This window comes from Bicyclus anynana, chromosome 10, assembly GCF_947172395.1.
Source record: "Bicyclus anynana chromosome 10, ilBicAnyn1.1, whole genome shotgun sequence".
In the NCBI taxonomy this organism is placed as follows: domain Eukaryota; kingdom Metazoa; phylum Arthropoda; class Insecta; order Lepidoptera; family Nymphalidae; genus Bicyclus; species Bicyclus anynana.
This window is the reverse complement of record NC_069092.1, coordinates 16,761,755-17,011,966: the sequence shown is the minus strand read 5'-3', so window position 1 is coordinate 17,011,966 and position 250,212 is coordinate 16,761,755. Positions and strand designations below refer to the sequence as shown.

Sequence of the window (250,212 nt, the reverse complement as noted above, 5' to 3'; positions counted from 1 at the left end):
ACAACGGATTTTAATGTGATTTTCAACAATAGATAAAATAATATTATTAGATTCAAGTGGAAAGTTTACACGTAAACAAAAGAATATCGTGGGTCAAAGTTTCAAGAAAAACTTTAATAAACATTCATTGAATGTTTACAAAACTCCAAGCCAATTACAAAAACGGTGAAAATTGTCCATAATAACGAAACGATTGACAGCTCAATTTTACGTAAATACAACATACAAAAAATATTAAAATCATAACCTTTTCTTTTTATTTTGTCGTAGTTGGGTATAATTGGAGATAAAATAATGATTTACCTAATATTAAATCTCTCTCCGGCCAGCCTCCTTACTTTTGCAGCAGGAATGCTAAGCGTGTGCCTGCAGTTAATTGCTCTACCTCGTTGCTGTAAAAAACAATTACCCTCTTTATTACTTACTACGACCATCCCTCGGGTTTACTTGCGTTAATTGTCTATATGTTGGGCAGGTTTGAAATTAACACACACATCACTTTTTCACAGACAGACGAGTGAAACTTTGACCAACATGTCGAGGGTACAGAACAGTACATAGTACGTAATTTATTTTTAAACGATATTTCCAACACACAGTCATACAGTCATTGTTTTAGGTATAATAGTATAATGGAACCGGTCGTAATTACCTACTTAAGGAGGTAATTAAAACCTTAAAATCTTTCTTAGCTTAAAAAAGAACTTTGGGAACCCATAAAAACTATATCTAAGAATCATTATATTTTATGAAATTTTTTTTTATATAATTGTGAAGTAGAGATTGCTGTACATAAGTACCACTACTATCTCTGCCATACGGTTTCACCTAAATAGATCACTTTCAGGATTTGGGCTATTCCATATTATGATTTGCATCAGTGCAATTTCTAGTCCTGAATCGGGGTATGAAATATGGAGTTTTTATTTGAAAATGTTACATTGCATTTTAGTTTTACTTTGGAGGCTTGGTAAAGAAAACAGTTTTGGAGTTAATCAGATTTTTTAACAAAATATGTATAGATTTTCTTAAAGGAAAATCCAGCTACTGGTACTATTATCTTGTTTAGTCCGATAACCAACACGGCAGCAGATTGAAATGGGGTTGGATAGGTAAATTAATATTGGATTAATATCAAAGCAACCCTTTTTCACGAACATAATTGCCCAGTGGATATGACCTCTGCCTCCGATTCCGAAGGGTGTGGGTTCGAATCCGGTCCGGGGCATGCACCTCTAACTTTTCAGTTGTGTGCATTTTAAGAAATTAAATATCACGTGTCTCAATCGGTGAAGGAAAACATCGTGAGGAAACCTGCATACCAGAGAACTATCTTAATTCTCTGCGTGTGTGAAGTCTGCCAATCCGCATTGGGCCAGCGTGGTGGACTATTGGCCTAACCCCTCTCATTCTGAGAGGAGACTCGAGCTCAGCAGTGAGCCGAATATGGGTTGATGACGAACCCTTTTTATTCGCCCGTACCATGAGGGACGCTTTTAAAAATAGAACGAATTGAAACGATAGGCTTACGGGGGCAATAACCCCTAGACAAGGGAGTCACGATGACGTTTATTGCCACAGCCTGCGAAAACATAAATGAATTTGTTGGCACACTGCGAATTGCGCGTTGATTTTGTGACATATTTTAGTAAGCTATATATAAAACAGGAATTTTATCTGAATATCATAGGAGACCGAGAGCTTGCGCTGCCAGATGCTTCATTATAGCAAGGCTATTTTACAAAACGTTTTTGTTATTTTTTTCATTATTTACTGGAATTACGTTTAATATTTTTAACTCTGTTATAGTAGCTTTTGATATAATAGCTGATTGACTACGCTTGTACATAAGTGTCCTCTCAGAATTAGGGTTAGGCCTTAGTCCACCACGCTGGTCAAATGCGGATTGGCAGACTTTCAAAAATTATCAAGTATGCAGGTTTTCTCACGATGTTTTTCCTTCACCGTTTGTCTCCTCCTCTCCTCTCAATCTGAGAGTAGTTCCGTGCTCAACAGTGAGCCGAATGTGGGTTGTTAATGATAAAATTCTTTTGCGTATCCTGGTTAAAGACGGCACGAGAGAACTGTGCAGTCTACGGCCGGGTATGTAGGATTTGCTGACAAACCAGAACACCCAATAGACCCAGCGAAGCCGCCTGTGTCTTATTGGGATGTAAAAGGATCGCGAAAACAGGTTTATTCACATCCAGATGAGCTCATCGTTTCACTCAGTGGTGTCTATAAGGATGGGATGGGACGCATATCGGCTTTCTACCACCCGTTCTTTTTTGCGAAGCAGGCCAGCAAGTTTACTATAGCCTACTACAGGAGAGGTTATGAAGCTTACACCCACCACGCTGTGTGTTGTATGATTGTCTGGCTAACTGTCAGATCGAGCGGATCACTATTTACATACTTTAAGATGTTAATGATCACAGATCATAGAAGCTGATTAGTGTTAATAATGAATAATTATCAAGACCGCTTAATGTATGGAAATATAACACCACCTTCTTCGCCAAAGCCCTGGTGATGCTGTTGCAATATTAATCAGGAGCTTCCATACATAATCGAAAAAAAATACAATTTTTGACTCGCATATTGAGTCGATAAGATTAATCTTTTGTATAAGAACTGCGAAATTTTCATTCAAAACCCTTGCCTCGTTCTTTTTAAAAGTGATTTTTTTGTCAAAGATGCTCAGTCATCCCGACTCTGCACAAGTCGATGCTAACGACCTGACGCTCAAAATTGATTTCCCAATTTCAAACGAAATTCTAAAGTAAACCTTTGTGGTAAAAATCCTGAAAGGGGAGGCAGGAAATTAATATACTATTTACTTTTGAAAGGAGTTGGCCTAAATATCTAATGGTTTAGATTAGACAGATGATACTGATACTTTTTTATATACTTATAGCAATTGACTTTCACCACCTATTGCGAAAAAATGGACTGTTCTCTAAAAGTAAAAAAAATTGTTACTTGCAAAAAATTACGTTCTAGGATAATAATTATTATAAATATTATAAGACTTAGTTTACTTTTGGGAGCTTCATAGCCGGAGTTTTAAAAAAATTACTTCGAAAAATTGAGTCCTGGCTTATTGAAAAACAAATATTGAGTTATTTTACTTCAATAAAATGTCAGTAACAGTTCTGAGTTGGGAAGGTGTTGTATGTATCTCAGAAGGCGCTTTATATCGTCGACTAAGGTTGTGATAATAATATGACAGTTGTCCTTTTGTTTGTAGAGTTTGTTACAGTTAGTTATGAGTCTTCTATAAATCTGACTACTCGTACCATATGATTATACTATCTAGTCCTGTTATCCATCGGATCCAATGCAGCTATTCGGCAGGCCAGCTATTATTAGCAAGATATTGTAGCCATTGACAATACTTCGATAGCTAAGCAATTAAAAGCGCCTATATTAATTAATTGAACAAACAGATCTCGACGGGTCGTTGAACTCAACAGCGCTGATAAATTTTGACCCATTTAAGCATTGAGCATGTATTGAGGCACAAGACGCTAAATCAAACAAACCATAATGGATCCCGGGGATACGGTCGATGACACCCCTTTTTTGTTTTGATTGTCGGTTGTTTTAAACGTTTAAATCGTTTTACAATTCTCTTAAATTTTTAATCTAGGGGCTTTGACATTGTGTGAATGCGAGTATAAGGGTCATATACCTATATAAAGCCTATAAGCATTGACATTTTATGAAAGCTAAAAAATAATAGAGTAGAGGTCTTAAATTTTCATCATTATCATCATTATCAACCCATATTCGGCTCACTGCTGAGCTCGAGTCTCCTCTTAGAATAAGAGGGGTTAATTTGAGTTTAAGTTAGTTAGAGGTTTCTGCCTCCGAGTCCGGAGGGGTGTGCACCTCCAACTTTTCAGTTGTGTGCATTTAAAGAAATTAAATATCACGTGTCTCGAACGGTGACGGAAAAACATCGTGAGGAAACCTAGTTGTTTACCGAACAGTAACTTTCCAAGAGCCCGTATAAACGAAACAAGCAAATATCACGTGACCACTTTAATATAAATGTAGGCAAAGCACGTGCGCGACTGAGAACAAATAACGAACTAGACTTTGTCTTAACTCAGAGTTGTTGAGTAAATATTACTTCACATTACTTCAGCCTGTCTCGATGACGCAGTGGTTAATGTGGCTTTGGGTCAAGAGGTCCTAGGATCGAGCTGTGATTTATTGAGCTTTTATTTTGAGAAATTCTCAATATACATTCTAAACCAAGATTTGCAGAAACTCTTTTGTGCCTAACTAATGTCTGGAAAAATATGGGGGACGTAATGAAAGCTATGGGTGCTCCGATGAGATTTCAACCTTAGCTTAGAGGGACTTCCGGATCGATGGAGTGTTCTGGGTGTAATGAATCCTGACATCCCTTGGCCATGTTTGGTATCCAAATTTGGGTATTGAAGAAAATTCATGGAACCCGTCTCATCGTATAAGTAAATACAACTTTTGACACTATTCTATATTACTTTTAACAGTAGTTTGGAGATGAATTACAATTATTTGCATTGATTAAAAATTGATGTGAATAAATAATTAATTATAAGCTTGAGGGGTTATCGTCTGTCCAAAATATTTTTTTTTCTACCGCTTCCATTTTTCTAGTACTGGAAAACGCTGCTAGAATACGGGTTGGCGGGCTTTGACCCTTACTGAGGTATTTAAATAACATCGAGGAGACCAAGGGTGTTTACAATTCACCAGCAGAATAAATCACGAGCGCAGCACCAATAGTCCAATATTGACAGCCGACTAACGACCCTACAAGACACTGGCGATAATATGCCGCATCCATCGGGACGGTTAACAAAACATGGTATATAAATATAATACTTTTAGCAGACTCAGAAGTGCACGGGCCAACAAGAGATCGGGCGACGTCATACCCGTCTTAGACTACTATTTCTTACAATACCTACTCAAATTCTGCTCACCCGGGGCAGTACCTACCGCATTGCTAATTTCTACCGCCAAGCATTACTGAGTTCTGGTCTGAAGGGCATGTCACTACAGGCAAATAATGCCTCGTCGATGTACCTTGTAGAACACTTCTACCAGTAACAGTACATAGTGTATGCTGCGGGGTAACATACACTTATTTAGACAGTCGATCTAAATGACTAAACTCCATTCGTGCCTCGGAGCTGACACACACTTTTTTTCAATGAACGTTAAATTAATTGCATATTTATATGCCGTTAATTTTACTGGTAACAATTCTCTTTATAGTAAACACAGGGATTTAGTTTCCGACAATATTAACCATGGTAGTAGTACTTTCCTGACTTTGACACAACCTCTCTCTCCGTGCGGGGGTGCATTACCATCAGAAAATGAGAATTTCTCTACATGCAATGCAATATTCCATTGAAAATAAAACCCAAAGTGTAACATAGTTCCGCGCAGAACTAACGAGCATTATTAATTTAATTAATTTCAGAACGGAACTGTTATTGTATGAACGATGCTCAGTTTCACACTTGACACAATTTAGCTCGCTCTCTATTACGGACTGAGTTCCACGTTCATACGTTCCCTGTTTTTGCAGTTTTAGTTTTATAAAATACGTATATATGTTATCCTATAAAAAGTATTTTGAGATTTAAAAAAAAATGTATAGTGTAGGACTGAGAGCTTGCAATAGCTATAGCTTGGCGAGTTCGTTGATGTCACTCGCATTATACATGTCGCCGAGTGAGTTATTTAATCGGTTAGCAAAATCTACGTTAATTATTGTGATAATATTAGAATCAAGTTTTTATGTAATTGGGATTTAATTATTTACTGTTTAAATAAATAAGACTGAAAAAGGTTTCCACCATGCCGGACGTGGCGGCGTTCGACCAATAGGAAACGATAACGATATTGCTTTAAAATGGCGCGTAGGAGGTGCGCTTTGGTGGCGGTGGAGTTAATCAAGTTCTTGGAATGGATACTCGTCTTCCATTTGTTAAATAGTGCAGTGTTAAAATAGTGATAGTGTTTCCGAACTTCAATGGGTGAGTTAATAGAAGTAAGGACATTGCATTGTTAATTAATTAGCTAGAAGCCAACATCAGCTGAATGGGGAGTGTTTGTATACTGTAAAAGACGTCTTTAACCCAACTGGACCAGTTACAAGTCTGACATCAGCTGGTGGCTGCCTCCTAGCCGTATGATAGATAACCCTGGTTTACATGTGATAGTATCAGCGCTGAACTTGATCAATATAGAGGGTAGAACTGTATTAGCTAGTTAAATGGTCGTTCCAATAATTGCCGATAGTGTTACTTTGTGTATCTTGCCATCCTTGACACATAAAGCTTTGAACCTGCCTTGAGGCTACGGCTTCTCCGTTATCAGAATTAGTATTTAGTACGGCTCCGCCGATATCAGAAGTAGTATATGGTTGATGCCCTGATATATACGAGCGACGGGGGGAAATACTGCAGGTAAAATCGTGCGTGCGGGAAAGTGAGATACATCAGTCGTGGGTTTTCATTCATCGCTACACGCCCCCGGCCCGAGCGGACCTATAGCTATGCAGACCTATATTGCATGAAGGCTGAAAGCTGTCTGCATAGCATAAATACGGTGGTTAATTATGTAAGTACTCGTACATGTAACTGTAATGTGTATCCATTGTAAATTATAACACTTCATGATTTTTTAAAAGAGCAACTGTTGCTGAGTGGGCGATGGAGCTATGCTTGAAGTTTTTCTGCGTGATCGAATTAGGAATGAGGAGATCCGCAGATGAACCAAAGTCACTCACATAGCTCAGCTAGTCGCGAAGCTGAAGTGGCAATGGCCAGGCCACATAGTTCGAAGAGCCGATGGACGTTGGGGTTCCAAGGTGCTGGAATGGCGACCTCGCACCGGAAACCGGACCTCCCATTAGGTGGACCGAGGTTGCAGGCTGCCGCTGGATGCTGGCGGTTCGAGATCGTTGTCTTTGGAGATCCATGCAAGATGCCTATTTCCAGCAGTGGACGTCATTCGGCTGATAAGGTAAGGTAACTGTTAAGTTTCTTGCCGGCTCATCTTAGCAGAACTCTTCTGCCTTCCGAATCGGTAGTCTTTACAAATAATAATAATCAACCTTAACGTAACAAAAGTGCTTGCAAACTAACTAAATAATAAATGAATTTTGATTTGATTTAGTTTTAATTGTGGTAGATTTGAAAGAAGGTTTCAACTGTATTTTTAACAGACTTCAAAAGGAGGAAGTTTTCAATTTAACTGGTATGATCTTTGTTTTTAACATTTTTCTCAGCGTTATATGAAAAAAAACAGTAACCAGTACCATAAGTTTGTGATAACCCTTCGAAAAACACCGGTAAAGATTTTTTAAACGAAACTTTAATAAGGGTCACAAAGCTAAGAGTTTGGCGACTGTATTTCACATAATATCCTGTAGAAAATATCAAATAATCACGTTTCCTACTAGGTAAATATGTTAAGCCTGAATAAGGGAAGGTCAGCCAGTCTGTCGAATGCGGAAATAAAGTCAGTTCTTGCCACATGGGCATGATTTTTAGGTTTTCTTGCCACATGGGCATGATTTTTTGGCTAAGTTAGTTTAAGTTTCCTATTGTATTCTTTTTCAATAAAAAAGCCTGATTTGACTTGGACACTATACTCGTAGATACAGAGGTTGGCAGCACTAACCAAAATAGACGATTTCGAATTCATACGTAAACCGAGATTCGATACCCATTTTACTCCAAAGGAGAATCTAGAATATAAACATAATATATTCTCCCATCAGATGTGAATGTTGCACATCGTAGTAAGGTGACAATGACTGCGTGTCGCGTCTTCGCATATCATTATAAGCTTACAGTTTTCTATCCGGCCGTTTGCCTGTTTCGTGAACCCGAAATTTCTAAATAACATAACTGTCTATCTATATAATTATATAAAAGCGTAGGGTTCGGTATCACGAAGTATTTAAAAACCACCTAACGCACAAAGATAAAATTTGAAAGGGAGGGACGTGAAAAGACTAGTTTCTTTGTCAATATTTTGATTATGTCGCAAAGCCCAAGACAATGGCAAGTTCGCATCTTTTTTTTTTATTCTTTACAAGTTAGCCCTTGACTACAATTTCACCTGATGGTAAGTGATGATGCAATCTAAGATGGAAGCGGGCTAACTTGTTAGGAGGAGAATGAAAATCCCTTTCGGTTTCTACACGGCATCGTACCGGAACGCTAAATCGCTTGGCGGTACGTCTTTGCCGGTAGGGTTTTAACTAGCCACGGCCGAAGCCTCCCACCAGCCAGACCTGGACTAATTAAGAAAATCTCAATCTGCCCAGCCGGGGATCGATCCCAGGACCTCCGTCTTGTAAATCCACCGCGCATACCACTGCGCCACGGAGGCCGTCAAAACAGTTACAGGTTTTCTTTGGTTATACAAGACAGACTAGGTTTTGATCAGATTGTTTTGATGTCGCGACAGATTACTGACAGATTCAAGAAACAAGAATAAAACCCAAGATTTTCTAGGAATAAAAAAAAACACCACTAGTTAACAAATTACAGAATACTTGATACAATTTTCAAGAAGTCTTCATAAACCGTGAAAAGTTTGCAACGAAAATGATGACGTAATTAATTAGAGTATCGTTTGAGGTGGAGGCTTCGCAGCGTGCGGTCAACGACCCCTTAATTAACTTAATTCCTCAATAAAAATGATCAAGGAGCCTTAATTAATGCTAAGCAAAGTAGAGTGACTACGTAGTACCTCTTTGAAACTTTGAAGCTATATAAAGTTAAACCGCTTTATCAAAGAGTTTAGGAAAGGCTCCCGTTTATTTTAAAGTCGAAAATGTGTTGAAACAAAAATTGTTTTATTTTATAAATAAATAAACATTGAACTTTACGTAAACGTTTATTATATAAACAAAGCTAGTTGCTTCTGCATTTAAGCAGTCAAGTAAGGATTTTATCCATACATTATACGTTTCGACCATGGCTAGCTACTCGTACCACCTTCCTTACAAATACGTAGGGCCAAGCCCTTTAAAACGTTCCAGCCGCCAGACGTCATAACGTCAGAGATATTCGTAGAATAGAACTTTTACCTTTTTCAAGTAAGCTGCCATCATCACTAAACATCATGTGAGGACGTGGTCAAAAGCGTTGCCTATTTTATACAAAAAAAATATTGTCAAACAAACACATTAACTACATATTGTTATAGACTAAGAGCTTAGTTTCACGGCAACCCTTCGAAAAACTCTATTTAATTTGAAACTTCAAGGGTCTCTAGCGAAGTGTTGGCATGAAACTAAATGATATGGGCATATAATTTCTCATATTGTGCCGACAAAAATATAAAAAATTGTACTTCATACTTGGACGGTTCAGGGATCCTTAAAACCTCCTCCTCCCAAAGCCATCACGATCCAAACTCCATAATTGGTTACCGCACTTACTAATAATAGGAGCATGAGCTGACAAACTTTCAGTTTTTATGAAATTCCGAAGGTCTGGGGTACACGAGCTCTCCGTCTATTATTGTTCATTTCGATAGAGCGACGGGACAATTACTGTGTATTTTGTTCAGTGTACAAATGGTTCAATAGAAACACCTGTCCAAAGTCTGACTCAATACTTTCGACATTCTTTATAATTTGTTTTTTTTTTACATCTGTACTACACTCGTAAAACCGAATAGCCTGTGATATTACCTAAAATGGCGTTTTAAATGTTCCTAGTGTTCACAAGTTATTTAGATTATATATAATCTAAAATCTTCATAGACAACATTAAAGTTAGGTAAACTTTTTCGCACAGACTTAAGACAAGACTGTCGCTAATGATACTAAAAAATCATACCACTATATACATAATTCATAATAAACTAACCAACGCTGCACGATTTCCCCTGCATAGTTCCCTACAACACTTATTAGTACTTAGTTGTTGTTATCATTTCTACTGCTAACAAGCACATCTTAACTCTGTCCACATCACAAAAGGTCAAACAGGTAGAAAATGCATCAAAGATTGTTTCGCCTTTGTTTTGTGCAATAAACTAAACAAAACAACAAAATAAAGTACATAAACTAGCAGTCACCACGCGGTTTCACACGCGTAGTTCCTGTTCCCGTAGGATTACAGGGATAAAATATAGTTTATAGCACCCGGGAATAGTTTAGCTTACCAACAGCGCAAGAATTTTTCGAATCGGTAGTTTTGGACCTTATTCACTGCAAACAAACTTACAAACATACAATCAAATCTTTTCTCTTTATAATGTTAGTATAGACAAACAAACCAACGGAATCCACGGAAGTTTTGCCCAAAATTAAATATTATAAAACAAAGGATGAAGGATGTTAAAATAATTTTTTAAATTTTTGATAATTGGTACGTAGAATTTTGGTAAATCAAGATTACACTTGATAATTATTGAGATGAGTATATAGTAGTTGTTTGTATAGTAGTTTGTGAAGATAATATTCTGAGGACTGGGGATCGAATAATTGAATCGATGAAGCATGTTGAGGCAAACTTACTGTTTGATAAAATTATTAGAATTGAATTGTTTCGCATTAATTACAAAAATTTAAATCAGCCTTGTCGCAAATCTGCATAACTTTATTAAATTTGTTATCCGTTCGTTGTCCCGCAGTTTCTTTGTGTTTAGTTTTAGTTCAGACACAAACGGCGTGATGCCATCTTAATTGTTAAAGTGCCGTCATTTTTTATTAAACTTTTTGTCAACGGGATGTTAGCGAGTAGGAACATTTTCATTAGATTATCTGTTTTATCCTAACAATCTATTTAATGTTTTTAAACGAACAAATCATTGTATATATCTTACTAATAAAAAAATGGTACTAAAAGCGAAAGCTTGTGTGGATGTTTGTTACTCTGTTACACAAAAACTACTGAATGCATTTGGGCATTCAAGGGTCGATCGATTACCGGGCATACGTATGGCCTGGGGCGTCCATGTGGGAATCCTTTTCAGTAACCCGAAGTTGTATTTGATGTCCTATACCGCCGAGTCTTGGCGAGCACGTTACGCTGTCGGTGCTGGTCATTATCATAATCAAATCAAATCAAAATCAAAAATCATTTATTTCAAGTAGGCTCAGTTTACAAGCACTTTTGACACGTCAGTTGACTATTTGTAAAGATTCTACCACCGGTTCGGAAGGCAGGTTCTGCTGAGAAGATACCGGCAAGAAACTCAACAGTTGCTCTTTTGAAAAAGTCATACAGTATTATAATTTACAATTGATAACAATTACTGTTTACATTTCTTATACTTTTACTTCCTGTGTGAAGGTGGAAGCTGATCCAAGGGCCTCCAAGCATCTTTATCATTAAGGAACTCATCAATGCTGTAGTACCCTCGACTAAGTAAATGTTTTTTAACACATTGCTTAAAGCTATGCATTGGCAGGTCCATCACAGTCTTGGGGATCTTATTATAGAAGAGTACACCCAAACCTACAAAAGATTTTTTTTACTCTTTGGAACGATATGCAGAAATAACTAACTTATGCCCGTGTCTAGTAAGACGTGGGTTTAAATCTCCTTTTCTTTTGTACAAATTAATATTTTGTCTTACATATACTATACTGTTATATATATATTGACAGGCTACTGTTAGTATACCTACTTCTTTAAACTTTTGACGAAGGGACTCGCGTAATTTAATTGATATATTGCTCGAATTGCTCTTTTTTGAAGTACAAATATAGATTGTATATCGGCAGCCTTGCCCCACAATAAAATACCGTAAGACATTACGCTGTGAAAGTACGCAAAATAAACAAGCCTAGCTGTATCAACATCAGTAAACTGTCTTATTTTTCTCACGGCAAATGCCGCTGAGCTAAGTTTACCAGACAGTTTTTCTATATGAGCACCCCACTGAAGTTTACAATCCAAGGTCACTCCCAGGAAAACTGTGGAACTCTCCATTTCTAGTGTTTCACCATCGATCATTATTCATACATAACTGATAGTGAATATAACAGACTTCATCCCCTGACCCGACTATTCCTTACACTGCTATCGTCACAGTCACATCGGAGCAGCGTGGTTAGTCTAAACTTCTATATGAGGGCGGTTTGGCCAAAGCTGATATACGAGTAGATGAAAATTGAAATGATGAAATACATCGCTTGTGGTTGCATCGTGGTCAAATTTTGAAGCAAAATATTGTCCGTGTGAATTACGATTGAAACAATTCAATATATGTAATTCAAATAAGTCCCCGTCTTCATGTTATCTGTGTAGAATATAATGTGTGTGAAATAAGCCTTATTCTAACTTGAAGCCAAAGGAAGCCAAAAACAATACCTAACTGTGTGAAGGTCGGGACTCTCAACAACAGTAGATGGTATCAAAGTTACGAAGATTAATTACCCTTGTCATAGTTATGGAACTTATCGCTATAATGTATGGCGATTTTACTATCTGCCATTGATTTATTCGTATTACCTAACTAGTTTATTTAACAACTAGCATACAACCCGCGGCTTCATATGCGTAGCTACTGTTTCCGAGGGAACACGGGGATAAAATATAGCCGATCTAATTGTAAAAGATTTTTTATAAACTGAATGCAAATCACCTGATTATAAGGTTGTTCTTTTTTCGGAAGTCGTTTTTCCTTTGTATGTGTTTTTCTTTTCATTGCAGAATATAATTTCAAGAGATTGTGAACTGTCGAAAGACTGTGGACCGCTACATACTGATTACAATTTAACGTGTTATTATTTATGTAAGAAATAATGTAAGAAAGAACAAAAAAAAGAAATACGTGAGCTAACCTTTTTTTCCCCCATATTCTCACGGAAATGAGCGGGTAAACCCGCTGGGCGTTCTAGTATAGTTATTGTAGACAATTATGCAAAGTAAGTCGCTTCTTTTCAATTTTTAATAGCAACAAACACACTAGAGCTGTAAAGCCCGCTAACTATTAGTGGAAGTCTTTGGCACATGACTCGGTGGTGGATGGTGATTGGTGTTGCCTCGTATAGGGCACGTCCATCGGTCCCAATCACAGCAGCACGGCTATTCACTAACGATTTTTTTATAACTCGCAAGTGCGAGTTTCAATTTCACCGCTATCTTTCTCATTTTATAGTATCGTGTTAAACAAAGAGAGGTACAGTTGAATTCGAAACTCGCACTTGTTAAATAATATCGTTACAGAATAGCCTAGCTGATAGTGGTCGTAGGTCGCCGGTACCGGACATTGTTATAACATATTCTGTTAGTGAAAGACTTACAGATTCAAACATCATCCCTAACATCCTAACACTGCTATCCTAAATCTCACATGGGAGCAACAGGGTGGGTCCAAACTCCTTATCCCCTCGTCTATAAGAAGGCAGACCTGGGTCTCTAGTGGGCACTAGGCTGTTAAAATCGGCTGATAATGATTTGGGCTGAAGGCCGGTACAGTGAGCGGCAGAATTGTCGCGTGGTGTGACCGGGCCCTAGCGTCAGGCTGACCCGCTTACCTAGATTCCTCAAGGCTGCCATTTGTTTACCATTCCGGTGCCGGTGCAGCGTGCACTTCCCGTTCGATCTCCGACTGAGTATTGGCTGATTACGAGTGTGTTTCCGAATTAGACTACTGAATTGTGTGATAGCTCTTGGTCTAGTTGTTGGTATAGTTGTTTTATAACCGAGAGATCCTGGGTTCGGAGTTGAGGATTGATATATACAAGTTATCGAAACTCTAGCCAAGTATTTGACTATGGATTACGGACTCGTGGTTTTTTACCTGATACTAATAATATAATTTCAAATACGTTGCAGTTTGCTATAAAACTTTGGAGACTAAGGCCCTGGATTACATTTAATCCTAGATAATATCTGAACCCTTGAAACCTGCAACCTTCCAAAGCAACCATAGTCCAAAATCCAAAATGTCGACTTGCACAAAACGTTGTCGCTAATAAAAACAGCGAAGATGTGGACTGCCCTACCGGATTCTGTGATTCCTACCACTTACGATTTGTGCACCTTCGAGGCAAGGCATTTTATGTTCTAGGTAAGCTCCACCCTAGACCTCATCATTGCTTCTCATCTGGCATGATTGTAATCAATCAAATGTACTTCTTGCCGGTCTCTTCTCAGCAGGTTCTGCTGAGAAGAGACCGGCTTTCCGAACCGGTGGTAGAATCTTTACAAATAGTCAACTGACGTGACAAAAGTGCTTGTAAACTGAGCATACTTGAAATAAATGATTTTTGATTGATTGATTGATTGATCAAGCGTAAGTCTATTCTATGAATTGAAAAAAAAACGGCTATCTACTTACTACGACCCACTAATCGAAGCAGTAAGACCTATCTACTTACTTACTAAGCAGCCTAAGTAGTAGTAAGTAGTCAATTTTGGATTTTGGTACCGTTCTTACCTATGATAGGAGCAGAGGCTGACTAACTTTTTTCATAATCTCTTATTACGAATATGTACTAGAAGGGAATGCTTTCCACACCCTTCTGGCCAAAACACCGTGATGATATTTAGTGACGGAAATCTGTACTGTTATAGTACTTACTACCCCCGTAGCTAACTAGCTAACTACTAATAAATTAGAAGAAGTACCTAAAGTTTATTTACCTTAAAATAAACTGACCTGAGTTGATAATCAAATTGGGCTATACATATTAGGGAAGTCCCCTAGTGACACTCAAGGTTTCAAGGAGAATTAAAAAAAAACTGTTCTAAAAAATATATCTATATTGACAACTACGAGTATACTCTTTGATTACCTATACTCAACAAATTTTAAAATCATAAAACAAACGTATATGCGACTTCTGCATAAACATTCAATAACATAAATTATGATGAGAATAAACGCAGTCTCTGCAAGTGCCACAGTACCGGACGGACTATAAATACTTACTATTTTTTTTTTATTATAGGATAATTTGAAACTTCTGACACCAATCACATAATACGTGTAATATACAGCTTCTCATGTATCTTCCAACTGTGTCAGCCTTTAAGCAAAATAATATTATTTTATGTTCATCCACCACAGGGCGCCCAACTCAGTTTTTTTCATTATCATACTTTTATCTATGGTAAGAGCACAGGCTAACAAACTTTCAGTCATCAAAAGCGGTAGCTCTAGCCATTGTATCCTCTCGCTCTATCAGTTCATCTATCACAATGCAGTTTCACGTCTTTCAACGCATCAGTGTGCCGGAGCTTAAGCCACTGTCAGATGCACCGTGAAAGCCAACGTCAAGTGTCGGTGGGCTCTTGACCTATATCTGTGACCCATTTGTACGACGCAGCGGCGCGCGGCCGGAAATGAAAGCCTACGTTTAAATTCAATATATGTTCCGTACCGTGAGATCGCTTTCACTATTAATTACACCTGACTTCATATACTACATATTATCTACATCGTTTAAGGTTTAACTTTCATACAAAATCAAATAGTGTTTGATTTTATCACGAACAGACATACAGACAAACTGACTGACAGACTGACGGGGCGGAGTAATTTGTTTTCGAAATAATGTATAGAAGAAAATAGCTAATATCTATCGTCACTGAATTATGAAGTATTGGATCTTTATTAAAATTAATATCCTGAAACAAACACACACACACTTCTAGTACAGAGGTAGTTTATACTACTCCTGAAAGAAAGTTTCATACTAACATGTATTTATGCCTAAAACTGAAAAAAAAGGATATTTATTTATTTATAGATGATCTAAGGATGAGACTGGCCCATAAGCTCCAAGACTATCTGTAACGATTGCTAACAGCTTTAAGATGTCATTGACAATGTCCGGGACCGCAGACATCGCACTCTCCGAGGCACGGGGTGTAACACCGCCAACTTTCCAACCCCGGGCTGCCTACGAATTCCTGAGAAGAAAATAAAGGCTTAATCCTTAGCCCAGCAGAGAGGGGACTCGAATCCATAACCTTAATATCTGCACTCAAATACCTTTTCGATACATACAAAATATCGACAAATTTAAAAAATGTAACGTTTTCTTTTGATATATAATATAAATAATAAGAGCTGTGATAGCCCAGGGGTTATGACCTCTGCCTCTGATTCCAGAGGTTGTGGGTTCAAATCCGGTCCGGGGAGTCCATGCACCTCCAATTTAGTTGTGTGCATTTCAGCAAATTAAATATCATGTGTCTCAAACGGTGAAGGAAAAACATCGTGAGGAAACCTGCATACCTGAGAATTTTCTTAATTCTCTGCGTGTTTGAAGTCTGCCAATCCGCATTGGGCCAGCGTGGTGGACTACTGAGCTAGCCCCTCTCATTCTGAGGGGAGACTCGAGCTCAGCAGTGAGCCGAATATGGGTCGTTAATTATGATGATGACGAATGATTCAATATATAAATAAACCTACTCCATTAGTCAGGTGGCCGTTATCGTTCGGTGCCTAAGCCATCAGGTGTCCGGGCCCGTCCGGGCGTCCGGTCGCGCGGCTCATATCCGGCCCGACCTACATCCGGATTCAGTTCAAGGGCACTGCACCGCAATCGATACCTATTTAAATTCAATGCTCCTCGCATTTAAACGGGAAGGTGCATTTTTTGTCGCTCAAGCAAGCGTGTATTTAAACTATTCAGATAGTAATTCCATAAATAGTTAAATAATAATAGGTTTTATTTATTCAGCCAACAACAAATGCATATTAATAATTAGATTAATAGAAAACTAAGAAATAACAACATTTGAAATTGAAATTTATAATTATTAAAATACTATAAGTACCTTTAACTAATACTAGCGGACGCCCGCGACTTCGTCCGCGTAAATTTCGATGTCAACTTTACTACTACCCCTACCCTACCCTAACCCTACCCTACCACTACCCCAACACTACCACTACCCCAACCCTACCCCTACCCTACCCAACCCCTACCTCTACCCTACCCCTACCCCCGCCCTACCCCTACCCTACCCTTACCCTACCCAAACCTACCCGTACCCTACCCTTACCTTACCTACACCCTACCCCCATCCTACCCCTACCCTCCCCGTACCCTATCCCTTTCCTACCCCTATCCCACCCGTACCCCTATCTCACGCCTATCCTACCCCTACCCTACCACTTCCCTATCCTACCCGTACCTCTACCCTACCCCTACACTACCCCTACGCTTCCCTACCCGTACCATACCCTACTCTATAACTTCTCTATCTTACTCCTAACCTTAGCAAAATCGGTCCAGCCCTTCGAGAGTGGTGCGATGACCAAGGGAAATAGATATTTCTATGCTAATAATATAAAGAGGTAAAGTTTGTGTAGTTGTAGGAGGTAATCTCTGGATCGGGAACTACGTAATTGAAAGCGCGGGGCGTCATATAGTGGAATTTCTGCGTCTTTTAGAAATTTTGTAATATCTCCGAAACTATTTAACTAATTAACATACTGTAAAGGGCAAATCTTATCTCCATAATATCCTTGTGATTATTAAATAATTTATTTTAATAAGGATTAAAGTTTAGTTGTATAAATAATGACGTAAACCTAAGTATATAAAATTAATAATTTTTAAAACACAAAAGGTACTATATCTGCTAATATATAGAAGATAGATATATGGCGTCGCGGATTTTTTTGTAGAACTTTTAAAGATACATAAAGTCTCTATACATTAATTTCAATTTTACACAATAGTTAAGGCAGCGCATGCGAATAAGTCTGTTTAAGAGGATTTTCAGTCCGACCTGTATGACAAAAACTGTGATAACTCGGCTAATATATATGATACCAATATAAAATATAGCCTATAGCACTCCCCAATAATGTAGCATTCTACTGGTGAAAGAATTTTTGAAATCGGACTAGTAGTTCCGAAGATTACCCCATTTAAAAAATGTTACAAACTTACAAACTTACAAACTTTACCTCTTTATAATATTAGTATAGATAATAATATTATGCCATAAGCCACGCCGAGAGTAAAACTATAATAATACGAGTACTTTTTCGAAATATTTATATCATCTGTGTTTATTATTATGGTTTATGTTGCACTATGATTAGGATTCATTTCATCATGTACTTTTTGTAAAATAAATAAAACAGAAAATTTATTCATAAAATAATAATAATTCACTGAATTAAAATAAATTAACACTAAGAATTAACAGAATATTAAATTTAAATAAAATGTTTGTATGAAATACACGCCAAATGAATAAATAAACGAATACGTTTGTTTCTTTGTGATATTTAATTTCTTAATATGCACACAAGTCCAAATCGAAGGCAGAGGTCATATTCACTGGGCTATCACAGCTGGGCAAACTAGTGTGACTTGAATTTTTAACGATCGCTATCAGATGATAATGATTATGACTAGGACCGACGGTTTAGAGTGCTTTCCAAGGCACGGCTTATTGCACCACCAACATGGCTGAAAATTTTCAGTGAAAATTTCTAGAAAGAAAGAAGCTCAGTATTTCATAGCCTGTCCCAGGAATCGAACCCAAAACGTGATTCGATGACACATAGGGTAACCACTGGATCAACGAAGCAAGTAACCAAGTCTACAATAAACGATTTGGCTGAAATGTGGAATGGAAATAGTTTTTATTCTGGATTAACACATACGCACTTGACTTTTCATCGACAAAAGTCCATGGTTCCCGCGGGATTTGTGAAAAACTGAATTCCCCACGGACGAAGTCGCGGGCGTCCGCTAGTATTATAATAATCCTCTTATTTACGCTCAAGACTGTATACATTTTCACCTCACTACGTCAATGTTAATTGTTGATCTGTGTGTTCTCAACAAATAAATGGATGAATAAAGTATTTCAATGTACCGTGTAAACAATTCGTCACAAAAACCTTTTGAAATTATTGTTACGAATAAAACTTGTTAGTTGTGTTGTTATTATCATCACCGGCTGTTGTGTGAAGATGGCGTGCTATCGGTTTGTTGTAACGATCCTCGTGTCGACGAGTCTCCTTATCACTTCTACTGAAGGTAATTAACACGTTTGTCCTACGTTAACCGACTAATATGACTACTGAACTGCCTCATTGGTTCTGTGGTTAGCTATTTAGCCACGCACAATGAGGTCTAGTTCGAATCCCGGTTCAGGTTTCAAGAAAAAATACGTTATTGAGATTTTTCTTACAAGAAAACTCTTAATAGCAGCCTTTTTTGGAGTTTACTTCTTAGGAATTGATTTTTCATATGATATAGCCCCCGGTATGAAAAAAATACGAAAAGTAAAATTCGATGAACGAATGACAGCGTTACGTTTTTTGTGCGCAACCTATTCTGCACACTTTTCACCGTGCGCTGCCCATGCGTCCATGCTGTTGGCGGGCGTGCACGACGCTGGCTGCTGCTCCTCGGTTGCACACCTTTCACTTTTCAGTCGTTAGTATTGAGTCGTACATAGTGTATGCTGCGGGGCAACATATACCTATCTAGACAGTCGATCTCAAAGCGTAAACTCCATTCGTGCGTCGGATCTGACACATACTTTTTTTGACATTCATTAGGGGAAATCCTCATGGACACCTTAAAGGGTAGTGACTCTTACCAGCTAAAACCCCTCGTGCCACCTTTTTAGCCGTGTACCCACCTTTCAGACTATAACATGGTAACATTATTGTCTATGTCTTAAGTTGTTGGTGTTTTCCTCCTCTTTTCGTCTTTCTCCTTTTCCTTTATAATATTAGGGGTTAAAGTATGAAATTGCCGATTTGTACTGAAAATCTAAATTGTTTATTTTTTAATTTTTAACAAATTTATTTAATCAAAATAGTTGCCATTATTATCTATACATTGCTGCCATCTAATGGGAAGGCCATTAATGCCTTTGCGATAGATTACTCTGACGATCTAGACTGCACAAACTGTGTGAAAGCATTTTGTACTGCCTCCTGGGAAGAAAACTTCTTGTCACGTAGATACTTGTCCAAATCACAATCATTCGAAAACCTCAAACCATGAAGATTCTATGTCAATTCAAAAAACCTATTGCAATAAAACGGCAATTTCATACTTTAACCCCTATTATCACCGAGGAAGTTTTTGATGATTTTCAGTATTTTTCTGAATCTAGAATTAGCTTAGAACTTTTCATTCTAAAAGAAGATTCGTGCTATAATTCGCAGATTAAGCCGATGCTGAGTTTATATGGTGGATAAAAACAAACAAACAAAATGAAAAGTGTCATTAGTACCGATTTTGGATTTATATATAATAATCTAGCTTAATGATACAGTATAATAATATAATCTGTCCATTCCTAATTTCAGCTAAATCAATTAAGTAGCGTGAAGGGATAACAAACATACAGAACTAAACTATATCCTTCGCCTTTACAATATTAGTGTCAACTGTGATATTTTTATGAGCCTCAGTAGTTTCGGATCACAAGGTTCTGGGTTCGAAGCCTCGGGTGGGATATGAGATACTGAGTTTTAATTTCTTCGAAGAAGTTTTCGGTTAATATTCTCAACCTGGACTTGGGTAGTTTATGGAACTACACTGTTGTGCCTTGGAGAGTACATTATGTCGTCGTTCCGATCGTTATCATTAGTATCTGATAGTGATCGTTACTAAGTTTACTATAATATCTCTAAGCTTATCAACCCGCACAGAAACTGCGTGCTGGGTCTGAGCTCTATCCCCTCTTCTGTAAGAAGGGATGGCTCTATAGTGTGTCGTTACAATGGACTGATAATAATCACAATTATTAGACCTGGCTCACGAGATTATCGCCATGTGGAATGTTGAGTCAACTACTGTTGTTCCGATAGTCTTTTCGACCTACCTGAATACAGAAGGCAATTATTCTTGAGATGGCGTATTGTGAGGAGGTTCCTCACAGCGGGAAGGGTTTTTTTTAAATAGTCTTTTGTATTATATTTTGTAGTTTACTAACATTGTTAAAAAATAAAAAAATAGACGTGTAAATAAATAAGCGATAAATAATAAGAATATTATATAATTGCATGTCAGCTCAATGTGGACCTAACGAAGTAGAAAGAAAAGAGACAGATAACAAATCGGATAGCTGCCCAGTACCCGAGGGACAGCCGCCCAATAGCCCTGCTAACAGCGAGTCGAACTGTGTTTGCGGTCTATTGTTCAAAAGAGCTGCAAATGGAACTTGTATACCATCTCGAGAGTGCCGTAAGTAAAAGTCAATTTCAAATTCACATATTAGTCTTAATAAAGCAAAAACAAAAGGTCATGAACTCGATCCCCGCTTGTACTATTTTTGTACCCACTCTTAACAATCTCTCCTGCATTCAGCAGTTCTGACAGAACGTTTTCTTATTTTGTACTTTACACTTATAACAAAGCTTGTTTTTAAAAAATACATATTTATTATTATTATTATTAACTTCTTTAACTAATTTAACAATTTAGCCGTAATATATTTCAATATCACGAAATTCCGTATTTTAATATGTATTCTTAGGAAACAGAAGGGAAATTGAATAAAAATAACGATTTACAGTCATTTATTTACGCGCACATATACTTTGTAATAAAAATCAAAGATCATTAATAACTTTATACACATTAAATAGCCAAACGAACAGAGTTTCAATACAAAAAATACAAGAAAGATACATTTGCCATTTTTGTCCTCTAATCAAAACACGCGATTGTTTAATTAACTTAAATCATCTATGTACTGTTTTACAGCTCCTATTCCATGTGGTGAAAACGAAGAGTTCGATTCTTGTCCAGTTTGTTCAGAGGACTGTTCCAACAAATCGCCGGATGGTAAACGATGCAGGTTTTTTGGAAAAATAGGAATTACTGTGATATGCCAACCAGCGTGTCGCTGCATTGCCAACTACTGGAGAGACCAATATAACAAATGCGTACCCTTTAATAAATGCCGTAAGTAATTTTGATACTCGTAGTTAACCTATTGTTGCATCAACATCAAATGGAAATAAAAATACAATAACTGCGTACCTTAAGACCAGTGGTGTAATAAACGTGGGTTTTTAGTATTACTTTGTTTATCCTACTGGATAGTTACGGTATGAGTAGATGGCTCAGCCTATGTGAAATACATTCACCTAATCAAAGCCGAGAGGTTCTGGATCCTATCCTGGTTCAGAATTTTGGTTTTATTCGATCGGGTCATGAAATAAAATTATTGGATATTTCTTCTTTAGAAATAGTATCGTCAATTCTACTTTCTTCGCAAGTTCTCTCGTCAGGGGTGGCCTGGTAGAGATTACTTATAGTAATAAGGTCGCCTTTGCATGCTAAGTTTAATTTATCTTTTTAATGTTTTAATTTATAATTGTATTTTTGTGTGCAATAAAGTATTTCTTCTGTGGTAAATTGACGACGTGATACCCGTACTTTGATTAGTCTCTTTTACATTTAACATGATGTGTCAGTTAAAAATAGCTACCGTCCTACTCACATTGGAGCAGTGACGTGGATTTAAGCTATAGGTTCTCCTGTAATGTAGTATAAGAGAGGAGCTACGTAAATTAGGCGGATGATTAAGGTGTTGATGTGTCGATATTTTTTTTTATTTATTAATATATTATTTTTCTTTAAATTTAAGAAGATCTATATCCAATCTAAATCCAACTCAGCCAATTCAATTGAGTTCTGGGAAGGAATAGCAATCCTAAACAACAGTTGCATTCAAAAATCTTTATTTTTATAATATAAGTGTGAACTGAGATATTATTAAATTAAAATTTATTGTAAGTATATAACTGCATATCAGCTCTATGTGGACCTAACGAAGTAGAAAAGAAAGAGACAGATGACGAATCGGATAGCTGCCCAGTACCCGAGGGGCAGCCGCCAAATAGCCCTGTCAACAGCGAGTCAAACTGTGTTTGCGGTCCATTGTTCAAGAGAGCTGCAAACGGAACTTGTATACCATCTCGAGAGTGCCGTAAGTAAAACTCGATTTCAAATTGACTTCGATCCCCGCTTGTACTATTTTGGTGCCCACTCTTAACAATCTCTCCTGCATATGCATTTAATTTTGATAGAACGTTTTCTAATCTTGTACTTTAAACTTATAATAAAGCTTGTTTTAAGAAACACATATTTATTATCATTATTATTAAGTTTTTTTAGTAATTTAACAATTTAGCCGTATTATATTTCAGTATCTCGAAATTCCGTATTTTAATATGTATATAATCATCATTAACGACCGACGGACTACCATTGCTGGACATAGCCGTCTTGCATGTACAAAACATAAATAATTACATAGATATAAATAAATACAAGAATTACACATTTGTCATTTTTCTTCTTTAATCAAAACACGAGATTGTTTAATTAACTTAACTCATCTATGTATTGATTTACAGCTCCTATTCCATGTGGTGAAAACGAAGAGTTTGATTCTTGTCCAGTTTGTTCAGAGGACTGTTCCAACAAATCGCCGGATGGTAAACGGTGTAGATTTTTAGGGAAAATAGGAACTACTGTGATATGCCAACCAGCGTGTCGCTGCATTGCCAACTACTGGAGAGACCAATATAACAAATGCGTACCCTTTAATAAGTGCCGTAAGTAATTTTGATACTCGTAGTCAACCTATTGTTGCATCAACAACTACTGGAAGTCGCCGTGCCCAGTGGTGGGCTACGTAAATTAGGCTAATGATGAAGGTGTTGATGTGTCGATATTTCTTTTTTTTATTATAGTTTTCTTAAAATTTAAGAAATACATAAATCTATGACCAATCTAAATCCAAATCAGCCAAATAAATAAGTTGCCGGATGAATAAAAAAACATACACAACACTTACGACAACTTCTCGGCCTGATTATATAAGACTATGATTTTCAATTTAAACATGATTTTATTTTTCTACGTAGTCCCTCTTGACTTCAATACACTTGGTCCAGCGTTTCTCCAACAGGAATATTCCTTCCTGGAAGTGAAATTCTGGAAGGCTGTGAAAATTTCCCTTTACAGTTTTAATAACTTCTTCATTGAACGCGAAGTGCTTTCCAGAAACAATTTTCTTCAAGTTTGGGAAGTGATAGTCAGATGACGCAAATCTGGGGAATAGGGATTACTGAGCAAATCATACTTTAAATACCGCAGTTTTTCCATTGCCAACACACCCTTGTGTACAGGCACTTTGTCGTCGTGGAAGATGACTTTTTTCTTCTTCATGCAAGGCTTCTTCTCGCAAATTTTGGCATACAGTTGGTCGAAAAGGTTGGAGTAATATTCACTCACGATTTTGCTACTGCCTCGTCTATCTTTCTCACATTCACTCGCCTATTGGCCAAAATGATATTATGCACTTTTTCGATTATTTCCGGTGTGGTTGTTTTTTTTGGCCGCCCTTCACGTGGATCACCTTTATAGGATGAGCAACTACGTTTAAATTCTGCTGCCCACTTTTTAACGGTTGACATGGAGTCCCCGTACACTTTTGTCAACTTCGGATGATTAGAAATTAATCCATCCAAAACAAACAATTTTATCATCGCACGATATTCAAGTTTATCCGTTTTCTCGAGTAACAAACACTAAAGTCGTCTACTGTATAAATTCGTGTGAGCGAACAACTTGAAAGAACAACTTGTAATACGAACTAATAAGATGTGCATCTAGACAAGAAAAGTATTTTTTCCTACTTGGAACGCTCCATCTGTGTCAGGCCGAGAACTTTTCACCCTACCCTAGTAAATCCTTCACCTTTATAATATTACTGTGAATAATTGTGATATTTTAAATAATAATTTATTGTAGCTATATATTTTGCATATCAGCTCAATGTGGACCTAACGAAGTAGAAAGAAAAGAGTCTGGTGACAAATCTGATAGCTGCCCAGTACCCGAGGGACAACCGCCCAATAGCCCTGTCAACAGCGAGTCAAACTGTGTTTGCGGTCTTATGTACAAAAGAGCTGCAAATGGAACTTGTATACCATCTCGACAGTGCCGTAAGTTTTTATATAATGATATTAGTAAGTGCTTGATTGCAATACTCCTGATGGTAAGCAATAATGTGGTCTATGGTTAAATGCGCTTGCCTATCCATTCTTTACTAAAATATTCCGTTTTCCCTAATTCTAGCTTCCATTTTCTCTACTACCTACATTGTAGGTAGTAGAGAAAATGGAAGCTAGAAGATTATTTCATATCTTTGCAGTACCTATAAGCAATGGCGTAGCTACCTAGGGGCTAGGCGGTGCAATGCCTCGGGGGCTTCAAGAGTCCCTCCCTCAGGAGTCCCTCGAAAAACCTACCAGAAAATCGCGACCGAACTGAGATTGTAGAAATTGAGAGCTGATGTTAAAGTACCTTAGCATTTTTATATATTTGTATATATTGAATATTTTTACTTGATAAAATGTAACTTGTTTCCATTGTAAAGGGGCCCCGTGCTTTTATTTGCACCAGGGCCTTTGGTTACCTAGCTACGCCACTGCCTATAAGGAAATGAACCAAACCACTTAGTACGCGCCCAAGGGACATCTCTAATGTAGCGGTGTCTGGCTATTTTATTATAGAATAGTGACTAAGAAATCAGATCAAATAGTTCGTGAAAATCCTCCGAAATGTATCTTGTAGAATAACGACAAACAAGCAACCATTCACCGATGCTATAAACTTTTTAGCTTTTGTGCTTGTCAACGCATCGTTGTCTATGCGCTTTCTTTCCCGGTGATCTATCAAATCACTTGTAAGCATCAATAACGCAACAACAAGAGGTTATAGGTTCGATCCCCGCCCGGACTACTATCGTACCCATTCCTAACAGTTTTGACGACTAGTTGGAGAGTAATGGGAAAAATTGGTCATATTTAAAAAAGGTATGACAACTATTCTTAAAACAAAAGTATATTTAAAGTTACTAAAAAGGTAAAATAAAAAAGTGTGTCAGCTCCGTCGCACGAATGGAGTTTACTCTTTTCAATAGCAACGCCTGAAAAGTGAAAGGTGCGCAACCGAGGTGCAGCGCTGCGTGCGCGCCCGCCAACAGCGTGCACGTGCGTGCGGACGCGCTAGGCATGTGCACGCTATGGCGGCTACGTACGGTGAAAGGTGCGCAGAATAGGTTGCGCACAAAAAACGTACCGAGGGGTATAAATGAAAAATCGATTGTTAAGGAGTAAACTCCAATAAGTTATGAAATGACATGCGTTACGTTTTTTGTGCGCAACCTATTCTGCGCACCTTTCACCGTGCGCTGTGCCGCCAACAACTTGCACATCGCACCCATGTGCACGCTGTAGGCGGGTGCGCACGCCGCGGCCTGCTGCACCTCAGTTGCGCACCTTTCACTTATAAGGCGCGAGTATTGAGACGTGCTTCGAGCTAACTTTTTGTTTTTTTTTAACATACACACTTTTTTTGTTGGTAAACAGTGCACATCGAGGCTAGGGCTTTAGTAATACTTATGTTAAAGAAGACTAAATGTATAGAATTGTAAAATAACTAATAGACTTTATAATATACTTCACATTATATATTTTACTCTTACAATGATATAATCATTAAACAAACAAGCCCAATAACATATAGTATATAGGTATAGTCGCCTATACAGCATACCCTATGTACGTCTCAATACACTCACAGCTAAATTAGAAAGTTGCGCACTAAAGGTGCGCACCAAAAACGTGACACTTTTTTGTTAGTTCAGTTGGTTTTACCCCTCGGATTTTTCTCATACCGGGCGCCTTATATATAAAAAATCGATTCTTAAGGAGTAAACTCCAATAAACTCCAAAAATGTTTTTTGTAAAATATACATATTAAATTTATTGTTTTTCATAGTCCATTTTTCTATCTCTTTCTGCCTGGGTTTGTGATGTCCAAAATGTAAATAGACGAAATAAATACAAGAATTGGTCATTTAATACGAGTCACTTATACATACACATCTCAAAACACGAGATCCTGGAGTTGTGACTTACGTATGTATTTTTTCACAGCTCCTATTCCATGTGGTGAAAACGAAAAGTTTGACTCTTGTCCAGAAGTCTGTTCAGACGACTGTTCCAACAAATCGCCGGATGGTAGACGGTGCAGATTTATAGGGAATGCGTTATTTACTGTGATATGCCAACCGGCGTGCCGCTGCATCGACTACTACTGGAGAGACGACTGTGGCAACTGCATACCCTACGATGAGTGCCGTAAGTAACTTGGACAGTTGATCTGTTGCTGCGTCAAAAAAAAAAACAAAATTTCTGGAGAGTTGACTAACATAACTGCGAACCTTATGAACAGTGCCGTATTTAGACTTTTGCAGCTCTATAGAAATATATATAGTCTATTATACCGCAGTATAGTTTACTTTGCTCATCCTCCTGGATAATCATCCTCCTCTAGATATGCTAAATCAAATCCACTACCTATATTCTCAATAGCACTACAGCACACTACAGCGACTAAACGAACCGTTTCAATGCCGAGAGGTTCTGAATTTGGTGAATTGATGTATAAATACTTTAAGCCGCCAGTGTCAGGTATTATCATTTACATCTGATAGTGTTACTTACAAATATTACCACACCTGCTCACATTTGAGCAGTGTCGTGAGTATAGCCTCTAGGTTCCCCTGTGTTGTATGAGAGAGAAGCCCGAAAAATAGGCGGAAAATGGTACTTTTTATAGGAAGAATTAACATTTTTCTTGCGTTTTCAGCTCAAACTTCAGAAGAATAAACGCAACTCATAATGTTGCATTTACTATTTGCATCACATCAACATAGCTTACACATTATTGTCAGTGAAATGGATTTAAGGAATATCAAAGTTTTAGATCATTCTGATGTATTTTCAAATACAATAACAATTTGGTACAGGTTTATAAATGTAAAACAATAAAAATGAAAATTTATATTAATAAAAAATTAAATTATCCAACATTCAAGAAACACGAAGTTCTTTTTGGAAGTACCTTCCAGAATTTTTCCTATAAATACGATGAATATTTTAGTCGGCCCCCAAAAATGTCTTGTATGTAATAAGCTTTACACTGATGCTGTGTAAATACCAATATTATGATATATAAGTCTATATATATAATATACTATAGGATATCTTTATATCAGTAACTAGTAGGTACACTATAAATAAATCGTATAAATACATAAAAGAAATACGTTTAAAAATATTGAAATTATACTGGTAATAATGATATTAAGTAAAAATAATATTATGTACGTGCAGTTCGAGTATATTAGTTATCGCTTACACGAGGTAGACATTGAGTAGGTATACAAGTCCAATTCTCGCCAGTATCGAGAGCTGTGGCGTGCATAAGGTTTTAATTAGGGTATGCACTATAAGTCATAATTGGAAAATTCCTTTTCCAACTATGTATTCTGTGCTCCAACATAGTTTTGTATTGAGTTCCTAACGACTAATTCTAATCAAGGGTAGACAGTGCAATCTTGCATCTATGAAGTTCACGCCACTGATCGAGAGTTTCATCCTCCGTCACGATTGGAAATATTACTATCATTCATACTAATATTATACATGAGTGAAAGTGTGTGTGACTGTCCTTCTGTTTGTTTGTCCGTCTTTCACGGCAAAATGGAGCGACGAGTGGACGTGATAGTTGAAAGGATGGAGAGTGACTGAGGCTACTTTTTTTCTCTTTCGAACACCCACTTCCCTAAAATGGACCCCCCATTTTAGGGAAGTTTTTTCTTAGCATTTCTAAGGTAGGGATTGGGTAGGATAAGGGTAAGGTAGGCTAGGTGTAGGGTAGACTAGGGGTAGGGTAGGTAGGGAAGAAGCGCACATACGTCAAAACTAAGCTTGACCGGGTTCGCTAATAATAATAATATAATTACTTGCGGACACCCCGCGGTTTCATTGGTGCGATTCCGGTCGATAAGGGAGATAAAATGTATATTGTTACTCGCTGATCATATAATTTTCCAACGGCGAAATAACTTTGACAAAGTGGTGTCAGCTAGTTTTATAACGAATTAAATAATATTATTTATAACATTATTTATAAATAAAAAAACAATTCAATTGAATAATTGTGCAGGTACGTAGGGAATCTCTACCTTTCTTTTTCGATATATTTCAGAACACAGTAGGCAGTTGTCACCACAAGGTTAGTATTCAACTACTACAAATAAAGTTTAAAATAATGGGTATAGATAACACGAATCTAGACATACCAACTTCCGACACCAACTAGTTGGGCCCATTCGTATCGATTTCATGCGAATTTAGCCCGATTCAGGCATTTTGATTTTTGTCATAAATCGGAAAATGCCTACAAAATATTTGCAAACCCTTCTTTTTCTTGAGTATATAAATTAAACAAATAATTATTATATTACAGTATGTAGATTTGAATATTAATAGGTGAACCAAGGACATCAAGCGGGTTGCAGGGAGCCGCTGGGTGCTTGCGGCTGCAGACCGTTTTGTTTGGAAGTCCATGCAAGAGGCCTATGTCCAGCAGTGGACGTCCATCGGCTGTTAATAATCAGTACGATGATAATATAGATTTTTAAAATTTCGAGATAAAAATGTAGACATACTAATGCTTCATAAAATGTTTCAAAACGCGTAGGTACACATTGCAATGTACAGTGCAATGAATTCAAGAAAACTGATAAAAAATATTAGAGTGAATGGACGTATACCCAAATAAAATAAAGAAAGATACAAACCAATAAAATCCATCATCCATCACACATGTATATTTTTCCTACCGCAATCCCTTCCGTCCCACAGGTGTTTGTACCAACATGTCGGCTGCCAACTAGTCGGGGCGTCTGTGGCGGCTTGCGAAGCGGCGGTGCACGGGCCATGAACCGTGTTTTGGGTCACTAGTGCAAGGCTGCAGGCGCTTGCAGGATTTCAGGGACGTTCGTGTCGTTAGCGGCCGCCCAAACTGAAAATGATAGCTAGGTGATATATTTATACTGATATACCGACTAATGCCTCGTTGGTCTCTGCATTCGGAGGCCGTAGGTTCGAATCTGGTCCGGGAATACATCTCCAACTTTTTATTATTTACATATCACGTGTCTCAAACGATGAAGGAAAACCTGTATGCCTGAGAATTTTTTTAATAATTATGCGTGATATCTCCCAATTCGCATTGGACTAACGTGTTGGGCTATTAACCTAATCCGTCTTATTCTGTGAGGAGACTCGTGCTCAACAGTGAGTCAAATGTGGGTTGTTAATGATGATGATGAATGCCGCCTCATTGATCCATCATACAAATAATGTGGTTTTGGGTTCGAGTCCTATCTTCGGGCTGTGAAATATTGTGCTCTCAAATCATAATCAAAATTTAAAGTTGTAGAGTAAGTTTACAAGCATTTCAACTTTAAGTATAATATTAAAATTATAGAGACTATCAGTTCGGAGCAAGTTTAGTTGAAAACATAAGCAAGAGTTGCTCTTTTGAAATGTAAAAACAATAATAAAATGCACCCGATCCCTTTTTTTCGTCCGCAATGGCCAATCTTATTTTGAGATTAACCTACATGATTAATCTCAAAATAAGTAAATGATGGCAAGAGATATTATAACGCACAAGTGTGTGCGCAAGCACAGGTGCTCTCACTCTCATAGTCCGATCGGACGGCAGACCGATACGACTGGTGAAAGATCAGTCGCAGGAACAAAGGCTTTACGCGCTCTCCGAGGCACGGGGGTGTACCAACACCGCCAACATGCCAACTCCAGGCTGCTATTAAGATTTTTCTTTTAAGGAAAATTACGAACTTTTTTTTGTTGGGGGACAAAACAATACGTGATTGACCCACCGCGGGGTTTCAGCCAGACTTTAACAAAGAAAACCCATCTGTTGATACCTTCAAACATCGACTTCGTGAACACTATCTTTCTTTATCATCATAGATATATTATATGTATGTATGTATATATGTATTTATTTAGTTATTATTTATATATAGTATTGATATGTACTGTTATAATTTATATATTTATTTCAATTTATTTATTAGTGTTATTTTTAATGTATTTAATATTATTTACTTTTATTATTTATGTATTAAGTATAATATGTTTTCTCACTTTTTTTTCTGTTGTACCTATCCATTTCTTCTGTTTAAAATCTCTCCCACTGCCAAGGGTCACTGGCAGAGATCTCTTATAGAGATAAGTGTTTCCTTGTCCACTGTTTTTCTTTTTTACTTTTGTGTGTTACTATTATTGGTACAAAATAAATAAAAAAAAAAAAAAAAAAAAAGAGTACGAGGTGTCAACTTTCAGCATTTATAAAATAGGGTAGGTCGGGGTATCACACTCGTTCTATCAGTGTATCTATCTTATATAACTACTATAGTCTATCGAAATTAAATGGTTAACTATCACTGAGAAATAGGGTTTACAGGTAAAATATATAAATTGTCCACCAACTTATACAGTGTTGTTTGAGAAGGGAAATATTGTAGACACTAATTGTATTGAAAAAAATTTGTAGGTCGAGGATTTCACTTGAATTTAAGTATTTTTCTTTATATACTCTGTAAAAATCAGATCTGAAGTTGTAATATTTTTTTTTAGTTTAATATTCACAAATACAAAGGTCGTGAATACATATTTTGGTATGAATATACCAGGGCCCAGGGACTATTGTTTTAAAGTATACTACATATAAAAGAAAATATTCTTGATATGAATGTGTTTTAAATTAATATTTAGATTTTAAGCACTCAGCTTAATTTAATAATAAAAACATATAATAATTAATTTGCGAGTCCCATTGGAGAGCGCTTTACCTTATACCTACGAGTCAAACTATGTAGTATTGTATACGGCGTACGAAGCTATCGACCAGGTGACCCAATATTACTAGTTCAAGGTCCCGAAGCTGCACTGTTGCTAAAAGGTAACTACTGCTAGCTATTCAGCTTGTTTATGAGGTTGAAACTTGCTTAACGACGTCCAGGATTCAAGTTCTGGGTCAGCAAAAATTTTTTTTTAGATAATTCGAATTCGGAGTAAAACACCATGGGAATATAATGACGTGTTGTGTTGAATTGTCTCAAGAGAGTGAGGAAAGTTCAAGACTGCTAGAGTGCGATAAAGCGATAATCTACTACTGTTAGATCTAAATACATAGCTTTGTAAAACCTGCTCCAATGAAGCGGTGAAATTTTTACTCTTAAGATCGACTTTGTAACGATATCTATCAGATAACGGTTGTTACCGATGATATCATGATTTGAAGTTACGAGTTCACAAAACCAATTTCCCAACTCTGTGCTGTTACTGACAGTATACAACCGATCCGAGAACCGTACCTGTGAAAGTTATGTGGTTGCCATGGCTTCATGAGGTTGTACACCACTATGCCTTGGAATCGGTTCGAATCGGAAAAAAGTGCTGTCTATCCATATATACAAGGCAGCAGCAATTAGTTTCGCATGTTCATTGCGAACCCTGTAAAGTATTAGTTATATCTATACTCTATACTAATAATATAATAAGTAAACTTTGTAATGTTTAATAGTGTAATCTCTGGGTGTAAAAAACTAAATTTGAAAAGTCTTTAACCACTTTTAAGTTATTTGTGTAGTTTAAATTTATCATCATATTTCCACGAGTAAATACGGGAGCTACGTTTTCGATAGTTACCACGGACAGTCTGTTAGCCCTGTATACATGGTTTGTCACTTAAAAGGTAGACAATGGACTGGACCATCCGTCAATTAGAACGTAAGTAGTATTAAATAAATGTTTATTTGAGACGAGAAGTATCTGAACAGTTGCATACTTTTCTTTTCCACTTTTTCGATTGTTCTGCTGCTACTATATTTCACTTAGTGATGTCTGTGCCCTCTCCTCGGACTGATCGGTGTAATTTGTGAGATGTCATTCTTTTGTGGTAGAAACATTTAATTTTAGCCATGCCTTTGTCGTCGAAGTTTGACTTATATTGGCGAAGCTTCAGCGACGTGTCCGGTGAATAGCTTCACCTTACCTCAAGTACTTGTACCTACCATACCCATCCTACTTCCTAATAAATCTGAACTAAAATAAAGAAGAAATCAGCTACTGTGCCTATCGATACTATTATTATAAAGCTGAAGAGTTTGTTTGTTTGCACTAATTTCAGGAACTACAGATCCGATTTAAAAAAATCTTTCACTGTTAGATAGCTCATTTATCGAGGAAAGCTATAGGCTATATAAATTATCCCCGTATTCCTACGGGAACGGGTATCCGAGGGTGAACCGCGCGGCGTCAGCTAGTATTATAAACGTTGCAACGGCGATTCAAAACTATTTACTTATAGCTACTTATTTATTTAATTTATTTAAATTACCGAAAAGTTTTGGTTGACCCTTACTACTTAGGTACTAATGTATACGAGTATCTACATCATTTTTACTAGTTTAAATAGTCCCTGAGCAGTGAACAAAAAACCATATTCTGGATAAACCCATGGAAAATAACCCCTGGAAAATAACAGGTATATTTTTTTTGTATGGGTTATTTTATTTATATTATTAGATGAAAATATTGTAGCTTTCTTATGGTAAATGAATTCTTTTAAGTTAAATCGAGCAACAAACAAAAAATCATATCTTACCTCTTATTGTTTATTCTCTATTGGTTTAGATAGTTTTCATCAGGTGGGCTATCTTTTGTCCCTCAAATATTACTTTTATCAAAATAGAAAGCCATTTTTACTTTATTTTAAAATTCGCTAAAATTGTAATTTAATCAAAGAACACAGAAAATGTACAAGTCGGTACTTTTTTGTTCAAAGGAGTCTGTCAGGTCAAGGAAAAGACTCTTTATATAAAAAATACCATTAAAAACTTACGAAATAATTGACGTGAATTAATTGAATTCTTTTTGTAAAGCAATGCAATTTATGGCTGACTTAATTCATACGAGTGATATGCATTAACGTAAGGGCATACTGGTAAATTATAAAAATATGTTTTAAATATTATTATAAAGATAATAATATTAAACATATATTTTTAAAATACATATTTGGAGGTATTTAAAAAGGGATTGAATGGGTAAATAAAACTAGAAGTTAGATTTTACATCCAATTAGTTTATTCAAATATATTTCATAGTTGCATGTGATCTCTCTGGAATAAGCATATAAAACTAAAGATTTGTAACGTTAGGAAAAATACTACATAACTATTATGTAGATCTCTTGTTGGTTACCAATAATAAACAAAGAGCGAGTAAACTTTTTAAATAGTAATTTGAGGCACTGTGACAACTAGTTTAATATCTCTTAATTGAAATAAAAAATGCATACTTATATTCAGTGATAGTGATATATTTCCAAAAAAATAAGCTTGACATCTTTAAAAATTTTAAGCTCATTTAAATTCACTATTATTTGTTTGGAAAACAAACATTTGATTATTTAGCTGCAATATGGAACCTAGACCAATCTGGAAGTAAACAAAAAAGACGATTCAAAATTGGTTTATAAATGACACTTTCTATGTCACAAATCTTGGATCATCGAAAACCGTTTAACGTGCAAGGATGGAGGTAGTTTATAGTTAGTAGATTTGCGAGAGGACCGGATAAAGGGTGTGAAGTCCGTAGTAATTTAGTAAAACTGTACCTCAAAAACTTTAAATTTGAATTATAATGGACTATGATTATTTTTCGAAGTTTAAAAATGTCTACTACATTTTGCTATAAATTTAATAAGCTATCGTTTCAAATCTTTAGTTCATACAGTATGAAAACATATAAATTTGTTTGACATCGGCTTCATTAATATTTTATTGCCCCAGAGCTGGTGAACCATTCGGATAATAATCATTAATATCCGTTTTTTAACAGTACTATTCAAACAATATAAATGTTTACTTTCATTCTTATAGTGTCTTTCTTTATGGAAAGATGTTCAAATTATATTTTAAATACTAGATGATGTTCACGTTACAGCGCAGCTGGGTTCACCAGCTCTGAGACTATTGCTATAGATACAATAAGATGGCCCAAATCAGTGGAATATTATTAGATTGGTAATTATGTAATATGTTTAAAAAAAAAGAAAACCAAAATATGACAGCAATAAATTAAGGTAATTATTATTAGAAGATTAAAAAATACTCGGTTCAAATTGAGCTAGGCAACTCCGTGAATAAAAAACCTTTTTGTGGCTCACATCTACATTAATGAATGTATAAAGAATTAAATTTAAAAAAATCTATAATAACCTTAAAATAATTAGACTACAAATTATAAAAGCGTTGCGTTATTTTATAGTATTTCAATTATTTCTCATTATTATTTTACTGTATTCTATTTAAAATCTCTGTATTATTTATTTATGAAATCATTAAAATACTAACTTAAGAATATAGAACAGTTTTATAATAATAAAGGTAATGCATAGAAAAAAATTCTACGTTTGTAAATATTAAAAAAAGTAGTAAGTAGTCCTTAAAAACGGATTGGTATCGTCACAAAGTTTTTAATTCCGATTCGTTGTAGTTTTACGGATTAAGTTTAATAATATGAGAAGGTCGTTTTTTCTAAATGTTATTTAACTTTTCGAGCACAGTTATAAACAGTAAATGATGATTTTTTTATTAGATCTTTCAGTGGCAGTATCCGTAAAAAATATTTTAATAAATATTATATTACATGAATATTAAACTTACAAAATGAAAAATATTTAAACAAGTTATGTTAATAAAAAAATATTGAAATAAGTTATGTTAATCTCCTGAGCTTAATATTTTAGCATTAAAAAAATTATAATTACATGAAACGGAAATTCTTTAATTAATTTTTCAATATATTTTAGTATTTTTTTATTAAATTAATTATAATAATATGTCGATCCAAAAATGTATTGTTATAGAGGGCGTTATCCGATTGATATGTAGAAAAGTAGTGAAGACAGTTCAATAATATGTTTAGATTGCTTATGTTTTCCCACAGTCAGTAAATATTTATATATATGTATACCTAATACATATTATATTGCAGTAATTTTTTATTTATTATAAACTGATACGATTATGTAATATTTAAAAATATGGAATATTTTTCATTATCACTCGCTATGGAGCGAAGAAAGAAAGAAGAAAGCTAATTATATAATATATCGGGCAAAAACACTTTTCACGTAGAACCTACAGAACTTTTAATATTTGTACAACATTTGGTGTAAAATTTGCATTCGAACATTATCTTTCCTCCACGATATGGTCAGAGTTCTTAATACCACGACCTTTGATTATATATATGTCTATATAATCAAAGACCCCGACCTCCGTCATTTTCAAAAAGCTGAAAGTTTGTGCCTACAATAAGTAAGTACGGTCGACAAGTATCGAGAACTCAGATGAAACAGACGTTTCGCTTGACGTTACCCCTCTGTCAAAGTTTAAAATCAATGATCTAATGCGTTTATAAAAACTGTTTCTATATTATAATCGAAGTTTCATCGTTATAATCGTTTTTGTCGTTTTAAAAACTCCCTCAGGATGCCGGTTTGTGTTGTGGAATGACATGAAAACACTCAATAACTTCTTGTTTAGGTATTAAAAAATGAAGTTACGTTTTATTTCTAAATTTAATTTAATAAAAACAGTATCTAAAAAGAATTGATTCTTCAGCCGGAACAGAAAAAAACGTCTGCAGTACAATCAAATTATCGAATATTCTGTGTAACGAGCTTTAGCGTTGTGTTAAGTTAGTGTGTGTAAGAATTACACGTGTGTGTATTGCGAATCCAATTTATATATAATGAATTTGATTCCCAATACTCACACGTGTAAATTAGGACACAAAAAATATTTATTGGTGTTGAATATTTTCAATGTGTGAGTTTACCTCGTTCCCTCAAAAATCAACAGACAATTTTGCTAGCGAATTTGGGAGCAATGCAACTCCATAGTTAATTAGTCTATGATGGAGAATATCACGGTAGTGGGTGTTAGGAGTACGGACTGATAAACTTTCAGCTTTTACAAAATAACAACCTGGGCTATAACAAGTTTCCGTTCTACAAATGTTAACTCGCCTATCAATAAAAAATTAGTTAATTACATCGTATAAAAATCGATTGAAAGTATTATTTATACAACGATTAAATTTCATAATCGTATCAGCACTTTCTACTAAAAAGCGTACTTTTTATTCAAACCCCTAATAATCAACTAACATTGCTTGAAACATCAATAATTCTACGGTTATTTTTACACTACAATGTATCTATAGGTAATAATATATCTAACAGATGTTTAAAAATGGCAATAAAAGCTTAATTCTATATTTATAGCGTGTATTGTTGTACATATATTATAGAATTATGCTGTTAAATACAAAATGTTACATTTGATGAAAATTTTCAAATGCTGAATAATAATAATAATATTAAATATTTCTAGATGAAAAATAAAATGTGTGAAACGTGTTCTATAATATTAATAACATGAAAAATCGTTGATTTTCAATAATAAGATTTTTATACTGAATTAATGAGAAAAAGAAATTGTGAACACAAGAGTTTCTTAATTTTTATATAGAATTATCATTATCATTTTAAACATTATACATATACGAAGAATATTCATATATTATTATCAATTATTAATTTACTAATATACTTATATTTTTATGTATTAACAATATAAATCTTATCACTAACACCAAAACACCGCAACGAAAATTTCAGCCATTTACACAAATGCATCTAGTGAAAATAATAACAATTAGGTACAAACATTTTACTATGTATACTTACAATTATAGATATTTACAAAAAGTGAAATTTACGTGTTGATTATTACGAATTTTCTTGTATAAATATAGAATTTCATTCTCCGATACAAAACAATGTTAAACATTTTTTTTTTCAGTAACGTATAAAACTATAAACTTTATTCGATTACAAGTGTTTATGCCCTTCATTGAACTTTTCGTAGCGATCCCGAAATATGAAAAAACATTATTAAATAATAATTTTTTTAATTATTTAATGTAACTATGTGTACTGTGTATGTAATATTAATGACAGTCAATAAGGTGCAATATAACATAATTATAATGGAACTGGCAAACTTGGCAGACGTTTTATCCAAACGTTGGCTTAAAATTATCATTCTATTCATGCATTTAACTTGAAAAATTTTGGGAGATTCAAGAATTTTTTTACAAGATTTCCTTCGATTTGTCCAGAATTCCATTTTCATGGCCTGCCTATTCAAACTCGGAAAGAATTTTTCAAATGGGTCCAGGGTAATAAAAACAATCATTTTGTTAAATTCAGAACTCCTTTTCTTCCAAGTTTGTTAAAAATACCGTTTAATAAACGCTTAGCTTAGCTGTATTTGTACAAATACAAAAATAGCAGAATCAAGTTTTACATCATGTAGATATCTTTTTAATCCTTTAGAAGGATGTGTCTCGCATCAGTCTTGCAAGCTTTGACCATGTCGTGATACCATATCATACACACACAAGTAAATTGCTGCAAAAGCTCATGGTAATGTTTAACATTATTTATTATTCTACCACGATTTATTAACACTGAAATTTGATACAGGAAAAACATAATATTTGTCATTGTATTTATACATAAAAATATAAAGTTAAAGAACAAAATTACTATATATTTAGGAATAGAATAATAAAATATCACAATATTTTAAAAATAAAACGTAAATAATTATAATTAAAGCCTCCTACTATCGATGCAACATTCCTAGTAGAAAAATACAATTTCTTTTTTAAAATTTCTTTTTTTATACAAAATTTTTATTTTAATATTACATATTTAAGTGCTGTATTTGTAGTGGTACTGGATCAATTATTATTATTTTTATTGTAAGAAACTTAATTTTACCTATCAAACAGCTTGTTACGAGTACATTGCCATACATGAAAAAATATGTGTAAATAGATATTTTGTATTTTTTTTTCACTTAATATTATTTTTTTATTAAATATATATTATTTTGATTACCATATCTTGCTATAATTATTTATTATTCTAAAATTTATATTTATTTAACATTGTGCATCCGAAGCGGCCATTCGTCCTGTCTCCAAGTGACAGGCGAAAATTATGAAAGTTAGAAAAAATTTAATAATTTTCAAAACAATAATTAATTAATTACAATGTGCCAAAGTTATTGTAATGAAATGAACATTGTAATGTTGTAATACGTGTCTAAAATTAATACTAATATATATATCACTTGATATCAGTTTTAACAAAATATGAAATTAAACTATCGGTCACCATCATTACATTCTTATTAACTCTCAATTTTTTACTAATTAATTTTAACTAATTTAATTATTACAATAATAATAATATAATACTAGATACAATGTTGACAATTATTTTGCTATTTATTTAGGGAATTGTAAAAATAAATATTGATTTTATATGTGATGGATGTAATTTATTGTTTGTAATTCATAGTCATAACTTAAAATAAAGTCACTATTTGTTTTTTTCAATCTAAGGAACTATTTGATTTCTTCGTGGACGTGTTGTATAGACGTTTAAGTTACTGAAGAAATATTTTGTTCTTGATTGAGATAAAAATGAACAACAAAAGAGGGTGAGGGTGTAACAAGATATGCAAATATCGTCAACAGTGATAATTACATGGAATTTAATAATATTATTAATATTTATGAATGATTCAGGGGTAAAATAAAAACAGTGAAATATAAACTTAATACGTTATTCCGTTAGATTGCAAATTGTCAGCCAAACTTTGTACTCATTTACACGTCACAAATGGTTCCCTTAATTACTACCATTAGGTACGATGAACGAATAAAAGTTATTTTCAATACTTTATAAAAAGACTACCCTACATTACGTTTTACTAATTTAAAACGTCTATATTTATAATATTTGATGGATTATACAAAATATTAACTCCAACTTGATAGTCATACAAAATTACGAGTAACAGGTACAGACATTTTTCTACAAAACGCGAAAAACGGAAAGGAATGGCAAATAATTAATGAAAGTTATAAATAACGTATAGGTATAAAAAATAAATGAATATTTAAATACTGGTGCAGTGAATCAATCGGCGTATTGACATCTGACAACGAAGCTACTGCGTCATCACTTGGCAACGACGACTCCCCTTTCGTCTATACAATGTTTGTGCCCCATACCTGTTATACAACAGTGTTATCTGTTTTTGGTACTGATGTTTTCTTTTCAGACCTGTCTATTTGTTGTCTAAGCAAACAAATCATGTAGTAAATATGATATGACCGCTACTAAAACTGCAAATCTACGTAAATCAAGAACCTACCTACACACGTGAAGGCGTCTTCACTTCAAAATTCTTTGTGCGACATGTGCGTTTTCGCTCCACAGTTACATATTTCTGCTTCAGAAATATTACATTAACATTTACGTATAAAAAGTACATCATGTTTTATGTTAATAAAACTTAATTACATACAGATTCGTATTATTAATTACTTAATTCTACAAGATTATTGGATAGTCACACAGCTCGAACTCGGTTTGAACACAGGACAACATCAAACTGACGAAATTAAAATCCAAGCACAAAATTCTTTGTAATTCTCGATATGCTGATACGTCTCCTCGTCGCGGGCTGGAAACGATTTGGACCTGGCGGTCTCGGTTGAGCTCCAATCGTGTCACCGCTAGAGTTAAACTCCAGTGTGGTTGAAGATGAACGACACGGCGTTCTTGTCGACTGGAGGCGACCTCCGCGTGATGGAGGCGTGGTTGTTGTTGTTGTAATGCCACGACTTACGCGTCGACGTGCTCGAGGACTGCAGGGCGATCGTCTCGTAGTAGCGGAGTCTTCCACAGCATTTCCTGCTCTTGATGATAGCGACGAATCCCTTTCTGTACTTCTTGTTGAAGAACGCGTACAGAACTGGATTGATGCAGGAGTTGGACGACCCGAGCCACTGCGCTAGCGGCGTCACGACAGGGAACATTTCCTCCTCCCATTTCTGTATCGGCCCACCTAATTTTATTCTCGCGAAAATTAAGTAAAGCGGGAACCATGATAATACGAAGAGAATGACTACTACGACGAGCATTTTTACAACTTTCACTTTTGACTTTTGTTGCATCCTCTCCATTTGTGCATCTTGCGTGTCGGTGGGGATGGCTCGTCTCCACACCTTGATCCAGATCAGTATGTAGCACATCGTGATGAGGACCATGGGCAGGATGTAACAAAATATGAGGTTGCCTATAACGAAGTACACGACTTCGCTGATGGGGTTCGGCCACACGTCCAGACAGAGGCGGACGTGAGGGTTGTCATCGAAGACGACGACGAGATCGAAGAAGAAGACCCAGGGGGTGGTGACGAGTATGGCGAAGATCCAGATAAAGACGATCATCATGCGAGCGCGGCGCTTAGTGATCTGGCACTTCAGCGGCCACCAGATAGCAAGAAATCTGTAACAATGACAAAACTTTATGTTAATAAAATTCAATATTTATTGCTTATCAAAAGTTTTAAATATATAGCCTATTATTGTACGTAAGTTTAATAGATTAAAATCGAGCGTTAACTGAAACGTACCATATTTTTTCTCTGTACAACTTTACTAATTATCGCCCTAGCATAAGCATTTCGCCAAGAATTTTAGCGTTCTGATGCAAGACTGCATACAATTCAGTCTAGAGTATGGATTAAATAATCGTCGACCATTGTCATTATCATTTTAGATTGCATTTTTGCTGAGCAGCAAATAATCGCCGAGAACCGAATAGTCATTAAAAATAGTAACTCAGTCTGATAAATTCCTGCTGATATAATCATGTGTGGCATTTTGGCAATGTGTAACCAACATAGTTCTTAAAACAAAAAGAAAAGAATCTATTTAATCAAAAAATTACCAAGATTGTATGGCCCTGATTGTTCGTTGGAAACCGAATTAATTGTTTATCTCATAGAAACCTACTTTCAGATCGAGAGGGTTCAATTAAGGCCAGTCGTATTTGACTTTTATGAGCATCGGTCAAGTTTGCGGACAGTAACGAGGGTATATCTGCCGGGCGGGTTACGTTTACTGATATAATTCGATAGATATCATAAAGTAAAAGTTTGTTTTATTTGCTAGAGCCAGAGCCACATGTAACGCAGAAGTTATGACACACTCTGTACTCTCGTCGCTTTCTTGGGACTGTTTGTCGTTTAATCTACTTTTTTTAGGGGTAGCAATGTCAATTATTGTGAGAAAGTAAGAAGCTGAATTGCTTTAACGTCCGGTTAATCCAGGTATTTATTTCTTAAAACATAAAAAGCTTAAGACACTTAATTTCCTTTCAGGTTTCCGCAACAAAAAAGATTGAGAACTCCACTCAACTTAATAAGTCGGGGCTTGGCGTAAGCTGCGGACCATCAATTTGCATTTTCCACAACAAGTTCCTTGTTTTTTTCCCAATTAACCTCCTAGACAGAGTAAATCGTTAACGCTCGGGGAAGTTTACGTCTTCCAGGCAATATCGTCGGTCGATTCCGGTGAATTTACTACCTTAATCTTTGTTGCAACTGCAGCGAAGATAAGTTGGATGGCTAATTGAAAAGTCGTAGTTAATGTAAAGTGAAAATGTTTAGAAGATTTTAAAACAATAATTATTATGTGCAACTTTGACTACCTAATTGATTTTATTGGGACTGGGAATGCCTTGGTTTGTATTTAGAATGTGTTGCTTCGATTGTCATTTCTAATTAGGTCGTAGATGTATTTTATTTGATAAAAAAAAATCCACTTACACTCTTACCTGAGAGAAAAAAAAACAATGTCACACCTATTATACATTATCCTCTAAATTGAGAAATATGATGAGATTGAAGAACCGGTACTTGGTGCTGAATTCCCTGGCACGGTTAATAATGCTGTGATTTTAGTATTAGGTCATGGGGTCAGTTTAGCATTTTATGTGCTCTTAATAGTTCAAACTTCAGACTTAGTTGTACTCTGGTGATAGGCAACAGTCATGGTTTACGGGCGGTAACTAGCGTCGACCGATGCCTACCGCCAGAGGTACCGTACTGATTTTTTTTTTATTCTTTACAAGTAAGCCCTTGACACACCTGATGGTAAGTGATGATGTAGTCTAAGATGGAAGCGGGCTAACTTGTTAGGAGGAGGATAAAAATCCAGACCCCTTTCGGTTTCTACACGACATCGTTCCGGAACGCTAAATCGCTTGGCGGTACGTCTCTGTCGGTAGGGTGGTAACTAGCCACGGCCGAAGCCTCCCACCAGCCAGACATGGATCAATTAAGAAAATCTCAATCGGCCCAGCCGGGGATCAAACCCAGGACCACCGTCTTGTAAATCCACCGCACATACCACTGCGCCACGGAGGCCGTCAAAATAAAATTAATGTAAAATTAATGTTCCTTGATATGTCGTGTAAAAACCGTACAACTGTTTTTGATGCAATAATTGAATCCAGGACCTAAAAACTAACTGCTAGTCCAACGAGGCAGATAATTGTGGGTATACTCGGCCTCCTCTTAACGCAAATTAAATGCAATCACGTGGCGTTGACATTTGCATTGCACACGACTGATTGACACCATGATAAGATATCGCACTAATGGGGACTGTACTCTTGCTCCTGTACGAATTGTTCACGCAAATGTGCACAAACGTAGCTAAGCGTGGCGACACACCGAGGGAAAATAAAACAATTAATAATTATTATCTCCGAAATAAACAAATGGCGCCTTAATCTTTAATAAAAATAATAAGTTGGATTTTTACTTTTCGTAAACATACGAGTAGTTTTGTGATTCGTTTCATGGATTATATCATTATTTATAACATAGAGGGAGAGAAATCGTGTCTAATAAATAGAATCATCAAAATTTATTCGTTTGAACATTTTAAGAAAGACGCTACATGGAATATCTAACTTCCTGCTTTTATTAAACTTGCAAGTGCACGTTAATATTAGGTAATTTTCAATTGCTTTAAATCTTTGGAAACTAAAATAGAATCATTTTCTCACATTAGACTGGACTCAAAGGTAGTGCAAGTTTTTAAATATATGTTTTAGATATTAACTTATTATAATTTAAACTACAAATTTGTCACTATTAATTATACAGATGGAACGTACGGAACACGACGGTGTCGTAGCCGCTTAAAATACAAAATTCAAAAAGTAATACACGAACATATTGAAATTTACTGATGCGACACGAACCGTCGCATCAGTAAATTTCAATATTATTCAAGAAAAATGGCATCTCATGTTTTTAAATATTTAAAAAACTGTTTACAAAAACTAAAGAAATAAGTTTGAGTATTTTTTATCGGTAATTATTGATTATTATATTAATTTACGTAATTGTTGTTAGTGTTAAATTTTGAAATACAAATTATGAAAAATGTTTGTATGTGCGTTTGTCAAGGAGTAGAGTAGCATCAGTATGTTGCCTATAAAGAGTCACTCTGGTTACTTTGTGAATTAAATTAGTTAAAAGATAATGAAAAATATGTGTTTCTCTCGGTGTGCCACCCGCCAGCAAGCGGTCGGCCTTGAGACGTCCTAATTAAATTATTTATTCAAGTTTGCGACGGCATTCGTCAATGATCATTTTTTACAGCGGCCGAAACTGGGCCAATATTAACGTGTGTCAGCTGACAATAACAAATATAATACGAGTATTATCTGTTTGACACACATGTGTGATAAATAGCAAATTATTACATAAACAAAATATTTAATAATAATTATACTACTTAGCTTCATAACTCAGGAAAGTAAAGGTTTTTAATTTATGTACCTCGTATGTTATACTCCAACTTTAAGTACGAGAAGGTACTACTGAAAGATAGGTACTACCCAAAGATTCAGACCCACAATTGCCAAACCTTTAACTTTAAGGCAACCCTTCGCTAGAGACTAAAGTTTGATATATAACAGTATTTTTCAAAAGATTGCCCCGATGCTTAATAACTGGTAACTGGTGATATGATTTCTTATATTATACCAAGAAAAATATTAAAAAAAATACGCCTTTTGCAGGAGTTAGGGAAAACGAAAGCTGTCAGGTAAGAATGTATGCCGATCCGACCAAGAATGCCAATTAGAATGAATGCAAAGTGTATCGAATTATTGTATTTCCTTTTTTATTACGATGAAGCATTAAATGAAACTATTCAAATTCCCAAGTTTTCCATGAACTTTGATACACAAACACAATAGTTAAGCTTTTATATTAGTATAGATGGATTAGCTTGGCCGGTAGCCAAGTGGCACGTCGATTCTCTTTCTACAAACGCTAACGCTTCGAAAACTAGAAAAATGTATGGGAATGACAGATCCGATCGACAACGTGATCACGTGACCTGTCGATGTCGATGGCAAATGTCATTCCTATACATTTTTGAATTTTCGTTTGCGATCGTAGAAAGAGACTCGACATGCCACTTGACTACAGGCCCTGTTCTAAAAAGCTTTCAATCCCATTTAGAAACGAACACCCAGTCGGAGGTACAAAAATATCGACTGTCAGTAGGACTGACAAATGATGTCCGTCAGATAGTTAGGCTGACCCGCGGCGTTACCGGCCGCTGTGGCCTGGTTCAACGACCTTTTGCCTCTTTTGTTTTGATTTAGTTCGTTTTACTTTAGGGATCGCAAGCCTCCTATAAGTAAAGGGGAGATGTTTGGATTCATCACATAACTTCAATACTTTGGCATGCTAAAAGCTTTCCAATATTTTACTTGAAGGATTTTTGTATAGTCTTTGAATAAAAATTTAATTGAAATTTCTTTTATATCAAGTAGGCTTAGTTTACAATGGATTTTGTAACGTCAAGTTGACTCACCGACACAGAAGGCAAGATCTGTTAAGAAGAGCCAGTAATAAGCTTAACAGTAAATTTACTCTTATATAACCATCATTCTTTACAAAAAGATTCAGTTTAGGATTTTATATTTTCTAAATTAGGTCAATCTATTCCAACCATTTCTATCATTCGTCAATTAAACTACTTCTTTCACACACTCCTACAATCTCGTTTTTGGTCTTCATCTCCTCTTGTGTGCAAAAAAGTATATTTTCATAAAAAAATACTGTCATTTGTTAAACTACCGCAATAACTCATTTGACACGTATATTTCATTTTGAATAAGCAAAGTTTCAACAGCGGCCGCGCTCGAGCTGTTCAAGCGACACTTGTATGGACAAGCGGACGGAACATAACCCCAGATTAACGATTTGGGTTAAACGTGGCGATAATTCATCCACAAGTGACACTGCGAGAGTTTGCTGAGAGACAAACTTCGTGGGTTAGCCCGCCATTTTCATCATGTATTAAAAAAATATATATGTCGCCGTGGAAGCTTGGCTCACTGAAAAATCTATAACCTCAAACCTAATAATTATCATGTTTACTCTTTAGTTATTTCGAATCGACTTATTATCTAAGAATCTAATGATTTTGCAATCAAAATAGTGTTCCGTTTTGATTTATTTAATAATAAGTCTCTCAAGTAATGATGACAGGTGACAGCAGTAGAAAAGAAACTCTTTAAGTTCTATGTTGAGATTTTGCTGTCCTAACGTTCAGCAAAATCTAAGTTAATTAATTTAATAAATTTAGAATCAAGTTTTCATGTAATTAGGTTTTGATTATACACTCTTTAAGTAATTAAGTTTGTAAAACGTTACCACCATAACGGACGGACGTGGCGGCGATCGACCAATAGAAAATGATCACGTAACTCTCATCCAATGGTATCGCGTCCCAAATGGCGCGTGGCCGGTACACTTGACTAGAGTGAGGCACCCTGCCTCCACTCACATATATTTTTTAAAAAACAAACCTTTATTTAAATGCTCTACACAATGGATGTTTTCAATGTCTATAACGGACTATAACAATTGTTGTGTTTTATATGTTCCTAGCGAACGTACTTCTCGAGAATACAGGAATATAGTATACAGCCTATATTATTCGCTGATAATATAGTAATATATTGGAGAAACCATTTCTTATAATATGTATGTTATGTTAAGTTAAGTTTTACTTTGTACAACACCCTCACAGGGTTCCATTTGTAATAATTATGACATGTGGAAATGTAACTTAAATGAATAAATAAATAAATAAATAATAGGTAGTGGTTTAGGCGTAAAATCGATAGAAACTTTCTTTTCTAACGATTTTACGTATCAACTCATATTCGGAACCAGAGTCACATCTCTAGAAATACAGACAAGGGAACCCAAATAGTTTACCCAAAAACAATTGGCAAACATAAAATCCGTGGCCGCACTGATGAGAGCCGCTCGTAATAAAAATAATATTTATTGTTGTGCCCTTCTGTTCATATCTCGGAGCGCACTCGTAGAATGCTGAATACCCTATAAAGGCAAAGGAATATTGAGGAATTGTGCTTAATTATAATATATAGACACAGACTAGACGAAAACAGACGGAGTACACTTCATAGATGCAAAACTACATGCCTACACTGGGAATCAATTTATAAATCCGTTTTAATGAAGAATTTCATTATTTTGTATAACTTGTATGTTTATTCAAAAACCATGTGCTAGACAGAACATAATGAAACGCATATTAGTCAATCCAGATACTTAACAATTAACCTTTACAAGGATCAGTTCAGGTCATCTCTAAAATTTTGGTAAATGGATGTTTGTTATTCAATCATGCCAGAAAGGCTTAACGAATCTGGATGAAATTAGCAAAGAGCTCAGGGGCCAAGTAGGTTATTTAGGTTGTTGTTGTAAGTATACAAGAACAACCTAAAGGACAAAAAATAGAAAATCAAATACCCGAATGACTCTAATTTGGTAGTTACGTTTTTAGTAAGTCCGTTTGTCTGTCTATGTTTTTCCATTGTTCTGTGAAAAGATATAAAAGATAATGAGTAATGTCATCGATCAAGTTACCCAACTGTATAAATAAGCAGGCAATTTTAAACGCATATAAATCTTGTGTTACGCATCTCTTTGGCCATACTGTAGGTACTTTGTACACTTTAAAAGCCACGTGGAAAATCTTGCAAAAAAGTAAATTATGGATACCAAAAATTGAAATAGTTGAAACTATATAAAATCCAGCAAGCATACTACTATTTGAAAATAATATTATTATTCTTTTAATTAAAAATATACAGTGGCTTAATTGTACTTAGGCTACAATAATTTAAACTTGCTTTTTAATTTAATGATGATTTATATTCTGCGGGTAAAGACTTAATTTTCGCTACATTCTGTTTTGTTACTTTAGGTAAACGGCTTTTATTTTGAATTAAATTTATTACATAGCCTCCAAAATCAGCATAAACACAGCACTTTATTAGCGTTTTTATAGTCGAATAATAATCAATAGCCCATTCGAACGGAATGAAACCGAAATAAACGGCGGTTTATAGTTCATACGAAGTTTATATTTCACACGTAAAACGTTAAATATAAATGAACGAAGTAACGCGTGTCATCGTTAGCTAAAGCCTAGTGCATAATGTGGGGCTAGATGACAAGCACTTGATACCATTTATTATCTACCTTACATTTCTGAGACCACTGTTATTACTTTAATTAAATAAAATAGCCTTTATTAATGAAGATTTTGTACATTTAAATTATGTCCCTAATCTCATTGTGCCTCATGGCAAAGGCCTCCTCCAGCTCCCGCCAGTGTTTCCTGTCCAGAGCTTCTCTGTCTCCTTATTACTTTAATGTACTGTAATTATTTTATTATTTTAATGTAATTCCTTGACCCGATGAAAGAAACCGTACAACACCGTAATTAAGACTGAACACTGACTTCAAAAACATAACGCGTACCAACTAAACTAAAAAGCGAAAAATAATATCATATTACGTTCTACCTGCTAATCACTTTGAAGGCGGTGCTAACCCAGTGATGTATAAAAAATATCATAAAGATTAAGGTTTTTCAGACAGAGTTCTTTCATGTAGCTCTTTCAGAAACGACTTAAATTAATACAAAACCTCAAGTTTAATATTTTGTTAATTTTGTTTAATCAAATATTAAACTATAAGATAAACTAACGAAGATAACGCGACTTCATACGCTTGAAATTATTTTTTTGGCATAATATTTAGACTTTACCTTATATTATTATATACCATATAAATAAAATAAGTAACATCTGAGCGACCAGAAATAAAAAAATAGAGGAACAAAACAAGCATAAATATATTTAACGAGCATAGGTAAGTAAACATTACAGAAAACTTAAAAACAAGAGATATCACTGAGTTGTAGAGAATATTCATCACTCAAGATTTCACTCACGTGTATCCTACGCTTAACTGTCAGTAAAGGGCAGTAATTTATTTGCAATAGTTGTAAAATCCAAGTTCTTTTGGGTAAATATCGCAAATAAATCGATATTGTAATTATATGTTGGCATTAAGTCGGTATCATTTATTGCTGTGGATAAAAAATTTTGGCGCCTTAAAATCTGTCACAGATATAATGACAGTAGCCATTCGCGGACTTCGTGACATTGACATAAAAATAGTATAATTATACGCCTTGCATACAAACTTATACATATCACACCACCAACCAAATAAAGACTTTAAATAAAAGCTCTTAAGGTCGCACATTAACAATTCTTAATTTGCTATCTTTCATTCGAATTTGCTATCACGGTTTGCTAATCAGCCAGTAAGGCCATCCGTACTTGCTATGGAAGAAAGTAGACTATAATAATTATAGCCGTTATACAAATAAAAATAATAATCGTAAGCACATATAAACGATTTTGAAAAGTTTGCATGATATTTGAGGTATTATGAATTCGAAGTAGTATATATATACTACTTCGAATTCATAATAATAATGTATTTTGGATTTTGTATAATTTCACGCGAACGGAACGAGGTTGCAGGCGTCCACTATAAAACCTACATTTCGAACTATCCTGAATTCATCATCATTAACATGACAATGAGAATTTCTTGGAAGATATAGAAATGCCCAATATTTGATAGACCAATCCAAGAGTTCATGATCCATGACGCAAAATCTAATTAAATCCGACGATACCTACTTGTTAATCTAAAAATATGTAATATAGTCTCTTACATTGGAGCTTAAGATAAAACAAGCGAACAAATTAATTAAATCATTACAGCTAATTATACTGCACTTCGGTCGTATAAATTGACATTTACACATACGGCGGAGCTTTTGACACTTGTAATTTAAAACAAGAATTTTGTGTAAAAATTATCTTTTCATCGTAATAAAAGGGCTGTCAAGAACTTTTAACAGTTGAAGTGAACTGTGCGCTTGCCACGATTATGCTCGCTAACCCGCATTGACTCAGTCTGGTGGGTTTTTTGATGTGATTAATTTGAAAGACATATTACATTACAATCACACTTTTAAAATTGGCTCAAGTCTTGTAAAATTTTTAAATTTACATATCCGAGAATTCAACCTTATGCCTTTAACATAAAAGCCAATAAACTACACCACTGTATCACAGGAGATGGTCCTATAAATTACAGATTTATAAGTGAGGATAAATCCAATATGGCGTCATAAATTTCGCCGTTGATCGCGCGAAGCAACCAATTATAATAATTGCCATAAAGTGCAACAATATTTTCACTTAAAATCTCCATAAGTTAAGAGCTCTTAACTTATCGATATAATTCCATTACATGGCCAGTGATTATTGATTATGAGGGTAGTACAAAATGATAATATGAAATCTTCATGTAACTTATCCAACTTTGCCGAAACATGATTTTAAAATACATTTTAAAAATGCAAAAGTAAGTCTGTCTGTCTGTTACTGTATTACGACCAAATAAATTGTCAAGGATAACCTATTCTTATTTTGGATGAAATTTGGTAATGATATCTTAAAACTTTGGAGCAGAACATATTATATTCTTGGATCCAGCGGAATTTGAAAAACGAAACGAAATTTCACGTTGAAGGCCTCGGGCGTCCGCTGGTCAAATGTGTTTAATCTCACTATGAAATTAGTTCCGTAAACATAACATTCTCTATGCTTCTGTTTATAGAAGTATATAGAAATGCAATGTAAAGTCTAGAGACATCCTATCCTAATACAAGTACTCGTTTATTTTGAATGTTAGTTTGTAATAACGCCTAAACGACTAAGATGATTTCAAATATTTTTTCCAATGGAAAGCTACATTATTAGCGAGTGATATAGACTGTATCTTATCCCTGTATTACTTCGGTAACGAAAACTACACGAAAGTGAAACCACGAGGCTAGTCTATATTAATATTTTATAGAGGAAAGATTTGTTGTTTGTTTGGAACTGGAACTACCGAACTGATTTGAAAAATTGTTTCATATTTGGCTATAGGCTATATTTCTCCGTAAAACCGCGTGGCGTCTGCTAGTGTAAAATAAAAAGCTGTGAACCACCACACTACACAAGCGTCGTCAAGTAACCCTACCGGATGCTAAATATGTCGCAACTACATAATTCGTGGTCCAATCGAGAGTGGGTGATAAATAAGGAGTCGCCGGTAATTGTGGTCAAATTACAAGCCCTTCGCACGTGTTAAATTGTGTTAAAACACGCGTTTTTGCGGGAGACATTTTAAACATAATTAAATTTATGGAGCTTACTACCGCTTAATTGCAGGGTTATAACCTTAAAGGGTTTATTTAGTGGTTCGAAAAATCAAAGCAGATTATGTAAAATTTAAAAGTGTATTAAAAGCTTTTTAGTAATATTAGGAGAATTTTTGGTAGTTACAAGATTAGACGAGCCAAAGCTTTTTTCTATTCAAAAAATTGCGCTCAGGAACTGTTTGATTTTGTGCCATCTTTGCCGTTCTACCATAGGACTGCTTGGCATCGCAGAGATCTGCACCGCTACGTTATCGATATTCCTCGGACGCGTACCCAGCGGTTTAGTTCCTCTTTCCTTAGTACGTGACGTTGTCGGTCCCGGTCATTATCTTTAATATTATTATCACTACATATCATATTATCATCATTACATATTATTATCACCCGAAGCCAACCTAACCCCATTGGAGTAGCGTGGTGTTTCTCCTATTGAAAGGAAGGCCTAGCCCAGCTATGGGCCGTTAAAATAGGCCAATGTTGTTGATATCGAGTGACTCTATCACCGGAATGAATGATTAAATCCAAGATGGTAAAAAACTCAGAAGTTGGTAAGTATTTTTGTAAGTAGATTTTAAGTTCGCAAAAGAACAAGATATCCTTATCAAGATACAACATGTTTCTTTTCCATCAGATGACCTTGCAGAAGCAATAAAGCTGATTCAACAATCAAGATGCTTATAATGTCTCCATTACAGTGGACTCATCTGTGCTCGTATTTATGTGGCTATTATAGATTTAGTTAATGTGTACGATGGATTTAGTCTAAGTAGGAACGGATTAAGGGGGAAAAATATACTCTGTACAAAAACTTAACTTTTTTTGTTTTTGACAACGATTACAAGTGGCGGTGCAAATTAACATTTTGCGGTGGTTTATCTTTATCGCTTGGCGGAATGTATTGCTGATAGGGTGGTAAATGACCTCAACCGCAATCAAACCAGACAAAATGTCAGAATAAATAGTAATATAAAATCTCTCGAGTTTTAAATCGAATCCAGAATCTCTGTGATTTAAATTAGTTGGTAAATAGGAATAGGTCCTTTATCTCTCACCAGTAATGACTGATTTGAAGATATACACTACTGACATACAGTTTTTGTTTTCAGCCACATAAATACAGACAAAGCCGGCCAACCAGCATGGAAGCAAGGTGGTGATGGCATTCTTTCTATTGGTAAAAGAATTTTTAAATTCGGTTTATAGATCCTTAGAAGGTTGCCTGGTAGAAATTGCTACATAAGGCCGCGTTTTGTAAGTCTTGTTTTTGTAGTTGTGGTGTGAAATTAAAATATATTTATCATAGATTACTCCTTTTAAGCACACAAACTTAACACATTATCTCTTTATAATATTAAGAAAGCGAAAGTTTTCAATACGATGCGTAGTTGTCTACAGATCCTATAGTTTAGAGATCTACAAAATATGTATTTTTAATTAATAGATAATTGATATAAATTATTTATGCGAGACCAATAAATAATATTTGTATACGAAATTTTTGTATAAACAACACAGGAAGTGCGTGATTTGCAATGACATTCGTGCATTTCTCAATTGAAATTCAATGTTATCCATAATACGAGTACGCAATTGCGTTGACCTACTAATTATAAGATTAAGAACATTGAAAAGTTTACATTACTTATAATTCTTGCTAGTCCAGTAGTTAGCTATGTGTTTATTTATACAGTATTTTATCTTGTGTTGTCTTTAAAAGAAATCTCAGAACTTGGGTATCTTTAAAACAAGAGTGAAGATTCTTAGCATGGGAGATAAGGCTCTATCAAACTGACCATCGAGTAATTCGTTAGCTTATATAGGCAATGGCTTACCACTATGTAGTGTTACTATAAGTGATTTGATGGCACAGTGGTATGCGCGGTGGATTTACCAGACAGACCTGGGCAATTTGGTTTTCTTAATTGATTCAGGTCTGGCTGGTGGAAGGCTTCAGCCGTGGCTAGTTACAACCCTACCGACAAAGACGTTCCGCCAAGTGATTTAGCGTTCCGGTACGATGCCGTGTAGAAATCGAAAGGGGTGTGAATTTTTATTCTCCTCCTAACAAGTTAGCCCGCTTCCATCTTAGATGGCATCACCACTTACCATCAGGTGAGACTGTAGTCAAGGGCTAACTTGTAAAGAATAAAAAAAAAGTTTCCACTGGGAAACTACTCATTTCATACAACTACTTAGATTAGAGTTAACAGTTGCGTAGAGTGTGGATGCAGCCTAATACAAATATAGTAATGATAAAGATCTCGCAGGCCTACGTAATGTGTTACAATAACACAGTGTTCACTAACTAAAGCCGAAGGTCGCATCGATGGCAACTTACGCTTATCAGATATTGCCTGCTAAAGGTTTTGTTTGAACGTAAAGGAGACTCTACAATGTTCAATAAACTATTGTTATTAATTTAGTATAGAGGCCCGTACTCTTTATTAAATAAATATTATCGCTAGAACAAAGAATCATACAAAGAGAAACATAAAGAGACATAAATATTTAAGGAAACTGGTTCCAATGTTTTATTTATGTTGATTTTTTATTTATATGCTTAAAAAATAATCCATACTACACAACAACAAAAAACTACTTAAATAGTGTTTAAGTAGTTTTGCAGAAGTAAATAAGCAAGTTTACCAAACCTTTTTACAGTAGCTCGAGAGCAACTAATAGGCCAGTGAACTAACTTCTTAAGAGATGGTGACTAGAGTATTTTGTACTGTAATTTATGTTACGTAAAAGCTTTTGTTTCTTTAACAATTGATATTGATAACCTAGTTACCTATTTATTATTATAAATGTTCTTCGAAATTTTTCGTCAAACCGGCGCATATAATATAAACTTTGCCGAAACCTCCCACTAGCCAGATCTGGACCAATAAAGACAACCTCAATCGGCCCAGCCGGGGATCGAACCGTTGTAATTTCACAGCGCATACCCCTGCGCCACGGAGGCCGCCTGATTTGGACTTGAGCTCAAGGTGCAAAAGAAGACTTACCCAAACTTGAACCTAGTTCATAAAAAAAGGTTTTGTAGTACTGGAGCTTTTTTGAACAGAGTGTTCGGGGAAATGGCTTGCTTATTAATACAGCCACTGAAGTGCATAGTAGCTAATATATTTACAGACATATTAGGCTTAACACCTACACTTCCGGTTGATGGACTTGTACATACAAGTCCATCAACCGGGGTCAAAACTTCACAGGACATCCTGTGAAGTTTTGACGGCCTACGTGTCGCAGTGGCATGCGAAGTGGATTTATAAGACGTAGGTCTCGGGTTCGATCCCCGGCGGGGCCCGTTGAGGTTGTGTTAATTGGTCCTCTCAGAGAATTTAGAAAATCCTCAGTTATGCAGGTTTCCTCACGATGTTTTTCCTTCACCGTTCGAGACACGTGATATTTAAATCCTTCAAATGCACATAATTGAAAAGTTGGAGGTGCATGCTCCGGCTCGGATTCGAACCTACACCCTCCGAAATTGGAGGCAGAGGCCATTTAGCTATCACGGATCTCATTATGTGACCAAAATTGTTATCAAATAAAACCAACCTTATTTTTTTTCATGTTGAAACCATAATAATAGCAATTATCCAATCAGGTAATTACGTACCGACGCTAGTTATTATGTTTGTATAGACGGACCGATGTAGGCGATTATGCAAATCGGTTTAGCAGACACGACACCGACCAAGGTTTGCGGACTACTAGGTACAGTCTATGGCGTTGACCTCAGATTAAGTAATTGTGCATTGTGGTATGTAATTTTAGAGCCCTAGATTCGATTCTCTGTTGGAACTACGAGTAATTTGGAATATAATATATTTAATTATATTCAAAACTAATTCTTCTCTTAAATAAATGATATGTATATAGAAAATGCTAATCTCAACAAAAACAATCACAAGAATAATCTGAGTGAACGAACGTATGATAAACTACCAACGCCACGCGGGTTTACCCGTTTAGTTATTAGTAATATAATCACAGAACATACAGCACTTATGATGTGTAATAATATATATCCGTAAGTATGATCATCATCAAACCATATTCGGTTCAATAGTGAGCTCGAGTGTAATGCTTTAAATCGGTCCAGTAAGTAGTTTCAAAGCTTATTCAATGCCAACAAACAAACGAACGAAATAACGTGGATCATGCTTTATACATGTATTTAGAAAATTTATAGAAGAATTTAAAAGTATTTAGAAAAATTAGGGTCGATGTAGCTATTCGCAGAATACTTTAAAATTTATTTATTTATTTATTTAAAGCACGCCAACAATACACATATTAACCATTAAAAACAGTACAATATGCCACAAAAACTCTGATATGTATATTAACGCTAGGCGCACATAACATTTTATATAATTTCATGTCGACACTTTCACAACATGTAAAAATTTAGCATTATCATGGTAAAGTTTAGCATTATCATGGTATGACCCACTACCACCTATGTTTACTAGTAGCTATGCTACCAAAACTACAATCAAATATGGGTTAAGGTATTCTTGATTCGGTAAAGATCACTACTAGATGTAGATAATCACAATAACCGACGGCTAAACGTGCTCTCGGCACGGAGGTGTAGCTTATTATAACTTTTCATTCATTTCATTTCCAGGCAGAAGATTTTGTAATAGGTATTTAAAAGCTTAATTTTCGCAAACTCGACTTGGGACTCGAACCCAGAAAATTTTAGTGCAAAACCGCACTAGGATATCACCTGGACCAACTAGATAAATTAGAATTAATAATGCCTATCTAATTAAACGTGTACGTCATACATGTACGATGTTATTGGTTAAGGTTAGATATAGAGATTATCGACTTGGAATACACGACACTGAATGTCGCCGTATTGGACCGAGGGCCTACGATAGTCAGACCTACTTCATTTTATAAAGGCAGAAAGTTTGTCATCACATGCTCCTATCATAGAGTTTGGATCGTAGTGACTTTGCGCTTAGGAAGCGGGTTTCAATGATCCAGATACCGTTGAAGTATGATGCTTTGTCCAAGCTATAATTGGCTACCATACTTACTTATGGTAGGAGCATAACTAATACACAATTAACTTTCATAAGATGAGGTGTAACTGACTCTCGCAGGCTCTTAGTCCATATGCAAAACTGCCAATTACATGACGGATGACGTAACACGCGTGCAAATCGATTTATTATCACAAGAAGTCCTCAAGTACGCCGCCCGGTATCTGGGGCGCTGGATTTTGGACAGCATATAAAAAGGTCACACTCGTCCCTCAGTTCATCAGTTGGATACCAGACGTTACAGAGATATCCCAAAAATGCACAAAATTGTAAGTTGAATAAAATGTCAAATAAAAGGTCATTCACCTGTTTTCAAACAGCCTCCAAAAATACAAAAACGGCTAAAGGATGGAAATCCTCAAGGTTTCAGATTCATACCTCGTACGTTGCACTATTGTTGTAATTAGTTACTTATAAACACAGGTGTGATTGGATTATTTGGATCCATTTTGGATTTGCTTAATGTTCTTTTGTCTTATGAGTTTTGGCGTGTTTTACAAAAATTATTTAAATTTCGGATCCCTAAATACTAACTACAAAATTCCCTGGTTATTTAATTACCACCATTTCAAATAAAATATTCAAGAACTCCATTAGTTCTCTCTTCAAGAACTCCATTAATTCTATTGAAAAAAAAATACTTTTTTACGTATTACGAGATTACAGTAATATTACAAGCTTATTTTTATTTTACTGAGCAATGCATTTACGTATATTCTCTCCTGGTGGTCATAAGTAGAAAAGAAAGAATTACATTTTATTATAAATTATTATTCAATGTGTAACCTCAAGAAATCTTCTAAAAAATTACAACAAAAATAATTAAATCAACAAGTTTAAACACGTTTATTTAATTTCCAGATAATCTTCACCGCCATAGTGGCAATGGCCGCCGGCGCCCCGGCTGACCTGGCCTACAACACCTACGTGCCTCTCTCCAAGTCCACGCTGACCACCAGCAGCCAAGCTGTGGACCACGGCAGCACCCATGTCCTCCACACACCCGTTGTACCCTTATCAAAGTCCACTTTGACACACAGCACCCAAACTGTCGACCACGGCAGCACCCATGTCTTACACGCACCCTTGTACACCCATGACGTAGAATATCATGTACCGTTAGCAAAAACAACGTCTACAAAAAGTAGCCAGTACATCAATCATGGATCACTGACCCCCGTGGTTCACTCTTACTCACCAGTGGTGGTTCACTCTGCCCCAGTGGTGTCATACAAAGCGCCCACGTCGTCGATAACACACCACAGCTCGACTGTCCATGAAACTCTACCCGTAGTCAACTCATTGTCTTATTATGCCTTACATTAATTTATATTTTTGTTAATAAACGTTTTTATTTAACTAGATATCTTTTTATTTAACTTATAAAATATTTAAACTACTTCGAATGGTCCAGTGGATTGCCTAGGCTTTTGACTACGGTTCAAGGCCCAGGTCGATTTATGTAATATTAATCCTCTCTTCCTATTCTATATTGTATGCTCAGTTAAAATTGTCAACGCAAAGTTAGGAACCTTACGAATGTACAAAAACGTTAAGCCGTTTGTCCCGATCATTATAGACGGAGAACCATCGACAACCAGACCTTCGTCATTTTATAAAAGTCAGTCAGGTCAGTCAGTCAGGTCAGTCAGTCAGATAGATCAGTCTGACAAATTGAGGAAGGTCTGGGTTTCAGGAACTCTTAGACTATTATCATTAATTTCCGATAATGAGACCAACGTAGGTGAGTATGAGCTCCATATCCTCTCTCCTATAAGGAGAGTATTCAGCCTTGTACTAGGCCGTGATAATGGTCATGTTTTGTTAATATACACAATACTAGCGGATGCCCGCGACTTCGTCCGCGTAAATTTCGATGTCAACTTTACTACTATCCCTACCCTACCCTACCACTACCCCAACCCTACCCAACTCCTACATCTACCCTACCCCTACCCCTACCCCCACCCTACCCCTACCCTACCCCAAACCTACTCTTACCCTACCCCTACTTTACCTACACCCTACCCCCATCCTACCCCTACCCTCCCCGTACCCCTATCTCACCCGTACCCCTATCTCACGCCTATCCTACCCCTACCCTACCACTTCCCTATCCTACCCGTACCTCTACCCTACCACTACCCTAAACCCGGCCCTAAACCTACCCTACCCCTACGCTTCCCTTCCCGTACCCTACCCTGTAACTTCTCTATCTTACTCCTACCCTTAGCAAAATCGGTCCAGTCCTTCGAGAGTGGTGGTATGACCAAGAGACTTCTATGATAATAATATAAAGAGGTAAAGTTCGTGTGGTTGTAGGAGGTAATCTCTGGATCTACTGGACCGATTTGGAAAATTGTTTTACCAATAGAAAGCTACGTTATTTGCGAGTGTCATAGGCTATGTTTGATCCCCATATTCACACGGGAACGGGAACTACGTAAATGAAAACGCCGGGCGTCATATAGCGGAATTTCTGCGTCTTTTAGAAATCTTGTATTATCTCCGAAACTATTTAAGTAATTAACATACTGTAAAGGGTAAATCTTATCTCCATAATATCCTTGTGATTATTAAATAATTTATTTTAATAAGGATTAAAGTTTAGTTGTATAAATAATGACGTAAACCTAATTATATAAAATTAATAATTTTTAAAACACAAAAGGTACTATATCTGCAAATATATAGAAGATATATATAGATATAGGTGTCGCGGACTTTTTTTGTAGAACTTTTAAAGATACATAAAGTCTTCATACATTAAATTCAATTTTACATAATAGTTAAGGCAGCGCATGCGAATAAGTCTGTTTAAGAGGATTTTCAGTCCGACCTGTATGACAAAAACTGTGATAACTCGGCTAATATATATGATACCAATATAAAATATAGCCTATAACACTCCCCGATAATGCAGCATTCTACTGGTGAAAGAATTTTTAAAATCGGACCAGTAGTTCCGAAGATTACCCCATTTAAAAAATGTGACAAACTTACAAACTTACAAACTTTACCTCTTTATAATATTAGTATAGATGAGTATATTTCCTGTACTTTCTTTAATTAAGCGAAGCAACGACAAAGTTCAACCGGACGGGAATTGACCCACTTAAGAGTCCAGCCGCTATAACCATGGAGCCACTAAGGCTTTCGATTAATTATTAGTATTACATAACAAGGTCAACGGCCACGCAACGTCTGTTGTTGTAAAGCACCCAAAGGGCGCTCAACAACAATGAAGCTTACATTTCGCAATCACCTCGTGATGCAGACAGTAATTGTTGTTCTGAAGCTACAAATTGCCCTTCGATACGTGACCCGACGAATAAACGTTCATTTGCTGCAAACTACTGTGAGATTTAATAAGAAAGTGAATAAATATTAATTGTATGTAATATGATAATATATTGTATTCCAAACAATAGCAGAATACGAGTATATTAAACAATGAACATATATTTTGCAAAACTAAAAAGATACAAATCCATTTGAGTATTACGAATATGGTACGCCTTTTTGTAATGATTCAACTGTTAAGGACAGATTTTAGCAAGACATATAATAGCAAAATTACCATAAGATCATTAAAGTTATATGTGGATATACATTGATGATCTTATGGTAATTTTGCTCAATATTTTTTCGATCAATATTTTTTTTTTACTACCACTACTATTATTCTTTTGAAAAAAAAATATTGATTTCCCACTTGCAGCGAATGAAACTACGCTCCAGTTCCTGCTTTACAATGAAAGAACATACCTCAGTTTTGCAATTATTTAGTTCTATGGTGCGTGTAGTATCTTACGTTAGATTAACGGATAGTTAATAAATTAATCCGAAAGACTTATTTGAAAAGACCTCGGGAAGCTACTTCGCCGGTCACCTGACGAGGATACACGCGTCGCGGTTATCCTGCCAAGGTTGGCTTAGTCGCCAACATCGAGAAGGTGCCTTAAGAGTTCCAGGGTCTAAGGTTCAATTACCTACCGATAATTAAACTATTGTCATACCAACTTCGAGCACTAAAATAATATTCGCTTAGTTGGTGAGAAAAAAGGTAAGTAAGTAAATTAGTCATAGTAAAAAGACAGTAAAAAAAGCTTCTAGAAACATACTGATACACACACGAATTTAAAAAAAAATGTATCTTACTAACTTCAGAAAAATATATTTTCAAATTGGATTATTTATTTTTGACGGCCTCCATGGCGCAGTGGTATGCGCGGTGGATTTACAAAACGAAGGTCCTGGGTTTGATCCCCGGCTAGACCGATTGAGATTTTCTTAATTGGTCCAGGTCTGGCTGGTGAGAGCCGTGGCTAGTTACCACCCTACCAACAAAGAGACCGTACTGCCAAGCGATTTAGCGTTCCGGTACGATGTCGTGTAGAAACCGAAAAGGGGTGTGGATTTTCATCCTCCTCCTAACAAGTTAGCCCGCTTCCATCTTAGACTGCATCATCACTTGCCATCACGTGAGATTGTAGTCAAGGGCTAACTTGTAAAGAATAAAAAAAAAATATATTGTCAAACCTGGAGTTTTTTTTTCGCTAAGGGGTTAAAAATTATTTAGATAGATACGCAAATCGATCGAAATACAACACGAGCAAGATCGTACTAAGAATACTGAAAACAAAAGCACCTCGATATACGTAATGACAAAATCAATTTATTCTGTCATTTCTTATCAAAGAGTAAACTCAACGATATTACAACTCGAAAGCGGGTCTTAACTTATATTTCTTGTTCCTCAAAAGGAAATTGTTAATGGAGAGATTATAATCGTAATTTATTTTTAATGTCACTTTTAACAGTTTTGTACATTATTTGTAATTTATTGATTTTTAAGATTATAATGTTGGTTTTAAGCTCAAAGTTGGCTACTTATTTTACACCTCCGTGTCTACAAAAGTTACGCCGTCGGCCCCGATCACTAACACAAACACCTGATAATGATCGTTTAAACTAAACCTCTTTCAAAATAGTTTTAAAATTTGACAGCGTTTATTTGTCGTAATGATAAGACGTCAGTATACACTAGTGAGTACGCGCGACGTGGTTTGAAATCTTTAGTTGCTTACGATAGATATAGACATTTGAATGAATTAGTTTGATTGAAATATAATATATGTTAGGTAAATAATTTTAAGGGCCCTCTACAGAGCTATGTTAAATAAGATATTTCAATTAATTTTTAGTAGCTAGTAGTAGTGTAACTATAAGTATTTGTATCTCGCATAGGTAATAAGCTAATAAACTAATAACATAACATAGATAGTGAGCACTATACGGGTCAATAGCCTAAAATAAGCAGATTTTATTTTATTGATTAAGCCTTTTTATAAGAGGGGGTATGAAACTTAAACTTGCCATGCTCCGATGAGCTTTGACTAGTTTAAAAATTAACGATAATCTAAAAATTAATCTAAGAAACAAAACAATAAACAAAGAAGTAGAATACAAAAACCAATCGTTTCGCTTAGTGATGACAGAATATAAGAATAGGATTCTACTCTTATATTCTGTCATCACTAAGCGAATAAATTTTTATAAGCACTTCGAAATCACAGACAAGTTATATTAGGCACATTATTTTGGTTAATAAGTATTACTGACGCTCAAATTGAAATATTACGAGTTAATTAAGCAGCACATTACATCGAAGTAACAGACAGACAGTTAAATTACACTTGTATAAATACATATATAAAGCTGTCTGTGATCACAAACGGTTGATAGCACGCAAACTCGCAATCATGTCGCAAGGCGCAGCTGCTACCGATTGCTTGTGATGGCTTTTGCGGCTGTTTCAAACAAGTAGCTTTTAGCTTTAAGTTGACAAATTAATAAGAATCAAAGCCTCAATCATCATTGTCAGCATCTCCTTCCAGCTCACTGCAGAGATAAGCTATAGGAAAGGACATTTTTTTTTTGCTACAAGTTAACCCTTGATTACAATCTCACCTGATGGTAAATGATGTTGCAATCTAAGATGGAAGTGGGCTAACTTGTTAGGAGTAGGATGAAATCCACACACCTTTCAGTTTCTACACAACATCGTTCCGGAACGCTAAATTACTTGCCGGTACGTCTTTGTCGGTAGGGTGATAACTAGCCACGACCGAAACCTCCCACCAGTCTGACCTGGAAAATACTAGCAGATGCCGCGCGGTTTTACCCGCGGTTCCCGTAGGAATACAGGGATAAAATATAGCCTGTAGTAATCGGGGATAATGTCACTTCCTAAAAATTTAAAAAAAAAGTCAAATCTGTTCAGGAGTTTCAGAGCCTATTGAATTCAAACAAACAATCAATCAATTAAATCTTTCCTCTTTATAATATTAGTTTAAGTAGTATAGATAAAGTTCTTAATTCACCGCGCTGGCAGCGAACCCCAGATCTCTCTTTTGAAACCAACTGTGCCAGGGAGGCTTAAATGTATCGCCGAACGGATTAGTGTTCCCGTATGACGTGATACCACATAGAAAGCTCCATAATTGTATCAGCAGAATGATCTTATACCTCTTCCAACCAACCAACCAAGTTACCATCCTACCGATAAAGACGTAACGCCAAGCGATTCAGCATTCTGGTACAATGTCGTGTAGAGACCGAAGGGGGCGTAGATTTTCATCCTTCTCCTAACAAGTTAGTCCGCTTCCAGCTTAAATTGCATTATTACTTACCATCAGGTGAGATTGTAGTCAAGGGCTAACTTGTAAAGTATAAATTAAAAAAAAACGGTAACTTTAGAGTGTATTATTACTTAACATCAAGTTTACCTAATGGAAGACTGACGCAGCCGATGGCGCCAACTACTCCATTATACCAATTATAATCATGTACCGCATGATATATTCTAATTAGGCATTTCATGTCCACGGTATTGCGGGTTGCGAAACTTGCACTTGAGTGTACTTGGCATCAGCCTACTGTCCGCCGCTGCCGAAAACGTTTTATGTATTCATATGTTCTGCCTTGTTTTACTTGATACGTCACGTGTACATGGAGGAGAAAGCTTTGGATGTGGCATCGGTTAACATAAATGTTTGTGGATGTATTGTGTTTTGTTTACAAGCCAATATTATAAATAGATTTAGTTTAAAATTTGTTAATACAGTTTAACGACTACTTACAAAATAAAATAATTACATTTGAATTTTAATTATTTTTATCATTGAGATTTAAATGATCTTTTATCTAAGTAGGTAGTTTGTAACTTGAATTTTCATTTTATCTATAGTTATCTCTAAAGCTAAACTTTCATATGTAGTTTTAGTTTTGGTGGGTTAGTAGTTGGTTTGGTAATATCAATATGAAACGACCGATACCTAAACATCGTTGACTAATCATATTCTATGAATCCCCATGATTTACGTAACAACATGATAGGTTTAGTGAGAAAAATACGAAAAATAATGACGTCACATTAAATTTAATAAAGCGGAATTCATTATGGCTACTAAAGTCAGTGTTGGATTTCTAGTAACGAAAGAGACATTCGACAACGCAGACACGATATGCTTTATTATGCATTCAGTTATAATAATATAACTAATTAGCAATGATAAATGATATAAAAAACAACCTTCCTCATCTACAAACACAGTACCGTTGACAACCTTCTTGTTGTCAACGGTACTGTGTTTGTTTTTCTCGTTTAAGAAAAGTCATAGTCATGCAAATGCAAAACATGCAAAAATGCAAAACATGCAAAATCTTTTATCTGAACCTTCAACTTTAACGTTTTGTCAAGCGTCAGCGAATACCTTCTCCAAATAAGCTCCGACTTCGCAACTCCATGGCCGAAATCCGTCAAGTACTATGGTCGGCGCCCATTGTAAAGTTTCGGCGGTCAGTATAAATACCGCCGCCCGCGGTGCGACTGTTAGATAATTCGGCAAGTTCCTCCCGACAACAACTCACCACACCACCAGCAACATGCAGGGACTCGTAAGTTGAACTTTCATTAAGACGGGAAAATACAAGAAAATTCTCCAACCTTCTGCGTAAGCCGGATTCCCGTGGGAATCTCTGAATAAAAGTAGTGTACTATTCCAGACTGTAATCTATCTTTACACCAATTTTTATTACAAGTGTTATAAATAGTGTAGCCCCACTATATTATCTTATAGTGAAGGTATTTTTATTATTTTATTCTCAATCGGATATCATTAGTGCATTCTCCATTCTTACATCTCTCAAAATCAAATTTCAATCCATTTTATTCAATGAAAATTGAAATTTTAAACACTATTAATTGAATTGAATGATTATTTTCAAAACATAATGTAAATTTGTTTTGTAGATTAACAAATAATTCAATTTTGAAATTGATTGCGATCCTGATAAAGAAAATAATCCTTTAATAATATGATGCAGATAGAACTGATGAAAAGAAAATACCCAAGCAATATTTCATTAGGTCCAAACAATTTGAAATGTAATGTAAAATAAACTTTCTACTAACAGCGAAATCTAATTGTTCAGTAACTATTAAGACTTTCAAACTATGTATCTAAAATTTAACTGGATCATAGAGATTTGAGATATTCATGCGATTGCCTACAATAGAGATCAAATTGATAGACATATAATCGAAAGAAATATTTTCTTATTGGAAAACTTATAAGAATCCATAAATTGATGTGTCCGTATAAAACTTTGAATTGAACAAGCTAAAACTAACTCAGCTACTTTTCAAGTCAGTAATAGCCGTACGTTTTATATTTATATTGCAAAGAGTCTATTTATCTATCTATTCATTCATCATTTAAACCTCTTCAAAATTATAGTTACAGTATCATCGAAATTTAAATAGTACTAAAATACACAATACATACAGTAAAATTTCTAGCTCATATCCAAGCCACTTTTTATTACTCGTTAAATTGGATACTTGACGTAAAGAGTGGTACATGAAGTCAAAAGCAATGTGTCCAACCTGCATGAGTGACTTGATTGTCTATTACTATATCAATCTAATCGACCCTATTTACCAGATAAATCGCATGCAAACTGTGGAACCAACTTCGCACTGTGGTATTTAATTATATTTTTATTGAGGGGATGATATAGGGCGAATAAATCCATCAAAGACAAATAAGTAATGCCTTTGATGTTGCAAGATTACATAGAATACTCAACACATATTTTTTTTAAATGACCATTTTCTGACAATAAAAAATACTATACACACTCAAAGTGTTCTTATTTGTGCTACAGGTAGTATTCGCCGCTGTACTGGCCTGCGCCGCTGCCGCCCCAGGTCTTCTTGTCGCCCACCAACCCGTGGTGGCAGTCCACGCCGCCCCAGTGGTCCACGCTGCCGTCCCAGTTGTGGCCGCCAAAACCACCATCACCAAGAGCAGCCAACTCGTCAACCACGGATCCCCAGTCGTTCACGCAGTCCACACCCCCGTCGTGACCGTCCCTGTTGTTAAGACCGCCGCAGTGGTACACGCTGCCCCTGTTGTAGCTGTCCACGCTGCCCCAGTGATCCACACCGCCCCTGTGGTCCACGCTGCCCCAGTCGTCATCAAGACCGCCCCCGCCGCTATCGCTCACAGCAGCTCAGTGGTCCACCATGCCCCAATCAAAGCGATCCCCGTTGTTGCCGTCCATTAAGTATTCCATTAGCTTACGATCCTTAGAATAAATTGTTGACCTACCCTTAATTTGTGTTTATTTACCCTTTATAATAAATGCCTTTAAAATAAATAAGAATCATTATATAAAGGTTGATGGTACAAGTAGACAGCCACGATGACATGCTAGATGTTGTTGGATGGAAAGCCACCTTTTTTTCATACAAGTTAGCCCTTGACTACAATCTCACCTGATTGTAAGTGATGATGCAATCTAAGATGGAAGCGGGTTAACATGTTAGAAGGAGGATGACAATCCACACCCCTTAGGGTTTCTACACGACATCGTACCGGAACACTAAATTGCTTAGCGGTACGCCTTTGTGCGTGCGTCAGCAGCGTTTCTCAACAGGTGGGCCTGAAAATGAACATGGCCAAAACAAAAATAATGTGTAATGCTCATGTATCGCTCCACCCAATTATAGTTGAGAACGCTGCACTCGAAATTGTAGACGAATACATATACCTAGGACATATGATCCAGTTAGGTAGGTCCAATTTCGAGAAAGAGGTGAACCGTCGAATCCAACTCGGATGGGCTGCATTCGGGAAACTTCGCGACATCTTTTCGTCCGAAATTCCTCAGTGCCTGAAGACAAAAGTCTTCGAACAGTGCGTGTTGCCAGTGATGACCTATGGTTCCGAGACTTGGTCGCTAACTATGGGCCTGATAAGAAGGCTCAGAGTCACACAGCGGGCGATGGAACGAACTATGTTAGGAGTATCGAATCAGAAATGAGGAGATCCGCAGAAGAACCAAAGTCACAGACATAGCTCAACGAGTTGCGAAGCTGAAGTGGCAATGGGCGGGGCACATAGTTCGAAGAGCCGATGGACGTTGGGGTCCCAAAGTGCTGGAATGGCGACCCCGCACTAGTAAGCGCAGTGTTGGCCGACCCCCCACCAGGTGGACTGACGACATCAAGCGAGTCGCAGGGATTCGCTGGATGCAGATGGCTCAGTATCGTGATGTTTGGAAGTCCCTACAAAAGGCTTATGTCCTGCAGTGGACGTCCATCGGCTGATATGATGATGATGACGCCTTTGTCGGTAGGGTAGTAACTAGCCAAGGCCGAAACCTCCCACCAGCCAGACCTCCGTCTAGTAAATCCACCGCGCATACCACTGCGCCACGGAGGCCGTCAAAAATCGCGCAAGACTGGGATACAGTAACTCGCGACAAAAATCATTATAACGTAATTAAATAAGTGTAGTAGTGTTTCCCCGGTTGTCTGTCACACAGAGCACTACAACTGCTAGAATGAAATATAGTTGTATGCGGAAGTAACCTTACGAAGGTAATAAATGCCGTATTCCCTTGACGTGCGACTTCCATTTCCGAATATCTTTAAAAGCTCTTTACTTTAGTGCCGCAAAAATGAAACAAAATAATTGTCTGACCTCTTGCTAAAAATACATTTAATGTACATATTCGGGCTCATATAGTTTATAATATATTAAATATACCAATACCTGAGTCAGAGTAAAGCTGAGTAATAATAAAACAAGTAGACAAATAATAATGAATTAAACGATTTTTAAAAATTGCTAGTAACGAAGTAGCTTTCTATAAACCTATTTGTAACATACTAGTAAGTAGGTAGGCACATCAAATTTTGTAACTATCTGGCAAATCTGACGAAGGAATTCCTTATAGAAATCGTTATTTGCGTACTCTACCATATATAACATAATTACAATTCTTCGTAACCATACTACTACGATGTTTCTGTATAAGCTTACAGTTATGTATCACGAGGAGTAGGTACCTATTTAGATTCGTCGTGTATTGGTCGCGATCAGCATGATGTCAACCAACACACGATCAGTTTTATCGGATGTCCTGCCGTAAGCGTTGCAAGCTCGTCAACTTATTGGATGGTCAGTGGCAGACATTACACATCGATGCGCAATCAAATACAAATGTTATTGTACCATTTTTTATGAAAATAAGTCTATGTGTTATATTGTCATCAACCGAGTGAAGACAATAAATAACTAATAGGTATTGTATCATATTTTCCATCATCTTGTAAATCTAAAACGCTAAAAATATCCTACAATGATGAAATAAATTGTTAAAAGTAAAGTTTGACATAGGACGCAGGTGGCTCCGCCGGATTTTTTGTAGGTATTCTGGTCAATCAGCGAACCCATATACTCAGCCGTAGACTCCGTAGAGAGGTTCTAATTGTTAAAGAACGTTCCTTCATAGCCCAGTAAAATTAGGCATTTTTATCCCTAATATCCTCGTAATAATTCTTAGTGAGTTGAATTTTTGTCTTAATTTTTATAACGGTGTTGTAATGAAGATGTGAAAAATCGATATTGATGACGTGCAGGATAAAAAACCTACACGTTAAAATTTCACGATAATCAGTTTTTCGTAAAAATCTCGCGTTCTATTGTTCGGCGGTTAAAACAAATTACAAAAATTGCTCGTCGTAAAATAATCAAGAAACTCCTTTTTAATTTTTCTGTAAAATTTACTGTGTTTTTGGAGAAGAGTGCGGAGACAGCGACTAGAATGCGACACACACGGTAATGTATACCGTATAGTTTACGCTTTGGTGTAAACTCTATTTCTTTTTATTCATGTTTATGACATTAAAGCTTTTATTGATAGTAAATCGATTATCGTGACCTTTTAAAATTTATTACCTTTTAGCCCACATATTAAGGTAAAAAGGATAAATTCAGCTCCTAAACTTTCCGCAAATTTACATTAATACCTGGGCTTATCAGTTTTACACACCAACCAACTGCCTCCTGGTTACATGGTACACCTTACCATTATATTTAGACTTCCAAACGAAGCTTAACTATACTTGAAGACTTTTTCTAAACGTCCAAGTATTTTCCTCACATTTTAGTAACCTTACTTAAGGCCTTTACCTAGAATCAGTTGCATTACATTCTGGATAACCGAGGTGTCACAGCTTCGTCGAAATTAGACATTCTTGCCCTTATGAGCGCCGGGCGCGAATAGCGTGGATTCTAATGTTAATATAAATTGGTGGCGCCGAGAGAATTCGTCAGTTGGAAAACTTGCCACGTTTTGGGTGGTTTTCTGAACATCATAAATCGAGTTGGATTATAAGAATGTATCGTTTGGTGAGTCACTTGTGTTTAATTATATTGTACAGGCTTTGCGCTGATGTTTGATCCTCGTAGATCCCGTTACTGTCAGAATTTTGAGATTATAGTCACATGTGAGCTGCTCCAGATTATAATCCCGGCCAAATACCCTGAACCGTTAAATTGTTGAGACGTTATTGAGTAACAAACATCCATACATCCATTCATTCGAGGGTTCACAATTATGTTAGTTAAATAGATTAGATTAATGTGTATTAATATGCGGCCTACATACACTACAACCCTATAAACACTATTCCCACTAAACATTTGTTTTTGTTAAAAAGAATATTAGCTATTTTTAAATATGGTCTTTCCTCTTACCCTAAATATTCGAATAAGGGTAAGTAAAATGAGTTATGAGTGGGTACGCAAAAATACACCGCAGGGGTGGTAGAGGGTTAGAGGTTTTAATATGCTAAAAAAATCAATTTATTGTGAAATATCATGCGGTTTGTGGTAGACAAACTAGATAGAATAATAGGTCACCTATCAGAGTTCAAATTATATGTATATACGAGTATTTTAATTAAACATGGTTGCATAACGGCCTTTGTCAACAGGTTTTATTAATAAAAGTAAGCTCAAAAATTAAAACCCGACCACCGGAATATCACTCTCAAAAGTGTACAACAGTAATATATAATATTTACCATATGAAATTGTAAAGTCCATAGCATGGGGGTGAAACTTCCACACAGTTCGCTTACGTAAAATATTTTGTATGTATAATGGGTATTACTTGTGGATTTGGTGTGCATAGTGAATAATTAACCATGGAACATGCTCGACCACCATCGGAATTATGCTCAGAAGGCGGCCCGGTGTGTCGCGAAACGGCGTGGCGAAAATGTCGCCAGCAATTTTACGAATTCTTAAAGGTGATCAGTGGTTATTTATAATCATAAACGTCAATATTCATAGTCGGTGCACTAATGTTATCAGGCTGCTGAAGTGCATTAAGATATTTTCATAATCACAAAAGAAAAAATAAATCGTTGAATAATAAGAATCTTCTTTTCTTTCTTTGATTAAAAATCCTTGAATATTTGAAGGATTATTGCAATTTGTTTTCCTTATTTCTATATATTTATAAAATTTGGCTATTTTAAATATTTGGGTACATTAGTATTATATAGTGAAATAGGTGATTTTGTAAATATTATGTTTATGTTAAATTTTTTTCATTAATAATTCCTATATAAGAATTAAGGAAAACAAACAGCAATAGTCATACAACTAAAATATAGATTGTACTCGTAGAGAGAACGCCATCTATGGGTAGCCAATAAATCTAATTAGAAATCGCAATCTAGTGATCAAGGTACATAACTTTTTTAAACCGAAATGAGAGTTGCGTATCTATCTCAATATATAATGTATCATCTATGGTCCATAGTAATGTTCAGAGGAAAGCCGTGGACACTACATATAAATAGTTATACAATCTACCAATATAAAATACACGCACATTCGAAAACAGATACTCATCACACAAATATTTTCCAGTTGTGGGAATCGAACCCACTGCCGTGGATGCAGATAGCACCCACTTCAACACGCGGCTCTCAAACGCTCAGCCCAGAGTTGGGAAGTTGGTCCCGATACTCTTCCATACCTCACTGACAGTCCCAATTATCCAAAAATATTAGTCCAAAACATCTGACAGCGATCTTTAGAGAGTCAAAAACCTTTATATTATTTATTTCAGATAGCAGTCCTCGCTCTCATCTCTACAGCCAGCACAGCGCCAGCACCGCTGGTGGTATCCTACCACCACGCCCCAATCATCCACACGTCAGTGGTCCATACCCCAGTGATCCACGCCCCAGTGGTCCACCACGCACCAGTAGCCGTGGCGCACGTCAGCACGCTGTACCACCACCCACTGTTCAGCCATTTCCATTCCCCATTCCTGTGGAAGTGATGGGGAAACAACAACAGTGGTTCTGTTGCCGTTTATAGAAAATAGTTTACTATGCCTGTCCAGTATAAATGTAAAAATTAAAACTGAAATTTTAACTGTGTATCAAAAATATAACCTAAAAATATAAAAAAATTCCCCGACATATTTATAATTTTTACAAAAGACGTCTTTTTGTTTCTAAAATTTCTTTCATGTTTATGAGTAACATACATAGTAAATTAATAATAATTAGTTTGTGTAAGACTGGATTACGGTTATAAATATTTACATCACATTTATAAGCAATAAATATCTAAATATTGCATACAATAGAACATAAATACACGGAACTTGAAAATATTATGTTCGAGTAAGTAAGTACTGTCTACAACGACATTATATTGTACCTTAATAATATTATTGAAAAATATGTGCAATTGATATAATGGTACATGTATGTATTCCCAAGTATTCCATGCAATCCATAAGTAATAAAATAAAATCGCAATTTTTTAAAACAATTTTGAACGATTTGGTTTGTCATGGATCGTAAATTTTTATTTTTATATTTTAATAAATTACAGATAAATATAATATTGTTTTCTATTAATTGATTTCTAGAAATGTAAATATTGAATTATTATTTAAAATCCAACATATTTTATTTCATTGTATTATTTTAATTTCTAATCCAATAAAGTCAATGAATTTTTAAAAATGTTTAATTTTCTGCTTTAAAATATATAAAAACAGAATTTTCTAAAATAAACTATGCTCAGTTTATAAAGTAATTAAAATGACTTATTTCCATTAACATCATCTCGAAATTACATTGCATTATCTCAAAAAAGTACTCTCTGTATATTACTCGTATGTAACCTCAAAACTAGAAATGTGTTTTTTTAAGGAAAAAGACACCCAGATAATATAAAAAAACACTAATTAATACCGAATTTATTTTCAAAAAGAGAGGCCAGAAAGGAAATTGGCAATGTTTTCCGGAGTGGTGTTACAATTTATTTTCAATTTAACTGTCGTATTGTATAATCGAAGTAAAATCATAGAAAGTTATATATGGTTGAATTCCCAGCGTATAGAGTGACCTAGATTAGGTTTGTGGTCAAGTTAGTATTTAGGTTATTGGCCTAGTAGGAACGGCTTATTAGCTATTCCCTTGGGCTAGCAAAATCGGCAGGGTTGTCCAAAGTTAAGGAGAAAACAATAACAAATATTAATTTCATTAAAATTGTTTTACTTTATCACTAATTCCATCAAAAACAGAGAAGGTGAATCTAAATATAAACTTTTTACTTTACTGTATGTGTGTTCATACTTATCTCAGGATCTGTTTAAATAGATGTTCATGTGGTTTTCTTAGATATATTAAACTTTACATATAATACTATAATTATATGGCACTACTAGCAGAACCTCGCGGTTTGCCCTACGTATTTCCAATTCCCGTGGAAATACGAGGACAACATATATCCTTTGTCACTCCCTGATAATGTAGCTTTTTATTGGTGAAAGAATTTTTCAAATTGGTTCATCAGTTTTTGAGTATATTCGGTCCATACAAAAATACAAATCTTTCCTCTAATATCAGTATAATACTTGATAGATTGGGTAATGCATTCTTACTGTTGATAATATAGAAAGTAAGAAAAAGTTATTGTCTATTCTAAGATGTTCTAAGCGCACATTAGCAATTAATGTTGTTTATTACGTCATCTCGATTATTTAACGGTCAAGTTTAACTATCTTACGAGTACGAGTATGTTACAACTTCAATATCAACAAATAATACTCGTACCAAGAGCTCAAGTGTATTTAGATGAAAACTTATAAACTGTCAACATTTGGCTAGTGACAGCCCTAGGAACCCATTTGTTAAGTCCCCTCGAGTGCTATCAATTTAAGCTTTAGCAACGCAGAATGAACTTCAAAGGTATTGTAACGGGAACAGTAAATGGACTATGCGATGCGCTTCACACCAAAGACATGTTATGTTTAAACTGTAGATAAGGAATGGCTCGACAAATTACGACAAATTCTGCGAAATCTTCGCTGATTTTATCTATTTTTTAGATAGTCTCCTGTAACTGGTTATGAAACTTTAGATTATAGTTTTAATTTCTTTTGATCGATCGATCGAAAATCGGCAGATAAAGTAAAGAGTTCGTTTGACATTTGCATTACGAGATACAAAAAATACTGTAATCATAATTATGACGCTGAAACAATGCTTATATTAAGTGACAATGCAATCCAAGACAGTAGCGAGGTAAGTAATAGGGAATTATTGTTAAGCAATATTATTTAATGATTTATGTTATGCAACAAATGGTAAATAAATTAGATACTTTGCGTGGAAATTTCGCAAATCTATTTGCGACGCAAAGTTTCTTCTTCAGATTGTACAAAATATCTTCAACTACACTAGACTCTACCTATAGTCTCTATAATATGTTCAAGAGATTTGGAATCATTTAATATATAATTGCAATAATCGGAGAGATTTAACTAGTTTTAAAGGAGCTCCATAACCCTAGACACACATGGTCATAAGACCCGGGCTCTGCTCAGAGCTCTGCAGCACGATGGATCCGGCATCCTCACAGTGACTTTATGGCTTTCTAATATATTGGTCTTTCAGAATACAACATTAATGAGCTGTCTCTTAGGCTATAAGCTCTATTAATACGTCAGCCTTGCCTTTGACATCATTAATAGTAAAAGCTGTTACTGCTTTATATGGAGATATCAATGTTAGGTTCTCAAACTGGTCTTTCTAGCTACCTTCTTGTACTTTCTTGTCCAGTTGTATAACAATTGTATTTTATTATTATAATAAAAACATGAAGAAGTGCAAATAGGAGGCGAAGAAAAATTAAATAAATCAGTAGCTGTACATCCGTGAAGTTAGGAGTCAAATTTATTATAGAATATTTATTACAGTTATACGGGTAATTATTGATTAAGTAGATGGCCTACACTCTACCTGGTGGTAAGTGGCTATAAATAATATTGCTAAACAAAGCAACATTTCACGGAGTAGGCATTAGGCAAGGAACATATTGTCCTGGAAAGTGTTGTCCTGTGTTGTCCTGTGAGCATCAACAAGGCGTAAGGCGGTTCTAAGCCTCAAGTGTCTGTAAACTACAGATCATAGAACGCTAAAGCTGACACAAACTTCAGCAAACACCGACAACCGTTTCCGTCTGACCTGAAGATAACAATGCTGCTCAGCAATAGTAATCGGTCAAGGTAGTACATTCCCTGACGAGATCTCACAAAAAACTCTATTACTACTAAAAATAAATCTGCACACTGCACATATCACTACACACCCAATACACATACATCAGATAAGACTCGAACCCGCTACCTAAGTAATAATGAAATCGGCGCAATGACAGCATCCAAGTAAAAGTAATGTCATTTACTTGTAAAGGCTCGTGACCGCATTACGGGCTGCAACCTTTGTGGTGACATTGACTGGGACCTACTCGCATGGTGGCTCATGGCTTAGATAGCTCAGATGTGTGATACAAACTGAGCGATATAATACTAGTCGTGACTTGCGTTGGAACAGCATGGGTCTAAGTTCCATATTCTGTATCCCTAGGGCAGGAGGCCTAAAATTATGCTAATGATAGATAGAAAGAAAGAAAAAACGTTTATTTTAAAATCGTGCTACACACCACAATTCCGAAGCATCGATGCCTCAACCACCTGAGCAAGGCAAGACCAAAACTCAAGTAGCAGAAGCAGTATGATGATGACACTAGTCGTCGTCGTCATCGTCATCAACCCATATTCGGCTCACTGCTGAGCTCGAGTCTCTTCTCAGAAGCCGTGATAGCCCAGTGGATATGACCTCTGCCTCCGATTCCGGAGAGTGTGGGTTCGAATCCGGTCCGAGACATGAACCTCCAACTTTTCAGTTATGTGCATTTTAAGAAATTAAATATCACGTGTCTCAATCGGTGAAGGAAAACATCGTGAGGAAACCTGCATACCAGAGAATTATCTTAATTCTCTGCGTGTGTGAAGTCTGCCAATCCGCATTGGGCCAGCGTGGTGGACTATTGGCCTAACCCCTCTCATTCTGAGACACTAGTCACTAAAGGTAAAATAATAACTGCTCATTGGTGTTTAACCTATGAAGCTTCGTATCATGAAGTGCTGAGATTCAACTTCTTTTTCTTTCTCCCAAGAAATCCTCAGCTGCAGCCTAGAGTTGGAAAGTTAGTGGAGCCCTTAACTCCCTCCCTCCCTAACCCCCTCGAAAAGCAGGTTAATCCGTCGACGTTTCAACAAAGCAACGTGTTGTATCGTATTACGTTCACTTCTACTAAGAGAAATGAGTGCTCGGGATGTGATTCCGTTAAAACGATCAACGAACGGAGGCAACCCAATATTTAATAGCTCGATCCGAGTATTGAAGATTATTAGGTAAATAATTAATTATAAAGTTTCAATATAGTGCCTCTGCGGATAAGGTCTATTATAGAACCTCTACTCTGACAAGACATTACAGTCTAGTGTAATCTGGGTTTTATATGAGGCATAGAAACAAACACTCTGGCTATCTTTCATTGGCAGTTTCTTAGTTAAATCTAACCAAATATAGTGCTACATATCGCTATTTAGGTTCGTAGAGTTAACAACCGATAGATTCGATTCATAAAATATATTTTAACTTACCATACTTCTTTGTATAATAATGATAATTAATTGAAGTACACAACATACTAAACTACTTAACAACATGTAAACACTAGATTAGCTTCATTTTTGATTATTCTTGTACCACTGTAAAAGTTAAATTCTAACTGAGTAAAAGATAAAACATCAATGAACAAAATGTCTTCTTGAATAAATAAATTTTGACTTTGAGATTAAATAAAATGTAATTTTATTCGAACCAGAACCTGAGGCTAACAACAAAACACAACTAAGGTATTACAACAAAACACTTGACAACGGACGATCACTATAAAAAACAATATCTTTGTTCTATAACATAATACCTAATTATAAATCGCTAACTATTGCCTGTGACTTGATTCGCGCGGATTTTTTTATCATTAACAAAGTTGATTGTACACGACTTTATACTTTTTTTCCTATTTCACGTTAGTTTTCTTTTTCCTAAATTCTTTTCCAAGTTTAAATGTTTATATAGAAAATTCAATGGTGTTAACTATTTAGGAGAGAAAAGTAACAGACTGACAGACTTAGTACTGTATGTCTGTATTTGTGTATAGATAAAGTATCAATAAATAATAATTAAATAATAATCTATTTCCCTATTACAAAACAATTGAAGATTTCAACACGATCCGTGTTCATTGTCCACCATATAATACGCCATAACGGTTTTACTCGACGAGATATATAAAATAACCCACAGATTATACATACTTACAAGTTAACCAGCTCTTCATCCAAGATGACGCTGCAGCTTATCGTTGTGAGTATTCAATTATTGATATTTTTATAGTAATGAACAGAACATTTGGTACATCTAATGAAAACCGTGTATATATGGAAACTTTACTTTTCCTACTTGTGAATATATAGGTTTCACCAGCACATCAATTCAGACCAAACAAAAACATAACCCTGCTAGCAATCGGGTAATAAATGTTTGAAATAAAAACAACATTATTTTTACGGTTAACGACCTCCATGGCGCAGTGGTATGCGCGGTGGATTTTCAAGACGGAGGTCCTAGGTCCCGATCCCCAGCTGAGCCGATTGAGGTTTTCTTAATTGGTCCAGGTTTGGCTGGTGGGAGGCTTTGGCCGTGGCTAGTTACCACCCTACCCACAAAGACATACCGCCATGCGATTTAGCGTTTCGGTACGATGTCGTGTAGAAATCGAAAGGGGTGTGGATTTTCATCCTCCTCCTTTCAAGTTAGCCCGCTTCCAACTTAGATTGCATCATCACTTACCATCAGGTGAGATTGTAATCAAGGTCAAACTTGTAAAGAATAAAAAAAAAGCATTTAAGCATTTTTCAACTGAACCTATAGAAAAAAATAATAAAGGTTTTTCTTCTTACATCAAAGACAATTATTGATTCAATAAAGTACTACAAATGATAATATATTTTACAATACTTTAATTTTTAACGATATTTTATAAACGGAATGATGTAAGGATCTATCTATTATCGTCTTAACTCTATGGTGAGATGCCATAAGGGTTTTGTGGTCCTATAAAAATAACTTGTGAGTTACATAAACGCTTACAAGATAACCAGCTGTCCATCCACGATGACCCCACTTTTGATCGTTGTGAGTATACTTTACTTTATAAATGGATGATTTATTTTTATGCAAAAAAGACAAGCGCTTGACCACGATTTTATCTGATGATAAGTGTACCTATGACTGGCCAAAGATGAGACACACTTAACTAGAAAAGCCATGTATAACAATCTTCGAAAGGGTACTTCAGACTCTAGCGAAAGATGACACGATTGTCCTGTTGTCTGGTTTTGATTTTCTTTAATTAGTTTCTAAAATTGGCCAAATAAAGAATTACAAAAGGCTGTGTCACACAAGGATAGTCGAATGCGAGCGATAATTTATTTATCGCTTACCATCAGGTATTATAGGTATGGTTGCAACTAAGCGCTTGTTTATACATGATTATAATAATAAAAAACCATAATCTTACTGCCATAGAGTCACTATGAATAATGACTCGCATCAGGAAACCCCTTGTATTGACCTGTATATATGTACCTTGACCTTTATTCACATCTACTAGGTTATTTACTTAATCGCAAGAGTATAAAATAATGTAATTTTAGTATAGTATTTATGCATTTACAATGATTACTAATAATTAATTACAGTATCTGCACTACTTACTCAAATCATTATAAGCGGCCTTCATGTTATGTAGGTGATATTTAGCAACAACAGATCGAACTCTGAATGAGGAAAATTAATAAAGAAACTACTGAGATAAACTCATTGCCTATTCATTCGAAAAACAGCTAAGTAATATTTCGTAATTGATGTAATCGACACTAATATAATCAATAAGGTTGAGAGCGCTAATCTCAGGTTAATTTTTTATGTGTTGGGTAGTCAATTCATCGAAGAAGGCTATAAGGTATATAATGTCATGCTACAATGTGAAAAAAACGGGAAGTGCGTCCACTGCGTAAATATTATATTTTAGTTAGTTCGTAGGTAATCTTTCCATGTTGACATTTGCTAGGAGTAACTTATATTGCCGAAGCCGGTGTTCCATTGCCAACGTAACGGTTATTGACTTATAAAATTATTACCAATATTCTAACAAAAAATATTTCTATTACAGTTGCTGGCAACTCTTGCAGTGGCACTGGGGCTGCCTGTACCCGGGTACCATGTCTCGGTACACTCATCACCGATATACCAATACGAGTACCCGGTCCATTCAGTGCACAAGATCCACAGCGCGCCAATAATTCATACCCCAGTACACAGTGCACCACTGTACCACACACCTATACACAGTGCGCCATTATACCACACGCCTGTGCACACAAAAATAGTACACCCTATACATAGTGCGCCACTGATACATACACCTGTGCATAGCAAGATTATACACCCTGTGCATAGCGTGCCGATTGTGCACCACCCTGTGCAATATGCACCAATTTATAAATATAAGCTCAAGTCCCATTATCATTTGTATTAAAATTGAATAAATTATTTTAAGTTGATTTTCTTTTATTATATATTTATATCAACCCCTGAAATTGTTGACCAAGTTAGATGTAATAGGTATTATATTTTTATCATAATTAAGTAGTCATTTGGTATGTATAATAAGAAAGTTTTTCGGGAGATGAGAATTAAAATAAAAACAATTAATTAAAATTTATCTTTGATCGATTAAAAACTTTGTAGTAAACACTAACTATAATATTACAATAACAAAATTCCAAGTATTTCAATTACTAATAAACTGCACTACAAAAAAACATTTCACATGTTTAACTTCAGTACTGTTTCATCTATAAGCAAGTAGTTAGTGGTGGGGCAATGTAATAAATCAAATCAAATGAAAAAGTACGCGAAAGCTTCCAAGCGGCGCATGCAGCGGGCGGAAAACTATTTATAAAGTACCACTTTCGCACGAGGTGGAGACGAGGGGTCGACGACCTGCGACACTGTATACCTACTGCTACTGGAAGAGTGACATATGCCCCAGATAACAGAACATCGTTAAACTTTGCAAAACACAAAGCTGTTCTGTAAACAAGTCTTTATTACTCGACAACGTGATTGTTGAATTCGTTTCTACATCTCTATCTGTATTGTCATGAAAGACAGGAATCTACACCTTTATAACATTTTTTAAATATTTTTTTGTAGTTATAATTAATGGACCATCATATATGGAGTATGTATATACGTCATCAACCCATATTCGGCTCACTGCTGAGCTCGAGTCTCCTCTCAGAATGAGAGGGGTTAGGCCGATAGTCCACCACGCTGGCCCAATGCGGATTGGCAGACTTCACACACGCAGAGAATTAAGGCAATTCTCTGGTATGCAGGTTTCCTCACGATGTTTTCCTTCACCGATTGAGACACGTGATATTTAATTTCTTAAAATGCACACAACTGAAAAGTTGGAGGTGCATGCCCCGGACCGGATTCGAACCCACACCCTCCGGAATCGGAGGCAGAGGTCATATCCACTGGGCTATCACGGCTTTTTTCTAGGTATATAGGTTTCCAGTTAAATAAGAACCAATGAATATGGATGCAGAAAGCAGAGGGCAGCAAAGCGTAAGCCCTCATTCGCACGAGAGATTTTTTTCCAAAGCCCAAAATTGAAAGTGCAACGCTGCTCGAAAAAAACGTTGTGTTTTAGAAAAGGCTGTCGTTTGAACATATACTTGGGAATGCATTTGTTGTATTTCAACGGCTTTATAACATCCGTTAAAAAAACTCTCGTGCGAATGAGGGCTGACTGTAGTGGAATCTATTTGAAAGAGACGTAACAGACATGCGTCCGTGCTAGAGATCATTCACCGCAGCGACAAAGTAGAATGCAAATTATAACTAACTTTACATACACTAGAGCATGTTAAACTTTGCGAATCAGATGCGATGCATCATGACCGACCTTCGCAGGTCATTCAGCCCGCCGCGGCCCAGAGCTGATGCAATTTACATAGTTCACAAACTCAGTCAAAGCATCAAACAAAACTATTTTCAGTCAGAAACCTGGTTAAAGCGCTAGCAACAATTATAGGGCGTGACTGTTATCATAATCATCAGGCGCAGACTTATCACCTGTAGGAGAAGGGAGATTGGAGATAAGCTATGTTTAACTTTGCAACAATTATTTAAATGTTAATGATAATAAATAGAGCAGTGATAGCCTAGTGGATATGACCTCTGCCTCCGATTCCGGAGGGTGTGGGTTCGAATCCGATCCGGGACATACACCTCCAACTTTTCAGTTGTGTGCATTTTAAGAAATTAAATATCACGTGTCTCTAACGGTGAAGGAAAACATCGTGAGGGAACCTGCATACCAGAGAATTTTCTTAATTCTCTGCGTGTGTGTAGACTACAAATCCGCATTGGCCAGCGTGGTGAGCTATTGACCTAACCCCTCTCATTCTGAGAGGAGACTCGAGCTCAGCAGTGAGCCGAATATGGGTTGATAACGACGACGACAAACGATGATAATAAATAATGGGACCAACGGCTTGATGTGCTCATCGATGCACTTGGGATAACATCAATGATGCCCTAACTCCAGCCTGATTTATTGAAGAAAAAGTATAGCCAAAATACAAAATTTAATATTCATTTATTTTCAGTAGGCTTATTTTCCACGCAATATGGAGATAAAATATAACCTATGTAACTCTGTGAAAATGTAGCTTGAAAATGGTGAAAGATTACAGATTACAAAACAATCTTTCACCATTTTCAAGCTTAATTTTCACCGAGTAACATAGGCATTATCATTTTAATCCTCATATTCTCACAGGAACGAAACATACGCGGGTGAAACTGGCATCTTGAGAAAATCACGTTGCAAAGAGACAAAACAAACTTGCAGGTAATTCAAGATAGGAGTATTGCACACTCCCAAAATCCACACGGACAAAGAACCCAAACTCAAATGCTGGTTAAAATTCAAAGAGACATTTGCCACAAACGCGTCCTAAGTGTCTCTCAGCACAGCTTTGCGTCTAATAAACCGAAATCTCAGCTGCGCTCCGTTGCTTCAATGCAGTTTGCACATTCGCTGAGAACAGACGATGTAGACAAGGAAATGACTTAGAGTGATCGTCCACATACATCGCGTCGGAGAACATAGTACTTCTTTTTATAAGTTTTAGATTTTTTTATTTCCACGATCATCAGCGATGTTATGTAAAGATGTTTGTAATTCCACAGTGTTACTTTCAACTTTTATCTATTTGTTAAAATGTAATGATACTTAATATGATGGAGAAAGATAAGAATTTGATACTCACATTATTAGAAAAAATCTATTATCATCTGTGTCTATGATTGAACTAAAATTTATATTTTTTAAATTTTGAATTATTTGAATAAGGATTTCGGTCAATGTTCAGATGAATAACGAAAAAGGACCAGATGGAAAAACAAAAAGAAAAAACAGACTTCTACAAACTAAGTAATTATAACTGTAAATCTTATCTATTACTTAACTTGGGATGCAATAATCTTAGAGCTTGATACTACGATCATTACACGACAGAATTGTTAAATTAAATTTACAACAGCTGTGACAGAAAAAATACGCCCCTGATAATTAAAATTAACTGGAGTCAGAATATTACGTTGGGAACTTTTAATACGATCGTTCTTAGCATTTTCAAATTACTGAATAAAAAATTTAATAGTTTACTCGTACATTGACGTACTCGTATTAACAACCCATGAGAAAGCAGCTTAAGTTTGAAGCTAACAAATTCGTTATTAGATTTGAAAGGCTCCCATTAGCGAGGTATCTTCGCTAATTGTTTGAGGCCAACGAACTGACTTGCGACTATCTTAATGTAAACCCTTTCCTTTCAGCTGCTTTGATAAAGATCTTAAAGCCATTGGAGCGGAAAACCTGCCGCAGATTATACCTACTACAAATTGCTGCGTAGTAATTTGGTTAGTTTACTCCTATCTAACCGATTAAGTTGGAAGTTTTGGGTTCAATACCCAGTAGTTGTATTGAGGTTATTTTTTATAGTTTATATTTGGAAAACTAGCACTATTCTTTTGATTATTTTTTTATAATATCGACGGCAGCGCGAACGCGGTAGGCAATAGTCAGTTGTTGCGGAGCAAACTGAAAATCAGCGAGCATAAGGACTGAGTTTGGGGTTACTTACTAACATAGTAACTAACCCCTAACTCTATATTAGGTCTATATTATTTAGTCTTGGTTAGTAGAGTAGTAAATAGTTTTTTTTAGTATTATTGATACATAATTTTGTATGCCTAGAAATAAGCACTAACGTATTGTAATAAAGTTCTTTAACGTGCTAGCCGAGGCAGTGTTTGTAACAACTAACTACCGAAATCAGGTTTTACTGAAAATTCATTCGATAAAACAAAAACACGATTTTTCAAAATCGCCATTTTTGCATTTTCCCAGCAATCTGTTAAGCCTCACAACAAGCCACACTGTATAAATATTGCCAGTCGGCCAATCTGCTAATTGCGTGTCACTAATTAACCTGCGATTAACTAATTTACGCCTCGGCTCACGGTTTAACGACCTTGTCGCACACGTCGCCATAACTGTGCCAGGTGTATGTAGTATCTTACGTTTGACTAGCGCCCCGACCGCGGCTTTGTCTATAGTTAGCATAACTCTTGCTGATGATTAGGAAACAGGAAAGAGAACGGACCGAAAAGAAAGAAAGAGTGAAAAGTTAAATAGAATGTCAGCACAAGAAATGCCAAGCATGCATGTATTCTTGCACGCAGACCAGCATTTTTATTCCATGCCAGCCCCACAAGAATTATTAAGCATTATTAAGCATAACTTAATTTAATAATAATAGCCTTTATTTCAATAACCAATACAATTACAATAATACAAATTACAAATACAAAATAATACTAATTACAATAAAAATGATACAAAATACATATGCAATTTAGTAATAGGTACTTGTATTTTATTTATTTATTTTTATTTTGTTTATTTATAGCATAACTTATTGCTACGAGAAAATCAGTAAACGTTTTCATCCCCTTGTAACCCTTATTACATTTCGTATTACTAGCGCTTTATTTTTTATTTTTAAATTATAATATACTTATTTTGTGATGATCAGATAAGATTCAATCTAAAATTAAATATGATCTAAAACTCACGCTGGATAAGCCTGAGCTACGGCCAGTTATAAATAGTCCACAAGAAAATAAACTGCTATAAAAATTGTAAAATTATTTTTTATCAGTTTTAATTAATCTAAGTAATTCTAGCGATCAGCATCTAGATAATCTTTGAATAATGGTTTCATCTTCAAGGAAACTTTGAAACTTCATTACAGTCACATTATTTACAGGCTTACAAACATTTTTAATTAGGTATAGCCAACTTGAAAAAGTATTAATTTTAGGTTATGATTTTTTTATGCAAAATTACTAACTCTTGACTACAATCTCTGCCTGGTAGAAAAAAAATATGAGGTCTAAGTTGGAGCGCAATTGTCTTGAAGTTGTCTTTTGTTTGACGACCTCCGTGGCACAGTGGTATGCGCGGTGGATTTACAAGACGGACATCCTGGGTTCGATACCCGGCTGGGCCGATTGAGGTTTTCTTAATTGGTCCAGGTCTGGCTGATGGGAGGCTTCGGCCATGGTTAGTTACCACCCTACCGACAAAGACGCACCGCCAAGCGATTTAGCGTTCGTGTAGAAACCGAAAGGGGTTTGGATTTTCATCCTCCTCCTAACAATAAGGTGAGATTGTAGGCAAGGGCTAACTTGTAAAGAATAAAAAAAACCCCTTACTTTGGAGGAGCACAAATCATACTGGACTGAGAGCCTGCAATCTACCTTTTAATAAGAAGGCTATCAGTTTGTCAGCCTTGTAGCTATGGGAGGACTATACCTCCCTTAGGTACTCGTAAGTAAGGTAACTAGGATCGCTAGTTATACATATAAACCTTTCTCTTCAAACACTAATTAAACCCTTCTATTAATAAATAAACCGCATCTACCGCAGATTTAAGCATACATATGTATATAGTGATATAGGGACAGAGAAAACGACATTGTTTTATACTATGTAGTGAAGAAGGTCTGGCTATCGATTTATATATCTAAATGAATGAATGAAACTTTTGTTCGCTGCGTCGCTGGCATAAAAAAATTGAGTTGGGATACACGTGTGTACCGTCCCAGGGGCGGACTGGCGGCCAATCACTAGCGATGCAAACGAATTGCATTCGGTAATTGACTCGTTGTTCTAGAGCCTAAAATTCTAAGCTTTTGAAGCTTCTGTAGGGTATATCGGTGTACGATTCAAAACAGAAGCCTATATATATAAATACTACGTTTTTTATCGATTTTTCGTTTAAGCGTCACAGCATAATTATTTCAACAATTAATTTCAAGTAGGCCTAGTTTATAAGCATTACTGAAACATCTTAAGGTCATTATGTATCGATCGGATTCAAAACATCTACTGGTTGGTTCAACTCAACTTGGTTTTTGTCAATTTTTCTTTTTTGTGATCATCTGTAACATCTAAATGAATGAAATTAGGTTAGTTAAACTTATATTCTTTAAATTACGTTACCAATTGCTACTTCCACTACTAAACTAATGCGAATTTTCGTAAAATGGCGATAATTACGTCATTTCTTTGAAAAAACAGACAGTTGAAATAAAACGTTATGAATAAAAAGAATGATAATTTTGTTTGTTCATAATCACGATCATATCTGAAATTTTAGATGATCTCAAAAACGACAAATCGATGAGAAGCGATACAGTTGCATACTTTGAATCATACACTGAAACATACTCGACAGGTTTGTTTCATTGTAGTGACCCTGCCACCGGTTTGGCAGACTAGTCCTATGTAGTTTCAGATCATGGATTCAAGTTCAGAATCGGACTGTGAAATACCGAGCTTTTCTTTATTGTGTAAATTTTCAGTCGAAATTTTTTGCCCGAAGTTGGGAGATTAGTGGTTTTCTGGAGCCTCTATCAGCAGCATATAACATTTTTTTCCTATCACACTAATATAATAAAGGTGAAAGTTTGTGTGAAAGTGTGTGTGTAAATGTGTATGTTTGTTTCTCCGTTGCGCTGTGGTTACTGAACCGATTTAGATGAAATTTGGAATGGAAATAGATTTTACTCTGAATTAACGCATAAGCTACTTTTCATCCCGGAAAAATTCATGGCTTTCGCGGGATTTGATGTGTGTTCTCAAAATAATTCACGAAACAGTCTAACATGAGTTTGCGCACCTTCTACAAATATTAAATCGTTAATTAGCCTTCACGTATGTTAGATGACATATACGAAAATAAGAATCTTTTTTTTACTCTCTACAAGTTAGCCCTAGACTACAATCTCATCTGATGGTATGTGTAACTAATGTCATTCGGTACCTAATGACAACCCGTCGTGGATATCACAAGCTAGGTAATATATTTAAATTGATTTGATGTTTATTTTAACAGGTTGTTATTAAATACCAAATCAATAATATGGTCAGAAAGTAAACATTTTAAAATTTACTACAACTGAGAATCAAACCCTGAACGTCTCTGTCTTAAAAGGCAAACTGCACCGGAGTGTTCAAAACTAACTTCTAAAATAATATCAATCTTTCAGATTCAAAATCCATTTTTGTTTTACCTCTTACAGTTCTAGAATGATCCGGTACATTCCGGTTTTATCCGGATTTAGTGAAGCATCATTATTTTCATCTGAACAAATACGATCTTTATGTTGCAGCATCCGTGACCTAAAAATCAGAGATGATGCACGTGAGATACACGTTAATATATCAAACCCCCAACGGATTTAAACCTGCATCCCCTGTTTTTAATATTTTACATTATTTTGGATTCTTTTTGTCTAACAAAATTTTAGAGCTTAAATGCTCTAATGTGATTGGTTGATAATTCAATCCGAGTGCTATACTTTAACTTTATGGCCAGCATTTTTTATCTCTTTACAATTCAAATTCAAAAGTAATTTCTATCAAGCTTATTATTTTACAAGCACTTTTGAAAAGTCAGGTCATGTTGTAATCATAATAAGTAAAGTAGAAAACTTAAAATTAAGGTTATAGTAGGGGAGCCGAAGAGGGGATATTTGCAGTTACTCGACCGCAGAAGATGAACATAAGGGACTTGCACGTTGTTGATTACCTCCACCAACTATGAGCCCTTATTATTGGTGGGTACGTTTAGGGCAACAAAAAAAAACTATCTTCTGAAATACTCATCCAGCACGTCAGATAAGGATATAGTAGATTACTTAATTGCTAAGAGGTTACTTAATTACTAAAAAAAACTACATTTCGAAATCTAACGATTTGAGCGTAATGTTATGGAATGGGAAGGTCCCAAAGTTACAAAATAAAACCTTTATATTTTAGTTTTCGAGTTACAAACGCGTTTAATTTTTTACTTATTTTGAAGGAAATAATCTCTTAATAATCTTCTTTTCTTTATTTTCTAATAATTTCAGTAAGCCAAAATAATGAAAATTTAATTTTTTTTTCCACCGCTAATCATCAACCGTCATGGGGACCGACCCCCATGATGCTTTTTTAGCATCCCGAGCTCCCATTAAATTAACTCCTTACTTTTTCTGTGGCATCGGAACACTGGCGAACCAACTGATATGAAGATGACTATTGACTACGTAAGCATACATTGAAAATCGAATATAGCGAGTTTGAGTTTGGCAGACATAGCGAATGTACTTCCCCGGATGAAGTCACAAAGAGGCTACTAGTAATCTATATACAGTTAGTTAGTGCACATATTGTCCATATAAGGCGGTTTCCGTATTTTTTTAATTAGAGACGACACAGCCTCGGTGAAGGCAAACTAATAAAGGTGAACGAGTCCAATTAATTCATTTTATACAAATGCATCGCGACCCGATCGTGCTCGAGTAGCGTATCTTTTAACATAGGCGCACATACAGGGTGATTTGGTTACTTGTTCAAAATCAACTCATCGATAAGTTAATAGGCACCAATCAATCAATCAAACAATCAATTTATTTTTATTTGCAGATACATGCATTATATATATACAGGTGGTCGGTAGATGGTAAATGTATCTTGCCAATTTGGCATGCAAATTATTTATTAAGTATTTATTGATTCAAATGACAATTTCACCATTTAAAATTTACATCTTTACAATAATTTTATAAGTAAACATTTAAATAACGCCTAGGCAAGCGCGTAAATAATTGTTAAAAACGGAAACAAATTTATGCACAACAAGTTAGCTTTAATTAGTTCAATATGTCCGCAAAATTGAACCAAACAGTTAATAATAATTTAATAAAAATAAATAAAATATACAGACCGCGATGAATCAAACAAACTTTTAAGAAAATTTATTTACAAGTAATTTATACACTTATTCGAATTCTAACTAAAAGTACTAAATAAATAAATAAAATAATTTATTTACGAGTCTCTGTTATATATTTTTTGCTCATTGCTCAAACTAAATGTCCATAAAGTATATTGGTTCAAACGGATTGTCACAATAATTATGAATAATATTTTAAAAAAATAATTATATAAAAAACAGTACCATTACTGTACATTAAATATTATAAAATAAAATAAACTTTATAACTCATACCAGTGTAAAATTGAATTTCTTGAGAAATAGAGGATTTTATATTTTTTCCAAATTATTGTGTAAAAAGATTGTGTTTATCAAAAAACCGATTTAGCTTACTAGACAACAGTTTTGTGCATAAATCTGTCTAGAAAATACTATAAAGCGTAAGAATTCATATCGCTAGACACGTCGATGTTGTTCTTGCTTGATAACGAAAAATATAGACATTACGACCCTGATGGATGGAGCAAAGGTGGAAAAACTTCGGCGTAAAATGCTTTATTGATACATAGACCATCGCCTCGCTTACCAGATTGTTGCTACGTATTTACTAGATAAATCTGGATGCCCTCGCTATAAAATATTTTTTAAAATACATGCATGTATAAAATTACGAGATTATTTCTTTAGCAGACTCCAAATAAATTTATGAAAAATAAAAATCATTTATGAAGGACTAAAGTACGCGCACGACTCCGTTCACATTTCTTATATTTTAATTAAAGGTATTTTGTATTACTGTCTTATATAAATATTGACTTAACCTCAATCTTTTTCACTTTCGTGCACACGAAGCTTGCTCTTCAAAAAGCAGTCTTTACGTAATAATACCGCCAACTCCAGTTATTTCCTTCAAAATAACAATCTCAGGAAAAATTCACAAACATACCAAAGGCGATAAGAGTTTTTAATCTTCTTAGCTGACTTTCAAAAGGAAAAGTTTGTTGTTTCTCATCCAACAGATATCTACTGAGAACCGGATTACGAATAAAAAGTTTAATTAAACTTTAATTAAGTCTCCGTTTGCACGAATTTCGTATTAAATTTCCAGAATTAAAAAGTTACCTGCTCACCATTGTAAATGTTACAAATTGTGTAATGGTATGGAAACTTGGACTTCTGAAGGATAATTTTTAGAACAATAAATACCTATAATTACATAAAGAAAACTGAGACCGAACCACAAAATATTATGTAGGTATTGCTCAAACTTAGACCATTATTAATTTAAAATCAATTGAACAGAAATATGAAATATTTTAAGGCTTAATATTTATTTTATTACACATTATGTATTTTAATTAAAAGGCACTTACACTTTTGAGTTCACTCGAATACCTACTTAATTAAAAAATATTGTGCTCAATACAAAACCAATAACGACATTATCATAAAAATAATTGGCAATTAGAATTAAAGTAATTTAAAAAATCACCCTGTACGTATCGTTTTAGTCTCACACTCAGGTTGCGCGTTGCCTAACAACAGAGTAAGGATTTATTACAGATATTTAGCCTAGAGAATAAAGCCTAAGACCTATAAAAGGGCTAGGACCTAACCGTTGTATACATAAGTGACTCGACTTCCTCCAACTGTACCGTTTCCTTCATTTATACAAAATGATCAAGCTGGTAAGATTTATATTATTAAAGTTTACTTTTTTATTTAATTCTATGTGACTTCAGATCGTGAGAGCCTAGGTTCAAGTCATCGGTTGAGTTATCGGTTGAGTTTTTTCCCCAATAAATTCTCATTCAGGATTTGAGATGTAAAGGGCACGTTAAGCCATATATCATAAGTTGTATATGTAAAAATCATTAACATTAGAATAAGATCGTCAAATATTATCACCTTACAACCATACTCGCCTTTAGAGCAACGTTCTAAGTCTTAATAATATCCCCTCTATAGAAAGTATGGCTGGCCTTTGGCTCTAGAAGATATAAAAGACCTACAAGTATAAAACTGAAGGTTTAACTAAATTTAATTCAAGCAGGGTTTTTTTGAGAATTACAAGTTTGTCTTTAGTGACTCATCTACCGGTTCCGAAGGATCCACTAAGAAGGACCGGCAAGAAACTCAGCAGTTACTCGTATACTAAAATTATCATTATTCAGAAAATATTATTTTTTAATTCTCAAGTGAGTCAACCAAATACCGTTATTGGAACGTCATTTCACGAGAAATCACTGTCACTTGATGTATTGACGATTTGAATCGTCGAGATACAAGTAGAATTAGACGATTACCATGCAGCATGACCATTGGCTCATATGTAAGCATAATTACTACGCCTAAGAATCTTTCTTACCCCTATAACAGAGAAAATATTGAACTACTTAGAATTTAGGCGGAATAAATTACAAATTAATTAAAAACATAATATTCACTGCCACGGATCATTGTAGGTTTTGGGTTAAACAAATATTGAAACAATAATCGTATTCAATTTTCGGTAACGACCAATTTTGTTCCAAGAACTGAGAGATATTTCTGTGCTAAGCGCGTAATTTGTTTTATTTTCTTTTAAGATATCTGGGTCAGGACGTGGTTTAGTATAGGTATCATTATAAGTCTATTTTCAATGGCCCACTATGGGCGAGCTTCCCCTTCTAGAAGTGGGAAACTGGAGTTTAAGCCGAGAGATCTAAGGTTCGATTCATGGCCGTTGGTTTTCTGTCCACTCACAACACTACGAATAGCTTCTTGCCTAATTATTTATTACTAACTGACGTCGCGCGGTTTTACCCGCGTGGCTCCCGTTTAACCTACCTCCTCCTTTCTCAATAAATGGGCTATTTAACACCGAAAGAATTTTTCAAATCGGACCAGTAGTTCCTGAGATTAGCGTGTTCAACCAAACCAAACAAACAAACAAACTCTTCAGCTTTATAATATTTGTAAATATTCTATAAAATAATTATTGAAATTAAGTCTAAAAGTTAGGTACATTATTATACAATTGGAGAGAATTGTATATAAAATTCCGTTAAATCACATACAAATTAATTTTGTTCTGTTACAGGCAATCCTTCTCGCCGTCGTGGCCTTCGCGCACTGTGGATTAATCGCACCCGTAGTGCCAGTAGCGCACCCTGTGGTGGCGCACCACGTAGCCCCGGTAGTGGCGCACCCCGTGGTGTCTCACTCCGCAGTGGTGCACCCGGCGCCTATAGTTCACGCGCCCTTGGTTCACGCGCCCATTGTCCACGCGCCCGTGGTCCCCGTGGTCAAGCATGTCGTGCCCGTGGTCAAACATGCGCCCATCATTGCTGTGCACCATTAAATCGATTGGGGATGTTGTGATATTATTGTGATAATAAATATATATTTTTTTTATAAATCTTGTAGTTTTTCTTTCATAACATTAATCAGAAAAAACTGAGGTTAAGATTTCTCTAAAATGAGAGCCGTTACAGGAAGTGAGAGAAGTTATATGTTCAGGCCTTACAAAGAGGAGATTTCAGAAAATTTAATCCTATCAACCTATGTACCACGTGGGTCCGCTAGTAGAACATCGCAGCCCGGTCAAACAAAACACGTTTCTCTGTCTGTCTATTCGTGACAAACTCAAAAATGACTGAACTACTGTCTAGATAGATCGATCTTCTTATTGACGTAGTAGCGGGTGTCTATTAATCTATATCTATACTAATAATATAAAGAAGAAAGATTTGATTGGCTGTATGTTTTGAATAGGCTCTGAAACTACTGAACCGATTTGAAAAATTGTTTCACTGTTGGGAAGCTACACTATCCCCGAGTGCTATAGGCTATACTTTGTCCCTGTATTCCTACAGGACAAACCACGAAAGTGTAACCGAGAAGCGTCTGTTAGTATTAACAATAAAGCGAGTTATACTCTTCTTCGACAGTCTGCGCAAATAATTTAAAGTTTTACGTAGGTGTGATTTTAGTTTATTTCTTTTTTAGTTTTTTTTAGTTTAAAAAAAAAACTAAAATCATTAACTACTAAATAATAATCATCTACTTTTTAATACTAACACAACTAAACTAAACTTATCTTAATCAAACTTTGTAAACTAGTACTTCTGTAAGAAATAAATGGCTTTTTTATTTTTTTTTTTATTTAGTAAGTGTATGTCTGCTACCCGCATGAAGCCGGAGTGAATCGCTAGTCTTAATAAATGAACGCCTATGTCAATGACATCGGCATCGCCCGGAATACGAAGTAGGGCGCGGTGCATGAGAGATAAATCTCAGCTGATATCTTGGGCCTAATGTGATGAATGATTTATCACCCGGAATATTAATCTAAGGTAAAGTATACAAAACAATCGTATTGTAAGATTAGTGTTGGGTGGTAAACGCATGCTATAAAAATATGCGTTTAATGAGATAGATGTGTGATGTGACAAGAATGGTTAAGTAAGCAATGAGTTAAAAGAGTAAGTTTGTAAGAGGGCCAGTGACAGCAAAATTGAGGAGCACCAGCATGGTACGAGTATGGTGCGAGTGTGCAGGCAGTGGCGTGCATGAGGTTTTATTAGGGTAGGCATTTTGTACAAATTATACCAAAAGGAAAATTCCTTCTTTCTTCTTCATTGGAGAAGGAATTTTCGTTTTGGTATAATTTGGTTTTTGGTATAATGGGTTTGAAAAAAATCTTCAGAGTAGGCACTGGATTTTTGCATGTATGAAGTGCACGCATCACGCATGCAGGACAAGTGATGCGGAGGGGTGAAAGACACACTTCAATATAATGACATTAATTAACTTAATTACTCGTAATATACTATACTTCATGCTATCACACAACGACATAGCAGGTGCCCGCGACTTCGTTCGTGTAGAAAATTTAAAGAACATTCTAATAAAATAGCATAAATCTTTTACCAGAAAATTACTCACAATACTTAAAAAGTTTTCTCTAATAATTATAAACTGCACATAAGCGAAAAATCCAAATTCAACTTAAATTTTAATAAAGTGCAAGTATCGGAGGTTTTAAAGTTTATGTTTTTCACAAAGGCAATAAAATGAAATTGTTCTTGAAGATGGTTTTATATAAGTTTTATCGTTCTTTAATACACTTTATAGCATTGTCCATTCATGATAATCTGTTGAGAGAGCTACTGATGCCAATGACCTTGAACAATAGTAAAATTATTAAAGAAAGTCTCTCTCGGAAACCTCATTAGCTCTACGGATATGGAGACTCGACACCCAGGTTTGATTCCCGCCCGTTGGTCTATTGTCATGGTCACTTATACCACAATTAATTTAAGTCCTGGATTTGAATCCTGTGTTGAACTTGAAACATTAAGTCTTTTTTAAATCAAATTTTTTAGCCTCTAGTTAGGAAGTCGATGTTAGTCCTGCCTCAGAGAGCATGTCATAAACTGGTCATTATCATTAACATCTTATAGTCGTAGGCACAAAATCAAACGTCAAGCTCGCCAAGAGCAACGTGGTGGGTATAAGCTTAATTTCCCATTTCTAAGTGAAGGGGCTTGATCCTGGAGTTAATCGATAAAATAGGCTGGTGGTATATTGGTAACGATATGGGCCTTAAAATATACACGTAAAATCACTTTCGCATTTTAAGTAGGTAACACATATGATACAGTAGGTATATTTTTGTGTTCGTACAATCTTCAATCTTTTGTCAAAGTCAAGGCCAAGCAAAGGTACAATTACGTTCCTAAGAAAGTCCCCACATTAACGAACCCTGATAAGTGTTTGCGTATGGAAATTAAAAGGCAATTTTGGATATATTTGGGTCAAAAGAACGATGTGGAACGTGGGTGATACGAGAGAAAATAGAATTCTTTTTGGAGGCTTCCGCGGCAATTTTCCTGCTTTGTTATTTCAGTGTCTTACAAAAACGCTTCTGGCGGTTTCTGTCGTATTTTTCTTAGAGTCGTCTTGTTTAATTATCTTTTTAGGGTTCCCTACCCAAAATTGAAAATTATAAGTTTCGGTTTCACAGCTTTTTACAAAATACTTAGATTGAAAGAAATCCATAAATTTCTAGTTATTTTCGTGAAAAAATTACGAAAATATAGTTTCGAACTTTGATATGACTGCGTCAATTTTCCAGTTAATTAAAAAGAAGAGTTAAGTGAAGCGAAAACTTTTACTATATATATAAACTGTGACTGTATACAATAATCATCCTGTTTATGAAATGTATCCAAAGAAGTTTTGCTACTTCTCAGTATTATAGTGAAACAAATCTAGTAACAGAAAATAAGCTTTTTGGCCGACAGATAAATTTTTTTTTTTTTTTTTTTAATCTCTCAATATTCCTGCAATCTGTCTTGAGACATTCAGCGGGATTTTAAGTATTTATATTAAGGCGTGTTAGGTGCAAAATCCAGTGATTTGCCCATATATAATAATGTAGTGTCTATTTCATGACATCTTGTGGTGCTCGTCTCTTGAGCCTTTTGAAAGTTGTACCAGGTTTCTTCATCATTAGGTTCCTTGCAAGTTGATTTGGATGTTTACGAATACGCATTTGGTATGTTTTCAGTGAGTGTGCAACTTCTGTCTTTATAGTCTTAATTTTTAGTTCACGATGCAGGCGATCATTTTTGAAGTACCAAGGAGCATTGGTAATCATGCGCAGCATTTTTGACTGGAACCGTTGCAGAATTTCTAAATTCGAGTTTGATGCTGTACCCCAAAGTTGCACTCCGTACGTCCATACCGGTTTAAGTATGACTTTGTATAATAAAATCTTATTTTCCAGCGATAGTTGGGACTTTCGATTTAAAAGCCAATACATCTTTCTCACTTGTTGGCCAAGGGCTTTTCTTTTCGTGAAGATGTGTTTCGTCCAGGTTAGCCGTCTGTCCAGATATATACCTAAGTATCTCACATTCTCTGACTGAGGGATCTTAACTTGATTGAGTTCCACTTCGGGACATGTATCGCGCCTTAGTGTGAAAGTCACATGTACGGACTTCGATTCGTTTGCTTTTATTCTCCAGTCCTTTAACCATTTCGATAGACAGTTCAAAGTTCCTTGGAGTTTAAGAGAAGCTCCAGATGCAGTTGCATCAGCTGCTAAAATGGCTGTGTCGTCGGCATATGTGCCGGTGACCACATTATCTGCATTCGGAAGATCATAGGTGTAGATCAAATACAGTAAGGGGCCCATAATGCTGCCCTGAGGGACTCCTGCTTTAATCTTGAAAAGTTCAGTCATGCTATCACCATGTTTTACGTAGAAATACCTTTCCTCAAGGTAAGACTTTACAAACTTGAAATAGTTGATAGGTAGATTTAGGTGTACTTTGTAAAGGAGTCCATCATGCCATACTCTGTCGAACGCCTGTGATATGTCCAAAAATACTGCTGAAATATACAGTTTCTGTTCTAGAGCATTATTGATTTGCTCTACTAGTCTGTGTACTTGCTCTATTGTCCCGTGTCCTTCCCTGAATCCGAACTGGTGCTCTGGGATAAGATTGATTTCAATCAGTTTTACCATTAACCTCTTTATGAATAGTTTTTCCATGACTTTAGAGAGAAGAGGTAAGAGGCTGATAGGACGATAAGATTTAACATCTGTGGGATCTTTACCTGGTTTCGGAACTAGAATTATTTCTGCCACTTTCCATTGTGGTGGAACAAAGTTTCTATAAAGGATAGAGTTGTAGAGCTGTGTTAAGAAAGTTAATCCCTTGGTTGGTAGTTCTCTTAGAGCTTTTGCCGTGATGAGGTCATAACCTGGGGCTTTATGGATTTTAAGACTCATGATAGCCGCCTTTACTTCTGATTTTTTGAATTTCTTAATAGGCAGATCCAATTGGTGGGGTGTGTTCAGGAGTTCAGTTACTGTTGCTTCTTTAGTTGAACAGAAGCCCTCATGAGCTGTAAATACTCCAGATAAATGTTTCGCAAAAGTTACGCTTTTATCTTGGTCACATTGGGCCCAGCTGCCGTCAGCTTTTTTTATAGGAGATTGATGAACAATTGGTCTTTTCAATTTTTTTGTTGCTTTCCAGAGGGAATAGTCTGTAGCTTGTGTAGCATCAAGGTTTCGCAGATACATACCAACATCGCGATTAACAAAACCCGCGAGTGCGTCCTTTAATTGTGAAGCGAGCTGATTGAATTTGAATTTATCTGGTGGGTACTTTGTAGACTGCCATGTTTTTCTAGCCTGGCGCTTCTTCTTTATTAGTTCGAGAATGGACTTTGGATAGAAGTACATGTCTTCTGTGTATGTTGTGAGGTCGGGAGTAGATGACCATGCTGCTTGTTGAATGCAGTTATTGAATAATTCCACTGCCTGAATAACTTCAGAATCAGAGGTCAGAGGTATTCCGCAATCAAGTGAATTTTCTACTATCTCTCTGAAGTTTGTCCAGTTTGTTTGTTTCGTATGCAGCTTACAAGTTCTTATATTTTGTAAAAATTTACAGCTTAACAGCACAATCACAGGAGAGTGGTCAGAGGTTAAATCGTAACAGGAAAAGCATCTTACATTAGAGCCAGGTACTCCTTTTGTGATTACGAAGTCAACTAAATCAGGTTTCTTTTTTGGATCAGCAGGCCAGTAAGTTGGTTCACCTGTAGACGAAAAGGCGAGTTGTAGTCTCTTGATCGATTTCAGCAATTCCCTACCCTTTGATGTTGTAAGTCTTGAGCCCCAATCTGTGTGTTTCGCATTATAATCTCCACCCGCGATAAATCGGTGACCAAGTGTTTGAAGAAAATTGGAATAATCTCTTTCCTTTAAATTATGTTTTGGTGGTATGTATACTGCTGTTATATTGAGCTGATCCTTAGAGTCACTAATTATTATGCTAGTCGCCTGTATTTCTTCAGTACTGTACGAGTTTGTAGCGTAGTGTTTGATTTTATCTTTTATTAAAATAGCGGAACCACCGTGAGCTGTGCCATCTGGGTGCATTGTATGGTATAACTTGTAGTTCGGGATTTTAAAGTAGCTCTTTTGTGTGAAGTGGGTTTCCGATACTAATAGTATATCGACGCCATTTGTTTCTAAAAATAGTTTAACTTCTAAAGAATGGTGTGACAGGCCATTTGCGTTCCATAAGACTATTTTGAGTTGCTCGAATTTTGACACAAGACTGTCATTAAATTGGTGAGTAGATTTGTCACGGTGCATAATTGATTCATGATTTGATTGAACATATTTATTACATTATTAATATCATTTGGATTATCGGAAGATTCTTGGATATTAGAATAATTTTTTGGTTGTGATTTGTTTTTAAGGATATCTGCGTAGCTCGTTTCAGGCATTTGCTGTTGTTGTCTCAGCGTTATTGGATTGATTGGTATTTTAGGCTGCCCTGATTCTGTAGCAGGTTTTTTAGGGCGTAGAGGAGGATATTTCTGCTTCTGTAGTTCTTTATAGACACTGCATCCCTTGTAATTTGCCGGGTGATTTCCACCACATAATACACACTTGACTGAGTCTGATCGTTCTTTGCGTAAGCAGTCTTTTGAGGCGTGATTCCCAGCACATTTTATGCACTTGGGCTTGCGGTGACAATATGCTTTGGTATGTCCATAGTTTTGACAGTTAGCACACTGTGGAATGTGACGGGTTGGTCTTGGAGGTTCAAATGTTATCCGACAGTTTAGAAGGCTTTTGACGTCGTATATTTCTTTATTGTTTTGTTGTGGAGATAGTTCCACTATGAACATGTAAAGTGGTTTCTTAGATATTCTTTGTTTTATATTCCAGATATTAACTGTTTTGTGTCCAAGATCTAGCAGAGCTGCCTTTATTTCTTCCAAGTCAGTGGAAGGGTGCATCTTCTTTAGGACTACCCTAAATGATCGTTCTTGTTTAGGTTTATATGTGTAGTAATCTGTACCTCTCGTATCCAGCTGTTTCTCTACTTCCCTGTAGACTTCTTGAGTTTTGAATAGAATTTTTACTCTATTACCGCTTAATATTTTTAGCTCATAATTTTTACTTGCATATTGGTCTAGAAGCTGTTTTAAAGGTGTGATATTTTCTACTCCATCCACAAATATTGGAGGGGGCCTTGATATTTTCTCAGCTGGCACAGCTGATTCTTTGTCTTCAGCGTCCAAATCCAACTCTTCAAAAGAGTTGGAGGTTTGAATTGGTTGACTTAGCCAGTTACTATTAAACTTGGTCTGTTTTTGTACATTGAAATTGTTGGTAGGGCTGGTCATAGGACGTTTTTTGTAGTTTGATTTGTCTGTTTTTATATTTTGTGCAGCTTTTTCGCCAACGATACGAGATTCTTCAACATTACTCACCGAACTAGGTACACGTTGGAAGAAACTTGAATGTAAGACTTGTTGCACATATTTTCTGTTTCCAGTAGCATGAACTTCGGCAGCGTCCTGAGAACTCTCTCCTAGAGAGTCGTCGGTCACACTGCCTGGTCCGGGAACCGGGGAGCGCCGGGGGTTAGCCGGGTTAAAAGACATCGCATTCTCAGTATATTACTAGTATTTAATAATACTAGTGTAAATAAATTATTGTTTATATCACTTATTTATTACGCCTTACGCAACAAATAATGTAGGCCATCGTAACTCGCGCGGCGAGGCCGGTAAGAAACGCGGACGGTAGCGCTGTGTCAGCAGTTTAACTGTGAGCGCGAACGCGGGTGTTCTAATTGGAGTGAGAATTACGATTTATTAGACAGATAAATGAACTCTAAAGATTTCAATCGTGTAAAATGCTATGAAGATTTGACAGGCGCCTAGTGTTCACTTGGGTTTTTATTGAATCATTAAAAAAATGCGTGCATTAGCCACTTACATTACATGGTTTGTTTTATTTACAATTATTTACACTAACTAAACAATAATATTTATTTTTGAACAAAATAAAAAAAAATATATAAAATCAGCCAGTTTAAGACAACCAACGGGTATTTTTACGTAAATTAGAAAGCTCCACACTTCCTCAATGGGAAGGTTATCGCTACAGCTTAGACAGGGAACCCTTTTGAGAACTTTGGAACAGTTTTAAAAAGTTCTGGAGGCGCATATTACAGTAGGAACAACAAGCTTACATAAAATAATCTAGCTAATCTTTACCTAGATCCTTTGACGGGCAGTTACAAAGCTTTTGACTAGTGGTGAAAAATTCGTTCAGCTTCGTAATTAGTCCTTAAGTTAGGTCACCTAAGGACTTCCTACCCTAAAGATTTATTACATTTGTTAGTGCATTTTATCATCACTGGTTAGGTGGATTTGTATATTCAGGCCAACGCCCTTTAGAGCATTTCACGATTTACTAAAACACTAAATATGTCACAATTAAAGGTAAACGATATTCCTAGAGAACCATTTAATTACATACGTGACTACACTGTTACTGAGTGAACTAACGGCCGACGTGTGTTATGAATTTAATTAAAAGTGTGCTTCCAACAGATATAAAATGAAACGCAGTTCTTTCATGTCCATTAAGTCACATTAAAGTTTACTTTTACAGTTTTTGTAGCTCACAACGTGAGCAGATATTACTATTTTGTCGGCATTAATGACAGCTTTACTGTTTTAAAGTTTTACCTTGCTAATGTGACTTACATTTAATACTAACGATATAAAATCTAAAGTAAATTTGAGTTAACTATGCATGATTGTTACTCCTTCATGGTGCAGCTTTTGAACCGATTCAGCTAAAACTTGGAATGGAGATAGATTATAGGGGTACCTAGGACTACTTTGCGTCCTGGAAAATTCAATAGATCCGTTGGATTTTTAAAAAACGGAATGTACAGTAAATAAAGCGGGCATCCTGTAATAAATGGTAGTGAATGGACGTTATATGTCGCACCAAAACGGCTAGACTAATCTAGATGAAATTTGTCACAGTGAGAGATTATAGTTTGGTGTGGCACAGTCTAATTCTATCTCAATATTCTCACATAAGACGCATCTATGCATTTTAAAACGCAGAGCACATCTTATAATATAATTATCTATATTAATATTAAAAAGCTAAAGAGTTTGTTTGTTTGAACACGCTAATCTCAGGAACTACTGGTCCGATTTGAAAAAATATTTCGGAGTTAGATAGCCTATTTATCGAGAAAGGCTATAGGCTATATATTATCTCTGTATTCCTACGGGAACAGGAACCACGCGAGTGAAACCGCGCGGCGTCAGCTAGTAATTTATAATCAGACAAATCTAAACATACGATCAACAAAGAAGCAACAATTACAGTAATCTACCTAAAATATGTTCTAATATTTCTAAAAGTATACTGTTATATATTTTTCATCCATAGAATTACTATCTATTCAATTCTCGTGCATGGAATCCATTCAGACCGTGGAAATATTCACTTGAATAGCTTAATGCACTGCAGAGAGTAAATCTCTAGGGATGCTGGAATTAATTCCAGGCACGTAGACAAATTTTCATTACATTCACTAACTTGTTTGAATTCCGCGCGTATTTTGAATCTGTTTATGAGGTGAGGTTATAGAGATATACCTACTTCACGTTTTGCTCTGTGATTCCAGCACGAAAGTCTTAATTTTGAAAGTTGCTTGCTAATTGGACGTAAACTACTTGTAATTGAACTTTTTAGGTCGTTAAGCACATGTGATTATCTACACTGATGTTAAAAAAGGAAAGATTTGTATTTTGGTATGGACTAATAAACTGAAAAACTACTAGACTGGTTTGAAAAAATCTATCACCAGTAAAAAGCTACATTATTGGAGAGTAACAAAGGCTATATTTTATCCCCGTATGCTAATTGGAACTTTTATAGGCGGAGAATTTAATTCCAGTCAGTAAAATAATCATACTATAGTGAAGTGTGCTAGTTCTAAAATAATTTTCAAAATCGATTTAGTAAATCTAGAAATTACCTCAAATGTTAACACAAACTTTACTTCGTTATAATGCGCATACCTGTAATTAAATTACTGTGCATGCATATTGCATCAAGCATCGCATTCGTAACAAATTTTAAAATTGATTTGATATTTATTGATTCAAACTTTATAAGTACAGTATTGCAAAAAGTTATATTGCTATTTACATAGGTAATACCAAAAGAGTCAGATGAAAATTGCTCTTACATTAATAAAAGGCGCGTGAATCCTACCTTGTAAGACACGAGTCCTATGCAAACTTTTCCCTTATCAATGTAACGCAAAGGCTTCCGTCTTCATGACAAATCTGTACACCGGAGCCGCCAAGGCTGTCCCGGTTCCCACAGGTACCTTGACCTGCCGATGGGCGCCATTTTAATAAAAACCCCATAATGCGATTGAGGCATACCGAAGGCCTTGCGTGCCAAAAATTTATCAATGGGGTTTTCAGGGAAATTAGGGAGGCTTTTGTTTTGATCGGTAGCACTTTCTAAGGCTATATTTATTATAATTTTGATCCTATCATATAAAACATTCCTATTTTTAGCATGATTAAAAATTTACCAACCAGACGACAGTAAAAAAGTTTTTCGTATTGTGTAAATAATATACCTATTACCTAAGCACTTAAGAAAATATAGTTATTTTGAAATCACAGACTGACACTTCAATTTGATTTATATGTATTGACGTATTCATTGAAACGGCTTATGTACAAGTTAACCCTCTACAATCTTAATTAGTTATAAGATGACACCTATATGCTTACAATCGTTTTGAAGTCTCTCTCCATATTAGAAATCAGTAAATGAAAAGAGGACAAATAGCTAAATAATACATAAATCTAGTCGCGTATTTGGAAAATGTACAAACACGGTTCCCTGAAAGCCCGCACGAGCGCGCTAACCCCACTTAAATATTACATCCACATAAATAAAGCACCTCTCCAATTAAAGGCCCGAGTGAGCAGTTGGCTCTTTTGCCAAAAATTACCACCCGACCAAAATTCCAAATTTTGAACGTAACTCGAGGTCAAGACCAACATGGGTACAGGTTGGAGGGCACTAATTAGCTTTGCTCTAAGCTCTGTAATAGCCGCCTGCTATTATGTTTGAGAGGGTAACAAAATAACGTTCTTTCTTTTGTATTTATCTGTGCTAAAACGTGCACAAAATGTTTAAAAAATTTGAATTAAAATGTATCAAAATACTTGCTTGTTAGGTTAGGGGTCAACCAAAAGCTATAGTCATTGTGAGAACATCTTCTCACAATGACTATAGCTTCTCCAGACTTCTCAGTCAGCGCAGGTTTCTGTCGCCCGGGGCCGACTGAAAACTCGCCGCCCAGGGCTGACCCTCCCTATTTTTTTTTGTCGGGGAGGAAAAAAATCCCTCCGTACTTCTGCCGGCTAGTCGGCAGGGCATGTCCGACTTGCACGGACTAAAAATAACCTGTGGTCAGCGCGGAACCGCTTGGCATTACCTCACGCTGACTCTCCCTATTTGCAATCCCACCTGATGGTAAGTGATGATGCAACTTAGATGGAAGCGGGCTAACTTGTTAGGAGTAAGATAGGTAACAATCCACACCTCTTTTCGTTTCTACACGACATTGTACCGGAACACTAAATCGCTTAGCGATTTTACCAACAGCCAGACCTGGACCGATTAAGAAAATCTCAATCGGTCCAGCCAGGGATCGAACTCAGGACCTCCATCTTGTAAATACACTGCGCACACCACTGTGCCTCGAAGACCGCCAAAAATCGACAAACTACCACTTTTGATAATGGATAATACAGATTACGAACTACTTTTTTCTAATATACTTCAAAAGGAACACATGAGAAAAAATTGCTAACCGTGCCCGTCGAACATCTGCAGGCTTTGAGGAGGCATTTTTTTGTTCTAATGTGCTAAAGCTTTATGAGGCACGTATTATGCACGTTTGGATTAACCGATTTTTTCATAATAAAAAAATCGTGACCCTAGGCATACACCCCCGAGGCAATTGCCCTTCATCATCCCATTCATCCCTCCACTACTATGTAGCCCAGACTTCGTACAATTTCCAACAACCGGTAACACTTACCTATCAAGCGACACGGCGACCAGGCTGTAGACCGATGCGGCGACCGACAGGCCCTGGACGTAGGGCACCGTCTTGCACATCAGCCAGCCGAGCACCCAAGCTGTAACAAGCATATCATCATCATCATCTATATCAACCTCAGACTAAATACATAAGGACTAGTATCGCACCCAAATTCACAGACAAAATTTTCTGCCATTTTCTAAGGAAAACGAGCTTAGATTTCATACATATCTTATACTAAACTAGCAGTTTTGTTCGTTTTTTTACACCATTTAACTACACAAAAAGGTATTTTTACGAAGGTTTTTAACTGACGGACACGATTGTAAACTATGAAACATCGATTCTATAGAGACCGTGTTTATAATCGCATAAGATCGTTGATCATATACTTTGACAGAAAAATAATGTTTTGCGAGGCAGGTCTTTATCTAATTAGTCTGAGATATCAACCCATATTCGACTCACTGCTGGTCTCGAGTCTCTTCTCAGAACAAGTATATACAGCTGTCAAACTTATAGCAGACGCGAAAAATTCTATTTTTCACAAATCCCGTAGGAACTATGGATTTTCTAGAACTCTCGGTGTGAAGTTACTAGCATTTCTACTTGCACTCACTCAAACTCTCGCCTTTCTTCTGCTTTGTTTGTTATGTTATCCATGTTATATTATTGTGCGTAATCTTCAAAGTTAAAGAAGTTCTTCCTATAATCTTAGAACTTTGGCAAATTGGAAAGTGCGCATACCTACTCAGGTATTAAATTCAATAATGTAATGTACATAGGAGTAGCCAGTTGGGCAAAATTGGCTTCGTCGACCGGTAATAGTTTCAAGAACCCAATTAAGACTGACTTGAAAGCAGTCAGTGTTTCGTAGAACCATGTCAAGGCAGTAGCCAACAACTGAAGACTACAGCTAACTGTTCTTAGAATGCTATGTTCTATAACTGCTATTATGTATTCTGTTCTAAGAAAGAATAAATAATCAAACAACTTACCTGAAGGACAGAATAAATAGTAGTATTAGGAGCTGAAGTATGTATAAAATGTATTAAAAATAAAAAAATACTCGTTAAAACAAACCAGAACAAAACTTTAGCAAGCTTACCCGCGCTTTTACAAAAAAGCTGAGCTTTTCTTCTAATCAATTTTCGGCATAGATTTGTGAAGTTGGTGAAGTTACTGCCCCGTGCATCGGAGTACACGTTAAGGCAATCCCTGATGAACTCGAACCTATTTTTGACCGATTTGTCTAACCGACAATAGCAATGCTCGTATAGCACAACGATTTCTATCCAAACACATTTCACAAGTCGTGCGACTTTCCTACATCATAAAAATTACATTCATAATAATATTTTTTCGATAATATTTTCAATTAACTGCGCGTATTGTAACAGTCTCCATTTAGTTGACGTATTGACACGCATACATTTATGTTTAAACTACCCGCAATACAACATAATTGTCATTGATAGACGTTAAAGAATTTAATATTTTCTGCCTAACCCTCCCAACCCGCATCGAAGCATCACGGTGAGTCTCAGTTACATATCCTTTTTTCTATTCAGATCTCACCTGATGTTAAGTGATGATGCAGTCTAAGATGGAAGCGGGCTTAGTTGGAAGAGTTACAATTTTATTCTACCCTTAGCTCTGTCAGTTTCTACGCGGCGTGATACCGGGACGCTAAATACCTTGGAAGTACGTCTTTGCCTACGGCAGTAACTAGCTAATGCTGTCGTTTATCACCAGACTAGAGCTGAGCCAATTAAGAAAATATAAAAGCTGGGAATCGAACCCAGAGCCTCAGTCTGTTGAGAACCTTGAAATGTACTAACAACTGTGCCAGAGAGGTCGTCAAATTTTTCTATCTCCTGCAAAGGGATAAACCAATTGTGGGCTGATTATGATGAAGCATGAAGTAATGATAAGCCTAAGCCTGAGGACACAAGAATTTATATCGAATCCTAAGGCAATGGCGTTTCTATTCTATGGGTTTTGAAGGAAAGTATATTTCTAAATTCAATCCAAAAACAAATTCTCCGAGGGTAGAACTAGACAAAGTATTTTCAAACAATAGCGGTCTTAAGGCTCAGTAACAGTATTCCAATTTTGAAAGCGTAGCGAGAAAGCTTACAATGTACAATTGTACACGTCCTAATTAATTCTCAACCTTTTTCATAGCAGATGAGCTGTAAGTCCCAGCGCCTTCAAAGATCCGAGAGAGCCCACCTCGCAACAGGTTGTGTTGAATCAATATTTACACCGTAGCCTGCGCCCTGCACATCCAACTAGGTCAGGTCACTGTACCTCGAACCGGCAGCCTTGCATTCCTACATTCGACGTCCCTTTCACACCGAGCACATTCCCCCATACAACCGTCCCTCTCTACCGTGACCTTGTCCCGGTATAAAAGGAATTACAATACAAAAGTCGGAAATGACAGCGTCGTGCACGTTTCAAATTGTTTCTTACAACCATAACATTACAGTCGCATTTTCGTTGCACGCGAATAAGGAAGAGTTGCATATTATCGATTCAGACGTTTAGTAAGAAACTGATTTTACATTAATGAGGCCTGTTTTGAGTCGGTGCGGCTCTTTGTAACCCATATAGCAAGTCCTTGACCCGTCGCTCAGGCGTATGGAAATGAGATTGTATTATGAATTTCTGAATGCTCAGGTATTGTCTCTTTATACCGGCTTATGAGATAAAAAGAAAGAAAATTATTGAGAAAAATATAAATAAAATCTTGGGTGAGGTGTATTGAAATACCGATGAGTATTTGAGGTATCTAATATAGGACACAAATATATATTGACTGGCTGCGATTAGTCTTGGAGGCCATCGCCCTCCTTAGGATTTCTATGACCTTTCTTAGTGCATATACGAGTATGTAACACGTTACTTCATCGACCTTTTTATTGGTGTACTACCAGTACAGGGCCGGACTTCTCTGGTTTAAGAAAAGGGATGTTTAAGAAAATGATGCAGTGTTTCTGGATCCAGTAGTTGACGTCCCTTGGCCTCGCACGAAGCGTTTTGTATTCGTTACTGATCCGCACTGCGAAGTTAAAGAATGCACTTCCACCTTCCGTTTTCCCTACCACCTATATATAATATGGATATCTTCAAGTCAAGAGTGAATTAGTCAACTTCTAGGCACGCGAGTTCCACAGTGGGCTGCATCGTCGTTTACTACCATAAGCATGATTGCAGCCAAGAGCTCGCCTTTAAAATGTTATCTATATCATAAAATCTTTTTAAAAATCAACCGACTTCAAAATCACAAAAATAAACTAAAAATCAAAAAATAACATCGTATGATGCTACCTTCTGATCACTGTGAGGGCGGTTCCAACCCATTGATGTATTAACTCAAGCCGTTTAAATCAAAAAGTTTTAGGATTTTCAGACGTTTCTTTCCCGTGGTTCTTACAGAAATGGCTTTATTTAAATACAAAAATACAAATGAAAAAATAGGTTTATAGTAAGAATCGTATTGGACTTGTAAAACAAGTGAGATCAGTCCAGATGTCTCCGTACAGTGATTGTAATCAAAACAATTTAGAGCAAAATATAATTACAATTTCTGAGCCACTTTTTAGTTTTCATAATTTGTTAAGTAAAATTTCAAGTTACCGCCTTGAAGCTTGCGTAAGAAATACAAAATCTCTCTCTAAAATATATTCAAGTTAAAATATACATGAAATGTGTATAAGCTAGCGGTCGGTCCGTTTACTGTTTACACATTTGCTGCGAAAGTTACGTAACTTTAATTTGACTTGGCTGTACAAACTTGTGCTTGAGTTGTTCATATTTACATGTTTGTAAGTGAAAATGTACGGTATGAACTATGAATTATTTAGGTACGCTCGCCACTTTGCTTTTCCGAGAGTTGGTTTGAGACCTTGAGAGTTACAGCTGTGCTTTTAACAGAGGGGTTGTATTATAATCAACATATTTGTAAGAAAAGGTTGACAAGGCTCAACATTGGCACGTGAGAGAATTAGGTAAAATAATATAGATGAGACACGCACGTATCTAGATAAAAAATGTCCCGAAAAAAACTAAAAAAAAGGTTAACCTAATGGATTGTGTTATAATGTAATTTGTTTTATAATTTAAGCCCTACATACTATGTCTCATTATAATCTAAACTGACAATATAAAGAGATAAGATTTGATTCTTTATTACTTAGCTAATTGTATTTTACAATTTAACTTAAAAACTACTAAACCGATTTTGAAAATTCTTTCACCATCGCAAAGCTGCATCTTTGCCTCATTATGGAAACTATATATTTTATCCCCTTATTCTCACAGAAACGGGAACTACGCGAGTGAAACCACGAAACGTCTGTTAGTTCCATAAAATGAATATGATTCATTGGTCTAGCTAAAACTCCTAAAGGTTTTCGTTGCCGCAAAATTTTCTTCGATACGCTTTCGTAGTTTTTGAAAAGTAATAATGCAGACTTAATTTTAAATTTGTCCATAAACCTCGGTGCGCGACCGTGATTCGCACTTTTACTAGAGCAATTGCTAATTATATCTTGCTGGCTCCTAAAAATGGCTAAATTCGCCTTAGTCGAATTTGCTTTACGGACTGATAGTAAAATCGATAAAGAAACACTTACTTGACGTTGCGAAAGTGTTTTTAATTCAGTAGGTGAAAATTAGAAATAAAGGCATTTTCACTACTTTTTAAGTTTTATAATATGTTTACATATTATCAAATAGAAACAGAATAAAAATCGTATCTGTCTATCAGCCTATTGGCGATAAACTTGAAACAACTGATCGAATTTTCATGTGCTTTTTGGTGATGGTGGAAAGCTTAAGTGTAAATTGTTGGAAACGTCGGAGTTAGTCATCACTAACCACTTATATTCGGCTCATTGTTGAGCACAAGTTTCCTTTCAGATATAGAGGGGTTAGACCTTACTCCACCACGGTGGCCCAATGCGGATTGGCAACTTCAAACCATCATCATCATCATATCAGCCGATGGACATCCACTGCAGGGCATAGGCCCTTTGTAGGGACTTCCAAACATCACGATAGCCACCTGCAGTCGTCAGTCCAGCTGGTGGGGGTCGGCCAACACTGCGCTTACTTGTGCGGGGTCGCCATTCCAGCACTTTGGGACCCCAACGTCCATCGACTCTTCGAACATGTAACTTCACACATGTAGAGAATTAGGAAAATTCTCAGATATGCAGGTTTCCTCACGATGTCTTTCCTTCACCGTTTGAGACACGTGATATTTAAATTTCTGTAACGTTTGAAGTTAGTTAAGTCAGAGGTTTTCGCTCAGGCCAAATCGCAAGCGTCTGCCAGTTAAAAATAATATTCAATTTAAAGTAAAAAACCTGCCATATATTGTGCACGGTACGGTACTTTATTTTGTACCGAAACCCAACCTTGACTAAACAGGGTTTTGGGGAAAATTCAAATGAAACGTTCTCGCATCTGCCCTTTCTGTGAAAAGAGGTGGAAACTCTCAAGGCCTCCGTCAAAAGCCCTTTGCATTTTTTAGATGCTTTCAGGGAACAAATAAAATCTTTGATTCGAAGGCTCTCGTATATATTCTTTGCAAAATTTAACAAGGTCCATTGGATTGTCAGAAATCCTTTCATAGCATCTTCTTTTGTATACTGATAGTAGAAGGAACGATCAGCTGGGTCTACCACTACTGTAGATAGCACAGAATAGGTACATAATTATGTGTTATAGTTATATTTCTGTAATACGATGAATAAACGTAGAAAATTTTAGTCATGGTAAAAGTAATATAGCAATACTTTCATCTATATTAATATTTTTAAAGAGATTAAGTTTGTGTGTTTATTGGAAATCTCTGGAACTTCTGAACTAATATTTAAAATTCGTAGACAAATAGGTAGCATTATTTGTGAGTGTCACAGATATACCTATTTTTATACAATCCCGGTACCTTCTTCCATGGTAACGGGAACTACTTACGCGGCTTGAATAAGCGGGGGGTCGACTAGCAATAAATAGTTTATATCGTGACTTCATATTTTGACCCCCCTAGCTGCCGTCCCAAGTAAGTAATAACTATTTTTAAGTTAAAACTATCAGCCTGTCGCATTGGAGCAGCGTGGTGGGTTCAACCCACCCTGCACCAGAACCTCAACTGTTAGTGGAACATTAAAATAAGACTGCCAATGCAAATGATCAATTGGAGTAGTTAATAAAATCCAAAAATGATGTGATTTGGAACTTTTGTAATTACTAATCGTAACAACCCATGCTCAGCTCACTGCTCTTCTCTTAGAATGAGAGGGTTTAGGCAAATAGTCCACGCTGGCCAATGCGGAAAATTCTCAGGTATGCAGGTTTAGTTTTCTCATTTTTATTTCTTTCGCCGAATGATACACGTGGTTTAGTTCCTTAAATTCTCTACATTCGATTAGGAAGGCGTAGGTTCGAATTCGGCCTGGGTCGTGCACCTCCAACTTTTCAATTATGTGTACCTGATTAGTAACAGTGGTACAGAATTCGTCAAATAGGCACAACATTAAGTTTTAATAATGTGGACTTATGCAATGTCCTGCACCGGGCGCGGGGTGCGGGGTGCGGCATGCGGGGCGCGGGGTCCAGGTGCGAACTGGGTCAGCAGAAGTAGGCCACGCCGTGTGGGCACCGTACAGTACACGGAGCGGGCCGGCTGTTTGTGTTATAATTGTTGACGACTTGTTCGTCAGCTGTGTGTATCTGCCGGTTGGAAAAGTTTGTGTGTATTCAACAATTGTTTTTTTTAGTACAAACTGAATATGTGTATTATATGTGTTATCATTTTAATCATTATCAACCCATATTCGGCTTACTGTTGAGCACGAGTCTCCTCTCGATTGACAATACACGTAAATAATGAGATATATTCAACCAGAAAATATTACTATTGACGAAGGATGAGAATTTATCTGTTACATGGTCGTTTAGTTTGATTAAAAAAAAAAAAAAGTTCAGGATAGCGGTCTAAGCAAGTTAAGTAAGTAATAAACAGAATGCAGTTATTGCATTATTAAGACGCGACAAAAATAATAGACTAAACAAATGAAAAAATAACTAAATACGCGTGATCTAATATTAAAAAGTTTGTAAGGTTCTAGAGGGTAATCTTTGGATCTACAGAACAGATTTTGAAAATTCTTTACAAACAGAAAGTTTTGAGTAAGACTATTTTTTGTCTTTGTGTAATCACGAGAACGGGAACTACGGGAGAGACCGCGCGGCGTCTGCTAGAGTAAAACAAAACTTTAAAGTCAAAAATAAAACTTTGAAAACAATCCAGTGCAAAAACAAATCAGGTAGATTACGAAACGAACTGAAAATCTCAAACCGTAAACATATTGCCAGCATCCACACACGGAGATGGATTGGCTCCACCGTAACATTAGCTAATGCTACACACTGACCTATTTGGAAAACCTAGTTTTGGAAACCCGATTTTTGGTTTACCTCAGACTGATGCTTTACCGGGCCTTTTTTACCTTGTGTATATTATGTTAACAAAACAGATGAGAAATGATGTGTACAGCCTCATTTCCTAAAAAACATACGAAATTGACTCTCATACGAGTCTGTGTACTACTTATGACGCCTGTGTACTTGTTTTTTGTTTTATTTACATAACTTGACAGAATTTAGAAATATTATACATGTAACAAGTATCGTGTTTAATCAAATGAATAATGTTGTTCATTCTTAAACTTATAACTGTAAAAGTAATTGATGTGCTCGTAAAACTTGGCGCCCAATACTAAATATTTTTATTAAAATTTCAAAAAAATCATAATTCATTTATTTCAAGTAGGTTCAGTTTACAAGCACTTTTGACACTGCAGTTGACTATTTGTAAAGATTCTACCACCGGTTCGGAAGGCAGGTTCTGCAGAGAAGAAACCGGCAAGAAACTCAACAGTTGCTCTTATAAAAAAATCATACAATATTATAATTTATTTCTTATAGTTTTTCTACCTGTGTGAAGGTGGAAGCTGATCCAACGGCCTCCAAGCGTCTTTATCATTAAGGAACTCATCAGTAACCTCGACTAAGTAAATGTTTTTTAACACATTGCTTAAAGCTATGCATTGGCAGGTCCATCACAGTTACTATATGCTGACAATTCTATTGAGATTGTTAGATTACTTTTTCAGTTATAAGAAGTTTGATTGGATATTTAATAGGTGCAAAAATTTATGTTAAAAAACCCTTTCACTATGCGCATAAATAAATAACAATATTGCACTAAGCGCTTAATAATTTTTGAGCGAGACTAATTACTCTAATGGAATATTCAAATATTAATTTTTGTCCTAAATTTATGCCTAAATTACACTGTGCGAAAGTCAAAAGTTTATTAAATGCTTAAAAAGCTATTAAGGGTTTGACGAACAATAAAGAATTTGCTGGTAAATATGTGTAAGAGAATAATCTACTATTTGTCATACAAAATCCCAAATAACAAATATATTTTCGACTTACATCCTTTATCTTCAAATGCTCATGTATACGATTATGTAATGTATAGAAGGTCAGGTTTGTTACAGTACTTATAACTCAAGAACGGCTGGAACGTTTCGGCTAAAAATTGGTGGAGAGGTAGCTTATAACCAGGAGAAGGACATAAGATACTTAGGGTGGGGGTAGGGTGTAGTAGGGTATGATAGGGTAGGTGTAGAGTAGTGCCTACCCTACCCGAAGGTGGTTGGTGTCAGGTTGGTTGTAGGGCAAGGGTACGGTGGAAGTTAGGAACAGGATAGGGGCAGGTAATGAGCGAAGCAAAGCTTGACCGGGTTCACTAGTTAATAATAATTGCACACCATTGTGTGATGACGGAACTTGTCTACCCACTGCGCTGTGTCGTAGAATCTATATCGTTATATTTCCTTCAAAATGAAATTCTAACGCCTCTCGCTGACAAAGAGGCGACAAAATTTCAATATATTCGCGATATTGTACGGCGACGCACTCAAGGCCGAGCTGGTATTAATTCTTGCAGCGAAGACAAGGTTGCATTGTGTCTTATATATTGCTCTGGGGGTGACATATTGGATTTTTCGGGCCATTTGCCTTACGCCGAGGATAATATACGTTTTAAATGGTTAATATGTGTCAGAGGGACTTGTTTATTGTGTTTTAAAGCCAATAAGTCGAAAGTGCCTCGGTGGACAAGTGGTTAGCCTATGTGGCTTTGGATGACGAGGTCCTGGGTCGAGCTTTATGATACCGAGCGTTTAAGAACTTTCTATAAAAATTCTAATTCATGTTTAGAGAGCTTCGATCTTACGTTAAGACGTCGGTGCTGGTCATTATAATTACAATTATTTTATTTAACAATTATTGTCTCTCAATAAGTTCAAAGTTTTTATTAAACATAAGCATATAAAAAAGTATTATAGTGTCGTAATGATAATGATTACGTAAAAGTTTGTGTGTAAGTGGGTGTGTATGTTTGTTCCTCCTTTGTGCTACGGCAACTGAAGCGATTTGGTTGAAATTTGGAATGAAAATAGATTTCACTCTGGATTAACACATAAGCATTACATAGCATCCCGGAAAAATCCACTGTTTCGCGGAATTTGTGAAAAACTGAAATCCCCGCGGACGAAGTCGCAGGCGTTCGCTAGTAGTATAATAAATAATGAATCATTGTTTGTACATATGCCGGCTATCCATATATCACTAGTTTTGAATGGCCGCCAATTTATTCATTATTCGAGCAAATACACATTAAATCTGATTAAGCGAGTGATTGATGGCTCGTTTATCTCATCACATCTCATCAGGCTCTCTGTATAGGATACATCGGTTAGTTTTACGGTCTTTAGTCGAGATAAATGGACATTTTTTATCTATTTTCAAAAGTAAAAATGTTGGTAAGCACAAAACTTAACAGCTCAGCTCTGCAATTTTTTTTTCTTATTTTCTTTTAGGCACAAGCTCATCTAAATAACAAATTTATTGTAACTCCGTAAAAATACCTTTTTATGTAGTTGAATGGTGTAAAAAACGACCAAAAATCATTTAGTTTAGTATAAGATATATACCAAATCTAAGCTCGTATTTCTCGGAAAACGATAGACAATTTTGTTCTAGACTTTGGGTGCGATACTGGTTCTTCTATAAATGATCTGAGGACATAAAGGTTCTTATAGAGAAAAACAACATTGCCTTAGAAGAATACTGACAGAGAAGAAACAAAAAGGGCCTACCTTACCTTACCATAACAGCCGATATACGTCCACTGCTGGACATAGGCCTCTTCCATGGAAGCCTTCAAGCACAACGGTCTCGAGCTGCCAGAATCCAGCGGCTCCCTGCAACCCGCTTGATATCCTATCTTTTCGGGAACCCAACGTCCATCGACTCTTCACTGCCACTTCAGCTTCGCGACTCGCTGAGCTATGTCACTTTGGTTCGTCTGCGGATCTCCTCATTCCTGATTCGATCACGCAGAGAAACTCCAAGTATAGCTCGCTCTATCACCCGATGAGTGGCTTTGAGCCTTGTAATAAGGCCCATAGTCAGAGATCAAGTCTCGGATCCGTATGTCATCTGGCAACACGCTCTGTTCGAAAACTTTCATTTTCAAGCACTGAGGAATTTCTTTGGGCTTTAGGTGATAATGTTAAATTAATTATGAACCACTATCCAGATGTTCATGATTGTGACCGGGATCGAAGGCTTAACGTGCTCTCCTGAGCACTAAACCTAAGGGTGTAACACCACCAACTTCTTAACTCCGGACTTAGAGTTTTCATTTTAACTGAACATTTCTGAACAAAGCAAAACTTAGGATCTTATATTATTATAGCCTGACTCAGGATTCGAACCCAGGACATCGTGATCTGGGCGCGCATAGGCTAACTATTGGACCAATGAGATAAACACTTGTAATAGTCATTCTTCTGTTATTAATATTTTTTTTAAGTACGAGGTTGAAGAAAAACAGTCTTATTATCATTTACTTACTTCTAATTAAGTTAAATATACGTTAAAGAATCTTATTTAATCAAGAAATAACTTTAACAATTCCGAAACATTAGATTAGTCCTTAATTAATGTTATTTATCTCTGAAGTTACTTAAATGATGTACACTAATTATAATAAATGGCTTTGAAACAAAAAACTGGATACAAAACTGTTTTCTCCATGACGTAGGAACGTAACTCGATTAAGCATACTTTTCTCGTAAAAACCTTATTGTTTGTTTTATTTTATTGGCGCCATTTTTTTCCATGTTTTATATCAAAACAAGTTGACAAGAAGTTACATCCATTTAGACAAATAAACTACTTTTATAGTGACATTTATTTAATACTAGCAGACGCCCGCGACTCTGTTCGGATCTTTATAAAAAAGTATTTGAATGAATTTTTAACATGAAAATCACACAACTACATGAGAGAAAAAAATTACATTATGTTTATGCGGTTTTCAGTTTTTTTATTGCCCAATGAAATTTTTGCTAATATTGTTACCTTTGCAGGTATACCAAGTAGGTATTGATACGAATTGGTTTGAAGGATGCCTGCGACTTAACCCACGTGGAGTTGGGTTTTTTTACTCCCCAATGAAAAAGGAAGATATAAGCTTACCGTAACACAAAAAATAATTCTTAATTTTGAGATGAATTTTGTGAGTATGTCAGTGGGATCGCAGCATCAAAACATTTTTATAGAATATTGTTTTTCGTAGAAGGCTCTTCACTAAATACTGGTTTGCCATTATAACAAAAGGAGTGATTTTACCGTTAAGAAACTACAATGTCACGGACAGTCAAACAAATAACTTATTACTCTCCTCTTTCGAGGGTTAAATATTGCTTTAGATGCGTACTACTATGAGTTATTTCGACGCTGAAGTCAAAGTTGAACAACAATAAAACAGAAGGTGTATAAAACCGTTAGACTTATTAAAGCACTCGAAACTTTAGCAAAAACATTTCATTTGAATGAATACAACAGACGTCAATTCTGATCTCGCTGAATTAATACTTGAACTAGAAAGTAGAGACAAAAGACTTGCAACAGATTGCAAGTAATAAAATAATCCTCTTTCAACAAACTTTAAAATACGCCACAATTAGGGTTGCCACACTAAAGTACGCTGATTTTTATAACAAGGTATCAAAACTGCATCGCTAAGTTCTGTTCTGAAGGATAAGGTTGTGTGTTATCATCAATATCATTTACAGCATATTATATTAACCAGTCCAATACAGGGCCAGGCCTCCCTTCTTGTAGAAGGTATGGAGTTTAGAGCCACCACGCTGCACCAATGCGGGTTGGCGCGATTAGGACTATAATGTTAGATTCGTTAATGATGAATCAAATGTTACTAACATTTGACTTGATAGAATCTGGATCGACGACATAACGTGTCATCACCAGATTTCTAAGTCCATGCTGAGCATTTTTGTAAAATTTTTAGAAGAAACAAAGACTCCGTATCTCATTTAGCTCGAATAAGGATTCTAACCCAGGACCTCGTGATCCGTAACCATATATGGCAACCAATGGACCAATGAGACTTTAGTCGAAGTTAGTTACTGGCAAATGTCTATTAAACGGGCTGCGTATAGTAAGACATAATGTTTTTCTTTTTATTTACAAGTTAGCCCTTGACTACAATCTCACCTGATGGTAAGTCATGATGTAGTCTAAGATGGAAGCGGGCTAACTTGTTAGGAGGAGGATGAAAATCCACACCCCTTTTTGGTTTCTACACAACATCGTACCGGAACGCTAAATTGCTTGGCGGTACGTCTTTGTCAGTAGGGTGTTAACTAACCACGGCCGAAGCCTCCCACCAGCCAGACCTGGATCAATTAATAAAGTCTCAATCGGTCCAGCCGGGGATCGAACCCAGGACCTCCGTTTTGTAAATCTACCGGGCATACCACTGCGCCACGATGTTTTTTGGTATATGCGATTGTTTTTCATTTAACCTAACATCAGTCAGCTTGTCCCGTCAGCTATTAGTGTCAAAAATAACGCTAAGTGACAACCCTAACGGTGACTAACTTTGCAGACGGACGGAGGAACTATAAAACTGTCCCGGCCAACGCGAACACCACGCCCTTACCGAATGAAGTTTCGAAAAAACAGTCTTTTAGTTATTTTATTGAAGTTATGGGAAGTCACCAATAAATAGAGAGTTGTAAAATATGATTGGCGGAATAAAAAACGAATCCGATTCTTGATGTGTTTGAGTAAGGTTTGAGCCGGTGCTTTAAGTCTGGCTTTAAAAGCTCTAAAGGCTCTTGATGCGTTAAGATGCTTCGAAATTGAGAGATTTGAGAGACTCGTGAATCTTCAAAGATTTTTATTGCGTCGGGGTTAATAATCTACAACATTTCACGTTCGATTCCGGAGTTGGTCAATGATCTTACGTTAATTTTTAAGTTTAGAACTGTCTCTAGTCCCACCTTGGGTTTTATAATGTTAGATAGCCTGGCACGTGATTCATCAGGAATAGAAAGCAATGATGATCTCTAGAATGGGACGGGCTTTCCAAAAAATCCCAATTCTCTTTTGCTTTAAATGTGTTAAGACTAAAAGTGTCAAAATACAAACGGTTGTGGTGAAATTTTATGTATATGGAATGCTCAGAAATCATAATGTAACGAAGTGTTTCTTGGTAATTTTGTAGACGCTAACTGTTTATATTTATTATCAAGTGACCCATCAGTTTTTTACATGAAATACGAGTAGTTTCATCAACTTATGTGTCAAATGTGATCCACACTCGAGTCGTTTTTACATGATAAAGTTATAAACATCTAAACTTTCAAAATTATTTTAGCGGTTCCAGAAGTGATTACAAAAATAAGAAAACTAATGTCGAACAAACATTCACAACATTTTGTTAGGACAACTTAATTAATTAACAAATCAAACTGTAACCAAAATAAGACCCTAGAATGGCAGAGAATGACCTTGAGTGAAGTCACGCACTTGTAAACGATGTGTGTAGGGTTAAAGGATTCTTTGACTGTTAACAAACACTCCCCTTTTCCACTCAAGTCACTATCCCCGCCTATTCCAAGTAACCCATAAGGAATTACACAACAAGAGATGTGGACGGCTCGAAAGCCACGAGCACATTGAAGAAATCCGTGCTGCAAGTCGTTGCAACGCGGCGATAACATTTATTAACAATTTGTATAGTATTAATCATCATCATCATTAACAGCCGATGGACGTCCACTGCTGGACATAGGTCTCTTGCATGTACTTCCAAACAAAACTGTTTCGAGATGTCAGCATCCAGCGGCTCCCTGCAACCCGCTTGATGTCCTCGGTCCATCAAGTGGGGGGTCGACCAACACTGCGCTTTCCTGTGCGGTAGTAGTACAGTATTTATGCGAAACAATAAAGCATTGCCTCCATATCCTCCAACTCCTTCATCATATCAGCCGATGGACGTCCACTGCAGGACATAGGCCTTTTGTAGGGACTTCCAAACATCACGATACTGAGCCAACTGCATCCAGCGAATCCCTGCGACTCGCTTGATGTCGTCAGTCCACCTGGTGGAGGGTCGGCCAACACTGCGCTTACTAGTGCGGGGTCGCCATTCCAGCACTTTGGGACCCCAACGTCCATCGGCTCTTCGCACTATGTGCCCCGCCCATTGCCACTTCAGCTTCGCAACTCGTTGAGCTATGTCAGTGACTTTGGTTCTTCTGCGGATCTCCTCATTTCTGATTCGATCACGCAGAGATACTCCTAACATAGCTCGTTCCATCGCCCGCTGTGTGACTCTGAGCCTTCTTATGAGGCCCATAGTTAGCGACCAAGTCTCGGAACCATAGGTCATCACTGGCAACACGCACTGTTCGAAGACTTTTGTCTTCAGGCACTGAGGAATTTCGGACGAAAAGATGTCGCGAAGTTTCCCGAATGCAGCCCAGCCGAGATGGATTCGACGGTTCACCTCTTTCTCGAAATTGGACCTACCTAACTGGATCATATGTCCTAGGTATATGTATTCGTCTACAATTTCGAGTGCAGCGTTCTCAACTATAACTGGGTGGAGCGATACATGAGCATTACATATTATTTTTGTTTTGCCCATGTTCATTTTCTGGCCCACCTGTTGAGAAACGCTGCTGAGGTCATTGAGCATGGTACTAAGGTCATCCAGAGTCTGTGCCATGATGACTACATCATCCGCGAACCGCAGTTGAGTGATGTACTCGCCATTGATGTTGATGCCAAGTCCGCCCCAGTCCAGAAGCTTAAACGAGACGTCTTCCAATGCGGCGGTAAATAGCTTCGGAGAGATCACATCTCCCTGACGCACTCCTCGCTGCAACTGGATTGGCCTCGTAGTCTGATCCTGAATACGGACTGACATAGTGGCGTTTTCGTACAAGCACTTCAACGCTTGGATATACCTGTAATCAATTCGGCATCTCTGCAATGACCTTAGCACAGCCCAGGTTTCCACCGAATCGAAGGCTTTCTCATAGTCCACAAACGCTAAGCAAAGTGGCTGGTTATACTCGTGAGTCTTCTGTATAACCTGCCGCAGCGTATGGATGTGGTCTATGGTACTAAAGCCTTTTCGGAAACCGGCTTGTTCGGGAGGCTGGAAGTCGTCAAACCTATTAGCGAGACGATTCGTAATGACTCTCGAGAACAATTTGTAAACATGGCTCAGCAGCGAGATGGGTCTGTAATTCTTTAGCAAGGTGTTGTCACCTTTTTTGAAGAACAGAACCACCACGCTCCTATGCCACGCCTCAGGCGTCGTGCCCTCGTGAATGACGGAATTGAACAATCGCTGAAGGACTTTAAGTATCGGTTTTCCACCCGCTTTCAGGAGTTCTACTGTGATTCCGTCCTCACCTGGCGCCTTATTGTTCTTCAGGTGTTTGAGAGCCACACTAATCTCGTATAGGCTGACGTCCGGGATATCTTCGGTATAGTGTCGGGTCAACTTGGCTCTGGGGTCTTTAGCCAAGTTGTCAACAGGCTGCTGGGTAGTCGTGTATAGCTGTCCATAGAACTTCTCGACCTCACTTAATAACTCGGGCTTGGAAGAAATCAGATTACCGTGCTCGGTCTTCAAACGCGTCAGCTGCCTCTGTCCAATAGACAGATCTCTGGCGAAAACTTTCGAGCCGCGATTGTTTTCAATCGCATTTTTAATACGCTCGGTATTGAAGTTTCGCAAGTCGCTGGTTTGCGACTTAGAGATCTGTCTACTGATTTGTCGGTATTTTGACGCATCTGCTGAAGACTGCAATCTCATTTCTTGCCTCTCTTCCATGAGTTTAAGTGTATGGTCTGAGAACTTTTTGGTTCTTTTCGTACGGTGGGTCTTATAGAACTTAGACCCAACGGAATGGACAGTTTCCACGAACCTGTTGTTCAGATCGTCCACAGTTTCGCAATTTGCTAGACAATCAAAGCGGTTCTGCAGTTCTAGTTGAAAGGACTCGGGGTTTTGGATATGGGCACGAGTAGGTCGGAGCGTAGACTTCACCAGTCGATACCGTTCCAGCTGAACGTTGATATTCAACGTGCCTCTAACCATTCGGTGATCGCTACCGGTTTTCACCCTATGGATCACAGAAACATCGTTGAATATTTGCCGTTTGGTAGACAAGATGAAGTCAATCTCATTTTTCGTGGAACCATCGGGGCTCATCCAGGTCCATTTCCTGTGTGGTGGCTTCTTGAAGAAGGAGTTCATCATAAAGAGGTCCTCCTTCTCCATGAAGTCAGCCAACATTTGGCCCCTATCGTTCCGTTGCCCATACCCAAATCGTCCCACTTTCAACTCTGAACCGCTACGTTCGCCCAGCTTTGCGTTAACTCGTAGGTAGAACTCCTTAATAGAAGAGTAACTAGTGCGTGAAACATAACAGTCACTTAACCACCGGTGTTAATAAGATTTATGATTCCCGTAACCTATAACAACGACACTTTGGTTATTTTATTTGTGTAACATCCTTATGTCTAAAGGCAGCTGTTTTTTTACTCTCAGTAAGTATATAGATGTATTCTTTTTGTATTATTTACCTACTAGCCATTGCTCGCGACTTTGTTCGCGTGCTATATCAATAAGGACTTTTCTACGTTCAGTGTTTTTGAAACTAAGCCTATATTTTGTTGTATACCATAGGAAGATCAACCTATGTGTTGTGTTTGTGGCAAATGTGTCTAGTGTGATAATACTCTGCCGGTTCTGTCGTGTCTGGTTGAACCGATGGTTTTCCTTTTAAAACAAATGATGTTTCTGGTTGTTTTTGGTTGTTTCGTTAACTGTCTAACCACCATGAATACAACCGCAAATAAATACCGCAGTACTCTTTGACGTTTGTGTGAAACACATACCTACGAATTAAAATTAATACATAACGTTGGTAAACTTATGTGCAGCATTGAGAAACTTTTTAATAATAATGTAAATACATGAAAGAAATTGTGATAGTGTAAGAGCAAGGGATTGAATTTAAAAACGTTGCATCGACATTCGATAAAATATATTCCTTCCACACTATAAATAACACTGAAACTATCATATCCGAATGTAAAAAAGGTAGTTCTAAAGATATAAATCTAAAAATATGAAACAAAGCTCCCAAACATGAATCCACTAGACAGGATCAAATATCAATAACGCCGTGCTGAAAATCTAAACTTATTATCATCTAAAAATGAACTTTAACAAGAAGACGGTACAGTTCATTTCAGGATGGCAGAAAACTTTCTTGCATCGAGACTAGCGACTTGCACGGAATCCGTAATGGGGTATAAATTATTACTTTCATTTTCTATATGCATCGCGAACTCTAAGAGATAGTTGACAACTATCTCTTAGAGTTCTTCGTAGTTCAATATAATTTTATTTTAATTTTTTATCAAATCCATGTAAAAGTTGAATTTGTTAATGTACTGTTTAGTAGCTGCTAAATGACTTTTACCAAGTTTTACTTTATGATAACTTTTTATTTATAGAAGATAAATGATAAGTCTCTGTTAAATATAGTAAATTATTATTATAGTATTGACTGACCAAGGCGGCTCACCTAATGGTAGGTAAATAAAGCACCATCGCCAATAAAACAGGAGGACACTTCGTACATACAGACACACAGTGTAGCTCTCTGTTCATCAACCTGAGGCGTAAGTATTAAGCCTCATACTGCAGTAACTACATCGGCAATCATATTATATTCGAATGCTTTTCCTGCATTTTTGTGTCCATTTACTTGTTTTATACAAATTCACTAGCTCTTAGACTATTCAAACAGTAGTCGAAGAAACAGAACTTGCAATTTATTTGTGTAACCCGACAGTTGAACATAAATTGAACAATCATTAGCTTATTGTATTAAAGTACTATTTCGGGATGTTTATGGCTTTTTTTTTAATGGCGTGCATTCTGCCGTGAAACCTATAAAAAAATGCTATATGAATTATTATATTTTTAACCAACTGCAGATAATAAAAGTAGGAGTGTAATTTCAAAATAGATTGTAGTAGTATTTGGACCTCGTTGGACCAATGGTTAGCCTATGTGCCATAGGTAAAGAGTCACGACCTTCTATATTCAAGTTCTGAGTCGGGCTATGAAATACTAAGTTTTCTTTGTTCTAAGAATTTATTCAGAAATCGCAGTGTTGGTCGACCTCTACCAGGTGGACTGACGACATCAAGCGAGTCGCAGGTATTCGCTGAATGCAGGCGGCTCTTGGTGGTGATGTTTGGAAGTCCCTACAAAAGGCCTATGTCCATCGGCTGACATGATGATGATGATGAGGAAGATTTTTTTATCAGTCATTATCATGAACATCTAATAGTGGTCGTCACAGGTTTTTTTTTATTATTATTACCCGCCAAGCCACATTGCTAACAGGCAATAAATGATGATTTATTTACATTTTTCACATTTTAAGCGTTTATGTTATAAACGAATATGTATAAATACGCATTTACCCACATCCAAAGCCATCAGTGTGCCTAGTGGGAGTTTTCAATATTTTCATACTGTTACTGTCACGTAACGTAAACGCAAAATTTATACGGAATGAAACAGTTGTGCAGTAGTGCCACTAGATGGCGCTGTTTCAATTCCTTAGAAATTCGCGTTTACTTTACGTGACAGTAACAGTATCAAACTGCCACTAGGCCCTCAGAGCATACTGTCAATGTAAAAAATATGAAACCTAAATTGTCAGAGCAATACAAAACCATTCTTTAAAACGGCAACTGAAGCCAGTCACGAAATTCAATCAACGAGATGATCTTTTGATATTTATCGTAATATTGTGAAAATTTTCCACAAATATTTTCGTTCAATAGACGATTATAACAGTATCTAATCTATGATCACTCGACTAAGCCTTCAAAGGGATGTAATACGCAAGGCTGCGTGTGATGCAGTCACTCGCCGTATGATTCGCCCTTGAGCTGCCGATAGCCATGGTGACTGATGGATGGCTGACCTTCATATGACGTAGTCTTATAGAAATAGTTGCTATGCCATACAAGGATAATCTCTCTGAATTGTAAATGTGTCGTTTTATAATTGAGAGGTTTTGGGCTCAATGTTGTTAATCTGTATTTCTTTTAACTGCCTTGTTGTTACAGCGGTAAGCCTGTGAATAAATCATATGGTTGTAGGTTCGTGTCCTAGTTCTTGCTAATCTATACTAATATTATAAAGCTGAAGAGTTTGTTCGTTTGCTTGAACGCGCTAATCTCAGGAACTACTGGTCCAATTTGAAAAATTATTTCATTGTTAGATAGACCATTTATTGAGGAAGGCTATATATTATCCCCGTATTCCTAAGGAAACGCGAACCACACGGGTGAAACCGCGCGGCGTCAGGTAGTATGAAATATTAGTAAATAGGTTCATTTTAAGAAAATTTAAAGTAAATTAGAGATATTAGTGGCATTTTTAAGCTGTCGTACTCAGTTTTTATCAACATTTGCTAGTAATCCTTGTAGTAATATAAGCCTCCGCTAACCTAACTGGAGCAGCGGTGGGTTGGCTCTAAATTTTGTCACCTACAGAAAGTTAGGCCTGGTCCAGTAATGAGGCAATAACTGACATAAATTAACATAAGAAATATATCAGAAAATTACAATAAAATGAATTTTCAAGGAATTTTCTTAGTGTAAGTGGAAACATCACCTGTCAGTTACAATGGTGGCGGAATTTCGTCCGCGACGCAAACAATGCACGACCTTGACGGCGTATTCCAAAGATTTCCGAGGGCTTGTCTATTTCAGGCCACACTTCAGGTTTTGCATGAGAAATTACTAGCGGAGACTGAGGGACTTTTTGATTTTTTTAATATTTAATAGTTGACTCTTCACCGGGTCTTGGAAAGCCATCGCTTAAAACTTTTTACTGGCAGGGTGGTAACTATCCAGAGACAAGATCTGAGGTAATTTAGGAAATATTTAAATCCAAGATCTCGTTCGTTCTCCAAACGAATTTAGAACCTCTTTTTTGTAAACTAAAGCATTACCAACTGTGACGGGGAGATAATGTTTAAAATGTAGAGTGTAACGACTGTTTAGACTAGAGTATTTTTTCAGAACTGTTTATTGTCTTTATAGTGGTTTTATGTATGTAAAACATTATAGTTTTCAATTGTGAGATTTGAGGCACGTATTCCGCCACTAAAAAACTAATTATCATCTAGATACGTATCTGCGTATCAGACATATTAGCGCCAGTATTTACCCGAAACATTTAAATCCACCTTTGACTCCCATCTTTTCCCAAAGGAGCAAATGGAATAGACAGTTCTTTGATTGCTCACTTTGAACATCGAAATAATTGAGAACAACAGTAGGTAATAAATAAGCTTACCCATCGATGCTTAAACAAAGCTCGTAAATCTCGAGTCTGTTACAGACAGATAGACGAACAACGACTTGTACAAGTACACTGCAGATCCCGGGGTAACGCTCATAAAGTCTCAACACATCTAAGGATACTCGTAAAATTTATTTTGCTAAACAGTAAAACGAAGTTACGACTCATCATATTATATTTCACAAATATTTAATACGAGATTTATGCTTTTGACTGAGACTGGTAAGCCGGCTAGATGCTTATAACGTTTTAAAGCCGCTACTAGCCCGGCGACTTTGAAACAATTTTCGTGTCCAATAGTCACCGAAAAAAACAGAGTAGTGGTGTCCAAAGAGACGAGTCAATGAATAGTCACATTGTACCACCGTTGAGAATATTTTTTATTTGTACATTATAAAACATCGTCATTCGCCGTTTCGGATTGTCTGTATACTTACTGGCGATAAACTCGAAAACTAACAAATTGATTGTCTTACGGTTTTCACCTATAGATAGAGTGATTCATGAGAAAGATTTAAGTAACTAATCTATTGAGATTTTGGTTGTGAAAATATGAAGATAATCCTTGGAAGTGTCGGAAAAAATCAAGTCGGAATTTTTTATCGGAATCGATGCCTAATAATTATTTTGAAATATAACAAAACTATACATGGTGGCAATGCGATTTTATATAAGTAAGTGTTTCACGCGGGCAAATTTACGGGCGTATTATAAAAAACGCATAGGCCTCTCTCGCATGAAGTACCTATTAGCTGTTAACAAGATTTTTATTAATACTTCATGCGAGAGAGGCCTAAGTAGGCTATTAAAAGTATGCAGATAATTATGAAATAAGTTAAATATTAATCTACATTGAAATTTCTATATAGTCAAATAGCGTGCAGATAGGTCATTGTTTAATGAGAACGATAATCTCTTCCCACACGTCCTCGCGTACGTTAGTCCGTGGGCGGTGTGGTCCAACAGCCTGTGAGAGTCAGACCTTCGTCATTTTATAAAACCTGAACTCTTGCAAACTCAAGATAGGAGAATGAATTAACACGTTCGCTGTGGGAAGAGGTCAATGGACCTCGTACCGCACCACATAAAGTTTTAGTACGAGGTCGAAATACCTCGTACCGCACCAGGGGAAAGTACAGAAAAATCAGTGCCGCAGCGAACGTGTTAACAAGGAAACAGACAAAATTGGCTTTCAACTGTCTATCTTACGAGTAGAAATTGGTATTTACTTCGGGTTAATAATGAGTAATCATGTCTCTCAATCGCAACATAATTGACTTCGCGACAATTTTTGGTAAAACACTTTAAATTTAAAGAATTTCTCGTTGCCAAATAAGAAATATAATTTGTAACTGCTAATGCTACTGCTACCTCCTAAGCCTCTACGGTCAAAATGGTAGTACTTTCGGGCTACGGCCTAATTTTCAGCTTTTATTAGTTCATCACGCCGGAACTTATATTTTATTTATTTTTGTATTGTTATATTAAAGCCTAAAAACACTACATTTATTTCTCTATTAATATAACTATATTTTAAGGGTAGGTATTTGTGTCTAAGTTTCGAAGCCCAATCAAATCATTCTGATTCTCTTGGAAAATAGCAAAATAAATTTGTTGTTCACGGCACAACAGGAAGGTTCGCTCGAAATAAACAAGCTCGTATTTGTATTGCATCGTAAAGGATACATTTACTGTATGATTCCACGAATGAGCGAATATTCACTTTATCACAACATTTCCTCAGTCCAGAGAGTACATAAATCGTACAATATGGCTGGCTTATCGCAGCATCGCGATCTCTTTGAGACAAGTACTTGAGTAAAAAGAATTGCTGTATAGGGAGAACGTTCTAACATAACAGGAATTTTATTGTTTCTAGCTAGCCTATAGCCAATTGATTTAATGGAAATTTCCTTAATTTATTTATAACTCATTAAAATATGTCATATTATATTCACCGTATTTTTTTGTATTTCGTGAATTTTAATGCTGTAAAATGGGAAATGTTATGTGTAATAAAGATTGGATAAACTATTACGAAGATATATTAGCATTTTCCGTAATGATGAAATAAAAGTCTGTATGTTTGTGTAATGTGTGTGTCTATCTTAGTCGTAACTTCTCATTAAATGGACCGATTATGATGTACCTGTTTGGATACTGAGTAAAGTAAAATAGAGAGTTTGAAATATATGAGTAGATAACATTTTTACTTTACCCTCGGTATTTTTATCATTATAACGATAATATATATGTTTTGTCTTTTTAAAGTAAGAGAGATTTGAGGCTTTTCAGTTTTGTAATCTACTTTTTTAAAATTAATTAAGTAGGTTGTTTTATATGATCAAAACTTGAAGATGAAGAAGTGAAATTTTGTATGGAAATATTGGTTTTTTTTTCAAAGTTTTTAAATATTTATACACACTTACTCGGACTTACGTAGACCCTTTTCCAATAAATTGGACGGGGAGAACGAATTCCAATGTTTAGATCTCTCTGCCTGGACGAAAATGGATAAAAAAAACATTGTACAACGTTATTTACTCGTTACTAGAATTGTTTGTTCACTGGTGAATTCTTGCAACTGAATTTGAAACAGAAAATCTATCCGATTGAGCTGTTATATATTAAAAGCAGAACTAGGTTTGACCTTCGTTGTTCCAATTCCCTTGCGGATAAAATATAGCCTACGTGACACCCTGTTTATTATAGCTTTCAATTGGTGAAAGAATTATTCAAACCGGTCTAGTATTTTCTGGGTTTACTTTTTACAAGCAAAAAATACAAATGTTTATAATACCTATTAGTACAGATAACACATCACATCGGAATAAAAAGTAGCCTATGTGCTACATTAGGCTATATTATACCTCCGTGCCCAATTTCATCCAGATCTGTGCAGTCGTTAAGCTGTGATTGAATAACAAACACCGATAAAATCGTCGTTTAGTATTCTGAATTTTCCCAATAATCTGCACAATTTATCTATTTTTTTTTTGTTTGGTAACAATTCTCCATAAAGTGTAAGAAAACACATTTATTTTGTAAACTCCTCATAATTTTCAAAATTGGTAAAATAAATGACGAAGTTATGTGGTAACAACCTTTTTTCCTGACGTCGTTTGATTGATGACTGAAATCAATAAAGTTGTTCAGAAGTTTTGGCATGACCTAAGAATTTGCAATTTATTGTCATAATATAGTTTTTCAATCATCAAAATCTGTGATTATTTTATATAAAAATCAAACTACAAGTCAAAATAAAGAAGCCTCCACCGAGCAATACCACACAATCCCACACAAATTCCGCAATATTGAAGTAATTACGAGCCGCAATCGCAGTCGGAATTCCTGGAAGGAATATTACGTTACTGGCGACGGGGGGAGGGGAGCGGCGGAAATTCCAATCACTGCATATAGCCTTCGCATGCATTATCCTGTATGACGGAATGTCAAAGTATTTATTGATTTTAACGGTCTTTATAGTAATTTAGTGAAATCTATAAGGCTGATCATCCCTGCATTGGTGAATGTAGGTATTGGACAGTATATTAGTCTTATCTCTCTTTCTTAACTCCTCAGCATTCAAAAATTACATACACACACATATTTCATTCGGCTAACCCAGTTCCTCCTTTTTATCGCTATCATCTGAGTAGAAGTTCCGAATTAGAAACGACCTACATCCATTTGTTTATTGGCTGAAAATTGTTTTATATTTAATTTAGTACGTTAAAAAATATATTGCGAATAGGTTGGCCGAACTATTATTAACTATCATAAATGATAGTTTGGCCAGAAGTTTATAAGGCAACTTTCTCGCAACATATTTTTCAACATCCTAATATTGATATAAAACACTTTTCATCCAATAAACAGAAGGGTGAAGGTCGTTTCTAATACAGATCTTAGAATAAGTCCTCATGACAAAATCAAAAACTCGCATTGTCTTAGCAGCCTGCGTGTTAGGTCTACGCTTTTAATCTATAAACCTTAAAGAACAGTGCTGGCCCTGTTATAATAAGTTATCGATGATGATGATGATGATGATGATAGTGATGATGACAAATAGAAGAACTGCTCACTTGAATATATTACATTCAAACGCCCGATAACTCTCCTCACATTGAATATCCGATGTCCACTTTTCCAGTACTTTAGGGCTTTAATTTTGGAGAATTCATAAATCTTTTTGATTGAGGTTCGACACTTTGTATACGGCATTGGCAAGGGATGGGTTTGGCGTTTCTTGAGGCACCATTACTCGAGATGACTGGGAATTATTCACGGTTTTAGTCACCTTTTGTGAAGATCTGCATATTGGTACGTCTATTTATAGTGTGCACTCTAGGCACACGCCAACGCTCTTGGCAGATGGTGACATTTAAAATGAAGTTTTTTAACATCACCCATCCACTTAACTTATTTTTTTCTGATCGTGTATACGCGCCAATCCGCATTGGGCCAGCATGGTAGACTATTGGCCTAACCCTTCACATTCTGAGAGGAGACTCGAGCTCAGCAGTGAGGTTATGGGTTGATAATGATGATGATGATGCACTCTAGGTTCTGTAAGTTTTTTTTTATTCTTTACAAGTTAGCCCTTGACTACAATCTCACCTGATGGTAAGTGATGATGCAATCTAAGATGAAAGCGGGCTAACTTGTTAGGAGGAGGATGAAAATCCACACCCCTTTCGGTCTCTACACGGCATCGTACCGGAACGCTAAATCGCTTGGCGGTACGTCTTTGCCGGTAGGGTGATAACTAGCCACGGCGGAAGCCTCCCACCAGCCAGACCTAGACCAATTAAGAAAATCTCAATCGGCCCAGCCGGGGATCGAACCCAGGACCTCCGTCTTGTAAATCCACCGCGCATACCACTGCGCCACGGAGGCCGTCGAAACGAAAGTGGACCGCAGCACACTTGAGGGTGGGTGAGAACAGAAGTTCTGCTTGAATCAAGCCTACAGATTTGATGAAGGGACTCCCTCTTGTGACAAGATTTTAACAATATTTTAGAATTTCAACTATCTTGAGTGTTATTCATATTAACTACATCGGAGTATGCCCGTCTAGTTTTAAACCCATTCGGGGATTTAAGTTACACTAACAATGCATATGGTGTTTACCTTTAAATAGATTTGCATTAAAAAAATATCTTTTATTTTATTATTGAAATTTGTGACAATCTTATTTAATTAATGGCTTAATTATAGGAACCAATGAATTATTAGTTATTTTTTTAATTTATTTTCATCATTATCAGCTTTGGAGCTTTGACAAACCACGCCGTTCCAAGGCGAGTTGGCGGGCTTGAGGTAATTATGTTTTTCTTCATAGCTTTCAGTTAGAATAAGAGGTTAATGATAATACCCGGTAACGCAAGTTCTCCACAATTCTGCACCATAGAAAGTTAATACAATCAAAAGCTTTCAACTCTTGGAGGAAATAAAAGCTGAACATTTTCCTGCCCTATCCAGGATTAAAACCCAGAGCCTCGTGATCTGTCGCATATGCTAACTACCGAAGCAACGAGGCAGTGGCAATAAGCTTTTAGAAGCTTTATCATATACTCGCATATTTTTGCTTGCTATAGGTACTTGTAATATTATCAAAAAAGTAAAATATCAAACTGTTGTGAACTTTAAATTGATCAAGCTTTTATACGACGATGAACTTAGCATAAAAATGCAATATACTTGACAGCTTACCCAAGATTTTTATTGTGAGCTTAGAGTGAAGTTATTCACTTCAGTGTCAATTATATTTTATGAAATTTTTACAGCGTCTGAGAAAAGTGAAACATAACAGAGAAAGATGAAAACGTGGCAAGTTTTCATTTAGTTTTCCCGTTCGGTTGTCGAGACGCTAATGCTATATTGTATTCTAACCGACTTCTAAACGAAAGAGGTTTTTTTTGAACTGTATTGTTTTTTTACTTCTACATCCCAGACTAACAGACCTCCTCATTCACGTAGCTAACATTCCCGTTGGAATGTAGAATTATAATGGTGAATAATCAAAATATTCTTATATATTCTTAAATATTATTATATTATAATATCTTTATCGAATCAGAAATGAGGAGATCCGCAGAAGAATCAAAGTCACCGACATTGCTCAACGAGTCGTGAAGCTTAAGTGGCAATGGGCGGGGCATATAGTTCGAAGAGCTGATGGACGTTGGGATCACAAGGTGCTGGAATTGCGCCCCTGCACTACAAACCGCAGTTTTGGTCGACCCCCAACCAGGTGCACTGACGACATCAAAGGAATCGCAAGTATTCGCTGGATGTAGGCGGCTCAGTAACGCTTGGAAGTCGCTACTAAGGGCCTATGTCATGCAGTGGACGTCTATCAGCTGATATGATGATGATGATGATCATGATGATGATGGTGTAAGAATTTTTCAAATCGGTGCAATAGTTTCAGAGCTATCCAATTCAAACAAACAATCAGATATTTCCTCTTTAGTATAGGATTTGCAGGACTAAAATCTTAGCAGAAGCGGTCGCTTGCCTAGGAGATACTTGTTCACTCCTCGTTTGATTGTGCTTAAATCATAAATTAATTATTGACTAATTGACGACTTACTGAAAAAGCTAACTATCTAATCTCGAGGTGGCGAGGAATCTTATAGTATCAATATCAAAACAGGAATTATATATACACGTCAAACCTAATCCTATATAAGGTTTAGGTTTTCCACGTGGAAGGCTTGGACTTCCGTAATTATGACGTTTTCATTGATTAAATTCGCGTCTCAGAGGTCAATAATCGTATATATATTTTTAAAAAGTAAAAAAGTCTGCAATTAATAACTGTGATTAATGAAATTTGTGGCGACGCCGACTCAGCGTCTGCCTTCAGCTGCGATATTAATTATTGCGATAGCTTTGGGGTTTTTTCGGAATTGTATTTAACAATTTCACTAATGAAATTCGGTAGTTTCAGAAATATATTACGGATTTTCATGCCGATTTCAAGTTTTATTATAGAGTTAGTGCATTAGTTAAAACTCAAATAAAAATAAATAGTTTCTGAATTATTATAAACTTTTCATTATGTGCTCTGTTAATTGCATTTTATGTAATTCGCATTAGTTTTGGCATTTAAATAAACTAACAGACAACTCGCTTGTGTAGCTATAGGTATAGGAGGCATCGTCAAGTTCGATTATTTTCGATTTTTTTTTTCTAAAGGTAATCCACTGTAACAAAACTTTACGCTTAGTTTGATCTATTCGCCAAAATCGCATGAAAATCGAACCATTATTTTATGGTGGTGCATTTAAACAGACTTACTTAGCTATTTTACCAACTAACATATAAAAAAATTCTTCTACTTTCTACTTTCGGTTCTGCTTTTATTTTACTCCTCTTCCTCTCTCTATTTATGGTTACTCTATACCATATATAAACAGTCGTTTATTTTAGTAAATGTCGCTGATACCACTCAAGTCACGGAGTAGTGTAGACAGAGAACCACAGTAAGTCATCATCCATTGTAGAGAGTCGAATATTTGAGATTAATTAATATTAGAAATTCATTGACAGTTTGAATAAATCTTGGACAGGAATGTAATTATAATTACTTTAACTGTAACCAACTTTAGTTAGCCTCCCTAGTTTTTGGTCAACATAACCAAAGACTAGAGAGATTATGTGTGAAAGGCATACCGATTCTTAAAATGTAGCCATTATACGCAAGTTATAAGTAACTTTCCTATAATAGCTTGCAAAGGAAGTGGAAATATTATGAAAGATAATATTCTTCTAGTGCGGAGCTCTTGTCTTGTGAGTAAAAATTGTATTCTTGAAAACTCTTAATAATATTATTTTTAACATTAAATAATCCGTCATATATGTTGAGATATAATAGCTTCATTGGCATGTGGGTACCATGTAATTTGCATTTGAATCCTTTGGTTGCGCTTTGTACCTACTATTGGGGTTTTAGGAAATTCAATAGTAGCTCAGAATTGGGAAGTTGGTAGTGTTACACCTCATCATTTACGATTGATAGTGATCGTTACAAAGTCAAACATTATCACACTAAGTCCACCAACCCACATTAGAGCAGCATTAGAGGAGCATGATGGTTCTAAGCTCCAAACCGTTACAGGAGAGAGAAGACCTGCGCATGCTGTAATGTGTCTAAACTAGGCGAATTATAATTAATGAGTAGAAAGCTAATTTAAGAAAGACAGTTAACACAAAATGTAATTCCAAACAATATCTCAAGAAGTAAAATCTTGTAGATGAAAAAATCTAAAAAGGAAAACTCACTACTCCTGTCAGCAATAAAATGGCACTTAACTTCTAAGCAGCCATAACTTGTATCTAGCCAAAAATAACTGGGTCAGATCCATGCGATAGTGTGGTACCGACGTTGAGACGTATGTCGTATTTTGTTTTACATAAAGCCGCCTTGTTTATCATACTTTTGGGAGTTGAAACGGACGTAATATAGTGATATCGTCATATCGTCTGCGAAAACTAAAGAAATCGTCCGTTGGATTGAGTTGTACTGTATTTATTATGTATTTTATCTATACTAATATTACAAAGATATATAGTTTGTGAGGTTGTAGAGGGTAATCTCTGGATCTACCGAACCGAAAACCACGTTATTTGTCAGAGTCATGGACGTTTATTTATCCCCGTGACTTCGTCCGCGTGGAATTTAGTTATTCACAAATCCCTCGGGAACCATGGATTTTTCTCGGATAAAAAGTAGCCTATGTGTTAATCCATGTTATTATATATCTCAATACCAAATTTTAGCAAATTCGGTTCAGCAGTCGAGGCGTGAAAGAGTAACAAACATTCATATCATTAAAATCATTTCGCAAATCTCGGGAAACCATGGATTTTTTCGGGATAAAAAGTAGCCTATGTGTTAATCCAGAGTAAAATCTATTTCCATTCCAAATTTCAGCCAAATCGCTTAAGTAATAGCGGCATTAAAGAGTAACAAACATCCAAACATCCATACAAACTTGCGCGTTTATAATATTAGTAGGGTTTCCGCTGAAATGGAAACTTCGCGAGTGAAAAACCGCGGGGCTTCGGCTAGTCTATAAATTATAGTGGTCATGGTATAACCTTTGGTTTTCGAAAGAGTTATCTAGGTTCGATAGACTTCTCGAGTCAATTTATTACTCGTAAAATATTCTATATGGTGGTAGACTTCAGACTACCTAGCTTAGCTAGTCGTCACTCTTCTCGCAAAGGCCATCAAGTGGTTATAGTGGGTTGGCGGTGGTGGTAATCTAGTTAGATACGATTTGCAGAGAAACCAGTCTTGTTTATGTAATATATTAATAAATATTGTAAAAATTAAATGAATATAAATAAAATATGTTGATTTATTTTTATATCAAACCCCAAAGTAGGTAAACATGTTATGGGAAAGAATCATGATTTTAAAAATAAACTGATGTGCTTATTAGCTCGTTTCAGCAGAATCTGCCTTCAAAACCAATAATAGAGTTTTTTTTAGTGAAACTTGACGTTTAAAAAGTGCATGTAAACTTGCAAAGTGTTTCCCAGTTTGCTCAATACTATATTTTAAGCTGCATCATCACAGTGAGATCGCAAACAAAACGTGTAGATTTAAAAAAATCTCGAAACAAACGGACAAGACAAGCCGTCTGTATATGTATAGAAAGGCTCAGTGAGGCTTAGTGCGGGCACATTACCGCGTAGCATTGACCGCGGCGTAGGTGCGTCGTGAAGCGTTCGTAATATCCTACCGAGTGTACGCACGGGCTGCCATAACATAGCAGACCGTCCATAGCTATGATAGACGATTTGGATGCGGTTTTATATTTTATAAACTTTACGCTTTAGCGTTCCGGTACGATTACGCGTAAAAACCGAAAGGGGTGTGGATTTTTATCCTCCTTATCCTTATTATCTTCATCACTTACCATCAGATGAGAGTAGTCAAGGACTAACTTGTAAAGAATAAAGAAAAACGCTTCTAAGAAGATTATGCTGAGAATGATGATAAGGATTGGATGTATTCAATATGAATATATGAAGGATGTTTGTATTCTTCCATTTCTTGGTTGCCTTATTCTAGCTAAACTATTGAGTTTTTTGATTTAATTTTAACTTATTAAACAAATACAAAGAAATAAACAAATTGCCGTTCATCATAATTTACTTGAGTTTTGAATTAAGCCGAAACAGTTTATATTATTTAAAAAATCGCAAACATATTAGTATGTTGGTTGGTTAAAACTTTAAAAGCATATATGTTGACTCTCATAATTTAACATGTTGAACTCTAAGTAACTTTATCAGTCAGTCATTATAAAACAGAGTGATATTGATGACGATGAAGATAAATTTTCAAAACTTTCTAATGGATACAAACCGTAGAACCAAAACGCGTAGCGGAAACGTTCACAATATGCATCCGTGTGTTCGAGGCGAGCCGTCAAGGTCACACCCTCCTCATTCACGGGGCTCAGCGGTAACACAAGTGCGCGTAATTCATTAGCGGAGTATTGGCCTCTACCGACTCACATGAGGGTTCCTGTGCGATTATAATATGTAGTTTCGTTTGATATACCTACAACCCTTATTAAGTTTGGTTAACTGTGAGTAGACTCATTTTCAGTTCTCTTGTATTTTTTATTTTAAGAAACAACTAGCGAAATCGACAGAATTACCCTAGCCAAGATACGAGACTCACAGGATAAATCTTAGATAGCCGTTTGTCCCTTTCTTGTAGCCTCAATTTGCTCGAAAGTAATATAAATTAATTAATATTAATTATTCATACTCAATTCCCGCTTAAATACACAATAATTAATAAGACAGGATTACTTTAATTTACGATAGATGTAAAAAATAACATCAATGTAGTAATATAACAGAAAATCTTCCTAGAACCTAACTTCCCACATAAAGCCAATGATATTAAATACTGTTAGATGTGTTACTAACGCATGAAAAATGAGGCGCTTAAAAGAGGAAATTTTAGACAACTCAATATTTGTTGTGGTAAACAACGAACATTATTTAATCAAATATTACCTAAATATCGTCTACAATGTCGAGTTGTGTGTTCAGGAAGCTTAAAACTATACATATATCCATAAATATTTAAGCTCCAAATATAAATCAATTAATATTAACTATTCATACCGAATTCCTCCTATGAAAGATCTTTTCATATTTAAATACATAATAAGCAATAAGACAAGATTACTTTAATTTGCGATAGATCTAAAAAACAACATCAATGTAGTAAAATAACAGAAAATATTCCTAGAACCCGACTTCCCACATAAAGCCAATGATATTAAATACTGATGTGTTACAAGCGCATGAAAATTGAGGTGCTTAAAAGAGGAATATATTATAATGGAATTAAAGACAAAACTGTGCATGTGTGCGCTCAGTGTTGTAGCCTATAATTATTCGGATCACTTTATGCGGTGATTTTGTAGGGAAGTAACCGATCTATAGTATAAAGTTATCATTGCATAAAGTACAAATATATTTAAATTAATTGTTAAAGAAAAATATTTCAATTAAAATAATTGTATTACAAGTAAGTTCGTGAAAAATAATCTGTTTGTAATAAAAGCAATGTTTTCTGTAAGTTTGTTCATTCATCAGCTATGTATATTAGTAGTGAACAAATTCGTGTATTTAATCTCGCCGGCTCTGGCGCCATCAATCTCACGAGATTGGACACTTTGTACAGAAAGAACTAATTTTTTACCGCGCCCTTAATGATAGTTTAGGAGCCGGCTACTAAATTGTTCTAACTAATGAATATTGTTTTATCAACGTCCAGACGTAAATTCTTTAAATACATACATATTACAATATATACATATTACAAACAAACAAAAAACTTTGTAAGCCAAACAGTTTTTTGTTTGTTTGTTTGGATGGAAGGATTCTTATTGTAGCAGGGGGATCACAAACGAGATTTTTATACCTACTTATATACTAAAAAAATTGTTTTGTTTTTTTTTTGTATTTTTTTTATATTAGGTATGTTTCAGAATATGTTACATGGTATCTTCATTTTCATCCCCCTTCCCCTACATTTATTAATCATGTTTTTAGTATTTTTGCACGAAATCAACTAGTATATCCAAATATATCACTATACAAATAAACAAGATTGAAACTTATATATAACTTGTTTGAAATTTTAAATGAAAACCTTTTCACTAAATAAATACCTTCTGAAGTAGGTTTGTTAGTTACTAATTACAAGAAAAAAAATGTAAATTGTCACACTGTTTCGGTTAATCTCTGAAACAGCTTGACCGATTTGGACATGTCTCACTGGCAGACAGCTGGTGTTATAGGGAATAAGTAAACTACTTTTACTGAATAAACTCTTCTAAAATTCCACACAGAAATCGGGAGGTGACAGCTAAAAATAAAATAAAAAATAGCCATAGTTATGGGTTTCAAAACGTGGAAGCCGTGGAAAACTCTATTTCCGAAAAATGGTGAAACCAATATCCTGCCTACTTAGCACTATAAAAAATCAGCATCGATCAGAATATCAAAGTGGTATCTATTACCGAGTGCTGACCCATTGTGTCTGCAGTGGCAGGAAATGGTTCAGAGTGGGGTGCTCTTAACCCGGTGACACGCCGCCGCCCTAACCGGGTTACAGCGCTTCGAACCTCTTCATTACGGACCTTCATGTAAGAGCCGGCCGAGTGGTACGCACTTGTACATTTGGCTATATTGTAAGCTAGGCTAGGTCAAACTTAAAGTTATAGAATTTGATTTACAAGCACTTTTTAAACGTCAGCAGGCTAATTCACTAAATTTGACGAATGCTAGTTGACATAAAATTGAGATTTATGTAACAATTGTCATCCGGTCCTACTGACAACACTTCGTTGATATCATTTAGTAGGTGGATTATTCTCAGTTCATTTGATGTTTATTTTAATACGTTGTTAATAAAGACCCAATACGTGAATAATGTTAAGCCGTGATAGCCCAGTGGATATGACCTCTGCCCCCGATTTCGGAGGGTGGGTTCGAATCCGGTCCGGGGCATGCACCTCCAACTTTTCAGTTGTGTGCATTTTAAGAATTTAAATATCAAGTGTCTCAAACGGTGAAGAAAAACATCGTGAGGAAACCTGCATACCAGAGAATTTTCTTAATTCTCTGCGTGTGTGAAGTCTGGCAATCCGCATTGGGCCAGCGTGGTGGACTATTTGGCCTAACCCCTTTTCATTCTGAGAGGAGACTTGAGCTCAGACAGTGAGCCGAATATGGGTTGATAATGATGAATTGTATGATTATTTAATAAGTTCTCATTTTAATTAAAAGACTGATAGGTGTGATTGTCATGCCATGTACCTCAACCACAAGCAGGTATTACCCAATAATATTATGCATTTAGAGTAGCAATTTTCGGTTACCAACATTTGACAAACATTGGCGTGTTGGCCAAACTGCATAACGGGGCCGGTCAGTGACCCCGTGACCCGGTCACATCGATCGGTGCAGTTGCAAATGCGAATCGATTCGGAGTTTGTACATTTGTGACTTCTCGGCTCTTGTTGTTGGACGCGTAGGCATGGTGACTGCCTGATTTATTATTATTGTGTCAGATTGATAATTTACTTGAAGGCTGGGGAGGATCGATAACCTATTTTTTAGTTACTTCTTCTTTTTATAGCTCGATAGATTGAAATCTAATTTAATATTTATGGGTCGATGTCTATGGAATAAACATTAAAAAGATTATTAATTTCAACAAGTCTGAACTTAAGAACTTAATGAGTAATCTCAAGCTACCACCAGTTTAATTCTTACCAACAAGAGCCAGCAAGAAATTCAGCAGATGATCTTTGAAATGAAAATTTAAAGTAGACACGATTGTTTATAGTTTTTTGTTCAGTTGCCAGTTATCTTGTCTTGTTTGTACAAGAAAACACATCCGGTTTTTTTTTTCATATACAGAAGGGGAAATCCTCACGGACACCTGGTTGAGTCAGGTAGTGCCGGACTCTTACCGGCTAAAACCGCTCCTGTCACCCTGTTGTCCGTGTACCCGCCTTTCAATCACACGGCAACCATTGTTATCTATTTTATGTCTTTCTCCTTTTCTCTTCCTTTTCCTTTACTCTGAAGACTCTATCCAAGAAGTCAACGATAGCCGTTATATTGATAATTATTTGTCGTTTACAACATTTTGGGTAAGGTTTTATTCTAAAACTAGCTGACGCCGAGCGGTTTTACCCTATAGCCTTCCTCGATAAATGGGCTAACTCTTCAGCTTTGTACTATAAGTATAGATTTCACCCATTTTCACGCAAATTTCTTCAAAGGAAAACTGTGTTATGCATTCCCTATTTTTTAACATTATATAGGCTAGCGCTTGGCTGCTTGACAGTAAGCGATGATGCAGCGTATGGTGGAACGCGTTTGCCTAGAAAATGCCATTCACTCTTGACTTGAATATACCCATGTTGTAGGTAACAGGGAAAACGGAAGCTGGAAGGGCATTCCCTATTTCTCACTGCTTTTTAAAAATAAATCATAATTAAAAAAGTCTCATTTATAAAACACTTCAACCCCAGAGAAGTGAGGTTGGTTTAATTAATTGAAATTTAATTAAAATAACCCTGCACCAGCGCAGTTGCAATGTGATATCGCAATCAAAGCTTGTAATAAACTTCCAATTACCTCCGAGGATCGGCACCCGACACCGCTGGGGCGATTGAGTTTCTCTGTTTTTCACGTTTCTCTAATTTTAACTCTCATTATAGCACATTATATAAACCCAATAATGTTTACTGACTTTGTAATTCGAAACGAATTCAATTAAGTTTATTGAGTGAAAATAAAATATTATGTTCTTTTGCCTCGTCAATAGGGTATTTGACTCGAAATTTAATATAAACAATATTATGAATTTAGTGTAGTACATGGAATAAGAGTCAAAAATATATCGATATTAATTAATTTCATAGATGTATTTAATCAATTGATTAAATACATAATATAAATATAAAATATAGATCATCATGGCCGTCAGCGTTTTGGCTCGTATTGTCAAAAATATTTGAAAACCATATTTTTTTCGTATTTATGTATTAAAAAAATAATGTTTTTTTCAATGTCGTAGAACGCTAGTAGACAATTTAAGACCTTTTTAAAAAAAGTGTCAACTAGCCTATTTTCTTACACTTGTCACTTCCAAATTTTACTTAAGATAATTATAACCCTTTACAGTACAAAAAGTACATAGTAAAGCTTCGCCACAACACTCGTATATTTCGAAAAAAAAACAGTTTTGACAACTCGTATTAATTTCTGAGACCGGGGGTAGATGGAGGGTTAAATATTATATAATGCTTCCACCTGCGATTTGTGACAATTTATTCAACTTGCATTGCGCATGAGTACATTACGACAGAATATTTTATATATTATTTTATATTTAAGAGAAAATACAGTAATAAGTATTTTCTCTTATTAAACTACATAATAATTTTCTTCACGTTCTCTTTCAAAAGAAATCGTTTGAAGTGCTACGACTCGACCTTAAACCAACGGCCTTGGGTAGCATGTTTGTTATGATGATCGCACACTGCAACATCAACCGCAAGTGTAAGTAAACGATTGTGCATAGACCAGCCATTAACTTGAATCTACTAACGTACTTTTATACATAACCTTTATCATGACGATATTATATATTATAAGCTACTAGTAAAGAAAATAATATGGGCTTTAGGCGCACTACGCTATTCCAATGCGAGCAAATTTTATCTTCATTAGCATAGTTTTAGTAGCCGTTACCATATCGCTACCATTTCCACTAAATTTAACACACTTTTCATTGAAATCTCAGTCAAACGAGGTTATAAAAAACCGTTACAGTGGGAATCTAATCAATGCTTTAAATTGCAATGAATGATTAAACGAGAAAGCACCGAACATTGCTCGAACGAAAAGATAAACTGCACTGAAGGACAAACTTAGTTTTGCTGTTGCTTGTAAGATGTTTAACTACTTCCGGCATTTCTATTTTTCCTTTAGGTACTTATGTTACATTACATACCGCAGTAAGTGTGCTAGTAGAGTGTATAGTGTTTGGAATTCAAGAATGGTCATAAGCAATTATAGTTAGTGGCCTACTCGCCACGTGTCACTCCGACGGCAGTCTGAGATCATCTTCAAACAACATTCCGTGTATGAAACCACCCTCGGCGAGTCAAAAGCGCGCGTTTCAAAAGGTGAAACAACTCCGCATCAAAGCGCCTTGAGCCCGCCGCTGGAGAAGAAGAAGAATAAACACATCGGAGAGTACCAACTACACCTTCGACACAAATACCTGGCTGAGTTGTGGGCTCTTCTCATTTGTTGCCTATTAGCCTCTAGGGGTGGTGATTCAATCCTTCATCCGTACCCACTCCTAGCACAGTCTTTCCCGACTAGTTGGAGGGGCATGGGAATATTGCTCATATTATAAAAAATATGGCAAATTTTCTTATTTAAAAAAAAAAAACTCATATAGATGACTGGAGGAAGCCTGTGACGTTCACGTATTTATACAAAGCATGGATTTTTTTTGCATGAAAAGTACCAATGTTCTACTCGAAGGTCGAATTTATCTCTATACCAATTTTTTTTTGGCTTCGAAAAACTAACAGACTAATTGACAAACAGATTTCATTTTGCATTCATAATATTAGTATGGGTGACAGAAAGTAATTCCAAAAACGTATACCAAGAGCCAAATCAGTATTTGTTTTAAGAAAAGATCCAGACAATTCCAAGAGCAATATGTATTTTCACACCCGCTCGTAACAATCCCATATTTTCGCTCAAAGGAAATGAGATCCATTAGTTGCTATTGTCTGAAGAATTGCTAATATTTCCATAAGCCGGCCATCTTTTTTTGTTTAACGCATGTTATTATTTACGTTTCGTACGGAGAATGACTCGCAAGTATGAATAGTTTAATAAATAATGCCACTTGTAGTCGTCATAAACAAAACAAAAGAATGTTATTTTGAAAACAAACAAGTTATGTTAAATTCAGGTCTTTCTAACGTCAACATTTTGTATTTTAAAGTGTTGGCTTTTGGAAAAAAAGCACCTGTAATAATTATTAATGAATGCACTCGGAGCTTTACTGTTTTTTCTATATTCTGTGATGAGGATGACGATTGGCGATGATCACAAAATGCGTTGTAATAAAATACTGCAAAGATTAATTTATTTGTGAATAATGGTCATTCAATTTAGAATAGAAGAACTTAAAAATTATATATATTGTAAAAATAATTAAATTAAATATATTGTAAAAATTTTAACGACGAATTATTTGCAAGAACACGTTCAGTAGATATTCATAATATGTTATTATGTAAACAAAATATCAATATTTACCTAACTACTCAAATATATTGCGACATAACTATAAAAACATAATAAAAAAAGACCCATAGGATACTCGCCAAGAAAAACCCAAGTAAGTGGGAAGTTGAGAAACGTACTAGATGAGCCGAACACAATGCTATAATAAGACAAAAAATACACAGAAATCTGTGTATACACCGCGCACAATGCCCCAACAGAATGGTCTTGGAAAACATTCACAAAAATAAGTCCACACAAAATATTGAATGCAAAATAGTAAAATAAACCATTGTCCGAACTGCTCCGAACGCGGCGTCTTGCGCTGAGACAAATTGCTATCTCGCCGGATAACAAAACAAATGTGAAACAAGAAAAAAAACTTGGCATTGAGAGTTCGCAGATTAATCTGGACGCTGGAAGGTATGCTTTTGGTTTTACGATGTTTTTTATATTATTGCAAACTACTAAGGTCAAATTGTAGAGGCCTATGTCGAAGGACAAACTGCTATTGAATCATGATGATTTTAAATGGGTACCTATATAAGTGTAGATGTAAATGTAACCAATTAACAGTAATAAAAGCAAAACTAGACTCTCTACCTTAAGCGAATTCTTGCGTAACCCGGATACATGCCAGGAAAGACGAAGATAATCTCGAAAAACTGATGGTCACAGGCAAAATGACCATATCAAATGCGTTGGTCTGATCAGATCCGCACTACGGTTTACAATAATCTCCGGCTAGCCAAAGACAGGACAAGATGACGTGATAGTATAAAAATCAAGGATGTCTCGACCCTTACATATGAGAAACATGACTTAAAGAGGTATTTCAATAAGTCAGTTGAGCTATGGAGGTAGCAATAGAACAGCATAAACACGTATATTAGTATGTAATGCAAGGAGTATAATCACAACAGAATCTCATCAGCAAAAACTAGCATAATATAAATGTAGGTGAGCTCCAAGTAATCCTTCCGCCAAGTACATCTTCATTATGGAGTAAGAGCTGAGTGGGCTATTAAAAATTATCTGGTTTATAACGATGATGATGATGATGATGTGTTTCAAGTTAAAAGTAAAAGTGAACCAATAATACTTCCAACTTATCTAAAATTACAAAGCTTTTAAGTCTCAAACTGGTGCGCGCGAACTATTGCTAAACTCAATTACAAATGAATTAAAACTTCACAGAGATCTGCCGCCAGCACTCGCACAGCGGTGGACCAATGCGTTAGCTTTGCGGCTTCGGAGTTCGCTAACATTACTTATATGATTCTGTAACTGATGGCTTCTATGGTTCAGGAACTAAGTTATTCAGTTTAAGATTGCAAGGTTTAAAGTTCAATGAGGTATAACACTTACAATGGAATTCATAGACGTTCTAGGGGTGTCCCCAGGGGATTGTTCACACGCTGAGTGTCGAATTTAAACTCTATGCGTTTTTGAGAAATCGACACGCAGCGCGTGAATGGTCTCATGGGGGTGCCCTTGCACTATCTATAAATTCCACTGTTAGGCCTCAGGTTGACAGACGCGGATGGTCGTATTGTTGAAGACGACCGTGGTTCTTGTACCTAAAGTCTTGCTCTGATATAGGCTACGGTTGATCTCTTAACGTCAGATAGATTGCTTGTTTCATCAACTAGAACGAGTATATAATAAAGTCTCACTTTAGGCTAACATGAAAATATTTCAGCAAAAATCCTGCAGTGGATGTGAGATTACATTGGGGATGTTGTATTATGTAATATGCGTTTTGTCCTAAAATATTTATAAATTTAATACATTGAAATTGACGGAGTCGAACTCTCAGTGCACGTGTCAAGTTACCCGAGTTTATTGTTTCCTCTACATTCCATACAAAGGCCCATTCAATTTGCGAATACATTACCAGCCTACGTCCGTAAGTTTCCAATAAAGCTGCTAACAAGTAAAAGAGTCCAATAGAAGGAAGAAATCCAGTTATTCTCGCCGGTCGCATCACCCCGTGTCCACTCGATCGTGGATTCGATTCTACGATTAAAACTTCCCCCCTCCACCCTCTTTCCCCTCTTTCCAGTCTGACTTTTATATAGAGCCTTTTGTATTGACAGTGGCCATTCAATTTTATGTGTGTATGTGTTGGCACTTTTGTGTTCCAAATTGCTTCTGTGGTAAGTGAATTGATAATGTTTATAGATGGAGCTAAGATTGAATTTTTATTTAAAAAAAATGTGGACATCTATTTCAACTACACACATAATATAAACTCAGAAAGGAATTGTACCAAGTATCGATTTACGTAACGTTTCCAATTAGTTTTCATTGCATTAATCCTAAAATTAAACGCGAAAGTTTGTATGGATGTTTGTTACTCTTTAACGGCGCTACTACTGAAGCGATTTGGCTGAAATTTGGAATAAAAATAGGTTTTACTCTGGATCAACACATAGGCTACGTTTTATCCCGAAAAAATCCACGGTTTCCATGAAAAAATCATTGATTTGCGAAAACTGATGATTTTGATGATATGAATGTTTGTTACTCTTTCACGCCTCGACTATTGAACCGATTTAGCTGAAATTTGGTATCGAGATATATTATAGCATATATTAACACATATGCTAGCTTTTTCTCCCGGAAAAATCTATGGTTCCCGAAGGATTTGTGAAAGACTAAATTACAGTCAGTCTAAACACTGGTGGGTCATCTAATACAACGCTATCCACTGCGAGATCACCATTAAGACCAACCTTGAGACCCCAACCAGTGATGTGGTGGAAAATTAAGAAAGCAGAAGGACAGAGGGTAGTTCTCTAACTTGGTATTCTAACGTTATAAAATGCAAACAAAAACTAACATTGAAATGGGTTCTAGATTTTGCAGTCATAGCTACTTCTGCTTTAGAAAATACTAAATTGTTAAATTGAACCGTTACTTAACCGTTAATTAAGCCACCTAATATATAACTACCCCATATAGATAATCAAACTAAATTGCTACCGTATTTCCCAGTGATAATCTCCATGCCAATAAACGCCTCGCGGTGCCTCGCTGTCTCCTTTAACATCATATCTTGTTGAAGGAAATTAATGTGTATCCTTCGCTCTGGAGGCAAAGCAGGAATTCCTCACGCGAATTATTACATAATTACACTGTAATTGAAGCTTCGTCTAGTGTCTTTACTTAATAAGCAGCGACGTTAAGCTAACAGCTATTTATGAAATGCTTAGAAGTATGCTTAGTAACTGAGGAATCGCCCTGATCCTACTAAATATATTTTTTAAACATTTTTTATTATGGCTGGTCTGGCTATCAGAAGATTAATGTGATTATGGTTTTAGGTTACTTCGAACCTATACGTAAGTTTTCAGCTCTTGAAGAGGGTGTGGGAGGGAAGTGAATCTTTTAAATCTGCTTCAACAAACCCTACAATAAAACACAGGTAAACAATAAATCCAATAACACGAGAAGTAAATGTAGGAGCAAGTTATATAATGTCCGACAGTAAGACACGCTAGCCGCTCGTCAGTTTCATTTACCAAGAAGCTTTGTAGACTTCACACAAACACACGAAACTTATATTATATCCGGTATTAAACTATTACGGAACGTTATATTATTGGATATTACGTATACGACAAATATGTAAACTGTGATGGGGGAAACTTAACTCAAGGTTAATTTCAATCTCTATATCTAAAACCTTGTATATTAATACATTATGTAATATGTTCCTTTTTACCCAACTGCTAAAGAAGGAGGGTTATATGTATGTCCATTTCTTTAGCACGCTCAAACGGCTAGACATATTTTGATATTAGAGGTGTCATTGAGTTAGTGACAGTTGTGGTAGAGAAGGCTAGGCTGTATAATTTTTCAAAATGGCGCCTGTAACTGAAAAAAGGGCGTTTGTTTTTTTTACCATAACAATATTGATATCAAAATAAAGGTCGTGAAAATACCATTACAGAAATACATATATCATATTACTTATATATTACTGTTTTAACACAAATTGTCAAAAAGCGTACTATTTATATTGGGACCATCGAAATAACATTTTCTAACAAAAAATGTATTTAAGTCAGGAATGACCTTGTTTAGACTTACTTATGTTTAAAATAAAAGGTCTGTTTTGAAGAAACTAAAAAGTCCGAAAAAAATATTATTACAAAAACAAAAAACCCGACTGCTTAAGCGTCATGAACTTAAAAGAGAAAAACAAGTATCACAATACAGCTGCAGGCGGGGACAGACAATACTATTTTACCTACGGGCAAAGAATGATCTACCAAAAGTACTTTACTTTACTAATGTTTCACACCGCATGCGGCACCATAAAGAACTTGGTTAGAATTTGCATGATATGTTTAAATTTAAATTTGTTACTAAGGAAGAGCGAGACCTTCTGACGCAGGTTTTCTCAGCCACATCAGTGACTGTAAAACTATAAATAATAAATTTTCATTTCATTCATTTCAAAATTTTATATAGATATTGTGATTAGATATATATACTCGTTTTTCTCTTTTCAGTTCATAACGCAGTCGTGTTTTTTGTTTTTTTTATATATATTGTTATAATATTTTTTTTTACTCATAAATGTACGGGATTTGAATAGTCTGTTGGTAACAAATCCGGGCTGCTAGTTAAAATTTCTTGACAAAAAGAAAATCCAAATTGTTATCGCCGTTTAGTGTTGGAAATAGTAGTTTGTGACTGATGTGACGTCGCTCGATCTCGTGTTGGCTTCAGTGTGCTCGTGGCGTTCGAGCCGTCCACATCTCTTGTTGTGTAATTCTTTATGGGTTACTTGGGATAGTCGGGGAGAGTGACTTGAGTGGAAAAGGGGAGTGTTTGATATCAGTCAAAGGATCCTTTAACCCTACACACATCGTTCGCAAGTACGTGACTTCACTCAAGCTCATTCTCTGCCATTCTAGGGACTTATTTTGGTTACAGTTTGATTTGTTAATTAAGTTATCCTGACAAGTGTTGTGAACCATAACCTTTGTTCGACAATAGTTTTCTTATATTTGTAATCACTTTGAGTCATATAATAAAATCTTTCATAACCTCGTGTTACAAAGCCGCCCAGAATAATCCCTGAACTAAAAAGAAGGTAGGAATCAAATAGTACTACACAAAACTTACAAAGTAGTATGAGCTACGAACGTGTGATATACTCCAACAACAGTCGTTTGTAGAAGTATTTCCTAAACGTGTCAAACGGATAAAGTTGGTCGGTTCTTTTGAATAGTGACGGATAAGTTTGAGGCGTCGGGCCGAGGCGCGGAGTGATTCGGCTTTTTATTCAGCGCGCGTACTTTGTCGGTCACCTACTTACTGTTACATACCCTAAGTGGTAGCATTGTGAGTAATTTGTGACATTGCGTAACTTCAGACCCAGTTTGAGCTTGTCTTTCGTATGGCTTTATACCCTACGCTTACTGTACCCTAAGAGGTAGCATTGTGAGTAATTTGTGACATTGCGTAACTTCAGACCCAGTTTGAGCTTGTCTTTCGTATGGGTAGGGTATGAAGTTCTGAGTATTTTCAGTTATTGTGAGACAAACACGCTTATTACTACAAGTAGCTTTAGTTTTTCAAGAATATTTTTCATATTTTTTTTAAATATGACCAATACTTTATATTTCCGTGCCCCGTCGGAAAGACTGTATAAGGCGCGAGGATAGCTCAGCCGGAGATATATCACTTGACAAAATTTCTTGCAAGTAATCATCTATACACTCTTTTTTGCACAATATTCAATCAAACAAACAAACAAACTCTTCAGCTTTATAATATTAGTATAGATAAACAGTTTTTCTACTAAAAACCGTCGAATTAACAAAGCAGCTTTAACAAATACGATATCCCCATGACAAAAACCCAATATATCCACAGCGGAAAAACCGTTTTGATACTTACATTATTACAGCTAAATAGGCCGGAGCTCCCGCTCTCTTGTTAGCGAGAACCACACAATGTAATTTCATTTTCGCATCAAACGCCCATCAACAATGGCCTACTGAAACATTAAGGTTACCTAAACCTATTTGGAGGTAAACGCACGGTTTTTGGTCCACCGGGTCACAGCGCTTCCCCGAAAGTGTGTAATAAAGGAATAACAACTAACATAACGCCATTGTTATAATGTGCTAGATTAGAAATCAGACGCTATTTGGCAATCAGTGTAATCCTGTTTCTTTTCAACGGCAGAGATTATTTTTATTAAACAAAACAGTCATGTATTGTGGCTAATTTTTACCCTTTATGCCACCTATGCGAAGAAATTTTGGAGGTTATGTTCCGAACCAGATTTGAACCTACACTCTCCGGAATCAGAGGCAGAGGTCATAGCCACTGGACTATCATGGCTTACTTATCCATACTTATAGTAATATAGCTTCAAATTGACATACCTACTTAACATTGAAAGTTCATGTATAGTAAGTGAAATCTACTTACTTGAAAGATTCGTAAATTATTTTGTCAGAGTTTTAATTTAAGCACGCTATAAACGACTTGTTGGTTCAGTGGTCAGCATAAACTACTTTATATTGTAAGAACCTAGGTTCGAGCCTTTACTGTGAAACTTTCTTTTTTACTAATATTTAGTAGCACCTCGGCTTCAGTAATTCGCTGGCGTTACAAAGACATGATTAAGCACATAAAGCCGTCAGTGCCATTACCCTAAACATCTGAATATTACAGAATCAAACATACTATTCTAATGTCGCCCACCGGAATTGCATCAGTGAGGGTTTAAGTTCCTAATTCTCTCTCAAAGGAGAGGTCAAGACAACTGATAATGATGATGATAAAAGAAGCAAAGTGACGTATAGTGACGTCATAGAGATCGTGGGTATCTATGGTACGGTATGGTATACAAGCTCACAGTCCAGTGGTTGGAACGCGAAAGGCAAATGGAGCAGATAACTCAATCAAGTGTCGCGGAACTGTGTCACACTCACCGCACCCGTACTACAGCGAACTATGAATGGGCTATTGGGACATTTACGGGCTTCATAACTTGCTAACTTCGCTCCCGTCAATGTAGGTCCTGTCAGAAATATAATTTATTTTTCTATTACTTTTTCATTTCGATGATAGGTATGCTATGTTCTTATTATGCCTGATAGTATATATGCAACGTTGAGTAGTTTATAGAACTTGAAAGCTTACAATCAGCTCACTATTGAGCACGAGTCTCCTCTTGGAATTTTAGTACACCACCCAATGCGGATTGACAGCCTTCACACACCTAGAGAATTAAGAAAGTTCTTAAGTATGCAGGTTTCTCCGCGATGTTTTCCTTCATCGTTTGAAACACGTGATGTTTAAAATTTCAATTTCTTAAAATGCACATAACTGAAAACTCGATTTGGATTCGAACCTACGCCCTCTGAATCGAATTGCTTAACACAATATTAGTTATTAATTATATTAAATTTAATTAACGTTGCGTCATTTCATTATGATAACCATGTTAGATGATAAAAAACAAAAACTAAAAGTCACTTCTACAGCTGCTTAAGTATTGGCTCGTTTTACGAATTGTATATCGAGAAATATAATTACTCTGCAGTCTCCCTTCACTGTAGGCTAAAGTTTAGAACTTATATCCACCTGGCTACTTTAAGGTGGTATATTACTTATTGATTAATCTTTTTATAGGATTTTGGGTTATCGAAGCTTAAGGAGTTTGTAAGCTGAGTGAGAACAAGCTTTAAAACCGAAACATCTGAACAGCGTTAGCTTTAGCATATTCTATTCTGTGTCGGAATGCCGTAAGAAATCAAAGCAAAGTCCTTTATTTAATTATTTATTGAGACAGGCGAAGTAAATGCGAACTTGTAACTCACTCTGACGGCCTCCGTGGCGCAGTGGTATGTGCGGTGGATTTACAAGACGGACGTCCTGGGTTCGATCCCCGGCGGGGCTGATTAAGGTTTTCTTAATTAGTCCAGATCTGGCTGGTGGGAAGCTTCAGCCGTGGCTAGTTACCATCCTAATAATAACGACGTACCGTCAAGCGATTTAAGGTTCCGGTACGATGTCGTGTAGAAACCGAAAAGATTTCATCCTACTCCTAACAAGTTAGCCCGCTTTTATCTTAGATTGCATCATCACTTACCATCAGGTGAGATTGTTGTCAAGGCTTACTTGTAGAGAATAAAAAAAACTCTGTAGGTATGTATGTTTGTAAACGAAAAGCATTTTTTGCTATCAGTTATAATTTATGAATGGGGTAAGTCCAGCCGTCTTAGTTCAAGAATTTCGGCTTTATAACCCGACCTTGGCACACCCCTCGAGGTGTTTACAGTTTATTGCTAATATCGTTCACTCTGACCAACGCAATAAACGTAACAGTTCAATTAGTAGCGAGCGGTGTTCAACACAAAAACTCATTCGTGACTCTCTGAGAGCTCTAATAAGTCGTCAAGCTAAAAACTTTAGAAATTCACACGCTGACCGTTACGTTCGAGTAACTAAAGAGTGCAAACCGAGGATACGCGATAAAAGACTAAAAATAGTTTCACATTGTGACGGTAATATGGTAATATAAGTGGAGCCGAACATATAACTTCTTCATAAACATTGACTTGATAATTATGTTTTTTGATAAAATTAACTTCGATACAATTTTATAGAAGTTGTGATTTAAAAGTTATAAAAATATCGCAATTTCTTGTGTGAATGTACACAAATAACTTTTGTACTGACAGAGAACATTAGTTATAGCAAAATTTTCGTCAATTTGAAAGGTGAACAACTACAGTTCAAGGAACAATGTACTCATTTCGAATGTGCACAAATTTGTATATACTCAAAATTCAAACTGAAAAGTCAATAGAAAAGTAATATTTATAGATAATAGTAATACAAATTAGTCGAAAATCTAAAATTAAAGTTACAAGGATTCCAAACGAGCCTTGGACCGAGAAGAACCCACAACAAACTCAGTTAGGGTTTTTATATTTTTTGTTTATCACCATTTAACAATAGGGGTAAATTTTATAATGCATTTAATTTCCAAGCTTTTTATAGTTTATATAATCATTAACACTATAATAAGACTTTTCTTTAAGCTTGCGTTTAGTAAAAACTTTGAACTTATGGAGAGACATGCCCGTGGTTTATAAAATATCGAATATATAAACGAAAAGTGTATCACAGCTCCTCCCATAACTCGCAGCGCTACCCACAGCGCTGTTGCCCGCAGATATTGTCGTTGTCTGTAAAAGATATATTGGCTCAAGAGATAAATAGCTTATTTAAATATATCGTACACAGTACCGGCGACCGGGCCACCAGGGCCTGGCTTTGACGTGCGTATGAAATATAGCAACCCGTTTAGCAGAGCTTATTTAGAAATTTGTTTTTTGTATAACTCTTTTACCAATATTTATGTAACAAATCCTTTGTGCATAGACTATATATATTATGTGAGTTTTTATTACATAAATTCGAAATTTACATACTAAAAACTATATTGGTAATTTCAAACTATGTGTATGTGATAATTTATAGTAAAGCATAGTAATAATTTTATAAAAAAACCTTATAAAAAAAAATTCAACCTCAAAAATGATTTTTAAGGATAAAGAAGTAAAGCTATATATAATTAAGTGTACGACAAATTTTAGACGGCACATCTATACTAATATTACAAAGCTGAAGAATTTGTTTGTTTGTTTAAACGCACTAATCTCAGGAAATACTGGTCCGATTTGAAAAATTCTTTCGGTATTAGATAGCCCATTTATCGAGAAAGGTAATAAGTTATATATTATTCTCGTACTTTTACGGGAACGTGAACCACGCAGGTGAAATCGCGCGGCGTCAGCTAGTCTGTTATACGTACAGAAGTCTGGAAGATGGCGTAGAAAAAATCGCTCCATCACCATGGTTCACTAATTTCATAATTTTGTCCAACTTGCCATGAATTGAAAATATTAATCAAACACACAGTTTGATTAATATTTTCATGAACAAATATGTGTTACCGCCCAAGGAAAACGCTACGCTAAACATAATCTTTATGTGAAAACGGAGGGCTACAACATTCAATTACAGAATTTAACTGAAAAAAGTAAATCTAATATTATTTTAATCCAAAACACTCAATCCTATCAAATTACATTTTACAAATTACATTACAAAGGATTTCAAAAAGATCTTGCATTCAAGTCAACTCAATCTTAATACACTTCAGTTTCAATTTACTTAAATTTCAATAGAAATTATCGTCAGAGAGCCCTCCTCGAGTAATGCGAGGGCTTATGTGAGGCCTCGCCACTCGGAGGGCATCTTACGCCGACCCTTGCGATCGCCGGAGTACGGTGACCATGAAACTTAGGCTACGGTAGACTTTCTCTGTATCTCTGCATTTTTTCATTAATTTTTAATTGTTTCTGCTCACCACTAAGATCGGTATCACCTTTCGTCTAATATCATCAGCAATTTTATCAACCAATATCATATTTTTGATTCTGTTCTTCTCGCGAATAAAGTTCTTTATAAATTAAACGAGTACTTGCTGTATTTTTTAGCTTAACGTCAAATATACATAATTTGAATGAAAAATGACATAACTAATTATAAATGAGAATTTATTAGTATGTAATCTTACCCGCTTTTTTCAAAAGAATTTGTCCTCCAAACAGGTAGTAGACTACTAGAGACAGGCGAACACGACTTGAAATAAATTTATTTATTTTACAATCACGTATAATGAATGCAATTTGTAAGCAAACCATCAAAATATACAATAAGTATGGTTGGAACTGGAAACAACTTCTAGAATTTTAAAAATATATTTTTGAATTTGTGGAACCGTCGCAATTCGTATCCGCATTTGTGGCAATCGCGGCCTCAATTCGTTTCCCGCACGGGAAATATTTCACAATTTTTGATATACAGTATTTCTAAAAGTTTGTCACAGTTCAGGTAGTAGGTACGAATATATTGTTAAATATATTATTCTTAAACGGTTTAATATTATGATTCGTTTTAGGCTTAACATAATATAATAAAATAAATATAAAAATATTCTTCATAAAAAATTTATGATAATATGGTAAATTAACAAAAAACTTTCTAACTCTGAAGTTACGTAGCAAGCTCAAATTTATAGTCTTTAACACAAGTAAAATTTTTAGTTCAAAAAATATTGTACTTATGCAAAGAAGATTTATTTTTCCAAATAATCGTAAATTATTATCAGTCATTTATGATGGAAGTCATTTATAAAGTGATTTACAATTTTATCACTAAAATAATAAATCAATTGAATTTTGTCCCTTAAATTGTAAACACTGATGTGGGGCGCCTCGCTATGGACAAGTGTTTATAAAAAGAGCTTTATATAAGGTCAACATTACTTTGTTTCGGAGAAAAAAATCACTCGGTGATATCCTAAGATGAAAATTTCACTTTCAGCGAAAGTCAGATGAGCGGAAAATTGATTTTCTGATGATCGGGCATAATCTAGGTAACCGAAATTTTCTCTTTTAAATTAGTAAAACCGGGTGTCCCAAGAAGAGCAATTTAGTTAAAAAATCAATTTTCAAAATGTTCGTACTATCTATTGGATAGAAGCAGGCGTTACTTTGCGGAAGTTCATCATGATTATATAATGATTTATTTATTTTGCTATCATCCGCGAAAATTCGGCGAACCCATGCGACAATGTCACCCAGGTCCGACAAAATACTCTCTACGTACGTTTCACCCCGAAACCGGAGCATCCTCAGGAGATGTTGACTCTATAACGTGCAATTGCACGTTGTAGAGTCGGTGGTAGGACGGGGTGAAACGTACGTAGAGAGTATTTTGTCGGACCTGGGTGACGTTGTCGCATGGGTTCGCCGAATTTTCGCGGATGATAGCAAAATAAATAAATCATTATATAATTCGTACTATCTGTTTATATATTGTCTTTAGAACAGATATTAATGTAATATTTACAAGTAGATGAAGTTTGTTTTATTGAAATTAGATACGTGATCAAAACTGTCTAGAAAAAAATAAAACAATTTTGACATCACACGTGCCTCACAAAAACCCAGCCATCAATCAAAAATCAGACCTGAAACTGAACCAATGTTTATTATTTTTTTTAACAGCATAAAGGTACATACTTAATTAGTACACTTTTCATAAGAATTTATTTTATAAGGAGTTAAGAAAACGCGTACATATTAAATCTTAAACGTATAGATGCAGAATCTTCGGCTGTATGTATCTTTTTTATTGTAGTTTTTTCAATAGAAAAATTGCAACAAATCGTCGAGTAAAGCCCGTCATCGGGATCCGATTGCACGTATCCCGTCCCCCGCCCCGCCCAGCCCCCGCCCTCGCCAGCACCAATCTGTTTTATCTCCCATCGAGAGCTCGTGCTGCTGTCAACGGTCAGAGATGCGAGAGCCAGACCTTCGTTGTTTTGTAAAAACTGCAAAATCTGTTTTTACTCCTAACCATAGATTGCCAAGCACTATAGATTTTGGATCAACGAGACGTAACCAGGCAGCAGGCAGCAAGGCAGCAAAGATGTAGTTATACTTAATGTAACATTTAACATTTATGATTAACACGTAGGCTACTTTTTATCCCGGAAAAATTCATGGTTACCGAGAGATTTGTGAAAAACTAAATTCCACGCGGACGAAGTCGCGGGCTTCCGCTAATCACATCTATGATGCTTATTAGCAGAAAGGAGCATGGTGGTAGTTTCCCGAAGAAGCTCTACTACTGTTATATGGTGGACATAACTTTCAGTTTCTGTAAATTGAATAGGATCTGGCTGCCGCACCACAGTGCAACTTGCTTGAGAGATATTGCCACCATTTGACAACTCGTTCAAGTGTTACTACTTCAGATAATATCGTCGTTCACATTGAAATTGGTGTGGTTAGATTAGATTGTCGATAAAGCACTGTACTTCACCCCAACGCTCTTGGCACGTGGGGCATATACAGTGGCGCTCAATGTTTTTAACTAGGGTATGCAAACGTTCAAATTATACAAAATGGAAAATTCTATCACCAATGCAGGTTTGTATTGAGTTCTCGGAGTAAGCAATGCATTTTTGCATCTGTGGCGTGCATTCAAAACCAAACCGTCTTCCTCAAATAGAACAACTACACCTACATAAAATATTCTTAATTTTTTAAAGACTGTACCAGTCAGTCAAAACCAAAGGACTCTTTTACCTTATCAGCCGATAGATGTCCACTGCTGGACATAGGCCTCTTACATGGACCTCCAAGCACAACGGTCTCGAGCCGCCAGTATCCAGGCCTCCTTGAATATTAGTTAATTATTTTTATGATACGAATATGATAAATGCTTTTAATCGAGTACTTTACTATTCCAGTTGTTTTTAAAGTTTATTCCACGAAAACGCTAAAATGCTTCTAAATCATTTGAGGGAGGCCTCTGAGTTAATCCGTGCACTTAATTTAAGTCTATCGGCTCTGCCGGGACAGCGCTATGTGGAATTAATTCAGCGAGCCACGATATTAGAAGTGAACCGACAGTCCAGTTACCATGTAAACGAATTTTACGTAAAAAGCTGCCAAAACTTATTTATAAAGAAGTAGAAATCGTGAACACGCTAATATCTGAAATCAGTAAACAAATATTCAAGCTGTTTTTCCAGTTATTCATTTTTTCATTGAAACTGGGCGCAGGTAAAATTATTTATCCTTTAAAAATCTACATTGAGACTTCATTCATTCATTCATATTTCTCTACAATGTCGTAAGGAGGTCCATTAAAACCAAAAAAAACACGACTGATAAGACAGGTAGATAAAGCCAATGTTATTTGGGGTAATATAGGCTATTTTTGTGATAATGGTAATGTTCAAAATACATAAATTAAGTAAATTAACATTTAATTGATAGCTTATTTTTTTCTATAAATGATTTATTTCTTCGGAATCGAAAATCCTTCATTTGAGGATTTTTTTTGAGTTTGAATGACCTTATCGCTTAAGTTCATCAGTTTTTCGAGAATAGCAAAACAAATCAACTATTTACTGTTAACGCCTACTACTACTCGCTAACCTGTGTTAGTCAGAGCAGTCGAATATATATGTCTATTTACTGGAAATATACACCTACCACTGTTTGATGGGTGTACTTTTCAGTCAATAGTCGATTGATCACGCCTCTACCCTTTGACACAGGATCCGCATCCGCGAGTTCATTCACTCGGAACTGGATCTTTCATCCGCAAACATGTGATCTGCCAACACTGCGTACACACGATACCTTCATACTCTGTACAGTTCCTGTGCAGTATCACTTTAGTAGAGGTCATTAACCCGGTGTACTAATTACACCATCAGGTTTATAGACGTCGTATATGGACGTTGCGTCAACGATCTTCGATCTTATGTCGAAGGGTTTGACGTCATCAACAGTTAACGAATTTTCGAAAACTCTGTATGCAAGTCAATTTGCCTACACTCTAACTTTTATTTAAATTGAATATGTCTACTTTAAATAGGCTTAGTTTATCGACCCCACAGAGAGGCATCAATGAAGCTTGAATGATTGAAGAATATAATTTAGAACAATTTTCAAAAGCACGCTTTTGTAAATATTGAATTAGAGTATTCAAATACTATTTTTAAGTATAACAAGGCTTTAAAACGAATTATCTGAAGGCTTTTTAAATAAAGCCTTTAAATGTTTTAATAAAGCAGATTAGGTGAACTCCTAAAATATCTGTTCTTTTTATAAAGAAATCTTTTCAACGAAATTTTATTATACAATAAATTCTCTTTTGTAATTTAAGCCTCAGCAACTCCGCGGTCAAGGGGTCAAGAATAATATAGTGTTTGAACCCGCAATACCCTCTCGCCATTGAACTACTGTCTCCTGGCAGAATCTGATTTTTGGGTTGAAATAGTAAGGCCTCATTTATACGAGAGTTAAAAAAGCGTTACGTTAAAAATCCAGCGTTGGCACTTTTAGAACGTTCATAATTTAATTCATGGTCTATTTCTAATGCCCAAAATTGAAAATGTGACTCGACGCTTTTTATCTGCTTGATAAAAACGCGTCATGTTTTAAAAACGCTGTCGTGTGAACATATACTTGGGAATGTATTTATTACTTAAGAACACTTTTTTAACGTCCGTTAAAAAACCTTTCGTGCGAATGAGGGCTTAAGGGAGCTAGTCATGCATAAAGATATGGCTATTATTAAAATAATAGATAATGAAACGGTTGCATTACAGGGGTTATTAAAGAACTAGTGCATTTTATAAAATGAACGAAATGTGTCCTTTAGAATCACAGGTGCTTTAATACTAAGTTATGTACTGCTTCATACTCTACTTTTTAATCAAATCGGTACTTATCAATATAGCTATTATAAATAAAAAGTTTTGCAAAAGAAAATATAAATAGATACATTAATAACTTAATGTAATTCTTATCGCGATAATTATTTAAAGTTATTATGATATTTTCATTTCTTTGTAGTTTTATGATATAAGAGTAGCTAAAAAGTTAACAAAACATTGTAGGTACATAATCATTGCCTTAACTTCAAAATCGGTTTAAACATTTTAAACAATAATGCTCTTTGAAAGACCTCTCGAACCTTAAACTCCTTAAGCCTTACTACGAACACATTAGGGAAGTTAATTGTTTATTATTGGCCATTACACCTGCACACTTGGGGTCGTTGACCCGCCCGCCATTTTAATTCATTGTCACCGACTTAATTACGTAATCAAAGTCGAGTTTTAACGTCGGTTAAATCATGTACTTATTTATAACATCAACACATCAAAATACTTACGTTATTTTTATCGATGCATGCTTTTTATACTCGCACTTACTATACGTTTTAAATAAATTTTTCAATGGAAAACTATACGTATTATATAATAGAGGACAACGTGCAATGACCTTTATTTATATTATGTATCACTAGCAGACGCCAGTAACTTTGTCCGCGTGGATTACTCTTATCCTTCGAATTTTAAAGATTTCATCTATTTGTCCATCATCCAACAAGTATTTACTTATTATTGTTTCTAAGAAGAGTTTGAATTGCAAAGCATTACTTACTAGCTTTGAACTAAGTCACTGAGGGTGAGGACAGTTTATGTTTCAAAATATTTCATTTTTAATACTAATATGATCTGTAAATCAAAACTATAATAGGGATGATCATAACAGTAACTATGAAAGATCATGCTAACAGCTTGAATGGTTTTAATTAAAGGATTATATTTTATAGAAGCGAGTTGTCTGCGTCGTGAAATTGACGATTACTCTAGATAGACGGGTTACGGGCCGTAAAAATCATTTCGAGGGCAATAACACGCCCGATTTAGATTATTTATCAGATACCCCAGATAGCCAGTGCTTGAACACTGCATTATAACTTTATACGTCACGTGACTCTGACGCAGTTGCGTAGACAGAAAAGTTAATAAGTTGCGTAGACAAAAATGTTAATAGACAGATAAAAAGCATTTAACGCATAACCTCAAATAGAAAACAAATTATGCGTGGACTGAAATCAAGCAAATAGGATTCAATGTTTTTTTTCGACATCATGTCCAAAAAAACATCGTGCCGTTTTTTCAGAAGACTATGTTCCAAACTGGAATGAACATATTGTAAGCACGAAATAACAGCATTCGTTTTCTCAAATTGTATATTATAAGATAGCTTAAATATATATATATTTAATAGTTGATTAAATGATTCAGTATAATGTGTTAGGATATCAAAATTGTATAGGTATCTTTAGACTTTTAATGGCACGCTTTCCCAATTTGTGTTCTTGATTTCTCTGTCTACGATTTATTGTAGGTTTCGATTCCCGTTGGAACAATTGTCGCATTTATTTAGCGATATCACTACTACTACTCTGCTTAATGAACTTCAAAAATAAGGTTCTGTTCAACGAAACAAATTATGTAGGTAGGTAAAGTTTTATATTCTTTTTTAAGAAAGCTTACTGATTCAATTTGACTAAAATCCAATACCAATTTTTGTTATTTTTTCATCTAATAAGTAATTTTTCACTATTCGTTTTCCTTCAAATAAAGTTTCTAGGATGCTACCTTTATATCCGACGTCCGTGCAAGAAACCGCTTACAAACAAAAACTTTTGCATCAACTAAAAATTTATCAGACGATCGCACTAACTTTTATTTGTTAGACAAAGTGCTGATGGTAAACGTCATGGCTTCTCTAACAGAAGGGGGACTGACCGCGTTATAATTTGATTTTGGTAACTTTAACTCACTTAGAACCTTAGAGTAAGAACAAGAAAGCTAAGCTTAAAACAAATATTTAGTCTGTAAACTTATAGAAGAGTTATGGCGGTTTTTGAATACAAGTACATTAAAATGCATTAAAATGACTGTTCGTTAGTTTATGTTTGTCCTGGTAATGTATGATTTTTTTTTTTTTTTGATTTTGGAATAGTAGCAAAATTGAAAAATGAACACATATTTACAGATTCTAAATAACTGATTTTAAAGTTTTTGTATAAATGTAAGTTTGTTTTGAATCGACCAAAGCTTAAAACAGAATGGAATGGAATTACCATTTTTTTATAATTTGATTGATGTTAGGTATTTTTTTATTATTTGACTGATGGTATAGTCTACTAAACAAGCTAATTTTTCGAAAGTAACTTCATCTCGATGAGACGATCAACTTTTTCGTTTACGAAAATTCTTGATTCTGGGGAAAAAATTGAGTTACCAGGAAATGAAAATTTTAGAGCATCGCAACAAGATAATGGACCACGCAATTTGTGGCTGTTATGCCGTTTATCTATTAATTAATCAACAGTAAAAAAACATCTGGTAAGTAACAACTTTTGTTCCTCTACCCTCCTCCCAACTTGCATCAATAACGAGGTTATTTGTTACTCAGTTAGCTACCAGAATCAAGAATTTTCGGAAATAAAAAAGTAAGGCTACTCACGAAAAATTAGCTTGTTAGTAATCAGGTGTAAAAAAATGTTCTAGGGATCCCTGATTAGTAGTCGACGGCAATGACTAGCTACCACACTACCTAAAAAGACGTACCACCACGATTCATCGTTCGGTACGATGCTGTATAGGAATTAGAAAAGGCTTCTTCAAGTATTTCCGTTATGACGACGACGTCATAAGAAAAACATATATCAAATAAGCCCCAAGTGAAACAAATCTGTAAAATTAACCCTATCTAACAACAATATAAATATAAAAATGTAACCCTTGTTAAATTCCTCTTAAAATTTTCCAGCAAAACGCGCTACACAGCACGATTAACGTTCAAATCACGTAATTCGTACGCCGCCGGGCCACGACGCGTTTCGGAATCACTTATAACTTGATCCCGTCGCTCGCTTTTAATATTTTTTGTGTCTCACTGGTTTTTTAATAGAGAGACATGAAAATAGTAATACTTTGAAGATGTTATGTCGTGTAAACGACCTCTTATAAGCTGGTGAACAACTATTTTATATAAATTTCAAATATCTGAAGTCGAGTTCAATGTAAACATATTTTTTATAATACTTGACTATTATGGCAAGCAGTGATCAGGTTTAAGTTGAAGTGCCTAGAAAATGCCTCACTGTTGCCTTTAAAGTAATCAAATTGTATATGACACATCAACATTATCAACCCATATTCGGCTCACTGCTGAGCTCGAGTCTCCTCTCAGAATAAGAAGAGTTAGGCCAATAGTCCTCCACGCTGGCCCAATGCGGAACGGCAGACTTCACACATGCAGAAAATCAAGAAAATTCTCTGGTATGCAGGTTTCCTCACGATGTTTTTCCTTCACCGTTCGAGACACGTGGTAATTAATTCTTAAACATGCACACAACAGAATAATTGGAGGCGCATGCCCCGGACCGGATTCGAACCCACACCCTCCGGAATCGGAGGTAGAGGTCATATCCACTGGGCTATCACGGCTTTCATATCGCATTCGCATGTATGACACAAAATAAATAAAACTATCCTAATGTACTTAACAAGACTTTCCTGCCGAAAATTAAAGCACAAAGTGTTCAAATACACTTTGTGCTTTAATTTTTAAACTACGAAACGGATTTTAATGCGGTTTTCATCATTAGACAGATACTAATATTTTCCACGCAAACGAAGTTGCTTCTGCCAATGTACGAGCAATAAAAAGGAAACAAATGCCAGTATTTACATTTCACAATGCAATTATTCAAAAGTGCATGGCTATTTGCAGTATATTAGCTGCAAGTTCCAAAGTGCAAATTCCCCGACTCAATAATGTAACGGATTCAGCTCAATCGGATGCGGGTAAGCGCCGGGAACAGTTACCTGCCTGCTTCACCCAACTTCGCCCAACTCCGCAGTTGTTGACAAATGGCACTCAGCGAGCAAACTGCGCTGTTCCGGCCAACTTCGGATATCGGGGCCGCTCGGGACTCTAACAAATTGAATCAAATAAAATATTTGTGTTACAAAATGGCGATTTTGTTATATAACTCTCGCTTGTTACGTATTGCTTTATATAAAATGCATTTTAATGAAACCCAAATTGTGTGATGGTGGATTTTATTTGGCAATATTTGCTTATTTATCAATTTGTTTTTAAATCAAAATCTTCTCAAGGTACTTGCGTTGTTTCAGAAAATTGCAAAGTGGACATAAAATGCAGCATGCACAGTGTGAGTGTATATTATTTTTGAACTAAAAATAATTGATCGAAAGAACACTGAAAGCTTCAATGTAAAACATTGAAAAGCGGAAATTAACATGTTTTTTATTATTCCTTTTCACCTCCAGTTAGTCGAAAAGACTGTATTAGAAGTAAATACGACAATAATAATCCAACGGGCAAGAATCGATTCCGTGGTCTTTCGGTGTTGAGTCCTCTTAATCCCCTATCGCAAACGTTTAAAAAACGTTTTTTTTTAGTTTTGGAAGCGTTACTTTAGTGTTTGTAGAAAGAGAATCGCCGTGCCACATGCTAGTTACCTTGGAGCGTTAATTAGTGTAAGTGTGCATAACTGAGCTGGTCAGCAGCCGAAGTCTCCTGACCTGTAAAACAGCAAGTGGGTCTAATGGCCTTCATTATATCTACTCCTTCTCTCCAGAATAAGGAAACTGAGGAAGCAGAACTTTGTGGGTCATTAAAATTGGCTGATAATGATGATATTGTAATACTGTGTGTGAGGAGTCCTACGATCATTACCAAAACGTCCAAGTCATTCATTAATCTCTTTTCAAAGTGTGCGCGCTATAAAGCGACAGCCTGTAATAGTTAGACCGTCCTCATTTTATAAAAGCTGAAAGTTTGCAGCTCATGCTCTCACCATAGACCTAAGTATGGTAGGTCGTCTTTGGGAGTCTTTTAGGGGAGGAGTATGGTAGGTAGTCTTCAGGAGTGTTTTAGAAGAGGAGTAGTTTGAGTTAGTTTTCGGCACAATATAAATAATTATGTCCTCAATCGCCATTGACTTAGTTTCGTAGCAACTTTTTTAAAACCCTAATCAAAGTCATACTTTTTAAAGTCTATAAAAAAGGGTTGACATAATGTTAAGCTGGAGACATGATTTTTCATGTAGAAAACATTAGGAAAAATATTTTAAATTTATACACTTTCAGCAATAAGAGGATATTAACTCTTGAAATTTGCTACTTCCTAAAGCCATCGCGCTCTAGTCTTCATAGTAGCTGGCTTTACGTACCTATGATAGAAGCATTTTTTTATGAAAGATAGGCTCGCCCTTGACTATAATTATGGCTGATGGAAAGCAGTACTCGGTGTAAGTTCTAGAATATGCCTACTCACTCTTGTTCGTTTTTATAAGCTGACAAACAGCTTTAATAAAATAAGGAAAGTGTGGCTATCGCAGGCTCCCAGTCCATTATAATTTGACACCGCAAGCCGCACAATCCCTACGGTTAAACTCGGCGGCCTTGGCGAAACTTTGGCAAACTTTTAATAATGATCTTTCTGTCCCCGCAGAGTTCAGTGGGTCAGACGGAACATGATAGGGGCCTGTATTTAAACCGTTTAACACCGTTCAGTAAATTGCTTCTATTTTTAACGTACTGTTATAAAAGGGTTGCATTAATTGTGAGATTTCATTTCGATGAATAATGTGTGTGGTTCGAATAATGTTAGTATGTAGTACGTACCAAATTCTCCTCTTTATTATCAGCCTATTTAATGGTAAGAAGTCCAAAGCCTCTCTCTTTACATGAGAACATGGAGCTTAGAACCGCCATGACTCTATTTTTGATCTGGTGCTACATGGAATAACCGCTGAATCAGGCCATAAATAGTAGGTATACCATATAGACGCTGGATGCTGGTGGCTCGAGACAGCAGTGGACGTCCATAAGCTGTTAATTATGATAATGATACCATATTCACTTATTATGTACTATTTGGTGTTTAAAAACCTTGTTTGTTCGTTGATTAGTCATGTGGCTTTGGATAACAGAGTCTGGTTTATGGAAGAAGGCTATAGGCTATATATTATCCCCGTATTCCTTCGGAAACGAGAACCACGTGGGTAAGAACGCGTGACTTTAACTAGTTCCTTAATATATAGATAGCTTTTGTTTTCAAAATACATGTCATGGAAAACAAAATATGAAAAGATTTATTTATAAAGTATAATATGATTCAGTTCAAATAAATAAATTGTAATATAACAGTTTACACAAACAAATTCCAAACTCCGAACGAAACCTTTCAGAGCAGCGGTCCGTTAAAGTCAATAGCTTGTAACATCTCACAACTGTTTACTTAGAAATATTATTCAGAAGCCCATATTCAGTGAAATTCCTCGGATCCCGCCACAGACTTGGAAAACGTAGGCGGTTAGACAAACACGGCGAGCTCACAAAATGTTTATAATACCAGTTAAGCCTCATTCGCACGAGAGATTTTTTAACGGACGTTAGAAAATTAGTATGAAGTTAAATGAAGGTCTATTTCCCAAAATTGAAAATGCAACACTGCTCGAAAAAAGCGTCGTGTTTTGAAAACGCTGTCGTGTGAACATTTTTGGCTGGTAAGAGGTTTCGGCCGTGGCAAGTTACCACCCTACCGACAAAGACGTACCGCCAAGCGATTTAGCGTTCCGGTACGATGTCATGTAGAAACCGAAATGAGTGTGGATTTTCATCCTCCTCCTAACAAGTTAGCCCACTCCATCTTTGATTGCATCATCACTTACCATCAGGTGGGCTAACTTGTAAAGAATAAAAAAAAATACTTGGTGGTAAAACGTCCGTTAAAAAACCTCTCGTGCGAATGAGAGCTTACTTACTGTTCATAACTGCGGCAATTTAGTACAGATTCTCTGTTATAGCGCCTACACAATATTGTATTAACTTATTAAGCGGTTTTCTGTTACTTATGTTATGCCTTGTTATGCCTATCGAAATATGTTGTTTACCAAACCAAAGTTATTTAACTATTCCCAGTATATTATTACCTAATAGCGAACGATCGACTTCATTATGTTACTACCATTAGACTTAGTTAAAGTTTTGTAACCAACTTATATAACTCATGTAATGAATGTTTCTTGAGTTATGAAATTTTCTGCTAAGTATGAAAGTTACAGTATTTTCATCACTGTACAATTTCGCGATAAAAAAGCATTTTAAGCATTTTATTTTATATGATGTTTAATCATCATCTATACTAATATTATTATTAGAGTTTGTTTGTTTGTTTGATTGAACGCACTAATCTCAGGAACAACTGTTCCGATTTGAAAAATTCTTTCAGTGTTAGATAGCCCATTTATCGAGGAAGGCTATAGGCTATATATTATCCCCGTATTCCTACGGGAACGGGAACCACGCGGGTAAAACCGCGCGGCGTCAGCTAGTAGTTAATACTAGCGGACGTCCGCAAATTCGTCCACGCAGAATTCGATATAATTTCCCCTATTTCACCCCCTTCTTTTTATATTTCCACTTGTGTTATATTTAGTAAATAGTCCAATAGTCATTTTACGAAACTATTACTCAATATATTAACGATTTATATTTAAAAAAACTTGAACCCCTTTTTAACCATTTAGGGGTAGAATTTTAAAAAATCTTGAATGACATTATTTTTAGAATTGTTTTGGTAGTATGAGTACACATACCAATTTTTACTTGAAAAATTAATGACTTTCAAATCATATCAAGTTTCATTTAAATTTAATACTAAATAAGTAAAGATTACTAATTAATTTCTTTTCTTTTTTAATTAGCTATACATTCAATTGTATTGCATGTATGCAGATTTATATCAGAGCATAGAAATGTCATAATAAAAAACATCGAATTTATTTTCTTTTTCAGATAACATTTTCCCCTTCATTAATAAAATAAATGTTGCTTCACGCTAAATCCTTTCCTCGGAAAATCACGTGGAAAGCACTATTATCACGTATTTAAATACGCCCAGCGCCATCTGCTGATGGTGCCATGTTTATTTTATAATGTATACTCCTATAATATATAAATAATGGTCTTTAAATTTAATTTAATAAAATTTAACACACCTTCATAAGTTTAATATGGTAAAGTTTCATGCAAATAAAATAACTTTATGAGGTCAGAAAGGTATCATACGCACTGAAAAGAAGTTCAACCTTGCCTCAAAAAGACCTCATACGCACTGGCTGAAAGTCCATGAAAAATGACCCCACATTAACGTGTTATGAGAAATAATAATGCTATTTTTTTACGAACGAACGAATTATACTCAAAAACTACTAGAGCAATTTAAAAAAATTTAGTAATAGAAAGCTAGTTTATCTGGGAGTAACAAAGGCAATATTTTATCCCTGTATTCTTAAGGGAATAAGAGCTACACGGATGAAACCGCGAGGTTCTACTCTAATAGATATTTTTATTTTTCTGAATGTCCTAGGAAATCGGTAAAATTGTTTTAATATGTACAATCTAAACGAAACCTTTTGTTGAAAGTTTCTCTTTCAATGGAACGAGTCAAAATGTACTCTTTTACTGTAGTATCGAAATTGCAGGCATTTCTATTCTACAAAACACGAATAAAGGTAGTCGCACTCAAATATCTAGATTCTAGTGTATGCGAGTAGATACAAAAGACAGACAAAAATTCAAAGATCTCAGCACAAAACTTTCCTCGTCCAGACTTAGCTTTCTCGTAAAAATCAAAGTTGCATTCGAGATTTTATGTTACAGTGAACGTGCTCTAGCAACTTAACAGATAGAAGACTAAGGGCGACCACACATTGGAGCGGAATTCTTTCTATTTCAAGGTATCAATTTTTTATTACCAACGACTCTAAACGCCATCATCACAATTCGCCTTATAGCCGTTAACGTTTCTTTTTATACAAAACTAGAGCATCTTAGTGAGACTTCTTTTCCTTTACAATGTTCAATTCTAAATAGCATTATGTATATAAGTATAGCATCGGTATTGTTGAATCTTCGTCAAGCTTTTGAATCACAGTTCAATCAACGGTTAACAAGTCATCTTTAAATTTGTAATTTTGCAAATTCTTAGATAGCATTGAATATTTATACAATGAAATACTAAAGTTTTCAAAAAAAGTTATAGGTATCGTATAATTACTTTTACAGTAACATCTGTAGACTTTTGTTCGCAAATCCCACATGAAGAGAAATAAAAATAAAATCAAGATTTATTGTACTTTTTGGTTCTACATTATAATATTACATTATACATTATAAAGTGAATACTTTATACCTACTCACTTTATGCTTTATTGTATTTGTAGTAGCTAATGTGCGGTCACCCTAAGAACTCAAACGATGGAAATCAGACTTATATTTTTTAGCGTCCGTGTTAAAAAAGGACGTTTATGAATTCCTTCCTGAGGACTTTTTTCCCGGTGACCGCTCCACAAAGGAGCAAGAATCTGCAGGAATTGTGAAAAAATTCACTTGAGCTAAGGTAGATAAACTATTTTTAAAGCAGATTCTTTTGCACACTACGACTTTTTATTCTTGTAAAACAAATTTGCTATTAATAAAATTTGTTATTGCCGTCTGATATTTAGTGACTCTTTTTTTTTTTATTCTTTACAAGTTAGCCCTTGACTACAATCACACCTGATGGTAAGTGATGATGCAAGAGTCTAAGATGGAAGCGGGCTAACTTGTTAGGAGGAGGATGAAAATCCACACCCCTTTCGGTTTCTACACGACATTGTACCGGAACGCTAAATCGCTTGGCGGTACGTCTTTGTCGGTAGGGTGGTAACTAGCCACGGCCGAAGCCTCCCACCAGCCAGACTTGGACCAATTAAGAAAACCTCAATCGGCCCAGCCGGGGATCGAACCCAGGACCTCCGTCTTGTAAATCCACCGCGCATACCACTGCGCCACGGAGGCCGTCAAACTCGGAATGTTATTCAGGGTGCTCGGGAATATTTCCCATATCTTCAAGTTGTTGACATGTCCACTTATAGGAGCTGAACTGCATAACTAATTGTTTTTAATAAAAAAAACTTTTTGGTGTTTGTCATACAAAGTAATTTAAATAATTCCGATTATCCATGTACCACACGCCTTAATCTTATCTTGAATTTAAAATACGTAATCGTAGTGCTAAGACTATCGATATCGAAGAGATATTGCAATTGGTACATCCATAGTAAGCTACTTCATGATATTATTTATACTTCATGATATTTATTTCATGAATAAGTTTGGCTAGGTAATAATATAAGGATGCGATTTAAGGGACACAATTTTAGATCTATTTACAAAAGAAAATTTTTTTACTTCGAAAATATTCATTTTAGAAGACATATTCGTTAGACATTTTTAATTAATGTTCCTTAAAGAATAAAACCGTGGAGTTATGGGAAATACGTGCGAAAGTAGTTCTGCGTTTAACTAGTAAAGAGGAGGGACACTTGACTCTTACGAAAATTGTTACTTTAAACCTTTTTATTTAACAAACATAAACATGAAAAATAGTGTTTGATAGACGCCTCATACTTAAAGACCTATTTAATGATTTCCTATTAAAAGACATAAACGAGTAAAATAAAATTCATCACCACTTTACATATAGGAGAGGTACCCTAAAAATATATATGGAGATTTTAATTTACTACTTTGTTGACATTTTTAATGTCTACCTATGTACTCATACTAAACTATAACTTTCTAGTAATAGTCTCTTAGCTAAACGGACAGACAGATAAACAGACGTACATGGCGTGACTATATGGGTTCCTTGTTAACTTCGAAACCCATTTTACATACACAATACTATTTGACGACGTGCGGAGAACCCAACCCACGACCTCATAATGTTAAGTCCGACCACATTAATCGCGAAGCAATAGTGGGTCATCGTTATACAACAACAAAAAAAAGTAATTACTTTCCGATGTAATCTTACATAAGCGAAACAATTTAAACGCTAGTTTTTGTCGTGCGACAAAATAACAAAAAAGTTTTTAAAGCGAACAAACGAAAACGTTTTCAATCTCAGCACTACGGGTTGTATTTTATTCGCGTCCTTTCCAGTAATAGTGGTGTTGTGGCGGCACCGTGTCGTAAATAGAAAGCGTTTTGTGTTCTGTACTCCAGCGGTGATCTCCGGCCGGAGATAAACGCCCATAAACTGTGCGCCGTATTGAAAGTGAAACACTTAGTGTACATACAATGTCATCTACTTTTTACAAGCTTTTGATATTGCCCTGTTAGTCACATCATAATCATTAACGGTATATTATAGGCCCAGTATATGGCCAGACTTCCTTCCTAATAGGAGAGGCGGCCGTGGCGCAGTGGTATGCGCGGTGGATTTACAAAACGGAGGTTCTGGGTTCGATCCCCGGCTGGGATTTTCGTATTTGGTTCAGGTCTGGCTGGTGGGAGGCTTCGAGCGTGGCTAGTTACCACCCTACCGGCAAAGACATATTTAGCGTCCGGTACGATGCCGTGAGGTACGATGGTTTCGGTAGAGACCAAAAGGGGTGTGGAGTTTTCATCCTCCTCCTATCAAGTTAGCCCGCTTCCATCTTAGACTGAATGTATCACTTATCATCAGGTGAGATTGTAGTCAAGGACCTAAATTGTAAAAACCTACCAAGCGGATATTCACTGGACCAACGAGATATAATACGTTAGGATCTATTTAATTATAATTAATTTTACCCTTTTGATATCTTAGGATGGCTAGGCTGCAACTACGTTAATCTACTCATGAGGGTATTTCGAGTGATTTTGCGGGCATGAATACATTTTAATGCCCCTTTCTTAGCTTAGAAAGCAGCGGAATGGGTTTAAGTCCCAAATCCTCCTCTCTTGTATGATACCGGAGATTTTTAGCCCGTAATAGGTAATTCATAACATAAATATTAGACATGAGATCCCCTATGGTAGACCTACTACAGATTTCTCAGATCCTAATATTTTTGGTTACCTTAATGAATAACTCGTAATAAACAATCAGCACTGGGTTTAAGAGTCTATTTTTAGTATTACTCTACTCAGCCATGCTCTTACATGTTAATCCTAAACAATAGGCAGAGAGCGAACTTAGGACACTCGGAATGGTACAGTCCTACATTTGAGTAATTGTCATTTGATTGATAAGTTAAGGAAAACTTGGAAACCATAAAAAACAATATCAAGGAACCCTTTTTTACCTATGTAACAAATACTAATGGGGAGGAATCACCAAGAATACGCCGACCGTTTAGTCAGCATGTCGGCCGGCGCTAGACAAATTGATAGGCTCTGTTGGCTGACAGATTTATTGATATCGCTCCGATAATGGATTTGGCAGTTTTCCTTGTCTTCCCATCGCGGTTACATGCCGGTTAGGGGTTAAGGGTTAAGTTCCTCCATGACGTCAACAATTGATATATATTTTATATTAATAACCAAGATATCAGTTTCACCTGCATGGTTCTCGTTCCCGTGGGAGTACGGAGATAAAAATGTAGCTTTTGTTACTCGAAAATAATGTAACTTTCGATAGGTGAAAGAATTTTTAAAATCTTATTATAGGTGGATTAGGCGTGAAAGTGCATACTATACGCATTTATAGCATTACTAGCAGATGACCTGTGGTTTCACCCGCGTAGTTTCCGTTTTCGTAAGAATAAGGGGGTAAAATATATTATTATCTGTCTTACTGGATGAAAATGTGGTTTTATAATAGTGAAAGAATTAAAAAAATCGGTGGAGTAGTCTTACATTAAATAGTGACAAAAACAAGCTCAAATTTGCATTAATAATTTTAGTTAGGATAGGATAAATCATAATAAATACGAAATATAATGTGAGTCAAGAAATTTTCAAATTCAACCTCTAAAGTGGTAAAATAGTGGTTAAAAGTTTACATTTCCACGCGGACGAAGTCGCGGGCATCCGCTAGTAATAAATATATTTGACGGAACAAACCCATGTTAAGTGGAAAGATTCTTCATAGTAACAACTTGCAGGGCATGCAAGGAACACGCCCTACAACGCGCCGCCTTGTGCCTTTTAACCTGTGCCTGGAATTCCACTTGCTACTATATCTTCCAAGAATGCCTTCGAAGGCAAAAATAATCATGGTAGTAGCACTTTCCCGGACGAGCATAAGCTGGCAATAAAGCTCTGTGCTACAAGATACGATTGTATAACTTAGCATTATTTTTTAAGTAAAAAAAGTTTTAGATTATGCTATTCAGTGTATAAGTATTTTATTCATTAATATATTTTTACTATACTTTTTGCTTTCAATATTTATAATTATTTAATGTATTACACCTAACTCTTCACTTATAAAACCATTCGTAACATAAACACACCTAGAAATTGTCTACATCTATGAATACGCTCGTTAACGACCAGTAAACTTTAATGATAATACGGTTTATAACTGTTAGGTATTGTAAAGTTTAATGATAATATGATAACTTTGTTTCGTATTATAATGGTATTCTATTACGAGCATATCGATAACTCGATATATTGCACAAGTATAGACGACAGATATTTTTAATGACCGCGAATGATTGTTATATGTTTTATACTTACTTATGTATATATTTCATCGTATATTTTTGTGTAGTAAAACGAACTTTTGACATTTTAATAAAAAAATCAATAATACAGCGAGTAGATTATAAGAAAGATTTAATTTTTACACTTTACTGATGACTTGTAAATTATTTTATACTTACTGAAGTATATCGTTTAATATTTTTATTTATTTATTTTAATTTTTTGAAATGATGTCATAAATAAATATTGAAAGTACTCACGGACAAATATGTTGGACATGAGAGTGGCGGGCAGACAGAACACTATCACCAGTATATCTGCCACGGCGAGGTTGACGATGAAGAAGTTGGTGACAGTCCTCATGCGCGGCGAGCGGTACACCACGGCGATCACAAAACAGTTGCCGATCAAACCGACCACGAACACCAGCAAGTACGCCACGCAATACACCGCAGTCATGGCCCCGCTGTGTCTATACATAAACTCGTTGTCCATCACGTCAAAGTCCGATCTATTCAACGTTATATTCAACCTCAGAGGCCTATCCTCCATATGGGTAGCCAGAGGCTCCATGTCCGGTAGAACGCTGTTCTCCGGCACGAACCTCGCGTTCATCACTTCCATTATAGAATTCGATACGACATCTATAAAATGATTCCTCGAGTGGTCCCGCGAATGATTCCTATGCCTCAAGTGATGTCTCTCACTCGGTTGTGTAGAAAAGTTCTGAAAGTCATCGAAATCACTCAACACTCGTAACGGCGCCATATTTATTTATTTATTTTAAATTCAAGTCATTATATACTAGGAATTAATACTCTAGCAGTATTCAATGCACACCAAACATCGGCAAATCAAAAGGAGCACAAAACATAGTACGATAGAAAAGTATTAAAAGTTCCGAAGTTGTGAGGGGGAAATTCGTAGCGGGTCTACGCGCGGTCGGGTCGGCGGGCGCGCGCCTTCTGAGTGTAGAGCGTCTACGGCGTAGCTTTGACGCATGTGCATTTTTGGTGCCTATTAAACAAGACGCTTTTGCACTTCCCACACACTGTATAGTGATAAAAATAGAGTATATTATCGCACATTTAGCGTTTCTTCACATTTGTTTCTAAACGGTTTGGAGGTTGGGAGAGAACGCATCCGGGTAAAAGGTTAGCATTTCATGCATTTTAATCATAGTGCCGTTTAATCGAGTTTTCGACTTCCATTTTATTCCCACTTTGTTGGGAATTTCTATTAACACTGCGTAGGACGTACGATTCGATTGAAATGAGCGGTGGGTCCGTATTTAAATACCTGTACTAACAAACTTAATTGATTCAGTACAAAACATTATCATTTTTTAATTTGATTTGTAAGGAAAACTAAGTGATTTGCATTCCTTTCTAATTGTATTTTAGGAATTCTTATACATTTAAGTAATGAAGTGGAAATTCTTGAGGGACAGTACGGAATGTTTTTCCAACAAACAATTTGAATTTCATGATATAGAAACTTGAAACATGGAAAATAATAGACTAGTTAATTAATTGTTGTAATTTTGACAGCTGAAATAAATAAATATACTCCTAACTTAGCTCAACTTAACTTAACTTCGCTGGATGCAGGCGGTTCAGGATCGTGATTTGGAAGTCCCTACAAAAGGCCTATGTCCCGCAGTGGACGTCCATCGGTTGATATGATGTTGATGATGATGATGATGATGATGATGATGATGATGATGATGATTTAGCAAAGTGGTTTAATCTACGCTTCATAAGTTTTAAACAAAATATTTCTCAGGGTATGCAGTGCTTTAATGCATGTATGAAGTGCACGGCACTGGCTGTTAAAGTATGTTTTTAATATTGATAACGATAATCACAAATATTTTCTCACTGTGGGAACCGAACCCAGTCTTTTAGATGCCGAAGACACTACTCACTGCGACACTCGGCCGTCAAAACGAAAAGAGAATATAGATTAACGTCATCCATAGACAGTAGACACCGCTGAACTAAATCCGATTGAGCTAATATATCTTATCTGGAGTCCAGATTAAGGCCACAGGACTGGCCTCGTGGCCTCACTGACGTCTTGATTAGTGGCCAATCTGCATCAGAGGCTCCGTGGCACTTGGCACTTATTTTTCACAGAACAAGGACGGTTTTAGCGTGGCAAGGTTGAACAGGAAATTGAAGGGGCATTCCTTCGCCCTTCGTCCTAAAACCAAGGATGCAATTAACTGTTATTGAGATGGAATTGAATAATCAAAATGTACTGTTTGTGTTACCAAAGGTTATTTTAAAAATCTCTGTAAACTATGATTTCTTTGAATGCAAATTATCAAAACCTAACGTCTGGTGACAATTTCTTAAAGATTAAGAAGATTATGGTTTTTTTTTCAAGTTTATTGTTTTTTATTTCATTTTTCGTGGCGGTTTCTCAATAAACAAGCCTATTTTTATAATTCATCTATATCTATATTAATAATTTATAATTATAATAAAACTGGTTATTCTATCATTAATTCGCAGTTTGAGATTTTACTTATACCATTTGTAACACCAAACGTTACCGTGTCACAATCTACTATTAGCGCCATCTAGAATCTAAAATAAAACTATAACTGGTCAAATTCTGTTATAATATAAAAAGCAAAAGCTCACTATTATACAATAGCAAAATTTTTGAACATAATACGAACATATTGTATCTGGGCTTAAACAAAACAGCGTTTTAATATAATTATATTAGATGTTACATTTATTTATTACGTTAATTAGTCTGTGAATAACGCAGAACTATCCTCAAAAACCGGTATGTTTTATAATTAATATGTTTTAATTAATGCGAACAAGAATAATGAAACCAAAAATTTCCATACCAATTAATATTGCTAACAATAAATCGTCTGAAATGCAAAATGAAATATTCCATGTTTCCACGTACAAAATATATGAGTGACATTTCAATATAACGTCCAACGGATTCTAGACTGTATGTTGTTAACTATACGGGTTAGAATTGATTGAAATAAAATTGACAGGTCATCGTACTAAAACAGTAGGCTGTATTTCGAGCTGTCACCGCGTTGTATGGTCTACCACCCCTCAAGTGGTTGTTAACAGAACTTTAATTAGACACTAAAAAGACAGGACTATGAATATTTTTAAATGGTTATTTTTGCTCTCGACAGTTGATAGCAATTGCTATCAACTATCAATACTGTAAATTAAATTGAAATTCTATGATTTTCAATATGATTTTTTTTATTAAATGCTTATAGCTATTTACACGATACTACAACACAAACAAACTTTTGTCTATTTATCTGTATTTCTGTCACGTTAGACTGTATAACAGCTGAACCTATTTTATTAAGACTTCTATCAGAAGATTGAGGTGGTTAATGAACCACATATATGGTACTTTTATGCCAATAAAATCAATGATTCCTGCTGGATTGTAAAATCTTCATTTTACGCGCACAAAATAGCAGGCGTTTGATAGTAATAACCATTTTCATGCCCGCACGATTGTAAACTTGACCGTTATTTACTTAAAGAAAATTATTGTTAGAATGAATGTTACCCCATTCAATCTTAACTTAATACTTTCCAGTCTATTAGAAAAGCTTTGCTTTCTACCCATATCTAAAAGCGGTGGGAAAGAGATGCCATGCAAGTAAAGGCCGACTTGATTGTCTGAGTCCGATATTTGAAATAATATGTTGAAGAAGTGGATAAAGAAGGAAAATCAGTAAGTAAGGTTTCCGCGTAGGTATTTTGAAATTGAACAGAAATTACTCTGTTGATTTCGGATAGAAATCTTATGGATATGGGAAACCCACTACCCAGGAAACCTTCAACCAGGGAAAAATTGAGTTTTAAAACTGTACGTAACATTTCAGTTATATAGGGCTTAAACCCTTTACGTTCTGTATTATTGATTGTAGTGAACATCAGTAACAAGTTTTGTCTAGCAAAATAAACATCGAAAGTTAAAAATGAAGCTAGTAAAAGCACTTCACAAGTAACAAATGCGTCGTGACGCCACTCTACAATGCATCGACCTGTTCACCAAACTCCGAAAAAAATGTGTGAATGGATTTTAAGCGAGAGATGTCAAGTGCCCATTCCTGTTCGTAATCGGAAATTTATTATTTCAACTAAAAATGGGAAAGGGTTTTGTCTGAAAGCAAGCATTATTGTTAAGCATGAAAAATAACGTTTCTTTTAACTCCTAACTTAGTACTGATGCGTTCTGGTACGTCAAATACTGACTAAAATTTAATTCTATAGTTTGAGTTTAAATTGCAGTTTATTTCGGTTTTGCTTTACAGTGTTAACGCAAAGGAAGTACTTAGTACAGGAAGTACTTCAAAAGCCTGCGTAGTCAACGACCTCTCTTTGCATATTTTATGACAAGCAAATAACAGCCTCTGTTTTATGATGTATGTATCGTGTTGCAACTCTACTATACATAATAATATCTATTTAATTTTTTTTATTTAACGATATAAAGTTTTCAAGGTCATTATCATTGAATGATGCTTCTACTAATACTGCTAGCGTTATGGTCTTGACATGCTCAAGAGGTCCTTCTCTTTTTCTTAAAGTACCTCTCCGTGACTGAAGGTCGGTGGTCAGCTTTCTAAACTTCTGTTTGTCCGCGGCTAGGCGGAAAAGTTCTCAGACTGTCTTAATGCCAGTCCACTTCCTTGTGCTTCGTAGCCAGTACTTTTTTCTTCTTAAGCCAGCAGATTTTAAGTGAAAAATCGTTGCCTATAGACAGAAAAGCACCTTGTAGGGCATGCAAGGAATTTTCCTACAAAGAGCTCAATCACCTGAGGCATAAGTATTGAGCCTCATGTGTCTATTGTTACACCGGTAACCTTACCAATGAGATCGCAACACAACGACGCTACCTGGCTGTAGAAAAGTTAAACCTAATATTTCATAACCCGCTCCAGGAGTCGAACCCTGAACTCATAATCCGTAGCCGCACAGGTTTACCACTTTACCACAGGAGCGAGGCAGTTGTTAACCCTAGTACATAGAGTTATACAAGTAAACCAAATAGAGTGTACAAAATGTAGTAGTTACACATTATCCGTGCTAAGTATTTCGGGCGATACGTCGCGACCGCTCGTAAAATAAACTTAGAACGTTGATCTATGATATTAAGTAGTACACTCAGTCAAAATAATAGTTAAATATTTTAAAAGTCATATGGCTCTTTGAAATAAAATTCAAATTCAAAATTATTCACTTACCTACTATTACGATTAGTTAGCTAATTTAAAAAAAAACCTTTTGTCAAGTGTTTTTTGATAACTTTACTATTCGTTTACAAGGCAATTTTCTGAGACAAGATGACGAGAAAATCATCTAAATTGATAATGAGTTCAAATTAGCCTAATTGACAAGTGAAACGTTTATCGACGCGGCAAGTCCAGGAAAAGATAAGGTCGTAAGATAAAATATTCATCAATTCTACGAAACCTATTAAGAGGTCACTGTTCGAAATGTACATGCAAAGTATAAATTTTTCATTTTAGATGTTTTTACTTGGATTTACTTTTTTATACTGATGTTTTTTGGTTAATTAATTTCTACCTGTTCCTATGATTAAATATAGATAATTTTGACTGTTTTTTTATTTTAGTTGTACCTTTGAAAAAATGTATGAAATACGTATTCATTAGTTTAATAAAAAAAAGTTTAAATTGTCGAGAAATTTTCATTGTTTACCAGAGCTGACTGTACGTAAAAGTGCTACAAAAAGACGTCCATTTTAATTGATCTACATCATAATGTCCATCCATAGTTTTTATTTTTTAGTAAAAAAATATATTAGGTATGTAGTTCGGTTCCTATAAGTGGACTCGTCAACAACTTGAAGTTATGGGAAATACTCCCAAGCACCCTGTATAATACTACACGTCAGTATAGTCAAAGAGACAGTGTTTAATTATACGTTTGCATTAGTACTCCATTATAGTGCAGGTAAGTCGTAGCCACGTACTACGTCCCGTTAATAGCGTGGACCCTTATATTGCGCCGTCTGCTGCAATTTGTCTGACCCTTATCGTTTGCCTGTGTGTGAATGGAATAGTTAATATAATTTTGATGCAGGACTTCCAAGTAATAATACTCTTTAGCTTCAGTAGAACATTTTTTCCAAGACTTACATATAGGTGGATATCACTATCCATACAAGTGAGACCGAAAGGTGATTAGTTTCGATTGTGTCTCATTTAGGGTTAAATTGAACTTTTTAATAGCGTATATAAACTGAATCGCGAGGTAACTGAATTTTTTTGTTCACTTAGAATCGCATAAGTAACAAATTACAATTTAAGGTTTTTGTTCGTTTGTCACGCTAAAGCTGTTATTTGCAATTATATATTGTTTTTGTTTGCTTTAAAACAGTGGTGGTTTATGAACTCAAAATAGTTATAACTCAAAACTTCCAGAACTTCCAGATAATTGATATAGTTAATTTTGTTTTGTTAAAAAAAAAGAAAAATTACCACCAACGAGAATATTTAAATTCACTTTTCACAAGTTATATGGATTCCAATCATGCCTTGTTCTTGCCTGGAGAAGCAAAAAAATACTCATCTCATACGAGTAATATCATTTACGACTAAATAACCAGTTTTATAGCAATAAGTTTATGTATTCCTTAGGTATGTATTCCTCTGTGGCGGAGCTGTCAAGCTGACATGTTGTAAAATCAGCTGCTCCTAGAAATTAATTTTAATAATTTAAGTTTTTATTGTTTCTTTTTACTTTTTAACGTTTAAAACATAAATAACGCTAATTTATTTATAGACTTAAACTATAACAGTGTTAAAATAAAGTATTTCTGGCTTACGTAGCCGTAACTAAAATTGCAAGAAGTTGACAGGTGAAAAATTTGAAACTCAACGAACAAAGGAGTTTACCGGGGGAGTATTGCTTCTATTTTCTTTGTTATTTGCCCTTATACAATACTTTTATTTAAGGTTTATCGCACAATTACACTTTTACATTCTCTTTAATCACGAGATACGTCCCATCACACAGAAAAGACAAAAGTTTCCTCACTTTGCTTGACTGTTAGTGGAAGCAAAGTCGACGCAAACTTATACTGTCTCAGACAACAAAAACATACACTACACTATAATACCACGAGCTATAATACAGTACTTAAAGTTAATATATTGTTTCCACTTATAAAATTGCTTGCTTGAAGAGAATAAGTTGTATTTTCCAAAAGCAATCTTTAACAAAAGTAGCTACCTACATAAGTTATATTATATTTATGTTTTGTGTGTTGAATTACACTTTCATTCCATGGTAACTGTGAAATACAAATATATACTTGAAATACTAAATTAAAATTTATTTGACTTAAACTTCCGTATAGACTTTTAAACATTTATTTTTTATTTTTATTATTACTCATTTTTTTTACATTTTCCATCTCTTTTTCATTTTCATTTTCCTTCCTTTATTATACCTATGTTATCTATTTTCCTTCTTTAACATTTATTCTGATTGGTGTGTTTCAGGACCACTTGTATGATGGCTCGTCCAATGTTAACTCGACGGGCAGCGGCAATGGAACAACAACTCCAGCTAAAGAATGCCCTACTGGAAATCAAGTCACTGAAACAACTAAATTCTGATTTGATGAAGGAACAAGATGATAATGAAGAGGAACTGAGAAATATTATTGCTAAGAACTCCCAATTAAAATCTGAGCTCGCCGAACTACACAGCACTCACACTATGGTTTTGGAGGAGCGCAGCCAGCTTCAGGAAGCAGTTGATACATTCAACCAGTGTATACGGACTTATGATGAAGCCCTGGCTAAAATATCAATGTTGGAAGATGAACTGAACAGTGCACACAAAACGATTAATGACCTTCAGTCACAATTACAACATTTTGAAACACAAAATACAAACAATCTGTATAATGAACTGCTTGCCTCTTCCACATCAGTCCCGGCGCCAATGCTTTGCATTGATCTGACTTGTGACAGCCCATGTGCAACCAAAACTTCAGCTATGCCACAATCTAGACATACTTTCTTTAATAGCCACAATAAAATTAAAAAATATATTAAAATTAAAAAAATAATCAAAAAGACTCAAAAACTAATTAAATTTCATAGCACAAATAAACAAAACCTGGCTTTAAGAAAAGAACGGTCACTATTAATAAAAAAAGTTAACACTTACTGTTCTTTACTTGAAAATTCCAGGGAAAAATATGAAAATGAAACACAATTTTTACAGTATGAATTAAATCAAATGGAAAATTCCTTGCAGGAAATAACTGCTAAATATGAGTTGTCTCAAAGTCAGATCCATGATCAGATCATAGCGGCTGAAGAGTTGTTAGCCTTAGGTACATACAATATGGCCCGTTTTGAATCATTAAGTAACAAATGCCAATGTTCAAATCAGGTACCTTCGGTTACCCAGGATTGTAGTGTTTTGTCTATTTCTGGATATATTGGCAAAAATGAGCAGTGTAATAATAATGTTATTCCAATTCCTTTAATCTCAGATAATAATTTAAGTTCACATAGTTTTAATTTGCCAGACAAAGCTCAAAAAAAGACTCTAATAATTTCTGATAAGTTAGGTAAGGATTTTGGCTCCATTATGAGCCATTACTTAAACCATTCAGTGACTAATAAATGTTTTCCGGGGGCTAGTTTTAGTTATTTAATAAATAGCATAAGTATAGAAAATGTAGTTGGTTACTCAAATGTAATTTTGATGTTAGGGAACAGTTCAAATATTAAAAGGCATCAAATTATAAAATGTATTGAAAAGCTTTTGGTATTACATAATAGAACCAAATGTAAATTTACATTATGTGCATTTCCATACCTTAAGTCAATTGCTAAAGAAAATAAGCATATCCATAACTTGAATCTTATGTTATACAACTTGACATACCATCACAGCGATGCATTTTTTTATTTTGACATGAATAAGTTTATCTCATCTTATTCGTTGACTAAAGATAATTTATATCTGCCAAAAAAATGTAAGCAGCATGTTGCCTCTCTGTTGGCTTACAACTTAAACGAGTCAGTTACAAGTGTTGTAACACAGTCTATTGACATTAATATGACATGTAATAATAGTAGTTATGTTTCTATTGACCAGAGTACGAATGATAGTACTGTCTCAATTGTTAATTGTAATTTAACCGATCCAGTTACAAGTATTGTAACGCAGTCTTTTGACATTTTTACAACCTGTACTAATAGTACAAATATTTCTATACCTGACCGCAGTACCAATCCTGGTACTGTTACAATTGAAAATTTTTTAAACTAGAAGATACGACAACGGAGATGCACTGTAACATTAACCTTGTACACCAAAACATACAGAGCATCAACGGCAAGGAGTTAGAAGTTGAACTATTTGTAGAAAAATTCAATATACACATATTATGTATTACGGAGCATTGGCTCACTAACTCACAGCTGTCAGTTCTTAATATTAATAATTATTCATTGTCAAGTGTGTTCTTCAGAAGGGCTGGTCATGGTGGCTCCTTAATTTTCTTACATAATAACTTAAAATGTAAGGATAGAAAAGATATAGTTCGTCTTTCTGTGGAATGCATTGTTGAACTTTCTTGTGTGGAGTTGGAACAAATTATTATAGTATGCGTGTACAGACCCCCTCCTGCTGACTTTGATCAATTTGAAGAGGTAATGGAAGATGTAATGAGGCGATTGTGCACATCTTCCAAACAAATACTGATTTGCGGCGATTTTAATGTTGATATTCTAACAGAAAACTCAAAATCTGTTAGATTTCTTAACTTATTTAAATGTTTTGATTTGATGCATGCTTTTAACGAACCTACTAGGATAACCGCAACTTCAGGTACCTGTCTGGATAATATATTTTATAATTGTGTGCTTGAGAGAAAGAAGATAATAAATAAATTAAGCTCTGATCATAGTGGTCAAATAATTACTATCTTAAATAATAAAACCAATAGCAATCAATGGGTAAAGTGTAGGCCAATAACTGAAAGTAAATTAAAGCGATTCAAAAACACAATTATTTCTAAAATTCCAAGTCTTGCATTTGAAAATAATCATCCAGACATGCTCTTTGGTACACTTTTCAAGACAATAGACAGAGAGTTTAGTAAAATTTTTAACTTTAAACGCATTAATGCTAGCCAAAAATTAAAGTTTAGCGAATGGGCTACTGTAGGCATTTACAAAAGTAGAGACAAACTGTACGAGTTGTACGAGCAAAAACAATATACTCAAACGCGAACTTATTTAGATTATGTCAAAAGTTACTCAAAAATTTTCAAACGTGTTTGTATTCTTGCGAAATCGTTACACATCAAACAGAAAATAATTGAGTCTGAGAACAAGATACAAACCACCTGGAATATAATTAATAGAGAATCAGGAAAAATCAAACCGCGGGATATCAGTTTTGAATTAATTGTCAATGACAAAAAGGTAAACACTGATATCGAGGTTGTTAATGCCTTTGAAGATTTTTTCCAGAATGTTCCTATCTTGTTAACTGATTCACTAGATTCGTCTGCTACGGAAGCCCAGAGACTATTAAGAGGCAATGTTAAAGAGTGCAACGTTCTTTTTGAATTTCACCACATAACTGTATCAGACATTAAAAAATCTTTCAATTTGTTAAAATTAAAAAGAACCGGAGATCTGTGGGGCATGTCAGTGAAAGTAATATCTAATATAATTGATGTAATTGCTCCCCACTTAGCTATTATTTTTAATGAATGCGTGGATTTGGGTATCTTTCCGAACCTAATGAAACATGGCAAACTGTTACCACTTTTTAAATCAGGTGACAAAACTGATGTTAATAATTATAGACCAATTACAATACTGCCAACACTTAGTAAGGTTTTTGAAAAAATCATTTTAAATCAACTTTTAAGTCATTTTAATTTAAATAATTTATTTCACCCTGAACAGTATGGTTTTACTAAAGGTCGCAGTACAACTGATGCAGGTGCTAAACTTTTAAAACATATATATGATGCATGGGAAAATGCTAAGAATGCTATTGGTGTATTTTGTGATTTGTCCAAAGCATTCGATTGTGTTGACCATAACATTATTTTACTTAAGTTAAGCCACTATGGCATAAAAAGTGTTGCACTTGATCTCATCGCCTCTTATCTTAGTGATAGAACACAAAAGGTATGCATAAATGATTCAAAGTCTCGCGGTTTTTCTAACACAATGGGCGTCCCACAGGGTTCAATTCTGGGTCCTTTTCTATTCCTAGTGTACATAAACGATTTACCACACCATGTTAGCGGCATCTGTGAGATAGTACTGTTTGCTGACGACACATCCCTAATTTTTAAGAGTGACAGAAGTAAAGATAATTCCGACGATGTAAACCGTGCCATATCGCATGTGTCGCATTGGTTCACTGTTAACAACTTACTTATAAATGCAAAGAAAACTAAATGTATTGAGTTTTCATTACCAAATGTTATAAAATTAGATAAGTCTATAATGATCAATGGTGAAACACTAGAAATAGAGAATTCCACAGTTTTCCTGGGAGTGACCTTGGATTCTAAACTTCAGTGGGGTGCTCATATAGAAAATCTGTCAGGTAAACTCAGCTCAGCTGCTTTTGCAGTGAGAAAAATAAGACAGTTTACTGATGTTGATACAGCTAGACTTGTTTATTTTGCGTACTTTCACAGCGTAATGTCTTACGGTATTTTGTTGTGGGGCAAGGCTGCTGATATACATTCTATATTTGTACTTCAAAAAAGAGCAATTCGAGCAATATATCAACTAAAATCACGCGAGTCCCTTCGTCAAAAGTTTAAAGAAATAGGCATTTTAACAGTAGCCTGTCAGTATATATATAACAGTATAGTTTATGTAAGACAAAATATTAATTTGTACAAACGAAAAGGAGATCTAAACCCACGTCTTACTAGACACGGGCATAAGTTAGTTATTTCTGCATATCGTCTCCAAAGAGTTAAAAAATCTTTTGTGGGTTTGGGTGTACTCTTCTATAACAAGATCCCCAAGACTGTGATGGACTTGCCAATGCACAACTTTAAGCAATGTGTTAAAAAACATTTACTTAGTCGAGGTTACTACACTATTGATGAGTTCCTTAACGACAAAGGTGCTTGGAGGCCATTGGATCAGCTTCCACCTTCACACAGGAAATAAAACTATAAGAAATTGTAATTTAATTGTTATCAAATGTAAATTGTAATACTGTATGACTTTTTTCAAAAGAGCAACTGTTGAGTTTCTTGCCGGTATCTTCTCAGCAGAACCTGCCTTCCGAACCGGTGGTAGAATCTTTACAAATAGTCAACTGACGTGTCAAAAGTGCTTGTAAACTGAGCCTACTTGAAATAAATGAATTTTGAATTTTGAATTTTTTGAATTTTGTATATACATTGTAACAAGATAGGGGAATTTTCTATAAGCTTGCGTTTGACAAAAACCTTGAACTTACAGGACTTGAGAGATACGTCCGATGTCCGTGGTACCACGTGTAGGTATTATAATAAATAACAATTGAATTCTAAACTCTTTCAAAGATCTTGAACAGAGACATTCGGTTTTTAAGCTGAATTATTGCCTTTTCGTCCTTCGAAGTTGTTTTCGTTACCAACTGAGTCAACAGAAATCAGTGATATCTGACAAACGGTAATAGAAAGGGAGCTTGCAGTGACCAGACAAACATCATTTGATTGCTGGAAGAAGAATGCCCATGCTATGCTATGCACTATTACCATGACCATGACCACGGTAGTCAATTAAGGACGCGTGGTGGCAGAGATACTGAGTTTATTATATATGAATACTTCTAAGATTTTTTTTCAAATAAAATTCTCAGCTCAGATTTTGTAAATTGGTGGTGTTGCGCCCCCGTGCTTAAGAAAGCACGGAAATTCGTCGGCCCTGCAGGGCCATTATGTAACTCGGTGAATGCTTTAAAATCACAGTCACGACAACAAATGGCAGCGATTTTTCGTTTTTGCGATCATGTAACATAGATCTTCCACCGAAATGACGTCATCTTGGATCGTTCTCTGTCACGGTCACTTGTAGGGATTTATTCAAGTTTTAGGCCTGTTTTTACGTATCGATAGTCAGTTTAAGCGATTATGTAAGCATTGTGATCATAGAAATAGGTGACACTGAAGTTGTCAAAGTCAATCGCTATAGAAACTAATAGAGAGCAGTGTTTTAACAAAGTTTACTTGACGCCTGTGATTCATTATTTACAAATAAAAGGACTTTTAGGATTTTTTTGAATTTTGTACTATAAAGGTATTATTTTATAAGTCAATAAAATCAGAATTTGAAAGTTATATATCAGTTTTACGTGTAAAATATTAACTATAATTGTGTTATTTTAGTGTTTACTGACATCGCCGTGTCCTACATGCATTTGTATTGTACACGGAAACGGATCTAAAAGGATGACTTTGCATGCTGAGATCCACAGAGATCTAAGTGATCCATTACAGCTTTGTGAGACCGAGTTCATTGCAAAACTTTCGTGTCGCGATACCAGCAGGTTTTAGAAGAAATACAAAGTCTTCGAACAACTGCTGTTCGCAATAAACTAGAGGTAAGTAAGTATTGTGGAGTAGGAAACCTGCATTCCAGAGAATTTTCTTCACTCTCTGTGTGTGTGAAGTCTGCTAATTCACATTGGGCCAGTGACGTGGACTATGGGCCTAACCCCTCTCATTCTGAGAGGAGACACTAGCTCAGCAGTGAGCCGAATATGGGTTGATAACGAATATGGTATTTTTATATGGTGAGCTTCCATAGGATAAGTTAGTTTAAAATTTGGAGTAGGCTTATTCAGTACTAGCAGACATACCATAGTTTGACCGGTGTAGTTCCCGTTCCTGTAGGAATATGGGGAATTAATTATAGCCCATATTACTCTGTGCTGTAGCTTTCCAATGGTGAAAGATTTTTTATAATCAGTTTTTGTGTTAGATTGTAAGAAACAAATAATATTATCTAAAGATGTGTCACTGTCATCCTAAGAACCTAAATTAAACCATTGAATATTATTTACAGGTCTTGGCAGCTTTAAGCATTTATGCCAATGGATCATACAAATGTCTCTATGATGGCTAAGGCATCTTTTACCAAATGCCTACATGAGTCACTGACGCTCCTGAATACCCCAGCTGTTTAAAAAAATGTGTTAAGTTCCCTTTGCATTAAACACAAAATCATTATAAATAAGTAAGTAAGTATGACACTAACTTATAGCACAGTATGAAACTAACTTATAGCACAGTATGAAACTAGCATAAGGTACCTATTTATTATATTTTTAGTCTTTTTTTTCTAAGACTCAACTAATTTGTGTTCACTAACACACTGAATCTTTCATAGGTTGATTTTGCATAAAAACTTATTTGTAAAATGAGATTGATTATTGATTGAGATTAATAAATAATACACAGAGTGCTTATTCATATTGCAGGATGTTACTGTAAATAGACATATACCCAGGTGCTTAATCTAGATTAACATCTACTTACAGATTTATGAAAAAAATTGGATTGCCCGGGTATTGATTGCACCCATGTGACAATAGTTTGGCCTACAGGCCAAGAGCTAATAGGAGGCTAACAATAAGAATTGAATGAAAGCGTGGTACCTCCTTTTATTTAAACATTAACTTATTTATATATTGTCAATTAATATTTCAGATATGTGATGCCAATCTAATAATAACATAGTGGATGCTCAATTTGGTGGTGTATCATATGACTTGTACATGTGGAACCAGTGCAATAAAACCACTTGAGGAAAACCTGCCCAATAGAGACTGCTGTTGGTTGTTAGGTAAGCTGTTGCTTAGGTATAACTGTCAGTTAATGAAACTACAGGATCCAAATCTAAATTATGAAACTGTTACTTTTATATAGGCAAAATACATAATACATTGCAATACACACTTCAATTCTTTCAGGTGACCAATGTTTGCATGATGACCCCCATCTTGGGAGCTGCTCCTAGATCCCATTAAGATATGCACAACATTGCTGTGTCAGAAATACGGTGGAGCCTTGTAGTTGGGTGCATATTGTAAAATGTTTCCTCACTCCAAAACCATGAACTCTGGTTTCCTAAACCCTCAAGCTATGCAGCCGAAGGAGGAGACTTATCACAGGTCAGTATATTATATGCAGCTACTTTATAAGAACTTGTTGGGCAGTACCATGTATACCTACATTATGATTTATTTTTCTAGGAGAATTACTAATAATTTTGAAGAAGTGAAGAGCTTAACAATGTTTCAACCAACACCTAAAGAAGCTTTCACTTGGCTGTTAGATCAAGGGCTGGATACAGAAAACAGTAATCCTTGTGATGGCAGTATTGTCCAAGGATTCCTCACTCAAAACCATGATAACAAGTTGCTAGAACCCTCAAGCTATGCAGACAAAGGACTGGATATATTTTTTCGTGACCAAGCCTTCTGTATAATTATTTATACTTAAACCATACAAAGCACTATCTAGCCCCAAAGTAGGCATACAGAGTAGCTTGTGTTGTGGGTACTAAGATAGTTGATATTATAATATTCATTTACATTTATATACTACCTATAAATACTTATATAATGTATAAATACACACACACTGGAAAAAACCCATGCTCTTCACACAAATATTTTCCAGGTGTGGGAATCGAACCCATGACCGTGGATGCAGGAGCACTACTTACTGCGCCACGCGTATGTGTTTTTATTTTGAAGCAAATTATTAAAGTTGATAATTCAAATTGTAGTCATGTTTTTAATTAATCTATAATTAATTTTTAATTTACATTTTTGTTAAATATTTACCTATACTTCAGTCTATTTTTGTTAGAGGGGGTACCTATATGTGTAAGTAGGGTCGTTTCTTGATTAAATTAAACTAAAGAATGAAAGATATATATTATAACAAAATTTGTCAACAACAATATATCAAGTCTGAATAAAAAATACCAACACAAGTAAATATATTTTTTATTTTTAAGTAATAGATGTTACACAAATATAGAGTATCTACTTTAACTACATGGCCCTACCTGCTTAACATTAAACAACATTGTTTTTAATCAAATCATTATTTATTTATTTCCTACAATGTGGTAGGTACATGTTTTGTTCTTAAAATTATTGAATTGTATAGATAAACAACTAATGTAGTATGCAATTTTTTCTTTTACAATTACTTAAATAATCATCATCATCATCATCATCATCATCATCATCATCATCATCATCATCATCATCATTATAAACACATATTCGGCTCACTGCTGAGCTCGAGTCTCCCCCAGTAAGAGGGGTTAGTGCCTACCCGCACTCGGGAGACCCCGCACTGGAAAGCGTGGTTGGTCGGTTGGTTGGATGTTCGCGGCTCAAGGTCGTTGTGCTTGGAGGTCCATGTAAGAGGTCTATGTCCAGCAGTGGACGTCTATCGGCTGATAAGGTAAGGGAAGGCCAATGCCTAACCCCTCTCATTCTGACAGGAGCCTAATATGGGCCAGCATATTTGGATTACATTGGCAGACATCACATATGCAGAGAATTAAGAGAATTCTCTGGTATGCAGGTTTCCTCACGATGTTTTCCTTCACTGTTTGAGACACGTGATATTTAGTTTCTTAAAATGCACACAACTGAAAAGTTGGAGGTGCGTGCCCCGGAACGGGTTCGAACCCACACCCTCCGGAATTGGAGGCAGAGGTCACATTCACTGGGCTATTAGGGATAATAATAATAGTTAAATAATATTTCCTCCTAATAATAGATAATAAAACATATTTTGATGTGCAATTTTACAATAAAATTTTAATCTAATACTATGTAATACTGAAATTAACCAAATGATAATAATCATATTCTTTATATACAGTGATGTCATAATTAACTATATTAAATTAAAATGAAATTATATTTGACAATTTTCTCTCATATGCAATGTCATTATTGATAATAATTTTATAAAAAATCTGATCATTAAATGTTTGTTTAATTCTTTCTTCATGAATCATTCATAGAGATGAAGGATTCAGAATCACCAATTTTTTCAAGGTGTTTTGCACCTCAATGGTGACCAGCGACATGGAGACTTCCATAGTCAGTCCCTGGCACTCAAAGCTTAGAGCCCACATCTTCATATTAATCTGAAATGTAGAAAATATTTTTTTATTACATGACCTACATATGCCCCCGGTTTCTTTAAGTAGATCTCATATTGAGATAAGAAATGGCCTATGTGTTATATCTTGATTAAGAGTTTATATAAATGACAAATCTAGGGGGGGTTAATTGATATATTTATACCTCAGGTATATTACTTGGTTCTACAATATATTTCTGTGAGATGGTGATAACAAAAATAATACTTTGTTGTATTTATGTTGAGCTTCTTTTCAGACGAAGAATGTTTGTGATCCTTTAGTTTCAGGTTAATGAATATAGTTATCATAAACAATACATTATTGTAAATGATAACAATATTCATTATATGTGATATTTAACAAATCAAAATGTGCAATATTTATTAAGCTGAACATGCACATAATAAAAGAAAATATAAAGTACAAATTATTATTTGAATTAGCAATTATTATCATTAAGAATTACATACACTGGATTAGGTAATACTATTCATTCATTCATGATTAGACCAATAGTCCACCACTCTGACCCAAAGCGGATTAGCAGACTTCACATAAGCAGAGAATTAAGAGAATTATCTGGTATGCAGGTTTCCTCACGATGTTTTCCTTCACCATTTGATACATGTGATATTTAATATCTTAAAATGTACACAACTGAAAAGTTGGAGCTGCATGCCCCGGACTGGATACAAACCCACACCCTCTGGAATCTGAGGCAGAGGTTACACTCCACTGGGCTATTGCTGTGCTTATGGACCTATATCCCTGGCAAACCCTCTAGTCTATACTCTGCAGCAACTGGGCTTTTATGGGATTAAACTGAGCTCTTTTGTTTTTTGATTTGCCTTATATTTTATCCAGTTTTGTAGGAGATACATATACTTGTAGGATTTAACTTAACTATATATTGTAATTGAAATTTGAATTAATTATTTTAAGTGGCTAGCCTCAATCATCATAAAAAAATTACTAATCAAGGTAGGATTTTATATTTAGCCTTAATGTAACTAAAACAAACACCTACAAATACAAACAATTCTAATACATCTGCATAACAAGACAAAGTTTGATTTTGATTATTCGTGTTGTACTTAATGCTAAGAACTTAAAGGTTACATGGTGCAGGTATAGTTGTGGTTTAAAAAGGCTTGTTAATGCAATATGCTAGTCACAAAACCAAGTATTATGTTAAACTTATAATAGAAAATCATGAATTTCAATTGAATATAATTACTATCTGATGCTCGACGGTTCCACCTGCATAGTTCTCACTCCCTTGGGACTACAGGGATAAAATATAGCCTATTACACTTACAAGTTATGTGAGTTTCTTTTGGTGAAAGAATTTTCAAAATCGGTTTAGTAGATCCAGAGATTACCCCCTACAATATCAAAAATTTCCTCTCATCCTCTTTAAAATAATAATATAGAATATAGATATGTTATAACTTACACAACTCCACTGGCAGACACGGAACACAGAACACGGAAGGTTTATTTAGTAGCCTGACTTTCCAAAGGCCCTCCAAAACAACCCATCGCCAAGTTTGATCCAAGCCAAGGCGATCATTGAGTTTCCCGGACATCTTTAGTTGCAAGCGATGAACTTTAATAAACAAAACACTATACAATATACTTTACATATTATCACAACGACCATTAAATTAATCATAGGCAGACGATAAAACTTTGAAAAACTTTCGTGTTAATGTTTTATGTAAAAGTGGCCGTTAACTTTGATAAATTAACTATTAACACTAATAAAAATGTATACGATAAAATGATTAATTAATTACTTCTATTGAAAACAAAAAACTAGCTGTTGCAAGTACTTTGAGCCAACGAAACCAATTTTTTTATTAATATTTTAATACGGCTTTGTTTACCAACAAAGAAATTAAAACACTTCACTTCACCACAGACAAACAGCGAAATCAAGTATAATGCGAATATGTGCAAAAGTATGCCGCGCCCGTAGTAAGTAGTACCGAGAAAGGGTGTATTTTATTTAGTCGCATAATGTCGATAAAATTTTGCGCCTAGAACGATATCACTAGGCATTGTGGCAGTCCTATGTCTTACATAATCGGAATTGCAAAAACACTCTAGTGTTCAATTTAGCTTTGCGTTACACAGTTAGAAGTGATACGTCGAGATACATAATCAGCCTGCTGGTCATTCTTATTATCATCTGAAAGTGGTCATTAAAAAGAGAATTTAAAATTCACATTATGACCGCCAACCCATAATATGATATCAACAATATGTAACCAATATGGTAAATATTCTTTAAAAAGAAACCCCGCATTGGAGTGGCGTGGTGGGTCTAAGTTCCAAATCCCTACTCCTGTAAGGAAGGGGGTCTGGCCCTGTAGTTGACCGTTAATAGGCTGATAATGATGATAATGATTTATCTACAGTAGGAGAATAGGCTGAATAGATTCAGCCTTCATAGAATAAGGTATGTCTGGCTGTCACAGGCTCTTGGTCCGTAAAGATCGTGTTTTATTGCATTTGTCGGCGACGTACCTGTACGTAATATACCGATGATGACGTCACACAAGTATTGTTGAACTTCGCTCATTGCAGAAGTTAAAATATTCCAGCATTTCAAGGTTCAATGTCTCTATGACTTAAAGGATGAGAACTTGATAATTCCTAGGTTTGATGCTGGCCTGTTGCAATATTTTTTATGTTAACTATCCTTTTACACAATTATATTTATGTGTAACTGAATACGTATATATACGATTGTACGTATAATAATATGTTTAACATTACACTAATAAACCAATTTAGAAAACATAATTAAAATGGGAATCGAACCTATACTCTCCCGATCACAACGCACCTAACAAAACACCAGATAAATGCATAACGAATTTTGAGAAATTTCTTGATTTATTAGGTAAATACTTAAATTAACCCGATTTTAATTTATGTAACTAAAAACCTACTAACGAGTCTAAAGCGGTTTATCATTTTGGGATATATGAGTACCTATGTGCCACATAGTACCTACAGATAACATGTTAAAACACCCAAAAATAAACCTTTTAAGTGAATAAAACTCTTCACCAAATTGAACATTTTACAACTTAGTAAAAGATAAATTTTTGACAAAACATTTAACAAAAGGTTGACAACAATATGTAACTGTTTGCACAGTAAGTGCTTGAGCCATCATCAAATTCGTTGATTTATCTGTTCTGTCTAGGACCGCGGGCGAGGTAGAAGACAAATTGACACTTTGCCGGGAAGGGAACACCCACTAACTACTTCTCTGCAACAATTTGTAAGTTGTGGCGGGGAATTCGGATTACTTTGACGGATCAATTTAACCGGCGTCTGAACTTTGTAACTGATAATTAAGTTCGGAGATATGCGCGACTTCAGATGTTGGTAAACTAAATACACACACACGTATATAACACTATCATGTTACATGTGCTACATGCCCTGCCCAATGCTACTTCATCTTGCTGAACTATATCTGAACTTTGGTAAGTATTTCTATGGATCTGCTCATTTTTAATTCGATCATGTTGGTTTAGCTCGCTACTAGCTTAAAATATAAACAAGAAAATCTTGACGATAGACTATATATACACACTGCATATGCCTTCATTTTTATATTAACTACTCCATGCCCGTGTCTCATAAAGTACTAAGTCGGTAACTGTCATTTTCATCTACATCTGATATGGTAGTTACAAAGTCAACATTTGAAGCAGCGTGGTGGGTCTAAGCTCCAGTTGGCTTCTCTTTTGAACCTTTCACCGGGCTTCTGTAGCACTATTGCCAGTGTGCTATATAGCACACTGGCAATAGTGCCAAGCCCGGATAACTTAACTAGCTGACGCCGCGCAGCTTCACCTGCGTGGTTTCCGTCCCTGTAGGAATACGAGGATAATATATAGCCTATATAGCCTTCCTCGATAAACGGGCTATCTAACATTGAATGAATTTTTCAAATCGGACCAGTAGTTCCTGAGAGAGAGACAAACTAACAAACAAACAATTTCTTCAGCTTTTATATATTAATACTAACTGACGTCGCGTGGTTCCCGTTCCCGTAGGAATACTGGGATAATATATATATCCTATAGCCATCCTCGATAAATGGGCTATCTAACACTGAAAGAATTTTTCAAATCGAACCAGTAGTTCCTGAGATTAGCGCGTTCAATCAAACAAACAAACTCTTCAGCTTTATATTATTAGTATAGATACGAGTAGATGATAATGAAGAGTATTCCGTACATCAAAATAAATTAATTACGGTCGAATTTTGATATCTATTCGAGTTATATCCATAGATATTACGTGTTGTATAGAAGTGGCGCGAACGGGTCGTTACCCCAGTACCAGTAGCTAGTGACTGCATTTTGATTTATCACCATTCGGCTGTCGGCCTTATATCAAAATATGAAGTATAGGCCAGGAGCTGACTCCCGGTTGTGTCTTATTTTCAAACTTCATTAGGGTTCCGTTGTCAACAGGGATCTTTACAGTGTTGTTATGTCCGTCTTATTTCATCCGTACCTGAGGAGTAGCTTAAAGAATTTTGATATCAGGTACGAGTATTTATGAAAGTGAATATTTAATTTTTCGAAATAATAGAAAAAGATGCATGTGCGCAATGAGATAAGATTCGATAAATCCTGTAGAATACTGTATTGGTATAACGAATTTCACTTTCAATACGCTAAAGAAGATGCAAGATTTTGAAACGGCAAGACTTTCGGACTGTTTTTTGTAGGGCGCTATTGCTATATCACTATAGTTATTATTCTCTGTGTTTGTAAGATTTTTTAAGTATTAAAACTGTGTCCCTGATTTTCAACATTATTATCTTTATACTCGTTTATTCATAACATTTTTGTGTTCGGTTTACGATTATCTCGATCTTTTTATGTCTCCGACCACAGAAATTGGATCTGCAGGTTGATAAATCGACAAAATAGTAATAACAAACGAACTTTGTTTTACGACTAAAGTTATTTCTGACCAACATTTTTATAGTGTTCCGTGAACGTAACCAAAAGAATTTCATTTATTACGAAGTAAATTACTTTCATACTAACGTTCTCTCGGTTAAAATTTCTTTGTAAAAATTTTGTGTTGTTCCAGTATCAGTAACACTTTTATAATAGTGATAGTTACAATTATCAAACATGACATCCAAAGCCTGCGAATACGTATTGGATCGAACGTGATGGATCGAAGCACCATAAATATTGTTTTTTTTCTTGAAAAATCATATTAGCATGTCGTAATCTCTATCTAATAACAAACAGTTTGATAAGTCTAAGCTCCATATCTTATAATGCTAATAACTCATAATGATGAGGTTATAAAATATATAGTAGGTACTAAGTATAATTCAGTCTGTTAGCTCTTGGACTACATCACATCAGTCATCGCATCAGCGGCGCAGAGCGCGGTGTCGCAATTTCCCTCCTTTCACCGGGACGCGTTAATGGGAAATCACGTACGTTGTAGGTATCTACGCCATCTTGATTTTGTGTTTCGGCGTACGAAAATGTTTATTATTGGAGAAAGAATCTCATTATAGGTATATCAGCTTGGTTATTTCGTTTGCTTGAGTCCAACAGACATTCGTCACATTATTTTATTTGTCCTTTTTATTTTTAATTTTTGAAATTTCAAAAAATATCAACCTCCTCTTTGTGAGGAGCCTCCTCACAATATGCGCCGTCTCCAGAATCACTGCCTTTTGTAACCGACCCTCGATGCTTCTATATGGTATTGGTCGAAGCTTTTCGCTATAAGACCATTAACTGAAACGACTAGTTTTTATTTTTATCAATTGTCTTTGTTTAATGTCTTAATTTTTTTTGTCCTAGGACATTTTCAGTAAATATTCTCAGCCCGGAATCGATAAAAGTTTGTGATGCTACACCCCCGTGCCTCGTGGTTCGAGAGCATATTATACCGTCTTCGGTATACCCCCAAGAGGTGCAGCGACGATCTCCAGAAGGTGGCTGGCAAGCCAAAAATAAAGCGGGCTGGCGCTGCTTAAATGGTTCCTATGTCCAACAGTGGATGCATATATACTATATTTTGTGAGGCGCGTGGCGAAATCATTGCATAGCCCTCTATTTAGCAAAGAAGAATCTTTAACACGACAGAGTCACTATACCTGGTAGCAGAGTCACTGTGGTAGAGTGGAAGGTGCCAGTATCAGATTTTGACGGCCTCCGTGGCGCAGTGGTATGCGCGGTGGATTTAATGACGGAGGTCCTGGGTTCGATCCCCGGCTGGGCCGATTGAGGTTTTCTTAATTGGTCCAGGTCTAGCTGGTGGGAGGCTTCGGCGGTAGTTAGTTACCACCCTACCGACAAAGACGTACCGCCAAGCGATTTAACGTTCCGGTACGATGTCCTGTAGAAAAAGAAAGGAGTGAGGATTTTCATCCTCCTCCTACCAAGTTAGCCCGCTTCCGTTATACATCATCGCTTACCATCAGGTGAGATTGTAGTCAAGGGCTAACTTGTAAATAATAATAATAAAAAAAAATATCAAGATTTATGTAATGATAAATAAAATACCCGTACTTTTCGCGACGCGATAATATTTTATATCAGCTAAAGGCGTATTTTCGTTGATACTTTGTTTTTGCGGTTAACATAAAATAGACATCCGGCCCAGATGAGCGAGCAGTTTAATTTTGAGGGCCAATAAAACATTATTACAAATGTTACATCTTGGCGATGTGGGTCAAGGCTGCACCCGCGGCGCAGGCTCGAGATAACCACACGGTTATTTGGACAGTTAAAATACTAATATGGCTATAAAACACCGGTAAACCATCCGTTATCACACAGGTGTAGGTAAACGTAAAATAAATTAAGTAGCTTTAACTTAAAAACCAGCGTAGGAACAAAATTATTACTTAGATACTTACTCAAAATGATTTTTTTTAATATTTTAGGGAATAGACGATGATGTAATGGCCGGTGAAGTAAGTAGGTACATTAAGATATATGTGCGGTAAGTTGAAAATTACAGCCGAAGTGATATTGCAGCTCGAGCCAAAGGCGAGAGCTGCAGTAGCAGTGAGAGCTGTAAGGAAGCAGAGGCTGTAATAATCAAAGCGCACGTACGTCATACGACATTTACGAAGTTGCGAGGCAAAGTGTATTTCCTCTTTCACACACAAACTTTCTGAAAATGAATTTGCATCATTGCCTGTTTTCCATAAGATGACAATGACATTTTGATTCGCTTGTCATATTTGCACAGATAACTAATTGCATACACCAGCTTTTGTTTTTTTTTTTAATTTAACAAATGCACCAAAAACAGCCAGTATTACTAGTAAAGTAATGATTGACATTTAAGTACCTATAGTCCAAATTATTAAAATTAAAGTATTAAATGTTTTTTCATTAAATTTTATCTACAAAGTTAATATAAGAACATTTACATTATTTTTATGAATAAATCATAAAATTTTAAGCACTTTTCTGACATAAATACTCTTTGCCAAGATTTAAAAAAGTACCGTTCGTTTTTAGACGGATGATAAAGGTTTTATATTACATTACGGCATATGTGCATTTTACTTTACATTACGGCACATGTGCGTAATGGGATACATTACGATATTGAAATTGGTGAAATAAGCGATGATTTACGAGCAAATGTGTTATAAAATTCATGATTACTGTGTTGACGGTTGAGTTGACCTTACAGCCTACTACTTGTACTTACAACTTACTTCTTCTTCTGACATTCGGTATATACGAGCGCCATCTATTCCGCGACGACACTTAACATTAACACTCCATAAGTATGTATTTAACTGCGCATGATAGATGGCACTATTTTAGATTTTTAAAATTTAGATTTACGCAGTCTATCTGTAAAAATTTATTCAACGAGGCGTTTTAACTAAGAAAGTATATTTTAATATTGTAAAATCAAACTTGGAAATATAAAATATTTCTTAAAGTTTTTGACGGAAATTTGTTATTGTCAACGTCAAACGTCATGTTTGACGGTGACGTTAGTTTGACGCTTGACTTTGAGATCGAAAAACATCATAACTTGGCTATATTCCACTTAGGCCTAGTTCGTACTTGACTAAATATAAACTACTTTCTTTAACATTTTAGTGGAGTAGCGTATTTATTTACTTGCTACTGCCCAAAAATCATTCGCACTTTGTTCGAGTACAGTACACAAGTGAATGGTAGTTAGCAAGATGAACAACCTACAACGCAATAAAATAAATAAATAAATTGATTAAGCTTACCACAATGACTATTTATATGGCTAAGCAGCTAAATTATACTACTACTCAACTAAACAACTAAAGTAGTCCGAACAAGCCAACAAGCAAACAAGCGGTTAAAAGGTCCAAAATACTCATGCAGCCGTTTATCATGAAAACCGCGGTCGTATCGGGCAGGGTGAAAACGTCACTGATGACATCACCTACTACACATATTATGAAAGACTCACAATCACCCATCTCAAGGGGTGCGTCAGCGCGGTTGTATATTAATTTGTGGACATACAGAATTTCGGTAAAAAAAATGGTAATTTTAAGCGAAGCAGTCACACATTAATCTTACAAAAGAATTATTGTAAATATTAAATCCTAAAAGTAATATAATCGTAAATCACAAATGACATAATGACAATATTATTAATTTTAATTTTTTACCAATAATTTATATTGTTTTGCAATATTAATTAAATTTCATTATTAGCAGCTTAATGTTTTAAAAACTCGAAACGCGCTATGATCCATTCGACTTGACTTATAACTGCAACGCTCGCAAGCCAGTGGAAAGGGAAAAACTGCGATAGATAGCATGATCGTTAGGATCCAAGTAGAACGTAGCTTACCTACATTTATTACAATAGTCACTGTCACTGTCATTGAGTTCTTATTTAAAGTCTGTGAGGTGTTGACATCCATCAAATTGCGACCTCCATTCATCCTTCATTCCACAGTAAAATTAATTTTAAGTTCATATTTAGAAAATTAACCGTACTACCTCAAATAAAGAAGCTTCGAATAAGCTCTAACGAGTGTGCGGTGTAGTATTTAAGTGTAAAATTGCTGAGTTTTCGTACAAATGGCTTTGAAATCACCACCGGTTTTACTCGGCCTCCTCGGGCGCCTTTCCCGACGGTCTTTTTCTACCTCGAAGGCTTTGGCGTCGACACCTGTGACTGTGCGCGATGCCCTGAAACAGGCAATCGATGAGGAAATGGAAAGAGACGATAAAGTTTTCGTTTTAGGAGAAGAGGTAGCACAATACGATGGTGCATACAAAGTGACCAGGTAACGTTGAAAATAACCCTTATTCCTATGAAATTCAAATTTTATTCATGCTGTAGTCAAATGAACTCTATTAATAATATTTAGTCAAACTGTAAGTTCATCAAACAATATAAAAAGTCATACATGTTTTGTTAGTGTTATATAACTTTGGTTCATATTGTTTCCTCCTCAAGTTTAAGAATGCGCGGGAAAGATAATTATTTATAGTTTTCAAATTTCTTTGTTCAAGAACTCACAATAGTTATGACACAATTCATTAACATGTGTTGCTTTTCCAAAATCTATAGTAATAAACTGTTTGCACAGTTAATATATATAAAAAAATGCCAGTTATAGTGACTGCCAATAGAATGCACAGTATAAGCTTACATTTATTTAACTTTTCACTAAATCCATTCACTTACAAGATTTATACTGCACTATATTTCAGCTGTATAGCTACAGATATACTGCTATAAGCATGTTGGTGACATTCACATGTCACTTCATCCATTCAAAAAGTGTCTAAAGGACACAGCACACTGTGTGCATCAGTCACAGAGCAAGTCGGTGATGTAAGCTCATAAGATTTTCCTCTACCAAAGAGTGTCCAACACAAACTTTTCTTAACTTTTCTTACTTTTCTGAAGTTAAAAAAGTTTTAACTTCAGAAAAGTATATTTCCCTTATGTTTTTAAACATGACAGATATTCCTGAAATACCTTCCAATTAGTCGGGAATGTTGTGTTGGGAATGTACATGACAACAGTCCAATAGGTGGGAATCAAACTCTCTCAGTAAAAGTCCATGGTCTTTACTGTGGAAATATTGAGGCTACCTACTATGTTATTCAGTTGTACTTACTATGTATTGTAACTATACTCAGAGGCACAATTTTTATTCACGCTCTTTAATATGACGCAAGTATATTAAAGTGGGTGGATAATTTTGTGTCTGAGTATATAATCAAGGAAATGATATTACTTACAGGGGGTTATGGAAGAAGTATGGAGACAAAAGAGTAATAGATACACCTATAACAGAGATAGGGTTTGCGGGTATCGCTGTAGGTGCTGCGTTTGGTGGTTTGAAGCCCATTTGTGAGTTCATGACGTTCAATTTCTCCATGCAGGCCATTGATCATGTAAGTGCACATTCATTTATGGTATTTTACTGTTGTTTTTGAAAAGGAAGCTTATGTTTAAACCCATATTATGTACATACGAGTATGAGTATGCATTTTTGTAAATACATACATAAAATTTTTTTCAAAAACTACTTCTATATCTGATTTTGATGAGGCTTTCATTATATAAATATTTTTTAAGTAAGGTTAGAAGGTATGTAATTCAAACGTGTCTTCTTTTTCCTTGAAAATAATATTTAAATATTGGCAAAGACATACTGCAAAAATGAACACTATGCAATATAATGCTATAGAAGTTGTTGAGTGTCTGCTAATATTAGATCAGCTCACTCCTGACAACAAGTATACCTATAGTATCGGAAGATATAGTCCAAGATAGAATGTACTCATAGTTCTCTAAAGAACGTCTTTTCATATGTGTATTTTGAATGGAGCTGAAGCTTATAAGAATCAAATTAAAGAACACTGAAAGTTAATTTCATATGTATAGTGCTATAATAGGAATGTTAAATTCAGGAGTTATCTTGATGAATGTTATCTTTAAACAAACATTAATCTGTATTACTGTGAGATGGTGTACAGTATAATCCTTTTGTCTTTTACATGTCTGAGTATGAGAATGTTCGAATATATTGAGCTGAAGTGTGGGTTATTAGATATTATTACGATATGACACTAACAGATGCTTGCGACTTTGTGTATAAAGCTTTACACACACAACGCTACATAAGCATTTTTCTTTTGTTGTATGTTAGAGTATAATAATAATTTTTAAATTTCCAGTCTTGCTACATTTTTTAATGATTCCTCATTTTGATTGGTTGTAGTGTGATGTTATTTATATTCACCATCTATCTATTGTCAGTTTTTTTTTTTATCTGGTCAAATACACACATCATCATCATCATCATGCAAAATCAGATCAGAATGGTTAGAAATAAGTTTTAATTTTAAGATGTTACTATTTGATAAAATCTTCTTCTAAGATTTGATTCCAGAAGATTCCACTCTTAGTTTACTTTTTTTTTAGTTATTTTAGTTATTAAGGATTAGTTAAGAATAGCAAGCAATCCATGGATTCACCGTGCAAGTGCCGGGTCCATCACATGGCAGAGAGAAAAGCGCTGAAGAAGTCCAGGATTAAGAAATTCCTCGACAATCGATTACCAGTCCCCTTCTCTGCTCGTGTTATTCTCCAGTAATTAATTAACGTAATACGCAAATAAAAAGAGTTTTTGTAATTTCTCTCATATAGATAATAAACTCAGCCGCAAAAACATTCTACATGTCAGCGGGCGCCATCCCAGTGCCCATCGTGTTCCGCGGGCCCAACGGCGTGGCGGCCGGCGTGGGGGCCCAGCACTCGCAGTGCTTCGGCGCCTGGTATGGGAACTGCCCCGGGCTCAAAGTGCTCATGCCATACTCCGCAGAGGATGCTAAAGGTAAGCATCATCAAGCTGTTTGCTACACAAAGCCACCATGATCTTAACTCCATAGTTGCCTGCAGTACTTATGGAAGGAGTATTAGCTGACAAACAATAAATTTAGCTTGTGGGAAGCTTCAACCAAGGCTAGTTACCACCCTACCAGCAAAGACATATTGCCAAGTGATTAATATGAAAGGCCTTTGCCCAGCAGTGGATGGATACCGGCAGATGATGATTATTATTATTAGCATAATCCATACCTGCCTACTTAGAAAGATAAGAAAGAACTACCTAGAAGCCTTGAAAGCTAACGTTTTTGTAATTTTATTGTTCTATTCTTTCTATTTTATTTTCTTTATTAATTATTAACAAGGTTCAACAAATAAATAAACATAACATTATTATTTATACCATTGTTAACTTTTTAGCATGGCTTAAAAAATATAACTTTAAATAATAATAATATACTAACAATACAATGATAATTTTGCATGCAATTAATTAACATATTATGTATAACTTAAAGAACAATTAATGGCATGTATTTAAATGATCGTCTTTATTTTGCAAAAAACAGGAAGCATTAAAATATAAATAGTCATTTTTTAATATTTGATCCCCTAATACGTTTATTAGCTATACTTATTAATTACGCAACTATTACTAACACTATATATTTATTCTTCCAAGTTCAACCTAAGTCCACATAATTTTTTGTATTGCTGACTTGGCATTATAGCATTACAATAGGGTAGTTGACTCATATCAAATTTAATATAAACAATATTAATTTCGAATAGTATAGTACATGGAATAATGGTCCGAAATTAATCGATATTAATTTATAAAAGGTAAGGATTTCTTATAAAACTTTCCAAACGTCAAAAACGCTGTCGCCCACTTTGTTGTACACAATTTGTTTTACGTTTAGTACATCAAGTAACACAATGTTACCTAATTTTACTAATATTTTTGTGAAATGCTCCGTTTGTAAGAAATTAGTTATAGTGACGTCACGAATCACTTGAAATGTAGACCACCGATGGTCAACAGGCGTTTTCATTTAATGACGTCTCAAAAAGATATCAAAAAAATCAATTTCAATTTAGTAGAACGATAATGAACTGTATAAGACCATTTAAAAAAATGTCAACTAGCGTAATAATTTATATACAAAACTATTATTCTTAAACAAAACCTTTAGTTAGCCTATTTTCTGTTTCAAGGTCTAATTACCGCTATAACATATTTCATCAAATTAGGTTCAGCAGTTTAACCACAAATAAGTACCAGACTAATTTTCGCGTTAATAATATTATCAAAATATGGTTGTCTGTCTATATTTCACCTCTGAGCTCTGTATGTATTAATTTCCCAGGGTTATTAAAAGCTGCCATCCGTGACCCCGACCCGGTGGTGTTCCTGGAAGACGAGCTGATGTACGGCGTGCCTTTCCCCATGTCCGACGAGGCCATGTCAGCGGACTTCGTGCTGCCCATAGGTAATTAACCCGCCATGACGCATTGGAGTATGGTGGGTATAAACAGGGAGGCCAGTTACTGGTCCTAAGATGCGCGGCAAGAGAGATCAAATTGCTCTCTTCCATTGTCCCATCGAAAAAAGATATTTGAAAGTCTGCCGCTGGTGGTTGAGAATATGGGTATCTTTTCTCTTCATGAGATATTATATCGTGGCGCGCATTTTTGACCTACTGGTCTTGTAGTTGGCGCTGATAGTAATGATCACATTTGATCAGAATGAGAATGAATGAGTGTTGTTCCTAAGAAAAAGGCCTTTAGTAATTATTTTGTTAGTGAAATTGGATTTATTGCATATTTCTATTATTTATTTTATTTAATTATTTTAAAAAGAATATTTGCCATATATTATTATTTATTTATTATTATTATTTACAAATTAGCCCTTGACTACAATCTCACCTGATGGTAAGTGATGATGCAGTCTAAGATGGAAGCGGGATAACTTGTTAAGAGGAGGATGAAAATCCACACCCCTTTCGGTTTCTACACGGCATCGTACCGGAACGCTTAATCGCTTGGCGGTACGTCTTTGGCGGTAGGGTGGTAACTAGCCACGGCCGAAGCCTCCCACCAGCCAGACCTGGACAAATTAAGAAAATCTCAATCTGCCCAGCCGGGGATCGAACCCAGGACCTCCGTCTTGTAAATCCACCGCGCATACCACTGCGTCACGGAGGCCGTCAATATTTTTTTATAATATGACCCTTTCCCCTCCAACTAGTCGGGAAAGACTGTGCTAGGAGTGGGTACAACAATAGACCAACGGGGTGAGGATTGAACCACCGCCACTCGGTGATGAGTCCGACCGCTCTTACCGTTGAGCTATTGAAGCTTTTAAATATTAAATTAATCTAGAAAACGTGTACTTTAAAATGGTGTATAGATATTTTGGTGCTTTATGTTCAGAAGTGATCAATTTTGTTTAAGTAAATAGGCAAGTTTCTGCAAGTTTTCAGTAAGTTTTTACGTTGATGTGAATTACTAGTAATTGATATTATTTTTTCCACATTTCTAACAATTAATCATGTTTACATAACAAATTATAGGTATACCTAAACTATCCCCTTTATCACTTTCATCATCATCATCATCATCATCATATCAGCCGATGGACGGTCCACTGCAGGACATAGGCCTTTTGTAGGGACTTCCAAACATCACGATACCGAGCCACCTGCATCCAGCGAATCCCTGCGACTCGCTTGATGTCGTCAGTCCACCTGGTTGGGGGTCGGCCAACACTGCGCTTACTAGTGCGGGGTCGCCACTCCAGCGCTTTGGGACCCCAACGTCCATCGGCTCTTCGAACTATGTGCCCCGCCCATTGCCACTTCAGCTTCGCAACTCGTTGAGCTATGTCGGTGACTTTGGTTCTTCTGCGGATCTCCTCATTTCTGATTCGATCACGCAGAGATACTCCTAACATAGCTCGTTCCATCGCCCGCTGTGTGACTCTGAGCCTACTTATCACTTTATCTATTGGTATTAACTAAATGAATATCTGATGACACAGCGTTGGACTTTGATTTATAATATTAGCTGTTCACAGTATCACGACGATGCTAAAGCTGACTTGCTGTGTAAAACGCCTTAACTTTTTAAACACATTAAAAATAAATACACTAAATACATATTTTTTTCCCTTTTCAGGTAAAGCCAAGATCGAGAGGCCGGGCAGCCACATAACGCTGGTGTGCGCCGGCAAAGCCACCGACACCGCGCTGCAGGCTGCCAACGAACTCGCCGGAAATGGTACTTATATTAATATATAAAATTCTCCTGTCATTTTTCGTTGCCATACTCCTCCGAAACGATTGACCGATTTTGATGAAATTTTTGTGCTTATCCGGTATCTATGAGAATAGGCCAACATCTATTTTTCAAACTCCTAAATCCTAGGGGTAGGGTAAAAGTAGGGTATGACTAGGGTAGGGTTAGGGTTGAGGTACGGTAGAGGTAATGTAGGGGTAGGGTAGGAGTAGGGTAGAAGCAGGGTAAGGTAGGGATAGGGAAGAAGTGCATCATAAGTCAAAGCGAAGCTTGAGCGGGTCCGCTAGTATAATAATAAAAGCCTTTATTCGCTGACCTTTTACATTTTGACTTATAAATAATACAAATTTTAAATTCAGCTAAAAATAAAATAAAATATAATTTTAGCAACCACTTTGTAGGTCAGATTGTCCTGCGACAACCGCCTCCCCCGCTTTTTTCCACTCATCTCTGTCTCGAGCTAACCTCCTCCATCCTTTTGGTAAATCATCCTCCCATCTTTTGATTTGACGTCCTTGACGTCTTTTACTTATTCACATAATCCATTCATACGCTTTACTAATATTATAATGTGAGAGTAAGTCTGTTTGTCCGTTACCTTTTCATGGCTAGACCGCTTACCCGGCGTGGATGAAATCTATACTAATATTATGAAGCTGAAGAGTTTGTTTGTTTGTTTGATTGATTGAACGCGCTAATCTCAGGAATTACTGGTCCGATTTGAAAAATTCTTTCAGTGTTAGATAGCCCATTTATCGAGGAAGGCTATAGGCTATATACAGTGTGTTATAGGAAATACCGTCCGGCCCTTAAGGGTGTACTTAGGTATCGTGTATACATTATTTTTATGCAATCCTTATTTTTAAAGAAATACATTTTTTTCCCTGCACGAAATTAACATAAAAAAATACAAAATTATAAAAACTTACATGGCAACACAAAAGTTGAGATAGGTTAATTATTAGTAGGCATTACTACAGAATAAAAACGCCGCCATCTATGTTTTATGCTGCGTTTACATGTTTCTATTCAAAGCGGTATTGAATGGGCAAGTAAACACACAAGTACACACAACAAGGTGATGGGTTTGTCAAGGTGCTTTATCATCTTGTGCTATGTACAAGCATGCATGCGTGCTTGCATAACTGGCGTGTTGTGATGTGTGTAAACACGAAAAGTTATTTTACGCAGATGGACGATGGCAGATGAATTAGTTAGTGGATCATTTTCCACATTTTCCACTCCTTAAACATACATTACACCAGAAATTATCCCTTTTCCTCTGGAACACAGTAATAGCTCTGTCGCAAATAGATCTACTACTACTAATTTAAGTCTGCATTTTGGGCGAGTGGCGCAAGCAAACTAAACACAGCATTACAGACATTGCACGTGTCGGCGGCGGCGCGCTGTTTCAAAGACAGTGGGCGCCGAAAACGATGGTACCTACTACCAACCCTTACGTTAAGCGGCGCGGTATTGCGCGGCTTTCTATTTTGCCGACTTTTGTGCCACAGGTGTGTAGGTAATGGTAATAATCTAGATTGTGTACCATAATTGATAGTACAGTGTTGTCACTTTTTAAATTTTCCATGTTTTGGGACAATTTATGTTTAAAATTAGAAACTTTATTATCACGATAAAAATGCTTAATTATTGAATAATATATTTTTAAATATTTTTTCTGTTTATAATATTATAATGCTTACACGCACATTTTCTATCGGACGGTATTTTTTAAACACGCTGTATTATCCCCGTATTCCTACGGGAACGGGAACCACGCGGGTGAAACCGCGTGGCGTCAGCTAGTTTTGTATAGAAATAAGGAAATTGTATTTTGTGTGGAAAATTCAGTTCCCGCGGGTTTAAAACGAAAAAAAAATACTTTACGTTGACGTAGTGACGGACGTCCACTAATATTATAAAGAGGTAAAGTTTGTGGTAAAGTAGGGTAATCTCTGGATCTACGGAACCGATATTGTAAATTATTTTACCACAAGAAAGCTACGTTGTTTGTGAGCTATATAGGCTATATTTTGTCCCGTATTCTCGCGGAAACGAGAACTACGCGGGTGGAACCGCGGAGCGTCGGCTAGTTAACTATATTTTTGAAAATAGTTTAAAAACTAAAAAAGTTTCTTAGTAGTATACTCAAGAAGTACTCGAGTAGTATCTCAAGTGGTAGGGTCTACCACAGGGTAGTAGGGTGTACTACTCTACTACTAACTGGTTACGATAGTTATTATCTTAAGAAAGTGGTGGGTTTTGTTTTTTTTTCTCTTCCATTAGGTTTATGTACGGGTTATCATCACATCATAGTAAAGTAAAGCTAATAAAGTCCACGTTATGCTAATTACCCATCAGCCCGAGATAATCTGGAATTATAGTTGGGCTTCTGGGACCTTCTAGTGTCTCAGAGTCCGCGTTGAGCTATTGGGTTCTGTATTCCGGACCCTCTATCATAAGCTAACATTGCCATGGGAGTACTCTCGGGGTAAGTCTTTGAAGATGCATTTCCTATTCGACGTAGTATGTCAATCTGCTGTTTCCTTTGTCGTAGGAATCGAATGCGAGGTGATCAACCTGCGCTCGATCCGGCCGCTGGACTTCGACACCATCGCGCAGTCCGTCGCCAAGACGCACCACCTCGTCACCGTGGAGCAGGGCTGGCCGCAGTCAGGTCAGTCAATGTGCTGGTCAAAATTACAAAATTATGATAAAAGCTAGGTCCCAGACCAAAACCACCCGGACGTACACGTCGCACAGTTCGCGGATGACACCGCACTGTACACGGCGGCCGTAGACCGGTGATTCATTAGAGTCCGCCTTCAGAAAGCGATTAACATTATAGGCAAATGATTCGGCCTCTGGCGGATAGAAGTCAACTCAAAAAAGCGCAGCCGTGCTTTTCACTGGCAAACCGATCCCCCGAAACAAACGCGGATTTTTTTTTATTCTTTACAAGTTAGCCCTTGACTACAATCTCACTCTATATGCAGTCTAAGATGGAAGCGGGCTAACTTGTTAGGAGGAGGATGAAAATCCACACCCCATTTCAGTTTCTACACGGCAACGTACCGGAACGCTAAATCGCTTGGTGGTACGTCTTTGCCGGTAGGGTGGTAACTAGCCACGGCCGAAGCCTCCCACCAGCCAGACCTGGACAAATTAAGAAAATCTCAATCTGCCGAGCCGGGGATCAAACCCAGGACCTCCGTCTTGTATATCCACCGCGCATACCACTGCGCCACGGAGGCCGCCAATCTCATAGAAGTCTCCCTTTACGGAGCACCCATCCCCTGGCAATATACTGCCAATTACCTAGGCGTAACCTTTGACAACTGCATGAGCTTCTCCATGCACATCAATAAAGCGAGGAAAAAGGCTGCATACGTATTGCACCGCCTTTGCGCTATGATTAATAAAAAAAGCTAATTGTCCCTCCGTTCAAAGCTAACGCTTTATAAAACCACGATCCGTCCGATCTTAACCTACGCTAGTGTAGTGTTTGCCCACCGTCTCAAAACGACCCTAAGCCGCTCCAAACATTGCAAAACCAGTTTCTGCGACAAATCACGGGCGCACCGTGGTTTGTACGAAATAACGACCTCCATAGAAACTTAGATTTACCTTCTAATAGCTATTTACATGAAACAGTTCTTTCGAAACTATTTCTACAGAGCTGCCATCATATTTACCTCGTCCCTCTCAGACAGACAATCTTGTTGGTGAATTTGAGTGCGGTACAAGTCCAATAGAAGGTAATTGTAAGTGCGCGCCAACACGCGCTATGTCTTCCGTCGGGCACTATGACTTTACAACGGACAAAGGCGCGTTTGGAACCCTCGTAACTTTAATTTTAAGTTTTCGAATAATTATTATCACCATTATCTTAAGTTTAATATAATTATCTGACGTTTCGAAAGAGCTTGTAAACTAAGCCTATTTGAAATAAATGAATTTTGACTTTGACAACAACAATCTGATTCGTGTTAGTCATGTTGTTTGTACCTCTGCTGTCGTGTGCAGGCATCGGCGCGGAGATCTGCGCGCGAGTGATGGAGTCGAGCGCGTTCTTCGAGCTGGACGCACCGGTGTGGCGCGTCACCGGCGTCGACGTGCCCATGCCCTACACGCGCTCGCTGGAGGGGCTCGCCGTGCCGCGCGCGCCCGACGTGGTCGCCGCCGTCACCGCCGTGCTCGGCAACAAGTGAGTGAGCGTATTCACATCTAGATAACGATCGTGGAGCAGCGCTACATTGGAGCAGCGTGGTGGGTCGAAGCTCTATTTCCCCTCTCCTATATGAAGGGAGGCCCTGGCCCTGTAGTTGACCGTTAAAATAAGATAATAATGATGATTATAATATTACTAATGATTTATATGTTCTTCGAACAGTGCGTGTTGCCAGTGATGACTTACGGATCCGAGACTTGGTCGCTAACTATGGGCCTAATAAGAAGGCTTAAAGTCACTCAGCAGACGATGGAGCGAGCTATGCTTGGGGTTTCTCTGCGTGATCGAATCAGAAATGAGGAGATCCGCAGACGAACTAAAGTCACTGACATAGCTCAGCGAGTCGCGAAGCTGAAGTGGCAATGGGCAGGCCACATAGTTCGAAGAGCCGATGGACGTTGGGGTCCCAAGGTGCTGGATTGGCGACCCTGCACCGGAAAGCGCAGTGTTGGTCTACCCCCCTGGCTCGAGACCGTTTTGTTTGGAAATCCATGCAAGAGGCCTATGTCCAGCAGTGGACGTCCAACGGCTGACAATGATGATGATGATGAATGATTTATAATAACGTGTGTCAATGTTTCAAACACATAATTATTTTTGTTACAGAATAGTAGAACCAATTCGCCAGTGAAATAGGAATCTCCGTGTATACATCGCGTCAAACAAATTGTAAATATTTATTTATATTGTATTTATAACGAAAGCAAATATTGCGCCAACGCGTCGATTACTTTGTACTTGTGCCAGGAGCGGTGATAGAGAAATGTTATTTAAATAAATTTATTGTTTATATTCACTTGTTTTCTTCCATTCTCACAATACATTGCCCTGTTGGTCCAGTGGTTAAAATGTGCGAACATGGTCATAGGTTCGAATACCGATGGCTATGAAGAAATGCGTCGTTCTTTCTCTGTAGTTCAGAATTGCATAATTGTCACACCCCTCGCCTCGGAGAGCACGTTTAGTTGTATAGTCTGGCAAGTTCGTTGATAACACTCCTATGATATGCGGGCGACGGAGGAAAGACTGCGCGGGTGTGAAATCGTGCGTGCGGTGAAGTGACGTGCATAAGTCATGGGTTTTTCATTCATCTCTACACGCCCCCCGGCCCGCGCGCAACCTCGGGAGTGTGATGAACGAAGTTGCCAAGCTATAGTACTATCATTAATATTTGATTGTGTATTATCTCGGAGTCGAACAATCACAAAATTGGCAACCTTTTCAACCGGCGCTGTAGCAACGTGGTGGGTCCATGCTCTATCTAAATCCTCTCTCCTGTTAGAGAAACTTGGTTCTCCAGAAGGTTATTAAAACGACAAAGCTGTCAATGATTAAATCACCAATAAACAACAGTGGACAACTACGAGCTATATTATTACCCGACTTCAAAAAAAGAAGGAGGTTTCGAGTCTATTTTTCGTCTGTATGTTACTGGATTACTCGAAGACGCCTAGATCGATTTGAATATTTTTTTTTGTTCGAAATGGTGTATTCCCGGAATGGTCCCATTGTCATCATGTCGGGATCTGATGATGGGATCCTGGAGAAATTGAGGGGAACTTTTCAAAATCGCAAGGGCAACTATAGCGTCCAATATTTTATTTCAGTAAACACTTCAAAGCACTAGAATTCAATGAAGGTCTGGAGTCGACCTGATGATGAAGTCGAAACACAGACTTGGAAACTCTTCAACAGTTTAAAGCAGTTACCTCGTGTTTGGGTTCAATTAATTTGTATTAACAAGGACTTTCCACCTAGATGGGTTGTAACTGTCATAAGGGGTCTGATGAAGTAGCTACCTTGCTATTGACTTTGCACCTACGTCGGTCGTGACTGTCATTAGGAGTCTGATGATGAAGACAATGGACAGTCAAGAAATCTCCTCAATGGTTTACCTATCTCGTGATTGGGCTTGTTTATTTTGTATTGTTAAGAACTTTCCACCTAGATGGGTTGTGACATTAGGGGTCTAGTGATAAAGACGAATGACAGTTAATGGAGCTCCTCAACGGTTTAGAGTAGCTACCTTGTGCTTGGGCTTTGAGATGGAATTCAAATCAATCTCTAGCAATGCTTTTTTATCTTGTCGCCTAATCATTAATTTGTTGTAATCAGACAAGTCTACTCCATCGAAGGTTTTAACATGATTCATAGCAACATACCTACGAAAGGTAATTTTTTTTAACTAAATCTAGTATGATTATACACTAAAAATGGAAAAATAAAAAAAAAATACAGCCGACGTAGTACACATTAATTATAACACAAAACGTTAAATAATAAAAATTTTAATAAAAAAAATACAACCGACTTCAAAACCTAAAAACGTACCCACTAAACTAAAAAGTGAAAAATAACATCATAATATGTTCTACCTGCTGATCAGTATGAAGGCGGTGCTAAGCCGGTGACGTATTAATTCAAGCCATGTGAGAATATCTTATAGATTTAGATTTTGCAAACAGTGTTGTTTCATGTGGTCCTGTCAGAAATGGCTTAAATTAAGACAACACCGGCTAAGCACCGCCTTCATACTGATCAGCAGGTAGAACATATTATGATGTTATTTTTCACTTTTTAGTTTAGTGGGTACGTTTTTAGGTTTTGAAGTCGGTTGTATTTTTTTTATTAAAATTTTTATTATTTTTCCATTTTTAGTGTAAAATTTCATCTCAAACGAATACATCAGACCCCTAATGACAGTCACAACCCATCTTGGTACAAAATTCTCAGCAATACAAATTATTTATTTATTTATTTAATATCAAGCAATACCATACATTACATTATACAATATAATAATAATAATTACAAGTTACATTTTATTACATAATGCAAGTTATGGATACCCAGTTTGGGCGTAGCCTTTTGTCGAGTGAGTGATAGGGAGACCGATTTTATTTTTTGTTTTTATTTGTCATTCAAGTAGTCATTCACCGTGTAATAGCACTTTTCGACCAGAAAGTCCCTTAATTTCTTTTTGAAAGCAATATCTTTCGCCTCATTACGTATACGGTCTGGAAGGTTGTTGTAAATTTTTATTGACATTGCGTATGGGCCGGAGCTGTGGAGTATTAATTTTGAAAGAGGGTAAATTAGTTTATTTTCGTTTTTTTCGCGGAAGCGCCGTGGTTTATAAGAGTTATCGACTTTTTCGTAAAAATGAAAATTTTTTCTCACAAATTTACATATTTCAAAAATATATATGCAGGGCAGGGTCAATATTTTTAGTTGTTTGAAATACGGTTGGCATGATTCAGTCTTATTAATTAATCAAGCCCAAGCACAAGGTAGCTACCGTAAACCGTTAAGGGGTTCCCTTAATTGACCTTGGTCTTCATCATCAGACCCCTAATAACAGACACAACTCATCTAGCTAGAAAGTTCTCAGCAATACGAATTAATCAAGGCCAAACACAAGGTAGATACTGTAAACTGTTAAGGAGTTCCCTTAATTGTCCTTGGTCTTCATCACCAAACCCCTAAATGACAGTCACAACCTATCTATGTAGAAAGTTGTCATTAATACAAATTAATCAAGCCCAAACACAAGGTAACTGCTGTAAAACGCCGAGGAGTTCCCTCGTCTGGTTTATGGCTCCATCATCAGATCGAATCTAAACCTTCATGAAATTGTAGTTCTTAAAAGTACTTAATGGAAAAGTTTACGAACACACAAGACACCCATATAATTTTCGAAAGTTCCCCTCAATTTCTCCAGGATTCCATCATCAGATCTTGACATGATGGCAATGGGACCAAATGGGGACTATACCGTTTCAAACAAAAAAAGAATTTTAGAAATCGGTCCAGGCGTCTTTGAGTAATCGGTGTACATAAAAAAAAAAAAAAAATACCGACCGAATTGAGAACCTCCTCCTTTTTGAAGTCGGTTAAAAATAAAAAATAAATTACAGTAGACTAACTAAACTAAAAAGCGAAAAATAACCTCATACTACGTTCTACATGATGAAGGCGCATGTAGAACGTGATCACTTTGAAAGCGGTGCTAAATCGGTTTTGTATTAAATTAGGTCGTTTCTGATAGAGCTCTATGAAAGAACTCTGTCTTAAAAATCTTAATCTTTATGATGTTCTTCTCTTCTTCTTGGCCGCATTCTTCATTTCTGAAGGTCGTGTCCGCACTGCAGTCCCTTTGATGCGTTGTTAACGATTCCCCTCCACACAGTCCGGTCCTCAGCTTTTCTAATGGCTGTTGTTGTTGATGTTCTTACATGGCTTGAATTAATACATCACCGGGAATAATATCACGATAATTTGAACGGAATGCTATTTATGTTATCTTGACTTTGTTATTTGAACTCATGCAGGTTCACATGGCACCCACTTAAAAATTTAAAATGGCAACAGTAGTTATACCATTTCAAAGGCCTTTACTCTCATAAATATTTGTTCCACAACCCAAAATCCTCGAATCCCCGAAACCGATATCGCAAAAAGCATCGAAAAATCGGAAGCTAACAATGCTCGGGCACACAATGGCCAGGGATTTGGCGCAAATACATTGTGCGGGAGACGTCTGCACCGGGGGACGGTCGCTGACAGAATGATGGATCGCGCGGCCGGGACGCGGGGGCATTGTCTCGCAAATACTACTACTTGAGGGATCTGAGAGCATTAATGTGATAGCGATTACATATTATGGGCTACTGAGAGTATGTCGGCGGAGAATCGGTAGCTCTGCCTAAATTAAACAGTTTATACAACACTGACGTGATGATTTATCAGCGTTTCGACCTACCTACAAAATCTTTTGTTCACGTCTTTGTGTTATAGAAACCTTCCTATCTAATTCCAGTGAAAATGACATGCCGCTATCGTCAGCACCTACTTATTTAAATAGTCTAGGTTACAAGGCTAGGCCATTATTGTTATAGGAGGTAGGTTTGACTTTGAAACGATCACTAAATATTGGCTTTAAAAGCTTGGGCAGCTTTAATACCTACCACCAGTCATCTTCTCAACTGCAGTCTGCTAATACAAATTTCTTGAAATTCAAATTAAATTCAAATTGCCTCTTAAAACATTAGTTATCATATCAGCCGCTAGACGTAATCTGCAAGAATTTCTTCCTAAGTACACTACATACGAGTACCTTTTCCAAAACCATCATGCGTAACAAAACCCCACGGTGTTCCATCTTTCCGCCATGACATTGGGTCACGGGTACTTCGACTCTTCCGCGACCCAGTCAGCGTCATCTCAAGGAGAATCTTCACTTAGAGACACACGAGTCTCTTTACGCTAAAAATCGCCGGAATACCCAGCACGTTATTTATCTTGAGGACAAGTGCTCCGTCGGATGATAGGCTCCCCGTGTCTATCGCCCGGAGATCCTCATCAGGGGGGAAGGCGTCGTTCGTAAGCTCGCTGCCTGCGTCCTGGTCTTCTGCGGCGTATTGTTTGAGACTCTGGGTCATCTTCTCTAGCCCGCTCTGCCATTTCCTTCTGTGATATAACAACCTCACAGAAATTGACCACTGCTTCCCAAGAGCTCTCGCTGTCAGCCATGGCATTGACGACGGCCGGCAAAGAGAGATCCTGGCCTACTACGGCAGATAAATTCACCCGTTGAGCTGCCCATCTTGAGCACTCAGCCAGTGTGTGTTGCGCAGTATCGGAAACACAGCCGCATTCGTGACACACTTCGGTGGGTTCACGACCAGCCACCCTACACAGGTACCTTCCGAAGCAGCCATGCCCCGAAAGGATCTGTGTTAGGTGGAAGGTGAGCTGTCCGTGCTTTCTATTGACCCATTTGTCAAGGATCGGCCGAATAGCTTCGATCGTTCTATGACCTGCACCAGGCATCTCAAGTCTCTCTCTCCAGTGGTAGAGGAGTTCCGACTGAGCTAATCGTCGCCATCTGCCAAGCAACTCTGGAAGGATATCATGGCCTCGGGATTTTTCTGCCACCTTCCTCCAATATACACTCGACAATAGTTTCGCGTCCAAATCCCATGGTGAAGTTCCGGCCAGGACACAAGCAGCTTCGCGAGATATAGTACGATACCCCCTTGCCACTCTTACCGCCATGATCCTTTGTGGTCTACGCAAAAAAGGTCTATTTCGGACTGTGAGAGCGTTTGCCCAAATTGGAGCTCCATACATGGCCATTGATCGAATAACGCCTGTGTAAAGGCGGCGACACCCAGAATTTGGACCACCTATGTTTGGGAGCAGTCTACTAAGAGCCCCAGCAGCTCTAATAAGTTTAGGAGCCAGAAGCCGGAAATATCATGCGTAACCTAACCTAACCTAACCTAACCTACCAGTAGGTCATTTACCTAACTTTTTTAAAATAGGAAGGGTTGGTAAGTACCTATATAAAATTGTAAAATGATTTTAGACTTTTCCTCATAATATTCAATGCATATCCAATGGGTTTTTCGTTGTTAAGAATATTTTTACATAGACAAAATACCATGGATTACCTATTATTTCACCACGAATTTCCTCAGCAATTGGTAAATAAATATATTTATTTTACAAATTCCCATCCTTTTGGTACGTACATTTTGATTAAAATAAGCGTAGAAAGCGCACGTGTCCCATTACGTTTCTCTCAAAATCTGTCCGTCCGTGTCCTTCCCAGTGATGGATCACCGTATTACGGAAAATACACGAGAATTATATTTTTATTTCTATATCCAAGATTGACGTTTTCGTTAGCGAGGCTTTCAAATTTCTGTGTGTTTTTTGCGGCATAATGTCAACGGAATTTCGGTAGATTGAGATGTTTTGTGGCGGTATTTTTTCATCATTTAAAGGCAGGATATGTGAATCCAACCTAAAGTCGTTTAATATTTTCTTGTAAAATTACAAGAAAATATTTTAATCTTAGTCACATAAAACATAATTATGTAAAAGAGTACAACGGAAACCATTGAGGCTTTAATCAACACTATGTTTTAGCTCCAAATCCTCATAGGATTGCTGACAAAGAACGAGGTTCTACGTTCAAGTTTGGCTGAATATATTTTTCGTAGGTAGGTAGGTACCTAATTATCTATGCTTATCTGAATCTGACTGCAGCCACTTCTACCTACGTATGTTTTCTGTGCTGCAGCTTAGATTTATGTAGGTATATTATAGGTACCTACTTATCTCATACCCCTCAGACTAAGCTTACCTATAAATTAGATATCTGAGCTCTAGTCTAACAACTGCGTACCTATTTAGATATTTATATAGTAAGGTAGGCCCCGTCCTAAAATTGTTCAACTTTAATCGTCCGCTAAACTGTTGGCAGAAGTTTTGGCACTTACTAATGTTGGTCGACGAGTTTCGACTCCCGATCATCGTACCTACTTTTTGTTTTTGATGGATCACTTCGCGTTATACTCGCGTTGGTGGAATTTAAAAATAAATATCTTTGAATTTAGATATAATATCGATACTATTAACACTGGGCACGTCGTATATATGCTTAGCCCATTGACCTCTTACAATAAAAGGATGCACAATCATGTAGAAAATTTCATATAAAAGTTAGCCGTTTTTGCTTTGACAGTTTTACAATTATTGGTAAAGAAAATTATACACATAGGCCTTCAAATATAGTCCAATCTATACTTATAATAAATCTGTAGAGAGGTCAATTCTGTACATGAAATATATTTCCAAAATAACTATCAGAGGGTGATTAGTGGTCGATACTGATGCCAAAAATGCAATCAGTAAAATTTTTGTCTGTCTGTCTGTCTGTCTGTATGTTCTTTATAGAAACAAAAACTACTCGACCGATTTTAACGAAACTTGGTACAATTATTCTTCATACTCCTGGGCAGGTTACAGTATACTTTTCATCACGCTACGATCAATAAGAGCAGAGCTGTGAAGGGAAATGTTGGGAAAACGGGAGATGTTACTCAGTTTATTAAGCTTCCGTCGCGTGGTATGTTCGTTGTAGAAACAAAAACTACTCGACGGATTTTAACAAAACTTGACACAATTATTCTTCATACTCCTGGGCAGGTTACAGTATACTTTTCATTACGCTACCGTCAATAGGAGCAGAGCAGTGAAGGGAAATGTTGAGAAAACGGGAGAAGTTACTCCAATTTTTAAGCTTCCGTCGCCGTCGCATGATCCCTACCATAGGGGTAGAGTATAAAATATAGGGGTAGGGTAGGGGTATGGTAGGGGTAGAATAGGGTAGGGGTAGGCGTAGTAGTAGGGTTTCACGCAGACGAAGTCGCGGGCGTCCGCTAGTATTCAATAAAATCCCAAATTCAGAGCAAATTCTACCTTAAGTTGAATTGGTTGAATTTTCAAATACTTGAATTGAGTGCCAAGATGTTGTGTTTGGCACTCATTAAGTGGGGACATTTTTTGGTCGCTGATTGTGCATCCACGTTTTAATAGGAGATCAATGGCTTAGCCTGATCATTTTTGCCTATTTTTAATAGCACATCACTACAGGGCATAGGCCTCTTCTCTTTTAAAAGAGCATAATAACTATGGAACATAGAACCATGACATGATACATGAGGTCGTGTGCGGAACTGTTCCCAAAACCAATTTATCTGGTGTTAGCGAACTGACAACGAAGGACGACAGAACAGGACAGACAGAAGACAGAAGCACAACCAATTTTACTAGAGACCGTAAAGATCTGCATTTCTAAATATCCCCCTATTGCCTTTTTAACCCCCGACGCAAACGATGAAGCGATTTCAATTTAGTTTGTTTTGTATGAAAGGTGATGTTCGAGTGTTCTAAGACATGTTTGATGAAAATCAGTAGAGTCGTTTAAAAGTTCTGTAGGGGTTAAAGTGAGGAAGAACAAGCGAATGTCGCCAAATATACCTAGGTACTCGAGTGGGTCTCAAACTATGAAAGCGCACTGAAAGAAAATATTGATGACTTGATCGAAAGTGTAATTAATTTCAAAAATTTTCAATTCTATATTGTTAACGGCTAGTTGCCTCGATTAGTGACTTATTGCGCAAGGGATCAGCGCCAGCCTGGCTGTTCAACGCGGAAGTAGATACCTACTGTTGCCATCACTCCACGTGGGCATGATTTAAAGGGAAGATTTGTTACTTTAATTTTAAGTTTTCGACTTTAATTATCACCATTAAATAGTGACATAACTTGACTTTTCAAAAGTGCTTGTAAAGTAAACCTAGGTAATTGAAATAAACGAATTTAGCGTTTGAGTTAAGTTTCTCATTGTAATTGTATTCTTACTCGACAATGAAAGGCGCGTGATTATCGTTATCAAGGAGTCGCCATCATTTTGCAAAAACTACTTATAACAAAGGCGTGGCAATGTTCGCCGACCTTGCTTTGTCTACGCTTTAATACCATTAAACAATGAATATCAATTCATATTAACTATTACAAAAAAATATTTGTGCCTGCCATTCCGTCCGCGTTTGCATATGTAGGTTAGGTAGGTTTTGCCCACCTACCTTTTTTCTACATCTATTCCATATTTTTTGTCTTCGCTATTATTTTGTCATTCTTACTCTGAGATTTGTCGTTAAAATTCGTATAAGAATTCAGTTATAATATGAATCTGGCTATATAATAGGTATCGACCTACTAAAAGTCCTTTTCATGAAAGTAGTTCCCAGACGCAGTTATTGTCATTTGGTAGTGGCTTTCTTCTCTTTCTTTCTCTTTTAGCCGAAATGAAACTTGTTTAATGAAAAGGACTCTACTAGCAGACGCCATTGTGTAATAAATATTAAGGAGACATCGTCCTTGTGAAATTCAGTTATTTACAAATATCGCAAGACCCAGGGATTTTTTAGTATTGGATTGGATTAGATACTGCGTGAAGCAGTAACAAAGTATTTGTGTAGGTACCTATGTGTATATCAGAATAAGTATATAAATATACCAACGAAATGTCATTTCGGTTTATTATCCAGATAAGTAATACGATAAGCCCCGACTTACACGCCCAAAAGGCTGAGTGAAAGGAATTGAATCCTCCCCTGTTTAACTTTAGAGCAAGGGTAGAAGCAAGGGCAGTTTAAACTGAGGGCTAATTTAATGGAGTGTTACCCGCTGACGTACGGTATACGGTCTCGTGGTCGGATTAGATTGACAAATCATTTTAATTTGCATTTCAAAGTTTATGTTTTAAGAGAACTTTTGGGTTAAATTTTGCATACCTGTTACTCATGTAATATGTGGTTGTAACAGTTTTTTTAATAATAATAAAAAATGATTAGATTCACTAACTTGTTGCAATGCGGGTTGGCGGGCTTGATAATGCGGTGGTGATCATTTTTTTATTATTTAACGATCAATATCAGATGCTAATGATAATGACCATGACTTAATAAATACTTGGACCTTGCTCACGAGATTACCGCCATGTGGAATGTTGAGTCAACTATTGTTGTTCGTCGGAACAATTGTTTCAATTCGGAAAAGTTGTTTCAGTCAATAGTCTTATAGCGAAAAGATCCAATTAACATCTTAAGAAGCTTTCACTTAACTGTTGGATCAGAAGTCGGATACAGAAGGCAGTGATTCTTGAGACGACGTGCATTGTGAGGAGGTTCCTCAATCTGGAGCCCTGACCACCGCCTGGGCACTCAAATGACCCGCAGCGGATTTGATTTATTTTTATATTTTATTAGAAATTAAAATTAAAAAACGGATTATAAATATATGAGGGAATTTGATAATTACAATGGCATAATATGTTTTTTGATGCACGGGGTTTTAACACCAACATTTTCCCAACTCCGACCTGAAAATTCCTAAGAAAAATAAAATATTAGTAAGTATTAGGTAGGTACATAGCCCAACCCAGAAGTTTAACCTAGGACTTAGTGATTCGAAGTTTCACATGCTAATTACTGAACCAATAAGGCAGTTAGTACTTAGCAATACTGTCTACTTTTTATGCCCAACAAGTTACCTAATAGGAAAAATAATTAAGTACCTACTTAGCTTGGTAATTATTGCCTTTCACCTGCTCTTGAGTTTTACGATCCGATTAACAAAAAGATATAATAAACAATAGGTAGTTGTTATGATTCTAGAACAAATCCTTTCCAATATTCTTGACGTTCTGGATTTGGATCCCAATCAGCAATGTCGCAATCCATAGGTGCATAAACCCTACTAACCCTCTTTCTTAATCGCTACACCTAGAAGTTACTCGTAGAAGTTAGAAGCTGTCATCAAGTAGTCGAACATGATGGCGATTATGAAGTGCAGGCAACACAGAGTCAGTGCAGTTTCTTTAGTTTAATTCTTGATTGAAAAAACAGCGTAGAAACCGTACAACTACAATAGTCCACCGGGAGGACAGAACCCAGGACATTTGCACTGTTAGATTATACATGATACATGTGTTACTGTTAGATTATGGTATATAAGTAGGTAGGTACACTAGCGGACGCCCACAAAATTCATTTTTTCGGAAGCACGGATTTTTTCGTTGTTGCTCCACAATCTCCTCTATATTCCAGTGAAAGTCCCGTTAAAATCGTTTCTTTCGTTCCAACGGTTAGCCCGGACAAACAGAAAGAAAGACGCAAAAATTTTAAGAACGCTTGTTTGTGGTTTTGTATCGAATAAATAACTATAATAGGTGCTTATATACTCAGTTACGCTAGCCACAAACGGTCAGTTATTCTCACGTTTCTGTAGCACCCACGACTATTATTGATCGTGTATTGGTCACTGCGTACATGACTTGTATAGTGTGCCGCGTGGGTACTGCCGTTTGCTTTTCAGAAACGTGAGAATAATTGACCTTGTCAATGGCTAGCATTAGGTATCTGAAATCACAGACAGAACTTGAATTTTATTTATATTATGTAGTATTGATGATTTTAATTCCAGACATTTCGTTTCATTATAGTATTCGAGCGAAGCGAGCGAAGTCTCAATTAAATGCATATGAAAACAATCCAGTGGCTAGGAATTGAACCTCTCGGATTGCACACTCACGGACTTTGGTTATGATTGTTATGATTCTATTCATGTTTTTATGACTATACAAGATTTTTCTGTATTAAGTACAAGTCCCCAATATTCGTTCATCTCTTGAGGAGCTAATTCACGGTGCGTGCGGGGGTGCGGGCGGCGCGCGGGCGGGGAGAGAGGGGGACGATCCATCACCCTGTCGCGTGCCATTAGCAAGGCCTCAACTGTACACGGCCAGGGTATTGCCCATATATGGAATATTATGGGATTAGTCGAATTTTTTGTAGAATTTTATAGCTAACGTCTAGAAAAAAAAATATTTTGAGGCTACTTTCTAAGAGATTTTCAATGAATATTCTATGTAGTAATAGATTTTGATGTGATTTTAGATTAGATCTTATTGTACATTTCATTTAATAATTTGTACTTATAATATAAATATGTATTTGTCTGACTGTAGGCCATATCAGAAGGCTCAAAGTCGCTCAGCTAGCGATGGAGCGAGCTATGCTTGGAGTTTCACTGCGTGATCGAATCAGAAATGAGAAGATCCGCAGACGAACCAAAGTCACTGACATAGCTCAGCGAGTCGCGAAGCTGAAGTTTCAATGGGCAGGCCACATAGTTCGAAGAACCGATGGACGTTGGGGTCCCTAGGTGCTGGAATGGCGACCCCGCACCGGAAAGCGCAGTGTTGGTCGACCACCCACTAGGTGGACCGAGGATATAAAGCGGGATGCAGGGAGCCGCTGGATGCCGACGGCTCGAGACCGTTGTGCTTAGAAGTCCGTGCAAGAAGCATATTATGTCCAGCAGTGGACATCTATCGGCTGATAAGGTAAGGTAAGGTACGTATAGGTATGTGTTTACGTAGATATATGCAGTAATTAAATGTTTATTTACACAATTATTACGTCAACTTCATTAAACTTTTAATAATAATTAAAACCGGAAGCAGTTCAAATAGTGGCCCAACATTTGGCCCCAAACTAAGCGTCTGTAATTACGATGTTATTTGCTAATTAAATCGGTCAAAACCGTGGTAACCGTGGTAGCATTAAAGATGCTTCGTGACTTCGATTTGCTAAGTGTTGAACATTTTGATATGCGGATTATAGTAATCTGGTACCTATGGTCTAATATGGATACCTACTACTAGCAGAAACCCGCAGTTTCACCCGCATTGTTCTCGTTACCGAGGGAATATATAGCCCATGTTGCTCCCTGATAACGTAGCGTTCCATTGGTGAAAGAGGTTTTCAAATCGGCCTAATATTTTCGACCTAACAAACAAACAAATCTTTCCTCTTAATAATTTTAAATAGTATTATACTACGGTGTTCATTAAGTAGTGAGAACGATGAAGTTATCTTTTATTTAATTCTATTTTATTTTTCAACGCATCACCTTTTTAGCATATCTCTTTTCAATAAAATTCCTTTCCGAACAATCTTCGTCCTGATCCGATGAATCTTCGACCCAGGACTCGAACCCAATACCTCGTGATCTGACGTCCTGTGGAGTAACCACTGGACCTACGAGGCAGTTTAAATGCAAGACGCATAGACAACACAAAAATATAAATTAGTACAATCGCGATCGCTCGCCGACAACTGAACAATAACTTACACAAAGAAAACTTACCACACGGATACCAACAAGCAACACGCCTAAACTGAGACTTACTTTTATACTAGCGAACACTAGCGACTTCGGCTTGGATACTCTGAAACATTATTTATAAAAAACTATCTATAAATCTTCCTCTTAAAATATTCTATCAATTAACAGCATCAACATCTTTGTTATGTAATTCAAACTCAGCATACAAAGGAACGGCGGAATGGAACTTATATACATAATTATAATAAATTACATTTGGGTATATACAAGAACATTTTAAAATAATTTAATAACTACCTACTTATAATGACTACCTAAAACTATTATATTAATTACATATTATGATAAAAATAAAAAAAGGAAATATACTAAATTTAATTTTGTAGGTATATCTAGACTTAGACGTCATAGAATTCGTCTGAATCGTGATGTTCATTGGTAAAGTGCTCAGAAGGCTGGCAGTATTGCCACGTAACTCTATTAAAATCGTTGGTGCCATGGAAAATTTTAAATACTAGGTACAAGGTAGACATGTGCTTGACCACAGAACAGACAACGCTAAAAGCTAACGCTTTTGACAACGATCATAGATATTCCAATTTTATACTCCAGTCTCAAGTCGTTTTAGTAATTTTATTCAGAGTTCGACAATGGGTTTCTAAACTCTTACCTCTTGGATGTTAAATGCGCTCCAAAAGCCGTTGATCAATGGTCTCGTATTTATAGATATTTGACCCGATGGTCTAGTACTTTTTAAAGACAAACGTTACGAGCGCTACCGCAATGGTTCAAGTCATTGCTTTAGAGCGAAACATATCAATCATCGAATGTTAAGCTGTCGAAGGTCAATAACTTTAGACTGTAACTTATTATTAAATTACAAGGAACTCAATCGTATTGCTAACTTAACTAGGCATTGTTTCAATAAGATCACGTTTTGTCTTAAGACCGCAAATCTGATTAATTATTCTAGACGACCTTGGCTCCACGATTTGTTGTAGGTAACCGAGATTTTTCAAATTTCGAATTCATTTTTAGAGTTCTACCCTACAGTAAGACCGACAACAGTAAATAGGCTATTGCCGTATGTAACTTCTCAAAATTATATTTAAAACTCAAAACCTAAACGAACAAATCATAAATAGTATTAATTTTTCAATGCCAGTCCTAAACGCACCTATTATGGTACAGTTTCCATTCATAAAATATATATATAGGTAAGTATACGGATACGGTACGCGTATGTATTGTCTTTATATATTATATTTTTCTATAAATAATATCCAAGTTATCCCAAAAATGGTTTCTTAAATTTTTAAAATTTTGTTCATTACGTGAATAATAAATCATATATGTAGATTTGACCTTAATCAAAGACAACCATAGAGCAATCACAGGAACCGGAACGAAATCGAAATACCGAATAAAACATTATGGTAATGTTAGTTCCATGTGGTTTGACCTGCTGGCCTGTTCACTAACTTTGACTAACTCTAGTGGATATAGACTTGTACACACAATATGTATACTATTCTGTGTTATAGGCAGGTACGCGACCAACGAACGACGAAACTAATTACCAACTAAAATAGCTATTGTTAGGAAATCTTTAGTTAGGTGATTTCCTATTCACTACTAATTTTTAAAATTAAATGATCAAAATTACTAATCATTGTGTTTGATATTCTGATTTTCGTTAACAATAACGACGGGCTTTACGGAATATGAAAATGGCGGTTGTTGTTGATTTGATGTTAATTATTTATTAGGTGGCTAATAGACGAAAGTTAGTGAATAGTTCAACTGTGCTGGCTCTCGATGCCGTGCGGAAAATTAACAAGCACTTATTAGTCATAGAGTTCAGGGTTCGAATCCCGGGTGAGACTAATAAAAATCAAATGCGGCTAACCTTAACAATCTAGTAGCTTGTTCGTGAAGTCAAGTTTCAGTTACTCGTGACACTGACCAAATCAAAGTATTGGGTTATTTTCCAATCCATGGAATTATATTCGTCTCTCCCAAGTCTGTTTTACCTGACTCTTATATCTTAGGTATTTTCTAGCTATTTATCCTATTTACACTTACCATCAGGTGAGATCATGGTCAAGCGCGAACTTATTTAATGTACAAAAAGTAAGTAGGTAGTCAATTATACGAACACGCCTCATCGCGAAAGTCCAAAAACCAGTTATCGGCGAATTTTTAAAGTTTATATTTAAAAACAAGTAATAAATATAGCGTGAAAGTTAGTCAAAATACAATTTTACAAACATAAAATTTAACTTACGTGATCCACGTAAACTTGTTCGTACAGCGTTACGTAAGTCGGATTTATTCACGAATCAACATACCGATACAATTTCCGACTTATCACCGAGAGCCTGTAGTGGCCAGATCTACCTACATCATAGATCCTCAATTATCTATACTAATATTATAAAGAGGAAAGATTTGTTTGTTTGCATTGAATAGTCTCTAAAACTACTAAACCGATTTTAAAAATTCGATTTTAAAAAAACGATATTTTACCCAAGATATCAGGAAGATTCATTCCTGCAGTCATCAGACCCTTAACTTTATGGCAACCCCTCAATAAAGACCCTTAATGTTCTCTTAAAAAGTCTTTAACGGTGTTATTTGATGGCTGGCGATTGGTGACATGATTTCAAACATATTATATCGAGGAAAATACAGAAAACTACGCTTTATACTTGAACAGTTGAGGGTCAGGACCTTCAAAGCCTGCTCTCAATTCCACAACATCCAAACACCATAACTACCTACTTACTTACCTATAGTATGACCATACGCTGACAAACTTACAGCCTTCCTAAATGAGGTATGTCTGACTATCGCAGGCTCTCGGTTTATTATCACAGTGTAGTGGACTTGTTTAAAAAGTTTCAAGTAAATCAACTACATAACAATTGTTTTTAGTGTCAGTGGCCCGCTGACTGTATTCGCGGCGAAACGTCGGTGCGGTTAGGCTGTGTGGCATTAGAAGTTTTTTAAATTTTTTTATAGACTTTTATTCGTACTTAGATACTGTGTTAGTCAGTGTTTATTTTTTTTTCAAACGTGATATTTCGTTCGTTTCAACAATGTGGCGAGTGATCGTAAGTGACATTGTTTTTAAATTTTTTTTTTAAAAGCATGCTTTTCCGGGCATTTTCATGAATTTTTCAAGTATTTAATTATTTGAAATTGTTATGGCTTGATTTCAGCTTCTTTTATTTTGTCTATACTAATATTATAAAGAGGAAAACTTTGTTTGTATGTTTGTTTGTTTGATTGTAATGAATAGGCTCAAAAACTACTGGATCTTTTTTCTGAAAGGATTTTAAAAATTCTTTCACCATTCGAAAGCTACATTATCCACAAGTGACATAGGCTAAATTTAATTTTAGAAAAAAATAGGGTTCCGTAAGATATTTAAGTTTTTCGGATACAAGGTGTAAAAATTCAACCAGAAAAGTAGGCTAGGGTAGGCTAGGGTTAGGGTAGGGGTAGGGGTAGTTGAAAGTTTACATCGAGTTTCACGCGGACGAAGTCGCGGGCGTCGGCTAGTTAACAATATAAGCATTAAGCATGTTTGATTTTCAAAAGTTTGTAGTGTTGTAGCGGGTAGTCTCTCGATCTACTGAACCGATTTTGAAAATTATTTTACCACTAGAAAGCCACATTAGTTGTGAGTGTCATGCGCCATATTTTCTCACTTTAACGGGAACTACCGGTAAATAACAACAACTAGATTGGAAAAATTAGTCTATTAGATAGGTAAGTAAAAAATATTTTTTTAAACGTTTTATTTTGTAATGAAATATTATTATTATTTATATATTTATTAATAAATAAGGTGAGTAGGTATTACACCTAAATATATTTTGAATATTAACCTTGATCTGTTTGCATTAGAAACATGATAACAATAATTGTTTTTAAACAAACAATAATAATTTAAAGCACCGTTAATGGGCCACTAATACATGTAATCTATAATTTTCCAACAAAAACGCATTTTAGCAAATAATTGCAATAATTAAATATTATAATAAACAACGGAATCCAGTTATTAGTTGTTGTTATTTAATTAACATAATATGTCAATTATACAATCGTTATTGGAGAAGGACAATCAAAATTTGTTTGTTGTAGATATCATTTTGTTTTACTAGAAAATAGGTAGATGACGGTCGTCCAGCCCATCTGGTGTTGTTACTAAACCACCATGTTAACAGCAATGCTTCACAAATCACGCTAAGAGCACATCCTTTCATTGGTTATCCTACTTAGCACGTTATAGCTATTAAGATTCATTGTGTTTTTTTTTTTTATTCTTTACAAGTTAGCCCTTGACTACAATCTCACCTGATGGCATAGCTGAGCATTAACTCGTTAATCCGTTAATCGTTAATTAACGAAGTTAACATTTTGATTAACGGATTAACTTTTAAGTTAACTTTTTAAAATGTTAACGGACACGTTAACTTCCGTTAATATGCAGAAGTTCGTTAATCGTTAATCCAATGCCTACTATTTACCGCGCAACGCGAAATGCAGGTTCAGACAAGTAAGAAATGATGACTGTTTTTTTTTCACAGAAATCAACAAATTACTATATTTATGTTAAATATAGATAAAATCAACTAAAAACAAATTATGGCACTTTTCCCCAGTGCTCATCCTTATTTTTTCAATGGTGATCTCACACATTGATATAAAAATGTAATATTACAGTCATATTAACGGATTAACGATTAACGTTAACTTGCGTTAATTCTTCCGGAATGTAACGCTTTAACGTTTAACGAAGCTAACTTTTTTTGTAGCGGATTATCGATTAACGAAGTTAACTATTGGATTAACGGTGCCCAGCTATGCCTGATGGTAAGTGATGATGCAGTCTAAGATGGAAGCGGGCTAACTTGGTAGGAGGAGGATGAAAATCCACACCCCTTTCGGTTTATTCGCTTGGCGGTACGTCTTTGCCGGTAGGATGGTAACTAGCCACGGCCGAAGCCTCCCACCAGCCAGAGCTGGACAAATTAAGAAAATCTCAATCTGCCCAGCCGGGGATCGAACCCAGGACCTCCGTTTTGTAAATCCACCGCGCATACCACTGCGCCACGGAGGCCGTCATGTGTTTAATGTTACCGGCAACTGGAACACAGCATTGCTTCTTGGGGCATTATTAAGCGTACTGGTAGTACATCACCGAACGTTCTCTATTATGTAAGGGCATGCTTAAAAAATAAAAAAAAACCTGCTTACTACTACAGTTGTTTAATTTTGGTATGTAAATTACACAGAAATGCGTAATATTATTTCCTTAAAAATCAAAAAACGCGTAGGTAATTAGTACTTACCTTATGCAATGAAAAATAAAGAAAACAGGTAGTTAAGAACAACAAAATCATCGCGGAAGCACTTTAGATATTATATTAAGTAATTACCTACATAATTTAAGAAACATTTCATTTATAATTTTAATACATTTATTAATCGTTAGAAGTAATAGGTGGAGCAGAGCTTTTGATAAACCTCGCTAGGGGAAGTGTCACCGCCTTGCTTATTTCTCCCAACTTGCAGCATTGCTGTGTAATTACAAGGGCATGCCTTCGCCTCAGGTTGAAGGACACAGGATGGGACTTTGTGGGGAGTGTCCTTTGCATTGCCTTGCGATGTTTTACCCCGTATATCGCAAAAGGAAATTTCCATTTCATGCAACTGATACACTCAGGTCAAAACATTCTTCCCGAACGGAACTCTAAGCCGTCCGAGTTTCAAGGGAACCCCTTAGAGAGTCGTTCCGCCCATCTACTGCTTCTGCCTTCGGGCCCCATCAGGCGATGGTTCAGCGCTCGTCCGAACAACCCGGTGACGCCGCTGAGATCCCATTACTCCCTAATGGGATCTCAGCGGCGTCACCGGGTTGTTACACTTGTAAATAATATAATAAAAATATTTGTACAATTTGGACGTACTCTATCGTGGTTAATGCTTATACACGCCACTGTATGTATGTAGCACATTACGTATGTGTGTCTAATAAGTACAAGTTACATATAAACAATGGAATCGTTGAAAAATTCTCCGTAGTTGGCCGGTAATATTTAATTTGCTTAATATTCTACTACGAACCATCATCATCATCTTTGTCAGCCTATTTTGACGGTCCACTACGGGGCCACATCTCCCTCCTTATACGAAAGGGTGGTTGCAGCTTAGACCCACCTCGCTACACCAATGCGGGTTGGCGCGAAAATTTTGAACTCTATAACCATTACTTACTTGGGATAAATGTTTCCCAAGTAAGTAATGGTTTATATGAGCATTTATAGAAGAGTAAAATTGTTTACAATTTTTTATTTTCTATAAATTTTAACAATATCAATGGTAGCCGGTAAGTACTCGTATACAAATACATAGGCAAAATATCGACTGCCAGTGAAAAAGAAAGTTATGAATAATCTAGTAAAGTTCACCGCAACTGGTTTTTATTCAGTTTTACATAATTATTACGTCGGTAACGAGTTTGATTCTGCAACGTATTATGATAAAATTACTTTCTTTACAAATTAATCATTGACCAGAGCCAAGCAAATAGCCCACCTGGTGGTTAGTGGAAAACCATGGCTTATAAACAGAGTAACACTTCGCAGGAAGAAATCATATATCCAACAAAGTCTCGCCCAGTGTCCATGTGAATGTGTCTGAATTGCATTAGCATTAGTCCAACATAATGAAAAACGGCGGTGTTGCTTGGCAGTAGCTACTTATAAGCAATCATGGTGGTAGAACTCCCTCGGATGAGTTTATTCACAAAAACTCTACTGCAAATGAAAATGGAATTAAAGTTTACACCGATTTTCTTGCGGACAAAGCTATGTGGGTCCGCTAGTTTTGATAAGCATCGATAGACGTCCCAACATTAACATCAACTGACTTAAATAATTTCAGTGCTAACTAGTCTGTGGAAGATTTAAAAAGCGTGGGAGACGACCCCAACACATTCCATTCATTTTTCATACTCCACATGTGGTAATGAAGGATTTTTGCCATGAGATGGTACACTTTTAGAGGAACAATCTAACAGTTAATCGGTAGTTTCTATAGAGAGACCAGGCGCAGAACAAAGCTTCATATCTTCGCAAGGCAAAAAGTATAAATAAAGTTTCCCAACATTTCCCAACTTCAGAGCTGCTATAGACATTTTCTAGAAAATAAATATGCTTATTTCAAGTAAGCTTAGTTTACAAGCACTTTTAAAACGACAGGTTTTTTTTTATTACTTACAAGTTAGCCCTTGACTACAATCTCACCTGATGGTAAGTAATGATGCAGTCTAAGATGGAAGCGGGCTAACTTGTTAGGAGGAGGATGAAAATCCACACCCCTTTTCGGTTTCTACACGCCATCGTACCGGAACGCTAAATCGCTTGGCGGTACGTCTTTGTCGGTAGGGTGGTAACTAGCCACGGCCGAAGCTTCCCACCAGCCAATAAAATGTTTGTCTGTTTATAGCAACTAATCTCTGCCGCCGATCGGAAGGCAGGTGAAATGGTTGAATACAATGAGTAGTAACATCTCACTGGCACCAAGTAACCGGTACAGTGGGTAATTAACGTGATACATGATCCGAAAACACAGTAAGTAGTACCACTAAGTAGGCGAGCGGCCGGCGCTTGCTTGCGCAACCAACTCGCACCAGTATCATCAGCAACGGGTTTTTTTAAACTGAACCCGACTATGTTTGGATATTTAAACAATAATTTGATGTATGTATGCCATTTTTTATAATAAAAATGTTACATTTAATGGCTTTTTATAGCTATTATAAGCCTTTTTGTGGCAACATGTAAAATACCAAGCGCTGCGACCTGAAACATAATCGTATATGTTACGCCTTGAACAATAATGCATAGAGTATAATTGGCAACAGAAATATTAACTGTGATAGTAGTACTTCCTGTGTGAAATTTCGTACAAACAACCATACTACTCTTAAATTAGATTTATCAATCATTATATTCAATGCTATAAAGTAGATACAGGTCAACTAATTGCATTTTCATATTAGCTACTCTAATATTGCAAAGAGGAAAGATTTGTATTTTTGTATGTAACGAATAAACTCAAAAACTACCCGACAGATTCGAAAAATTGTTTCACCAAGAGTATTTTCATAGAAATAGAAACTACGCGGGTGGAACCCCAAGGTTCTGCTAGTTGATTAATTTATAATCTTTTTGATCTATAAGATCTGTTTCTCAATGTTGGTATCGAGCGGTTCCATCGCAGGTGATATAAGTCCCAGAGCATCAATACATGCTAATAAGCGTAATCCTATTTAAATACACTTTCTAACCGCATGACACAACGGTATTAGCTTATGAAACGTGCAGGATCATAATATTAATATTCACACAACCATAATAATATTAATTATACTTACTGTACCGTTACTGGTTAAGAGTGGACATATATCTACCAGTTCAGGAAGATAATTCTCTTACTGTCATTAAACATACCTCATCTGAGACTTCAAAGATCTACATTAAAGCCTCGAAATTATTAATTTTGTGTATTTTAGTCGTTTTATTGAATAAGTTAAATCCTCATTGGAAAGTAAGACTGAAGATGTTTTATCACTCTTGGCTAAATGTACACTTATTTGTCTTTGAATTGTCGAAAATATCTGTATTTTAGTGCCTGTGATGATGTGTGAAAATTACTTTATAATACGTCTATATTACTAGCCGACGATCGCTCAGCTACAACCTCGTAATTCCTGTTTCCGTGGTATACTCGCTGATAACTAATGTTGCTTTTCATTGGTAAATAATTTTTAAAATCAGGATATTGGTTTAACCGTGAAAGCAAAATAAACAAACAAATTTATACATTTATAAGTAAAATATTGCTCTATTTAAACAACTGGTTTTGTTTCAGGTATTAACGCTATCTCTACTTGCGAACGCAAACTCTTACACCTCGAGGCAACATCGGCCATACTCAGCAGCATCTGAATCGCAGATACGGTTTGCGATTGAGAACAAATACGACGACACCGGCCCAGGAGCCAAAGGGCAAGAATACGCTTACAAGACGTACAACACATTGGAAAACGCCCTAGTATCGTACCTGGACGACCCGGACACCAAACTGCCCGACCACGAGAGAGAAAAGGCGTTAAACATTCTCCAACTTCAAAATCAGGACGTCTATAGCAACCTTAAGCTGCGCCCATTCCCAAATACCGTAGAGGGATATAAAGCGTACACAAAACAGTCTATACCGCCCGTGGTCAAACTGAATATTCCTAATAAGCAGAGTTTCCAACCTCCGACTGCCAATTACGGACTCTTGAATACGAAAGGTTTGTTTATTTTCATTTACATACTAGGTATTACATATATGAGTACAAATTGAAGAACCTGCAACAGTTTTTCCCTTAGATACGTAATGTTTTTTCCCAACATGGTTTCTCCCAACAGGTAATGGTTTTTAATATTAAGTTCTTTCAGCCTGAAATAATTATACTTATCAGCACTTTATTTCAGGGGTTATTCAAGGTGCTGATAATTATTCAAATCCCTCGAAGGTCGATAACACATTAATGATACCTGCATCTGGTTCTACCTCATAATATTTTCATTTTACAAAACATAAAACACATTTTATAACATTTCGTAACAATTTGAAAATTACACAATATACGAAAGTTGTTCACACTGACCAAATTGTGTACATCTAATAATAATACGAGTATATCACATTTTACTATTTGGCTATTTGTCCTCTCTAACTGTATATGCTTAATATAAGTAAAAACTGATGAATAAAAATAACATTATTTTTTTTTTTATTCTTTACAAGTTAACCCTTGACTACAATCTCATCTGATAGTAAGTGGGATATGGGTGAGTAAAATACCGGTAGGGTTGTAACTAGCCGCGGCCGAAGCCTCCCACCAGCCAGACCTGGACCAATTAAGAAAATCTCAATCTGCCCAGCCGGGGATCGAATCGAACCCAGGGCCTCCGTTTTGTAAATCCACCGCACATACCACTGCGCCACGGAGGCCGTCAAAAGTATAACTATATACCATGCTAGTATCTGGTCCATTTGCCGACGTGATGATGTTATGTGATGACAAATAAATATTGAAATTGCATCGATACTCATATTAAAAACTATTAGACGTTTGCAACTTGCATTATTTACTATCTATGCCGCGGGTGCAATTCCGCTATTCTACACTCGTCAATGTACTTTAGGCCTATAACACGTGTTATTCGAATTTGAACTTTATTACCAAAATTAAAATGTCACTAACTACGAAGTTGCCATGGAAACCAACGATGTCACAACTCTGTAACTTTACAGAATGCAGGGGCTGTTTAGTTCTGTAGGATAAGAAGTAGATATATCATACTTATAGCAGATTTTTGCATGGAAGACTACACACACAAACACAATCTTTCACCCATAAAATATTGATATGATATATCCTGTCTCCAAGCCTTGTACGTATGTTTTCTGTGTCCAAGCCAAGCCTTGTCTGAAATGATAGTTTCATTGCTAAAACGTTCTATGTTCTGTGGTTTTAGAGATAAGGCTGCGGTTGCACGCTACCATGTCATGTTGAATCTATACTAATATTAAAAAGCTGAAGAGTTTGTTTGATTGATTGAACGCGCTAATCTACGGAACTACTGGTCCGATTTGAAAAATTCTTTCAGTGTTAGATAGCCCATTTATCGAGAAAGGCTATAGGCTATATATTATCCCCGTATTCTTACGGAAACGGGAACCACGCGGGTGAAACCGCGCGGCGTCAGCTAGTATTAGGTACATTCAACAATTATTCCTCTTTTTCCTTAGGCGCACAACTGAATGACATACCACAACTGTTCGAGAAAGACGGCGTGCGCGACACGGGCTACAGCTTCCAGAAGATTCAGTCGACGAAGGGCGCGCCGGTCAGCGTCGCCAACTTCCACAGAGGCTTCGGCAGCAGCGGGGAGACCGTCGACGATGACCAGTTCGACCCCAACCCGCAATACAGCTACTCCTATGGGGTTCATGTGAGTATCTACAGATATACATATATCTAAGAATATAATATGCTCCCGACCATTTCTCTTTTTTTTCGCCCACGGCGGCCAATCTTATGGTAAGATTACGCAGGAGATATTATAGTGCACAAGAGTGTGCGCAAGTACAGGTGCACTCTATTTTCCCTCACTCTCATAGTTCGATGGGACGGCAGACCAACACGACCAGTGAAAGATCAGTCCAGGACCGACCGGCTCTACGTGCTTTTGGAGGCACGGGACTATTTAAGAATATAGTGAAGGACAAGTCGACTAAAGTTTTGATTTTATGTTAAAGCTTGGTTTACAGTAGTAGGTACCTACCAATTATTTTTTTCATTAAAGGAGTTCGTTTGGGGATGTTGCTAAAGTAGGGCTATTTAAAGTAAAGACAGAAATCCAGTGAAATCGTCCGGCAAATTGGAAAAAAAGCTCGAGTCTCCTCTCAGAATGAGAGAAGTTTTTTTATTGTAGGAGTAAATCCTCATGAATGTCATCCAGGTAGCCTAGATGACGAAGCCCGAATGAGAGGGGAAAAAAGAAGAATGAGAGGGGTTAGGCCAATAGTCCATCACTATCAATAGTCAATGCGAATTGGCAGACTTAATTAAGAAAATTCTCTGGTATGCAATTTTCCTCACGATGTTTTTCCTTGAGACTCGTGATATCTCATTTCTTAAAATGCAAACAACTGACAAGTTGGAGGTGCATGCCCCAGACCGGATTCGAACCCACACCCTCCGGAATCGGAGGCATAGGTCATATCCACTGGGCTATCACGGCTTTATGCCAAGGTTTACCATGTTTATTTCTGCCGTTATCAGAACTGCTGTGTTCCGGTTTAAAGGGCGTGGCTACCGTCTTAATAGTTGCGCCGGTTTGAATTATCAAACCCAGCAACTACAGGCACATGACCTTCAGATTCCTTCAGGTTGAGCACACCGCGTACACTTAGTATTAGGGCGTGTTTCTAGCATGATGTTTTACTTACCTTTACCGTGTGAGCAACAAACGTATTAGGTATAGCATAAACTTTGTGTTATCCGAAAAATTTTGTATGTCGATATTTGTTCGAAAAAAGAATTATCATCAAATGCCACAAGCGCTCTTTAAACGGAAGTTTGGCGGTCAGACGGAGAAAACTTTTCCGATCACTTGAAATATTTTTCAGCTGGCTGTAATTACTCTTAGTCCACACCTAAAAATCGTTCACCCATTAACAAACTATTGTAGCATTGAAAAGGGGTAAGACACTGCCTCCTGTAACACAGTAATAACTAGTACATGAGGCAGGGCTTCTTCAAACTAATTGTGATAGTTATGTAGTTTAGATAAATAAAGATATAGTGTTATTTACGTCGCTGTCGTCCTGGTACCATTTTTTCGACTCTCTTGCCTTCTAGGATGAACCTAGGAAACTCGTAGAGGGGTTCTCTTTACATGTCCAAAAAATGCAACCTTCCGCCTCATTACAGTTGACATCAGCTCGATGTCAGCAAAAAAAAATAGTCGATGCTTTATATGCCGTTTTATTTCGATGCTGTCATTAGTTGCGCCGGTTATGATTATTATCGAACCCAGTGAATGTGAAACGTCCTTATATAGTATTGTTGCATTTGAGTATTTCGCTGAGTTATTATAATAATATGTTTAGACCAATATCGTGATATTAAATGTAATATCACCACATTGTTGCAGCCATGACTTTTACGAAGTAGGTTTATCCTTACTTTGTCGGTAAATGTCAGGACTCAAAATTATATTCGCTAATCTTTCACTTGAGATGTTCAGTGTTGATGTATGAATGCCATGTTAAGCTGATTGCACATTACCTCACAAAACTCACATATACACTGCACACAACGCACTAAGGTACGTGTTATAATAAACTACACAACGAAGAACTAATACGCACCATGTAATTTCAGTGTGGTTAATTCACTCTCCCAGCACCAGAAGGGGTTAAAATCATAAATGCATTGTAGCGTTCAGTTTACGGAATATCGAAAACTGTTTGACATGTACAAACATGAAATTTTGTCAGGGGGGTAGTTTATTGTTAGTAGACGAAAAGGCGAAAAGTTGTGTGACAGGGCCGAATTAAAGAGGTTTAACGGCGGGCGCAAAGCTTACTTTCTGTATGATACTCTTATATATTTTACTGTTCTAAGAAGATCTATGCGTGTTGTAGATTGTATTTATTTTCCTTACATTGAAAACTAACAATGTATCCACATACCTGTGTACAGGTAGATACGTCGCGACTGATACTATCAACAAACAGGTAATTGTAGAAAGTGTGCGTTTAACGGGGAAGTCAGTAATTAGTCAAGATTATAATAAACGCAACTCTATCAAGTAGATGCATAGATAAACCAACTATACGTAGATAGATATTTAAGCGAAAGTAAATGTAAGATTATTATCATTATACCTACTACAAGCTAAAATATAAGTTTTGAAGATCCACCGGGCACCGACACTTATGAATTTAGCAAGAATAACGATTTTCATGGCTGAATTATTTTCGTTCTTGGATCGGATATTTACAAAGTTAGACGATTCTTCCACGATTTCGGAAGTCAGATTCTAATTAAAAAGCACGGCAAGTAATTCAACTTTTGCACTTTTAAAATAATTATTATCATTGATAACATTATCATTTACAAATGTCTTCGGTAATATTATCAATTACTTGTTATGTAAATATGAAAGCCGATGCAAATACCTCCAATAATTCAATGTAAATTAAAACATTTATATATAGATATCTAAAATCATACTAGACTGCTACAATTAAATCCCTTCATTTTGGCTTTGCCTTAGATAGTAGCCAATAGTCATATCAACTATCAATCAGACAGTTTTTTGTGAAAAAAAATTCGACCTCGTCATTTAATAGCATACGTCACGCAGTAAAAGGTTCCGGGTTGAAACCCTATACCCTAGCAACAATATAGTGAGCCTATTTTTTTATTACAGACTTTTTACTGCCGATTTTAATTTACAATTATAATTATGTGCGCGACACGATAATAAGGCCGTTTTGACATTTGCGCTCATGCAGTTTTGTGACAATTCATTGTATAGTAGTAAAATTATGATTTGTGGAATCAATTATTTGAATTTTCTAGAAGGTGATCTCGTCTCTAATAAGCAAATTGCTGAAAATCAACGCTACATGTTCAGGTAGCATTATGCTAAGCTGCGACCATAATCTGAGTTATGCCACACATCGCAGGGTGTATTGGAGATATTGTAATGTGATATAGGCATAATTGAAATAAACGCATTTCTCCTTACTTTTCTATATAACAGAATTTACGAACTTATTTATTTTAAGTACTTGTAGCAAACTTTGTTTTGTATTTTAGGGCCACTAGTTCATGTACATGGTTTTCCAATTAAGACTATGTAAAACTTACTAGTTTTAATAACTATTAATAATTAATATATGTATATACTGCCAAACGGTCTTCTTATCATGTTGCAAATATAATGTGCCTACCTATTTTCAATGCATTACAAAAAATGAAGGCTTCGCCAAATTATATTACACAGTCGATACGGTATTTATCTTTTATTACCCACTTTATTATTATTTGGAATTTTAATAACCACTAAATGTTTTCAATTATATACTTATACGGAAATAATGGTTTCGAGAATTATATTAATTATCAAATTAGATACATTACTTGAAACATTTTAATTTTCTTTTATTGAAGTATTTATAAATACCTATAGATGCATACATGCTATTTTTTAATTTAGATTTTCGATTTTGGCTGAAATAGCAATAACGACTTCATTTAGTTAGTATAGAAAAGCGTTTGTGCCTCGTCCATTGATGGTAACGAACTTCATTGATATATTCTGTAAGTGTCTGTGTACACGAAAGAGGCTGATAAATTGTTAGTTGTTGATTTTTGGAAAAGGGCAACTGCGAAGTTTCTTGCGGGTCTTCTCTCTGTTTTCCTAACCGGTACTAGAGTCATCGTCATCAACCAACCACCCACCCACATTCGGTTCACTGTTGAGCACAAGTTTCCTCTCTGAATGGGAGGGGTAAGGCTAATAGTCCACCACGCTGGCCTAATGCGGATTGGCAGATTTCACAGTGTGAAGTTCACACACGTTAAGAATTAAGAAAATTCACAGGTATGCAGACACCTGAGAATTTTCTTAATTCTTAACGTGTGTGCAATTTCAGCAGGCCAGCGTGGTAGACTAAGTCTAAACCCTCCCATTCTGAGAGGGAACCTGCGTTTCCTCACGATGTTTTTCCTTTATCTTTATCACTTAACCCACAATAAGCGGCAATGCCAGAAGCCTAAGAAAGTAGGAACTACTGCCAGGCATATTTCAACCGCCAAGAAGTATTACTGTGTTCCAGTCTAAAGGGCCGATGTTATAACAGGCATATGAGTCTTTATACCTAAGACTCAGATTGATGGCTCTTTCTCTCTCAGCAGTTGTTCCTTCAATGCTGAAAATCATTGCCTTGGTATGAAACTAACCTAACGGATCCATGTTTTCTACCGGCCTCTATCCGGCCATCTTCGTGCGTGCGTACATCTAGCGTGTAGAAAAGTGTCTTCTTATTCTCTGTTAGCTGGTCAGCCCCTCGTGTTTTTTAAAGTATACCTACTAAAACAGGGCGTCACGTCGTAGGACATGTTCTATGCATGCTCTGTGAAGTGTGCGTTAATTTGTATAAAATGATTTTTCAAAATCATTATCAAACCAAACTTGACTAACTACATAACATAGAAAATATACGTACCCAAAATCGTCTTTGATTCAAAATATTACTTTGGATATAGGTAAAGCAATGCAACCAGTGGCGTGCGCAACGAATTTAAGAAAGTAGGCATTATAAGAACAAATTGTACAAAACGGAAAATTACTTTTCCAATACAGTTTCATAATAAGTCCCCAGGATAGGCAGCATATTTAGCATTTATGACGTTTACGCCAGTGTCGACGACATCAAGCGAGTCGCAGGGATTCGCTGGATGCAGGCGGCTCAGTATCGTGATGTTTGGAGGTCCTATGTCCTGTAGTGGTTCTATCGGCTGATATGATGATGATGAGGACAGTGTTAATTTAGAACTGATTCGTTTCACTTGTAAATAAGTAGACATCAATGTAGTGATCACGTCCGCGTCTCCGCTCTCACCTTGAACTGCTCGCGCTACTCATTCACGGCGCGAGGCAAGGCCGGAATACTCTTATAAGGTGAAAGTTGTGTCGGTAATAGGGTTGTCACATCTCGCATATTCACTGCTTATACGAGATACCTGTACTCATTATTTATAAGCTTACTAGCGGACGCCCGCGACTTGGATTGCGTGGAAATCAGTTTAGGAACCATGGATTTTTCCGGGATGAAAAGTAGTCTATGTGTTAATCCAGAGTAAAATCTATGCCCATTCAACATTTCAGCCAAAACGCTTCAGTAGTAGCAGCGTTAAAGAGTAACAAACATCCAAACAAACAGACTTCCATACAAACTTTCGCGTTTATAATGTTAAGATAAATGTTCGTATCTGCTGTCTCTTCGCACAGATCAAATTAAACGTGCTAGAACCATGATTTGCGTTTACCATAGAAATACATAAAATCGTGCGGAAGCCTCATAATTATGTCCAATAGAATGGTATAAAATTATTCACATTTAGTTATTAAGATACCTTTTTTTTGTCCCATGAAATATCGTGCAATCAGTCAAAAAGACTATGAGCAGATGAGTTTTGGGTTTGATGTTGGTAAGACATACGTATCCCCCACTAGAGACATTCATATTGTTGTTAAGACTGGAGTATTACGCATCCAAGATTCTCTTTCTTTTTAGACGATCTTTTCTTTTATTAAGATACCTAGACCCAAAATTATACAGACATCTATATTACAATTGTTTGCTTTGCACAAAAATATTTGTATGTAGTATTACCGTATTTATTATTAAAGAAGTTTTAGTGGCAACCCTAAGTAGATACTCGTGAAAGTAAATATGAGCTGTTCTGCATTTAGCAAACAATAAATTGTTGTAAACAGTAGTTGTAGTAAACAGTTGTTTAGCTAAAACAAATCATTCATTGCGTTAGTTATTACGCCACCTTAATTATTATTTTCAGCCAGTGGATATCATCTACGACTTCGTCTGCCCTTAGACTTCCTTTAATCCGGCCCTGTCACAAAATCCGTAGCCGACGTCTACTAGCTATATAGAGCTTCAATAGCTCAACAGTAAGAGCGGTCGGACTCATCACCGAGGGGTGGTGGTTCAATCCCCGCTCCGTTGGACTATTGTCGTACCCACTCCTAATACAGTCACTCTAGACTAGTTGGAGTATTGGTCATATTTAAAATATGTGGCAAATATTCTTTTTTTAAAGCGATAAACTCCCTCCCTGCCAAATTACATCTTTTTACATCAAGCATCTTTAAGCAAAAGTGGATTATTTAGCCCTTTATAACCCATTCCCCGCCGCTATCTGCCGCTGGACCCCGCGAAAACTGTTGAGCTGTAATTAATATTTTAATGTAGTGAGTGTGAAGTGTATAAGTTAGACATAGAGACCTGTTTAACACCTAAGTACCAAAGTAAGTAGCAATACTAAAGGACTCTTGAAGTTCCACACTCCACAACCACCACAGCTCAAACTCCATAATCGGCTACCGGACTTACCTATGGTAGGAACATGGATTTCAGCGTTCTTATAATGAAGTGTGGCTGTTGCAGGCATCCATTCTTTATAGTTAATAAATTACGCTATCTATTTTTAAAAACCGCATGAAAATCCGTTAAGTAGTCATTAAGTTTATTCCGAAAAACCCCCGAATGACATGAAATTATTATTTACGCTGTCGATCAAGTCATCAATATTCTCTTTCAGTGCGCTTTCTTTTGAGACAAGAACACTCGTCCGTAAGTCACTTTTAATACGAAAAAAAAAACTAAATTTAAATCGCTTCATCCGTTTGGGAGCTATAGTGCTACAGACTGACTGACAGACAGACACATCAAACTTATGTATCCACTATTTTTGCGTCGGGGGTTAAAAAGGGACGAAAGCTTTCCTTGTTAGTCGCGGGCATCCGTTTAAACAAAACTTTTTTTACAAGTAACTTTACGGACAGGACGTAGAATCACAACAAGTCTGCCCAGATATTGCAAAAGTGCCTGTGAATGATCTAGTTGTAATGAACGAGTTTGATCTCATCTATCAAGATGACTCGTTACCGAATCACGAACTCAGCGAATGATGTCAGTCATGTTACAAAATTGTGCAAAAAAAACTAGATCAATGTCGGATAATTACTTCACCATATTTCGTTTTGGAAGTAATTCAAAACAATAGGGTCATAATTGACAAGGACGCCCTTGCGTGATGTTTTATAGATGCAAATTACATTGCGCGCTGAATTATATATCAGTAGGTATCATATTCACATAATATACGAGTACCTTCCATTACGACACATACCAAAAAGAGCAGCGTAAATACGAGTACCTACATAATTTCTTGCTAAAAATAAAACTAACTGTTTGTAAATCTATATTAATACTAGCGGACGTCCGTGACTTTGTCCGGGTTAAACTCGATGAAAACTTTCAACTGCCCTACCCTACACCTACCCCTACCCCTACCCTACCCGTACCCCTACCCTACAAACACATAAAATAGTGAAATCGGTCCAGCCGTTCACGCATGATGGCGGAACCAAGTATTATGGGTTCATCTTTATTTTTAAAAGAGGTAAAAGTTTGTTGTGTTGTAGAGGGTAATCTCTGAATCTACTGCCCCGATTTTTGAATTCTTTGACAACTAGAAAGCCACGTTATTGGTTAGTGTTGCAGGCTATATTTTATCCCCGTATTGTCACGAGAACAGAAACTATGCGGGTGAAACCACGGAGCGTCAGCAAGTAAAATATATTTTTAAAAGTAATTTAAAATTAAAAAAAATATTTGAAATACTTTTCGTATAAAGTTGATTGTAGTGATTTATTAACACGAATTGTAGCAAAGTCATCGAGATAATAAAACATATATTTTGTTGAATTCAAAACAACACCGTCATTTACAGTGAAATAAACCAGCAATGAACGACGTATTAGAAAATTTCTCAAATAACGTCGCATATTCACGATCAAGGTAGGAAGAACCACAGGTGTGGCCGCCATACTTTTAGAATTATATTGCCCAACTCACGTACCTCACTTTTAGTTTACGATTAGTTTAACGTTTTTATTAGCCACTAATTAATTATTATTATCTGTGTTAATAGAGCTTTATATAACATTGTTATGTTCTATGAAAGGCCAATAAATACCAGCTATTGAAATATTTAGATCTGAATTTTTAATTTTAGTTTTTAACGTTATAAAGTTCCTAAGTATCTAATGATAAAACGTAAAGTGGATTAGTTAAAATATAATTCCAATATATTTTTGAACTAAGTTTTTTCGACCCAAATAAAAACAAATGGGAGTACATTCACATAGTAATTAATGCCAAGGTAATTCCGCGGATACTACTAACTCTACTTTGCATAATTTATGTAGGTAAATATTTAGTAATTTATGCAGATATTATGTATTCAATGTAGTAGTTCCTTTAGAATAATATGTAGAGTGAAGGTACAAGTAGCGCACCGTTGGTCTAGCTAAGCATGCAGTCCCAGTAATTTCGTATTCACTATAGATTTAATGGTAACTGCGTTCTTATTATGTATCTCAGTGTACCATTGAAATAAAGACTACATCGTTTTTCATCGTATTTTCATTTTTATGATCATTTAACATACTTATTTCAACGAAATGACCTTGACTACACCATTTTACATCCAATGAAAGTGAATTTTTGTTGTAAAGATCATCTAACATGAATATTTTAACGAAATAACATAAATACCAGTTTTTTTGTTAAAATAACGTTACTACTGCTATTACCATTACCATATTAATGTAACTTTACATAAAATGGGGATAATTATGTAATTAGGTTCGTTGTAAAGACACAATTAGATGATTCCAAAAACGAAAATACGATGAAAAACGATGTAGTGACTGTTTATTTGAATGGTACACTGAGATCCATAATAACCCTGCTGATCAAAATTGAGATTAAAGGTAAAAAAAAATCATCGTGTTGGTAGAGCTGACTTAGTGGATATCATAGAGTAGTTGGATATTGTCCAGTTGAGTTTGTGATTGGCATTGGCATACGGGCTTAAATGAATATATAAAAAATTACGATTGTTATTGTTTTGATGTTAATTATATTAGGTGGGTAACGGAATATGTCAAAGTTAGTGAGTTAGTCGGCAGGTTTGAATCCTGAGTCGTAAAAAACGTTTATTTTCTTTACGTTTCGTCAAGCGTTTAGTTAATTAAATTCAGCTTCTGGAAGCAGTATATACAAAAATACTTTAAAAGGGTCGCATCTGTAGTTTTAAGGTAATCGAACTCACAGAAACACACTTAAGGGCCGATTTTATAACGTTGGTTCTGTACTTTAATAAAATAGGCCCGTATGTATGTTTCTGTGAACGCGATTGCCATTTTCGAGATCAGCTAAAAAGGTTGCAAATAGGTACCTATGTCACAAATCATAATCTGAGTAAGTAGGTACATACCATAGCTACAATAATTATTATCAGTAAGCGAGCCATGTTCTGATCAAGTAAGATTTTTCTCCATAATTATAGTCTTACGATATTTTATTAGAAGAAACAAGGCCGAATGCTTCCATGTAGCCGTAAAACAAAATGGTCTCCTGGCATTCGACAAGTAACATACCTTGTAGTAAACGCCACCATAAAATACGTGATATGTTTCACTAAAAGTTAAAAAGAATTTAAATAATTAAAGTTATTAAGTTCATAAGGAATTAATGTTAGAAAAACAACCTTCGCACCCACCGTATGTTAGTAATACTTACGTGTTAGGGTTGTCACACACCTGATTTATGAAATTTTGTTATTTTGAAAGATCCTATAAGAATAAACAGTTATGTTATAATAATTTCAAATCAAATCATTCTTTATTTGCTGTAGTGTGCTTTTACATATTATTTACGTGTTTTATGGAAGTTTTGTTATAAGCATAATACGCGTAATCAACTACCGTTACATTCTACAAATTAAAATTTGAATATATAGGTACATTATGTAAATAAATGTACAAAAATACGTGTTTCGCGCTTTGTCTCTCGTAGTCTGAAAGCTAAGATATATTATCTCGTGAAGACAAATAGATAAAAGTTGACCAGCATAGGTAGATATATTGAAAATATTGCTAATTTAGGTATCCCATCACTACAAAGGTTCGCCCACTAATCATCAGCAATCAAATTATCTTTTTTCTTTCACGGGAATCGATATTTATGTCGTTGACGCATCTTAGATTTACCATACCCTATCTCATCATCATCATCATCATTATAAACCCATATCCAGCTCACTGCTGAGGTGTAGTCTTTCTCAGAATGAAAGGGGTTAGGCCAATAGTCCATCACGCTGGCCCAATGCGGATTCGCAGACTTCACACACGCAGAGAATTAAGAAAATTCTCTGGTATTCAGGTTTCCTCACGATGATGATGATAGCCTTCATTGAAACACGTGATATTTAATTTCTTAAAATGCACGCAACTGAAAAGTTGGAGGTGCATTAGCCTCAGGCCGGATTCGAAGGTCCATTGGGCTATCAACTTATCTATGCCTACTATATCTGTGATCTCATCATAATTACTCTATTTTAACGTCCTACTGCAAAGCCAGGCCTCCCTCCTTGTAGGGTGTATGAAGCTGGCAGGAATAGGGTGAAAACAATAAATTTACGTACATTATGAGCTGTTAATGCCTAGACCGACGACTTAACGCGCTCTCCGAGGCGCGGGGTTATTACACCACCAACTTCTCAACTTCGAGCTGAGAATTTTTACTGAAAATATTTTAGAAGAAACAGGACCGGCAGTTTGTCTAGTGGTGTGCTCTACTACTACTGAATGATGTTTCAACTTATTAACGTATGTGTTCCAGAACAAGCAGACCGGCGACACGAAGGCGGCGCAGGAGACGCGCGCCGGCGGCGTGGTGCGCGGCTTCTACTCCTTCCTCGACGCCGACGGCAAGCAGCGCACCGTGCACTACACCGCCGACGACGCGGCCGGCTTCCGCGCACAGGTGCAGCGCACGGAGCGGGGCAGCGCGTAGACTGCACCCTCAGACCAATTATAGAAGGACCTGTATCGCACTCATAGTCACGAACAAAATAGTCTGTCATTTTCTGAGGAAAACGAACTTAGATTTGGTATATATCTTGTACTAAACTAGAAGTTTTTGCCCGTTTTTTACACCATTCAATTACGCAGAAAGGTATTTTTACGGAGCTCTTTAACCGACGAACACGGATTACGACTATTTAACATCGATACTATAGAGACAGTTTTGTATAATCGTATTAGATCGTTGATCATATACTTTGACAGAAAAGTAACGTCAATCGAGGCAGGTCCTATACAATAATTGGTCTGAAACTGCACCACATATACGAACAAGACAAAAACTTTCACTTAATTGGGTATTTGACTACCCTTCTTTACATTCAACGTAAGATTTTTTTTTAACAGATGCATAAACATAAACGCACAAATAACAAAGATATCTGTGATTTTGTTTCAAGCCCATACAAGTAATACGATTTTTCGTCGGTGCTACGTCACACCAAAGAAGTATTTAGTAAGACTATTTGTAAAGATTCTATCACCAGCATTTCGACTGGTAGAATCCTTACAAATAGTCAACTGACTGAGTGTCAAAAGTGCTTGAAATAAATGAATTTTGAATTGGATTTTTTTGACTATGGAGCGTATTTGTTCGATCCACGGCAACGCCGCAAAGCATTTAATATACAATAAAAAATAGTCAAATACCCAATTGTTTTTAATAGACAGTGTAAATTCTATTTATCCACACATGATTTAGGATCAAACTCGTCTATCGGCAGACACGGACTACGTATCGCCTCGAGGCACTCAGTATTATTTGTATGAAACCGGTAAAGACGTACCGCCAAGCGATTTAGCGTTCCGGTACGATGCCGTGTAGAAACCGAAAGGGGTGTGGATTTTCATCCTCCTCCTAACAAGTTAGCCCGCTTTCATCACCACTTTATCATCACTTACCATCAGGTGAGATTGTAGTCAAGGGCTAACTTTTATAGAATAAAAAAAAAATACTCCATACTTTAAACACGCACATGCACACGTACACGATACGGAACGCGTCGCCTCCGGATAAGCTACGTACGATACGTAGCCGTTTCGTGTCCTTGCCAATAGGTGAGTTTTGAGCTTTAACAATGAACCCTCTAAAAGATTAAATTTCAGATTCTCAATTGTTCATTATATAAAGAAAATTTTCAATATTTTCTACAGAATACCATGAGGAATTGTCAACGATGTCTCCAGTTGCAAAAGCGTTAGCTTCGAGACAACCATTCGCTAGAGACGACGACGCTTTAAAGTTAAAAAAAATCTTTAACTGTGTTCTTTAAAGGTTGTCGCGAAGCCTAAGAGACTGGCGACTTAGAATATAACTTTCAATATTGCCGAGGAAAATATTAAAAAAATACTTAGACGGTTGAGGGTCTGGAGCCTTGAAACTTACCTACTATCTTCCAAAGTCACCGCAGTCTAAACTCCATAATTGGCTATCGTACTTACAGTTCGCGCGGCGAGAGTTTGGCTTTGACCTTCGGATGGAGGGGATTACTGCGCATGGGTACTGTCACGCACACAATACTTTTCCTTTTTTATGTACCAGGTTGGATATTTGAGTGGGTCAAAATTCATGTATAGTGATAATAATGCTAGAAAATAATACGAAGTAGATAAACTTCTTCATTTATTAAAACTATTGATAGTTATTTTACATATTTAAAATGTTTATACAGAGACAGCAATGAAAATTCTAAATAATTGTTTTTAATAAAATTATTTATTCCAAGATTCCAAGAAGTTTGGTTATTTTCCGACTGACTGAGTAAAGAAGCAACTTCCTCAATCTTACTTCGAATTTGCTTCAATGAATCGATACATTCGTCAGCTTCTTTCTTTAAAAAGCAATTCACGTCATATATCATTTTCCGTGCTTGCCTTTTTAAAACAATGTTTTTTTTACGCATTTTTAAATCACTTTTTAATATTTAACAAAAAAACTTAAACAAACAAACTCAACAAATAATAACAATCGACAACAATTAACGAAAATAGCAATTCATTTGTGAACGTGATTGTACAACAGGAGTGCGCGGTACGTCGTTTCGGTGCGAGAGGCAGGTAACGACTGGAGCGCCAATCAGAGCACCGCGCACCCGCCCCGCACCCCGCTAATGCCCGTTGATACCCAATTTCTGATTTCTGCGCAATAACGGTCAAAGCCAAACTCTCGCCGCGCGAACAGTACCTATGATAGGATCATAGGTTGCTAAACTTTCAGCCTACCTAAAATAATATATATCTGGCCATCGCAGACTTTCGCTCTCGATATAAACATATTTCGTACGTATACTACACCAGTTCTTACTAATTTCGACAACTTAGGACATTATTAAGTTATTGCAAAATTAAGTATGACGTACCTATTGCTATATTTATTTAGAGAAGCTACTCTACCTACCTGTACCTTGGCAGCTAGACTGTAGTTAGGTGTTGTGTCTCTATTTATCGACCAGTCTCAATAACGCCGTACAATATGCAGTCAAGTATCCATGTATGAAGTTTACATTGTACAAAATATATACGAATAGCCACCAAAGGTCTAAGTCATCATAACCTAACCACAAGCTCTTAAATCTGACATAGCGATTTTATAATGTTTTGACATTTTGTACCCTGAGAGCTTGTAGTGATTTAACATCATTGATGACAACATCCTGCCATAATTGGCGTGCAAAATATACACACTTATACACTATATGAATATGGTCTACAAATCGACCACAATAATTCACTCCACACTCATACCATTTACTGGAGTACCTAACGTTATTTACGCCGTATAAGATGGATAGATGATGTATTTGTAAAAGGTAGTGGTAAGACCCCTGAGGCCTTTCTAGACTTTCAGAAGCAACGTGCTGAGCCACCTGTTTCCACCAACTTGGTCTACATGGAATACAGTTTAATTCAAATACTAGCTTAGCCGAGCAGTTTTCCCACGTAGACTGCATTCCTGTGAGAATATAAAGACAAAATAAGCCTATATGTTATACCGGACTATGATCTACTTCTGTGCACATCTACGAGTAAATCCGTTCCGCTGATGAGCTCTAAGTAATTGACATCAGCTAGAAGCATCAGCTGACAAAGTTATAGTTTTCTTATGTCAGCCACTGACAATCAAGTAATGCCTGCGGTGATAACACTGCAGGTATGTGAGATTACTTGATCGTCAGTGGCTGACATTTCCTTGCACATAATTCTACAGACTTGAGTTCGTTAAAATAAAGATACCAATTTTGCCTCGAATATAGGTATATTATTATAATATAGGCACGTAAGCATCAAAATTCTAAAATGATTTAAAGTTATTATGGAGTCGTCATTTCAAATAAAGTATTTCTTAAATCCAATTTATTTCAAGGTATTTGCTTGGTTTTCGAAATAGTTTTTTTGAAGTTTGAAAAATTTATGTTTTGGATACTTAATTATTACTTTCTTTTGGATACTTACCCTAAATCCTACCTACCTACACAATAGGTTTTTTACAGGTGCAATAAATAGATTATAGTTTTTTTACCTCCATTTAATATGATTATGGTTTATTTTAATTATATAATATTTATATCCTATATCCATTGTAAATACTAATCTTAATGGAAAATTACTGTGTCTGAGATGAGAGCAATAAAAATAAAAATAATGTTAACTAATTAAAATAATAATTAATTACTTCGTATGCGGAAACTGCCAACTCAGACACTTTTTAGTTTTCTACCTTATTTAATGAAAATATTTTTGTATATATACCTTTTTGTATACTTAATAAATTATAAAAAGAAGTTTTATTGTATTTATTTAATGATCCTAGTTAATTTTGCTGTTGAAAGTTTATTGGTTTTTATTAACTACCGCTGAACTTGACAGCTTTCGGGGGAATGACAAGACGCATAAGGTTTATTCAGAAAAAAATCCACTGTTTCCGAAAGCATTATAACAACTTGGTTTATGGTAACCCAATCGTACAATTGTAGTCACTACAAGTAAATCAACTGATAAAACTAGTTAAAAATTACAAAATAACAAGACATTAGTTATATCTTTTCATACATATGTTACCTACCCTAAAAAAATGCGGCTAAAAATTCTATTAGACACCGTTAGTGTTCTTGCTATTGGTTGCTTGCATTGACCAAGTCAAGTGTAGCTTTTGCAGTTTTCAAATCGGTCTTCAAATCACATAATTTTTTTCCAATTCAATTTACTATCAAATCTTTCCTCTTTATATCTTTACCTATAGACTTATTAATTTTGTAAAAAGGTAAAACTCCTGACAAAATTATTACAGCAATCACACACAATTAAAAAATATCTCATTATGTTTTATAAGAGTATGCAGTCCTACATTATGTTTATTATTAGTAAACAATTGAAACATAACCTATGTAAACGCCAAAAAGTTGGTAAGTTTAGTTCAAACGTCATAGTATGTTGAGAAACTCAAAGTTCTGAAAGAACTCTAGTAATAGAACTTTTTTAACCGACTTCAAAAAAAGGAGGAGGTTTCTCAATTTGACCGTATATATTCTTCCGCAGAGCATTGTTGTGTTCCGGTCTACAGGGTAATCAGAGTGATAAATCTTATAAACCCACATACATACATACGGTCGAAAAACCATTACACACATAATGTGCATCTCGCACTGGCTTAGGTATAACTAATTCCCATAGTTGATGGGCGCGTGGTCACCACTCCTCGATTAGCCTATTAGCAATTTAAGCAATTGCTCAGGGTATCCCGTCTAGGGGGCAACCAGAGACCAACGTAGAAAAAAACGAGCACACGAAAGTTAAAACAAATTTCGCTTTTTATATTTTGACGTAGGTACCTACGGTAGGTATGTTTTAACACTTTTCTATTTAATTCTTTGTAGTTCTTTGTAGGCCCACAGGGGAAGATTTCATAGGGCATCAGTTAATTAAATTCAGGACTGATGACGACACTTTGTAGGACGTGTTTTTTACAACTCCTCGCACGGGTTAGCACCTGATGGAAAGTGGAAACCCATCGCCAATACCTCACAGGACATAAAAGGAACTGTATAATGGCTGTCACCCACCATCCAATAAGTCCATGTGCCTGCAGCGCTAACGGCATGATGTCATGCACACCGCGACCAATACACCCGAGATTTGAGAAAACTGATGATTTTGATGATATGAATGTTTGTTACTCTTTCACTCTTCGCCAGTCGACTACTGTACCGAATATAGCATGGATTAACACATAGGCTATTTTTATTCCGGAAAAATCCATGGTTCTTGAGGGATTTGTGAAAACTAAGCTATCTATGAGCTAAACATTAGATGAAATCGCACTGAAAAGTTTAGGTACTTGTTGTTCAGTAAAGCTGCAAATAAAGTATTAAGATTTGGCGAGCTACCGTGCGTCGGATTAGTTGATAGCCGACAAGCGCTTAGCTGTCACTTGTCACACAACAATGGCCGCCATGTTTTGCCGCCAATGATTGTAAGCTCCTGTTCGTCTCACAATGCGCATGTCAGATGTAGGGCTGCCACTTTTATGTACAAATAATATTTTAATAATCTGCTGTTTTTATCTTTCTGTTAGCATAAAACTCCAAAACTAAAGAACGAATTTTTATGCCGTTGTACTAATACAATGACTGATTCATGAGAAAGGTGAATAATTTTTCAAGGATTCCTGTAAATTGCTAAAACTTCAACTTAAAAAAATTTTGATTTTTTTAAGTTGATTGTACTTTGATTGGATCAACTTAAAGAGAACAGGACAGAGGGCCAGGGTCTATACACGATGGAGGAACATTATATGAATTCATAAAAACATTGAAAGATTTGTTGACGGGGGGATGATCACGACCCTCAGTCTTGACACTCTTGAGGGATTGTCTGGAGAGAGAGAATGTATATTGTATGTATAATTTAAACGAAAATCATAGGAGTTATTACAAAAATTTAAAGCACGCAAAAATAAATTCAAACAACGGTAACGTGTGCCTACAACACATAGACGAAAATGTTTCAAGAAAGCGATCCATGTGGCTGAAATCGTGGGGCACAACCCATTGGTAATAGTATTGAAAAAATAATAAACGAAACATGACAAAATAAAAAACGAGACGTGGCAACCCTAGCCAGAGATCTTTATCCGGATAAACAAGTTAAACTCAACCGTCTGACAATGACACCGGACCTTGACAGAAGTGTTTAGCGTTTTCGAATTATCCTACTTAAAAGTTGTTTTGTTTTTGTATTTAATACATTTCATATTATGAGTCATGGTTATGTACTACTTAAAATTATGGTGACTGATTAGATAATAATAAACATACGTACTATTTGGTAAATACAGCTGTGTTTTACGTAGATATGCTCGTGTCATTTACTTACCATAAATATAGAGATGATAAAAAAATCTAGTGTTATTTATGGTTCTACTATAAAGCGCACTCTACACTCGCGGCGTGAACGCGGCGTGAAATCCACACAAAATAACACCACATCCGCAAAATTTCAGTTTGATTCAACGACAATGGATTACGATATATGTACCAATTGACGAATTCACTACAGTTTCTGACGATAATTAAATAAGCCGCGAAGCCACAGATGCCCCTACACTCGCAGTTCACGGCTTTCGCATCGCGAGTGTAGAACGCGCACATCACATTGCGTTTCGCGACGTAATTCGCAAAGGACCAGTGATTTTGCGGTTCTTTTGTTTTGATTTCTTGGGGAAATAATCTTGACAGCAGTTACCGATTGTTTTATGAATCCACGTACGCGTATAAGCAGTTCAGTTGTTCTGAGTTCTGTTTTCTCAATTTTGCGTTCTGCGCAATGTTTGTAACTTTATACCACCTAACAGATAGCAGTCACATACTGTCTGCACGCTTCTATGAAGTGACACCCCTTACCGCTCTATCATAGCATTGTCAGGCATCGCAGGGTATCGCTACATTTATATTTCTGAATGCGTAATAAAGTGTAGAGTTAAAATAAAGTGGTTTAGCTCCTAATTCCTTTGTGCACTGCCAAGTATGTGGAATTAATGCCCTTCCAGTTTTCGCCTGCAATTTGAATTAGATTAGATTAGGCATCTTTTAGGCATGCACGTTTAATTATAGGATGCATCATCGCTTAGCGTGATAATATCAGGCGTAAAAACAATGAAGCGTTACATTTAAAAAAATACATACAGCCGAACGTAGAACCTCCTCCTTTTTGGAAGTCGGTTAATGATTAAATAAAGAACCATCACTCGATTTGCAAATAAGTGATATGAAATTATTTCATACATCTAGGATTTCTTTGTCTGTGCGAGCTCTTAATATTTTATTTGATGTTCTCTCACAAACAGTTTTCGTTGCAATGCTTTG

General features: G+C 36.2%; 7 protein-coding genes, 1 long non-coding RNA gene and 1 other non-coding gene across 9 annotated transcripts; 7 read left to right on the top strand and 2 right to left on the bottom strand.

The window, feature by feature from the left end:
- The first annotated feature begins 18,875 nt into the window (after positions 1–18,875).
- LOC112046981 (balbiani ring protein 3) lies at positions 18,876–27,899 on the top strand. Its single transcript, XM_024083861.2, has 8 exons — positions 18,876–19,012; positions 21,008–21,181; positions 21,704–21,904; positions 22,761–22,934; positions 23,365–23,565; positions 24,787–24,960; positions 26,959–27,162; positions 27,674–27,899. Exons 1-8 carry the CDS (start codon positions 18,946–18,948, stop codon positions 27,691–27,693), a joined length of 1,215 nt encoding a protein of 404 aa, XP_023939629.1. The 5' UTR covers positions 18,876–18,945; the 3' UTR covers positions 27,694–27,899.
- Positions 27,900–38,675: 10,776 nt separating this feature from the next.
- On the bottom strand, positions 38,676–171,468 carry LOC112046970 (neuropeptide SIFamide receptor-like). Its single transcript, XM_024083846.2, has 3 exons — positions 170,517–171,468; positions 102,968–103,067; positions 38,676–41,422 (listed from the first exon to the last, which is right to left on the bottom strand). The coding sequence occupies exons 1-3, from the start codon at positions 171,022–171,024 to the stop codon at positions 40,654–40,656; spliced, it is 1,377 nt and encodes a 458-aa protein (XP_023939614.2). The 5' UTR covers positions 171,025–171,468; the 3' UTR covers positions 38,676–40,653.
- LOC112046992 (uncharacterized) lies at positions 56,806–58,055 on the top strand. The gene is made up of 2 exons (XM_024083875.2): positions 56,806–56,965; positions 57,558–58,055. Exons 1-2 carry the CDS (start codon positions 56,954–56,956, stop codon positions 58,020–58,022), a joined length of 477 nt encoding a protein of 158 aa, XP_023939643.1. The 5' UTR covers positions 56,806–56,953; the 3' UTR covers positions 58,023–58,055.
- Positions 64,501–66,382, top strand: LOC112046993 (larval/pupal cuticle protein H1C). Its single transcript, XM_024083877.2, has 2 exons — positions 64,501–64,658; positions 65,931–66,382. Exons 1-2 carry the CDS (start codon positions 64,647–64,649, stop codon positions 66,330–66,332), a joined length of 414 nt encoding a protein of 137 aa, XP_023939645.1. The 5' UTR covers positions 64,501–64,646; the 3' UTR covers positions 66,333–66,382.
- Positions 76,882–79,133, top strand: LOC112046994 (uncharacterized). The gene is made up of 2 exons (XR_008251118.1): positions 76,882–77,706; positions 78,746–79,133. It is a non-coding gene; the product is annotated as an uncharacterized LOC112046994 (transcript).
- LOC112046995 (A-kinase anchor protein 14) lies at positions 89,546–91,380 on the top strand. The gene is made up of 2 exons (XM_024083879.2): positions 89,546–89,674; positions 91,069–91,380. Exons 1-2 carry the CDS (start codon positions 89,663–89,665, stop codon positions 91,327–91,329), a joined length of 273 nt encoding a protein of 90 aa, XP_023939647.1. The 5' UTR covers positions 89,546–89,662; the 3' UTR covers positions 91,330–91,380.
- A 14,832-nt stretch (positions 171,469–186,300) lies between the features above and the next one.
- On the bottom strand, positions 186,301–189,657 carry LOC128198399 (uncharacterized). Its single transcript, XR_008251113.1, has 2 exons — positions 188,937–189,657; positions 186,301–187,483 (listed from the first exon to the last, which is right to left on the bottom strand). It is a non-coding gene; the product is annotated as an uncharacterized LOC128198399 (long non-coding RNA).
- Positions 189,658–196,418: 6,761 nt separating this feature from the next.
- Positions 196,419–207,701, top strand: LOC112046964 (pyruvate dehydrogenase E1 component subunit beta, mitochondrial). The gene is made up of 8 exons (XM_024083837.2): positions 196,419–196,808; positions 197,778–197,931; positions 199,190–199,376; positions 200,740–200,862; positions 202,553–202,654; positions 205,236–205,355; positions 206,705–206,885; positions 207,516–207,701. Exons 1-8 carry the CDS (start codon positions 196,600–196,602, stop codon positions 207,538–207,540), a joined length of 1,101 nt encoding a protein of 366 aa, XP_023939605.1. The 5' UTR covers positions 196,419–196,599; the 3' UTR covers positions 207,541–207,701.
- A 15,691-nt stretch (positions 207,702–223,392) lies between these two features.
- Positions 223,393–246,630, top strand: LOC112046967 (uncharacterized). Its single transcript, XM_024083843.2, has 4 exons — positions 223,393–223,573; positions 229,410–229,836; positions 231,345–231,547; positions 242,610–246,630. The coding sequence occupies exons 1-4, from the start codon at positions 223,559–223,561 to the stop codon at positions 242,781–242,783; spliced, it is 819 nt and encodes a 272-aa protein (XP_023939611.1). The 5' UTR covers positions 223,393–223,558; the 3' UTR covers positions 242,784–246,630.
- Positions 246,631–250,212: the final 3,582 nt, after the last annotated feature.

Coding starts and splice junctions, on each gene's coding strand:
- LOC112046970 (XM_024083846.2), bottom strand. CDS start 171,024: ATGGCGCCGTTACGAGTGTTGAGTGATTTCGATGACTTTCAGAACTTT. Junction 103,068..170,516: donor CATGTCCAACATATTTGTCC/GTGAGTACTTTC, acceptor TGCTTGTTACAG/CTTGGGTGCTCGGCTGGCTG. Junction 41,423..102,967: donor GTCGCCGTGTCGCTTGATAG/GTAAGTGTTACC, acceptor TCATTGTTACAG/ATTTCTTGCTATCTGGTGGC.
- LOC112046964 (XM_024083837.2), top strand. CDS start 196,600: ATGGCTTTGAAATCACCACCGGTTTTACTCGGCCTCCTCGGGCGCCTT. Junction 199,377..200,739: donor CTCCGCAGAGGATGCTAAAG/GTAAGCATCATC, acceptor TTAATTTCCCAG/GGTTATTAAAAGCTGCCATC. Junction 206,886..207,515: donor ACCGCCGTGCTCGGCAACAA/GTGAGTGAGCGT, acceptor TTTTTGTTACAG/AATAGTAGAACCAATTCGCC.
- LOC112046967 (XM_024083843.2), top strand. Junction 229,837..231,344: donor CGGACTCTTGAATACGAAAG/GTTTGTTTATTT, acceptor CTTTTTCCTTAG/GCGCACAACTGAATGACATA. Junction 231,548..242,609: donor GCTACTCCTATGGGGTTCAT/GTGAGTATCTAC, acceptor TATGTGTTCCAG/AACAAGCAGACCGGCGACAC.
- LOC112046981 (XM_024083861.2), top strand. CDS start 18,946: ATGGCGTGCTATCGGTTTGTTGTAACGATCCTCGTGTCGACGAGTCTC. Junction 21,182..21,703: donor TATACCATCTCGAGAGTGCC/GTAAGTAAAAGT, acceptor ACTGTTTTACAG/CTCCTATTCCATGTGGTGAA. Junction 24,961..26,958: donor TATACCATCTCGACAGTGCC/GTAAGTTTTTAT, acceptor ATTTTTTCACAG/CTCCTATTCCATGTGGTGAA.